Genomic DNA, 288,358 nt, shown 5'->3' on the forward strand with positions numbered 1-288,358 from the left:
CTCTCTCTCTCTCTCTCAAAATAAATAACCTTAAAAAAAAAAAGCAGACATACCTTGGTGTGGCCGGGGCAGGGTGTCACACGGGTGAATGGCTTGGAGAGGCAGGCAGGAGGATCAGAGCATGACCAAGTCTTCAGGCCAGGAGTTCCCTGGCTTCAGCTGGATCATCTGTGGAGGCTTTAGAAACGTGCTGATAAAGGACGCTCACTTCACTCCAGACCAACTAACTTAACCTCTGACGGCAGGATGCGGGCATCAGTGTGTTTTTACTGCTCCCAGGTGATTCCAATGTGCGGTCAATGTTGAGAGCCCCTGGCTGAGTAAGGTGTTTGGACTTAATCTTAGTTACAGTGGAGGCCTGAAGGACTTTCAGCAGGGAAGGCTTGAGAGCAGGTGCGTATCGTAGGAGTCAACTATGGGGAGAAGGGAGGCTGTGGCAGGAATCAGAGGGGCCAGGATGACAGACTCACAGAGCCACGGGGGAGAGATGACAAAGGCAGGTTCAAGAGCAACTGAGAATCCTGAACTCAGATTGGTTACCTCAGGGAGAAGGACTAGGAGAAAACACACGCACGTTCCCTTTCTACTCTATATACTGTCTTACTGTTTTTAAATCTATCGTAACAAAGTCTTCTATGACACTTCTAAAAGGTGACCCTCTGAGCTTTGGTTTGGGCCAGAGACAAAGTGGGGTACCTTACAGAAGAAATGTATTTCAAGTAAAACTTCCGAGTTTTGCACTGGTTTGTCACTACCCTGCTCAATGGCTGTGAAGTCACCAACAGGTGAGGCCACAGGAGGACTAAACAGTGTCGGTGGAGCTTAGTGACTGGTTGGCACGCCTTTCGCTTGACAGTGAGAGTGGCTCTCGCGTTAGACGGTAGGTAAAGGTGGGCGTGCGCTCGTTCCCTCCGTAGGGGCAGCCGTCACGCCCCTGTGTGGCAGCAGAGACCGGAGACCCCAGGTGACCTGCTCTCTCAGTACACAGCACCCGCCACTCCTGTGTCCAGTGATGTGCCAGTCTGAATTACACGTACTCCAGGAAACCGGTCTAATGATTACACAGAAAGCAATTCAACAACTCACACCTGAATACCCTTGAACTTGAGTCATAAAAATTGTATTCTGAATATCGGAATTGAATGTGCAGGTATTATACAAAGAAAATACCACTGAATCCCAAAAGTCGTCATTTTACAAATGTATAAATTTAGGAATCTGGCAAGAGTATCAGGAGGGAAGAAACACAAAAGGGGCGTGGTTAGGTGATAATCTCTATGAATTCAAACTCAGAATATGCACCTGAAAATACAAACCATTGTGTATTTTCTTTCCTTTTTAAAGAGGACAGTAAGGCATTCTCGTTCAGTTGCTATGGGCAGACCTGAGAGGTTTCAGGGGCAGCTGTGCACATGCCTGGAAGCAGAATCAGCTCTGAAATAACAGTTTATTTGGTAGTTCTGGAATCATGGACGGAGGAGTTGGTAACTTAGCAGCATTTAAGCTGTTGGAACACAGGCCATTTGACATCACAAGTAAATAGGCTATTCCAGAGAAACTAACGTATTTTATTTTGAGAAGTAGAGTCAAGCATTAAAGACAAGCTTTCACGTGTCCACAGACCCGCAGCTCTCAGTGAACTGGCGTGAGGGCCTCGTAGAGTCTCTGTGCGGCCAGCTCCACCATCTCCCGGAGGGACTCGTCATCCTCGCTTCCTTCCTCACATTCGACCGTCTGAAAGTGAAAGCGCAAACGGGTCTTTTGACGTTAAGTGTCTACAAGTGCTATATGGAAGAGAAACTACTCCTCTTTAAGAAGAGTCATTTCCGGTGGGGGGGAGGGAGGCCACACGGACTCTCAAGAACCTGAACTGCGACACCGCGCGCTGGGGGGCAGGTGCCTGGATGCGGTTTCCCGACAGCACAATGACTGGGTCTAATTAGAGATGTATTTTGGAGAAAAAAAGAATAAACGGACAATCTATGGTGAACTATATTTACTTCAAAGCCCATATTCTGACCCAGTAAATGATACTACAAGGAAGTTAGTCTTTGTAATACAAATTACTGAGCTCTGGATGTGCTTGTCTGCTCAGCATTTGGAAGCTTTTTTTTTTTTTTGCCATCATTTGGTATTCAATTTGATTTAGGCTTACAATCTTCTAGTTATTTCTCAGCTACAAAACACTACAAGCTGTTTTATTTATTTTTTTAATGTTTATTTTTTGCAGTGCCTGGGTGGCTCAGTTGGCTGAGTGTCTGACTTCAGCTCAGGTCATGAACTCGTGGTTTGTGAGTCTGAGCCCCGCGTTGCCCCGCGTTGGGCTCTGTGCTGACAGTCTCCCTCTCTGCCCCGCCCCTGCTCGCACTCTCTCTCTTAAAAGAGACCTGGAGTTCTCAGTGAACTCTCTCTTAGAGAGAGAGAGAGAGAGAGAGAGAGAGAGAGCGCAAGCAGGAGAGGGGTACAGAGAGAGGGAACAGAGGATCCAAAGCGGGCTCTACAGTGACAGCAGTGAGCCCGATGTGGGGCTCAAACTCACGACCTGCGAGATCATGACCTGAACGGAAGTCAGATGCTCAACTGGACTGAGCCACCCAGGTTTTATATGCTGTTTTAAAATTTTTTTATCATACCATAAATATTGTTCATATCAAAACTTAGTAAAGAAAAAAAAATAACACCCTTATTCTATGATGTAATGATAACTGTTAACATTTTAGGGTATAACATTCCAGACTTTTAGCTATACATATATATTTCTTTAAAACCAAAATGGGGTAATTTATCATCCTTGCTATCTTGTAACTGTTCTTTCCACTCAATAAGGCAGGTGGACACCTGTGCACATTAGTCGCCCATATGGCCATCTTCCCGATGGCCTGTATATATATACTTCCCGATATATACAGTACTCCATGTATAAGCACACACCATACACATACTCTATTTATTCGGTTATTTTGTTTACTGTCTCCCACTCTTGGATATTTTGGTCTCTTGCAGTTTTGTTTATATTATAATCACTGCTAAAATGGAAATCCTTGTATATATATCTTTGCTCTACTTTATCATTAACTTGTCTAATTATTTTCTTCGTTTAAGTCAAGTGTAATTGTAGATAAAGGCATTTATTTTTTGAGCCTTTCATGCATATCACCAAACCGCTCTGCAGAAAGAACGTGCTGTATCATTTAAAATTGCCTCCCTGCCCCAAACTGCACCTGAGAATAAACTTCCTGTTTTCACCATCACTGGGTCACAGCACTCTTGTTAATAATCTGTGCCCACATGATCGGCAAACAGTGATATTTCATACTTTCAGTCTGTATTTCCTCTAATTATTAGTGGATTGGATCTGAACATTTGTTTCCTGTGTTTGCTGGCTATCCATATTTCATCTCTAGAAATTCACTTGTTTATGTTCTTATCTTATTTTTCTACTGGGGTAAGATAAACTTAGTGTCTCCTCAAAGCATTTGTATAGTTACAGAACATAAAAGAAATTTAAAACATGTTAGTTGCTTAGAACTGTTTTAATCTTCAAAACCAGGCCTGCAAGGAAGATATGCTTATTCATTTATGCTTGTGGAATACTTATGTGGGATCTGTGGTGTGAGACCAGAGCAGGCTCGAATCCTACTGTCTGGAACAGCCACTTGGATCTTGCTGGTGCAAACCAGAGAGCGGCTTCTCTGAAAAAATCTAAAATCAACTGGATGCCAAACTAGAGAAAATGCCGGGGTGGATTCAGGCCTCTCGTGGAACAGGAAGACAATGGGGGAATATAAACATACCGACGTGTGCTGTGCAGTGCCACGCAAGAACACTTAGAGAGGATGGGAAAGAAGCAATGAAGTGGGGTGCCCGCCTGGCTCAGCCGGAAGAGCACCCCACTTCTGATCGCGCTTGAAGTTGTGGGTTCGAGCCCTGCACTGTGTGTCGAGATTGCTTAAAAAATAATTAAAAAATAAATAAAAGAAAAAGCAAGAACGTATGACTTTACGTATAGTAACATAAACCCAGCCTGTGAAAAGCGTATGTAGGAAAAATCTGGAAGGACACGTCAGAATGGAAAAGTGTGCTGTCTGGTGTGAGACCAGACCATTTTTGTTCTCGCTTTCTTTCCCAAATGTCTTGACGTGTAGGAAGGAGCAGTTACATACCCGTGTCTCCAGGTTTATATTAGCAGTTTTTCCATCCACTGTGACACTGAGAATGGAACCGTCTTTTACACTTACACAGTCTTCTCCAAATATGTCCCTTAAGACAAACAAAGATGCAACATTAGTACAGAGTACATTTACAAATAAGTCAAGTACACTTTTGTATACTGAGGGAAAAATAATATTGAAAATAGCCCCTAATTCCAAAGTAGACGACTTCTATCTATTCCTGAGATGTACTTGATGTAACTTCACGTATTTTGTTAATTTTATAAAATGAGTAAAATCCACAGCTATCATTAAGAATGCTTGCTTCAGGGGTGCCTGACTGGCTCAGTCGGTAGAGCATGTGACTCTTGATCTCAGGGCCATGAGTTCAAGCCCCATATTGGGCCAAGAGCTTACTTAAATCTTAGTAAGAAGCCCCTTCTACACAGAAGGAAAACAAGACACATGGAAGGGATCGGAAGCCCCAAGGCTGGAAAGCAGCAGAGCCAGTATTCAAATCCAGGCATCTAGTTGAAGTGGCTCACAAGTCCACAGGCTGTCTGCCCCTGTGAATCAGTTCCAGAAGCCTCAAACTATTCACTGAGCATCTTTTGTGCGTCATCTTCCTAGTGACAGAAGTCACGAAGACACTGCCTCTGTCATTGAGAAGCTACAGTTTTTTATTTGTTTGTTTTATTTTAGAGAATAAGAGAGCATGCACGAGTGGGGAAGAAGGGAGTGGGAGGGGGAGAAAGGGAGAGGGAGAGAGACAGAGACAGAGAGAGGGAGACAGAGAATCTTAAGCAGGCTCCATGCACACCTCGGAGCTCAATCCCACGACCCTGGGATCATGACCTGAGCTGAAATCAAGAGTCAGACACTTAACAGCCACCCAGGCGCCCCTCAAGGAGCTACGGTTTAATCATTAATTTGCACATCTGTCCCCATCAGTTACAGGGGCTCCTGCAACAGCAGTCCAATCAGCAGGCTGGACACAGGCAAGAAACGGCAGTCAGCGAATCTTCGTCAACTATAACAGAAATGGCGGACCACAGAGGTCAAAGGTATCTGGAACTAGCTAGAGTGTTTAGCTGGAAGGATGCAGTTCAAGCCACGTAACAGACACAAACTCAGACATCCAGAGCGGTCAAGTAACCTGTCTGAGCCTCACAACCATTAGTGAGTCAGAACTAAATGCCAGCTGCCTCCTCCCCGCCCTCTGCCTTGCTCACCCTTGTGGGGCAATAATTGGGGCAACACTTACTGGAGCATGATCTCCAACCTTTTGCTATAAACGTGCATTTCTAATTTTTTAGAAACCTTCTGTACTGCACCTGGGGGGGAAAAAAAGCAAGAGTTCAATTTCCAAATTCTTATTTAAAAGAATTCCCGACTCGGTAATCTGAACACAGTTATTGATAAGGTAATTAACTACGGAATCCTTCAAGTGACCAACACTCCATCTACCTGCTGCGGCAAACTGCTTTTTTGTTCTTGTTAAACAAAGAACCACAAAATGACATTTAAGATGATTTCGAATTTTATTTGTAATGTTTCTCAAACTTTTCCGCATTTCCTTTGTGAGTGAAGTGAAATCGTGACTCCAGGAGTTCTAGGGGCACATCCATGCTCAGAGATCTCTGAAGTTTTTGCTTTACCTAAGACATTATACAAATTTAGTACTGTACTATATATAATGCACCTGTAATGATTTTACTAAAATTAATATTTAAAATCATTTGCCAATTAGGGGGTACCTGGCTGGCTCAGTTGGTGGAACGTGTGACTCTTGATCTCAGGGTTATAAGTTCGAGCCACACACTGTGTGTAGAGATCACTTTGAAGAAAAAAATCTTTAAGAAATGGAATGAAATAAAACGACTTGTCAGATTACTTAGCTTCCCCTTCCCAAAACAATCTGATGGTTCAGGAAGATGATCTGGAGTTTCAAGTGTGACCAGGGACATAACCATCTCCCAGGCTATCACCAGCAATAAAACAGTACAGAACTATCTGGCCGTTCCTTACAAAGTTATTTTGCCATAAAAAGGAGTGAAGACTGATTCATGTTACAGGGATGAACCTTGAAAGCATTATGCTAAGTGAAAGATGCCGGTCACAAAAACCCATGTGTTATAATTCTATTTAAATTTTTTTTTTTTTCCAACGTTTATTTATTTTTAAGACAGAGAGAGACAGAGCATGAACGGGGGAGGGGCAGAGAGAGAGGGAGACACAGAATGGGAAACAGGCTCCAGGCTCTGAGCCATCAGCCCAGAGCCTGACGCGGGGCTCGAACTCACGGACCGCGAGATCGTGACCTGGCTGAAGTCGGACGCTTAACCGACTGCGCCACCCAGGCGCCCCATATAATTCTATTTATATGAAGTGTCCAGAAGAGGCAAATCCATAGAGACAGAAAGTAGATTAGTGGTTGTTTGGGGGATTATAGCTAGAGATACGGTGTCTCTTTGTGGAGTGATGTCAATGTTTTAAAGTTGACTGTGGTGAATCTACTCTCTGGAAGAGTCAAATTGTCATTTCTTCTAAATTACTCTATAAGTCAGACGATAATAACTCTGATTAATTTTAACTCATGAGTCTTTTTCCTTTTTTTTTTTTTTTTTTTCAACATTTATTTATTTTTTGGGACAGAGAGAGACAGAGCATGAACGGGAGAGGGGCAGAGAGAGAGGGAGACACAGAATCGGAAGCAGGCTCCAGGCTCTGAGCCATCAGCCCAGAGCCCGACGCGGGGCTCGAACTCACGGACCGCGAGATCGTGACCTGGCTGAAGTCGGACGCTTAACCGACTGCGCCACCCAGGCGCCCCAAAGTCTTTTTCCTTTTTAAAAAATGTAGATATCGGGTTGTCTGGGTGGCTCAGCCGGTTAAGCGTCCAACTCTTGGTTTCAGCTCAGGTCATGATCTCACAGTTCGTGGGATTGAGCCCCGTGTCGGGCTCCGTGCTGATGGTGTGGACCCTGCTTGGGATTCTCTCTCTCTACCCTTTTCCTGCTTGTGCTCTCTCTCTCTCTCTCAAAATAAATATTTAAAAAAATGTAGATCTCATTGACATAGAACATTATAGGAGTTTCAGATATACAACATGATTTGATATTGGTATACATAGCAAAATGATCACGGTAAGTGTAGTTAACCATCCATCACAACACACAGTCACAAAAGTTTTTTTTTCCTTGTGATGAAACGGTTTCATGAGTTTTAACTAAATATACAACAAACCAGATGCCAGCCTAGAAAGCTATATAATAAAACTTGATACTTCAATTATGATCAATGCTATTAAGTATCATATAAGCACTTAACTGACATGTAAAATCTCATAAAAGACAGTATTAAAAATATTTAAGCCATGAAACTATTAAAAGAAACTTTCGAAAATGTGAGTGCACATGTATGTATATTTGCATATTTATTACTAATATTTAATAAGCTCCTCAGACACCTAAGATTACACTGTGTATAATGTGAAATCATAGTTCTACACGTATAACTGCCCTTAGTAGTGTGTGTGTCAAAACAGGACACAGGTGCAGAAGAATGTAATGGAATGTAAGAACATAAAATAATATATTTTGAAAAATAAGCTTTGCTGTGCGTCCTCGTCCTCAGTGAGAAGGGATACAGAAATTGAAGTCGGGGCTAAACACACACACACAGACACAAATACAAGTTTCCAGAATCTGAACCCAAGTGTCAACAGGCTAAGAAATTAAAGGGGAGCGAAATGCTAGCAACACAGAATCAGACTGTTCACAGAAGTTGCCTCTCAAATAGACTTGGCAAACTTCTGGAAATGGCCAGATCGTGTTTTAGGCTTTGTGAACCACACGGTCTCTGCTGTAACTACTCAACTCTGCCGTGGCTGCTCAAAGAGCAGCACTAGACGGTATGTAAACAAACGGGCATTGCTGTTTCAATAAAACTTTATAAAAACAGGTGGAGGGCTGGACGTGGCTTGTGGGCCTTAGTTGTTGACTGTGCTCTAACACGTTAAAATACCATGTTTGGATACGACAAAGTCAACTCTTGCCACAAGAAACGTACAGAATGAACGTCCTTAACTGCCCCGTGTGCAGCAAAGGAAAAGAGGGAGTGTGTCAGTCCTTGTAATATTTTCCAGATTCTGAAGAAGCAAGTACTACCTAGTAAACCCTGTCACTTAGCCCTGAGGGTGACAGCAGGGCTCCATGCTAAGGTATCATTCACTCCCTGAGTCACTCCTTGGGTCACTGTCTTCTCTCTTTAAAATTCATCTGTTTTCTCTCACCCTCTGTATCTAACCCAGCAGGAAATACTGCTGGCTTGACCTTCGACGTATCTCCAGAATCCAACCACTTTCTGCCACCAGCACCACTCCCACCCTCCCCGGAGTGCCACCTCCTACCTGCAGGGCCACAAGAGCTCCAACCTGAAACATCTGCTTTCTTACTTGCCCTCCCCAATCTCCTCTCAACAAGCACCACAGCAATCCTTTAAAAACCTTACAGTATTACTCAGTATTACAGTATTACACTTTACTCAGACTACAAGTCCAAAGTCCTTCAAATGGCCCACAGAACCCTACACGTCTGCCCCCACTCCAAACCCTGTGAGGCTGCCCCAGCGCTAACATATCCGCTCCTAAAGCATAACAATCTGCTTTGTTTGCTGTACCTGAAGCACCTAGAACAATACCTGCCAAACAGAAGGTTGAGCTCAATCAGTATGTGTCAAATGAATATGCAAGCACCTCACTACTCCAGAAGAAAATAGTATCCTTTTCATGTAACACAAAGTAGGCAAGAACGAGGGAAAATAGGCCAGCCAGCTAATTTAGCACAAGAAACTCATGGAAAAAAACCTATTCCTACTTGTCTGCAATGAATCTCTGCTGAAATGCCCAGAGGCTAACTTTAGGGAGAAATGTTTATATAATTATTGTTACTGAAAATGGATCACTAATAATAGTTACTTCTGACTCAACGACCATCAATCAGAGTGAAGGTGCATTTTCATGCTGGATCAGAGCACTAAGAAAAATACCCAGTGTAAGGTCAGACCGGTCTAGGATGGCTCACGTGTTCCTTCCCTACGACACAGACGGGAAACACGAAGCCCGGCCGTGTTCTCAGCAAAGTGGGCATCAACACCGAAAGGTGCGCCCACGAAAAACCCCGCGTGTAATCCTTGGGTTCTTGTCCCCTGCGCTTCGCTCTGTCCCTTGTTTCGCTGCTCCTAACTGCTGTGCCACTAATTAGTGGTGGCCTCTGTAAAAGGTCCCCCCTCCTACACACCCCCCACCCTGCACTTCGTCCTTTACATTTGTACCACCTAAGATAGGCAAAATGTAAAACCGTCAAATAAGAGAAAACTGACCACTGCCTTGAAAACTGTTCTGGCCTGGGCGTGTTTTGTGCTCCAGGGCAGAGACTGGGACGCTGAACGAGCATCCTATGAGAATCCGAGCTGGATGTTCTCCTGTGGCCTGTATAAACACACAGCTCCCTCCCCCACATCAGGTGCACACAGGGGGATCCATTACCCACTGATTCAATTAAAACACATGATCAGTGGTGCCCAAATTGAAATTTTTAGTGTTACGCAAATTCAAATGCTTACCTCAGATGAGTAATTTACACTGGTCTAGGTATTTATTCACTCCAGAATTTAGTTGTTATAAGAAGATGCATTATGAACTATTCAGCTAAACATTTTTTCCTTCTGAAATCAAATACTGCTAACCCATTTTTTATTTTTTTAAATTTTTTTATTTTAAGAAAGAGAACTATTCTATCAGAGAACAAGATCTGAGGCTAGGAGAGGGGTACAGGCTGGCCTTTATTTCAGGCTGGCCCCTGAAATTCTTCAGGGTGACTTCCTCCCATAGTAGCAAAAAGGGCTACTTTATATGCCAATGATGCATACCTTAAGACATGTTTAATATTGATTTATGTATAAAATAGAATAAAACTATGAAGAAATAACACAAAGGTATCTTTACTAACACAAAGATATCTTTCTCTGACTGAAAGTTGCTATGTACCAAGAAAACAAAAAGTGGTTGCAAAATTGTCCTATAGAGAGATTCCATTCAGTTCAACAAGTTTTACTAAATATGTATAAGGCAGCATTATTTTTTACGAGACATGCTGGCTCAATTCAGCAATACTTTGGAATTTCTGTTAAACTGTTTTTAAGAGGACTATTACTAAGGAATTTTATCTTTGTGTTCATGGCAACCAGAATTTTGGCAATAGCACAAGTAAAGACCCAAAACAGAAAGTAAAATATTAGTAATCTGCATTGTTATACATATATCTTAAAGGTGACAGGAAGGGGAAAATCAGATTTCAAGTTCTAGGACTCTGTCTTCTGCTTTTTAGTTCACAGACCACGGGAGAAGCCAAAGAATTAACTGATAAAAATGAAATAATGTTATACCTTTCCTGATTTTTGGGTTTGACTGAACTTCCAGGATCACGGTTGTTACTGTATCCGCATACATATCGTTGGAAGGGTTTGCTAACCACTGGGAAGCAAAAGGCAGAATTAGGAAGGTAGGAATACAGCTGACCACAAAAGACTGTATATATGGGACTTCTGTTTCTAGCATTTTCACTGACATTAACTAATTGTTTCCTAAAACTAATAATGCGGGACTTCTCTAATGTCCTACTAATAACAATAGTAACATGTCCTGAGCACTTCCTCTGCGGCAGGGGCCTGATATGCATTCCCTCATTTAATCCTCCTACCCAGCACCTTTGTCTCACAGAGGTCACTGGTGTGAGGTGACCGGTGGGGACTGCTGGCAGCAGGCTGAGCCCTAAGCACCGTGTTTCAGAAGCACACCCAGTGCCGGCACAGGGTAGTATCTCTAAACATGTACTTTTGTTTCTCACAGGAAGCCAAAGCCTAGGACCCTGACACTTGTGCACATGCTGGGTGGGTGTTCCAAGATAGTTTTCCAGGCCTGCCAGGTCACGGAGAGAGCAGGTGAATTACTTCAGGAACACGTGCCTTCCCTACCTACCTGTTACCTTTTCAAAAAGCGCTTTTACAAGCGTTGTGAGGCACTTGAAAACCCTTCTCTGAGACGCTCTTGGACATGTTAATTCCAGGGAATACAAGTACAGCATTTAGTAGAAAGAGCTAAATGAACGTCTCTAATAATTTTTCCCTTTCCTAGGGCAGTAATGTTTATGTATTATTGTGTCTGACATCGTGTTATAGACAACTACTCCTTCTGACACTTTCTTCAGTTACTTTCATCTTTATGAATCAAATTTCAACTTAAATCCCAGAACTGCCTGCAGTGGAACCCGAGTTGGCAGATCTTTTTTAGTTTCAAAAAATAATGTGTATGAACAAAATAGCGCACCATCTAGCTGGGAAATTTACACGCAATTCCCCCTGAGGCAGAGAATGAAACCAGGCACCTCCCTGGATGATTCAGTTCGAGGATTCACTCTAAAAGTCCTTCTTTGAACCGGACAGATGCCAAGCTATCACCATCAACCATCAAATTAATTCGGTGTCTGGGTTCCAAATTCCACCTGTAGGAATTGAAAATTCTAATAGTAGAAACCACATTCAGTGGTTTCTAGCCTTTGTGTATTTGGGTCATTTCAATATTGCTTATTTGAATTTTCAAAATTCCACTGTCTTAAAAGTGTTAACATGACAAGTCTATTTGTTTCAATGTAACAATTTGACTTTTCTCTTGAGAATGTCGGATGTTCTGATGTAACTGAAGACATCCAGGGCCATCACAAAATTAGCTGAAACTTCTCATCTGAGAGACCTATACTCACTACACATGCTAAATATTAAGCCTTAATTTAATACTAGTTTTTATGTTACTAGAACTACATAGAAAATGCCCAGCGAGGTCATATTTAAAGCTGGTCTTGGAAAAAAAACATGCATGGATCTATTTTCCAGTAATTTTTTTCTTAAGAACAAATTTTCTCTACAATTATATGTGAAGTCTTAAAACTTTTTTCCCCTCTTTGTTTAGGTAAATGATCTTATCTTACTTCTAATACCACCATTCCTGGTTCCTGTATTACAGTAATATTTTTGAATACTTTCAGAGCAGGTTTTTCTTGAATTTCTAATTCTTCCACATCACCTGAAAAAAGGAAGTAATATTAAGATGTATATAATTTTCGATAATCTTCCAGAGGCATCATTATTCCTTTGTTTATAGAGATAGCTGAAATAAATCTGATTCACAATGAAAAAATTAATTACTCATTTGAATAGTGAGATTTCAAATAACTAAGTTTTATGTTGAATGCTTACAGCAACTGAAAGATCTCAACATGTATTATAAAAATTCATATAATGAGGCAGGATTTACCTGGGACATGAAACATCTTATCAGTTGCAAACTTTGGTGATTGTTAAATATCTGTGTTTACATAAGAGATTTAGTCACTAGCGTCTTAATATTCCACTAGTATCTTAAAATCTGACATGAGACCACTCAACTACTGCCAATAGTCACTTCTTCCTTCTGTCTTCATAAGCTTAATCATTCTTTAGGGAAATTCTATTGTCTAAGAGGAGGCTTTTCTGGTCCTCCCAGTCACCTCTTAATTAAGAATTAACTCAGACATATTTTATTAACTTTCTATGTTATGACCTGTAATTCTCATGTGAAGATGAAGCAAAAAAAGATTTTCTTTCTACGGATTTATTTTATAGTAATATTTTGCTATTTGAATAACGAAGAGCACATTAATAGAAAGTAATCTAAATTGTTCCCGCTTTGGGGTGCCTGGGTGGCTCAGTCTGTTGAGTGTCAGACTTCGGCTCAGGTCATCTCACAGCTTGTGGGTTTGAGCCTCACATTGGGCTCTGTGCTGATAGCTCAGAGCCTGGATCCTGCTTCAGATTCTGTGTCTCCTTCTCTCTCTGCCCCTTTGCTACTTGTGCTGTCTCTCAAATATAATAAATAAACATTAAAAAAAAATTATAGAAAAAAAATTAAAGTGTTCCCGCTTATTAGAGGGCATCCACGCCTTTTAACTTAGTCATTGCCTTTCATTATGTTAATACATAAAAATCTAACTCAAATGATCTACTACGAAAACAGAATAGGTTTACTGTTTTACTGGCATTTGGCCAGTGTTCGTGTGTTCTTCTAAAACCTGCCGTATAGACTGGTACTGATGGAACCAGAAAACCTATTTTCACTGAACAAAGAAAAGAGATAGATGAAATTTAGAAGAGTAAACTAAAGTGGATTTTAAATGTGAGCAGCAAAGGTTACTGATATTTTTAGAATTTTCAGTGGATCAAAGCTAAGAAGTATAATGCAATTAAAAAAAACTTAGGAGTATATTTTCAAAAATTTACCCAAAGGTGATAACATGTCCAAGTGAAGTGCAAATAACATCTGTGCAATTCTGAGACAACAACCCAAATGGAACAGTCTCCTTTCCTGGGTATATACTTCTCTTACTCAAAAGCAGAAAACAATTAGGTGAATTTCAATAAATACCCACCTGTCAACTTCTGTAGCTGGTAATAGAGCAAATTAAAAGGACCAGTATACGGAATGGCTTGGGTCTGTTTCACAGTGCTCATGGCCAAGTCAGTATAATCTGAAGAGGAAATTAGAACAGATACACTTTAAGTAACAATTCTGGTCGCAGAAAATAGAGCCTGTGAACACATACACGAGTAGAGAGAAATTAAAGCAAAGTAAAGGAGAACTTGTTTTTGAGAAAGCTTAGAAGATGCTCCTTAATTGGCTCCTGCCCTACATTCCCCCCTGAACTCCCCACAGTTAGCTTCTGCTTCAGCCGTAAGAAAGCAGCCTCACTGCCCTCAAAAAATCGGGTCCCTGGAGATCTCCGAGCCAGGGCACCAGCTGTCCTCTGCTTTCTTCTGGGCCAGGCAACCCCGGCAATCCTTCAGCACCTGCCACAAGGGCTACCTGGTTCGCACAACTTGTTCCGACTTGTCTGGGTCCGTTCTCTCCTCATGCACTTACCATGCACCTCTCTGTCACTCATCAGTGCTGGGACTAGCTCTTGACAAGGCTGCGCCTCTCCCTAGACAGCCTTCCAGGGGCTGGCACCATGCTCTGTAGCATACTCTTAGTCCTCCAACGCCTGGCACAGTGCCTGGCACAGAGTAAGATCCACTAACCGCTGGACAGAGAACAAGTTACACTCCACTGTGTGATGGGCTAGAAGCTGACAGCTGGCCCAGCTCAGATGAATCCCTAAACACTGCTATTTCTTCCTCCTTCATAAGGTGCTCATACTCTGTTATGGCTATCTGCATAAAACTGAGCACCGTTATTGAAGATGATAATACCGTATTTACTGTGAAAGCAGTGATGGCTCAGCATTTACACAGGCACACGACATAAAGGCCCAGCAAGGAACGTACAACTATAGGTCACAAAGACCAAAATGCGTGCGTGTGTCGGGGGTGGGGTGGGGGGGCATTCAAGTTTACGTTAGAAAACAAAAGTACCAGGACTCCACTGTAAAAGGTGGAAAACAGGCTTGTAAAGGGTCAGCAGGAGCAGTCAACCTGTCTTAGAGGTCAACTTATGTTCCCAATTAAGAAAAAAGTTATTTTGCAAAGAATTCAAACATTTAAGTAGTTCAAGGAAGATTTTTTTTTTCCCCCGTAAAACTATGTGGATCATTAATTCATCAATTTCTATTTTATTATTTGGCTGCTACTTAAGATTTGGCCATTAGTATGAAAAGTTTTCACAGATTTTCTTTCAATATTAAAATAACTGATATTTGATGTTTAATAGTATACTTACTGGAGAGGTCACAAGGAGAAAGTATGTGATAATTAAAGTTTCTTTTAACAAGTATTCCTGAGACCCGCTGGCCTTGTTCTGGTTTTTTGTCTGCTAAAAAGCCCATGACCTATTATTAAAAAAAAAAAAAAACACAAAAAACTTGAAGAAAACAGAATCTTGGAAAATGCAATTATTTAGATATTCAATCACAATGATGACCATCTGACATGTGAACCATGAAAATGACATGAATTTTAACATGAAAAATAAAAAATGTTATATAGGTCGATGATGAGGACAGGAACAGAGCCACCAAGAGACCAAAGGCAAGAGTCACGGGGGAGATCTGGCAAGAAGAGCTAGGTTCAGTTCAGTTCCAATCAGTTCAGCAACCAAGTAAACGTATAGGTGCTGGGGCCTCCGAAAGCTGTCAACAGTTGTAACATGGTGGGAAGGCTGCAGGTGCAGGCCAGAAATGTACGTGCTCCTGCACGCTGGTTTAGGCCTCGTACACGGTGAGCTCCCTCATGCAAAGGTGCAAGTCTATACTAGGCTCAACACTAGCAGAGGAGGAGCATCTTTGGATAGACAGGTCAATAAAGATAGGTGATATCTCATCAATAAAGATAAGATTTTGCCAATATCTGTCCATAAAGACAGGTGTTGAAGAACTCCTACGACCAAGGGGCAAGAATTTTTAAAAGAAAGTAATGATTGCTCAAAAACTAACAAAACCAAATACCTTACAAGCATGAAACCCAACTTTCTTAAATGTAACTGGTCTTCGCTACTAACAAGTGAACCCAAAGAGGAAAAAGCCAGTGTATTTCATACTTGTTTCCTCTCATCAAGTAAGGACAAAGAGCAGCCAGGCAGTGGTAACAGTGTTTGCTCTTATAACTCTATGAGGGGACAAAGCTCTACGTCAGATGATTTGTCAGGGTGACTTTTCCCTTAAGTGCTGGTGAGGTAATGAAAGGAGCATTGCCCCCAGGAGACCGATCTTAAATACAGGGATGGCCCAGATGCCGAGAAGCTGGGTGAGCTTGTCTGCCTGCACACGAGCACCTCAGAGAGCAAGACCGAGAGAGCGAGGATTCCTCCGACTTCGCCCGCTGCGGCCGGCTGTGCCGAGCGCGTGGTTTCCAATGTGCTGATTTATTAACGTACATACAACTGGCTGGCCTGACACGTGTACAAGGTGAATGGCTTTTCTGATAGTTCTTTGTGGATCTGCTTCCCTTCACCTACTTCTTAGTTTCTGTTTTGCATGGTTGAGGATGGCTGCCGTAAAAGACTTCACCGTAAGTAAAGTGACTGCACTTCAGAGAAAAAAAACTAGAGCTAATGATTTTAAGTAACCACACCTATGGCTGAAATCACAGAACCACATTCTAATACAAAGCTATATTTGGTATATCAATACCTGTACAAAGAAACAGGTATTGACAACAGTTTCTCTATGCATATACACAAGTTATATATAAGTGACATACATATCTATACGGTGTTCCCAGTTCTGTAGTTAAAACTTTTTAAAATGCTGTGTACTGTATTTCTTGAAGATTTATAATGCACAATGGCATAATAAAACTCTGAAAAGTCCAGCGGTAAAGAAAACAGCTTATTTTTGTTCAACTCCGCTTCTCCTAAATAGTCTGACTATAAAACCTCTCCTCCCTCCATCTCAACCAGCAGAGTCTGGGAAATCAGCTCTTAGATGGCCAACTGAATACATTTTCCTATAGGTGTAAGATTGCTTCCATTAAAAAGTTTTGTGAACAGGAGTCAATACAACCCTCTGTTCTTCTCTGGCAACAAAAGCCTCACGTCCTAACTTTTTCCCCCCTCAAACTCAACTGCAAGGAAGGATATTCATCAATTAGCCTTCTTATATCTGGCTCATTATATATTAAAAGAATTGCTGTAAATTTGCTCATTAATACATGTCTGATATTTAAAACTTCAGATAGATCATTAAAAAGTTTCCCTTAGAAGTATCTTAAAAGAAATCTTAACAGAAGGGGTGCCTGGGTGGCTCAGTCGGTTAAACGTCCGACTTTGGCTCAGGTCATAATCTCACAGTTTGTGAGTTCAAGCCCCGCATCGGGCTCTCTGCTGTCAGCACAGAATTGGCTTCAAATCCTCTGTCCCCCTCTTTCTCAGCCCCTCCCCTGCTCACACACACTCTTTCTCTCTCAAAAATAAATAAACATTTAAAAGAAAAAAAAAATCTTCACAGGAGGCACAAATGTGGATACCTTATAGTATCGCTCTGAAGTCTCAGGTAAGGTTTTTAACGATTTTATTTATCTTTTTAAATGTTTATTTATTTTAAGAGACAGAGATAGAGGGTGAGCAGGGAGGGGCAGAAAGAGGGTAACCGAGAATCCCAAGCAGGCCCTGTGCTGTCAGTGCACAGCCTGACTCAGGGCTTGAACTCATGAACCATGAGATCGTGACCTGAGCAGAAATCAATAATTGAACGCTTAACTGAGTCACCCAGGCGCCCCTTTAACTATTTTTAAATTCTGAAAATACTATATTTCAACATCAAAAAAGGACAAATTTTTGTAAGTTCCATCATACCACATATGTTTAAAGACACAGACCTATCTATCTTTACATTCTCTGGGAGAAGGACCAGTAGACATTATACTGTATGAGATGTAGTAATAAAACAGTAATGAATTTCCTTCCTCAGATACAGGAATGAAAAGGAAGTGGAGATGTGGTTTAAAAAGCTATCAAACTCAACTGCATTAAGATCTAATGTACTTGAAAATTTTCTGTGTGAAGAAATGAACTAGAAGAATCAGAAGAAGACCTAAAAGAGCATAAGGAAACAATTCCTTCAGTTCCTTTTTAAATGCTTATTTATTTTGAGAGAGAGTGAGCGAGTGAGCAAGGGGAGGGGCAGAGGGGAGAAAGAGGGAGAGAGAGAATCCCAAGCAGGCTCCAACCATCAGTGCGGAGCTCGACTCGGGGCTCAATCCCACGAAGTCATGACCTGAGCCCAAATCAAGAGTTGGACGCTCAAATGACTGAGCCACTCAGGCACCCCAAGATAAAATTCTTTTTTTTTAAAAAAATTATATTTAATTTTATTTTTTTAAATGTTTATTTTTGAGAGAGAGACAGACAGACAGACAGACACGGATTATGAGCAGGGGAGGGGCAGAGAGAGAGGGAGTTACAGAATCTGAAGCAGGCTCCAAGCTCCAGGCTGTCAGCACAGAGCCCAAGGCGGGGCTTGAACTCATAAACCATGAGATCACGACCTGAGTGGAAATCAGACGCTTAACCAACTGAGCCACCCAGGTGACCCCAGGAGAAAATTCTTATAGTATACTAAGTAAACAGAAATCATCATTAAGCACATTATCTTGCTTTGATTAAAAGAAGGCTGTATTTTTAAGTATACATTTCCCTTTAGCAAAGACCTGGGTAAGATTAGAAATCACAACCTTTTACCTTGGCTAGCTTTTCTCCTCTGAAATTCAAGGTCACAGCTTCTGTGTTCCGAGGATTATGAACCTCTATGTGAACTTCATCGTTATCTTCATATTCTCGAATCAGGGCTGCTTTCAATCTGGCCATTTCATTTTGTTCTCCGTGGACTAAAATCTACACAGAATGAATTTTCAGAGAGCACAGGGAAACACTCTTAGTGTGGGTTAAGGATGGCCCCTATCTGACTTAAATATTGAAACACATATACTCGAAGTTATTAAGCTGAACTACTTTGAAGGATCTCCAGTCAATCAAACTTGTATAGGTATTTTCATTCTGTTTGGCCTTAAAAATCCTGAAGTGGAACTATTTTAAGACAGAGTAAAGAAACTTCAACTTCAGTTTTTTGCCACTAACAAGACATACAACTTTGTGGAAGCTGGACTTTTTCTAGACTTCCGTACTCAGCTGCAAAGGGCTGGACCACGTGACTTCTGTAAACTCCACAGCCTCTACCAGCTTTAGATACGTGATTCCTGTATGAAACTATTGCCACTCCTACTAATGAAGAAAACACCCATAGTTTTCTTTACATTTCTTAATACAAGCCTGTTTTTTTTTTTTAAGTTGACTTATTTTGAGAGAGGGAAAAAATCCCAAGCAGGCTCTGCACTGTCAGCACGGAGCCCAATGCAGGGCTCCAACTCACAAACCAGGAGATCATGACCTGAACCGAAATCAAGAGTTGGACGTTTTACTGAGCCACCCAGGTACCCCATTTTAATACAAGGCTTTCTAAAGAAGCTTTTTATAGGGGATAACAAAGACCTTTGATATTTTCTTCTGTTTATTATAGTAATACCAAATAAAATATTTCAGAACCAAATGAAATTGTGTTTGAGGGGTATTGACGACAATTGCATCAGATACCAGTCTCCTCCTATTCACTTTTATAACCTGTATTTTACAAGACAGATCATCCTTAATCTATAGATTGCTGCCTGGGCTAACAGAAGCCAACCCGGCATCACTACTAGACCTAGCAAAGAGCCCAGGCTTCGAGGCCTGGCTGCTTAAACACAACGCCCGGCTCTTCAAACACTTACTAGCTCCGTAAACTTGAGCAAGTTACGTAACATCTCGGTTTTCTCATCTATAACCAGTTGTTGGTTGTAAGGAGTAAGCAAGTTGATACACGTAAAACATGAGTACAGGGGTGCCGGGGTGGCTCAGTCAGTAGAGCACGCAACTCTTGATCTCAGGGTTGAGAGTTCAAGCCCCACGCTGGGCCAGAGATTACTTAAAACATGAGTACAGTACCTGGCACGTGGTAAATAATAACTGACAGCTGTTGCTCATTATTACTACTAACACTATTGTTACATTATCATGTAGATATACTTTTGCTGACCTGGTTACTGAAGGAAGGTAAGCATCGAGTTGAATCCAGGAATTTTAACTGTCAGCAGAGAGAGAGCCTGAAGAGCAATGAAATGGCCTGAGGATGAGGTGGTGACACCAGAGAGAAAGGGCAGTACGACACTCCCTCCCTGGCTTTAAAATGTGGGGGGAATATCCATAAACCACATACGCTAGGAAACACCTGTAAGGAGCCTGCGCTGTAGCTCAATTCGACCGTTCATGATGCTAAAAAGGAGAGGGATTTTTCCCCACCCGAGAATCTGCTTCCTAAGTAAGGACCAATGGGAAAATACCTGTGAGGACTACCATGCTAGAAAGAACTCAAAAATGAACAAAAAAGCACATGAAGGGATGCTCAACATCATCAGTCGTTAGGAAGTGAAAATCAAAACCACAATGAGATACCACTTCACACTTATTAGAATGACTATAATTAAACAAAGGCAACTAGCAAGTGTTGGCATGGATATGGGCTAACCGGCATCCTTGTGCACTGCTGGGGGGAAAGTAAAATGGTGAGGCCACTACCATTAGTGGGAAGGGTTAGTGATTCCTCAAAAAGTTAACAACACATGACCCAGTGATTACACTCTTTGGCACATGTGCAAAGGAGCAGAAAAAAGCGACTCAGATTCTTACAGGCCCATGTTCACTTTAGCATTACGTGTTCATTGGCAGATGTGCAGACAAAATGTGGTATCTACACACAACGGACTGTTATTTTCATCCACACAGAGGAATGAAGTTCTGATACATGTTACGATACAGATGAACCTTGGACATATTATATATATTTTATATGATTTCACTGACACGAAATATCTAGAATAGGCAAATTTACGAAGTTAATTAGAGGTTACCTGGGGCTGGGGAGGAGGAAATGGAAAATTTTTGCTTAATAGGTACAATTTCTTTTCGGGGTGATGAAAAAGTTTTAGAAATAGATAGTGGTGATGGCTGTACAATACTGTGAGTGTAATTAATGCCACTGAATTGTACACTTAAAAAATGGTTAAAATTACAAGTTTTATGTTATATATATTTTGCCACGATAAAAAAAAAAAACAACTTAAGGAAAAAAATTAGCAGAAGGCTATTTCCTCTAACTACTTGCAAATACATTCAGAAAGGGCACTTCATCTGTTTCGAGACACATATTCCCTGAGTGTTCTGTTGATTAAAAATACATGTTTTTTTAGCTTTTCCCTCTTACCCCCTCCCTAGTCCCACCAAAATATAATTGTTATTTTCATAATTACATGAAACTTAAAAATATAAACAAAGCACATCAGTAAGGAGCTATGTAATACATTTCGTATCTATTTGGATCTTTAATTTCTACCATTACATGACTTGTCTCTCCCTTCTTTCCATCTTATTAAGCATTTACTACATGCCAGGCACCATTTTAGATGCTTTAGATATATATGTTCTCTCACTCCTTCCTCACAATAACCTTATGAGGCATTGTTATCCCTATTTACAAATGGGGTACAGACAGGATAAGTAATTTGCCCAGCAAGTAAGGGATAGAACGGGGATTCAAAACCAGCATACTGCAAAGCCTGTGCTCTTAAGTTACTGGGGAGGCAACAGAAAGGGACAGAAAGAGCACTGGGTCTCGATCTGGTGGATCTGCTAAGTGACCTCAGGTAAGTGGAGAAAATTACAGTGCACAGCTTGCCTAACTCAAAGGGGAGCTGTAGAGGTCAGATCCAAGTACAAGCAAAAGTGCTCTGTTGAAAGGCTACCTTAGCGACAAGCGGTGTTTGACTTGAAAACCAGCTGCTATGGTTTCTTGGGTATGTTTCTTTCCCCTTTAATGTTAGAAATCAAATTCATAGACTAACCACATGAGGCGGTTTCAAAGCACGGATAAATTCACTGGTTTGTTGGTAATCTGTGTGAGCAGAGAAAGAAATGTAATCAACAGACATTTTCAGCGGTAACTTCTGTCCAGACATGGTAGTGATTTCTTCTGGTTCAGACATGATATGCTGTGAAAAAGAAAGAAAAATTTAAAAAAGCAAAACAAATAAACTACCCAGTCAGAAAAGAAAAGGGACATTTTCTATTTTTTAATGCAGCCATAAACTCTTACATTAAATTTAGGACCTTTAGCACAAAAATCATTCTAATAGCGACTTAGTAAATATCAAATACTTATTTTCTTGAGCAAGCAAATATTTAATCAGGAAAGCAGGCAGGTTAACTAAATTTCAATGTATTTGAAATACTGGAAGTGACAACTGTTAACTTGTACAATTGTACAATACAAGCCAAACTTGTATTCCCAACTATTCTCTTGCTTGGTAAAGTCGCTTTTCAAACAGATGTGCTTCTATTCTGGAAGTCAGTTTTATTTTATTTTTTAAACATTTATTCATTTATTCTGAGAGAAAGAATCCCAAGCAGGCTCGTGCCATCAGCACAGATGGATGCAGGACTCGAACTCATGAACTGTGAGATCATGACCTGAGCCAAAACCAAGAGTTGGACATTCAACCCACTGAGTCACCCAGGTGCCCCGGGAATCACAACGTATTTTAAGAAATAAGACAAGTTATATAGATAACAGGGGTAAGAGAATGTGATGCTTGGATGTTCAGAAACTGTTTCTAAAGTTCTGCACGTACTTCCCACAATGTGTACATCCCGAAGAGCTAACATCAACCATTCTGCATCGTTAGGAAGAAGGGCAATCAACCCAAACACCTTCTACGGCTTTTCAGGAGAATACATATTAGTAAACTTCTTCAGTGAATGAGGTATTCATGTTTTTGTTGGTCTCAACTAGGTTCCCTTCCATACTTTTTACTGCAACAAGATTAAGTGCCTCTCAGACTTTAACGGGCCACCTTGGCAATTCTGATTAGGAATGACACAGTGGTCTCATAGCTGACCTTGGCAAGTGTCCCTTCTACACAGTACCCTGCTATAATGACGCCGTTCCTCTTATCCGTGCACCAGCTTTCAAAGAGCTCTCTGGATAAGCCACTTTGCATCATGCCCGGGGAGGCCATGACGACACTGGGACCAATGTCATCAAAATGATCCATGCTCTAAGAGAGAAAAAGGAATGGTAAAAGCGTGCTATGCACCAGGGTTTGGCAAGGCTGTCCTTATTTTTAAAGAATAACGAAAAGGTAGGTGAAAAGATTGATCACACTACTGTAAGGACCTTGGAGACGAGCAAACATTTTAAGTCTAATTTCTCAGTTCCTAAACAACTGAAGCTGGGAATGAAAGGAAAACAAAGTGATAAGAAGCAGTTAGTTCACTCTGTCCTTCTAAACCTTCTACTGGTAGTTAATGGGCTATTATAGGACCATTTTCATTGCCTAGAGGGCAGGCAGGAAAAAAGTAAGAGTCAAATGGCTTTCTATCTGCCCAAGAGAGAATTCCAAAAGAACTTTCCCACTCACAATGGCTTTGCATACTTCACAAATATTTTGAGCTGGCCTAAAAAATCTAACCAAAAAGTTTAACATTGTTTCCAGGGAAAACTTGGCTCTAGTTCTTAAGCAATTAACTCAAAAAATAATACTTTATGGACAGAGCCCACTTACAACTGGAAGATGACTTCTAGCACTTGAATTATTTGGGGCATTATTTTATTTTTTTTAAAAAAAAATTTTTTTTTTTCAACGTTTATTTATTTTTGGGACAGAGAGAGACAGAGCATGAACGGGGGAGGGGCAGAGAGAGAGGGAGACACAGAATCGGAAACAGGCTCCAGGCTCTGAGCCATCAGCCCAGAGCCCGACGCGGGGCTCGAACTCACGGACCGCGAGATCGTGACCTGGCTGAAGTCGGACGCTTAACCGACTGCGCCACCCAGGCGCCCCTTGGGGCATTATTTTATTAAGAGTATAGCATTAACTTTAATAAAACAACATATATATTTAAAAAAAATTTTTTTTACATTTATTTATTTTTTTGAGAGACATAGAGAGACAGAGCACAAGTTGGGGAGGGGCAGAGACAGAAGGAGACACAGAACCGAAGCAGTTCCAGGCTCCAAGCTGTCAGCACAGAGCCTGACGTGGGGCTCGAACGCACAAATCATGAGATCATGACCTGAGCCGAAGTTGGACACTTAACCAACTGAGTCACCCAGGCACCCCAATAAAACAATATATTTTTAAAACAACATTTTTTTAACTAAAGGAAATCAGCTTTTATTGAATGCTCTAGAAAAGTAAACATATGAAAATGTTCATACATGGAATTTGCAGTGCAAATCAAAAAGACGATTAGGTTTGAGGAAGGACAGAAAAACGTTAAGACGTAACATAAGATATTTTTCTCATCAAGACTTTCTGTTTCTATGGCAGGGAGACTAACTTATTCAGCAATAGTAAATACTGAGAACCAATGGAGACTTGGAACGACTGGCAAGATTTAAGCAGAGGAGAACGCCAGTTGCTAAACTTTTGTTTTCCTGCAGGAAAACGGTGCCTGCTACAGAAAAGGCGAGACCTCAGCCAAAAGGACTTGGCCCGGAATCAATGTGCTATCGACTTCTCTGTGTTTACCGGTCCTTCCTCTTCCTCAGCACTCACCTTGAGGTTACTGATGTGCTTGAACACAAAGGGATTGTTGATGTTGATCTGTTTGCGGATTTTGTCGTTCATGGCATTTACGTACGTCTGGTACACTGCCATGCACTTCTTGGCCAAAGATGACGCGTAGTATATGGGAATATCATGGAGTTCTGGGTGATTCTGCCAGTACTCGTCTAGAGAGAGAGATTTCATCAGAAACAAATTTCATTTTGTTATGTGGGATAAATAGTTCAAATAATAAGTGATACATGTAATTAATTTAAAGAAATTCAGACATCCAAGAAATAAATCAAATTTATTTGATATATATTTATTTGATAAATTTATTTGATATATACATTTAAATATGTATATAAATCTGTATCTATAGATTTATATCTATATTTATAGAAATAAAAAAAACTCTACATATCCTTCTCTTGCAATTTCCACAAATCACTAATTTATGTGTTAACAGCAAAGATATCAAGGTTTGGAACCCCCTGGAGTGTTAGAAATGCAATTTGTAATTACGAGCACACAACAATTTGTTCAACATGTCGGCTATGTCTGCAGTAATTATTACCCTGCTTAAGGGTAAGCCACATTTAAAATTTTTTTTTTTTTTCCAACGTTTATTTTTGGGACAGAGAGAGACAGAGCATGAACGGGGGAGGGGCAGAGAGAGAGGGAGACACAGAACCGGAAACAGGCTCCAGGCTCCGAGCCGTCAGCCCGGAGCCCGACGCGGGGGCTCGAACCCACGGACCGCGAGATCGTGACCTGGCTGAAGTCGGACGCTCAACCGACCGCGCCACCCAGGCGCCCCAAGGGTAAGCCACATTTAAGACGTTGCTATGCGCAGGGGTGGAAAGCCAGGGGTGGGGGTGCTGGGCTCGGACCTTGCTTGTTTTCCTTCAGGCCACTTCCTCTCTCAGGGTCCCTTCTGGTCCCTCCTGCAGTTGGCCTCGTCCTCATGGCTCTGCACCTGGTGGGCCTCTCGCGGGGCTTGGCCCTGCCTGCGGACGCCCAGGTAACAAGTAGCGGGCACTCCTTCCTGGGACGCATTCCTAATGGCTCTTGCCTCCTGCCTTCAGGAAGGGCCCTGTTCCAGGCTTGCTTCCCATTTTTCCTGGATAGTCTGGGACACCAATACCTTCCAGTGCATTCCCTCCTGCTTTAGTCAGTCACCTGCTGTAGGCTGCTTGTAATCGAGACTCCGACTTCTGCCCCTCGGTGTCCCTTAGCGACCCTGCAATCCTGTGGCGGGGACAGTTAGCTGCGCTAGCAGCAGCTGCTATTTCCTGAGCACAGATTCTACGCTGGGCGCTGAAGAGGGCTCGCGTAGGGTGTCTGCAACCACACAGAGGGCACAGTCCACATTTTACAGAAGGAACGGAAGCTCAGAAATCCCAAACCACTTGCCCAAGACGCAAGACCACGCACCGGAATGCAGGCAGCTAGGATTTGACACTAACAGATGGCCCGAGGCCCTGGGATGCAGCCTCTGGTTGGAAAGCACGCCCCTTCATTCAACACGTGTTGGCCCCCCTTGTGCTTTAGCTCTGATGCAAGGTACAGAAGCTACAATAGGGCAAGGGAAGGGGCTGTCAGGCTCTGAAGGTTTCCTAAGTGCCCAGCCCCGGCTACGCTAACATTTTTTTTTTTTTTCTTTCAAATTGAAGTATAAAGTATAATTGACATATCCCATTAGTTTCAGGTGTACATCACAGTGATTCAATATTTTTATACGTTACAAGACGATCCCCTACCTAGCATCTGTCGCCAAAATCATTACAGTATCACTAACCATATTTCCTATGCTGTATGTTACATTTCCATAACTCACTTGTAACTGGGAGTTTGTACCTCTTAATCCCCTTCACCTATTTTGCTGGACTCCTAAGCCCTCCCACCTCCAGCAACCAACAGTTTCCTGTATCTATGAGTCTGTTTGTTTGGCTTTGTTTATTTATTATTTTTTAAAAGATTAAAAAAACACATTTATTTCGAGAGAGCGCTCAAGCAGAGGAGGGGCAGAGAGAGAGGGAGAGAGAGAATCCCAAGCAGGTTCCTCGCTGTCAATGCAGAGCCCAATGAAGGGCTCAGACTCACTAACTGTTGAGATAGTGACCTGAGCTGAAATTAAGAGTCAGACACTTAATGGACTGAACCACCTAGGCACCCATTTTATTTTTTAGACTGTACACATAAGTGAAGTCATACGGTATTTGTCTTTCTCTGTCTGACTTATTTCACTATGTAATACCCTCCAGTTCCATCCATGTTGTTGCACATGGCAAGACTTTGTTCTTTTCTAACGTGGAGTCACATTCTCCACTGTATATGCGTGCCACATCTCCTCTGTCCACTCATTCATCAATGAACACGTGGGGCATTTCCATGTCTTAGCTACTGTAAATAATGCTGCAATGCACAGGGGTGCATATATGTCTTTAAATTGGTGTTTTCATTTTCTTCGGATAAAAACCGAAGAAGTAGAAGGGGTGCCTGGTGGCTCAGTCAGTTTAGCGTCTGACTCTTGATCTCGGCTCAGGTCATGATCCCCTGGTTCATGAGTTGGAGCCCTGCATCAGGCTCTGTGCTGACAGTGCAGAGCTTGCTTGGGATTTTCTCTCTCTCCCTCTGTCTCTCTGCCCTTCACACACTCTGTCTCTTAAAATAAATAAACTTAAAAAAAAAAACACAAAAACCAGAAGTGGAACTGCTGGATGGCATGGTAGTTCTTTTTTTAATTTTTTGAGGAAATTCCACGCTGTTTTTCAGTGGCTGCACCAATTCACATTCCCACCAACAATGTGTGACGGTTTCCTTCTCTCTATATCCTGACCAACATTTATCTTTTTGTTTCTTTGCTGGTCTTTTTGATAATAGCCAATCTGGCAGGTATGAGACGGTATCTCACTGTGGTTCTGATTTGCATTTCCCTAGATGATTAGTGATGCTGAGTATCTTTTCATGTGCCTGTTGGCCATCTATATGTCTTCTTTGTAAAAATGTTTCTTCCAGGCTCCTGCCCGTTTTTAATCACGTTTTTTAAGTTGTGTAAGTTCTTCATATATTTTGGATATTAACCCTTTATCAGATGCATGATTTGTAAACATTTTCTCCCATTTAGTAGGTTGCCTTTTCATTTTGTGGCACATAACTATGTTTTAAAGAGTTCAAAAAAAATTAGCGTGGTGCTTACTAACTTAAACTTACAACATCAAAACTTATTTCTGAATACTAGTGCAAGACCTAAAAAGAAGACTGTGATCACAGTCCCAAGCCATGGAAGCTTTTATTTTTTAATTAATTAATTAATTTATTTTGAGAGAGAGAGAGAGAGAGCAAGCACAAGGCGGGGAGGGGCAGATAGACAGGGAGAGACTGAGACTCCCAAGCAGGCTCTGGGCTCCACGGGGAGCATGACACAGGACTCACACTCACTAACAGTGAGACCACGATCTGAGCTGAAACCAAAGTCAGCGCTTAACGGACTGAGCCATCCGGGTGCCCTGACGTGGAAGCTTTTAAAAATGACTCAGTAGAAGTTTAGCTGAGTAACAGACCATAACTTATTACCTTCCAGAGACTAAATCCTGTGACAATTTTAAATAAAAATGTATTCTCAATATTTCAAAGACTTATCAAAATTAGACTTTGTGTAGTTAAACTTTGCCAGTTAAAAAACAGGACTGTCGAAAGAGTTAAAATAGTTTCTGAACACATACAAACAATATTACTGTACGACTATATTTTTTTGAAAAGCTGCTAAACAGTTTCTCATAATGAACAAAACCTGTCGGGGTATCTGGGTGGCTCAGTCGGTTAAGAATCTGACTTCAAAAAAATCTGACTTCAGTTCAGGTCAGGATCTTATGGCTCATGAGTTCAAGTCCCACGAGCCCCATGTCGGCCCCTGTGCTGACAGCTCAGAGCCTGGAGCCTGCTTCAGATTCTGTGTCTCTCCCTCTGCCCCTCCCGCGCTCACACTCTGTTTTTCTCTCTCTCTCAAAAATACATAAACATTAAAAAAATTAAAAAAAAAATAAAGAAACCATCAAATCATTAAAAAAAATAAACAAAACCTGTTGGCAATATATGCTTACAAATTGTGTTTCTTTTTTTTTTTTAATGGTTATTTCTGAAAGAGAGAGAGAGAGAGACAGAGACAGAGCATGAGCAGGGGAGGGGCAGAGAGAGAGAGGGAGACACAGAATCCGAAGCAGGCTCCAGGCTCTGAGCTGTCAGCACAGAGCCCAACATGGGGCTTGAACCCATGAACTGCGAGATCATGACCTGAGCCAAAGTCAGACGCTCAACCGCTGAGCCACCCAGGTGCCCCTAACATACACAATGTATCTTTAAAGGAAGGCTCATTTTACAAGAAAACTCTCATTAAATCCCAAAATATTATAAGAGTAGCATGGTCAAAAGGTATCATTTGTTCTCCTAGGTGTACCTGCATTTAGAAAATGCATTAAATGCCTAGTATGCTATTTACATTTATTATTTCTAATTTTTAAAACAATTCATCTCTATCTTATAGATTAGGAAACTGAGGCTGAAAAAAGGTTGAAGAGTGTGGGAATGGTATTTTCCTACTTGATTTATAAGTAGAAACTCTATATAAAGGACAGGGACTTCTGTCATGTAGGTTACAAATATATTTCCTGCTTCGCCCTTTGCTTTATTCTGCTCGCGTTTTTACTGGTGAAATTAAAAATTTTAATGCTGCCTAAGTTTTCACATACTCTTTTATTTCTCAAATACCTTGCATTGCCTACTGCATCCCAAGATCACATCACATCTCCTATTTGTGTGTGTGTGTATTTTTGTGGAGACATTTTAAATATCAAAGAAAAGTTGAGTAACTTGCTCAAGGTCACACGGCTAGAACACAGATGAGATTTGAAACCACTCATTCAAATGGCTGCCCTCTGTTAATACTATATCACAAGGGAGAATTTAGGGGAAAAGGAACAACCAATTGCATAGAGGAGGAATCGCAATATATGCTCTGATGGCAGACTTGCCAGGTAAAATTATCAAATGCCAAATTAAACTTGAATTTCAGATAAAAAACACAAGATTTTCGGTATAAAAATAGGTTACTAAATCTTTGAGACACTTGTGCTAAAATATTCTTCATTATTTTTCTGATGTTAAAATTTAACTGGGTGTCCTATATTTTTATGTGCTGAATCTGGTGACCCAATTTGATGGTAACAGCCATGGCTTCAGCTTCCCAATTTCTTCTGTTCTTCAAATTACTTTGTTACGGAGACGTTTTAGTTCGAGACTTCTGAGGGCAAATTTGACTTGCAGTTAGAAAAAAGAAAAAAGAAGCAAGAGGGGCGCCTGGGTGGCTCAGTCACTTAAGTGTCTGACTTCGGCTCAGGTCATGATCTCGCGGGGTTTTTTGAGTCCTACATCGGGCTCAGAGTCTGGAGCCTCCTTCGGATTCTGTGTCTCCTCCTCTCTCTGCCCCTCCCCTGCTCATGCTCTCTCTCGCTCTCTCAATAATAAATAAGCGTTAAAAAAAAATTAAGAAAAAAGGAGCAAAAGAACATTGGATTGGCTTAGGGCGCAGAAAATGCAGTCCTACTATGTCTGATCTCTCTCACGGATCAGCTTTCGAGCTGAGGTCATTTACTCCGTTTTTCCTTGTTTTCCTTGTCAGTGTAACAGGGACAGACTTATCCGCATCATCCTAGAGATGGGAGAGCTGAGAGCAACAGCTTGATGTGACCATTTCTAGTTCTTTGCACTGAAGCTCTTTACACACAAGGCGCTCAGTCTTTAAGAAGAGTGCTTTCCCCAAATAGCACCACAGAATGTCTGAGTTAGAATCGTTAAATATAAATACATGCGAAGAGTGGTACCCAAAAATTTATACATGCTCATTGAAGTATTTGCAAAGTAGAGAAAAGCAGAAAATAAAAAAAGAAATCATCCACTTTCTCATTACGCAGGCTTAACATCTTTCCAGTCACTGGTGTATTGTTTTTTAAGATTTTAGTCTTAAGTAACCTATACATCCAAAGTGGAGATTGAACTTAGAATCTCGAGATCAAAAGTCTCATGCTCTACCAACTGAGCCCGCCAGGCAGCCCTATTTGTATATTTTTAAATAGGATCAGAGAACATACTGTTCTGAACTCTAACGTTCTGATTCCAATTAATTTTTTCCTTTTTCTTTCTTTTTTTTTTTTTAGGTAGGCTCTGTGGGGCTTGAACTCACGATCCTGAGATCAAGACCTGAGCTGAGATCAAGAGTCAGACGTTTAACCGAAAGCCGCCCAGGCCCGCTGGTCCAATTATATATATTTTATATATGTCCATATGCATTTTATGTGCCAACATATAATTACTCATCCGTGACATGATTTTTTCCTACAAGGTGATATTTACTGACATGATATTTCTTTACAACTACTGAAGCAATGATTACTCTTATTCATAAAATTGTCTTTACATCATTTATTTCCCACACGTGGTACTGCTGGACCAAAGGGTAGCAGGTTTTTCGGACTTCTGAGCTCACTGCAGAGAATTCTGAGGCTGATGGCAAACAGAAGGGGGAAATATTTATATTCCCAGTAGCAGCGCCCAAGGGCCACTGTTTCTCGGGGCTTTTATAGCTCCACATCTGCTTTTAGATGCAGAAACTGAAGCCTGGAAAGACAGAATGATCTAGCCAAGGCCAGGCAATTATCTTGATAGAGCCACACTCCAAGATTACGAAAATCCCCCAAATAAAAAGGAAAAGCATACCTAAGATCAAGAGCAGCTCCTGAGCCCTTCCAAGAGCAAAGACGGGAATGAGGCCTCTGCCCCCTCTGTTTACAATGTCATGAACAGTGTTACAGAATCTTGCTTCTCTCTCTTCACGCTTCTCATGGATGTGCGTCCCATACGTAGATTCCTAAATAACACATTAGAAGTAGGAGACCAAGATTGACGATTCTCAAAGAATACAAAAGTGAAACATCAATAAAATGCAGAAGCAAAGTGACTCGTTTCTCCATTAACATGCCATTTACTTGAACACATACTGTTATAATACTAATTGGAAAAAAAGAGCAAATAAAAATGTTAGAATTCAGATCTGGCCAAGCAGTAAGAGACTTTTAGAAAATGGCATCAGGACTGGGACGCCTGGGTGGCGTTGGTTAAGCATCCAACTTTGGCTCAGGTCATGATCTTACAGTTTGTGGGTTCAAGGCCCATGTCTGCTCTGAGCTGCCAACTTGGGATTCTCTCTCTCTCTGCCCCTCCCCCACCCACACTTTCTCTCGCCTTCTCTCTCTCAAAATAAACAAATAAACATTTAAGCAAATAATAAAATAAAATACACCACACTAACACTTACAATAATGAGAATGTCAGGTTTAATATTCGGAATTTCAGCTGCCATTAAGTGTCTATCTTCTTGTCTTGAGAAATCACCTGTGTACAAAAGCTGTGAAAAAAAACGAAGCTAGAAAGTCAGGATTTGGAAGGCTTTGTTTTACTAGTAAATATATTTAACTCATAAAATCTGAAGGTGAATTTCAGTAGAAACAACAGCCCACAAGGGATGAAACTTAGATGCAATATTAATAATTCAAAGTGTTTAACTTAGTTCAGTCATAAACCATCCAGTGTTTCAATTATTCCCTCTTAACTTGGGGGAATGATACACTCCCAGACGCACCCAGCACAGGTAACCTGTGTATTAATAAACTTGAGAAGGTGCTCTGAACACCCAAGAGGAAAAGGGCATGATGAGGAAAGAAATCTACTGAGGTATATGGAAAAACCATGTAAAATGGAGGATAAAAATCATAGGAGGGTAAGCACCAAGTTTCACATGGGAATATCGATCTGCCTTAGTGTTATTCTCTACTTATTTTTTGTGCCTCTGAGCAAACAGTAAGGATAAATGATTTAGCAATACTTAGTATAACTCGATACGTAAACGTTTCACATCTATGAGCAGCTGCTAACTATTCAGGACAATATTACGCCGGAGCATCGATTCTCAGCTCTGCCTACACATGGGAATCACCTAGAAAACTTAAAAAGAAAAAAAAAAGGGCAAAGCCACACCCTCAAATTGATTCAATGAGTGTTTTTAATAAGGCTCCCCAAGTGATCCAACGTGCACCGGAAGTAAGTGCTGGTGCGGCCATCCACCAGTCTTTGACAAGTTCATTGACTCCCTTTGTCTTTTTTCCTCAAGGATGGCGGCAAGGATCTGTTCTGATTAACACCTGTCACTCATGCAGCACCCCCTTCAGGGGCTTACACGTGAATGCCAAATCAGTTTGCTGTTAAATAGGTGCAGCCAGGAAGAAAGTTCTGCCCTCATCATTCTCCTAAAGGACGCTGGAAAGGAACTGATCCTATAATATTGTGAAAGAACGTTAGTCTTTTAAGGAGCTTATTTTACTTTTCATAATCGCGATAGAGGAAGTTGTACCGTGGGGGTATGAACTGTGATATTTAAAAGGAAGAAGTCTCAATTTAATTTTATCCTTGTTTCAGTGTGTAGCACTCTGCAAGTCTTACGGAACTTTCTTCAGTATCGCTTGCTGGCACAAAGCTCTGCACTCATTACTTCTGGGGAGGAAGTTGCCAGAGCAAAGGTACCTTCACGCCCGCGATCTCAATCATGAACATGGCAGCTCCTAGAACGTGGCCTGCATGGTAACACCAAAACTTGATTCCTGCAACTTCTTTAACTTCATGAAAGTTGATGGTTTCGATTTTGTCCATGCTCTCTTCCAAATCTGTCTCCGTGTACAGCATGTCATCTGCTGATATGTTACTAAATTGTCAAAGATGTCAATGAGAAAAAACTGAAAGTCAGATTTTTTAAACTCTTGAAACTCAGAGACTGTCTGTGAATGAAGGAGCCACAAAGTTATTTCACCTCAAGGATTACACTATTTAGAATCTCTCGGACATTTTTTAATTCTGCAATTATAATAATAAAAATGTTTGGTGTATACAGCTACAAAACATGATTTTAAGCAAAGTACATAGTAAGTTAAGGCAAAGTACTCTATGATGGTATTTCTCCACGTCTTTTTCTGCCCCGACACTCCCCAGTGATAAACTCGCTCATATACACTGAACAGAGATTCTCATATCAGGATGTGAGATTTCTCTAAAAAGGGTAGTGTAAGTTTTCTCCTGAAAATTATACTAATGTACTTCCAAAAAAGCAAAAGGGAGTGGTGGCTAAGGACACGGACTCCAGTGCCAGATTGCTTGGGTCTAAATCGTAGCTTTGTCTCTTACTATGACCATCACAGGCACGTCACCTAGCCTCTCTGTGCCTCCGGTCCATCACCTGGACAATGGGATTCTTAACAGAACGTGCATCATGAAGTTGATATGAAGATTAAATGAGTTAACATGCTGAGGAGTGCGGACTGTGTCTGCACATGGTAAATATCATTCAAGTGTTAAGCAGAATAATTATTACTAAGGGCACCTCTTCCATTCTTTTGTATTTATATGTGAAGAGTAATAAATTGTATCCAAGCTACTCCTGGAATATACAAATTAAACAGTAAGCTTTCCAAGGCTAAAAACGTATGCTGTACGTATCACAAAAATACTTGTAGCTTGTCTGATTATCCTCTTAAAACTGGAAAAACCTTCCTCGGGAAACTTTTTCATTTCTGACGGTAATGTGCTTTGATCAAATAGTCTAAAATAACATTTCAGTATATGTCACTGTATCATGTACCTGATCTTAAATTTTAATAAAATCATAAAATTCTGTTTATAGAATACTGCTAACATACCTTATAATTCACTTAAATTACAAAGATTCAAAAGGATGTAAAAAGTTCATAAAGACTTTATGGCCAGGAAGGTGCTAGGTACATGCTGGGTATCTGAGGAGTTGATACTGACAAATGAATGACATCCTTGTGAATAAAAAGAGTGTCTCACTTCAAAACATAAAAAGGTCCATATCTTGAACTATATGTATTCTGTAGAATCAAATCCCTGTATAAATCTAATAGAGGTATTTACCTAACTTTGACATAATCTGAGAGAAGCCATCTATAAATAGCTTTTGTAGCGTGAGTCATAAATGTCCTTCCTTTGAAACTTGTCTTCTGTAGAAACCAGGGCAAAGCTCCACAGTGATCCAGATGGAAACTTAAAAAGAAACAAGAAAATTCTGTCAATTCTATTTTTTTATTTAAAAATTTTTTTAACGTTTATTTATTTTTGAGACAGAGAGAGACAGAGCATGAACAGGGGAGGGTCAGAGAGAGAGAGGGAGACACAGAATCGGAAACAGGCCCCAGGCTCTGAGCCGTCAGCACAGAGACCAACGCAGGGCTTGAACTCACGAACCGCGAGATCATGACCTGAGCTGAAGTCAGATGCTTAACCGACTGAGCCACCCAGGCGCCCCAGATTCTGTCAATTCTTAAAGTATTATCCATCAAATACCACCTGAAATCAAACTGCTGCTGACTGTGCAACAAAGTTCTATGTAACAATGGCATATGGATACTTTCAGAACACCAAGGCTAGGTTATATGCAGAGGGAAGGAATAATGCATCCAGGTCTACCATACAGACGACACTGGAAGTATTTTTTAAACATCAAAACATTTACCAATGATAATTACAGAAGGAGGAACATACCCAAACCTCCTCTTGACAGCCAGAATCATAATAAGCACTTCAGTGGTATGAAGCCAAAACATTTACAAATGAAGTTCCTATAAGGTGTGTCAAGGACAGTGACCTCAAGGAGATATTCTGCGAAAGGGCTTTCTTGGTCTCAAGTTTTACAGTGATCCAAAGTGTATGCTATCTCTTTCTCACGTACTCTACAAGCAGGAAAGTAAGTTTTTCAGAATAAGCGTCTCTAACGTTAAACTTATTTATTCTGAGTGAGAGAGAGAGAGAGAGAGAGAGAGAGCGCGCGCGCACATGTGCACACAAGGGGGCAGGAATGGAGGAGGGGCAGAGAGAAAGAGGGAGAGAGAGAGAATCCCAAGCAGGCTTCATTCTGTCAGCACAGAGCCCGATGCGGGGCTTAATTTCGTGAACGTGAGAGCATGACCTGACCCCGGGTCAAGAGTCAGATGCTTAACCCAATGAGCCACCCAGGAGCCCCATAAGTGTCTCGAACCCATGATGCCAAGAGGGAGTGTTGTCCTGCCCGACTGCAATATGATTCCTAGTAGTCTTAAAATCTGATAATCATCTTTAGAGTGAAAGTTCTTGAAAAACCGTGTCATGAGTAAAGAAAAGGACCTACTGACTAATTAACAGGAGATCAATCTCAGCGGGGTCAATTAAATCAATATAAGGAAGCGCATCCATTCCTTCCAGGCCAGGGTGGATCCCGCAGTCCAACTGAAAGAGAAAAAAGGATCACAGTTTCCTATACGTTATTAAAACTTATTTAATAAACAGTATTTATAACAAATCCATCACACACGCCATCAAGACGGACTGTATACACTGACATCTGGAATCCAGTTGTTAGTCAACGTGGCACAGATGCCGTTAACAATTCTAACTTCTCAAACATAAAACACAGCCCACATTTCAGTCATAGGAAACAAGATCTAAGACACCTTCTCTTCAGCTGGTTTTGTGAATGCAAACTAACAATGCACGAACTCTTCTTCAAAAACCTTGGTTATCAGAACATGGGGGGCATTTTAAGTTCAGAGATTCACTACTACCAGACCTGACTATTGTGAGAAGATGCTAATCAAAAATGGGAAACCGACCGGGTCAGGGCAACATAAGTATTTTAACGTATTAGGGAATGAGTTCTTAAAAGTCAGTCATTAATGAGTTACCTACTCATTTTGGGGGCATTACATTCATACAATAAATGACTAAAAAGATGACAGTATCTGGCATATGCCTGTTCTTCAATGATTGGGAGAAGCAAGAGAAGTGGAACCACAGGAACAAGATGAGCCACTGAAATGCCTTTCTAGTGAGGACTCTGTAGATCATCTCCCGTCTTTCAGACAAGGAAATGGGCATAGAGGGGCAGACTGCCTTGCCCAAGTCAGGGGCCCCCGAACTTCGGTATCTACACTGCCGAACCAGGGCTCTATCATCCCGGGCAGCATGGGGGTGGCTGGGGCTCTGCACCTGTTCCGGCACTCAGTTCCTTGGCTGTCCTCCACGGCGGGTGGGGCCAGTTGGTTTGACCCGACCCTCCATGAGCAGAAGAGGGACCTGGTTGACAATTCTACAATTTTAGAATACATCTTCTCAGTTAACTTAATGTTTCGTCAAATTACTAAACAGAAGTCTACGTTATTCACATTAACATTACGCAGCACAGGCTACATATACAAACTATGACATTTTTCTGGGAGCTGAACAGACAGCTACAGTACCAGGAAAGACCTAACCCCCAATGCAGACACAGCTGTACTATTAACCTCCCTACAAAATAATTACCATTATTTTTCTTCCTTTGAACTCCAGGATAATACATGATCTTCCTACTTCTTGCCCAGCTCCACTGCAAACATTCAAGGGGAGAAGTAAAAATGATTAGAAACAACCAAAATCAAGCCCAATAAATCCAAACTTTCTTTTTTACAACTTAAATACTGCCCCATTTTGATGATAACACTTATCTGAGGCAGGTAAGAGTTCTAGAAACTTACAAAGATAGGGAAGAGCGGTGTCAGTGTGGGAAAAGATGGAACTTAACCCTTGGGAGTTCAGGGATTTCGCAGTTGCTAAAACTTGAGAGGAGACGGTGCAGATACGTGAAGCCCAAGGTTAAATCCAATCTTCGGAATGTTAGGGCTAAATTATGATGTTAACGGAAATGTAATCTAGCGGTTATGCAGATTATCTGGTCATACTTTTAGGATCAGCACTTGAGTGTGAACCCGTAAGGACTTCCAAATTCTTTCATTTTCTTTAGGAAAATCATGCATTTACTACATAGCTTAGATTTAAATAGACTTATTTTATTCCTGGCTGTGAACCTCAGTCCCTTTTCCCTCTAGTTTGTTATTTCAGGGTGTTGGATGCCAAGTGATCAGGCTATTCTCCTTTCTCCCTAAATGAGTAAAACAGCCTTAATTTCCAATTATCCTAAGATGCACTTGAAGCTAAGCCCCACCCATTTTTTCCAGTCCCTCACCTTCTCTGATACCTTTTCCCACCCATTCTAGGTAACACTGAATTCACTCCCTGAACGTCAAGCACTGTACTCTACGTGCCTCGCATACGGAAATGCCTGTTACACGGACCCTGACTTCAAGGACCTCGGTCCACTCACTGGGAGACAGACATGGGGCGGCTCCATCTCCAAATGGAGATCCTACCATCCAGGGGGACTCTGATGAACAAAAATCAAACAACCGTGGTGCTGCCATGAGTTCCTGGCCGCCCACGTTAACTGGCCCTCTAGGCAACTTCTTAGGTGTCCCCAGCTCAGTTTTCTCTTAAGAGTTTCCACAGCGACGATTTCAAACTCTGTTCTCTTTCCTAACTTTCCCAACCTTCTTTCTTCTTCACTTGAGGCAGAGGCCTTCTCTGCATCAAAAAACATACAGCTTAGGGGCGCCTGGGGGGCTCAGCCTTCGGCTCAGGTCATGGTCTCATGGTTCGTGGGTTCGAGCCGCGCATCGGGCTCTGGGCTGACAGCTGGAGCCTCCTTCGGATTCTGTGACTCCCCCTCCCGCGCTTACACTCTGTTTCTTTCTGTCTCTCCAAAATAAATAAATAAATGTTAAAAAAACATACAGCTTGTTTGCCAGTTTCCTCAACTTCACCTCCCAACTAACCCACATATTTCCCCTCCATTTCTCCTGTAGCAACACAACAGAGCTCTCTTTCTGTCCAAGGCTGACCTTGCCACCACGGATGTCCGCTCTGCACGCTCTGTCCTCCGGAGGCCCTGGACGCCTCCCCTCCCGCCTACTTTTGCATCACGACCCAGACCTGCTGCGGCGTTCTCACCCTAACATTAAAAGGCCTCCCTTCTGATTCCCCTCGGTTCCCACGCCACCCTCTGCGCGGCCGCCTCCTGAGAGCCCCGCACACTCCCTGCCGCTGGCCTCTCGGCGGCTCCTCGCCGTTCAAGCCGGCCTGGGATTTTGGGCTCTTCTCCCTTGGTGTTTCTGAGTCACGCTCTCCTCTGTCTCACTGGTTTTCCTCTGGAGTTTCCCTACACTCACAGGCCTCTGCCCACACTTCAAACGTTGACACTGCACGGGCCTCTCCTTGGCCCTCTTCTCAGGCTCCGTGATCTTCGGTCCCACACGTGTGACATGCTGATGAGTTCCAAGTCTGTACTTGTAGGCGGTTAGGTATTTCTACTGGCAAATCCCACAGGCACCTCATGGTCAAATACGCCAAACTCGTCTTCACCTCAAGTCCCTTGTCCTTGCTCTTTTTCCCTAGAATGCTCTGCCCTCAGATGTTGACACGATTGGCTCCTTTGTACCATCTGGATCTCCGTCCAAATGCCACCTTCTGAGGCCTCCTCTTGACTACCTCCTCTCCTTTGTCCTTCGCACAACTCTACCTATCACAACATTTATACTAACACGAGGTTACTATATCCACTTACTTACGGTTTGTTTCTATTAAAATGAAGGCTCCCTAAGAGCAGAGACATTGTCTTTCTTACACTATTTAGCTGTAGCACCTGGAATGTGGTAAATCTCAAGAAATTCTTGCTGAATGACTAAAAACTTCCAAATCATAAACCTTGGAAACATAAGGCTAAGTGAAAGAAGTCAAAGCCAGTCACAAAAAGTTACATATGATCCCATTTAAGTGAGATGTCCAGAATTGGCAAATCTGTAGAGAAGGACAGCAGAGTAATGGTGGCCAGGAGCTGGGGAAGTTGGGAGGACATGGGGGTGACTGCTAATGGGTACAGAGCTTATATTCGGCATGATAACAATGCTCTGGAATTAGTGGTGATGGTCTTACAACTCTGAATATACTAGAAACCACTGAATTGTACACTTTTAACGAGCCGTATGGTATGTAAATCGTATCTCAATAAAGCTGTTATAACACAGAACTCCCACCTTTACTCCAGAACTGCCCCAGCTCCTGTACTCAAGTGACTAACATGACCCCTTACCAGCTGCTCAGCTTAGGAACCCAAGACCTCCTAACACTCCTCTCCACAACTGCCCCTTCCAATACATCTGATCAGCTACAAAGCTGTAAAGATGTCACCTCCTTACTCTCTGAAACCTACTTTCCAATTCATTCAATGCTCAACTCATTCCTGCCAAGCCCTCACTGTTTTTTACTTGGATTATTTCCACTACATTCCTCCTGGATTCCCTCCACTGAACTCACTCATCTGCTACACTGCTGGAGCAGATCTTCCTAAAGGAGGGATCTTAGGAGAGATCTTCCTAAAGCGAGAAGATCCTTAGGAGCGATCTTCCTAAAGCCAAATTCCCACTGTATCTCATCCATGCTTAAAGCCTTCATTGGCTCTCTAGAACTGACATGACAAACACCCAAACTCCTTAGTATGTATACAGAGTCCTTCATAAACTGGTCCCTGACAGCCTTTCTCCCACCTCACCAGCTCATCTTTCAGCCACAGCCATGAGGAAACCAGCCACACACTGTGACCACTTTTTCACGCGGGCCACTTCCTCTGCCTGGAACATCCTTGCCCGTCACTTTACCGGTCTTTAATTCCTACTTATTCTTTAGGACTCAGCACTGCATCCGCCGGGATACGGGAGCTAGGTTTTGCTTGTCAGCTTGTTAGAAATCCCTTTTCCGTAGTCTCCCAGCACTCAGTGCAATGCCTATCGGTACGCTTCTAAGAGTTACCATTTACTGAGCACCTACTATGAGCTTCACTCCTTGCAATGTGTTGCTATATTATTTAAACGTGAAGAAATGGGTTCAGTGAGGTTGCTGTCCTAGCAAATGAGAGTAGGGACTGAATTCCACGTCTGACCCCGAAATAATGGTCTCCTATTGTTCCAAACGATCTCTCCAGAACTTTTCACTTCGCGTTGCTATTCCTACCAAAAGAGTGAATTCAGTTAACTCAGCGCTTAGTGCCTAGTGTGATGCTTGACACTTGCTCAGTGTTCGCTGAACACAGGGAGGGAGGACAGGTGTGAACTAAGCAGTGGGGAACCTGTGTTATGTCTCCGGTAGGTGCTCAACTAATCCTTACTGGATGGATGCAGGGACGCTGTCTACCTTTTGAAAAATGCACGAGTTAATGCGATGCTAACTTCTACCTAAACATGCATTTGTGAACGCAAACCGCTCATCTCTAGGACAAAGTTCTCCACTTTGTCTAAGTTCTAAGCAGCATTCTAGATCTGTGAAGTGTTTCTCTGGCAGAAGGCCAGCTCCACTCAAAGACTAGCCTTCTCTCGTGGACAATTAAGGTTTGAGTCTTTGTCCTTCACATCTCTGCTCTTTCTCCTCTTTCTCCCTTCCTTATTCTGCTGGGGTCTGAAGTCAGAAGGTCAAAACTCAGAGCTCATTTATTTCCTCTTTAACATCCCGGCAAATGTCAAGTCCTGGAGGTAACATAAGAAACAGATCTGGCTCTTCTTCACACCTGCCAGAGCTTAACCCAGGTCCTCGTCTCATCCTGCCGTCATCTGCATTGCCGCTTCCACTCTTTAGCGTCTAGGAAAGCGCCCAGCGGCCCAAAGAGACATCTTTTCCCGCCCCCAACTCCCACACACTCTCCCCTGAGACTGAAGAAAAAGCAAAAGTCCCATTCAACCTAGCAGGCCCGTTCCGATCCACAGTTCTCCAAACCCCTTCAGCCCGAGAGGCCTGGCCCGCAACTGCGGACCAAGAGCAGGCTCCCGAGGCCTGCGAGCGTGCGGGCGGGCGACTGAGGCGGCCAAACATCCGGTTACCCCTCCTCGCCTCTCACAGCCCGTGGCTTCATTCCCTCTCGCGCTGGTCCCTTACAGGGGTCGGATCAGCAGCTGGTCACTTTCCTCAGCAGGAATCGCAGACATCTCGGAAGTCGGAAGGCGAAGCGGGGCTGAGGATCAGGTCACGGAGTCTTTCTAAATTGGAAGCAGAACCTCGGGGAACCACAGGTAGGAGAAGCCCATCCATCCAAAGCACAACTTCCGGCCCTCCGGCGCCCGCGACACTAAGCTCCTCCCCCCGACTTCCGGTCGGAGAAACCGGGACGCGAGGTTCCTCCCCTCAGCGGAGTCCGGAAACCTGGGGCGGGGTCAGTTCTGCGCCTGCGCGACGTCTCGGGGGCGGGGCCCGGCGGGCGGGGCCTGGGGCGCCGGAAAAGCTGGCACTGGAATTCGAACTGGAGTGGCTGCCCCAGTGTCCGCTGCCTGGGCTGTGGGCGTCTGACCCCGACCGCAGGCGGCCCCAGGGGCGGGCCAGAGGCTGTGAGGTGAGAGCCGGGCCCTGGCCGGTCCCGGACTGAGCCTGGCCGGGAACGCGGGTCCCGAAGGCGGTGCCGGCGGGGAGGCCCGCGGTAGGGCGGATGGGTGGGGCCGCGGGGGCTGCGGTCTCCCCCGGGACCCGCCTTCCCGGGGCCGGGGACCCGAGTCCCCAGGTGGCGCGGAGCGGGCGGCGGGAGTGGAGGAGCAGGCCCGGGCCTGCGGGAGGATGCGGTGCCTCAGGTGCCAGGTTCCTGTTTGGGGTGGGACTGCAGCGCTTGTGACGGCAGGTGTCGTGTGTGGATCGGTCCCGTCGGACACGGAGACAGGAGTGGGAGCCTCCGCGGGGCTGCTTCCGGAGTCGGACTCCGCTTTGTGGGGCCGTGAGGAGCGCTGTCTTTTTGTGCCGGCTCCTCTTGGTTTCTCCACGGCTCCAGCCCCCTTCCCCCACCGCGAAGGGCCGGCGTGGTGTCTGTCCTGTTTGCTTTCATCCTGCGCACCTGCACGTGGCAGGCGCAACACAACAGTGCGGACTACGTGGGAAGCAGGGTGGGGTCTGGAAAGAGCTTCGGCGGTCGGCTCTGTCTTAGGTTCCAGACTTGGCCCCACCCATTATTAGCCTAGCGACCTGGGGCAAGACGCTTAGAGTTTTGGCTTCTTCTTTTGAAAAGGGGCTGTGATACTGCAGCCTTGCTGGTCAGTAGCGAGGGTTACAGGTTTGTATAGCGCCCAGCACTGGGCGGCACGCGGTAGGTGTTCAGGACAGGAAATTGGTATCTGGGAGAAGGTTCTTCAGTTCATTAAACGTGTCCTTTGCCAGTCTGTGCCAGACGTTGGGTACACAGATGAAATACCTAGCCCCCATCTTTGAGGAGCTCACAGTTGAGAGAGTTCCAAGTTAAATAGAGTAAGATAGTTCCAAGTGGGCAGTAGCCGGCTGGTGCTATGACCAGGGTGTATATGCTCAAGCTGTGCAGTGCCGGTCCCTTAGCCCAACCTGGAGGTCCAAAGGAGGCTTTCTAGTAAAGAAGAAGCCTGAACAGAGTCTTGAAAGGTGAGTAAAGTTAGCTGACTGAATAAAAAGGTGGAAGGGCGTCTGAGGCAGACAGAATGGCAGGAGCAAAGCATGGAAACAGGGAGCCGTGTGCCTGCTCTTTGCATTCCTTCGAGATGAACCTGTGAAGCTGGTCGTGGAAGACGAGACTGGAGAGGTCGATAGGAGCCCCCGTCACGGAGGACCTTGCATGTCCTGGCCAAGAGCTTTGACTCCACTCTAACTTTGGAGAGCCAGTGAGAGATTTTAAGCACATTATTGGCATCAGATTTGAGTTTTAAAGAAATCTTTTTTTTTTTTTAATTTTTTTTTCAACGTTTATTTATTTTTGGGACAGAGAGAGACAGAGCATGAACAGGGGAGGGGCAGAGAGAGAGGGAGACACAGAATCGGAAACAGGCTCCAGGCTCCGAGCCATCAGCCCAGAGCCTGACGCGGGGCTCGAACTCACGGACCGCGAGATCGTGACCTGGCTGAAGTCGGACGCTTAACCGACTGCGCCACCCAGGCGCCCCTAAAGAAATCTTTTTAGCTGGAGGTTGGTAGTAGGTTTAAAGTGACAAGGAGTCCCGTTGGGACATGAATTCCTTCCTTAAGTCGCATGCCAAACTCTGTGCATCTGTGTCTTGCTGTGGGTTGGGGACGCACTGCTTTCATCAGGTGATGAAAGTGATTATACCCAGCAGCGGGCTAGTGATGGCATGCACCTGTTAGAGGTGTGGATGAGCCAACGGTTCAGGAGGTTTGTTCAGCAGATCTTAGTATTTTATTGGAGGTGGGGCTTGGAGGACATTGCGGAGTTGATGACTTCCTGGTTTCCACCAGAAATAATAATAACTTACTGAAAGGGAAAGGAGAGGAGCAGAGCAGATACGGAAGGGAAGGTGAAGCGTTTGCTTCAGCCATTTTTTGCATTTGGTAAGTTTGGAACATCCAAGTGACAATCTGTATCTTTGGCCTCATTTGTGTGCGTGAATAATTTAGAGACAAGAATAATTTGCTCCAGAACATGCATCAAAATAGCAGCAGATATCAAAGACTTTAATAAGTGCCTTTCCCTCCCTCAGCTTCTCAATTGGTGGCGGAAAGAAAGTCTTAAGGAGCAGCAAAGGCGTGATTGTGCCAGTGTGCCGATTTCCAAAGCATTCCAGTATTCCAGGGACTTGAAGGGATGCTTCAGGATTTCACTAGGGATGGCATAAAATTTTATTTTAAAGTCATATTTAAAATTGTTGTGTATTGAAACATACACACACACACACACACACACACTTAAGATATAATGTCCTTAAATGTGCTGTGCAATATTTTGACTTACAGAGACTGCTAACATGGTGCTTTATGCTGCTAGGGTAACCCAGTTTGTGCAGACTTTGGAATAAGGCTCTCTTGCCATCTTGTTCTTACTGAAAAGCATCCCATGAATGCAAGGTGATCGGTGGCAGCAAATGGTCTTCAGTAGCCTGCTAGGCTCCCTCCTTTTACTTACACCTTCTGCGGCTGGTTCTCTACCCACAGCCAGTCATCTTTCTAAAACAGAAGTCTGATCCTATCCCTTGACTGCCTTTTAACAGCCTCTGGAGTCTTGCTGTTAAACCCAACCCCCAGACTTTTGTTGTGGTTTGCAAAGCCCCCTTGCACCTTTCTGTTCATCTGTCCCTCTCCCTCCTGCTCCCGTGAAAGCCAAGGTGGCCTCTCGCTGTTCCTGGCAGCAGACATGTGCCCTCAGGACCTTTGCACTTGCCCTGCTCTCTGCTGGACTGCTTTGCCTCCGCACCTGTGCGGCCACCCTCCTTTCCTTCTTCACGTCTCCTTATTGCTCACTTCCTCGGAGCATCTTTTTCTAATGTGCTCACCCTTCCTTCCATCAGCTGCGTCTCCTGAGCTTGCCTTCATTTCCCTCATAACAGTTCTTTCCTAACAATGTGTGTGTATTCGGTTTTCTTGTTGGTCTGTCTCATCTTTCTGAGAATGGGCCTCCTGAGGTCAGGGCCTTTACCTGACTTATTCACTGCCCCAGCATCTAAAAGGCGCTCACTGGGTACCCAGGAATGAATGAACGAATCAGATTTTCTTGCTACTCCACAGATGAATCAAAATTGTAGATATAAGTTGGATGATGGGGCTAGTGAAAAAGCTTGGGCTTGGAACTCAGTCTTGGGCAAGTGGCCTAAGGACAGACACTGGTGAGTGGCCTGAGAATGATGAGGTCTCCAGATAGAGTGGGAGAAACTTCTCATGGGAGCAGGGACATTCAGTGACCACCCCACGATTTATTCATTCTTGTTCCTTCATCAGGTACCTTGTTTTTCTGAAAAGAACTGATCATGTCGGAATGACAGGAAGCTCTCTGTGCACACGGCCGTCTGTGGGAGCTTTGAAGACAATAATATAGTATTCGTTCTACCGTAAGCAGATTCCCTTGTTCCCTTGGTAGGATCCAGTCCTTAATAAAAATTGGTTAGGTTATCTTACTCATAAATCCTCCTGAAAGATGGGTCACAGTTCCCTCATCTATAAAATGCAGATTATAACCTACCTTCTATAAGCCCCCAGCATAATATGCGGCACAGATGAGGGAAACCCTTAAAACAACATCTGGAGCAAATGAATGTGTCACCAGGTTGCCGTGAGAACAGTGACATGATGCATTTGGAAGCATGTGAACTATGAAGCATTGCCATGCAGGTTACTTAGCAATTTTTCAACTATAATAGATGTGCTCCTGTGAAACAGGCAAGTATAAATTTTGCTTCCAAGGCGTTAATTATTACCTAAGAAAAAGATATATCCAAGACTGACTCTGGAAGACTCAAGGCCGCCTCCTTCCTTGGCCTCACGAGAGTGCGGAGGGGAGAGCTGGCACCTTGGAATGTTTTTATGTCAGTTTTTTCTTAAAATTCGCTCCAGACCTGGAGAAAAGTGCGCATTTCTGGGCTTCCGTTCTAAGCCCGACCATTCACAGGATGTGACCCTGAGACAGCAGCTGAATCTCAGTGCCTTGGTTGGTCAGCTAATACGTCACATGTTTTACTAAGGTCTTGAACTGATTAAAGAGCGGTGAGGCACTTGAGTGTTTTGAGGAGTAGATGAGGTGTGTGTGTGTGTGTGTGTGTGTGTGTGTGTGTGTGACCCCTGAGAACGATGCTTCTCACGCCGCTGGATAGGCCAGGAAGGTTTCTGTCCTTCTGGTTCATTGCATCAGATTTTTCAAATTTAAAAAGAAAAAAAGAACGAAACAGCAGCCTCCGACTTCCGTGGTCGAAGGAGAATATTCGTTTCCGGTGAGAGGACCCAGAAGGAATTGGCGATCTTTATTCCTGCGATGCATAAAGTGACAGGAGGTTATTTTTCCTGCCGTGACTAACTACCGTTTGTCCTTCCAGGGGGAGCTCCTCTGCATCGAGCGACGGTGAAAAATGTTTCGGAAAGGCAAAAAACGGCACAGTAGCAGCAGTTCCCAGAGCAGTGAAATCAGTACTAAGAGCAAGGTAGGGGGAGCGGACGTAGGAACAGAATCCTAAAGCGGGGAGAATCTTGTCTGTCCTCACTGGCACCGCACGAAGGTACCAACCGCGGCACAGTTGCCGGTGTTTTTCGGACTAGGCGCGTCTTCACATCCATTGTTGGTGCCAGAGACGCATCATCCCGTGCTCGATTTAACTCCGTTCTGTTGTGGAGATCTGCCGAGATTCTTCCATGCCCGAACCCAGCTGGGACAGAGGACGGGTGAACGGTCTCAGTGAAACACTGATTTTGCAGCATTTTACATGATAGAAATTGCAGGCAGTCGGGGGGCCGGAGCTCTTGAATTCTGGGATCGGTGGTTGTGTGTACATAACTGTAGTTCTATTCACTTACCGCTGAGCTAGGTGGATGGTGAGGCAAATGTCACGTTTAGGGCTCTGGAGAAAGTGAGAATGTGGTTTGTAAAGGGGCCTCAGAGGCCTGAGTCCCCGTCCCGGGACCGGCCTGTATTTCTCGGTTTCACCGCTACCCTTTCCACCCCCTCCCGAGCTCTCGGTTCGAAAGAGACGAGTGTGCTCAGTGCTGGCACGCGGTGGGGTGGGAGAGGAACCCGCTGCACAACGTGGGCAGGTGCCCGCCCCCGGGGAGGTGAGCCCTGCGCTAGCCCGTGCGGCCACACCTCGGTGGCGGAAGACCCCGTGACGGCCACTCGGGAGTCTCACTGAGCCGGTGGGCTTCTAGCCAGAGGCACAGGAATTTGACGTCGTTCGGAATCCTGCCCGAGAGTGGGAAAAATCGACCCTTTCCCTGAAGGGTTTTGAACTGAGGCTGATCGAGAAGCTTCCCACTGTTACCTCTGCAGCCCTTGTGTGGGGCCCCCAGCCTGGGCATCTGGTCCGGCCCAGTGTCGTTCTCTTGATGAGAGAGCGGATAAAGGGGCCTTGACCTGCTCGGGCAGAGCAAGACCGGAGCTCGGATTTTGCGGACTCCAGAGGGAACCTGCTAATGGCCTGAGATGTTGGTTCCGGGCCACGGGTTCTTTGAGGTGGCCGGTGGGGCCCGGAGAGGTGCGGAAGGGGCCACCTGCCGTGGAGTGAGGGCCTGAGCCCCAAGATGATGGTGACCGCCCACCCTGTGGCAGTTGTAACAACATCTCAGTTCCAGCTGCCTTCCCCCCACCCTGAGTGTGTACGCTGTTTCCAGTTTTCAGTCCCACACGGAACGTTACGGTGAACGTCTCTGTGCCTAGAGCTCTGCTCTCATTGTACGTTTTGCCCTAAGAGGTGCCACGACGGGAAAAGGGAAAAAACATATATAAGGCCTGAAACAGTTTTGTATTCTCCTCGATTTCACTTCTCGAACACGGAAAAAATATGAGTACGTTGTACTTTTAAAATCTCACTTTGATTTGAGGTGAAAAACAGTGGCTAATTTTTTGAATCAGGAATTTTCACGGAATGCCATTTCTAACGAAATGAAGCCTACCCAGGGTACGATTCTATAGAACAGACCACGCTAACATGGATGATGCTTTGTGTTTTGCTTAACCGTTTCATTGAGTTTTCTCTGCAATTCACATTGAGAATTGTGCTCTGGTTGCCGGTCGGCCTGCGCGTGACCGCGTGAGCCACGTCCTCGTCAGAGTAATTGCAGAGGCGCGGGAACGGGGATTAGGCCTCGACTGGAAGTCTGGGGTATTTTCTAGATGTAACCTTGGGTGAATCACTTCACCCCGCTGGGTATCTTTGCTCATTTATGATACAGGATCATGCCCCCTGCCTGCTTTCTGCACCGGGTTCTTTTTGGGGTCAGTGGAAACTAAGTGAAAGCAAGGTGTAGATTTTCACACAACGACCTAACTACCAGGTGTCTTACAAGGAGGCGGGTGTAACGGCTGTGGTTTATACTGGGAATGTCCACACCGTGTTTGTCTGATGCTGTTATGGTAGGAGCAGTTGGGACTACCTGTTTTTTGAAGTTTGCTATAGAATTTGTCTTTAGAACAATCTGTCACATTCGACCTGCCTGAATAGTCGACCTGCTTTTGTATGTGTTGATTCAACTATAAGAAGTAATTCGAGGGGCGCCTGGGTGGCTCAGTCGGTTGGGCATCCGACTTCGGCTCAGGTCATGATCTCGCGGTCCGTGAGTTCGAGCCCCGCGTCGGGCTCTGTGCTGACAGCTCAGAGCCTGGAGCCTGTTTCAGATTCTGTGTCTCCCTCTCTCTCTGCCCCTCCCCTGCTCATGCTCTGTCTCTCTCTGTCTCAAAAATGAATAAACGTTAAAAAAAAAATTAAAAAAAAAAAAAGAAGTAATTTGAGTGTTTGTTAGAGGATTTGAGAGAAGACAGTGCTTCTAATTCTGTTTCCATTTTTGTTTGTTATTTCTCAGTCTGTAGACTCCAGCCTTGGCGGGCTCTCACGATCCAGCACTGTGGCCAGCCTCGATACAGATTCTACCAAAAGCTCAGGTACGGAGAAGAGTTGGGCCACTTCTTAAGGCTTTTAACCGGTGTTCACAGAGTGTTACCGGGGTAGCACAACAAATCCTTGTGCGCTGGGCTTTTTTTGTTTGTTTTTTTTCTCCTCTGCCATTTTGGACAAGAGTTTGGAAATGGCCCAAGATCTGGTGGGACGTGGGTTGAAATGGCTGGCGAAAGCCACTGCCTTGGTGGTGCTGGCACACGTGGGCGATCTGCTCGTCATGGCTTCTAGAGCAAACACGTGTGAAAAATAGCACGGTAACAATTTAGGGGTTTCAAAACAGCTTTTCAGGACATGGGGTGGCAAAGCATGAGTTCTATTGGAATGACCTTGCTTGAGGGCCGTGGGAGAAGCACCTTGCTGTTGGAAGGGTAGCATCTGTCACTCTCCAAAACATTTATGCAGCCACCTGAAATTAGTAGCTCCTGAGAAATCAAAAGGTACCTTCTCATCCAGGCCAATAAACGGCTAGAGTCTAACTGGAAATATAAAAATATATATATATTTTGTCTACACTCTTTCTACTTTTCCCTTCAGGATCAGAGACTAATCGGTCTATGAAAGCAGGGATGGCAGAGGGGTGGGATGAAGGCAGGAACCATATGATGTAAAAGAGCTTATGGTAGCGTAAGGTCTATTATTTTTACTTCCAGATGTCTTAAAAACATTAAAAACGGGGGCATCTTTTTCTACATAAACATAACCTAAAAGTAACCACGTAGTATTCCTTTAACGTGGAAGATTACGTAGTGCTTTGTGGTAATTTTGGGACTGGCCAGATCTTCCAGCCCACACGGTTCTGCAGCCTGATGCCATCTGTCGTGTAACATAACATCTGTTAATGTTAAGGGACTTCCTGTCCGGCATTATTCCATCTACGTGAAAAAAAAAATTGCGGTTTTTCTTTCTTTTCTTTTTTTTTTTTTGACCGGTAGCTGTAGACCAGATTTGCTGAATGGGGAAAGCAAATTAATAGTTAATATGGTAAAGAGGAAGACCAAACCAAAGAAACTCTAAATATTTTAACGTGTCACGAAGGTACCCAATCATTATCTAGTTGACAATTTATTTTTCTCCTGTGTTTTGGTTTATTCCTGTTGAGATTTTTATGTTTAGTGTATTATGAGTCACTGAGGAAACGGTTAGTGAAATTCCAAGTTCTTTCCTATTACTTCAAATAATTTTGCATTAAAAGTTTTTTATTTTCATTAATGGTGAAGTTCTGATGACAGTCTGTTTTTTATTTGCAAAGGGGTTGAAGATACCCTGTAACGCAGATATTTCTTTTGAAGTCTTACCATTAACAATTTTTCTTTCACCTTCAGGACAAAGCAATAACACTTCAGATACCTGTGCAGAATTTCGAATAAAATATGTTGGTGCCATTGAGAAACTGAAATTCTCTGAAGGGAAAAGTCTTGAAGGGCCCCTAGACCTGATAAATTATATAGATGTTGCCCAGGAAAAAAAAAAAAAAAAAAAAAAAAAATATTAGAACATTCTAGAGAATAAATTCAAGGCTTTGGAGAAAATGTTCCATGCTTTTATTACTGTTACAATGTTTACTGAGCACTGTGGTTATAGGTGGTACAAGGTATGTAGGACGGAGTCTCAAGGGAACAGGGACAGTTCTTTCCTTCAAAAAAACAGCACTCTTTATGTTCTTGGGGCTGACTGAGCTCCTCATTTAAATGAGGAGCTGAGTGCCGTGACTGGTTACACACCATAAGTTTGTCTTTTCAAACAGTCTGGCAAACCTTACTGTATTTCCGTTGAACTAGTTACAGCTCTTTGAATAATCTAACTCATAGTGGTGTTGACCTATCAGTGAATACCCTGTTTGCAACAAGAATTGAGGTGAAGTGGGTTTCAAAAACATCCCAGTCAGTGGGGTGCCTGGGTAGCTCAGTTGGTTGAATATCCAACTCTTGATTTCGGTTCGGGTCATGATCCCAGAGTTGCAGGATCGAGCCCCATGTTGGGCTTCATGCTAAATGTGGAGACTGTTTAAGGTTCTCTCTCTCCCTCTGCCCCTCTCTCCTGCTTGCACACTCTCTCTCAAATTAAAAAACAAAACAAAACATACCCTAGTCAAGAAGATTTAGACAAAATAATTATGAAGGAAAATTAAGAATAAAAATTAAGACAAATCAAAGATGTACAGTTAGTGCATAAAATACTGTAAGACCTGTGCCCTTGCCAGTGTGGAAGTGGACGAACCAAAAGACTGAAATTGCTTCCTGAATTTCCACAAAACGGAGCCACAGGTCTTTGTGTTTAACAAAGGGATATAACCACAGTGGAAGATTCCTCTGTCAGTTCAGAGAGTGCTGGTTACTCTAGGGATGTTTGGTCTGGTAAATCCTGGAGAATGGGATCATTAGATACAAAGTCACGTCCTCAGGAAAGCACAGGAAGTCTCTTCTGTCTGAGGGGAATAAGCCAATCTAATTTGCCATCTAACAGAGACCTCTTGGTAGTCTGGACTGATACAGTTAGTACCCCAGCGTTCAGTTTGGGATACGGTCATTGCAAAAGTGTGCAAGCAACAACCAGTCCGAGTATCGTACTGAAGGATGGCTAATGTTCCCCCCAGAAGTGGACTCGGATTATTTTCATTCTGATAAGGACTGCTAAGTTTCTCAGATCACCCCGGGCTTGTCAAAATTCCATCAGTGACAATAGCATTGCTATTATCCCGTCTTTTGATTCTTGAAATGCTGGAAGCCCACGGTGAGAGGTCCCTGGCAGGAGGTTACTAGAACCATGCGAGGAGCCAGGAATGGAGGCATGCAGACGTAGCTTCTTTTTTTTTTTTTTTTTAAATGTTTATTTATTTTTGAGACAGAGAGAGACAGAGCATGAACTGGGGAGGGGCAGAGAGAGAGGGAGACACAGAATCGGAAACAGGCTCCAGGCTCCGAGCCATCAGCCCAGAGCCTGACGCGGGGCTCGAACTCACGGACCGCGAGATCGTGACCTGAGCTGAAGTCGGACGCTTAACCGACTGTGCCACCCAGGCGCCCCAGACGTAGCTTCTTTATCAGAATTTCCTTAGCGTAGGCAAATGTTTCCACACAAACGTTTACGGCACGGAACATCTACTGAATGCCAACGCTATCTTGTTAGTTGTGCACAAGACAAGTTAGGCAGTATTCTGACTTAGGATAGAACTGGATAATCTGCTAGGGAAACCATCAGGTGTCATCTGCTCATCAAGCTCGAAGCCCTGGGACGTGGCGGGGGGGACCCAGACCTACCTAACAGCTGGGAAGGGTGTCAAGTGGCTTTGAAATGTGCTTCCTGCAGCTGTTTCCTGGTGGTTTCATGTGCTGACATCAGCATAAGCTTGGAGTATTTTAAGATCTAAATACCTTTAGGGGCACCTGAATGGCTCAGTTGGTTGGGCATCCGACTCTTGATTTCAGGTTGGGTCATGACCTTGCAGTTCATGAGTTCGAGCCCCACATTGGGCTCTGCGCTGACAGTGTGGAGCCTGCTTTGGATTTTTCTCCCCCTCTCCCCCACTCTCACACACACGCACGCTCTCTCAAAATAAACTTAAAAACATAGATTTAGGATCTAAATACTTTTTTTTTTTAGTGTTTACTTTTGAGAGAGAGAGCGTGTGCATGCAAGCGGGGGAGCGGCAGAGAGAGGGGGACAGAGGATCTGAAGCAGGCTCCGTGCTGACAGCAAAGAGCCTGATGAGGGCTTGAACTCACAAACCATGAGATCATGACCTGAGCTGAAGTCAGACGCTTAATCTACTGAGCCACCCAGGTGCCCCAATAGCTTTATTTTTCTGATGTAAATGTTTAAGCGTCCCTGGGACCTGTGAGAAATGTTTTCAGTTTATAACTGAAATTATTAACGTCAAGACAAATGGATGTGAATTTTGCTCAGCTCTGTGAACTGTGAAAACAGAACAAAATCCTGGTGAAAGTTTTTCTTCTGCCTCTTTGGAGAACGATTCTTGCCAGGCTACTGTGTACCCTGCATTCTTTTTTTTTTTTTTTTTTTTTTTAAATGTTTATTTTGTTTTGAGAGACAGAGACAGAACCCGAGTGGGGAAGGGGCAGAGAGAGAGAGGGAGACACAGAATCCAAAGCAGGCTCCAGGCGCCGAGCTGTCAGCACAGAGCCCGACGCGGGGCGGGAACTCACTAACCGTGAGATCATGACCTGAGCTGAAGTCGGACGCTCAACCGACTGAGCCACCCAGGCGCCCCTTGTGTACCCCGCATTCTTAAAAGGGTTTGGGTTTGTGATGGCCAGAAGCTAAACTTGACTAATGAGATTTAAGGAATGTGACATAATTGTTAATGCAGACCATGTAATTTATTTTTACTTTAAAGCAAGATGGAAAGTTGCCTTTCGTTCCTCTGGAGGAAGAATTTATTATGGGAGTTTCCAAGTATGGTATAAAAGTGTCAACATCAGATCAGTATGTAAGTAATATTTCTTAGAGAATCTGGGAGGCAGGCTGGGAAGGGGCCACTTGTAGTTTTGTCTGCTGTTTGCGGAATTGTTGGTTGGTAAATGTTCCTGGCAGCTGGTCTTAAAAAAATGACTGATTTCTGAGAGGTAACGGAGACCCCCTTTTGCTCCTCCTGTATGGTAGGGCCCCACCAGCACCCCGCACTGCTGGCCCCTAATGCGTTTTTAACTTAGGATCTCATGCCAGCTCAGGGCAGATGTCAGCTTGGAAGCCTGGCATAGAGAAGAGGCTCATGAACTCAGATCTTATTCCTGTCTTTCTGGAATTTTAAGTAGGAAGGGATAACCCTGAAGGCAAACTGCCCCATTAACTGAACATTCTGGAATGTCCGTTTGGGTGAAAAGCCTATATAACTGTTTTCTGCCAGATTCATAGCCATGCTGTCTGTGTAAAGCATCACGATTCTGCACGGAAAACTAAGTACGTAAAACATCCGTAACACAGTCACCGTCTTGCCTTCTCCTGACTTCCGTAGGATGTCCTGCATCGGCACGCTCTGTATTTAATCATCCGGATGGTGTGTTACGATGATGGTCTGGGGGCAGGAAGAAGCTTGCTGGCTCTGAAGACCACAGATGCCAGCAATGAGGAATACAGCCTCTGGGTTTATCAGTGCCACAGCCTGGTGAGGTTCAAGTTGGCTTGCTTAGTCTCTCATTCATCAGACGAGACGGTGAAACCACAGCGTGCTTACGGTCTTCTCAGAGGCCGAAGAGATGCCACCCACCGTGCCTGACACCTGGCGTAGTGTGGGTGACTGGCCCCAGGTCAGCCAGCTGGCCAGACCTGCCGCGGGCGGGCAGTGGTCCGGCGGGGATCTCGAGGTCGGGGCTGTCACAAGGCCGGTGGGCAAAGCGGTGCGCCCTCCTGAGCAGAAGCCCCTCCTGTTCTGTCCCTGTTGTCTTCCGGACTCGTCAAGGTCCCTCCCAAAGGCCAGGTTCAAGTTACCACGCATGCTTCTCTAAAGGCACGCAAGAAGGGGGCACATGACACGTGCAGGTTTAGGAGAGGTGTTAAGAGGGTCCGATTTGTATCTCTGCTGCTCAAATTAAATTCAGGAGGAGATGGACAGAGTCTCTTACTCTATCTTTTTCACTTAATATAGGAGCAAGCACAAGCCATCTGCAAAGTTTTATCCACCGCTTTTGACTCCGTATTAACATCTGAGAAATCCTGAATTCTGCAATCAAGTGGAAGCTGACTTCGTGTGGGAGTTCGGTGGTTTTCAGTCTGCAGGGTTGAGCTATTATGGGAGTAGGAAGTGGTGAAAGCGAAGAAATGCGGTGTGTAACATACTGATCATTTGCTTTTCTATTAAAATGTGTCTTATTACGGTGAGTTAACTCTCAACGAGGTTGTCCGCTTTCTGCGACTAAAAAAGAAACCTCCCCTCTCGCTTTTAAACACAAATGAGCTTAACACCTAAGCGTCACAGAAGTGCCCTCAGTGAGTGGCGAGCACGGAGCGCTTTCCACGGAGGTCACGTACCGTCCCCCCGGGGCGGCACGTGGGCCCCTCGCCGGCTGGGAGCGCCGGTCACCTGGTCTGGAACAGCGACGCAGCTCTGCCAGCTCACGACACAAAAAGTAAGACCGTGAAGGTGCACCGTCAGGAGGACGTGCTCGGAAACCAGAGCATCGACCTCGGCGTTCCCAGGCAAGAGATCACCGCGCGTGTTAAACAGCACAGAAAGAATCTCATGTACAGGAGGCTGGTGGGTTTTTCTAAAGGACCATTTTAATATGCAATGCTTAAAGGATTAAAAACATTAAAAATAACACTATGTCCATTTACAGGTGTTTTATTTTTTTCCAGTCAAATGACTAGTTCGCGGGAAGAGCCAACTTACTGAACATGCTCTAATTATAAATCACTGCATTAAGGACAACGAAAATAAGAATTGATTTAGGTTATACAATATATACAGTTGCGCTGCAACCAGATCAGAGCAATCAAGCGAATGAACGGAGTATCATTGTCTCAGGTAGCGTTCCGAGCTGCATGCCACACCATCCGCCCCTCAGCAGACCACACGGGAGCTGGGAGTCTGTGCACGTGTGGGGCCTCATCCCTCGAAGTCGTGTCTGATGGAAAACGGCACACGACATGCCAGCGTCCCGCAGCTACGTTCGTGAAGCGTCAACTTCAAATATAAATAGATATCTACAATGTTTTCCTTTCTCTCAGGTTGTTTTTTGATTTGCAAAGAGCAAAGAACTAGGAAAGGATGTTAGCAGGGAAGGTACTAGAATTTCTCCTCTGGCAAGAGTAATGTTAACGACTGCACAATAGCACCACCAAATTGCCGAGTGGAAAAAATATTTCCTAGATAGTTCTGTACCAGTGAACCTGATAGATTAGTTTGGGACTGGTGTCTGAATGTCAGTGAGAATCAACTTTAATTCCTTATAAAGCTGGCACCAAGTAGTCAAAAGGTTGATTATAAGACACGAATGCAAAAGGACTGTGTTAAAATATACATAAGAAGTGCACTGTGCAAAATATACCTGTTTACTTTCTTAAATCTATGAGGGAATTAACCAAATGAAGGGTTCAAACGACAGAACTGAACAATTAGTGAAAATACATGTAGTGCTTTAAAAACAAAACAAAACAAAACAAAACCAAAAAAAAAAAAAAAAAAAAACACCAAAAACCCAACCAAATTTAATTACAGATCTAACATTTTTACCCGGAACTTTGAAAGGCAAAAAGCAGTTGCCACACCACATCATAAAACATTCCAGTTTGTTCTGTTTTCCTTTATAAAAACAATAAAAAGTAGAATGCAATTAATAATTAAAAAAAAAAAAAAAAAAGCTCTGCACTTACAAGAGTCTTGCCTAACAAAGACAGGCTGCTCCGATCAAATGTACCATCGTAACCGTGCGATGAAAACATCGCCGCCTCGCTTTCCAAGCCTAGACCTAAGCTTTTCCCTTCACTTCTGGTCAAAATCCGAGTGGGCATTATAGGCCTATGTAATTTTCAGAGAGTGCCACAATGTCCAATATTCCTATCACGAATCTTATACTCACAATTACTAAATAGAGGTATGATAATCAAGTTCGTTAAACTCATGAATTTTGGTTTGTCATACACAACCTAATCCCCCCACCCCCAGTAAGAATGACGTGATGGATTTTAGCAGTGACAGTGGGATGTCTGTTCAGGAGTATTACCCGGGACCTACAAATTTCGGATATGCTCTTGATTACAAATGGACAGATTCAATTTCAAGACAGTATAACTACCATTCCTGTTGGTATAGTATATAAATACAAGCCACTAAATTGCGTAAACATTCTTGGGGAGCCGGAGAGGGAAGGCAGTGGTACACTCAACAGGAAACAGCAAGTGTGTGTGAACACAGTGGGGTCTGCGCCACGGTACTCGAGCTGGGTGACGGAGGAGGGTCAAGAAGGCAAGTTCCAAGACACCTAAAGCATATAGACTAGTTTAAAGGACTGTTTTGCAATCCATCATCCTTAGTTTTCAACCAAATTCAGGAAATGCAGTTTTCTCTAACGTGGAACTGAATTAAGCGCTATGACCATATGCCGTAATAAACCACGGGTAGTTTGGTTAAGCAGGATTGTTCACAACAGGCTACACGCACATGCAGAATACAGTGATAGTTGCAACCTCACAGATGAGGGCTGGAAAGTACAACGCTAAGGTGTAAATTTCCAAGTTGCTTTAGCTAAGCCTTGGGTGGATTTCAAAGGAACTCTTTAAAGGTTTCTTTAAGAAAAAAAAAAAAAAAAGTCTTTAAAGGTGAACTGATAGCATTTTTTCTAGACAGTCCAGGACTGGGCTACTTCTAAAGCAAGTTTACCAACCTAAGACAACTGTAGTGACCGACTCTAGAAGCAGGCCAAGGGAAGCTGAAGAACTTCTAATCCTCAAACTTTTAGGTTCAGCTAAATCTGTAGATTGAGGGTCTCAATTATGTAGTTAAAATAACTTCTCAGTTCACCTTTTAGGAAATTCAGTTTTTCCTAATAAAAGTATGGCAGTATTTCATGAAAACCACAAATTATAAAAACAATTCATTTATACACATAAAGTTGCCTTTGAGTTTGTAAAACAGAAGAGCGGTGTTAGAGAAAGTGGGCTACCGTACAATACATTTCATGAAATGGGTCATTCTGGCAAGAGTTTTGGTACCAATAACAAAACAGGAACATAACGAGCATTAAAAGAAGTGTTTTTTTGTTCAGTAGCAATTCAGTCAGCAATAAAGTGCACAAATGATACAGGAAACGCTCCTTTGCGACTGGGATCTCCGTCAATGTGGCCGATCTGAAATGAACAAAAGTTCAGGCGGTTATAAAAATTCTAAATGTTGGAACCTTCGAAGGACATTATATAGCATTTGGAGAAAAAAAAGGGAAGATTTGTTCAGAAGAATTTCTTCTGAGAAAGAATTACTTGGGTCAGACATCTAAACTGTTTTTCCTCTTTTCTTTCACTCATGTTTCAAATATAGTTGACCCTTAACATGGGGTGGGGGGTGGTTAGAAGTGCCACAGCCATCCCCCTCTCCAAGCTGAAAATCCACCTATGACTTCTGACTCCCCCAAATCTTTGCTATTAGTAAACCTGTTGACCAGAAGCCTTCCGGATAACATACATGGTTAAGTTAACACGTATTTTCAATATGACAGGTGTCATATATACTGTGTTCTTACAATAAAGCTAGAGAGAAAAAATGTTAAGAAAATCATAAGGAGTAAAGAATACATTCAAGTGCTTGCTATACTGCATTTACATAGAAAAACTCCCCACGTAAGTGGACCCACGCAGTTCACACCCACGCTGTTCAAGGGTCAACTGCGGGGTTATGCCGGTTGTGTAAGCAAGACTATTACGGGTGGGCCAGGTGTCGGCCCAGAAGCACAGTCCCCAGGGCCCTGGCGTTCTTGGGGGGCAGGCAGGACGGCTGACTACTGCCCCCAATTGCCTTTATGTTTTGTTTTGTTTTGTTTTGTTTTGCTTAATGAAGAAACTGAGTGTCAGAAGCTTGTGAGTTACAAAGTCCCAGAAAGTGGCAAACGTGTGGTTGGTTCTATTCAAATGTAGTCAAGCATTTACCGAAGGCTGTGACAGATTCACTTATTTTCACTCTGGGTGAATTATAGAAGTTCTACACCAAGTAAGAACAAGGTAAATTATGGAGATAAGTAAAAGTCTAAAAGAAAATCGCCCTAATACAACTGATGAGACTTGGGTGAGAGTATGGGCAGCATTTCCTTCTTTATACCTTTCTGTATTTTCCACAGGTTCTGAAATGAACAGGTATTTTCCAGAGGGCTAAGCCTACTGTCCGGCTGGGGCCCCACCCTCGTGCCGGGTTGGACACAAGTGTGAAAGCGCTGGGGGCTGGGGGCAGTCGGGAGGGAGTCAGTTCAGGTCCCCGCACTGCGGGCGCAGGCCGGCCACACAGCAGCAGCTCAGGAACAGAGGCTTTGCGACACGGGCAAGCTGCCCAGCGTCCCTGAGTCTGTGGAGCGCGGGGTCTGGTCTCTCAGGGTCGCCAGGCGAACCGCCACACTCCTGCTGTTCCTGCTCCCACCTGGATGTCACCACTCCTTTCAGGACCCAGACGGACACCCAGGGGCTCTGCCCCACGTCGGCTTCTTACATGCCTCCCCCACAGACCCCCAGTGTGGGGGAGGATCGTACCGGGCTCTAAACTCACGGCCTCATTTCAGGCCCTCAAGTGAACTCTGGGAACTGCAGCCCCAGTGCCCGCCCACCCTCACGTGGGAAAACCCACCCGGGGGGAGGGGGGGGAACTGGGCCCGCTCAGAAGTGGGTGTACACGGGAGAGACTGGTGGGCGGCAGATGGGCCTGAGGGCTGAGGATGCACCGGCAGAGGGCCTCGCCTTCGAGCAGACCTCTCGTGCCAGGTGGGCCGGGACTCACCTCCGCCCTCCCAGCCACACCCCGGGCCCAGACCCCCGACTCACCCACCACTCTTGGTCCTCCTCCCCATCCACGATGATCACATCCCCCTCGGAGAACGTCAGCTCGTCTGGGTTGTCGGCCACACAGTTATAGAGAGCTTTGACCCGCTTGGGCTTTAACTTGGTCTGGATGGAGGAGCGGGAGGGTCAGAGGTTAGTGTGGCAGGGAGGCGTCAGCTCCTGGGGCGGAGGGTGGGGCTGCTTTGTTTCTAATTGGTCCCAGGCTCCTGACCCAGCAGGCCCGGGAGCCCACGGGTGTCAGGGCGGGAAGGTCCGTGTGGCTCAGGGGCAGGGGGACCTTCTACCAGGCTCGCAGGACAGGGAAGCAACCCCAGCTGAGTGCAGAGAACTGGGGGTGAGGCAGCCCGGTGCCTGTGCCGGGGGAGCCGAGCCCTGCGACTGCGGATCGGGGGTCGTGTCCCGTCCAGATTCAGGAAGAAGCCTCCCCTCCGCCCCGCCTGGGGAAGAGGGCAAGACTGGTTTCCTCGGAGACTCTCCCGCTCACTGCTGGCCAGAGCAAAGAGGCAGGAAAGGAGGGGCCCTTCCACTTACGGTCTGTGACTTCCTGGGCATGGGGGCTGGGGGTTGGAGGACCGCGCTGTTGGACAGAGGACCCAGAGCTTCTGTTCCAGAGAGATCCACTGCTTGAGGGCCAAAATGAATCAACTTCACAATATGCCCTCAGTGGTGACCAGCGAGTTACAAACAATATAAATGCCACAGCGTCATGTCTGAAAGGCAGCTTTCCTGAGATTTTCTCATCTACAGAGTGAAAAGTCCCCTAAAGGCCCAAGAACCATGTGACTTCCATCAGTCTCTGTAAAGCGTGCAGCGCATGTGAGTGTCACAGAGCGGGACAAAGGCCGCCAGCTCCTCTGCAGATTTCTAGATCTCTGCTGGGGCCTCCCTGCCCTGCCCCCATCAGAAGGGGCCAGACACAGGACACAGCAGACGGCAGCCCTGTCTGTGAGAGGCAGGGTGGCTGCTGGGCCCGACACAGGGTTGAGCACGGCTGGAAATGCCTCCCGCTTTGCCCCCACGGACCACGCAGCAGTGAACCCCATAAACGAAATCATTACCAGGTCCTCTCGGCTGGCCTTTGTTGCTCAGTGGGATCGACTTGTCAGCCCTAAAAGAAGGAGAAGGTAGATTTATTGACGTCTGAGGCCCCATAGCACGTCAGCTGTCCCCACCCCACGCCGCTTCATAAAGGAACCTTCTGTGTCGTCTCAGAACGAAGGTGAAGAAACATGGCACTGATTTTACACCTATTTTCAAGGAACTGAAAAGGTCTAACGTGTGAAGGCCCCACTCATTTGACCCGTCTCGTCATTTGATTTCCGTCAATGTCAAGACAGAAATCACCATGTTGGGGGCACCTGGGTGGCTCAGTCGGTTGAGTGTCTGACGCTTTGATTTTCGCTCAGATCATGATCCCAGGGTCGTGGGATCGAGCCCCGTGTCGGGTTCAGCGCTGAGTGTGGAGCCTGCTTGAGCTTCTCTCCATCTCCCTCTGCCCCTCTCTCCCACTCGCACTCACTCTCTCTCTCAAAAAAAAAAAAAAAAAAAAAAAAAAAGAAATCATCATGCTGCCCCCCTTGGCCTTTCATCACTCTCAACTACAAAATGCCTACGGGAAAGGCCTGAGCCTCTAAGACACCAGTCAGCAAACCTTCTTGCTAAAGGGCCTGACAGTTGAGGCTCCGTGGGTTATAAAGTCCATCAGGACTGCCCAGTGCTGCCACCACAGCACGAGAGCAGCCACGGATGATGCACAAAGGAGCGTGGCTATGTGCCGAATGCTTTATTTATGGGCACCGGAATCTGAATTTTATAGAATCTTCATGTATCAGGGTGCCTGAGTGGCTCAGTCAGTTAAGCATCCAACCCGATTTTGGCTCAGGTCACGATCTCACGGTTGTGGGATCGAGCCCGCGTCGGGCTCTGGGCTGACAATGCAGAGCCTGCTTGGGGTTCTCTCTCTGCCCCTTTCCTGAGCTTTCTCTCAAACTTAAAAAAAAGAAAATCTTCATGTATCATGAATAGACTTCTTTTGGTTGTTTTCAACCATTTGGAAAAAAAGAAAACCACCTTAGCTTGTGGGCCATACGAAAACAGGCACGGGGCTGATCAGGCGTGCAGGAGTAGTTTGCCGACCGCTGCTCAAAGACAGCAAAGGTAAAAACCCAGATTTATACCCAGGATAAGACTGGGGGGTGGGTGCTTCCTTACGAAGAGGCCACAGCGGTGTATTCTTTTCAAACAGAAGTCCCCCGGGCAGTGATGACAGGCTTCCCTCCATCCAAAGGGGTCTTGGAGACACCCCAGCATCACCCGCTCTGCTCCCTCCCCACCTCTGCTTCTGGTCACACGAGATGAGAGAAAAGGATTCCACGGAGCAGGTAAAACCAGGTAAGGCTGCGCTAACATACCCAGCAACCCCAGCCCAGACTCTCCTGCGAACCAAGGAAGCAGGGAGGCCTCAGAGCCCCCAGAAAGACCGTGCCCAGGACCCTGCATTAGCGGCCAATACACCCCATTCTCAGAACCGCCGGGTGATGGCTGGCAGCCGACTGGTGCTCATCTAGAAGTTCAACACGGGATTCGGTGTCTCAATCAAGGAACAGCTCAGAAGGAGCAAGTAGGCAGGAGCTACAGGGCAAGAGGGGGGCGAACAGAAGCGGGCACAGACCCTAATGCAGAGAAGCTCGGCCTGTGGCCACTGAGGGTAGACGTGAGAGTGTACTCCCCACCGCGTAACTCGGTAACTCATGAGACTGCATATGTGCTGCCTGGAATAGGAAGGCAAGGATGTTCACATTCTAGTTTAGAAAGAGATCTTACAAGGCAGCATTAAAGAAGTTCTGAGAGGCTTCTGGTTAAAAAAGTAGGTCTGAGGGGTGCCTGGGTGGCTCAGTCAGTTAAGCATCTGACTTCGGCTCTGATCTCGAAGTTCCTGAGTTTGAGTTTGAGCACTGGACTCCACATTCTCACTCGCTCCTCTCTCTCTGCCCCTCCCCTGCTCGTGCTTTCTCCCTCAAAATAAATAAACTTAAAAAAAAAAAAGACTGAAATACATTTACTTCCACTTTCTCTCAAGGAAAACAATTAGAAAAAACTTGAGGGGCGCCTGGGAGGCTCAGTCGGTTGGGCGTCCGACTTCGGCTCAGGTCATGATCTCACAGTCTGTGAGTTCGAGCCCCACGTCAGGCTCTGTGCTGACAGCTCAGAGCCTGAAACCTGTTTCGGATTCTGTGTCTCCCTCTCTCTCTGCTCCTCCCCTGCTCATGCTCTGTCTCTCTCTGTCTCAAAAAGAAATAAAAACATTTAAAAAAAATTTTAAAAAAAGAAAGAAAAATCTTGAACCAGGCGCGCTTGGGTGGCTCAGTCGGTCAAGCGTCTGACTCTTGATCTCAGCTCAGGTTGTGACCGCAGTTTGTGAGATCAAGCCCTGAGTTGGGCTCCAAACTGAGCATGGAGCCTGCTTAAGAGTCTCTCTCTCCCTCTCTGAGAAAGAACAGAAAAAAGAGACAAGAAAAGAAAAGAAAAGAAAAGAAAAGAAAAGAAAAGAAAAGAAAAAGAAAGAAAGAAAGGGAACAAGCTTAAACCAACAAGACAAAGAGAACTGAAGAGGAAACATTCTGGAAGTGGCCACAGGAGGGAAGAATCCTAACCATGCCAGCTCATCTGAGGAGGGAGAACCCTCACGCAGTAAGGAAGCCCTGAAGGACGCCCATCTGTGCTCTGAGCCCCAAGGCTTATAAGCCCGTGGGAGGGGGCACGCATGCACGTGAGTGGGGGAGGGGCATAAAGAGAGAGAGAGAGAGAGAGAGAGAGAGAGAGAGAGAGAGAATCCCAAGCAGGCTCTGAACGAACTGTCAGCGCAGAGCCTGATGTGGGACTTGATCCCATAAACCATGAGATCATGACCTGAGATGAAATCAAGGCTTGTAGGCTTAACCGACGGAGCCACCCAGGGAGCCCTGCAGTTGGTTTTAATGCCTCAGCTGCAGTGGCAACTTTTGGGCAGAAAACACCAGATCTATGAGGAAAAGTCTCTAACATAACAGAAACGAAAACAAAGACAATGGACACGGAAGAAACAAAGTATGCAGAAAAGCAAAAGCTAAACTAAACAACTCCCCCTCCATCCCTATAACCATCATTAATAATCTGAGACGAGAGAAAATGATTTCATGAAACAAAAAGGATACTATTAACTTGAAAATTATATGACAGCTGAAACAAAAAAATTCAATGAAAGACCTGGAAGATGACATAAAGGAAATCTCCCAGAAGGCAGACTTAAAAAGCAAGTAAGCAATGCAGAAATGGAAGCGACAGGTGGCAGAGAGCGGTCCCTCCACGGAGCAGAGCTGCACTTCCAGCCCCGCCCTCCAGGTGGAGCCATGGGACTGGCTCTGGTCAAAGGCACCCTTCTCCAGTCTCTTCCTCAGGAAATAACCCTAGGAACAGGGTTCAGAAGTAGAAAGGGTCTGGGTCTCTGACTCACCCCTTGGGGCTGCTGCACAAGCAAGAATACAGGCGCTCAATTTTGTGTAAGAAGTCAACTTCCAGCTGTTAAACCACGGAGATTCAGGGGCAGGCTGATAGAGCTATCAGCTTACCCGAATGAAAAAGAAAAGACGATACATGTAGAGGAAAAGCCAACGGAGTCTGACATCTGAGTAACACGAATTATATTACAAGCAAGAACAGAGGGGCACCTGGGTGGTTTGGTCAGTTAAGTGTCCGACTTCAGCTTAGGTCATGGTCTCACGGTTCGTGAGTCTGAGCCCTGCGTCGGGCTCTCTGCTGTCAGTACAGAGCCGGCTTCAGATCCTCTGTCCCTCTCTTTCTCTGCCTCTCCCCTGCTTGTGTTCTCTCCCTCTCTCTCAAAAGTAAACATAAATAAAAATAAATAAATAAATAAACAAAAGAACAGAGAAAACAGAAATTAAGACAGTAAAAAAAAAAAAAAAAAATCAATGAAATTTCTCAGAACTGAAGGCGGTAGTCTATATCCTGAAAGGCTCCATCATCTACCTGGTGGCAGGGATGAAAAAAGGCCCATCCTGGGGAGTCGGAGCCTCGGCAGGGACAGGAGGCCTGAGGGGGTGCGCCTGAGTGGGACGGAGGAGGGTGCTTGGCGGGGCAGTGAGAGCCCCAGCAGGGCGAAGAGGGTCTCCATGTGGGGCCCCAGATCTCAGCAGGGAGAGGAGGAGGTGAGGCAGAGATGGGAGACTGGCTTCATGGGGGTATTGATCGTCAACGTAGAAGCCAGATTTCTCATCACTGGAAAAGGGAGTAAGGAGCCCAGCAAAGGAGATGAGAATAGACCCTGTGGTGCTTTGAGAACACTGCCCCCAAACCCTCTCCTGAGAGCTGGAGTCTACACCACCCTGTGCTACCATTCCCACGCCAACCCTGAGTCTGGGATCTGCCACTGTTTGACCAGTGATACATGACCGAAGTGACAACCTGCCATTTTCCAGGGCTGGGCCTGTCTCTTGGGACTTGTTCTCGGGCCCAGTCGCCACGATTCGAGGAAGCCCTCGCCACATGCAGAGGCCACATACGTGCAAGCTTTCTAGCCAACGGCCCCAGCTGATAGCCAGCATCAACCACCAGATGCGTGGGCTGGAGAGATGACACGAGCCTCAGCCTGTGAGTCACTTTCTGTGTTGGACCATCCCTGGCCTTGAGTCTTCCAGCTAGGGCTTCAGATATTGTGGAGACCAGATAAGCTAACTTCACGATGCTGATCCAAATTCCTGACAGAGTCTGGTAGCAGAATACAATGGTTGTGTCCCATGTCAGTAAGTCTTGGTGTGGTTTGTTACTGCAACTGAAAAGGGAGATAGTGTGAACTCATGGATTTTGACACAGAAATAGAAATATAGAGATAAATGTGTTTATAGATACAGATATGCACAGATATACACCTATGTATGTACATGGGTGTGTCCCCAGTTCTGACCACTCAGAGGGCCTGCCTGGGAGCAAGGATACCCCAAGAGCAATGAGCACACACAGTATTCGGACCTTGGCTTCTAAGTATCACTGCCGCTAAAAGAAAACCATCTTTCACTATAAGGATCCAGCTGGAAACCATGAACTGGATCCCTTTGTGGAAAAGGACAAACCTTTGGGTAAGTGGCAAACCTTGTATGGGTTTTAAGAACTGGAAGGTACTGATGTGTCTATGTTAACTTTCTCTCTTTTTTTTTTTTTTTCCCAACGTTTTTATTTATTTTTTGGGGGACAGAGAGAGACAGAGCATGAACGGGGGAGGGGCAGAGAGAGAGGGAGACACAGAATCGGAAGCAGGCTCCAGGCTCCGAGCCATCAGCCCAGAGCCCGACGCGGGGCTCGAACTCGCGGAGCGCGAGATCGTGACCTGGCTGAAGTCGGACGCTTAACCGACTGCGCCACCCAGGCGCCCCACTTTCTCTCTTTTTTAAAGATTTTATTTTTAAGTAATCTCTACACCCAACATGGGGCTCGAACTCACAACCCCGAGATCAAGAGTCTCACGCTCTACTGTCTGAGCCAACCAGGTGCCCCACTATGTTAGCTTTCTGATCGTGCTGGTTGTATTGTGCTTATGCAGGAGAACATCCTCGTCTGTAGGAAATATATGCCCACATTGCGGAGGATGCATACGAGTAAGATAACCTTGCGAGCAACAAACTGAAGCTACAGGTCCAGCGTCTCGAGGACCTTCATTCCCCCAAATCCAGTGCCTGTGCTACACGAAACCTACACTCGTCATGTGGATAGAAGACATACGTTTGTATGAAAATTTTTAGCTTAATAATGTTGATATATTATTTTTAAGACGCTTAAGCCTGATGAATTCGTCAGGTGACACCGGTACTCAAACGTTAGAGTGGAAGCACTGGAAATTTCAGATGAAGGACTGGGGCCGCTGCCGCTTGGAAGCTCCTTGAACGCAAGCAGCCAGGATGGCAGTTTGGCCAGGCCCTGCGGGCCACATGAAGACAGGCGGTTACCCGGGAGCAGGCCTCTTCTGCGGGAGGCGGCTGGGCGGCTGGGGTGGCAGGGGCGGGGGCGGGGCTTTGCTCAGCGGGATCCCAGGCTGGGCAGACTTGCTCGGCTGGCCCAAGGCTTCGATCACACTGGGCGTTTTTGCTACCGGAGGGGGCGGCGCGGGAGCCAGGGGATCTGTGGAAAGAAAAGGAGAGCCACACAGACTGTCAGACTTCCTCACGCCCCCAGCCTTCTCACCCGAGGCTGCTCTGATAAGGGCTTCCTTTTTTCTATGGTGATTTCATAAGAACAAAAACCTCTTTTCATTGCAGGTTTTTATTAAGCGGTATTGGCAGGGAGTCCTTCCGAGCCTCAAGTCAGGGTTAAAATGCCTCTATGAGCCTGTACCTTCCCCGTTGGAAGTCCCTGTGGGGATGCCGCCACAGTTTTGTGCTGTCCACCCTGAGACCTGGACTCAAGTCTGGGGCTGGGCCTTCCTGGGCCAATCCTCTTTCTGCCTCAGCCGCCCCTGTGGGCCCTACACATTTCACCAGGCTTCCAGCAGGTCACTGTGAGACCGCCCTAGAGTGCTCACTCTGTGAAGACTCCACAGTCTGTGCGGAGGGCAGGGCAAAGACTTGGGAGGCTGAGGATCAGAGAAGTGACGTGCTTTCCCCTCAGGTCAGAAAGTTGGCGAGACGGGCAGTTGGGCCTCGAGCCCTTGGCTCCTCTCCCCGCTTTCCCCTCTCGGACAAACATTAGTGCTGTCCCCAAATATCCAGGGTCCTCGCTGAGGCAGTTAACTGTCCTCAGGACAGGACGGGGACGCCCAAGGAGCCTTCCAGTGCCACCGGTGCACGTGCACATGGCACTTTACTGCAGCCGGGGCTCGGTTTCTCCTGCCTTAGCTTAAAAACTGCAGGGAAAAACCTGGGGGAAGTCCGTGCTCTCTGTGTGGGCCCCGAGGTGCCAGGACCCCTCCCCCTGCCAGCCCAGCAGAGCAGGGACGAGACAGGCTCAGGGCCTGCATCCAGGGCTTGCCTCACTGCTCTAGGAAAGATGTTCCTCTTCTCCAGCCCCCTCCCCTAGGTCCCGGGACTTTCACCTACATGTCGATATTGAAGAAAAACACATGCCAGATTACATCCGAATGACTGTGCCCAAATATTGAGGACCGCCAAGTGGCCAAAGGAAATGAAGCCCTGGGCTCATGCGTGACAGGAGGAGATGTTGCTGAAATGCTCGGGAAGACAGAGGAGGAGAGTGTGTGAGCACCCCCCCCCAGCATGGGGTGCGGGACAGACAGGAGCCTGCAGCTGGGGAGGGCGGCCGGAGGGGCCAGGGCTGGGAACGGCAGCGGCTTGCGGGCGTGCAGCATCGCAGCTGTCCCCTCGCGGCCGCCGAAAGCACCCCCCAGCCATCCGGATCGAAAAGCCCACTGGCAAGAAAGGAAAAAGGAAAAACGTACTGGTAGATGTCACGCGAAGAGGGGGCAGCGGTGGATGGACAGCTGGCGGATCTGACGAAGATCGCTGCCTGCTTACACCGTCCACACTTACAGAGTTTGTCTTCCACAGGGCGTTAGCGGAGGAGGCTGGCTGAACTGCACACGCACGCACATGCACACGCACGCACATGCACACGCAGGCATGCACACATACACACGAATGCACGCACAGGCACAGAACAAAAACAGAAACAGAACACTGCATTATTGATCCTCTCTCTCAGAAAAACGATAAATATGACCCTTCTAGAATAGCATTAAGACCACAAATAGAATGATTTTTTTTTTTTTTTTAATTCTTGTCTCTGGTATCTGGAGGATGGACACTGCTACACACAGTGGTGCTTCTGGGAAAATTATCAGCTGGTTTTCACAATCTTATGGATTTTCTTTCTCCAATATGAATACCATTTGAGGAGGGAAATGAGTAACCACAATGACGTATGTCCTGAGCATTGCACTCCAGCCTGTAGAACATCTGCTGGCCTCTACCCATCCATCAAGTCCTCCCCTGGGTGCACGCACAGGGGAGCACCTGTCCTCGGACCGCATGGAGAGAAGGGTACAAATTAGAGACAGGTGAGGGCTCCCCACCTCCTGCAAACATTTCTGGCTAGAAGTCAGGTGACACCAAGGAGGCTCGGCTGACATACCAGGGAGACGGCACCTGCCCAGGTCACAGTCCCTCCTCTGCCCCACAAAGCTCTGCACACAGGAGGGGCCTGTGTCTGAGGCTGTGCATGGCCCACAAAGTGGGGCCCCGGGCTTGGGGTGGAAAACAGGCACCCTCACGCAGGGCATTTCTGCGGTGGACAATGTCCGTCCCCGGGTGGGGCACTCAACGTTGGCTCCCTTTTCCGTCTGTCATGTGGGCACCAGGGTGTACTAGACTGAGAACCAGGGGACCCTTTGGGGGGTTATAGGGATGAAGTGCAAGCACACCATCAAAGGAGAACATGAAGCTAACCACAGGAATAGCCAGGAAAATAAACTATGAAAAACCCCAAACCCTCTAAGACTTTAGGAGAGCAAAAAATAAAGATGAACAGTTTTTTATTCCTTTTGCATGACCAACAGAGCAAAATAAAGTCTTTCCTCCAATGACACACAAAGTCAGTAAAAGCCACTAATGGGGTGGAGGGGACCAAATCATTGCAGCTGCAGCCTTGCACAGTGAATACATGTACACAGGGCGTGGGAGGAGGCTGGGCAGACAGGAGGCCCCACAAGGACCCGACCATGGCGGGATGCCCTGGGCCCCTCCCGGCCAGTGCAAGAAGCCTGACCTTGCGGCCTCTCTCCTGCTCAGGAATTGCCCCAACAAGTCCAGGGGTGTGGGCACGAGGGGGGCACAGGCTCTGTGGGGGAGGGCAAGTGGGCGGCTTCTGGGGCCCGCCTGGGCAGCACCCGCTCTCCTCTCGGGGGTCTGCTCCAGTGACCTAGACGACAGGCCCCTCAGCCTTCTCTGGGCCTCCCTGAGAGCTGGGGACAGGGCCATGGTGGGGGTGGCCTCGACCCAGGTGCTGGCAGCTGCCATCCTCGCTCCCCGGCCAGGGCTACAACCCTCACTCACGCCCCCTCCCGGAGAGCAGCTGTTGCACAAGTGCCACGTGGACCGGCAGCAGCCTCCAGCGGGGCGGGGACATCACACCCTCCTTCTCGTGGGAAGCCCTCCGGAGGCCACCGGCCGCGTCGGGCAGCCCCAGCCCACAGCTATGCCGGCCGCTTGCTGGATCGGCCTCCAAGGAGCAGAAGGCCAGCTGGCCGTCAGTCCTGGGAAAAGTACCTAACCTGTGGGGGCCTCAGTTTCCATTTTTTTTTAATGTTTTAAAATCCTTTTATTTTCTAAAATTTTTATTTATTTTTATCTTACTTTTTTGAGTTACATCCAAGTTAGTTACCATACAGTGCAACAATGATTTCACGAGTAGATTCCTTATGCCCCTTACTTGTTAAAAATAAGGAACGCTTGATGACTTTGCATGTTATCCTGGCACAGGGGCCGTGCTAATCTTCTCCGTATCATTCCAATTTTAGTGTGTGTGCTGCCGAAGCGAGCACCTCAGTTTCCATTTTAATAAAAATAAAAACCAGCATCTGGGAAGTCCAACTCATTGCGTTGTGACAGAACAACTAACGGCAAGCACGGCAAGCTCTGGCACTTAAGGCACCGGCAGGACCCACGGGGATCGTTTTGTATTTTTACAATCAGGTTGCGCACCGTTCCCCAAATCAGCGTCTTTGTATCCTTCATTTCGTGGGGCTGGCAGAGATAGAAGGTACCAGGCAGGCATCACAAGCTGGCTGAAGGCAGGCGGTGGGGGGGGGGGGGGGGGGGGGGGGGGCGAGTGGAGGGATGATGACACAGGACAGAACTAAGGCAGGGGGAGGGGTGCTGAGCGGTAAAAGCAGACAGAAAAGAACAGAAAGGAGGTCTGCGGGAAGGTCTCACAGGACCAGCGTCACGAGCCGAGCCACCCGCCTCAGGCTGCCCTGGTGGAGTCCGTGCGCTCCCCCCAGTGACACAAATGCCACATCTCTGCCCAGAACAAGGACAGAGTCAGAGGCTCCACCACCACCCGGCATCCTAAGACCGGAGAGCTCCTTGAGGATGTCAACACCATGACCGTAGGACACAAAACCCCACATGTCATCGAGCAGGGGGCAAAGCAACTAGAAACTTCCCAGAGCGAAAACCAAACAACACCCTTTGTGCGCCGGCGCGAGCTACGACGGTTCAGTACCTTTGGCAACGTTCCGCGGGGGCAGTGGGGGGGCGCTGGCCGTGCTGGGGGCCGCAGGCTGGGAGGGCGGCGGGCTGCCACTGAGGATGGTTCCGTACGTCTCGTTCTGCAGGATGCTGGGCACAAAGCCCCTCTGCTTGTCCTTGGCCAGGCTGGCGGCATCTCTGGCCAAAGACGCGGCACTCGACTGCAGCTGGTTGGACCCCAGCTGGTAGAAGCTGACGGGCCGGTCTTCTCGCCGACTGGGACTGGGCTGCAGAGGGTGAAATGCACACACGCTGACCTCCCGGTCACAGCGTCCAGGCTACTCGTGCACACCACTGCTACTTGGGCCCGGTGCCTTTTTGGCTCTCAGCCATCACGTGAGAGCTGCAAGGCTTAAAAGTTACTCTCACCATGTCTCTTAACAGACACACACACACACAGCCGTGGTTTATAATTTACACACCTCCATTCTGTGAAGGATTTAAAACACGGGCGATTTCATCCTTATTAGCCAGAGCTAATTTAAGCTAGATCTGCATTTTCATTGCATTTCCCCTTCGTACACATGCTTTCCATTGAGGACCCAGCTACACTCAATCCCCAACAGCTACGTGGCAAATTCGGGGGAGGTCAATGTTTCTTCCAGTATGAATGCACCTCTTGAGATTCCTCTAACTCAGGGTCAGCGGACCACGGCCTGGGGGCCACCACCTGCTTTATAAATAAAGTTTATTAGAACACAGCCATGCCTAGTCATTTACAAATTGCAGTTGCTTTCAAGCCACCCTGCCAGAGCTGAGTAGGCACAGAAAAGATGGTGACAGTTCAGGCCCAAGAGCCTGAATATTTACCACCCGGCCCTTTTGGTTTGCTAACCCTAGCTCCGTCTGAAGGTCACGTGCATGGAATCACGACTCGGGTGACTCAGATCTAATTCGTTTTAAACGTCAGCTTCATTGTAACAGCTATGATCTTCAGCAACTATCTTAACCTGGCTGACCCTGTTTCTCCTCTGTTCAATGGGTAGAACTTTGCTTCTCTAGCACAGTGCCAGCTTAGCAGTTAAACTGTTGGCTGATATACCCCACCTCCCCTCACAGGACCACCTGCCCAGTCAAGGCTCTGGCCAACCCAATGGCTCACACTCAGCTCAGCTATGCAGAACTCAATGGCTAGTGGTCTTCACGCATATTTTGAATTCAACAAAGCCCATGGCTATATGAACTATACCCACCTCTGCTGGAAACAGGGAGTGGGTAGATGAGCGTTAGCACTTGCTGTCAGACTTCTGTTTGGACCATGGGACCTGCTGTGTCCTGCTCACGCAAGAATGGGATGCGTGTGCTCACTCTGGGGCCGATGCGTCCTATCTTTTTTTAAGGTGGGTAAGTGTAACATCAGTCAGCTCTCCTCACTTTGATACTGTTTTATACCTAACTCAGTGGAGAAGTTTCTTATTTGAAGACATAGCAAGCAGGTATGTTAACGGCTCCATGAACGAGGACAGTCAAGGAAATTTCAGAAATGCCGTATATACATGTAATCAGACAGGCTCAATGCACATCAGAATATTCAATAGGAAATTTTACGTGGAGGGCACCTGGGTGGCTCAGTCGGTTAAGTGTCCGACGTTAGCTCAGGTCATGATCTCAGGTTTGTGAGTTTGAGCCTAGCCTTGCATCAGACGGGCTCTCTGGGGTCAGTACAGAGCCTGCTTCAGATCCTCTGTCCCTCCCCTCTCTGTCCCTCCCCCACTTGTGTGCTCGCTGTCTCTAAAAATAAAGAAAACATTTTTTTTTTTTTTAAAAAGGAAAGTTTACATGGCATTTTCCACTAATTTCACAGCAGCTAGGAGTGTGGGCTCTGGAGTCCGCCTGCTGGAGTCTGACTCAGCTCTGAGACCTGTGTGAAGGTGGTAACCTGCCAGGAGCCCTCCAAGTGTGCAAGACAGCGTGCCATGAGCAGGGAGCTGGACTCAGAGGCAAGTGCCCTCAGTCTGGCCCCAAGCTGGTCTCTAAATACTAAGCTTCACTGTGGCCGAGTCAACTTCTCTCGACTCTCGAAGCTTCCGTGACCCCATCGAATAGAGGAAAAAGTTGGACCCACAGTTCTAAAGGCCATTTAATGATTCTAGTTAAGGTTTTAACGGCTGATGAGTGGACATGACCCGCGACACTGGGGGCCCCTGGCTCTTCATCACATGCACAGTGCAAGGACTTCCTCTAAAACCCACTAGACTCCACGCCCCCCCCCCCATTTCTTCCCCTCAGATCAAACGGTGGGCAGCTAATGACGACGACACAAGGAATGTTCCCTTGTTCCCAAGAGCTGGGAGACAGGTGGCAGCTGTGGGAAGGGTGAAACCAAAAACCTACTGAGATCAATGGAGGCAAAAAGCGAACTCCACTTCTACAAAACTGCTCTGTGCGCAGATTAGAAGCCAGGATCCACCCCGCTCGGAACAAAGCTCATGACGACACCCCTGGCGTCCCTCGGCCGGGCACTGACCTGCAGTTTCTCGTCCACATCGTCATCGCTCTCATCCAGGTCTTCGTGGAGCAGCCGCCACTCGTACTCGACGTGGACGTGGGAATTGAACCTCCCAGACAAGGCCTGCGTCAGCTGAGAGGACAAAGGGCCGTCAGTGACACTGCACGCGAGGCGAGCAGCCCTGGGTGGCACGGGGTGGGGGAGGCAGAGACCCCAGGGTGAGGCCGGCTGAAACTCCCCTCCCTATTTCACAGAGGACCTTGAAACGCAAACCTCGTAGCTGCCCTTTCGTGTTCTGTAAACGGTACAGGGCGGTGGGCAGGCAAGGGCTATTCGAGGTCTCAAGGACGGCCTGGAGGTGCTGACAACCACACACAGGAGCAAACTCAACAGAGAATGGACGTTTCCACTGTTAACCCAACCATCTTGACCAGCACTAAAGATGATGCCCCAAAGAAAAGGATGTGAATGACTATTTTCACAATACTCTCGGGGAACAGATAGCTAGTTCCATTTTAGATACACGGGAGAGAAGCAAATCCCTTTCTTAGCACGTTAGCCCTTAATTTCCTCCAGAGCCAGAGAGTAGCTGTGTGACCTTGGGCAAGTTACTTAACCCTTCTGTGTCTGTTTCCTCACCTGTAAAATAGGGATAACAGAAGAAACCGTGTCATGGGTGGCTATCAAGATTGAACGAGTTAGGGGATATCAACTACTTAGAATAGCACCTGGTACTCATCCCACACTTCCGTAACATTTACAACGAATAGCTCTCTTTATCGAGCACTGGTTGAGCTTCTGAGTGCAACACTAATTCCCACAACAACCTTGTGAACTGGTAGAGCGGACTCCACTTTACAAACAAGGAAACAGCGAGAGAGTTGGCATTGGTGCGGCCTTCCCGAGTCATGGTGGTGGAGCCCTACCGCCTAAGCCCATGGGCTCTGCCCCCTAGCTGCACTGTCACTGCCTGATCTAGAACAGGGCAGGAAACAATGGTGCAGAACCATCTGGAAGATTCGGGGTTGGGGAACAGAGTAAGAACACCAGCTTTGGATGCTGCTGTGAAGGGACGAGCTGGTGGCTTCCCGACTCCAGGGATGAGCCAAAGCCGTGGTGGCCCCCGGATCTCTGCTCCTGTTGCCCCAGATTAATGCCAGGACCACCATCAACATGTCCAACCAGCAAACGCCCACTGGCGTTCTAAGTGTCATTACGAGGGGGTGGCCACCTCCTCTTGAAAGACCCCCCAGTGTGCCTTCTCCTGGCTATCCCCTCTAGGGTCCACACTTTGCAGAGGGCAGGGCCCCTTCCTGGCCCAGGAAGGGACCCCTGGCCACGTCCACACCGGGTGGAGACTCACCAGCTCCTCACAGTGCTCGTGCCGGAGGCGTCTGGCGATGTCCAGTGGCGTCTCCCCCGACTCGTTAGCTAAAAGGCAGGGCAACAAAGGGTGGCATTATGACAAAAACAAGCGAAGGCCGGATTATCAGGAGGCAGTTAAAAGAGGTACAGAGAAGCAGCACTCAATCGAAGTGAGCACGATTAACGAATCCCACGGTGAGTCTGGAGCAGGGGCGGAACTGGTCTCGTAACCGTACAGACCTGTGGCGGAACACGGTCGGGAGACGTCAGGAGACCGTTTGAGTTGGCCATGGGCACAGAACGGCACTCCTCAGCAGTCTGCAAATCCGAAACCGTGCATTTTCTTCTAAATAAGCCTCTGCCAACAAGGTTTGATTAATAAAAAAAAAAAAAAAAAGCCAACTCAGAGACACCTGGGAGGCTCAGTTAAGCATCCGACTCTAAATTTCAGCTCAGGTTATGATCTCACGGTTGTGGGATACAGCCCCGTGTCAGTTGCGTCAGGCTCAATGCTGGGCAAGGAACCTGCTTCAAAATCTCTCTCTCTCCCTCTACCCACCCTCCCAAAAAATAGAAAAAAAAAAAGAAACTTGACTCAAGAAGGTGCGTGCCTTCTTTGTGTTCTCTTTGCTCTCTGTTCCACAGTTCTTCCAAATCACTTCCTCCCAACACAGTCACCACCACCTGCCCTCGGATGGCTGCCAGCGTGTCAGGGTCCCACGCGGGAGGGAGAAATGAAGGCCCAACAGATCAGGGTCCCTCGTGGAGGAGACTCGGTGCCATGAGTGGCAGTAAACAGTGTCTCTTCACTGCCCCGTAAGTAAATTTTCCACCCTGGGGCCAGGAAGAGACTAAGCCTGATGCTGGGTGGGGGTTCTGAACAGGAGGGCAAGACGCCCCAGAGCTTGTTCAAATTCACGTCCGTGTGAGTGTCGTCTGTGGGGCCTGAGCTCTGCTTCTCATAACCTATAAAATACCTGCCGAAGGTGGGAGGTCTATGTATCAGAGGGAGGGCGACTGCTGACAAATACGGGACACGGCAGCCATGCGGGGCACGCGGGGAGAGGCCCCCCCCGCCTTTGGAGGGCAGGGCCCGCGCACGGGGCCAGGCCGGCGCCACCCGCTCACCCGTCTCGATGGAGGCCTTCCCCCGCAGGAGCAGCTTCAGGCACTCGGCGTTGTCTGTCAGGCAGCAATAGTGCAGGGCGGTGCTGCCCTTCCCTGTCTGCTTATCCAGGTTCCCACTGGCCAAGAACGGGGACAGAAGAGAAAGAGCCATGAGGGGAAGGCCAGGGGGTCGGGCAGGTGAGCAGGGGAAGAGTCAAGCAACACCAGACAGTAGGGGATTTCTCCGAATCCCCCTCCGCGGTGGGGGCACAGGGCAGCATCCCCGCTCGTGGGGGTGAGGCAGCCGTGGCGGAAGGCCACCAGGGAGCCAGCAACAATGGCGGAGAAGGCCAGAAAGGGAGAGAGGCACCCCAAAAGGCACCGTGCTCCCCAGATGTGGGACAAGCCACTCAACCCCCTGGTGGGCGAAGCCCTGAAACGTGGCTGTCATCGTGAGGAGGAGGGACAGTGGGGCTTTGTGGCCCCGGGAAGGACAGATGGGGACGGTCACCAGGAGGAGACATCCACTGCTCTCCTCAGGACAGAACCTGCTACACTGTGAAAATAAGCTTCATCTTCTAACCTCTCCCCTCTTCCTGCTGCCCCCCTTCCATTCTGGAAGAAAGGAAACCAGGATTTCCCTTCTCACGCTCCAAGAATCTGCACTGGGAGAGGATGACGTCACTGAGCTGTTTCATCCAGGGTCCGCGGAGCCGCTGTTGCGCGCTAGGCGCTGGGTGGGCATTCGGGCTCCATCAGCGGGCGGCTTCCACTGAGTCCAGCAAACTGCTGACCGGCCCCCAGCCGCTCTGCCTCTGGCTACTTCTTCACTCTCTCCCCCAGCAACAGCAGGGAAAGGCAGAAATGCTGAATATGACCTTGCCATTGCACTGTGGAATTTTCCACTCCGTTTGGAGCCGTGTCAGCGGCCTGTGACCAGCATCTCCCGCAACACACGCCCCAAACCTCGATCAGGGAGTCAAGATACACCTTAACGGGTGTTTGTGGCTGACTGGCTGCCGCCAGGCAGGTGATAAACCAGAGTAAGGTGGGACGCACCAAGCAGCAGGACTATGCGGTGCACACACATGTGCACGTGCGCACACACACACACACACGCGCGCGCACAGGTTCTTTAAAGGCTACTTCTAATGAAGATATAGAAACAACTTTTCAAACCAGACAAAATGCCCACAACCCGGTGTTGCAGTTTACAATCTCAGCTTAGGCGGGTGGCTCAGGTATGGATCCCTGTGTCCCTGTTACCTCTCCCCACTGCTCTAGGGTACCCCGCCTGGGTCCTTGTGGGACACTCACAAGGGACGTGAGTGTGGGGATGGCCCTGTGGCGTTTTGGGGCCACGGACAGCCTGCCTTCCAGAGCCCAGAATTCAGAGGTATCGATCTGAGATCTGCTGAGTCCCAGACGCCAGAAGCCGGATCTTGCAGATATCCCACGAAGGGTCTCTGTCTTCACGTCCCAGGGTCTCTCAGGACCGGCCCCTGATGGCTCACTTCCTGTCCCACAGCCACATAATGAGGCAGGAACCTGATCCTTCCTCAGAAACACCAAGGAACAAAATCAAACGCCTCCCCTAAGTTTGGAACACCTACCTGTTCTGGACTAAAAAGTCTACGATGTGGAGAGAAGTCCGGTCCACCGATCTGACTGCAAGATGCAGGGCAGTTTCATCTGGCTCCTGAAGACCAAAGAGAAACATTCCAGAATTCCAAGGGGAGCGTTCAGTTTTGTGTTCAATGTGAGCAAAATTGTGTCTCTCTCTTCCAAAAGCCTTTTATTCTTTCTTTCAAAATGCTTCTAAGACATATGGTGTCTCTGTAGTCTCCAGAGCAAACTCTGCTCTTGGGACCATTTCGAGACTCCTTTCTCCACAGAAAATAATGAGAAATTCAGGGAGTTCACCTCGAAGTCCCCTCAATCTTGATATTCCTATCTCTGCACTAACAACACGAGGTGTTGCCTATAAGGTGCGTGTGGGGTCTTCGTCCAAAGACCCTAGGAAGTTTCCCCAGGCCTCTTATACCCAATCTTTTATACCTGCTGCCTGAATAAACATAAATGCTTACTTTAAAAATAACATTAGAGTTTTTCATTCTGTATTTACGGACAAGGCCAGGAGTGCTAATGCCCAGACTGTCTTCAATTTATACCAGGGGACACATGACCTCCACTGCCTTTTCTGAAAGAGTTCTGGCAGGTGGGGGAGGACCGGCCAGAGGAAGATGGTCTCAGGTGGGTGGGTGGGCGAGAGGGCTGGAGGCAAAGGCAATATCCATGGAACAGGGAACATGGGACAAAGAGGGAGGTGGCCCTCAGTCCACCTGCCGGGCCTGCTCAACCAGCCAGGGCCACTCCCCCGTCCTCTGGCTGGGGCAGGGCTCTGAGCTGGGCATGCCCTGAGCCACCCGGGCTTCACTTCTCTCTGTCTCTCTCTCAAACTTTGGATATCAGGCTCCACAGAACATGTGCTCGGCTGCTAAGGGGTATCGCCTGGCATCCCGCACCTTCGTTATGAGGACAAGGAGGTTTCAAGGGAATGTGAGCGTGTGTCTACAAGGTCACCCGTGGAAGAGAACTAGGACACATGCCGAGCTGTGACACTGGTAGCCGGTTTCCTATGGGATCGATCCTGCCATGCTCGATCCCATGCTACCCTGAGACCCCACCCTCTCCACAAGGCTCTCCCAGGAAAGTGGGGGGAATCCCTCCTACTCCGGCTCCCTCGGGGAGGAGGACACAGGTGGGGAGCAGGCTGGGGAGCTCTCCTTCCCAGGGAAGCCTCAGCAGCTGCTCCTCAAAGTCTGGCCGTCAGCCGCCCTGCACCCAGGAGACGGGACCCTCTGGCCTCTGAGAAGATGCTCCCTCCCCCAGGGGATGGGCTTTCCTTCCAAGGCTGGCATCATATTTTTGGTTGAAGAAGAATAAACCATGAATCTCTCCCCAGAGCACAACGTTGTCTTCCTTCAGAGAATTATACTACTTTCTCAGCATTTCTGATGACGCTGCCCTGCCACTCCCCACCCCCCTCTTTCTTTTCTTTTGTAAAAGTAGCAAGCCGCGCTCTTACGTGTCCGTTGGCCAGTGGGATTTTTTCTGTAAGATCCACACCATCGGCGTACGCTTGGAGTAATCCAAAAATATCTCTGGTTTTGACGGCCTCACAAAGGCTGTGGAGTTTGGCCGCATTATCCACGTGCTTTTTCCTTGCGTATTTCCTCTCAATGTACTTGGCAGTAATGTAGTCCTTCCTGGCATTCCTGAAACCAAGCATAACTGCCTTGTAAACGATTAAGGGCCTCTATTCAAACGTATCTAACCTTCAATTATCTGTAACCGTTAAAAGAAAAGAAAATCCTGCCCACACCTTCCTTGCAGGAAGCACTGGCGGGTAGGGAGCAATCTGCTGCGTGACCCTGGCAGTGCCTGCGTCCGGGGACACCCAGGGCAGTGAAATCCTCCAGTTTCCAACACAAGAGGCCTCGAGGCCCAGTGCAGGGTGACTGGGCCTCACTCAGGTGCCAACGGTAACTGGCCAGGTTAGGCAGGCTGGGAGGCCCTCCTCGAGAGCGAAGACAGCGGTGGGCCCCAGGGTGGCTCAGTCGGTTGAGCGTCTGACTTTGGCTCAGGTCATGATCTCGCGGTTTGTGAGTTTGAGCCCCGCGTCGGGCTCATTGCTGTCAGCACAGAGCCTGCTTCGGATCCTCTGTCCCCCCCTTCTCTCTGCCCCTCCCTGGCTTGTGCTCTCGCGCTCTCTCTCTCTCTCTCTCTCAAAAATAAATAAACATTAAGGAAAGAAAAAGAGGGAAGACAGTTATCTTCTCGTTTGTGGGCACTGTGCCTGGCAGAAAACGCACCACACATCTGATGAACCAGAACAAACTGTCAGCCTTTGTGGTCTATTTTCTGGCCTTCACATGGCATTGTGTTCACAGACTCTACCTCCCCCATGGAGCAGGGAACAGCACCAACTCCGGGGAGGCCAGTAGAAGTGTGGGTTCAGAACCCGCCCCCACCATACTGACGGTGTGTCCTGGGACAAGCATTTCATCTCTTGAGGCCTCAGGTCCTATTTGTGCAAACGTGTAAAACATGCCCTCGAGGAACTGGGAAAAATACATGAACTGACACATTTGCTGGGCACATGGTGGGTCCTTAGAGCCCTGGCACTTGCTGATCGAACTTAAAAGATGGAGAGCAAGGGGTGCCTGGGTGACTCAGTCAGTTAAGCGTCTGATTTCGGCTCAAGTCATGATCTCTCGTGGTTTGTGGGTTCGAGCCCCATGCCAGGCTCTGTGCTGACAGCTCGGAGCCTGGAGCCTGCTTTGGATTCTGTGTCTCCCTCTCTCTGTACCCTCCCCCTGCTCATGCTCTGTCTCTCTCTCTCAAAATAATAAACATTAAAAAAAAATGTTTTAAAAATGGAGAGCTAGAGAAACAGTAGCTCCTGGTCAGGAGGACTTTCAGCATTTTACTCCGAGGACCTTAACAAACAACAGCTGCAACAATAAAAAAAAAGTAGACAGGATTTTTGAGAGCTACAGTAAAAACGAAATTCCCTGTGGCAATCAAGTGAGAAGGGGCAGGAAGCAGCCCAGCTACCCATCAGCCGGTGAAGGGACGAACACACGTGGTCCGCCTACACAACGGAGTACTGTTCAGCCACATCGAGGAACACAGCTCTGACACAGGCTACATCATGGCTGAGCCCTGAAAACATCGTGCGAAGGAAAAGGGGCCAGACGGACACACAAGGCCACATGCTGTATGATCGCATTTACACGCAATGCCTGGAAGAGGCAAATTCATAGGGACAAAAAGCAGATTAGCAGGGCTGGGGGGTGGGGGGTGAAGGAGTGGAGGGGAGGGTGGAGTGGGTGATGCCTGACAGGCACAGCATTTTGTTTCGGGGGCAGAAAAATGTTCCAGACTGCGGTGATGGATGCATACTCTGTGAGTAGGGTGAACGTCACTGAATCTCATTTATTTATTTTTTAAATGTTTTACTTATTATTTTTTTTGAGAGAGGAGAGAGACAGAGTGTGAATGGGGGAGGGACAGAGAGAGAGAGAGACAGAGAGACAGAGACAGAGAGAGAGAGAGAGAGAGAGAGAGAGAGAGAGAGAGAGAGAATCCAAAGCAACTCTAGGTTCCAAGCTGTCAGCACAGAGCCCAACGTGGGGCTTGAACCCATGAACTGTGAGATCATGACCTGAGTTGAAGTCGGACACTTAACCGATGAGCCACCCAGATGCCCCTGAATTTCCATTTAAATGGGCGAGCTGTATGGTATGTGAATTGTATCTCAATAAAGCATGTCAGAGAAAACTGAATTCCACTGACAATACAAAAACTTAACTTTAGTCAACAGATGCACAGAAAATGACGCAACAGGATCGATTCCCTTGGCTCCTTTCTGGAAAATGTGAAGCACACTGGAATTTCAAGAAATTGGGCAGGGGAGGCTGAAGGAAAAGCTAGGGCCTGGTGGTCAGCTCTGGGAGACCACACAGTTCAGAGCCCGGGCTCCCAGTCAGACGGCTGCTCAAACGGGTTCCACTGCTTCCTGTCGAGGGGACAAGCCCTTCCCGTGACCACACCTGCTCTCGGGGCTGTTGCAGGTTACATGAGATAGCGCAGCATTCTGGAAACGCCAGCTGTAAGGACCACAACAGCATGGGATGAGGGGCCTCACAGTGAACCTGGTCGGCTCTTCTCAGCTCAGGGACTGTTCCTTCCCATCCTGCCACCAGGGCTGTGCCAACTGCGTCTGCCGTCAGCCACTGAGCCCCTCAGGTCAACACCGCAGGCCCCAGGGGGCGATGCAGGTCTGGGAGTGGGCAGGCCAACGCCAGGCTCCCAGCGATGGGGGGGCTACTCTCCCCACTACCGACTGCCTGCCCTACGACACTCACGGCCTGGGTGCTAATGAAGTGTGCTAACACACTTTCCGTGCGTCACCTCACAAACATCCAGCCCCTGGGCTTACAGGTCGAGCTGAGACAGGCGGTCTCATCTGGTCCTCACAACAAATGCTATCAACTTTTCTCGCCTCCCCCCTGCGGATAAGTAAACTGAAGTCTATCAAGAGGACCCAGAGTTCTGTTTCCGCACACAGTGGGAAGCTCTCTGAGGGCCGCCCCTGCTCTCGGGGTCCAGGTTCTCCTCAGGGGGCCTCCTAGCACAGTGCGGCATGCGGGGAATTGCTTAGTGACGTTTTGGGCTCGATGATGTGCCATATGTGACAACCTGTCTAATGATTCAAATTCTCCAGGTCTCTTATGATGAGCGGTTGGACCAGACAGTTGTGAAGTTGTAGGTAGTTTCAGTAAAACCCTTGTGAGATAATCATCACTGTGACCTCCCCCTGCCTTCCTTGGAAGGGGCTCAAGACATCCCGGACCCTGAGTTCTTAATGTTATTCACCTATCCGGGGCTCTGTGACCCCCGGAGGTCACGCCCACACAAGCATGGGCACAGACCTGGTCTTTGCACCACCACGCTCCACGGCTTCATGAAGGAAGTTTATTTACTCTGTCAGCGTGGTCCCCTCCCCACCTCTTGTTGTTTTGGAAAGGATTAGACTTTTGGAGAAAAGCAATGAACTTAAAATAACAACACATTTGGCGCGTACTTCTGAAGGATGGGCCTGTGTAAGGTCCTTAATCGCAGAAAAGGAACAGCGCTGCCTCCATCAACAGACACAAATCTGCCTGCTTCCCCCTCCCACCTATTTCTCTCTCTCCACACCCACCCCTAAATCCAAAATCTGGGGATTCATAGGCCACTAGAGGGTCTGCGCCTTCCCTGTCAACAGATTTGTGTGCAGATGGTATGTTGTCCTGAGATAAAGCCAGAAGCATACACTCCTTTCATCTGCAAGTAAAATATCAGCTTATTTAAATAGCCACAGAGCTGGGACTTTATCTTTGACTTGTTGATTCATTAAATATGTATTGAACCACCACAAGCAACATATTGCGGTGGGAAATACAAAAATCAGGAAGATGCGATCTATTAGAGAAATACGTGTAAATACTTTGGTACGATATAAAGTGGCACGGAAGGTTTTAAAATAGAGCCAAAGGCTACAGGAGCAGACAGACCAGCAGTTAACTTCACCCGAGCAGGTATGAAAGCAGGTGGCGTTTTGCCATCACACTGGCCATCCGCCTTCAATTTGGGGGAAAAAAAAAAGAAAAGAGGGGGAGGGCTACACTTCCTTCTCATTTGTGCCAAGGCTGGCGGTGGGTGGGGGGTGTTTCAATGCAGACAGAACGTTTATACTGAAGGAGTCAAAGCAGACCGTGTTCATGTTTTCAAAACATCTAGCCCCAGAGTAAACAAATTCTCTGCTTTTATAAGGCACCCCTGGTACTTGGAAGAAATTACTTATCAGACGCTTTGCTCAAAACTGATCAATATTACGGCGACTTGCGAGACTGGCACCTTCCCTGTATGTCGATTAGACTGTAAGTAAATGCAGCATACCAGACCATGACATTCCCTTTGTTGAACGGGAGCTTCCAGCAATCCCGGGAAGAGCTGGCTCACCTCTGGGTAACCCTCCAATTGAAAGCTAAACGGAGAGGACCCTGATCTCTCAGGGTTTGTGGGATCGGTGTGTAGCCCTTAGGTCGCCTCTACTGCCCACACCCAGGGTGAGCGAGCAGAGCTGATGACACCACCTGAGTCCAGGCCCACCCAACTGTCCCCTGACGACCACTCCGCTGGCTCTGTGAGCGGGCGAGGGTTGCCATATTAGAGGAGAGAGCTCAGAGCAGCCCCGGAACCTGCCCAGGTCCCACGACTGGCTAAGGTCCTACGTCCTATACCACCTGCCTCTCCAGGTTTGGGTAAGAATACAGATTTCGAACTCAGATCTTCATGCAGAGAGGACAATAACCTAGCCTCGTGCCTCGTACCCAGTCCCACAAAAACGCTATTGCCAGCATCTGCTACAGGATTCCAACAGGAAGCGACTCTAATCCAACACCAACCAAATGCTCATCTCAGATACCCGATACCTGAGGGGGTGTATCACGAACACGGTGTGTTCATGCCTGTACATGTCTAGGCTCTCTCACTGCATTGTTACCTCACCCAAATGCAAAAGAACACAGATCCCACCATCTCAGCTTCCCAAAGACAGGGCCCAACAAACTGGTTACAAACACTTAAATTCTCTGCCTTTGCCAAGGGCCTGTACTCCACCTGCTATGTGAAAAACCACTCCTAGAGCACTGTCCACGGCTCCTCACCTTATGTCCTTTAGGAGAGACCTGTGCCATCAATCCCCTCTCAACCTTCTTCCAAGGGCAATGTTGTCTCTGTAAAAGAATTTTTCTACTCTCTCTTATCACATTTTTCTCATTCCCTCCTGTCCTGCCGGATCACTGTGGTCCAGGCTCAGCACTCGAATGCAGGCGCTGGGTCTTTTAACTGCCCCGGGGACACCCCTCCTTCCGTCTGTCTGTCCCACCTTGCATTGTATGACAGTAGGTGATCACCCTCCAGCCACCTGGAGCAGAGAGGCCATCCACTGCCCGGACCTGCCAGTCTTCCGTCCACCTCTCGAGCCCAAAGACCAGTGTAAGCCGGGTGACTTATGCTCCATTTGAAAAGACTGGCAGGAAAATCTCCTGTAAGCTCTGCCCCGTCGGGCCGGCCGGATGCATGAGGCACAAAGCTTCTCGGTCAGGTTTTGGGTCAAAAGTGAAACAAGAACAAAAAATTCTTGTTGAAGAAAACAGCACACTCTCCACATCTGCAAGGACACTGGGCCAGAAAAGGATACGTGGCTCAGAATCTATGCAGAGAGGGGCGCCTGGGCGGCTCAGTCGGTTAAGCGTCCGACTTCGGCTCAGGTCGTGATCTTGTGGTTCGTGGGTTCGGGCCCCGCGTCGGGCTCTGTGCTGACAGCTCGGAGCCTGGAGCCCGCTTCGGATTCCGTGTCTCCCTCTCTCTCTGCCCCTCCCCCGCTTGTGCTCGCTCTCTTTCTCTCCCTCTCTCTCAAAAATAAACATTAAAGAAAATTTTTAGGATCTATGCAGAGGGAAGGGGCTTGAACTCCCCTGATGCAGAAGGTGAGGGGGTACCCATATGCCACCAGTGAGGGCGACACTCCTCACTCCTCCGTCATCGACCTAGAGCGTCGGCCAAAGCTGCCTTGCTGTGGCTTCTTCCTAAGGACACCAGCCACGCCAGTTTTTTTATCTGGATGCCCAAAAAGGTGACTTGCCAGAGAAAAAACCAAAACAAACCAGGGTGATCTATTCCCCAACGAAGCAACGACCGAGAGCCCCTAAACCTGTTACTGTCCTGCCTCACGGGGCTCGGGTACAAGGCCGGTCTTTGCTCAGAAAACAAAACCAGGCAGGTCCATACTTACATGTCGCTGCCCGGGTTGGGTTTGACCGAGTCCTCAGCCGGAAGGCAACACTCCATGATCTCATTGAAGCCTGCATTCCCAATATTCTTGGCAAGCTGCAAAAGCAGAAGTCTATTTCAGGGTACTCAATTATTAGTGCATTCCACTGCTGCGCACTACTCATGCGTTGATGGTTTATTTAACGGCCACTAAGAAACAGAGCGATACAGTGGTTTGCCGTTAATAAAGATGGACAAAACCCAAACCCCAAAGGTACTCATAAAACTAGAGATAAGAAGCAGCAGGTCTATTACGGAGAAATGTTCTTATAAAATGTCCCCTGGATAAAGCACCGAGGTGGACAGGAAGGGGCAGTCACTTGGTCCAGTGTCAGTTTCCACCCTCATCCCCTCCCCCAAAAAAACCAGTGCTCCCACTGAAATGGACCTAAAAAGATCTATTTATGCCAGCAAGGAGGCGGCTCTCATCCAGGGGAGAGTGCTGGGCCAGGAAGTCAAGACTCGGGTTCAAGTCACGGTTCTGTTCCCTGGCTTTGTGACCACACGCAAGTCAGTTTACCTGAGTTTCAATTTCTCACCAGTAAAACAGGGATGATACCTACCTCGTAAAAATAATAGAGTGGGGCAATTTAGGCGAAAGCCTAATTCGGTTCCATACACCGAAGCACAAAAATGTACTTGTTCCAAATGTAAGGTCCTCATGCAACGATCAACTTTCTTATTCATTAAAATTTAAATGAACACATTTTAATCAACGCTTCCCGAATACGAGGCAGTGTGTTCAACGCAGCTAGACTAGGGAGACAACTGTCGCGGCTTGTCTTAGTCAAGCACAATATGGCAACTGGCACTCTCCTGAGTGGAGGCACAACCTGGGTGAGCAGGAGCTCCTTAAAAGCAGGGGTTTAATCATCTTATTTGAGCACCCAGCCCAGCACCTGACAGAGATTAGCTTCTTCAATGTTTAATGAAACCAAACTGAAAGGCAGCACCTGGCCCAGGGCTCTCACGAGAACAGACAGTTCACCTCCCGCGTTGAACAGGGCACAATGGGGCCACGTGGAGCCTCTGATATCTCTGTTCTCGAGCAGTGACGCGGACACAGGGTCACAGGGCATGTTCTGGAAGATCAGACGGCTGCCTGAGCACCCCTTCTCTCTCCAGGGGTAAGTGACTGAAGTGACAGCCAAGGGGATCTGAGTTAGAGGAGCCTGAACTTTCTGGCGGTGAGAAACGTGAAGCAGTGAAATGGGATTGTGAGGGACGCCGCCGGACAAGGGATGTGCGACACCTTAGTAACCGTCCGATGCACTTCCTGATTTTACCGTCCTTGGTAAAGTGAACACAGTGTCCTAGATGGCTCAGAGCACCAGGCACTAAGCAGCCCCACCTGGGCCCTCATTCCCAGCCCGGTGGCCTCAGGCCATTGTCAGGGGAAAAAACCCTGGGGCTGCCTCACTGTGGTTTCCCCAAGAATGAGGCTGATGGCCAACCACACCAGGTGACAGCACCCATGTACCACGGACCCAACGCCCGCAATGACTTCCTGGATCGTCAGTGTCAGATCCGGGACTGAACCTCAGGGTCAGAGCCCCTGTTTGGAGCCAGGCATGGCTGAATGACCCCATCCTTCCGTGTAATGTGGACACCGTGCCCTCGCCAGGCACAGTCGTCTCTCTTCAGAAGGTAAGTGACGGAACGGGCCCCAGCGCCCTTCTGCGAGCGAGGGCCCCGCGTGCCTCTGAGTCTGTGGTAAGCAGATGGGAGGTGGGGCGTGAGGAGGAGAATTCCCCGCGAATCAGCTGCCTCCCTTCTGCTTGGACTTGGCTGGTTTACTAGGGGACAGCTGGTCCAGGGAGCCACCGCATCCGTGCGTCACACTTGCCCAGTGCAGAGAAATGTGCCGCCTCACAGTTTTGCCAAGTTCCAGCGAACAGTTCAGCCTGCAGAGAACTCCTTTAGAATCATCAACAAAAGCAAAGCATTTGCAGATGGAAGCTGCAGGGTCACGTCGAGAAAACGCGGGTCCCAGCGGGCCCAGTGGGCGGGAGCCAAGGAACCAGGAAGGCTGGTGTTGTGCAGCCCCCAACACACATGCCCCCCTACTCCTGGAGGTCTCCCTGCGGCAGACACGGGGCCAGATCAGATCTAGGAAGGTCTGGGGCACTTTAAGTGCTACATCACTCAGCAACGCAAATCCCAGCCCCAGGTCAGTCCACAAACGCACACCGAGACCTCAGATGCACTCGGTACCGAGCATGAGACACAACCCTGCTTGGGGGAAGCTCTGAGCTCAGTCTTTTTTGTTTTGTTTTGTTTTCTTTTCTTTTTTAAGTTTATTCACTTATTTTTTGAGAGAGCACGTGCACGACCAGGGGGAAGGCAGAGAGAGAGGGGGAGAGAGAATCTCAAGCAGGCCCCATGATATCAGTGCAGAACCTGACATGAGGCTCGATCTCCCGAACCATGAGATCATGACCTGAGCCGAAATCTAGAGTTAGATGCTCAACCAACTGAGCCACCCACGTGCCCCAGAGAGAGCTCGGTCTAACGAGACAGGGGTGAATACAGAGAAATGCACGGTGTTGGGGCCTGGGGAAGAAGTCCACACTGAGCACAGAGTATGGAGACAGCAGGTGTTATGTCAGCAGGACAGCTGCCTGGTCAAGACGCCCACGACACCACACACACCCTGCGTGGAACCCTGGGTCCCTCTCCCTCACTGCACGGAAGCACCTGAGGATGGGGACAGAGTCGCGTGTTTCCGGAGACTCTTAGCACTGACCTGTGCCGGGCCTACGGACCCAGACCGAGACCTCAGATTTTACCCAGAAATTGTTTTCCGAGTTTGGGGTGAGGATGGGGAAAACCTGCCCGTTTTACTGTTTCCGGAGGGAGGGAAATCTGCTGTGACCTTCTTCCCTGCTCTTACGCTCCCGGAAGGGAGGAGCGGGCAAATGACAAGAAAGAACTTCTGTGACTGTGGGCCTCAGCACCGCCACACACACAGGAGGGGCTGTGGGCTCCTCCTGTTCCCGCCTGTGTGAACCTCATCAACCAATCTGGCTTCTTTCAACAATGAATCAGACTTTTGATCTCTCAACTGGTCCCAAATCCAGGAGTCGGCTGCTTAACTGAGTCACCCAGGCGGCCCTGGCCTCATTTTTAAAGACAGAGTTCTTGTTTGGGTCAGACAAAGTGTATGTAAAGCACCCTAGGACAATGCCTGAGTGTAATAGTTGCTCAATAAATGGTAGCTGGGACCACATTTCTTGCTGCCCTTAGGGTCCTGAGAGCAGCTTCGCTGCAGTCCCAGGGGAAACAGCGGTTCCAGCTGTGAGCTATGAGCTCACAGAAGACTTTGGAAGAAGATTTTAAAATTACAGACACAAATAAAATTTCATAATATCAAAATTCCCTTTATTAATTTCATGTTTGAGGTCAAACTGATCATATGATACGAAGACCCCAGTACCAACGGTACTATCTTACACGTGAGCTGGAAATCAATGCTGAAATGATCTGTGTTGGGGCAGGAGAATCTACCTTTCCAAAATCTGTATTTACCAGGAGGGTTTCTGAAAGTGGGTTTGCTTTGAAATCTGAGGACACTGAGTGCACACGCTAGCGGGCCAGTTCAAGTGGGGTGATCTCCCAGAACGAACTAGTGCTTCATGCATTCATGTGTTTCCACTGAGTAAGACATGATTCTGACAGCAGGTAGAGGGAAGAGAAGGTTACTGCTAACTAGCCACCCTCACGGTTGCTGCTGAAACCCGTTCAGGTAACATGGAAATCGAGCATGCTCTTTTTTATTTTACCAAAATAAAAAAAGAAGGAAATGATGACGTTTCCGTAGCACGTGTGTTTCCAAGGGAACAGCGTGCAGATGCGAAACCAGAAAGTAATTTATGGAATTAAGCAAAACGATTTTTACCGTGACAAATAATACGGTGAGGCCATATGGGAGGACAGGAGTGACCATCTATGTGGTGACGGTCTGTTTAGGGTCAGCCAAGGATGAAAGTCTGCGCCCATCACAGCGCATCATCCTGAGATTCAGGCTCCAGGACTGACCTACCTGAAGGACAGAGAATCACTGCACCTGTAAAGCAACTTTGCCCAGGATTCTCCCCTGGAGACGCTGGGAGTCAACTTTCCAGGCCACCTCTTATACCCTCTCATAGGATGCAAGGAGGCTCAATCAACATTTGCTACACAAGAACACACACTACGACAAACTCAAGCAGAGACCCTGATGTCCCTGCTCTGCACATCCTCAATGTTCACACTTGCAGCAGAAAAACGGAGTGGACTCTCCCTGTGGATTCATACGTTAGGACACGTGGATTGTTCTTCTGAAAGGATTCAGTTAAAGTCATTCTGAAGTAGAGAATAATGAGAGCTAATCCCTCATAGTCTTTACTGTGTGCCAACGTAATTCTAAACACACACACACACACACACACACACACACACAGGTCTATGTGTCAAGCCTTCAGGAGATCATCTTTTCAAGCATCCAACTGTCTAAGCAGAATAAAAATAACCTGGGTGCTTCAAAAAGGCTTGAACTTCTCATGTTTTAGAAATGAATCCTAACCCCTGACAAACACTCTCCATGCAGTGCTTGACTTAATGGCTGAGCGGTAAGGGTTCTGGGCAGGACATCAGGCTCACTGTCCTGGCACGCGGTGGGTGGGGCTGGGGAGATGCCCACCTCCCATGAGCAACCAGATGACCACACAGGCAGAGCTGAGGGGCAAGGGGGGGGGAGAACCCCACAAGACTCGGGGGCCTTTTCCCTCTGTTTTTCTGCAACAACTGAGGGTGAGGCAGACCGGGAGAGTCTGAAACTAAGGCAGAGATCAGGTTCTGAAAATACCTGCAGATACTAAATAAGCAGTCTCTGCCTGATGGCTCAAAATGGCTGACAGCTGGCCAAATGTTAACCCCCCCTGTGAGGAGGTGCAGACAGAGACTCTGGGAGATAAAGACCAGGGTTCTAACCAGGGGTCAGAAGCCACCTCACTGTTTCACCAAGACATGAACATCCTCCCTTCTACCTTCTTTGGTGTTTTCCTGCTTAGTAGGCAAGAGTCTCATGAAGACCATCATTTTAATTTTTGAGACACATTTAAGCAGGCAGGTGTAACAGATGTGCTGGGGTCAAGCCTCGACCAGCTCACGAGAGCCATTATTAAAATTACATTATATAAACTCCTAGTTAAGTAAATTATACTAAAAACAAAGTAATAAGTGCTCAAAACTCATCACCTCCTAATCGTTTTACTATTCTGTTTCTGAAGCCACGGACAACCAGTGTTTGTGCGGTGAACTCAGTTACATTCAGTGACTCACGCTGGTTACTGACGATGGCACAGATTTGAGAAAATGGCCATGGCGGGAGTACAGACATCTGTGGACCGGCGGACTACAAAGCAGGGCTTTCTTTTTCTTAAACATTTGCTGGGGATGGGGGATGGGGGATGGGGGGTGGAGGGTGGGGAGTGGGGGATAGGGAGGGACAGTAGTGATGCTTAAATGCTCACCACACAGCAGGACAGGCCACCACAAGGACCAGTTCGTTTTCCAGGCTCTTCAGAGGTGAATCGTGAGCTCTGGATTAAAGGGTCCCGCCCTAGATCTGGCACTTTCATAACTATATAACCTTGGGTACATTAAAACATTCTAAGCCTCAGTTCCTCTGTCATAAAGAGGGGATAAACAGCAAGGTCGCTGGGTTGTAGTGAAGGACAAATGAACTAATACATATAAAGAGCTCTGAGAAGTGCTTAGTACAAAATAAGCAATTATTATGTCACCACAAATCACTTAACACTTCCCGCTGTTTTGAGGAAATCAGTATGGCAGCAGACCAACTGCCATGGGTTACCAGTGCTTCCTGAGAATTGGTATTTCTTTGAAAATATACCGTGGGAATCTCAAGGCTAACCGAAGTCAGTTACCCAGGCTACCTCTTGTACACACACAGCTCCACCGCGGAGGCTGAATGCATCACGACGGTAACAAGCATGGCATTGTGGAACCAGGAAGACACTGCCTGAGTCTTGCTGAGTCGCGCTCCATTTTTAACTTGAAGTAATCAGGGACGTGACCAACCGGGCAACCAGAATTCACTCTCGTTTCTCCCGACTTCACCTTTCAAGACCATAAAGGAATCCTTTGCCAAGACCAGGAAGATTTGACAAGATAGTTCAAAATGCATTACAAGTTCAGACCCTGGTTCTAGAGTAGTCATCGATAAAATTTATGGCCCCTGGAGACGTATACTGACCACAATAATTGATTTCCTGTCAAGACGATTGCTCTTTTCATTACAGTCAACAGCGATCTATATCCACTTAATGTTCACTGCCCGGTGCCCAGCTACACCAAGAATTTCAAACACTGCTTCTGAACCAGCAATCACAGGCTTTGAAAACAGTCCACCAAAGCTCCATTTTAGGTGGCCTCCAAACAGCTAGTGTGATGTGCCTTTTCCTCCGTGGGGCTGGTCTCAATACTCTGGATGTTACTTCACAGAAAATGCTTCAACCTCCCAGTATCCTTCTATACCACGCTGCACGGCTCATATGTTATCACTGAGCCAAAAAGGAAAGCCTTCTTTAGAAACAAAGGCAGTAAAAGCAGAGGCCGAAATCTCACCCAGAGAGTGACAGTAGAGGCAGGGGAAAAGTGGGCCGGAGGCCTGAGCCATGTCGTGACCACAGACTCAGCAGGGATCTGCTGGGGGCTCTGGAGAACGAGCCCTCAACTGTCTCTGGGCTTTCCGTTGTGCACGCGTTTAAGGAATGGGGTGACCTAGACCGTGTCGCCATCGTATTCCACGTCGTACACACGTCTCAGCTCTCCTTTTTTGTGTCACTTCACTTTATTCGTTTAGGAAGAAGGTTTTACAACAAAAAGTGCCTTCAACTACCAGTAGCTGAGAAGGAGGAATTACCACTGAGGTTCTAATTGCCCAAACCCATCTGGCAAAAATCAACAACCATCAGCCCAGGGGAATTGCAAGAAAGCAAAATGGGTTCGAACGCCAAAATGAAAACTTAGAATTCGGTGCATTCATTTTCATTTCAAAATCAATGATTTGAGAATTACCAGAAGCTCAGACGTTCCCAATACATCTAACGTCAGGGACTGCATCCTGGAATAGTGAACCCCGAGCTCTCGGTGGATTCCGGAACACTCAATACAGGTCAGGATGCCCAGATTGGTGGAGAGCCAGGTAGGATCTGCCAAAGAGAACAGGGAAAGTTGGAGTTCGCAGCAAGTGCAGGGATGGGGTCACAACACTTTTCCCGTATAGTTATTGCACATGGAGTTTTGAGCATGAGCATTTTCTCAACCCTGGACACAGCTGGAGCCCTCCTTCATCACTCATTCTGCATTACCACCCGCTTACACACAATACACACATATGCACCTGTCTGCTCCCCCTCCCTCCATTTATTTACTCATTTATCCTGCCCACCCTTCCGTTCATTACGAACTCCCAAGTGACAGGTGCGTGTCCAAGAACAAACAGGACACAGTGCCCTCTAGTGGCCACAGGCCCCTGAAGGCTGTCCTGAATACAAACCACGCCCATCACCAACCCTGGTCATACCAGCAAAGGGGAGAGAAAAAACGAGGGCCGCCAGTCTAGTGCTGTATAGGGAACAGACTTAAGACAGGTCTACACGTTCACAAAATGCTAACAATCATGACGGAGAACACACTATGTGCTGATGCCACACTCTGTGCTCAACACTTCGGTGGCAGCAGAAATAGTTCCGAGTGCAAGAGCTTCCGCAATTACAGATGCTGTCACCTGATACTTCTTCAGCACACACGAGAAGGCCAGCAGGCAAACAGGGCAGGGGTCTTCATGGTGCTCAGAAAGGAGAAGGGGCTTGCTCGAGGCCGCAGGGGGTGTGGAGCCAGACGGCAGTCTTGCCTGGGCCCGAGCCCATGCTGGCACCGTGTCACCGAGCTTCTCCCGGAGCACAGCTCCTAAGTCACTGAGCCATCCTACCGTGTGCTGGGTACACAGCAGACACCCAAGGGATGCCTGACACACGAATGCTGAATTTACCGAAAATGGGGCGTTCAAAACAAAACACGCCAGAGCACATTACCCCGGCCCTTGCGTACCGTTCTCTTGTGAATTACCCGCTGCCCTTAGAAACTTGCTGCGGGGAACTATCGCAACCTTGGTCACCAGCGAACTGTCATGTTACTTTTTCAAAGTTCAAGTTATAAAAAATTTTATCCATTTGGGAAACTTCTGGGCATCTGTGTTTGCATTTCTTCCATACCGGCTGTAGCACACTTTCGGGAGACAGGAGTATGTTTAGATCACTTTATATCAATTTTCACGTCAGCTATCTTGTCCTACCATTTCCAAACAAAAACGTCCGCAGCTTTGACTTCTTTATGAAAGTGTCTTAAAAATCCCAGTGAAGTGCTACACGGCCCTCTTTTCTTAAGAAAAAGCACAATTAGGGTCACCCGGGTGGCTCAGTTGGTTAAGAGTCCGACTTCAGCTGAGGTCAAGATCTTGGGGTTTGTGAGTTTGAGCCCCACATCGGGGTCTCCTCTGCTGTCAGCCCGGAGCCCGCTTCAGATCCTCTGCCGCCCAACCCCCCCCCCCCCAGCCTTGAGCTTGCTCTCAAAAATAAATAAACATTACAAAAGAAAAGAAAAGAAAAAACACAATTCACTACTTACCACTCCCTACACCTCATTTCCTGCCAAAAGGTACTTTTTAACGGATCCAAGACCCTGAGGGAATACCTACCCCTCACTACCCCCAGACACACAGCTTTTTGGGGCAATAGGAACCTCCTGGCAATTCTCAACTGCCCACTCTATTTTTGTTGTGTGCATTTTTTTAGAAGAACGGTCATAGAACTGGAGGAATGAAGAAGGTAACTGACACTCCACAAGCTTTCTCATTTTGTGAATGTTCAGGAACAGCTATCCCAAAGCTCCCAAAGCACCCTTCCCCCTTAATCAGAATAACTCCACTCCTTAAGCTTTTGAAAATACCAGCTCTTAAAATCTGCAATGATACCGCTCTATGTCCATTACAGAATGGAGCTCCTCATAGGCTTTATCAAAACGCAGACATCAACACCTCTTTTCACAGAACGTGACGCCTGGAAGGGACCGGAAAACAATCTCGACCAGTTCCTTCATTTTCCATACAGGGAAACCAACAGGTAACAAAGAAAGTGGCTCTCCTGGGGTCACAGACTAGACAGCGGCTTAAAGTCACTGCACAAGTTCTACAAAGTAGCACAAAGAGAGGCTGGAGTAAATCCCAGGAAAAGCCGCCCGACGCAGCCTCCGAGCCAACACGAGCGGATGACCTTGGTCTCACCCGCGTTCTGTGCTTTGGCGTTCATGTCTCAAAAGACTTTATTTTTTTTTTTAATTTTTTTTAATGTTTATTTATTTTTTGAGACAGAAAGAGACAGAGCATGAATGGGGGAGGGTCAGAGAAAGAGGGAGACACAGAATCCGAAGCAGGCTCCAGGCTCTGAGCCATCTGCACAGAGCCCGACGCGGGGCTCGAACTCACAGACCATAAGATCATGACCTGAGCCGAAGTTGGACGCTTAACCGACTGAGCCACCCAGGCGCCCCTCAAAAGGCTTTAAATCTTTTCAGCTCTGTGAGGTCATCTTCACGCTCCTGCGTCTTCCCACCCTCCCCCTGCAGCTATGCACACGACCCCGTGGGCCACGAGCTCCCGCACGGGCTCGCTGCACGCAGCTCTGTGTCTGCAGTGAAAGGGAAAATCCGTGACTGGTTTCCATGAATCGGGATGAGAGTCAATGGAGGGGTGGGGCGGGGAGGGGCGGGGCTCACCTGGCGCCCCGCAGTCGCAGCACACGTCATTGCCCGTCATCCTCTGCACTTCTGTGATGATCTCCTTGGTCAGCTCTTGGACGATGTTATTTTCCCCGGTGTTGTCATCCCCCTTAAATGCATTGTTTAAAGCTTCTTCTTTGCTGTTCTGCAGCACAGACATCCATCTAGAAAAATGAGAGAGATGCTGTGTTAAATTCCAGGGACTGCCGAGTCCCAGCCCCAGGGCCCACCCCCGAGGGACTTACATTTGGCATTCCTGTTCGTCTTCTGCTTGGAAGTGGTATGTCCTGTCATCTGCATGGCAAGAGAAGTTTTATCAGCTGGGAGCCTGGCACAGTAATCCGTACACAATGCCGGCAGAAAGTGGTTTATAATTAACCTCGGGAATGATCTTAACTCTCTGCTGCGAAATGAATGATTTGTACAAAATGGCGCACTCTCTTGCGTCCTTCACCCGCCTTGCCTGCCCTTGCTCGGTGATTGTGGCTTTGGAATCTAAACTAACAAACTTGTCCACATCCAAGCTTAAGAAGAGATAAAGCTTCCCCAAACAGGAGCTACTCAGGGATGGAAACCATCATTATCCTTTCAAAGGCTTTGTTTTCTTGAACTCGCCAAGAAGTTGGCGCCCCAAAAGTAATTGTTACAGCCCCTTGAATAATAAAAGCCTTTTCTAAATGAGTATCTCACACGTTTTCTGGCCTTTGGAAAAGAGGAGAAATCCTAACCACAGGCCGTGGGAGTGCTGTATTACAAACACCACGGAAGCAGGAGGAACAGCTGAAGGCTATTGGGACACCAGATCCTTTTTTAAAAAAATTTCTTTAATGTTTATTCATTTTTGAGAGACAGAGACAGAGCACGAGTAGGGGAGGGGCAGAGAGGGAGACACAGAATCCGAAGCAGGTTCCAGGCTCTGAGCTGTCAGCACAGAGCCCGACGTGGGGCTTGAACCCACAGACCGCGAGATCATGACCTGAGCTGAAGTTGGACACTTAACTGACTGAACCACCCAGGCACCCCTAAAATAATTTTTTTTAATAAAACGTTTATTTATTTTTGAGACAGAGAGAGACAGAGCATGAACAGGGGAGGGGCAGAGAGAGAGGGAGACACAGAATCGGAAACAGGCTCCAGGCTCTGAGCAGTCAGCACAGAGCCGGACCGCAAGATCATGACCTGAGCCGAAGTCAGACGCTTAACCGACCGAGCCACCCAGACGCCCCTAAAATAATTTTTTTTAATGTTTATTTATTTTTGAGAGAGAGACAGCACGAGCAGGGGAGAGGTAGAGAGAGAGGGAGACACAGAATCCAAAGCAGGCTCCAGGCTTTGAGCTGTCGGCACAGAGCCCGATGAGGAACTCAAACTCACAAACCTCGAGATCATGACCTGAGCCGAAGTCAGATGCTTAACCGACTGAGCCACCCAGGTGTCCCTGTTGGGACACGAGATCTTACACTCACACACAGCCGTGTGCAAACACAGCGATGTCTCCAAGGGCTGTGCCAGACTGCTGACCCCTGTACGCAGAGCAGAGAGGAGGGGCATGTGATGCGCTATTCTTGCCCCAAATGCAGAGCCTCAGGCCCCCGGTGGGAAAGCATCGGAGAAAACTAAGGGACATTTGGCCAAAAAAAGGATCGATCTTCTTCAAAACAAGTATCAAGGTCACGGACGACCAGGAGAGGCCTCACAGAGTGAGGGTGACTCTGGGGCCTGCGAGACTCACATCTGGAGCAGCCTCCTCACTGCCTATCGTGCAGCCTGACTCTTCTTCTCCGACCGCCAAATGTTTAAAGGCCTCGCTCGTCGTGATACAGGTCCCACTAGCCTGGTCAGCAGGCGGGGGAGAAACAGAGAGGGTGACAGCCTCGTTTCCTGAGTCAGGCACAATCGGAAGTGAGCCCAAACCCCAACCTTCTTGGGATGTGCAACAAACCAGGGTTTCGCTGCTCTGTGGTGGCTCCCTGGATCACTCCCGGGGTCTGGCTGTTTTTTTGGAATTCTCTGAGACAAGCAAAGCCACACAGCACTGGGACAAAGCATTTTCACCAAACTACCCTCAGGAGAGTAACACCGTTTGAAGACTACGATGAGAAATTTGTAGGATCGGGATTCACTCTACTCATGGAAGGAGAGCGGGAAGAAGAAGAAATGAGCTTTTCTCAAAGAATGACAATGGATTCCGGCACATTTATGAAGGCTCCTCAAACCGAATTCAGCAAGGCCTTCTGGGTGTCTGAGGCAGGAAGCCGTGGCCTGAAGAGGTTTATCATGCAGCAGGTAGTAGATCAAAGATACTGAAGGCATCTTGGCCAACGTCAGCCTGCCGGAGCGCTCACGCGAAACCAGATTTGCACAGGCCCGCCTTCCCACACGTCCCAGGAAAGCGGTAACACACGCCTGCCATCTACCGACCCTCCTCGGTGCCTGACCGGAAGTTACAGGCGTGTGGGCTGGAGAGTGTTTCTGGGTTGTCTGCAACAGTGGAAGAGATGCTCCCATGACTCTCTCATGGGAGGTCCCCAGGGGTGCTGAAGGTGCCCGGGGGCAAGCTGACTGGCACCCAGTAGTTAACGAAGCTTGCCCGGTTGTGCACACATCGGGGGGCAGATGTGAACGCTTCTTAGGGACACGGGGTTTGAAGCAGGATAAAGTCAGTTTTTATTTTACAAATTAGTCTGGAATCTGAAGGACAGAACAATGCCCAAACCCTTTAGGCACATCACACTGCTCGACACTCTCCTCCAAATTAGTACGGTGCGTATTAGAACAGGGAAACCAGGGCACGAGGGTAAGCTGCCATGGGCCTCTGCCTCCTCACCCAGACTAGTGGAGGTGGTAACAATTACCTCGTAAGCTTGCTGTGAGCAATAAATTATACCGGAAATAACTCCCTAGGCCTCAATAGTGTAATCCAACAGATATCTCAGAAAGCAGCCACTCACACTCTGGGAAACTGAGGCAAATAAGAAAGCACCCACCTTCCGAAAATGTATGGTACAGACTTTTCCTCTATAAGTACAACTCTTGTGCCCAAATCCCTCGTGACCCTCTTGTGTAGGGGTGCCGGCCCCTTCATTCCCCCAAACTGTAACCCTGGCACCTAAACGGGCCAGGAACAAAAAAGGCCAATGTTGTTTCCTTTAAAACACACTCGTCCGTTCCTTTTTCCTTAGGGATGCCGAGTAGACACTCAACACAGCAGACGGTACTGTGGTCACTCTGTCACGTGTGCCACAAAAGAAGAAAGACGTACGGAGGCAGGAAGACTAATTCCGTGGTGGGAAAGCAAAACGATTTCAAAAACCAAAGTTTCCAGGGTTTTGCCGAAGACCTCATCACATTAGCCGTGCAGCATGTCTAACATCACCCAAACCACGGAAGCCTGGATGACAGAATCGTCCTTTTTTATAGTTAAGTGGGGGGATTTCAGGCTTGAGGGCCAGCCCAGTATCATCTCCGTGTTTACAGGAGCCCACGAGGAGAGCGGGGCCGCCCTCAGCGTCAGGTCCTACACTGGACACCAGCAAGCAGACAATTATGAGTGGAAAGAAGAAGGTGTGGATGTCACTTGAAAGGAAGGCGTTTCTCCTCGACAATCAATTCTCTGAAATGGGATTGATGCCCCAGCAGCCAGTTTAACTTCTCTGTGGAGCAAAATCTGAGAAACAAACTTACGTGAAATAAGGTCAAAACACTTTTTCTCCTCGGGGTTGGTCTTCACTTGACAGGTTAACAGGTTGAGCTTCGCGGGAGGCCGGTTAGCCTGTTTAGAAACAAAGGAATGGAGATGGGTGGTAAGGAGGACAAAATCATACCGCACCATTTCTCACTAAAATACAGCAAGAACAGGATTTCCACCAGTTTGCAAAAAGATCGCTTTCAGAAGGCAGATTTTGTGTAGGAAGACACAACACAGGCACGACACAGGGTGTCCTTGAATCTCAGCTCCCCAGAGGGCAAGCTGCCATTCCCTGGGAGGGACACTTGGTGGCCCACACACCCACCCGGCCAGGGGGACAAGGGCTGCTGGCTTTGAGGTCGACAGCACTGGGCTTCCTGAGAGCAAAATGCTCCACGGCTAAAGCTCCGAGACATTCCTACCGATGACACAGATGGTTGGCTGGGTGACTTGGGCACCAGCTCTATTTCTGGTGATCTTAAAAGTGTTTCCCTGAGTGTAAACACTTGCTTCTAAGGAAAGAAATCTCACAGCACAAAAATGACAGAGAAATAATTTTCCCTACTTTTTGAGGGCACGACAGGTAATAGATAAATAACGTTAAATGCTAAACATCTGTCACTTACATTTCAACAAAACCCAACTCATTCATATAAATACCCTGAATCTCGCCAACACAGTGGCAACAAAAGATCACAATTCGTTTCTGGCAGACAGGTCTCAAAATGGGTATTTTACTACCGTTTCAAAAACTACCATAGGTAGTCCAAAAGCAAGCAAAGATCAAAGGATAACATAATTTTAGGGGGAAAAAAAACCTGTGACTATTCAAATGGCAAAATGTCTCTCAGAAACCTTGGAGAACTCTCCAAATATGAATGGGCTTATCCTACCCACCTCCCAAGCTGCTGAGGGAAAGACTGAATAGAATACTGTATATGTGAACCTCTTGTTCAACCTCCTGTGGCTGCCGGCTGCATTTACAAGTTGTAAAGGCTTGGGTCTGGGATTCATCGAAGAAACACCCATACGTGCATCCACACCTGGGTAGTCCCGTGAGACCTTCATTCATTTACAGACCCCTTTCCACTCAACTCACAGAGTCAGTGGTAGAGGCAGCATAATCCCTGTTAAAACAGGACGGATCCTTACAGTGCAAACAGTTTGGGTTTGATACAAGGAAGGCGGGATGAGAAGGTGGATAAACAGGGTGGACCAGACTCTCCTGGCTTGTGGGATGTCGGCCTCATCTCTTATACGAAAGTCACTGGATGGTCTCCACCATAGACGCCTAACAGAATCCTTGGATCATCAGAAATCAGCATTTGTTTCAAGTTATTTATTTATTTATTTTGAGAGGGGGGAAGGAGGCAGAGAATCCCAAGCAGACTCCCGGCTAACAGTGCGACTTGGGGCTCAAACTCATGAACCATGAGATCATGACCCGAGCTAAAACCAAGAGTTTGACGCTTAACTGACCGAGCCACCCAGGTGCCCCAGAAATCGGTATTAAAAGACTGCAAGTTCTGTCTAATCTTGCGAACCTTGACAATTCCAAGTGGAAGTACCATCAATCCAGTTTTGGATCTTTGCCAACAGAATTACCTGGCTCATCCGGGAACCAACACACCGAATGACGTATTTCTGCAGCACCAAGTAGGAGACCACACCACGACGTGACCACGTATTTTACCACATAAAGTCTGCGTCTGTACCATTACCTCCTGTGATGACACAACCATATGTATGTGCATTTAGGGGACATTCCTGGCCTACTTCCAAACTGCGGCTGTCCGCGGGGTCTTAGACACAGGAACAGTAAGAGGGGTTGGTGAACTCTGGTAAATACAGAAACGTTTTCACGCACAAGTGCTCTAAGTATGTTTAGTAAATCAGCTCATTTAATTCTTCTAACTGACCTTTGAGGCAGGAACCGCTCCAGTTTTACAGATAAAGGTACTGGCCCACACAGGCTAATTAACGTGATGGACCTTCTTTTCTACAGCTTGGGAGGCAGTGAGGCCCCATGTGAGCCCGCCAGCCTGGCCTCGGAGCACAAGCTCTTAACTCCTGCTCCCGCCTGCCCTCTGCATGGCTTTCTGTGGGAAGCAGTCACCGACCTGGACGTATCAGTGCGTATCTCCGGGTGCAGCAAAGCAGCACAACCGAATTAATACCAGCCCTGCCCGGGCCCCTCTCGCTTATATTCTTTCATTTTCCCCGCACCACGGGGAAAGCTGTCCCTTCTTACTGAGACAGCTACCATCAAAGACAGACTTCGTCCTTCACGGTGTACGAACACCACAAAACATGGGAAAATATTCGGTGCCTACATATGAAGTCGGAGTAATTATAAAGGCACAGAGGTGGCTACGTGTTAAAAAGAACAGCGGTAAGAGGAGGTCCACAAAATTTAGAACAGCCGATACCGCTTTAGAGGGTCAGCTTGCATGTTTTACATTAATCGTTGTTTGCTATTTGTCCAGCCAGATTACCAGAGCTGTAAGAAAAATCTATGGGAGAATATTTTTAAACGGAGAAAACTCTACCCATTAAATTCCCTCTCCTGCTGCTATTTGAGGAAAATGGTGTCACCATTTAATTCAGCTACAGAATGGTTCTAATTCATCAGATACCAGAGCTCTCCAAGGAGTGGGAAACAGAGACCCCTAGATTGCACGGATTAGTAAATATGACTGAAGGTGTGGATTATTAGAGTTCCTATCATTTTAATCATGCCATTCTATTTTTTTCCCAATTTGTCAGGCTTTTAAAGTTTGTGGGTTTTTGTTTTTTTTTTTAACATTCATTCATTTTTGAGAGACAAAGCATGAGCAGGGGAGGGACAGAGAGAGAAGTAGACACAGAATGGGAAGCAGGCTCCAGGCTCCGAGCTGTCAGCACAGAGCCTGATGCGGGGCTCAGACCCACGAACTGTGAGATCGTGACCTGAGCCGAAGTCACTTAACCAAATGAACCAGCCAGGGCCCTTAATAGGTAGTCTGGACTCTTCATGACTAACAATCATTTAAAAAAGCAATTTAGACTGCAGAAGAACCAGTGGACATTTCTTGCAGCTTAAACAGTCCCCAGTCCTTGGCAGTATGGCAAAGCGATGCATGCATTTGGCAAAGGTGATACCCAGTCAGTTATTTTGTCCCAAGGATCACTTTTCCCAGTGCAAGAAAACACAATGAATCTCAGCGAATGGGGAACACCAAGTAGGCTTTCAGCGAATGCATCAGGATGTCATCACCGTCCCTCTGCTAGAATACAGAGCACGCCGTCTCATTTCCCGAAGGCTGCCAGCTTCCGGGGAAGAAACTGGTTTGGAGAACATCGCAAACACACACCCTGTGCTTTCACAGCATCGAGATCGGATTCTCCACCGAGGGCCAGATCCTGCTCTTAGAGCCCCATTTACTCAGTCAGGTCTTTGAACCACTGTCCTTCTCTCCCCCGATGGTAAATCTGCCTCCTCAGGGCGATGCTGGCTACCTAGGTAAGCCACACAAGGAGCCAAATGCAAACAAAATCACACAAAAAGGCATCTCTCAGATCCCTCTCTCGGCAGAGGTTAATTCACACCACCGCACGTGAACGCTTTCTAGGTGCGACGGCACACCTGTGTGCATGTGCGCGCACGCATGTGCACGGAACAGGCAGGATGCACACGGAGGAAGGAGAAAAGGAGAACTCTGTGGTATACACACAGCTCCTGCCATAGTTAGTACCCCTCTTGTCTTCCGGGCCAGAGCCCCCGCCTGCCACTCGGCCGGGCTGGAGGCAATGTCTGCCCCAGCAGCTCCCAGCCCGGGCTGCTCAGGGCAGTGTGAGTGAGTCATACAGAGAGCACGGATTCCCTAGAGAGGGAGCCCCCTAAACACAAAGCACTTATTAAATATGCAAGTTGTGTGGCAAGCTGAGCCGTCAGCAGGCTACTAACGCTAGTTCTCACTGCACCATCTGCCAAAGACTGGGGCAGCCCACCAACGTCCACAGGAAACCGAGTCTGCGTCTTCCAGAGAGAAGTACGGGTAATGGAAGCGACAGGAACCCAAGCTGACCCTGCCAGCAAGGGAGTACTAGGCCTGCTTCCACTTCCGTCGCGGAGGGAGGACCGCTCACTGGCTTAAGCTGAGGCCCTGGGTCCAGGAGAACATGTTAATGAGGCAAATATGCCAAATGACTGAAGAGCTGTGAACAAGCATGAAATGAAACTCAGTCTTGCTTTGTCAAATTTTCTGCATCGAGGCAGTAAACCTGAGTTAAAACAACCGAGTGGAAAACCATTTGAAAGCAAATCACAGAATCATAGGTGTTTAGAGCAGGGAGGGAACCTGGCCATCACCCAGTTTAAAGTTTATTCACTTTGAGAGACAGAGAGAGAGAAAAAGAGAAGGGGAGGGGCAGCGAGAGAAGGAACAGGGAGAGAGAATCCCAGGCAGACTCTGTGCTGTCAGTGCAGAGCCTGATGCGGGGCTCAATGTCACAAACCGTGAGATCACGACCTGAGCCGAAACCAAGAGTTGGACACTTAACCGACTGAGCCACCCAGGTACCCCTACAGTCTTGATTTTGAACAGGCGTGGTGGTGACTGAATAAATTTGCCTCCCTGAATCTACAGCACTCCTCCCCAGACACACAGGCATGTCTATATGGAGAGCACATCACATCAGGGTCCAAACTCCAGGGCCCCAGGAGGGATGTCATGACCATGAAGGATCCAGTAACAGCTCCATATTAGAAAAGAGGAATGACCTCTATTTGCCTGGGCAGGAGACACATTCGGCCCCCAGGCCAAAGGGCCAATGAGATGGCTACAGACACTTGACGTATGCTAGGTCCCAGTCAGGGACGATGAAGGGGCCCCAGGAATTGTAGGTCCAGTCTTCCCATTTCCTTCCAGAGTACTGGGAAGAGCCCACACTGAGCCGTGACCTGTCTACAGGAGCCTGTGCTCCTGCCCAGCTCGGCCTGTCACCAGGGGAACTGGTGGAAACCAGGGGGAGGGGAGGAAAAGACAGAGACCCAGGGTCATGTCCACTCCCATCCACCCACAGGACGGAGGCCGCCAATATGCACACAGCACCAGGCCTCCTGCTTGGGGAACAGAAATGCAAGGCACCACCCATGCCACATTCTCATTAGCACCAAAATAGCAACAACTCTGCCTTTAGACATTTCCAAAAACGTCTAGCAGCCTATGTGGTATTTACCAGATTGTGTCATACAGTTAAGGTGACAATATGCCTGAGCCACTGTGAGAAAGAGGACTGTGGTGTGAAGGGCTGTGTTTGTAACTGTCGTTAAAATCCTCGGTTTCTGAGGGGCGCCTGGGGTGCTCAGTCGGTTGAGTGTCCGACTCTTGGTTTCAGCCCAGGTCATAATCTCACGGTTTGTGAGATTGAGCCCCGTGTCAGGCTCCATGCTGACAGCACGGAGCTTGCTTGGGATTCTCCCTCTCTCTGCCTCTTCCCCTCTCGTGCATGCTCTCTCTCTCTCTCAAAATAAGTAAACTTAAAAAAAAAAAAAAAGTCCCCAGTTTCTGAAAGCTGGATTAGTAAGTCATCTTACTCTGACTGATTTCTCAACAGGCTCAACATACAGGCCTCAGTTTCTTGCAAGGACTCTTACACACAGGATGACAGAAAAAGGACTTGATGAAGGTTGGACGCCACGTGTTGGATTTCTATAATATTACTGAAGTTTCTCTTCTCTTGGATTTCGACTTCCCAGAGTCCTGACCACTTGAACGCTTTTCCCTTTATGGAGAAGTAGGAAATCTTCCCAAGTAGGAAGTTTAATCTCCAGAGACAAAGACAGCTGGGAAGTGGTGTGCTCTTGGTTTCTGGAAGCGTCTGGCTTCTAAAAAAAATTTTTTTAATGTTTTTATTTATTTTTGCGACAGAGAGAGACAGAGCATGAGCAGGGGAGGGGCAGAGAGAGAGGGAGACACAGAATCTGAAGCAGGCACCAGGCTCTGAGCTGTCAGCACAGAGCCCGATGCGGGGCTCGAACTCACGAACTGTGAGATCATGACCTGAGCCGAAGTCGGACACTTAACTGACTGAGCCACCCAGGCACCCCTGGAAGCGTCTGGCTTCTAAATGACCTGACGCGTCAGGTATTCCTAACTCTGTCAGGCAGCGAACGACACAAAGCTGTCCCTGGCCAGAGAAGCACAGACAGGGGGCAGGTGCACCGAATCAAGAAGGACCCCAAACAAAACTCTCCCAACAGGAAGGCCTTTAAGAGGCAGGTGCAATGCCGTCCTGGGCATGCGGCTTGTATCACTCTCTCACCTCACTGCAGCAGACCGAGAAGTAAAAGGGAATACTTACGGTGCCGTGGGATATGGTCAGAAAACCGTTTTTAACCGAACACTTCCTTTTCTGCCACACTTTTCGGATCCTGACAGATAAATGGGGGGCAAAAAAAAACAAAAGCAGACTTCAGCAATTTTGGACACGGAAGGGGAACACGCATTCAAACTCCAGCAGCACATTCCGCTTACCCATCGCTCTTCTTGTACAGGCTGCCGTTCCGCTCGGTCCCGTGCTCTTTGTTTCCCTGAGGCTGATGTAAACTATAGGCTGTACTCTGGCGAATTTGTGACTCCTAAAAATGGTCAAGAAGTGGTTTTTAATCCTGTCCAGATTCCAAGCTTAAAAAAAGCTGTCCTTAATTTTTTTTTTTTTTTAATTAGAGACATGTCACCTATCACCACACCAAAAAATGGACAGAAGATTCATACCCAGGAATTCATAAACGTCACCTACCAGGCTGGAGAAGGAAATGTCAAACCAGCATCCCCCAACTGGCTGAAAGAAATGAGCCATTTGGAAGTTACAGATTTTGCTTAATTATGAGCCTTAAGTCCCCGATAATGGCAAGAAGCTCTTGGTGTGGCAAAAGCAGTCCTCAAGGAGAAAAGTAACCTATGTGTTAGAAAAAGCAGCACTTTTAAGCAAGAAAAAACCCAAAACAAGGTTCTACCCCTGACTTTAGGCAAGTTACTTAAGCTCCCTGCCTCAGTTTGCTCCTTGGGAAATAGGAAAACAATACCCAGCAAAATGGTAAATACAGCAAGGTCTGAGTAAGATGACACGTGTGACCACCTGGTACATAACAGGTATCGAACCATACTCCCTTCCTGACCCATCAACCCAGCAGAGGGGCCAGAGCACTGGACCTAACTGCCTTAGCCTCAGGGTAGAAAGGCCACTTGCTCGGCTGAGAATCTGGCTGAGTCCGCCACACGGGGGGACTCCAGTCTTCAGCTTCTTAAGGGCAAGGGCTGTCAGTGAAACCCTGGACATCCAATGGGTGCTCAACTATTTGACAGATGGGATCGGAAGCCCCGAGCTGTGAGTGGGAAGGAGCTGTCCAAACTAGCACTGGAATTCTGGCAGACATAAGGAACCCAGGGGGAGCAAAAGACAAACAGAGTTCACAGGCCAGCTGTTTACTGAGAACCTCCCACCCAGTCCATTTCATGACGGAGGAAATAGAAACACAACGAGAATAAGAGATCTACTTAAGATGCAGAGCTTGTTAGGGCCAGAGAGGAGAATGGAAGGGACTGCCACCTCCCCCTCGAAGCTCTTTCCATGAGCCCTCACCACGAGCCCTCACCTCGTCCTGAGACACGAGGGCCATGTCTCATCTCCACCGTCAAGCACGTGACCATCCTTGGGGAAGCCAAGGCCAAATGATGCCAAACAATGAAGAAACTAATGCATGACAATCAGTGTTATCCAAGCCAAGAATACAAGTGCTCAGGAAGTGAAGAGCCAAAGGAGGAAACCATAGGAGTCTAGAGAGAGTGAGTTTTCAAGATGAAAGTCAGAACAGGCAGAGAATCGGGGAGGGTAGTGGTAGCTGTGGTCATCCTCCACGGAAATTAGAACAACCAATGTAGCTAAGGTAAAGTGGGCCCAGTGGTTGAAGGGACAGACAGGCTTGAGTCAGAGTTCAGACTTTATCTGAAAGCAACAGCAAGCCACCTGGATTCCTGACAGGTCTAACGGTTTTTGAAGCATAACATATTTAAAAATTTGTTGAAAATTATCTATAGTTTCTTTTGTCATTTGTACTTTAGATGTCACATCTAAGAAACCATTGCTTGCTCCAAGGTCATGAAGATTTACGCCTATGTTTTCCTCTAAGAGTTTTAGCTCTTAACAGTTAGGTCTTTGATCCAGTTTGAGTTAATTTTTGATTATGGTGTGAGGTAGGGGTCTGAATTCATTCTTTTGCTTGTGGCTATCCAGTTGTCCCATCATCATTTGTGAAAAAAACCATTCTTTTTTCTCTGAATTGTCTTGACTCCCATGTTGAAAAATCAATTAATTGGCCATAAGAGTTAGGGTTTATTTCTGGACTCTTGATTCCATTTCAGTGATCTGTAAATCTATCCTGTGTCAGTCCCACACTGTCTTGATTACTATAGCTTTGTGGGGACTGAAATCAGAAGTGTGAGTCCTCCAACTTCTGTTCTTTTACTGTTTTGGCAATTCTGGGTCCCTTGTGTTTCCTCATGAGTTTCAGAATCAGCTTGTCAATTTCTGCACAAAGGCGGGGGTGGGGGTTGATAAAAATGGCACTGAATTTGCAGACCAATCTGGGGGCTCTGGCTGTCTTAAATGTATTAGATCCATTGTTCCATGAACATGGTCTATCTAGCACTGACTTTTTTTTTTTTTTTTAACTGTGAAATACATCTGGGACAACTTTGCAAAAAAAAAAGAAAAGTAAAAGAAAATCTTGATCTGAGAAATCAATAATGGGCTCAGGCATCCCATTACTGAATTGACCACAGAGCCTCAACAAGCAGACCGAAAACAGGAGAAACGTCCTCATTCTTCATAGGGAGTTCACGCAGCACTCCTGCCTCCAGACAACTGGGGCAAACAACTCATTCATCAGGTGAGGATAGTGCCAGTTTCCACATTCTCTCAAAAGGGTAGGATATTAGCACTAGAAATCCAGAGCAAACCCAGCTTTAAGCATCACTGGGAATGAATGCAGGGGAGGAGAAACAGAAGTGTGCTCACCTCTATGAATCTCTGCGCAAGACTAAAAATAAACCTGTCAAAAGACTAAATTGCACAACCAAGAAATACGACTATTGATTTGGGGTGTGAGGAGGGGGGACGGAGCCTGCACAGAGTAAATGGTGGAGTCATGTGATAACACTGCTCAAAGTGTTCGTGCCAAGCATGGTGATCAGAGCCCTCACAGGCCTGAGGCACAGAATAAGGGGCTTCCTCTTTCCAACAGAATTGGACTCTCTACCAGACGTTAAGGAAGAAATTGCCGTTTTTATTCTTTAGACCAGGCATTTCTTGAATCAGTTAAAAAGTGGAGGAAAATCTGAAGCTGTACAATTTAAAATGTGTACATCGGAGGAATATAATCCATTTGACAGAAAACTGAACCTGCTCTCGCACTAGTTATCTCACCAACTTCAAGGTGACTTGTAGGTGATCCAACAAAACCAGCCCTCCTTCATCTGCTCATTCAGGTCATTTTGTTCACACCTGGTCAAGTGAAGGGGTGACAAATGAAGTCCGCCTTTTCACATAACCAAGACTGCAATTCAATGGAATATAATCCGAGGGAAAAGAGCCTTTACTTCTGGGGAGAAGGAGAATCTAACATAGACAGAGGTGACTGGTGGGGGGCAGGAGTGGCAGAGACTCTTGGAGACTCTCCATCATACTCTGTAGTCTCCCAGAAAGCCAAGGATGCCCTAGGATCTGACTGAGTCTCACCACATGGAGATGTTGTCTAAAGCACATAGGTTAAGTCGGCATTTTATGGACCTTCAAAAGGCTCTCCTAAGATCTGTCAATATGCACATATCCTCTATCCTGTGACATCCAGCCATGTTCTCGGATCCCAGGCACCATCCATGACCTTAAAGTCTGTGTGGCCATATGAAATATTAGCCATTGGGTCCTGCCAAGGCAGACTGCCCAGGTGAGCAGAAGACTTAGCATTTGAAATGTTTGGGAATAGGGGAAAAAAGAGTGATGATGTTGCATATGTTATACATATAAAAGTTTACTCATTAAATCAGAAGGATCCCCAAGGTCCCTAAGACTCTAGATCATAAAAACATACACACTTTATCTGTCCACCTCTTAGAAATTCTGTATTCAGACAATTCTTGCGATGAATGGATTGCCAAGGGGTCACCCCTGGACACTGAACATTTCTCTATCAAGGGAGCGCTGTAACGTCCACGTATCTCCCAAGTACGTCCAAGTACCTTCTCAGGCTACGACAGGTATGTCCACCAAGTGGACACAACCTGGAGCAAGAGGCTTTGCTAAGTAAGCATGAAGCTGTGGGCTAAGAACAGTGTTTTCGCTGGTCTCAATACCACACATTCCCCATTATTTCTGGATAATTTTTAAAAAGATTCTGTCTGATACAAGGTATTATTAAAGTCATATAACCTAGCTAAAGGGAATACGCTTGCAGTGGAACAGACCGGGCTTCAAATCCTGGCTCTAACACTACTAAGTGGATCCCGGCAAATACACTTTTCCCCTCAGACTGAAGGCGTAAACGTGGACTGTGATACCACCTGCCCGGCCAGGCTCTTGTCTGCGTTACTGCTCACAGCTACAAGGTGCCCAGAAAGACCTGTGAAGTGAGGCAAGTAGGAATGGCCAAACCACAGAGCAGACCCCAGGAACGGTGAGGGCTCAGGCAGTCAAGTGCTAGTGAAGGCAGGGAATGGGGGAAGTGGGCGTAGGGGTCAGTCTAGATTGGGGTGTGACGGCTCCTAGGTCAGAGTAGGCAGGGGGCCAGTCATGAAGACAAGATGCCAGATCACAAGCCGACACTGAGGGCCAAGGTGGCATTAGGATGACCTATCAGAGACAACACCACCAACATCCGTCTGTCACTCTCCAACCCACCAGCAGTGGGGAATTAGGTATTTTTTTTTTTTGCTCACTATGGTTCCTCAGCACTAGGAACACAGTATTTACTGAATGAACGAACGAGTGCCTGTTTATCAAGACACTGTGTTGAGTGTTTTATAGAAACTATCCCTTAGATCTCATAACAACTGTGGGAGGTGACAGTATTATTTCTGATTGACTGATGGAGAGACCAAGGCATGGAGAGGTCGGGAACCTTGCTCCATGCCTTCCTGGTAGGAAGCAAAGACCCACGATTCATCTATGCTCTTCTGCTCTGCTAGACAGCTACCCAGGCGAATTTTCCGTCCTGGTCAGAAGCTGGCCCACCTGCCCCACCTGCTGGGACGCTATTAACTCCGAATCATCTTCCAAACCCTCATTCCTGACACACACCCGCCTACCCCACACTAGGGAGACACCCATTCTTGGACTGGCCTCCACTGGAGCCATCGTCACACTATACCCCAATGACTTTGTGACCCACTCCCCGATTATGAGCCCCATAAGAGGTGAGAGCTGTATCTATCTTATTCTGTTTGTGCACTGTGGTGCCTAGCTTAACATCACTGCTAAGGAAACGGGAGTTGACTGTGTGACTCAAGGAACGAGTCTTCCACGGAAGGCGCACTGACGGCCAGTGTCAAGCCACCTGGGAGCTTGGCAGGGGAGGCCAGGAAGTGGACACCTGGCCAGAGGGTTGTGACGAAGGCCAGATCCCGGCATAAGAAATGCAAGCCTAGACCAGAAAAGCCAGCGACGGAAGAGAATTATGGCCATCGTGGGCCTCTGCTCCCTGGACAGTGCATACTATTCAAACACACTCCCACCACACAGGGACACTCGAAAAGGGGGGAGTGTAAAGCTGACACGAAGAGAGACCACAGTTGAGGTATCCAAAGTGGGAAAATCACTATAGCTTCAGCACCCAGGCTCCCAGAGGCTGAGTCCTCCCCGCCGGAGGGACGAGCCTGGGTTCTCGACATCCAACGACTCAGCACCCACATGCCAACGACGAGGTTCTGGCAGAGAATCTGCGAGCACTGCCACAGACCTGTCCCACAGGACTCCGCGGAGATGGGACGTACATGGGACGGGGAAGCAAAAGGCTGATGCAAAAATCAGCAGTACTGAAGGGCTTTAACTTCAGAGAAGGGATCTCTCCCAAGTGTTAAAACTGTGGTGCGTACATAGGTGCTCACTATCCATTTTTTTTTTAACTCTTCTGTAAGTCTGAAAAGTTTCATAGTAAGATAGTAGAAAAATCAAACAGTAGAATCTTCTCTACAGAGAGCAGAAATACGAAAAAATAAGCATGTCAGTGATTCGGAGGTGTGGGGGCGCTGGGATCATAATGGCATAGTCTCCTTTCCAAAATGTAGCCACAGGGTGACAAAGAGAAGCAGGCCAGAGGGGCGCCTGGGTGGCGCGGTCGGTTAAGCGTCCGACTTCAGCCAGGCCATGATCTCGCGTTCCGTGAGTTCGAGCCCCGCGTCAGGCTCTGGGCTGACGGCTCAGAGCCTGGAGCCTGTTTCCGATTCTGTGTCTCCCTCTCTCTCTGCCCCTCCCCCGTTCATGCTCTGTCTCTCTCTGTCCCAAAAATAAATAAACGTTGAAAAAAAAAAAAAATTAAAAAAAAAAAAAAAAAAAAAAAGCAGGCCAGAGCCACCATATGCAAGAGCCATGCTCTTCATTTCAACCAAACGATTAATGTTTGAGATTTACAGGAAGGCAACAGGAGAGGGGCTCCCACCAACCATCAATGCAGTTTCCTTGGGGCATGTTACCTAGTTTTTATGAACTGAAATTATGGAGTAAGAATTTTCATAACATTAAATAAAAACCATAAACACCAGGGCGCCTGGGTGGCTCTGTCAGTTGAGCATCCCGCTCTTGATTCTGGCTCAGGTCATGATCCCAAGGTTGTGGGACGAGCCCATGTTCGGCTCCCCACTGAACATGGCACCTGCGTAAGATTCTCTCTCTCCCCCTCTGCCCCTCCCCCCCCGCTCGCACACACTGTCTAAAAGAAAAACAACAGCAAAAAAATGTCAATGCCTTCCGTTTTCTAAGTCACAGGAAGAATCCCAAGAAAGGGGTTGAGAGCTAAACAGTGCCCAACGTTTCATTCTTGCTGCAACTGGAAGGATATGAGACAGGACCCCCCCCACCCTGCCCAATCATAAACATTATTTAGAAATATATAAAATTCCACTTCTACACATTTGCTTCTTCCTGGCAACTGTGTCCACAGACCATCCAATCTATGGAATGCATCATCGAAAAGCAATGCAGAGTGTAATATATAGTACAATACGATCACAAGCAAGCGCCCGGAGAGTTCGATGTTTGGGCAGAAAGCTGAAGACGAGTGGTAGAGAGGGTTCTTATGACCCCTGTGTGCAGCAGGGCAGCTGGGCTGGTCCACAAAAACACACAAACACAACAAACTGTAAAGACTTCTGATCTCTGCTGGCAGACTTGTTACACTTCTCTGTAAAGCTATAAATAACCAGCTGACAACAGCCGGTTTTCCCAAACCTCCCGATTCCACACAGCCAAAGTAAACACGGCCTTTGCACTGCGCCCAGAGGACCACTCAACTCCAGCATCTGCTCTCCTTTATTGTAAACCTGAGCTTCCCTTCACGGGACCGATACTCCTTTCCAGGCAGGAGCAGCTCTGAAGCACTCCCAGCGCCGCACTGGAGGGCCGGCTGCCTCCGTGGCAGTGGGGCTCCCACACCCAGCACCACCCTCTTCCAGTCATGATTGAGCCCGCTCTTCTCCCCACACTCCAAGTTCTTTTGCTCCTTCTTATTCTTCTGCGTGTAGCCCATGTTTGGGAATATCGAAGTGTCAGGATCTATATTCCGCAGACTGGAAGGAAGGGAGGAAGTCACCATCCTGTGGGTAACTTTGAGCACTCTCACGTAACTGCGATCTGCCAATCTCTCACTTAGCTGACCCGCGCTCACCAAGAGCCTAGCGAACGAGCAATATGGTACAACGTGATGGCTGGCGCAGAAGGCGGGAGGGCATCCTCAAGCTGCTCAAGGTCTAGCTAGAGAGAAGAAGCATCTGTGCACTTGAAGACACAGCCAACAACCCCAAAAGAAAATATCATGATTGAAATAACACGAACTCAGATCACTGGAGCTGGGGCAAGCAGAGGGGGTCTCCAGAGACAGGTCTGGGGATGGATGAGAAGGACATGGAGACTTCAGCTAGGCAGTGGCGGGGTGGGGTGGGGGGGGTGCGGGGGGGGGGCAGAGTCACTTCGCGTCCACAAAGGAACAGCAGCAAATGCATAAACCGTAAACTTGGAAATTTTCCATTTCACTAATATTTGTGCATTCAAATTCTTTAGCCTTTAATAAAACCCAGAGAAAGGGTTAAAACGAAAAATACCACTGGCCACTAGCAGATGCGTGGAAGAAACTAATTTTTTAAGTTTATGAAGAAAGCATGCAAAACTCTCCAATTTATGAAAATACTGAACTACTTACTCTCCTAGACTTCGGTCACAAAGGTAAATGCATTTGGGAGAAAAACAACAATATTCAGTTATAGTACAGGAACTTAAAACAGAGCACACGAAACTGCCCACCATGAACATCATGTTCTGAGTAGTTCAACAGTCATTCGTCTAAACTCTACTAGTAATACATTCAGATAACAGTCCTTTATGGACAAGGAAGTGGACAATGTTAAATTTCCCATTATAATATCCACTCTGTAGTAAACATACCATATTAATTACCTTAAAAATGTACTTGTTGGTATTTTTTTAAACAAGCCTCCAAAACACAAACTGTCACTGTGAACGTGTCAGCATGAACAAAAGGGAGTACAGGACAGAGATGAGGCCAGAGAAACTAAGGTTTCCTGCTCATCCGAATGCAGCTGTAAGAAAATGTAGCTCCCCATGTTCTTCAGGGCACAATCTCAGGGCTGGAGGCCTAAGTGGCCACCTGTTACCTGCTGATGCCCCCGAGGACAGACAGAGTCCACAGACACGGGGGCACGGAAACCACAAAGTTCCTGGTAGAAAATCAACAGCATAAATAGCGAGCATCTGAGTAACGGAGATGTTAAGAGCTACTCGTGAACAAAAAAGGGTTTAGGAGATGTTAAGAAGCCACACCCACAAAAGGGTTTATATGCTGCTGTGAAGGCCACACCTCCAGTAAATGCCTCCCCCATGAAATAAGCACATCTAAAAAGATGGTTTTATAAAACCAAACTCAAAGAACAAACTAAAAGTTCGGTGGTAGCTGATAGAGCCCCAGAGTGAACTGTGAGCATCCTGGAGGATGCTGAAAGTCACGTTCTTGAGTCCCAAAGCCCCCGCGACACAGGTATAAAAATATCAATCTTTCAAAATTAAATCCCCTCACCTCTTTCTGTTCAACCTGCAAGGCTGATTTCAAAATATCGCGAAGCTGTATCAACTGCCTTCTTTCTTCATCCTGGGCCTGCTTGATCTTGAAAAAACAAAACAAAGCGGAGAGAAACATGACTGAGGTACAGTGAGGTGCTGGGGCTCATAGGGCATCTCCACATAAGCGCCTCAAATGCTCCCCCCTCCGATCACACCCTCTCGCAGCCAAGACAGAGGACGGGAACGGGGGCTTCCATACTCCATGAGGCATCACGAGGCCGTCAGCGTCCGGGTAGCACGGCACGCAAACACAGGGGCACGCAGAAGCAGTGTGGAAGTCAAAGCATGTGCTGCATAAAAACCACTTCAACACTAATGTGGGAGGGAAGCCACTTACTGTGTGAAGGTCTGTTGAAAGTGTCTCAATGGAAGGCTTGAGGCTCTCAACTGCTTTCAGTCCATCCTGGAAAAAACTAAGAGGAAAAAAGAAGAGGAAACAATGTTGTTAGATGGAGAAAATACTTCTTTAAAGGAAAGTGAGTGAAATCGTTATGTAATTCCTGGCGGGGGTGGGGGGGGGAAGACTGAGGGACCCAAACTTTAAAATGTCAGGCAAACAAAGAAGAAAATCACATTTAAAACTGCACGAAGTGACAGAAAAGGAACGGCAAGAAAGTCTACGTGTTTATCATTGTTCTTGACGCAGAGGAAAGGAGCCCTAAGTTTTCTTTTTAAAAAAAAATTTTTTTTTCTTAACGTTTTTATTTATTTTTGAGACAGAGAGAGACAGAGCATGAGCAGGGAAGGGGCAGAGAGAGAGGGAGACACAGAATCGGAAGCAGGCTCCAGGCTCTGAGCCATCAGCACAGAGCCCGATGCGGGGTTCGAACTCACAGACTGTGAGATCATGACCTGAGCCGAAGTCGGACGCTCAACCGACTGAGCCACCCAGGCGCCCCAAGAGCCCTAAGTTTTCAGTGTATAGCGGGAAGCAGGAACCTCCTGGCAGCAGGCAGTAAGGGCTTTGGCTCAGGAATGGAAGCATGTGAGGTCAGGAAAGCATGGGGTGCAAAGAATAAGACACTGAAGCCTCTTCCTTCACAGTTAACAGCAAGTAGAAAAGAGAATGCAGGGAACGGCCATGCCCCATCTGCAGCGTAGGGGAATGTGGCTGCAGAACTGGACCTCAGATAGAAAAAGGAAACTTTTTGTTTTAAAGCTCAGAACTCCACGTTTGTGAGGTCATTTATAGTAAGTGAGGCAAGAGATGTCACAGAAGGCAGACAAGTTTTCCTGCAGGAACAGTGAGCTGATGCTCACCACTGCTTCCGAAGCATGTTGTGTACCACCCTCTTGAGAGAAATGAAGAAATCGCTTCCCCACGAGCTCAGGACAGAGTTCAAAACCTGTCATGAGACCTGTAGCACCCACGTGCTTTGGCTTCCGCCTGTGTCTCCAGGCCTCAAGTAGCACCATTTGCCCCTTCCATTCACTAGATTCCAGACCTACCAGCAGTCTATGGCCGACAGATCCCTCCTGCCTCAGGACCTTTGCATATGCTGCTTCTGCTTTCTAAAAACCTCTCCCATGGGGCGCCTGGGTGGCGCAGTCGGTTAAGCGTCCGACTTCAGCCAGGTCACGATCTCGCGGTCCGGGAGTTCGAGCCCCGCGTCGGGCTCTGGGCTGATGGCTCAGAGCCTGGAGCCTGTTTCCGATTCTGTGTCTCCCTCTCTCTCTGCCCCTCCCCCGTTCATGCTCTGTCTCTCTGTCCGAAAAATAAATAAACGTTGAAGAAAAAAAAAAAAAAATTTTAAAAACCTCTCCCTGCGAATATCTTCTGTTTTGCCTGGATTATTCCTACCCATTCTTCAAGTTTTAAGTTAAATATCACTTTGTTAGTGAGGTCTCCGTGCTTTAAAAAGAGTCTCCTTGCTATATTCTCTGAGCATTCTGTCTCTTCCTTCAAAACCCTTAGCACAACTAGCATTACGTAGTCATTAGTGTGTTTGTTTAAAATACACCCACCCTCCCTTAGATCTGAAGTTCCAGAGGGTAAACACACGGTATCCACAAAGGCTCGCACATTTCAAGCACACAGTATTTGCTGAATGAAAAAACAAACTGATGAAGGGAGGAAGGACTCTCCAGCTTTGGCCGGATGACTGGAAGGAGACGGTCTTCAAAATGTGATGTGCGTCTCACATGTGTTCACGTGAGGTGATGGTTATTCCTTCTAAACTCAGCAGCTGTCCTGGGGGACTTTCCCTGGTGAAGTATGGAATGGACAGGAGGGGCTATAAAGGCAACGCAGCGTGACATTTAATGCGGTAATTCCAAGGGGGAAGGGAGAGGAATATATACGGACGGAATGTGGGTTATGAACCGTTCCTAGCCAGGCAGCAGGAATCGCAGAAGCTGTGCTAGAAGCTGTGCTGTTCTCGCCTGAATTTGCACATACAGGCGTAATTCTTTTCCTATATTCTCATTCCCGTATTTTACCGAAGTCACGTCAGAGTGTTCAGAGGACTGCTCCACGTGTCTGCGTCCACCGTCAGGGCAGAGGGGCCGTGCCTTCCACCCCCTGCCACCACGGCCGGCAAATGACAGGCACTCCTCTAAACTGGAAAGGAAATCAGGAAGCACACACGCAGGAATGGGAAACTGAGCTCCTCCCCTGCTGTCACCAACTCCTCTGGTTCTCATGCTTTGCTCCGGTTACGTTTTTTCTTTATAGAAACTATCTCTTCAATCACTCCAAATTCTTGTGGAACAGGTAGAAAGAGAGGGAGAGAGAGAGGGAGAGAACACCAGGATGAGGAGCCAGAAAAGTATCACAGAAGACGGCACGGAAATGGTCCTGCTCCTGGGGACCCACGAAGGGGAGCAGGTGCACAGCTCCAAGAATCTCTACGCCTGCAACCGTCCGTGGAGAGGAGAGCCCTGTTGTGGAGGCAAGTACTCAGAACTCAGAGAACTCAGAGAACTCAGAGTACCCAGAACTCAGAGTACAAAGAACTCAGGGTTTCTTGTCACACATGTCATTTCCAGCATGACCCTGGATGGTGCGCTGGGAGTAACGACACAAACTTGGGTTTAAGATGTGGTTCTTATCTTTGTAATCACCCAGCCGATCTTGACCATCTACTTAGAACACCTCCTCCCTCTGACTGTCAAAATCCCTATCTTTCTGTACCCTCCTTTTTGAGGCGTGTTTTGGCACCTCAGTATACCCTCCCAGGCCTCAGGGAAAGTGTCAAAGAAAAGGGCCGTCGCTGCTTCATCACCTGCCACCACTGTGACATTTCCTTTCTTTTTTTTAAGATTTTATATTTAAGTAATCTCTACACTCGACGTAGGGTTCAAATTCACAAACTTGAGATCGAGAGTCACTGGCTTCACTGACTGAGTCACACCCCATCACTGTGACGTTTCTAAGTATAAACCCTGGCACATTTTTCTTAGGTTGAATCATCAACACTGGCCCAACCTTCAGTCAAACAACGTTTACCATCAATACCACCAAATATCAATTTTTGTTTGAATTTTGTTCTTCATTAAATGGTTTCTACACAGCCTGACCGAACCCTCAAGCCTTTAAAATGCACCTGCCGAGGCTCAGTCTTCAAGCTCCCGCCAAGCAGGGTGCCCTCCGCCTCTGGCTGTAGGCTTCCCAGCAGCATCCTGCCATCAGGGCCCAGGACTCGCCTGCCCTTTGCGCCCTGGCCCTGCCTCTCAAGGCAGCAAGCTTGTCTGGGGCCCTGGACCTGTGTCTCCCAAGTTCATCAGGCAACAGCTGGTCATGGCGGTTCTCAGCAGAGAATATGCTAAGGGAGACCAGGGAGGAGCTACGAGAACGTGCAGTGTGCAGCCACGTGGTCCTCCGTCCAATGGCCAACTCATTCCAGCCCTGCATTAACCTCCAAAATGTGGATGAGAAAAGTCAAAGCTGTGCAAATGATGGGAAGAGCATGTAGTACACGCACGCACACACACACACACACACACACACAGGAAGTAATGGAAGATTCATCATTCTCAAAGGTTGCTGAGCTCATGCCCATAAAAGGCCAACTAATTCACTTTTCCACCACTGGTCTGTTGCTACCCAACGGATCAGTTTGGGCAAAATAAAGAGAAAAAAAGGAAATCCCAGAATAGCTCTTCAAAATAAAATATTATCAAGGAAGCGACCCACTTCCTAATCTGTCTCACATAAGGTTACAAGGACAAGTACTGAAGAAGTAATTTGTACGTTAATCACAAGGTTAGGATTTTGAGTCTCTATAAAATAATTCATCTTGGAAATTCTACAAATTAGCAGCCTTTTTCCGTTCTCTGAGACTCTTTCCAAGCTTGGAGCTCTTCCCTTAGCCTATGGAGAATCACACGGCACGTCTTCCTCGGCGGTTTGACCTCGAGTGCACTGGAGACGTGCTGTCACCAAAACTGTAGTAAGAAGGCCAAAGCTGTGCCAAGTTCAACAGTGCGATTTCCTACGCCAGGTAAATGCACCACGCACTACAGACTGAACAAATGTCACGGCCCCTTTCCTTGAAGTCTATGTGGTTCGGTGGGAGACACGCCACAGCATGAAAGATGCCACGCTGGAAATATACAGGAGGTACGTGGGAGTGTCGAGATAATGCAGAAGGAAGAGAAGTAATTCCATCAGGGGAGGACCAGGTGATTTCAAAGTAGCAGTTAGGCTGGAGGTAGGTCTTAGGGATGGACAGAAGCCAGGGGAAAGCACAAAGGCCCAGCAAGACATTCTAGAGAAGAGAGCAGCATGTGCAAAGATACATTAGCGTGGGGCATGGCCTGTTTGGGGACAAGCAAGCAGACAGGTGTGGCGATTCAACCTCCAAAGACTTCTCACATCAGTCACGCCCTCCATGGGCACCGTCCCCAGTCTAGGCCAAGACATCGTCATCTCTGGACTGCACCGGAACAGAGCTGTGGGCGTAAGTGATCACTCACACCCGCTCTTGCTCCTCGTTAAAGCAGAAGTGGAATCGAGAAGCCTTCCCAGAGGTTTCCCATCACCCCTGCTCTCCTCTCTTCGCCTCACACTGTTCCACTGTTTCACAGCCGCCCCCCCCCCCCCCCCCCCCCCGCCAAACCGTTACAGACATCATGTGTTTACTATTTGCCCACCTCATTAGAACCGGAGATTCATGAGTAAGAAGTATCACCAGAACCCCAAACAGTGCCCGGCCCATATCGAGCCCGGGAGCTCGGTATCTGCTGAACGAAGCCCCGATTCGAAACTTTCGTGAGCTTCCTCCGTACATTTAGGATAAAACCTAAAACCTGTCACAAGCCTCCTAAGGCCGTCCACGTCTCTAGGCTCTTCCACCTGGTTTCATATCCCAGTACCTTCCCTTCCCTCATTATGCTTAAGTCACACGAGGCTTCTTCCTGCCTTGAGACCCTGACTTGGCCTGGAATGTTCTTCCTCTACTTCTTACCTTCTTGACCTTTAGATCTCGGAGTCCATGCCTCCTCAAAGAGGCCTGCAGTGAGAGCAAGAAGAATGTGAGTATCTACTATACCCTAGGTACTGTGTCTGGCTGGAGGATACAGCAAGGAATGGGGCGGGGAGGGGGTGCGGAGAAGAAGAAAAACCCAGTCCCTGCCTTCCATCTTCATCTAAATCAGGTCCTTCTACTCTTTCCTAGATTCCAACACTTCAGAACACGTTCCAAATGTGCAGCATAAAGCCGTTTGCTGAAGTTCACTCGCCTACTGGATTCGAGCAGGAACGGTGCCCGTGAAGGACAGTATTTCTCTCCAGCATCCAGGACAATGCCAGACACACAGCACGAGTGAGGGATGAGTGAGGGGCTGGGTTACGCCAGGACCGGGGTTCGGGCAGCAGGAACGGAAGTGTGGCGTGATGAGGGCCGGGCTGTGCGGGGCTCATGTGTGAGCCAAGTGGAGTATGGGAGACGGCCGCGAACACGGAAGCATCTCCCTCTCTCCCACACTCAGCCTCCTTTGTTCATCGTGGTCACTTGCTTTACGGGATAACTCACACAGAACACTATTTCCTTAATTTAACACACTAATTTCTTTTAAACAACAACAACACAAAACATCTGTGAATCATGCATGAGATCAAACTGGTCTGTCCCTCTGCAAAAAGAGCAAAAATAAATACATCTGATGATTACTATAGATTTTTATATTCTTTGTATTTTTTATCGAAGAGTCTTACACCACAAAATTCGCCCTTTTCAAGCGCACCGCTCAGTGGTTTTTGTATATTCACCAAGTTGTGCCATCATTAGCACGGTCTCATTCCAGAACATTTCATTGCCCCAAATAGCAGTAATCCCCTACTTCCCCCAAGCCCTGGCAATCAGTCACCTGTAGATCTATTCCTGGCCTTTCAAAGAGATAAAATCATATACAATGTGGCCTTCTGTGTCTGGCTTCTTTCACTTAGCACATTTCCAAGGTTTACCCGTGGTACAGCATGTATCCGTACTTCATTTCTTTTACTACTGAGTTTTAAGTGACTGTTTATTTTCCTCAATGCAATACTGTATATCTACCAGAAGCTACCTTAAAGTGAGAAACATTTGAAATGACATCATAACAAAGAAGAAGAACTTACTTGCATTGGGCATGAAAGTATTTGATCAGATTCTGAAGTAAATCCACTCCCTTTTTAATCTTAATTTCATTGACCTTCAGCAGATACTGTTAAAAAAAAAAAGGGTATGTCATAAGCAGAACAGAAGCTTGTGAGGACAGACCACCTTCTCCACTTCTCTGACATCTTTTACTAGGGGTAGAGCTCATGCCAGATGCTTAATATTTTCTGAAGGCCAGAACTGAACATTTCTCTTAGTTTGGGGCGATATGAATTACCTGATGTCCAGGTAACTAAATGTTTAAGTGCCAAGAACTCCTAGTAGTAAGACACTGTGCCTTAACCTGCTGGAAGAAATTTTCTTCGAGCTGCACAAAGGATGCGGAGGGGTGGAGTGAAAGGGCTCTACCCATCCTGGATACTTCTGTCCACATCCTCCTGCCCACATCCCTTCTCTGGGCAGGTCGTCAGCTGCAACACTAAGTGCTAGTGTTTAGTATCTGAGACTCCTGTCACTGTGTCTCTGCTCTTGGCACTTAAGAAAATATGACTGTTATAAAAACCAAATTTAAAAAAAATTTTTTTTTAAATGTTCTATTTATTTATTTATTTAGAGAGACACAGAGTATTGAGTAGGGGAGGGGCAGAGAGAGATGGAGACACAGAATCCAAAGCAGCCTCCTGGCTCTGAGCTGCTGTCAGCACAGAGCCCAAAGCGGGGCTCGAGCTCACGAACTGTGAGATCACGACCTGAGCCAAAGTCGGACGCTTAACTGACTGAGCCACTACCAGGCGTCCCAAAAACCAAATTTTAAGTTGAAATTACTTAAAGCCACTTTTCACTTTTCATTCATTCAGGAATGACCTCTAAAATATCAGGAAGTCCCAGGAATCTACAAAAGCAGCATCAGGAAATGCATTCGTTCTTTGCTAACGGTTTACAGAACAAAGACTCCCTAAGTTCTCTATCCCTTCCACGGTGAGGATATGGCATACAGACCCCTGAGAACACGTCATCTCCGAGACTAGATGCTCCCGAAAGAGCGGCCACCCCTGCTGACCACACAGGCGTCTCGGCCACCAACTGGAAAGCTGACGTTCAGGCCACAGAGCCCAACAGGAGAGGAAGCAGCTTGTAAAGAGTTGACTATAAAATCTCAGTTTCCTACACCAACCTCCTGCATATCTTCCCCTTCTTTCAGTCTCATATTTATTCGCTGTTAACAAAATAAGATGTTTGGCAATGGATCGAAATGGTTAAGTGATTAATAAGATGCTTGGCAATGTGTCAAAATATAAAACATGCGCCTTTTTGGTACAGATATTCTACTTACGGGAACTTTTTCTAAGAAGATAATCATAAAAGTTTATGAACATGAATAGAAAACAAGGTTCACTGCAGATTTGCTTATAAAAGTAACAAACGGCAACCCAAATGTAATGAATGGAAAATTAAAGTACGGTGCAGCCACACACAAAAATTGCTACGTAGCCAGGAAGCTAATAAAGCAGAGACTTTCTGACATGGAAAGATGCCCATGACATACTGGTGACTCAAAATAATCAGGATACAAAACACCAGTAGAAAATGATCCCACTTATACAAATTATTTTTATGAATGGACACAGAGAGATATATGAAAGATGTTTAGCTCAATATCAAAGTACTTATCTTTTGGGGTGATTTTTTATGTTGAATACATTTTTTTAATTTTATTTTTTAAATTTACATCCAAATTAGTTAGCATATAGTGCAATAATAATTTCAGCAGTAGATTCCTTAATGCCCCTTACCCATCTAGACCATCCCCCTCCCACAACCCCTCCAGTAACCCTCTGCTTGTTCTCCATATTTAAGAGTCTCTTATGTTTGTCCCCCTCCCTGTTTTTATATTATTTTTGTTTCCCTTCCCTTAGTTCATCTGTTTTGTACCTTAAAGTCTTCATATGAGTGAAGTCATATACTTGTCTTTCTCTGACTAATTTCACTCAGCATAATACCCTCCAGTTCCATCCACGTAGTTGCAAATGCCAAGATTTCATTTTTTTTTTGATTGTCAAGTAATACTCCATTATATATATACGAGTTGATTTTTAATTTCATATATACAGACTAACTTTTAAAAGTGTATTTTTTTTTTTTTTTTAATTTGAGAGAGAGAGAGTATGCATGCATGCACAAGCAGGGGAGGGGCAGAAGGAGAGAGAATCTCAAGCAGACTCCAGGTTCAGCCCAGGGCCCAATGTGGGGCTTGACCCCATGACCCTGGGATTATGACCTGAGCCAAAATCAAGTATTGTACTTTTCAACCGACTGAGCCACCCAGATACCCCAAGAGTGCATATTTTTATAATCAAAGAAAAACAAGACGGGATCTCTCCTACATTTTCCATTCATGCATGCTCTACATCATCTATTTATGGCACACTGAATTTCTCTATAAAATTCATTTTGAAAAAAAGTTACGGAGTTTTATTTTTTTAATATTCTTTTAAATTTTTTTATTCTTTATTATTTTTGAGAGAGAGAGAGAGAGAGAGAGACAGACAGACTGAGAGCAAGCAGGGAAGGGGCAGAGAGAGAGAGGGAGACACAGAATCGGAAGCAGGCTCCAGGCTCTGAGCGCTCAGGACAGAGCCCGACGTGGGGCTGGAATTCACAGACTGTGAGATTATGACCTGAGCTATAGTCGGCCGCCCAACCGACTAAGCCCTCCAGGCGCCCCAAAGGAGCTTTAAAATAAACACCTACAAGCCAGTCTTCAAGATTAGATCTTGGGCAACTAAAATTTTAAACCCCTAAACAACGGCAAACATTTACAAACTTGAGGTCCTCAGTATGAGGAACCAGTTGAACAATTTTACCACCATTAACTTCAGCATCTCCCTTGGAGATGCTGGATTCCGGGGGGAATGCTTTTCAGACATTCTTTCTTCCCCACAGAGAGCCCTTTCCAGCCTACTTCTGTTTGGCCCACATCTACATCTTTCATCGGATGCGTCCTCTTCTGGAAACCCCACCTCTGCCTCTGTACGTGCACACAGTGCCTGCCTCCGCTAACGGCCGGATCCACTAGGCTCGGCACACACCGGGGCCTGCAGCCCACCCGGGGGCGGGCTCGGAAGGTGGCTCCTTTGTACAACTGAGAGGCGTCATTGACACAGCACATTTCCAATCAAATAAACTATTCTACCAATGCACACGATCCATTCACTGAACCCCAGAAGAGGAAAAGCAACAGTGTGGGGTGCCTACCTCAGAAAGCAATGCGGTGCCCCCAATAGTAACACACTAATGGAGTTTCACAATTCACTAAACATTCTTTTTTTTTTTTTTTAATGTTTATTTATTTTTGAGACAGAGAGAGACAGAGCATGAACAGGGGAGGGGCAGAGAGAGAGGGAGACACAGAATCAGAACCAGGCTCCAGGCTCTGAGCCATCAGCCCAGAGCCCGACGCGGGGCTCGAACTCACGGACCGTGAGATCATGACCTGAGCTGAAGTCGGATGCTTAACCGACTGAGCCACCCAGGCGCCCCTAAACATTCTTAAACAAGCAGTCTTTTGCAGAGTTTAGGCAAATGTATTTTCTCCTTACTGCAGCTGAAAAAAAAAAAAGAGTATAACCCAAACACACATATATACATACCTGTTCCAAATCCATCCTTTGTAAAACACTGCTACTTAATTTTACCCCAATTAAATAAAAACAATACCTAGTATTTGTGTACCACACAGCAATTTCCTATGCCAGTCTCGTATCCTCTGGGCTGATTCCTTCAACACCGTGAGAAATTGGCCAGGCAGGCATTGTTATGTACGAGGTCTGTTTATAAAACAACATGTATCTAAAAACATCCACTCTCCTATCTACAGTAAGACTTTGAGCTTAGCTGACTTTCTAAATATTCACTTAATGGAAAAAAAAAAAAAGTAGCAAAGGAAGAACAAAAGAACAAAGAAGACATGAGACATAAAACAACAAAAAAAGTAAGACAGTAGACATAAATCCAACCACATCAATAGCAACATCAATGTGAAAGGATTAAACAATCCCATCAAAAGGCAGAGACTGTCAGACTGGATTTAAAACATGCTGTCTACAGGAAACACACTTTAGATTCACACACACACTACAGGTTGAAAAAAAAAAAACCCCATGCAAACAGAAGCTACGAGAGCTGGAGCATCCGTACTAATATCAGACTAGTATCACCTCCTTGATCCCGGGACTGATTCTCCTCCACTGAGCACTTAGGAGATCGCTCTGGGAATAAAAATGCGTGTACGCATACTCCTAAGATGCACTTGTCTAAAAGCTGAACGCCTGCTGCAATTAACATTCTGAAATCAACAAGCGCCTGTGCAACAGCCCTGCGGTTGACTGCTCACAGGGGATCGAGAGCAAGGCTGAGCCAGCGACAGTGCCTGTCACAAACGGTACCCGTGCACCGTGCACACTTAAAACTCAGGTCTGCACCTGCTACGGCACAGACGCCATCGAGTACACGGGCTTCCCCGGAACTGCCAGGAGAGCAAACCCTCAGGCAGAGGCAGGAGTGGTTTCCACAGGCCGTTTTTACAGAGACCCACAAGCAAGGCATAAAAAGGCTGGAGGCAAAGGCCTTCAGGATTGGTTTCTAATATTTTCCAAGCCTCTGCCAGGGAATGTCCCAGAGTGTCAGCACTGTTTCTCTCTCCCTCTCCAGAGGCAAGGGCTCAGGCTGCAGACAGGCACTCCCCAGGGCCTCCCACCTCGATGAGCGGACCTGGGAGGAAGCACTTCAGAGGCAGGTGGCTTGGCTCCCCGGGTGCCCTCTGTCACTCACGCCTGTGTGCACCCAGACCCACAAGGGGACCAGCTGCATTTTTTTCCAGCTGACTTCTCCCTGGCCTCCTCATGGATTCCACTGGTATAATGAGAGCCCACATACCTCATTAAAAAACACTAATGGAGGGAGTACTTTAGCGACGCTCCATGTGAGAGGGAAGTCTGAGCATGTATTTGAGGCCAGAGAGGACATTTCTTTAAATTTAGTTTCTTTCCTACCTTTTTTTTTTTTTTAAGTTTATTTTATTTATTCTGAGAGAGAGAGAGAGAGAGAAAGGGAGGGAGGGAGGAAATCCCAAGCACTGAGCCCGAAGCAGGGCTCAAACTCATGAACCAGGAGATCATGACCCGAGCCGAAGTCAAGAGTCAGCCGCTTGCTTAACTGACTGAGCCACGCAGGCGCCCCTCTTCCCTACCTTCAATTAGTGGTTGGGGTTGGATTCAACTCATCCCACGCTCCAGGAGACTCAGGCTCCCCCAGTAAGAGAAACCGGACAAATGGAGTCCAATCATGCCCCGGTGTGCTGTCTGAAGCCTCTGGAAGTGTGCATTCTCCACAGGAGTTGACACACGGTAAAGACCGGCTGCAAGACAGCACCCACCCCCACCCCCAGCTGGCTGCCTGCCCCCCGCAGGAACCTGCACCCCCAGCTCTCACCTCGCACATCTGGAGCTGGAAAAGCCGCCTCTCCTTCTCCATCTCTTCGGCGATTTCAGCCCCGCTGATCTCGGTGCGAATCATCCCATGCAGCTTGGCATGCTCCTTCTTCTCCTTTTCAATTTTGGTGCTGCAGGTGAAAAAAGCAAGTTTAATCTGAGATGCCACCTGGCACGGCAGTCCAAACCAGACCAGACGGGCCTGCGGGGATCCCATTACCCAGCCTGCGAGACAAACGTGCATGAGTCTTCTAGAAACAAGACGGCCTCTTAACTCACCGGAATGGAAAATGCGTGTGGTCATAAGAATGTCACACTTGGCCTTTTTTGGGTACTGACTCAAAATATACTTTCCGAAGCACCTACTTCATGCCAGATCTGGGTCAGAAGAGGTAAGAGAGCCTGCTTACACCTCAGAGGCTTCCTTCAGGGCAGTGTTCTGTTTGTCCGTCCGTCCGTGTGTCTGTCGGTGTGCCCACTGAGCCACACACAGGGTGCTATGTGGCGGGAGACTCCCTCCCTCCTGGGATTTCTCCCTGCTGCTCTCCACCCGCCTCCTCGCTGAGTGAGGTCTTGCCAGGGCTCTGCCTCGGACAGCACTCGACTCGGACAGCGCTCTCTGTCGCAGAACAACCCTCACACGTAAATGGTTAAAGAGTTACTTTTAAAAACTATCTTAGAATTATTTTAAGCTCTCACACTCTCAAATCCTGGGATTTTGTGAGTAATTCTGTCCCCACTCCATGTACGTATGTCCTGATTTTGATCTCATTCCCCTTTCAAACCTTTCCCTTTCAGAACCACAAGAGCCTCTCAGGTAACCTCCTTCAAAATCCCCCTCCGTGCCCCTGGTTCAGAAATGCCCAGAAGCGTCTCCTCTGAGAGGCCTGAGGGCGGCCCCAACAGCAGCTGAATGGAAATCCACCTCTGGCCGTGACCCGATGACTCTGGCGGACTGGCAACAAACCAGCGAGTTTTGGCTTCCTGTCTACACAGGAGGCCTGGTGAGCCTCTCCCTGTCGAGTGCACAGCACTGGTCAGCGGAGGAAGGAGGCTCAGGGCAGGGACAGCAAGCCTGGAGTTTCTCCGGGATGAACAGAGCTTCATGTGCTCTAGTTTATTCCATTAGTAAAATCCGGAATTTGGGGATCCGAGCAACTTGGAGAAATTTTGGTGTAGAAATTTAAGATTTCCAGGAAGGGACAAGTATCAGAGATTTGGTATTCCCTGGTTTGAGCTTTGTGATCCTTCTCCACTGAACAGATACCCGGGGCTGGCTTTAAAAACAAAACACACACACACACACACACACAAAACCCCAAGTCCAATTAAATACTTGTAGTGACATCTGGAACAGCTTTCTTCTTAACACCTCTCACTTTGCCAGATGGCTTCATGTTAAAGTCTCTCTCTCCACTCAGAAAACTACATTGTTACCCAACGCGCAGTCATTACACAGCAAACATGAGACATTTCAAAACATGTTCTCTCTCTCAAGTATTTACAGTAATTGAAACCACTATCGCTGCAATCAGCAGCCCAATTCTAGTGAGTGAGCGGGATTGTCTCCATGCTGGGAAGGAGCAACCGTGACCAGGAGCGATGGCTGGAGCCAACCCGAGCGGTCCTGTCTTCAGGGGGGACCGTGGTGCACATCCAAGAATCAGCTGACCCTTTTCTTTGCGTTCTCGCAGCAGATGAAGCCATCAAATAAGGCTAGCGTGGGGAGTTCCAACAAGCTCTTTTCTCTCTCTCTTTCTAAACCAAGGGACTGGTGCTTTGGAGAAATACAGACACAAAGCTCAAAGCAGATGGCTCACGCGGATCGCCAGCAAGATGAAGTCTGAAATCGTGCAACTGTCATAAACGGTGATCAAGTAGAGAAAGTGTTTTTTTTTTTTTTTTTAAAAGGAAAAAAAAAAAAACACCTCCCGAGAAAACCTGGCCTTATCCTTCAATCAGCTTTCCTGAAAATAACCCTCTACACCCGTGATGACATAACAGAAAAGGGACCAGGAACAACTTGTTTGAAGAGGTCCAGGGCGTTGCTGAATTTAGACACCGAGTATGGAAGCATCTGGCACAAACCACAGCAAGACGGTTTTAAGGGAATTCGTCCCTGGGTTAAGGTTTATTTAAGAAAATACCTTTAAGCTATTAAAAGCTCAGTTTAAAGTTAAAATCTCAAATTACCTACTAAAAAATGGCAACACTCACATTTTTGTTTCATAGTCCTTCCAAGCTTTATCAAAAGGCTTTTTCAGATCCTGCAAACAGAGAGGCATAAATTAAACAGAACTAGTATTAACTTCCGGGCAAGACAACTTACTTATTCCTAGACTGGCCCCGAAAGGAACATTAATTTCTGTAACAAATGACGCATGCGATCCCAGGGAAAAGAAAGAGCATGAAAAAAGCACAGGCTTTTAACGAGATGAGCAGACATGCCAAATGCACGGAGAACAAGCAAGAATCCCATCGCACACCCACTCCCCACTGGCGTATTAACTCATTGCCTGTGGTGTTTGACCCACACCCTGCCCTCTGCCTTAGGACTACTCTAAAATTAAACCCAGGAAAACATTTAATCTGCAAGTATTTTAGTACCTCTCTCTACAAAAAAAAAAAAAAAAAAAAAAAAAAGGCGGGGGGGGGGGGGGGGACTCTGACTTTTTCTACGACCAGGAGAGATGTAACCCTGATTTGGGCCCCAACAAGGATATAAAAGCCATTCACCTTCTCCTGAGGTTTTTGTAGAAAGAGGTACTAAAATACTAAAACACGAGAGAAGGTGAATGGCTTTTATATCCTTGTTGTTGGGGCCCAAATCAGGGTTACATCTTTCCTGTTCATAGAAAAGTCAGAACCCCCCCCCCCCTTTTTTTTTTCCTACTCTTGTGTCTGGCACTTAGGACCTCGGACGCTGATAAAGCCAGTCTCAAAAGCACACTGAGCCACTAGAAATGCTACCAAATGGCTCCCACCTACTTATGCTCCCTTTCCCAGGGTTCCTTTGTAAGAAAGGCCCTCCTTTTGGGGGGAGGGACTTATTTTTTCTCTTTTGACTATTCGCTGTCCTCATGACAAGGCCAAGGCTCCTCGCCTGGCATCCGAGGCCTTCCAGGAACTAGTCCTTCCCTTGGGGGAAGCCTCGTCTCCTGCTCCTGCACCTCCCCGGACAAAAGCCACATGAAAAGCATCAGGAGCAGGGCCCTGCCGTGCTCCCACGCCCGTACACACGTGTCCCTCTGCCCTTCCATCCTGCTGACTCGGCTGGCGTGTTATTTTAGGACCCAGGGTCGGTCCAGGACAACGAGGAATGCTCCCCGGGTCCTCCCGGCTCACCAGGCCCAGGGCTCCCGCTGCCCCAACAGCCCGCCTGCGCTTCCAATGTGCCAGACGTGACTGGGAATCAAGTGCAGATCCAGCCAAAGAATCTCATCTCCTAAGAACTGGGGCACAATCATTTGTTTTTCCTATGACACATCTGTTTGTGCCAGGGACACGCTCAGCGTCTGGTATAGATGCCACTCGAGCCGAATGTTCCTCACTCACATGCTCACGGAACAGTTCACACCTGAGGTCTCTCTTCCCAAACAAGGAACATCCTTTGGAGGACAGAAAGATCAAGTCGGCTCAAGCCGTCCTGGGCCACATTTTCCTACCGGGAAACCACATCCTGGCCAGGACCTTTCTCCCAGCGGTCAACCAGCCAGCCGGACAACCAGACTTCCCCGCACGGGTTTCCCCGCTCAGCTGACAGAGCCCCAGACTGTTCACAGGTTCCCAAAGGGCTGTTCTCTCCCTTCACGCCCCCCTTGCCATCCCACGTTTAGAGCACCAGCAGGAGGACCGGAAAGGCCATGGGTCACCCCTGGTGTGGCTGAAAGGTGGTGCCAAGGTAGCAAATCAAGGGAAACTGAGGGACAGGATGCTGTCCTGCCATCCCAGTAAGAACACTGCTGCCCCAACAGGCTGGCGTGACTGCGGTTCTCGGTTCCACGGGGAGCGGGAATCAGGGTCGTTAAGGACATACCCCTTTCACGCCTTTCAGGTCCCCCTTCAGCAGACTGTCCAGAGGGAAGGAGATGATGTTGTTCATATTCTGAATCTAAAAAGCAAGCACACAAAATTCTTATTCGATTTCCTTTTTTTTTTTAATTTTTAAGTTTATTTACGTATTTATTTAGAGAGAGATAGAAAAAGCACGAGGAGGGGAGGGAAGAGAGAGAGAGGCAGAGAGAGGGGGAGAGAAAGAACACCAAGCAGGCCCCTTGCTGTCACTGAGAAGCCCGACGCGGGGCTCGATCTCATGAACCGTGAGATCATGACTTGAGCTGATAACCAAGAGTTGGACGCTCAACCTATTTCCTTTTTAATCTGAAGTAAGAACAGCAGGATGTTCAAGAACACCTGGTAATAATTAGCCTTCACCAAAAACCTGGCCGGCACGTGCATGCCCGCTTTACCCATTCCTACGTTCTTCGTGGCGATTTCATTTTACAAATAAAACTGTAACAAGTCTATTTTTCACAACAGCCTTCTACTACTAAAGTATGAAGTTTGTGGAAAGATAATTATTACAGTGAAGACAAATTATTTCAAAACAACCAATGACAGAATCACTTTAAAGATACCAGAACAGAGGAGTGTCTGGGTGGCTCAGTCAGTTACGTGTCCGACTTCGGCTCAGGTCACGATCTCCCCGTTTGTGAGTTCAAGACCCACATTGGGCTCTGTGCTGACAGTGCAGAGCCTGGAACTCCTTCAGATTCTGTGTCTCCGTCTCTCTCTGCCCCTCCCTCACTTGCGGTCTGTCTCTCTCTCAAAAATAAACAAACGTTAAAAAATAAAATTAAAAAAAAAAGATACAAGAACAGAATCACAAACACTTCCTGCTATAGCTCGTGGCTCTTAGCTCCTGGGCTATGGCTTGCTTACTCAAGTCTCAGGCTCACAGACCACAGCATCCCCACGGTGGCCCCCCACGGGCAAAATCAGAAAGAAAAAGAGAACGAGAGGGGCGCTTCTGTGTCTTTGTGAATGTGTAGGAGTCAATGTTCAGAGAGAGGAAAAGGAACGAGTGTGTGTTTGTGGTGTGTGTGAGGTGTGGGGCGCATGTGTACAATGTGAATGCGTGTGTGTGAAAGCGTGTGTATGTGTTCCTAGTGTGTGTGCATGTGGCTTTATGTGGTGCGTGCACGTGTGTATACAGCGTGTGTGGGTGTGTGTATGTGGGATGTGTGAGACGTGTGTATACGTATATAGTGTCTGTACGTGGGGGGGGAGGTGTGCGTGCATATGTGTATATAGTGTGTGTGCGTGTGTGGTGTGTGCGTATGTGTATTTCTGTGTGTGTATTTATCTGGAGATAAATGAGAAAAGCAGGGAGAGAGGTTTTGAGATCCTCTGTTCCCTTCCCTGAAGCATAAAAGCAAGAGACAGTGACTTAGCAGGTTGTCACCATGGATTAAACCGACCGGAATCAAACCCTCCCAGCACACTCGAGCCCACGCACACACAGCCAGCAAGGCTGTCCCCGCCGGCTTCAAATGTGAGGGAGCAAAGACACGACGCTTCGGTTAGGAACGTTCAGGCACAGACTCCCTGTGTTCTGGACCCTACAGAGTCCCTCCCCGGCAACAAGCTGAAGACCTGCTTTCTCCTCTCCCCGGGCTCAGGCCACTGCCTTCAGTCAACACAACACGGGTCACTTGGGGATACACACACCTAGGTTATGGGCCTATAAAAAATGAGACACAAGTAAGGACTTTGGAACCATATGCATTTACTCTTACACCTGAGCAGAGGAAACTTTTAATTTTAGTAGAATTACCTGGAATAGGAAGACCAACTATAGGCATAATTTTTAAGGCGATACGGGATCTGATTTTCATACACTACTCGGCCCACGAAACTTCAAAACAGAGGGAAGAAATTTACTTGAAAGCTACTGGTAAGGGGCGTGATAATGCACCAAACTGCCAATCTGCCAAATAAATGATCAACTAATGGCTGTCATTTCAGAAATGCCTCTTTGGGGTAACTTTTGTCCGAGGCTTACACAACTCCGCGTCTGTCACGCACCCGACGTGCGTGACTTCCGGGGTACGGTGTAATCAGCTATGAGTGGCGAGGATTAGCCTTAACTTAGACGTTCGAACGCCGAGACGCTGAGCTGGAGGCGAGGTGTGAGGATGACTGGACGGAACGGGGACAGACAAAAGGCCGTGCCGGTGAGTCAGCTGATGGCACGCACACCTGGTTTCCACCGTGGCAGGAGAAAACACGAGTGCAGGGCGCAGGGCTGCCCCACGCCTGTCTCCTTCCACATCTTCCACGTCTGCGGGCACCCACGTGCGGCCACGCCAGCTGCCACCCCACGCCGGCCCTGCCCGCGGCGGGCGGGTCCCTCACACCGGGATCCCCTCCGCTCCGCCTTTCGGACCAGCTGCTTGCCCACGAACTCCCTGCGCACCGTTCTTGCCACCATGTTTTCCGGACCGAGGCAAAGGCTTCCCCTGCTCCTGGCCACCAGCCTCTGGTCTCCGCCTGCCCCGCCCCCTCCTCCGCAGTTCTGTCAGATTCAGCTGGTGTGGTGCCCCTCACCCCTGCCCTCGGGACCCTCCACGGTCCAAGCCCCTTCGCCACTTTTCATCTTCGTATCCAGCCAAGCGGAATCCTTGGCTGTTCTCTGCTCGTGCTCAATCTGTTCCACCCGCTCAGCATCTTCCCGCAGCCCCCTGTCCAAAGCCTTCCCCTCCGTCAGGCTCCCCGCAGATGCTACCTTCCCCGTGAACATCCCCCAGCTGCCAGCAGGAAGTGATCCCTCCCTCCCAAATCCTCCAATATTTTCTTTTTAAAGAATTTCTTCAGGTCCTTGATGGGTTCTACCCTGCTTCATCTCATCAGTCTGACCCCGTACGTCCGAAAGGACGACTTTCAGTGTCCTTCATGCTATATTCTCCACGGCACCTAGTGCCGGGCCTGGCCCGGAGCAGGTGCTTAAGAAACACGGATTGAGTAAATCAATATCTGTAAGCATTTTTCTGAGCATCTAATACAGAAGAGACAGAATCCGGAGATACATTAATATCTTTAAGGCAAACATCATACAACAAATGCGTATGTGAATTAACTAGTCCATTCGTTGCGTATTTATTCAGCACGTATTTGTAGATAGCAACTAGCTGGCTACAAAGATACATAGAACACAATGTACGAGCTGGCTACAAAGATACATAGAACACAATGTTTGCCATCTCAGAGGGAGAATAAATATATACACACCAAGCTTTAAACAGAGAAAGTCTAAGACATACCCAAGACATACTTGGGAAGGAGGTGACTGTCCCAGTTGCTGAGTCTTGAGACACTGCCCTTTCAGTGACATGATCACACAGAGCCATGGCTAACAGTCAGAGGCACAGGTCAGTTTGGCCCTGAACACCATCTAGAGACGAACCAACATGGCATCATCTTGGACAAGGCAACTGTGAGACAGGGGCCGCAAAAACAGCCCAAAGCGGGGCATCAGAGCTGCCCAGGGCGAGAGGCTGAGCCAAAGGCACCAGCACAACTCAATTTTATAGTGCGTTGGAGAACAAGGTGCTTACAGATTAAAAATCTTATTTCCAGAAAGAAGCCTAGTGGATTTGTTACAGGAGGCATGTGTAAGCACGAACGCACACATGAAGTGAGTGAGGAAAACAAGATCCTCTACAGTGGCGGGGACAGAACACCACACAATTTGGTTTATAAATCTATTTTGAGACTATTTGTTATTTAATTCAAATAAGAATGTAGGTACTGACACACAGGTATTAGGGCCAGAAGAGGTTAACTAAGCTTTGGCATCTAGAGTGAAACCGTCAAGTTGAGGAGTGAAAACTTTTGGAGATCTAAACACACTGACCAGCCTGCTTTCATTCTAGATACTGCAGATGGGGCCCATAGCCTAGCAGTGACCAGGACATTAAAGAGCCCCTACAGCTGCCAAGGAGATGCACAGGGTCCTTAGGGAGTGACAGGAGAGGAAGCTAAAGAGGCACAGAGGGGTCAGCAGCAAAGATGGGTTAGACAGAGCCTCAGTCCCCAGGAACGCACCTTTTAAGAGGAGGGACAAAGCCCATAAGTAAGCAAACTGCCATGTGGCTCTCAAGAGCCATAAATAAAGCACCACAGAATTTCCAAGAAAAGAAAATTACTTCTGGTCTGGACACCAGGGAAATCTTCGCTGATCAGGGGTTATGTGAGGCGGGCCTTTAAAAGAGGGAGAATTTCATCTTGCAAGACGGAGTAGAGGGTATCCCAGGCAAGAAGCAGTGTGGACAAGCGAGCAAAGGCACACCCCAGCACGTGAGCAGAGAGAGGAGCAGGGAAGACGATGCCGAAAAAAGAAGGCTGGACGCCAGATTGACTTGAGGAAGTTCTGGCCTTCGTTCCAGGTGATTTTTCTTTCTGGAGTTACTCAAATGATCTAAAGTAAGAAACTATTACTTTTCTAATCTGAAAATCATTAGCTTAATTATTATAAAAGAAACAAAGTAGATTAGTGGCTGCCTGGGGCTGGGTGTTAACTGTAAGAGAACACGAGGGGCTGACCTTACTGGGGGCAGAAAACGTCTCCAGGCTGATTTACGGTCATGGCTATGCCACTTGGTAAAATGACTAGAAATCACTTACTCGTATACTTGAAATAGGTGAAGTTTATGAGATGTGAAATACACTTCAATAAAGCCATATTTTAAAAGAAACATACAGGGGTGCCTAGGTGGCTCAGTCGGTTAAGCATCCGACTCTATATTTTGGCTTAGGTCATGATCTCACAGTTCATGAGTTCAAGCCCCGCACGGGGCTCCACATGGTAGTATGGAGCCTGCTTAGGATTCGCTCTCTCTCCCTCTCTCCCCACCCCTCCCCCACTTGCTCACTCTCCTCTCTCTCTCTAGAAATAAATAAAAATAAACTTTAAAAAACCCCGGAAATATACAATTACAAATACAAACAGAATCCCCATTCGTGGATTCACTAACAGAGCTTCCGTTCTCCTGGACATTAGCCTCTGCACTGACACGCTCCGCGTACATAACATGCACGGCACAGCAGCATTCTGACTCAGGGTGAGCGTCCCAGGAAATGACTGCTCTGGTCTCTGCCTGGGCCGGAGAACACGTGCACCAGAGCCCAGATGTTCTGTCTTGGCAAGCGTGCCCTGCAGCACCAAGGCCGGGCTCTGGATCTTTCCCTGACTACGTATGTCGGGGCAGCCCCACAGCCTCAGGCCCACAGCTAAATGAGCCATCTTCTGCTCTGGCCAACAAGGGCGTAAACCACAGCCAAAAGACTAGTGCACATCCTTGTGCTCAGCAGCCCCAGCCTCAACTCATGAGTCATGAAATTTTTATGACCTATGGGAAGAATTAAATTATCCCAACTAGAATATTTCCTTAGCGCCAAGCAAGCACTGGGCTTTGCCCTTCTGCTCCGACTTACTTTTTAACAAGCATGTTACAAAAACTGGCTTTCTGAAACACCAAGTATGGTCTGAATGTAAGTTATTAATCTTACACTGCTATTGACTATGGATCTAATACCAATAGCAAAGAGGCAATCTTTTCTTTTTTTTTTTTTTTTTTAAATGAAAGCTCTTATTTAACTCAAGTCTACACCCAACTTGAGGCTCGAACTCCTGACCGTGAGATTGAGCGTCACATTCCGACTGAGCTCGCCGGGCATCCTGCAGATTGGCAATCTTGAAAGTAACAATCCTCCCTTCTCTCTCTTCCTGTCTTCACTTTTCCTGGCTTCACCTGACAAGATGAGGCCACGTGGAGTCAAAGGCGAGCAATCTCACAAGGAGAAATACAACGATTCAGTTGGTAGGGCAGACAGGGCTAGAACAACCTCAAGATCAAGAACAACCTCATATGCCCTTGCCACTGACCGGGGAACTAAAATGGACAAAGAGATGAGGTGGGGACCGGGAGAGACAGAGCCAGCCAACAGCTGTCTTTCCGTGATGTTCTTCCTAATTATTTTACGTTTTTGGTCTCAAAATTCCTGGCATCTAGCTTTGTCACTTCCATACTCTGTATTTGCACTTCCCCTCCTATGCTGCCTCAGCTCACAGGGTGCCATCTCACCTGCTACCTTAGCTCTAGTCGCTGGTGATCTAGCCAGAGCTCTACCCTTGGTCCCACGTGTACAACCGACCCCGGGGAACCTCAGTGCTGCCTTCTCCTTGACTTAGGCAGAGCAAGATGGCCTTGCCAAAGGAGATTCATCTAGAAGCCTGAACCTAGACAGGATGCTCCTATCATAGCTATCTTTAAGAAGCAACATGAGGGGTGCCTGGGTGGCTCAGCTGGTTAAGTGTCTGACTTCAGCTCAGGTCATGACCTCACAGCTCCTGAGTTTGAGCTCTGAGTCAGGCTCTGTCCTGACAGCTCAGAGCCTGGAGCCTGCTTCAGATTCTGTGTCTCCCTTTCCCTCTCTGCCCCTCTCTCCTGCTTGGGCTCTCTCTCTGTCAAAAGTAAATAATAAATGTTAAAAAAAATTTAAGGGGGCCTGGGAGGCTCAGTTGGTTAAGTGTCCAACTTCGGCTCAGGTCACGATCTCACAGTTTGTGAGTTCGAGCCCCATGTCAGGTTCTGTGCTGACAGTGCAGAGGTTGGAGCCCGGAGCCTGCTTTGAGTTCTGTGTCTCCCTCACTCTCTGTCCCTCCTCTGCTCACACTCTGTCTCTCTCTCAAAAACAAACATTAAATTTTTGTTGTTGTTGTTTAATTTAAGAAGCAGCACAAGAAGAATCACAACAGAAAAAGTCCCTGGGCAGACTTCCTACCTCTGGGCTGCTGAATCCAGAAAAGAACAGGTCTTCCCAGGGCTCTCCTCCAAAATCCTTAATAGAGTCCGACTCTCTCTGGGGATAATTAGCTTGTCCTTAAAGGATCAATGTATCACTATATAAAACATGGCCAAATAATCTTACCTGAGATTTATCTGTGTCATGTAAATTTATTTTAATCTGCCTCATTCATGAGAAACTGGAGAGGTAGATAATACTTTGAGATCTGTGGAGTTTTTCTTTTCTTGAAAAATTTTTAAGTCATTTATTTTGAGAGTGAGTGCACAAGCACACATGCAGGGGAGGGGCAGAGACAGAGAGAGAACCCCAAGCAGACTCTGCACTGTCAGTGAAGAGTCTGAGGTGGGGCTCACCCTCATGAACCGTGAGATCATGACCTGAGCCAAAATCAAGTCGACACTTAACCTAATGAGCCACCCTAATGAGCTCCCCTCTTTTCTTTTTCTAATTTTTTAAATGTTTATTCATTTTTGAGACAGAGAGAGACAGAGTACGAGCAGGGGGAGGAGCAGAGAGAGAGGGAGACACAGAATCGGAAACAGGCTCCAGGCTCTGAGCTGTCAGCACAGAGCTTGATGTGGGGCTCAAACCCACAAACTGTGAGATCATGACCTGAGTTGAAGTCAGACATTTAACCGACTGACCCACTCAGGAGCCCCCCGCCTCGTTTCTTTGTAACATGAGCAAATGCTGCTCAGTCACCGAGTTAAACAAGTAGAATCGAGGCTTCAAAGAAAGGCAAACCATGTGTCCAGCTTTGGCACAGGGCCAGCACCTCCCTATCGGGGTGGAGGGCTGCAAAAAGACCTCGGACCTCATTGCTCCAATTAAGGGCATGGTTCTTAGTAGAGGTTTCCATATTAGTAAGGATAAGCACATATGAAACTCCCATTACCTGCTGGAAGCTTCACGTTATTTCCAGGAGCCAGAGCCTAAGACCCAGGAGGGTATGTGGGTGGTGTTGCTAGGGTGTTAGAGTAGCAGGGAAGCCTATACACCCGTGGTAGCCACCAGCTATGTGCACCCACTCTCACTTAAATTACATCAAGTTAAAGACCAAGTTCCTTAGCTGCACTAGCCATATTTCCAGTGCTCAAGAGCCACAGCTGGTTACTGGTTTATTACACTGGACAGATGTAGACCATTTCCATCAGTGCAAAAGTTCTACTGAACATCAATGCCTTATACCAATAACTTAAACGTTTTTAAGCAGCTTTATAAAGATGTAATTGACATGCAACTAGCTGTACACATTTTAAGATGCACAATTTGCTAAGTTATGACATATATACACACACCCATGAAACGGTACCCAAGATCCAGACAGCGAACACATCCATCCCCCAAAAGTATCTTTGTGCCCCCTTTGCCACCCCTAACCCCCTGCTCCTCACTTCCTGGGCTGCCACTGCTCTACTTCTGTCACCACAGAACAGTTTGTGTTTTCTAGAATCTTATACATACGGAGCCGTGTAGTACGTGCTCCCTTTCGTGGCTGCCTGCGTAACCGTGCTGAGCGCGAGCACACCTGCCCGGAGAGCCATCCACGGCCCGCTCCTTGTCCTCTGAGCAGTCCACAGCCTGGCTACGCCACCGTCTGCTTATCCAGACACCTGCCAACAACACACTGCCAACAGTGCTTTCCAGTTTGGGGGCTACTATAAATCTTACAAATAAAGGTGCCATGATTGCTCGCGGGATGGGACTCTCAAATAGCGGTCGTAAAGGCCTTCTCAGAAGGTGACATTTGAGCAGAGTATGAAGTGAGGCCCCGAGCCCTGGGAGAAGCCGGTGGAAGAGACTTCCCAGCAGAAGGAATTTCTCACAGGAAGGCCCTGCGGCAGGAGTGTGCCTGGTAGGTTCAAAGTTTTCTATGTGCTTTCCAAAGGCTGCTTCCCTGAACGAATGGGCATCCAGGCAAAGAGATGTTGCAGAAGCAGCAGCTGTTAGGTAAAATGGTCCAAATCTTTAAATGGCACTGGGCCGTTTGATCTCATTTGACCCTTACAACTGTTCTGAGAAGTAGGTACAGTTATTCCCATTTTACAGATCTGTAAAGCAACAGAGGGCTGAGTCACCCCCTCGGCCCCCGGATCCCAGTGAGAAGAAACAGAGTCGAGCTGAGAGGCGGGAGCCTGAGCTTGACCTATCCTTTCGCTCCCAGAAGCAGCCTCATACACATGACCCGAGAGCAGAGCAGGAGAAGTTGGGACACTGAACACGGGCCGTCTCCGTCAGAATTTCCCTCTGGTTCCTTGATGCACAAGGGGAACCATCAGGTCACTTGGCTTTTGGCGGCAGTGAAGAGACTTCGCCCCCCGCCGCCAGCAGGGGTCTCCCGTGCGGGGCACCGGGGACACAGGCTCCCAGGCCGCCTGCAGAGCCCCGCCGCTGATTTGTTTAATTAAAAACGAAGGGAGGGAAGCCCACGCTGATCTCGAGTTAAGTCTGACACAAACTGAAAGATCAAAACCAGCCAGCTGCCAAAAACACACTGGCAACTTTCACACCAGAGACACGAGGGGATACGGCTGACCTGGTTTCTGCCTTGCACGCTGCGTCTCTGCCAGTCACACTGCTCTGATCTTTCACGGTTCCAAGTGGAGAGAAAATGGTGACCCTCTGCCCCTCTTTTCCATTCGACGCTAGGTGCTAAAGCTGCACACTTTGGCCCACCTGCAGCCATGCTGAAAACCGCGGACGGCCAGCTCCGAGGCTCAGGGGAGCACCGACCGGGAGAACCCAGGACGCGTGCCATCCCAGGATTCCACAACTTCTCCTGAAGCCCACATGCTGTGAAAGTTAAGCCATCGACCAAAAATGAAAGCACCCTTTCAAACTTCTTACCTCCTAGAATGCAAGGTTGGGAGATCCTTGCTGGGCTCACAGAGGCCCAAGCATCAGCGTCCCTCTTCTTGGGGGTAAGAAGCCTCACAGGCACTTCACCCCGCTGTCCTCTAGGCTAGCTGGCTCCTGACCGGCGAGGTCAGCATTACAGGGAAACTTATCAGACATGCACATACTCAGGAACTCTCAGAACGGGCCCAACAAAGTGTTCTCACAGCTGCCCGGCACCCGAGTCTGAGAACCACCATTCAGTAGGTGCGGCAAGGGGCTGTGATTTTTACTTGAACGAGTTCCAGGTGGTGCCGGTGCTGCTGGGCCCGGGACTGCACTTGGAGAACCTCTGGTCTAGAGCAATGCTTCTCCACCTGTGTGACTACTTGTCCCTTGGGGACCTTATAAAGATCCTGGTTCTGCAGACCTAGGGGACGAGGGCCTGGCAGTCTGCATCTCCAAGAGGCCCCAGAGGATTCCACTATGTCTACATGTTCTGTAAACTGGAATCTGGGATATGCAAGCACGGATATGGTTTGCCAAGTTTTAGATTTTAAGGAATGATTGATTAGTAGCTGAAAATTCCCAAAGAGAGGGGAATGCACACAAAGAACCTAGGACCTTGAATTGATCTATATAAATCCACTGATTGACACCCCACAGGGGCAGGGGCGGGACTCCTGGCCGAGCAATTTGCCAACAGGAGGGGACACCGGGAGCACAGCTCAGAGACGCCCTCTGTACCATCAACCTCTCACAGCCACCAGCCCCGCCCCTCCGTCACTTTCTCCCTCCCTTACCAACCTCACCCAGCACAGTGAACACCTGCCGTCCCCTCCTCCCTCTAACGCTTCTCCTCGTGCTACCAGAACTTGTCCTCTGCTTTTACACAGTCAGGGAAAAGGTCACTGTGGCCTCTTGGTCACTGAGGTCACGTATCAGGGCTGTTCCTCCAGCTCTCCAGCTGCCAGGATCCCGCGGACCCTCTGCCTTCGTTCATATCTTCTACCCCCATCTGTCCACACATTCCCTCTTAGATTTCACAAAAGCTTTTTTTTTTTTTTAAGTTCAAGGTCCCCTATATCATGGTGGTTGTCCCTTTTAATAGCCAGCAATTGAGAAACTACAGGATGGTGAGAGAGAAGACAAACCCTGTTTTGAGTTCATTATTATGATTCAATCAATCATTATATGAATATGTCGTAACAGTGTGTCCTCTGTGCACCTGGCAAGTCATTAAAGCTACGTGCAGGACATGTTCATAAAACCTGCAATGATGCTCGTGTGCAGACAGACCTGAGGACTCCCCGGCCCCATCTCCACCCCAGGGACCCAAGGACCAAGGCAGGGGCCACACCCTCAGGGCTCTGTGGCATTTGCACAGTGGCCACTGGCGCACACACTGCTTCTAATAAAAGCATCTGTGTGTCCCCGGCCAGATGGCAGCGTTTACTGCCTGGAGAGCACCAGTGGGCAGCCAGTCACCCCCCTCTGTTTCCCACCCCCAACTTTCCCACTTTCTCTGACTTCCACAAGTCAGTGTGCCATGGGGATTACAACGAGGCAGCCCTGACAGAAAGAAAGAAAGAAAGAAAGAAAGAAAGAAAGAAAGAAAGAAAGAAAGAAAGAAAGAAAGAAAGAAAGAAAGAAAGAAAGAAAAAGAAAGAAAGAAAGAAAGAAAGAAAGAAAGAAAGAAAGAAAGAAAGAAAAATATTATTGAAGTACTTTTACATATATTAGGTATCTGTGCTACAGCCAAGATATGGGGCCCTCAGATTAGCTTTGCTGCTTTTGTTGTTCTAGTCAAAGTTAAGGATGTGTTTTCTTTTCTGGTCAGGGATCTGGGAGTGTAGGGAGAAGCATACAGTGCTGAAGTCTTTGCGAGTCTAAGACAAAGCATTTCCCGCTGTGTATCAGGCCAGTTAAGAAACCAGTGCAAAGGTTTCTAGGCGTCCAAAGTAACCGTCAGTAGGTCTGTCCACAGACTCCATCCTCCTGGAGAGGCTCTAGCCCTCCTGCCCTCCTCACTCAAGGCTTAGAGACTTCTACTTTTCATACAAGCCTACGGCCAAGTTAGCTTCTGTTCCAGCAACCAGTGCTGTGGAGCAAGAAACCGTGGGGGCAGGCGCTGGCAGCAGCAAAACACCAGCAATTAGCAGGGAAAGGAGAGGACACCAAAACGTCAGAAATGGAGAGTGCATAGTCCGGCACCAATCGAGGGGCAGAGAGCCCCCTACACCATGGACAAGACACTAGGGGTTTCTCTGTACTTCAGCGTAGTTCATTAATTTATGCCCCAAACAGCGGTTACGCCTTCCTCCCAAGAAGAGGAAATTACAACCAGTGTCCCTGTCGTTGATAAGAAAGAAAGACATTTTAATATAGAAGACATTTTCAATAAAAGACGTTAAAAGAGAAGACGTCCGTGTACATACTGAGGGTGAAGGCCTCTGGCAGGAAGCTCTCTGTACACTAAGCAAGGAGATGAGCCGTATTAACCTGGGGCACCAGCTCACATTTGGGCAGGCGTGGAGGGCGTGGCAGGAGAACACTGCTGGACTGTTCCCCGCACGGCGGGGCGGGACGCCTCTCCGTGGGCTGTGCCCACGTCCCGAGGACACGGCCCGCAGGCCACCACGTTCCCCCACAGAACGTCACTAGCTCCGTACTCTGCTGCTGTGATGCCTTGTCATGTCGATTAGTCATGTAAAATACATTCATGACTTACGTGCATGTTGGTCAGTGGAACTCTCAAATTCCTCTTTCAATGTGAGACAGGTGAAATGTCCTCCGCCCCCGGATCTGATGCTGGGACGCCCTCCTTCCCTGGGCACCCGCTGGCCCTGATCCCACCTGGGGAAGTTTGCCACCTGTGAGCGCTCAGTTCACTACCAATTCTCTGAAAGAGGACACAGGGACTCCGTGTCTGGGGATGACCTTTCAGCAGTCTGTCCTCTAATACAAAGCCACCTCTCAGCACAGAAGTGGTCCCTGGAAAATCTTTCCAGGATTCTCACAGCCATCTGCTAAGAGGAAGAAGAACCTAAGAAAACTGGGCTGAGTTTAGAACCAGCTTCATTTCACACATGTTACATTTCTGGAGCTGCCTTGTCTCTCCCCTTTTCTGCATTAACTACAGAGAAAATTCAGAGGCTCTCTGAAGGTGAGAATCTCACCCCTTAGTAACAAGATCTCACTTTATATTAAGTTGGCCTTTCTTTGGAGATGTTCCAACGGCTTTATAAACATCCTTTCACGCCACAAAGCAGGTAGGCGGTAATTCTTCTGTCCGGACAAGGGGAGAATTGACAATCTCAGCCACCCAAAACTGAAATGTTTTTAAATGCCTGAGAGAAAGTAAGAGCAAGGCTGTAAAAATAAGAGATAGGACAGATGTGACCAAAAATAGGAATAAGAATGGTATACAAAATACCAAAAAAGGAGAATTTTCCTGTAATCAGCTCGCTCTCAGCAACAGCTTCTTAGAAGCGGCCTCTTGGTGCTCTGGTGGCCGGGCAGCTTTGCCGTCACCACCGGCCTGGAAAATCAGGCCTGATGATGCTAAAGCTAATTTTGGTACCAATAAGACGTTCTCCCTCTCTCTCTGATCTTTGCCAGAAACAGGATCAACAACCCCAACTCCATGAAGTAAAAGCTGAAACTAAAGGAACGCACACAGTCTTGCGCTAACAGGAAGCTCCTATGACCAGAACTGAAGTTAGCGTCTCAGAACGACACTAAGATGTCACTGTGTGCTGGGCTTAATTTACAAAAAACCTTTCCCGCTTACTCCTTTCCTCTTGGTGCTGGCCCTGAGGCAGGCCTGGTTTTCCCACCCTTGTGTTACAATGAGGAAACCAAGGCCACCCGGCTGCCTCGGGGCCACTGCCACTCAGCCTGGCCTGCGTTTCCCTCTACGCTTTCCCCACACTGCCATCCCTCCTGTTCGATCCTTTCCTCTCCAGAACAGCTGACAAGAAGGCTCAATTTCCTTAAATGCCACAGTGGACACAGTATGGATTTGGAGCTGTGTTTGTTTTTTTGTTTTGTTTTGTTTGAGAGAGAGAGAGAACGAAACAGAGAATCCTGATCAGTACAGAGTCTGACACGGGGCTTGAACCCACGCACCGTGAGGTGGCAACCTGAGCTGAAATCGAGTTGGATGCTTAACTGACCGAGCCACCCGGGTGCCCCTGGATTTGGAGTTTTAAGACCTGGATTTGAATCCCAACTCTGTCGCGTGATCACTACAGACCCGGTAAGCCAATCAGATGAAGGTAACACAAGCCGTCTCCCACAGCCGTCAGGAACAGAAGGAACCAGCAGGAACAAGTGTCCCCTTAATGCCTCACGCCAGGGTTACTGCCCCATGGGTGCTCATTAACGATGGCCACTGACAACTTACTGCAGAAAGCGGGGGCCCTGCCGGGACTCCCACAGTGCTCAAGGTGGCAAAGCCGTGGGGTGGTGGGCGGAGCAGTAGTCCGCAAGGTGCGGGCCCTGCCCTGCCCTCAGTTTTGCAGAAAATCAGGAGAAGAAGGGGCGGTTTTATTCAAGCGCGCTGGTGTCTGTGTCACTGATGGAGAAGGCTTGCCTCGCCAAAACCACGTGCCCAAGTTTTTGGTTTTTAAAATTCCATTTCAGAGATGGGTCAGTGATACCTCGTAGTTCACTCTAGTTGTGATTCTGGCACGTGCGGTTAAGAGCGAAGGGCAGTTCCTTTCCAACCGCATGCCTCAGTCATATAACCTACAGAGCAGGGGGAACACGGACTCGCTCGGCAGGGTTGTTGTAGAGATGAAGTAAGTTAAGACGAATAAAGCAACCGGCAAATTCCACACACAAAACCGGGTATGGTATTCTCGGTCTCGTTTTCTCTAACAGAACAAAACGAACACACACAACTCCAAATCCATCGTCCTCTCCCATTTCAGAGCAGAGAAAAGCCAGGTGTAGAGATGAGCCGGATGAAGATAAAGAGTAGCTGCCTGGGTGAGGGGGAGGCCCTGCTGGCGTTCCCTTCGCCGTCCTCCTGGGGTCCCTGTCACCGCCTCCCTCCTGGCTGGATCCTGTTTCCTGACTCACACATCTTCCTCTTTCTTGGCTTCCCTCTTCATTTTGCTAAAGCACGTCCTTCAGGAGTTCCAGAGAAATGACGCACTGGCGCCACACTTTTTGAGCCTTGCATGTCTGAAAGTGTCTCTGCTTCTACCCCTGTGTGCAGCTGCTGGGATTCCAGGTTAGACTCGTGCTCCTCGGGATATTGGTGGCCTTGCTCCGTGCCTCACAAATTCCAGCGTTCCTGCTGAGATGTCCAATACCACTGATTTTTTTAATGTTTATTTTGAGAGAGAGAGAGAGAGCGCACACACGAGTGGCAGAGAGGGAGGGAGAGCATCCCAAGCAGGCTCCTTGCTGTCAGCACAGAGCCCGACACGGGGCTCGAACTCATGAGATCATGACCTGGGCCGAGATCAAGGGCTGGACGCCGAGCCCCCTGAGCCACCCAGGTGCCCCCGACACCACTGATTCTTAATCCACCACGTGCCTTCTGAAGCGTTAAGACCCGTCACCTGTGGTGGGTCCTCTTCCCTCACTGTTCCGGGCACCGGCCGGCCTTCGATCTGGAGACCAGCCACACCTTGTTATGCTCACGACACCCTCCTGTTTTCCATTCTCTCTGAGGCACCTGTCCACTGAGGGTTAATCCTCATCTCGTCTTTTATTTTCCATGTTTTTGTTTTGCTTTATTTTTTATCTGTTTTCTGAGAGGCCTCTATTGCAACCTTCTCACTGGATTTTTGCTTTTACATTTTCTCACAGCAACCGTCTCTGTCCTTTAACGATACGCTGCATCCCGGCCCCTTCCCTCTGACACAAGGTCTACCCTGATCTCTCTGAGGCATTAAATGCAGCCTCTTTAAAGTTCTCTTCTGCCCTTCACGCTGCCCGTTTCCTCTAAGTCCTTTCTTCTGCTTATTTTGGTCTTTCATCCTGGAGGCCATTAGCTCCTACCCAAGAGCGAGGCACTCAGAGCAGGGAAGGGGCGGACCCACAGGGGCGCTGGGAGAGTGGGCTGCAGGCGGCCTGTGTCACAAGAAGACCCCCACAGGTCTTCCCTGGGACCATTCAGCTTCTCCAGTTTCAAAATTTTTTTTGATGTCTATTTATTTATTTTGAGAAAAAGAGACAAAGCCGGGGAGGGGCAGGGGGAGAAGGGGAGCGAATCCCAAGCAAGCTCTGCATGGTCAGCAAGGAGCCCCATGCAGGGCTGTAACTCATGAACATGAGTTCCTGATGTTTCAGATCAGAGTTCTGAGTTTCAGATCATGACATGCGCTGAAATCGATTGTCAGGTGCTTAATGAACTAAGCCACCCAGGTGCCCCTTCTCCAGTTTAAAAAAAAAAAAAAAGCTCCAATCTGACTCAGTGGTGAGAACCTAATAAGCATGTCTGCCGGGGTCCAGGGAGTGGGCCGATGGGGGGCTGGAGCTCCCTGTTCGAGGTGCTGGCTGCCAGCCTGTTTGGAGCATGAAGAAACGAGTGACCAAATTGATAAAACCCCACAAGACTGCAAATTAACGTGAGTAAAAAACTCAAGTACAGTAATGGCTTTTTAGTGCTACCATTCCTAACTGAAATATTTTACAAGTGAAGACAGAGCCTTAAGGACCTGGTTCCTTCCCCTCTCCCTTATTAGCTCATACACAATGTCCCCTCCCTGCCACCTCCTCTAGCCAGACGTACAAACCTGCCATCATCATCACTCCAAGAACGATGAGCTACTTTTTTCGCTTGTAATTCGCGTGCGGACGGGAGAAATGAGAAAGGCACTGCTGTTGGCGACCCTGACCTGCTCTGGTCACCCATGACCTTGGGGGAGCGAAACAGGAAAGAGATGCGGGGACCATCCTGGCATACATTCCCCTTGTGGAAGAGACCAGGCGGCAGGTCACAAACACCCTCTCGGGCCGTCCACGTGTTCGGGACTCTGCTCCCACAAGGGAAGGCACAGAGCTGCCAAGCCCGAGAAAGAACCCCATTCACCCCGGCTCCCCGGCACCTACCGCAGGCAAGAAGTGCCTGTTCCGTGTTTCCATGTACTTCAGTGACTTTTTTTAGGCTCTGCATTTGGGAGCATAAAAGGCCTTTAAATATTCATAGCAATTTCTGTGCTTTGATTATAGGTTACCTTGCTGTGTAAGACAGGCCTGAAACATATTTGTTAAATATTGTTAAGTTTAAATGCCTACCATAATTACCAGAAACAGGACTATTCTACATAGCTTAGAAACTTAAAAATTAAAGTCAGAGGCCCTTAAGAAGATGAATGCTTTTATCCATTTTGTCCCACAGCTGTGCATATTTAAAAGGCTGACTTGAATTTAAAAAGCCGTGTGACCATGAAAATTGCAATTCTAAAATGTATTCCAAAGTGACCTAATGTGATGGAAAATACAATTCCTTTAGGTACCACATGAGCTATGAAATTTATTCCTGTTCATCAAACAAACCTTAACTATCCTCTACCGAGCTACCTTTCCATCTAAAGTAACGGCAGGGGCACCTGGGTGGCTCAGTCACTTGAGCATCTGACTTCGGCTCAGGTCACGATCTCAGGGCTCGTGAGTTTGAGCCCCACGTCGGACTCTGTGCTGACAGCTTGGAGCCTGGAGCCTGCTTTGGATTCTGTGTCCCCATCTCTCTCTGCCCCTCTCCTGCTTACACACACACACACACACACACACACACACACACTCTCTCTCTCTCTCTCTCTCTCTCTCAAAAATAAACTTTAAAGACAAATTTTTAAAAAGTAAAATAGAAAAATAAAGCCACGGCAGGCACGTCACACGTGACCCACCAGCTGCACGTGTATGTGGACACTTACCAGGTTTTTGAAAAGTGCCGTCAACTCCTTTGTGAACACTGAGAACTTCAGGAATGCGCTTCCTAAGTCCGGGTCGTCTCTGCACACACAGTTGCCACCGAACTTCTCCAGAGCCTGGGTGTACTGCTCTTCATTTTCCACGTGAGCTACGGGCAGCAAGGTGAGATGCGTGGTTAATACGGCAACCTCTCCATCCCCGTCCTCAGCAGGCTCTTCTTAGTTGTGAATAAAACTGAACACATCAGCAGGACAAAAACCTGAGACAAGTCAAGGTGCACCAGGAACAGAAATCACTTTGCCGTCCTGACAACGCCCCGTCGTGCTGGCAACAGATCCCAAAGGACAAGCACGATGACCGGGAGGGAAAGTCCCCAGATTCTTCCTCGGGTAAAGAAAACCACTGCCAGCCAATACCTGGGCCTGAAAACCATGGCAAGCAAGGGGAACATTTGTCTGTGATGGGCCGCCCCGACCCTGAGCCAGATTCCCATGACCCGTGAATGGTGTGCCTGCCCACCTTACCAGGGAGGCGCTATGCCCTGGACCCCCAGTGGTGGCCTCAGGGGCTTCCGACATGAGTCTACCAAACAGAAGAGAAAATTAATTTCACTGTTTAAGCCCTTTTTCCTTGTTTTTATTTTTATTTTTTCCTTTGACATTTCAGAAAAGGACTTGAGAGTTCTGGATAAATTAAATGCATTTCTGAGACTATACTCAGCAAACAAGACAGAAAAACACACATATGGGTCCTGAAGAATGTGTGGCAGAGCAGAAGAGCCCTCAGATCTGGGTTCTAGGCCCATGCCTTCCGTGGCATGGAAGGAGCACGTACGTGACTCCGGTGAGTAAATGACACAATGTCTCAGCCACCGGAAGGTCAGAGATCTGCTGTGCGATACTCACAAGGATAAGGGGAGAATCAAAGAAGAGTGTGGCTGACATCGGCCCCCACCCAACAGCACTGACTGGTAGTCAGCAACAGCAGATGTCATTCATATGATGCACAGTTTATGTTTTTCCACTCCTCACGACAACTTTGTAAGACATATGCATTTTTTCTCATCATGGTGAAAAGAAATCGGGGCTCAAAGAGATCAAATAAGTTGTCCTGGAAAACAGAATCAGCAAGTGGCCGAGCCAGAGTTCAAACCAGCTTGTTTGGGGGTGGGGGGGGCCAGGGTTCTGTGCACTGGTGTCTGTGTCACTGATGGAGAAGGCTTGCCTCGCCAAAACCACGTGCCCAAGTTTTTCATTTTTAAAATTCCATTTCAGAGATGGGTCAGTTATACCTCGTAGTTCACTCTAGTTGTGATTCTGGCACATGCGGTTAAGAGCGAAGGGCAGTTCCTTTCCAACCGCATGCTCTTTTAGAACTATTTCAAAAGTTGGTGGTCAAGACATGGGCAATTCCAGTGTGGCTTTGGAAGGGAGCGACGGCCACAGCAGACGTCTGGTGCTGAGGTCACTCCACTGGGTGGGAGAAAACAGAAATGCAGAGACCTAAGTCGCCCTGGGAGCCAGGGGGGAGCCCCTCAAAATGGTGCCTGTGCCACTCTAAGTGAACACTCACGGGGCACTCACCGGGTGAGGGAATTCACCTTCAGTTAATGCCTACCAGGTGGCCTTTAAAGCCTTTGTTCAACTTAACTTGGTTAACACTCTGAGGTGTTAACATTATCATCCCTATTACCTTCTGAATGGGGTGGAACTCAGCGGGGTGATACGATTCTTCGCCCAAGATGGTACGATTGGTAAGAGGTGGGGCAGGGGTCAAATCCACCCTCTGTCCACTCTGCGGGCTGCCTCCCATGGTCAGCCACCTGGGGGAAAGAGGAACCTGCCTTGTCTTCACTGGTCGTCAGCCAACCCGATGCAGGACAGACAGCAAGGCTTCACGCTGCAGCACCAGGAAGAATGACGAGCCTCCTGTCATCCCTGGCTTGGAGCTTCTCAATCGACTGCCTCGTACAGGTTATGTCTTAAAACATTCTTTCCCTTACAAATCTTCAAAATAACGTGCTGCTTCCAGCAACCCCAACCATCATCAATGAAGTGTTTGGTCCATCATGATCACCATGATCTCACACGTCTCAAGTGTTCTGTTCCACTGCAGTCATTATTTCTGATGCTCAAACTGTCCCAACTTAGGTCAGTGGGACCCTCTTCACGCTGATCTCACTGGGTTTTTTTTTATTATTATTTATTTTTTTAATGTTTTTATTTATTTTTGAGACAGAGAGAGACAGAGCATGAGCAGGGGAGGGGCAGAGAGAGAGAGGGAGACACAGAATCCGAAGCAGGCTCCAGGCTCTGAGCTGTCAGCACAGAGCCCGACGCGGGGCTCGAACTCACAAACTGCGAGATCATGACCTGAGCTGAAGTCGGATGCTCAATCGACTGAGCCACCCAGGCGCCCCTCATTGGGGTTGTTAACACAAATTTCTCTCCTTGCAAACAAATTGGTAGCTTCTTGAGAAAGACCGTAGCCCTGTGTCTCTCTGTGTCTTCCTGAAACAGCAGTGTGGTGCCCCACTGTGAGCACAGTAAACCCTCCATAAATACAGATTAACTGATTGACCCACTGGTCCAGATCGCCCAAAGTTCTGAGATTTTCCTACTAGAGAACAGAAAGTAGTTGAGCGCCTTTATTTTTCTTTTGCCGAAAACAAACTTAAAATAGGAACCCAAAATAAATAGCTTGGGAATAAAGTTTCTGGAAGGAACCCAAACTGGTCTATCAGCTTTTATTTACGAAATTGTGAAAGCTGTTTTTCTAAAAAGAGCTCGCTCTCTTGCCTCCCCCAATGTTCAAATATATCTTAAACTCTGGTTCATATTAATGATCCAGAACCCCAAATCCTTCATGTGAGAGGGACTTAGGAAAATGAGGCTCCAAGTCACCGAGACCACGGCAGGACAAGACTCTGTTTCTTTCTCAATTCTAACCCCACGGCCCTTCCGTTTCCCACATCCCACTGCCCCGAAGTCACACTTTCCACCAACCCAAGTAAAGGGATGAAATGAGAGAGTCTCAGAAAAGTCTATTACGAAGCCAGTAAGCACACGTCCGTTCTGAATTTAGAAGTGAGGACAGCGTTTTGTTGTGTGCTTTTCAGTTTACTTGGTTCTGTTATTTTCAAAAACCCCAGTACCAAGGAGAAGGCCCCGAGCATACAGTGGAAGCCCAAACAGTTGGACCCTAACAGCACAAAGGCTGCCTGTTTATTAACCCTGTGTTATTCCACAAAGGGCCAAGCACAGCGAGGAAGCAAGCCGGGGGCCCAGCACTGCCAAAGGACAGCGGGGGTCCAGAGCCAACTCACCTTCAACCAACCCTTACTTCCACCTCATGTATTTCACTCGTTACCCCCAAGCCTGCAACAGGGGTGGGACCACGTGCTGGGGCGGGACACGACGACGAGGGCGCACGTGGTAGCTGGCATGTGCCTCTAGGGAAGGACACGCTAATCCACGCCGCCGATGGCCCGTGCCGTGCCAGGTGCTGAGGATTCAGAGACGCCAAGAAGCCGACATCTGAACTGGGGTTCCAAGGTCAGGTGGCAATTTCCAAACAGGGAAGAAAGAGGAAGGTAGTCGACCCCAGGGAGCGGCGTGGAGCCTCGTGTGTTCAGAGGCTGTGAACGCTTTCTCAGGTGGAAAGCCCCGGCCTGCACGCGGCGCTCAACCCTCAAAACCACCACAGGGCAGCACAGGCCCTCCTCCTCAGGGCCATCCATGCCCACCACTAGGTCTTTTCAGTTGAAATGGGCCCCGGCCCAGAAGCCTCTCTTTACAGACAGGAGCGCAAAGCTCAGAGAGGGTGCCGACTTGCTCAAGGTGACACAGCAGATCTGGAGCAGCGTTGGAGCAAAAGCTCAGGTTTCCTGACACCCAGTCCTCCAGCGTTCTCTCATCTGCTCGTCACGCAGCCACGGCTTTCGGCTCTAGGCTGACGGAAGTGTCACAGTCCGCCAGCCGAGCACACGTGCCGGTAACCCAAACACCAAGGGCCACAACCAGAGAGCAACGGGGGTGGGCAGGTCACCCTGACTCGGCCCATCCGAGCCCCTGCTCCTGGCCAGACCGCCAGCCGCTCCGGTCAACCCCGTCTGACACCACACATCCCAACCACCCATGCAGACAGCTCCGCCAAGGGTGCATTTAGGAAGAGACGTGTGTTTCTCTGCAGTGGCGGCTTTACAAAGACACTCCCTGGATTGCATGGCGATTGACAGTCACCCGTGGGCCACAATTTTAATGTCAGGATAATCTGCACATCAAGGACACCATTTCCCTGCACGCGGGCGACCCTACGCCTCGCCTGCTTTTGCATCTGACGTGGAGCACGCATCTCCCGGGAGAACAACTGTTTCCCGACAGGATCAAAGAGGTCCCTGTTTCCGACAGGATCTCTGTCCTGCGACCATCCATCCCGTGGGAGAAAACCGTTTTTAGAGCTTTATTTCCAGAGTCGTCCCAGATGAGAGCCGCTCAGTTCACCATCTGGTAATCTGTATCGACAGCCCACAGCAGTTCTACCATCCAATAACCCCACTTCAGAAATCTATTCTAAGGAAACAATCCGGGTGACCAAGAGATGTGTGTACAGAAGAATCTGCAGAGAATGAGAACGGAGACCGCCCAGCGCTCCAACAATGTGGAAACGGTTAAAGAACGGTCTCTCCAAAGTGGAGTCCTATGGAGGTTTTTGAAATCATGGACTAGGAACATGGTCAGGATACGTAAAAAAAAAAAAAAAAAAAAAAAAGGTAGGATACAAAACTGCACATTTAGTGTCCACTTTGTAAAAAGTTAGAATATAGAGAAGAGTCTGAAAGGAAAAGGCATCAAAATGCTAAGTGGTGGTAAACACAGCGAGCACTCAACCACCAGCGCGGTCTATGCGACACTGGACCCTTTCCGGGTGGGCGTCTCACGGCCCCGGGAGCATCCGTGGGAGCGGACACGCCCAGCCCGGGGCTGCAGACCAGGAGCACACCCCGCCTGTCACCTGGGAAGCGGGACCTGCCCACGACCATGACTTTGTGCTACTGCTTTTCTTCTTTCCTTTTTGATTTTATTTGGAAGTACTCGTTGCACCCAACGTGGGGCTCGAACTCACAGCCCTGCGATCAAGAGTCTCGTACTCCCCTCACTGAGCCAGCCAGGAGCCCCTGTTCTACTGCTTCTCTGAATTTTCTAAACGAAGCTCATATAATCTTTATAATCCGAAAGCAACATCTAGAATAAATAAATTAAACTCAGGTGTCAGCTACAACGGGTAGATTGCTCTGGCTCTGTGTGCCTGTGGAGGATATTATATTCTGTCTCCCCGCCAGTCTCTCCTGGACAGGCTGACATGATAGAGACAGACCTTGGGACCCGAGTACCTACCCGAATTATCTCTGACAAGACACAGGTGCCTATAACCAAAACCAGTTTGATGAGAACACCCTTCCTACTTTATAACCCCTGAGCCCACGCTCAAGACAAGCCAGACAGGAGGGAAAGGTGGCCTCCCTCTTGGAGCCTCATCACTTGCCATTTCTCCAACATACTGTGCTCTTTTCTATTTTCAAAACTCATTTCCTTTAACTCTTTCCTGGGGCGTCCCCGCTGACCTTATGGCAACTACCAGTCCTTACGGAGGTCATCACGGATGTATCTAGTCTGGTTATGTCTAGCACAGGAAGCTCGCGATGGAGTCAATTAAGGTCAAGGTGTGGGCTGGCTATTGAAATATGAAAACTTTGGTCTGAGATCACCGCGTACTCTTTGATCCCGCCCTATATTAATGACAAAAAAATGAGAGTTAGAGGTCTGTGTAAAGAACTCCACACAGCCCCCCTGCCTCTATATAAAACTCCCACTGCTCGCAGAAAAGTGCATTTGGGAGGAAAGGGGGAGGGGGGAAGAACAGAGACCAGTCTACTAGATGAGGTCTTTTTTTTTTATGTTGTCCTTTCTGTCACTTTAGATTACAGGCTCAGAGTACAGAAAACCTCTCAACATGTACTTGTATGTACTCATTCTGTAGCTCCCAAATACGTGCTACCAGTCAAGAACTTTCTGGTTACGACAGGGTAACAACCCAATCACCCTGAAAGCCCATTCTGCAGTGAGCACTAATGAACACTAAAGATTCATGAACCACAGCCCCTGCCTCAAGGAGCAAACCTCTGCAAGAGAGAAAGACTCACACGCCCGTCAGTTCGGTGCAGAGTGCGCAGCTAGAAAGGGAACGACACGGGGGGCGCCTGGGTGGCGCAGTCGGTTAAGCGTCTGACTTCAGCCAGGTCACGATCTCGCGGTCCGTGAGTTCGAGCCCCGCATCAGGCTCTGGGCTGATGGCTCAGAGCCTGGAGCCTGTTTCCGATTCTGTGTCTCCCTCTCTCTCTGCCCCTCCCCCGTTCATGCTCTGTCTCTCTCTGTCCCAAAAATAAAATAAAACGTTGAAAAAAAAAAAATGTAGAAAGGGAACGACACGGGGGATGCACGGGGGCCAGGGATGGCCGGAGTCCGGGGAGCATCTGGCGGGGGTCAGAGGAAGGACTGCATCCCAAGTAACAGAGGGTCCCAAAAGGCTGTACAGTGACATGATTAAGACTTGTATTCAAGACCGTCGAATCTGGAAGGGACAAAGACAGATAAACCCTGGTACCTGCCAAGGCACAATGTAGCAGGATGGCGATAAATGTTCAAGAACAGCCCATCGCTGGCGATGCTGCCGGAGGTAGAAACACAGCCTGCGATGAGGAAGAGTCCATTTTCTGGGGCTGGGGATGGAAAAGGCTTCTCAGAGGAGATAAAGCCTAAAGGACTCTTGTGCTTCAGAATCCGGTCCAAGAGATTAAAGCCAAGCAGTCAGCTGCTTGACTCACCCCGGCCTCTCCTTATGCAAAGAGCTGCGTCCCATCCCCAGGCTGCTCTACCACCAAAGCAGAGGAGGAGGCAGGAGCTCCAGCCGAGGAGCCCCTTCAGCCTGGCGTCCCCAGGGGTCTGGCCCAGAAAGCACGGAGGCAAATCAACGTCTGCTGGCTGTGGACTGTCGCTGCTGGAAACGTTACGCCCCCGAACTGCACGGATGCCCTCTGTGGGCAAAGCGGCTTGACCAGCCACACTACACAGCGTGCATGTGGTCACTGCAAAGTGCTCTCAGCCTTCCTTCCCTTGATTCTTGCCTCCTCGTCCCTGAAGGATACAACTCACATTACTTCCAGACGCTCCCCAGAGCCCTCCCACCCCACTTCTTTGATAGCACAGCCAGCAGACCAGAAGGAAAGACCACTCCTGTGGTGTGGCGAGGTCCCCCAGAGTCTTCATGCCCAGGAACAAGCAGCCTTGAAAAATCAGTGGTCTCCAAGCCTCATGTAATAGCTGCCATTTGTGTAGGAAAAATTGTGGATACACATACACACATATATTTACACACACACACAATCTTTCACCCCTACAACTCTGGGAGATTTTACAGATGAGGAAACAGGTTCGGATACTCTCTGAATAATGCAGTCAATGTTTCACAGTAAGTAAGGCAGAGAATCGGCTCTGTGATGATACCCACATCTGTAAACCGTGAGGGTTTAGCCAGATCAGTGGTTCTTTAATCTTCTGTCGATGACGGACACCAACAAAAATCAGAAAAATGTTTTGATGCAAGGAAAAGGTATCTTCACATAATTTTTCATACACATTTTGGGACACAGACCCCTGTCCGCAGACCCTACCTACGCCAGGTGAGAAAGCCCTAGCCTGGGTGAGCTTTTAAAGTCCCTCCCAAATAGATACCATGACCCTCGGTATGATTCACGTTAATACTTGGGACTTGAAGTCACAAATCCTAGCGTTCCTTCTGATTAGCTATCCTTCCATGATTAATACATTGATCACTGCTACCAGGATTCCACAATTCCCCACCTAAATTCCAACCATTATTCTTAACCCGAAGAGAAGAGGCCACAAACCCACAAACATCTCAGAGACCTATAGGAGGACGGCCTCTGAAGGTCTCAGAGTCAATGTCGCCATGGCCCCTACAACCTCCTTAGAAAAGAGGGGCACCACGCCAGTGACCAGCTCACCCAGCCAGCTCCTCTCTCGTGTTTGAGTCAAAGCCCGATCCCATGAAAGTACCCTCTAGAGAGGAACACGTAATATCTCACTTCCTCATCCTAGACAACGCCTTTGGATATGCGTTCTCCCTACCCTCCCGAGCCAAGATGCACCAGCACCTTCCAACGTCCTCCTACAATGAGGTTTTCAGCTTGAAGACTCTGAGGTTCCTCTTTAAATGCTGCTCCTACAATTCAGTAATGGGGGTTAACTACCTTTTTGGATTTTTTTTTTTTTAAACACACTTCCCCTAAGGTCACTTGACTCACCTTTGAGCGTCTCATGTACTGGGTCACACCAGTCGTGATCAACCAAAACCACCTGGAGGTATTCCAAAGGATCATAGGGCTCAGCCAGATATCTAGTACATTCCCACCGCATTACTGCTTGCTCCTTCTCCACTGCGGGCCCTCATTCACAGACAGCGGTGCCACGGTCAACAGCAGAGCGGGGAAAGCAGGTCTGGGTTTGAATCTCAGCTGCTCTAATTGCTAGCTGTACAGCCCCGGGCAAACGACTACCCTGCACCTCAGTGACCTCATCTGTAAGTGGAGTTACGGACAGTACCTATGTCACAAAGTTGTCGGGAGGGGTATATTTAAGTAAAGTACTTATTTAGCACAGTGCCTGCCCTACAACAAATACTTCATGAGTGTCAGGTTTTTGTTACTGTTGTTATGCCTCCACTCTCCAGTTTATGAACATCGATACAGAAGCATTTTCTTTTCTTTATTGTGTGTTATAATCTCCTATTCCTTTTGATCACGGATATGGTATCAGACATTTCGTATCCCGATATTCCATCATCGGTATTTTTCTTTGTGTTGCTACAGAACCATAATTCCCTCAGGTAGTAGGTCCTAATTCAGTGACAGGAGGCTTTTGGGTTTTCTCTGCGATAAGGCACTACGACAACGCAATGAGCCTTGTTGTGCATCTTCCCGCATCAAGATTCGTATTTTTCTTCATATGAACTGCCAAACTGCTTTTAAGAAACTCCATGCACCAATTTTCAATGCCACAACAAAGGGGAATACCGGTTCCACTGGATTCATGCCAATCACTGGGGATTACCGTGATTTAGTTATTCTCTCATGTAACAGGTGGAAAATCATGCCAGATATAGGACCTTCCGAATGCACGATGAAATGTCACTTCCCAAACTATTTCACAGATTTCTTTTAAACTGCTCTCTCCTAATTGTATGATATCTATAATAGAGACAATTCTCTGCATTAATCTTAAGCCCTGTATTAATTTCATAGCCATATTCTAATTAGCATCACAAATAACATGGAGAAATACACACAGGCACACAAAATTACTAAATTCTCATTTCCTTTTTATGGGTAAGGGTTTACGGGAAGATTAGCATTTCTTTCTTTGTACTTCTCATTTCAAGGATGTGACAAACTTCTCTAGGACATTCAGATCAAGGGTGAAGAAGAGATTTCCCTCTCTCAGGAAAAAGCCCCACCACGTCTTTAAAATGGAGTCATTCTAGAGAAGGGAAAATGAAAGTCTTCCGTTGCTTCCTTCTTGAGAAAGATGAATTTTTCCACCCACTGATATGTCAAACAGCTAAAAATCCCCGCTCGCTTCAACTTCCCACTGGGGGAGCTGAAAACACCACTGGACTAAAACAGAGCTTGGGAAATTTTACACTAAGAAAAGTTTTAGAACAAATGTAAACTGGGTGTTTTTAAGAGGTCAGTAGCAGTCTATCATGAGGGGGGAAATTACCGCAGACATTGCTTCTCAACAAACATTATAATAAGTTATAAAGTTATTAAACCATTATAATAAGTGCTTCCGCAAACCTGTCCATAAGATGTACCAGAAAATACAGCTGGCTGGCTGGTCATCTGTTTTGAAAAATGGGAGTGAAGATAATATACTTGCTACTGTGTTGTATCTACAGGGACATACTTGATACCCTTTTGGCTCAGTCCAACGTTTAAAGTCGTGTGTGTGAGAGCGTGTGTGTGTGTGTGTGAGAGCGTGTGTGTGCATGCACACGTGTGGTACTATTCTCAAAGACCAGCAGCTTCGGCGTCACCTGGGAACTCAGCAGATTGGCAAATTCTCAGGCTCCATCCTGCACCCTATTGAACCAGAAATTCTAAAGGCAGGGCCACCCAGCAACCCGTGTTTTAGTAAGACCTCCAGGGGATTCTGGGGTGCTCTGAAGTTTCAGAACCACTACTCTAATGCTCAGGTTGGCTAACTTTCTCCTAAAAAGCCAGAGAGTAAATATTAAAGGCTTTGCAGGCCAAGAGGCAATATTGAGGTTACAGTGTAGGTCCACGGTGAGACGGTAAGACCCATCCTTAGCTCCCTGGCTGTAAAAACACAGCTGGCGTCTCTAAGGCATCTCCAATCCCCCTTGTACATAAATCTGTATCAATCCTCACACGGCAGAATACACACTCTGCCACCCTCGTGTACACTGCTCACATCCAAAACTGTAAGAGGACGGTCTCAGAACTCGCAGCGGAAACACGGTCACATACAAATGGGTATTTATTGGGCACCTGCTCTGGATGTGCCAGGCTCTGTGCAAGAACACTCAGGAAGTATATTCACGGCTGCCCGGAACCAGATCTGTCACTTCTCTTGCGTCACCTCGGTTAATCTTTATTAACAGCATTTTAAAATATTAAGATTCCCAGTCTCACATATGAAGAAACTGAGGCTCAGAGCGATTAGGTAATTTTCCTGCCACAGGCTTTTTGAGTGGCACATGAATTTGTTCCAGGCTTCTTAGACTATAACACCCGTGTGCTCTTATCCTAAACCACACTGCCTCCAAGAATTGGTCAGTGACCTCAAGGACCTGCCTTCTAATTGAGAAGCAGAGGTCAACAGACATAGAACTATTAGAGAATAATAAAGAGCAATATTTAAAGGGTAAATAATGCCTGTTTATTAGGTACTCTTATTTCTGGCTAAACGAGAGTCAAAACGGATTCAACTACAAGACTCAGAATTCAGAGGTGAGGTGTGGAAGGCAGAAGAATGTCTGCTCCTGCCCCAAAGATGTGCACATCCTAATCCCTGGACCTATTCCAAATCCCTGGACCTATTCCTAATCCCTGGACCTAACTCCTAGATGTCCTGCTGCCTGACAAATGGGAATTGAGGTTGCAAGTGAAATTTATAAGTTGTGAATCAGCTGACTCTGGGCTGGGGAGATTATCCTGGGTCATCGGCGTCGCCCAGTGTGACCACAGGGTCTTTACCTGCGCAAGCGGGAGGCAGAGGACTCAGTATCGGCTGCGGACAAAACTGCGCCGTGTTCTTCCTGCACCTACGCTTGTATCTTGAAGCCCCACCCCCAGCGTGATGGTATGCGGAGGGAGGGCTTTGGGAGATAATGAGGTTTGGATGAGGTCACTGGGGTGGGGCTCTCCCGATGGGCATCCCCACGCGATCCACCACGTGAGGACACGGAGCCAAGGCAGCCGTCTGCAAGCCAGGGAGAGAGCCTTCACCACAACCCGGCCGTGCGGACACCATGCTCTCAGGCTTCCGGCCTCTACAACCACGAGACACACAGGTCTGTGGTTTAAGCCACCCAGTGTGGGTGTTCTGTCATGGCAGCCTGTGCAGAATAAGAGTCACAGTGACAGGGTGCGAAAAAGACTCTACCGGCCATCGCTGGCTTTGAAGAGGGAAGGCCACAAACCAAGGAATACAGGCAGCCTCTGAAAGCGGGACAAGGCAAGGAAGCGCCTGTCCCCTGGGCCTCCAGGAAGGAGCTCTGCCAACACCCCACTTCAGCCCCATGAGACCCATCTCGGACTCGTGACCTCCAGAGCCGTGAGATACGCTTGTCGGTTTCCTGTTCATTTCAAGTTTTTGCCGAAAGCTGTGTATCAGATCACTTTATTCCTGCATCCTCTCAGTTGTTTCCTCCCTTTATATGCTCCTTTCCTTTCCTACCTGGCGAGATCTGGCTTTACGCTCCTTTTTCCAGGATCTTTCTGCGGTCTTTGTCCAGTGTCAGTCTAGCAATAACCACCTCGCCAGGGTGAAGGCCACACGGACAGCAGTGACGCTCGCCTTCTCTGACCACCGTGTACGCGCTGGGTGCAGATAACGTACGTCTACCTGTAGAGCTGGAGTACTCCGCCAGTTTGCTGACCTTTGTAGTGTCCTCACACTACGTCATCCTTGCGGACGGGCACGGTTCGGACACTGTGCTTCTGTCTCAGCTCTTTGGAAAGAGGGGAAGCATCTTCCTGTGAACGCAGGAAGGTGCACTGAAATGCCTTTTACAGTTCTTGGTCCGGTCAGAAGTCACAAAGGGACTGAACTTCATCTTGGCCCCTGGGGCTTCAGCGATGGCCACAAAAGGGAAGAAATAAATTTATCATTTAAGGCACTCCGTTGATGGCAAGTCGCCGTGGCAGCCATGGAAGACTAATACAAGAGAGTAAAGAAGGCCTACGCCGGGTCCAGTGTCAGCTTGATGGAGATGGGTGGGGAAGGGTGGGCAGGTTTTCAACAGGTACCTGGGTCAGGAGGGACCAGGGAATGGGGCCAGATGGCAGACAGCATGCAAAGACAGATACGGTCATGACATGCTGATGCAGCAGGGACAGGTCAACCAGCCCGGAACAGAGACACTGGGGACAGCTGGAGATCAGTTAGAGGTCAGATGGGGCCAATCCATGACCAATCAGGAAAGCAGGCAGGGAAGTCCCAGCCTCAGAGAAATTAAGGAACGCAAGATGGGAAAGGTATGTGGCAGGATCAGGCATAAATGGGGAGTTCTTGTTGTTGTTCTTTCAATCACACATGAAATGAGTGGTCTTCCTCAGCAAGCAGTTGCCTTAGGACATTAAGCACTCTAAGGATCTGGAACTGGGAACTACCTGCCCCCAGAGGCAGAAGGAGTGCATACTCACAATGCTCCTGAGCGACCGTGGTCGCCCACGGCTAATCCCATCCAGAATGCGCCCCACTGATCTCTGATGTCTACTGCTATCCTTACTCACACCCCTCTACCAAAAATATTCAAGAGAATGTATTACTAAAAGCAGTTCTAGAGAAGAGTTTTCCAAAATGCTGTGAACAGTGTCAGCAGCATCACAGGAAAAGGCATAGGGTTTCCTCAGGTGACTTTTTTGAAGCAGGACAACACTGCCCTGAAATAAAGACTTCAGGATCAGTACTCTGACTTCAAAATAATTCAGACTCATGGCCTTATAATAACTCAAGCTTGGCATGATCTATTAGATGGGTAAAAAAGATCACAGAAATAGGAGGTCCCCCAAGGTCAGGCTAACAGCCTGCTGTGTGGCACCTCTGGAAGGACACAGGTTGGGTGCCCAGAGTACAATGTTAAAATTCCAGAACCAACTTCTCAACTTGCTCACGCCTCAGTTTCCTCTAATAAAGTGGCAAAATGTCACTTCCAGCAGACAGAAGAGAATGTGCAAAGGGAAGAAGGCACAAATACTGGCATGCTGGGGGAAACTCAAGTTATTCCAAAGACAGGCACAGAGAAGGGACCCCTGAACAGGTGGCCTAGGGCCAGGGGGGACGGGGGGCGGGGGCAGGGGTTCGGTCTGCATCTGGTGTTCTGCTGTGCTTAACTAAGTGGAGGCTTATGTTGGATTGAGGAAGGGAGTCAGTGGCAATTTCATAAGCAAACAAATCTGGAAAAGGTTAGGACATCTCCTCTCACAATCCACATTAGCATGTTAAAATCTTCAGCTAGTCCTGCCGGAGTAGACACCTGCTTACCTGTGCTTTTACCCCAATTTCCCTAAGATTCTAGAGCCCATGAAGGCCTCCCTCATCTCTCCCAGGCTCTGCAACTCCCCTTCACAAACATCAAAGTGGATAATGTAAAAACACCGCAGAGTTCTGAGCAGAGAAGTGGCATCACTAGGCTCTATTTTTTTTTTAACTTTTGTTTTTAATGTTTATTCATTTTTTTGAGAGAGAGACTGAGCGTGAATGGGGGAAGAGCACATAGAGAGGGAGACACAGAATCCGAAGAGGCTCCAGGCTCTGAGCTGTCAGCACCAAGCCTGACACGGGGCTCGAACTCACAGACCGTGAGATCATGACCTGAGCCGAAGTCGGACGCTTAACTGACTGAGCCACCCGGAGGCCCCCACTAGGCTCTATTTTAGAAAATGACTCTGGGGCAGGTAAAGGAAGGGGGTTTGTGGCCCACGCTCAACAACAGAGGTGAGAAAGGCAGGTGAGACATGAGTGTTACTAAATTCATACAGTCTTGCTTCCTGACACCAATGTGTTTACGCCTCCTCCCTCTATGCTTGTTGAAAGCTACAAGGCACAGCACTGGGCCAGCCTATGGGGACACACATGTCCTTCTCAGGACTGGTGGCAGTCACGTGGCCAACGTCTGCACGAGAAGCGCAGTGCTCCATTTTTATTTCTGATCAGAACAGCCTTCTCGACATATGACTTTAAAATCACTTTTGAACCTGATCAGATTATAAAATACCTTTTTTGAACTAGCCTTAAATCATAAACTCAAAAGCCCAAGGGAGCGCAGTAAAAAAGCAAAAACTCTCTTGAGGTACTGTTTGAAATCTGTTGTTTGTCAACAGAGCTAAGCAACCATCTTTGAGCGATTTCTTGAAATCCTGAAGACAGTCGGTCAGCGTGCCAGACCCACTGAGGACATGTGGCTGCCTCCAAGCAGAGCGGCCTACCGAACACAGTCCTGTGTTCTTGGAACAAGCGAAGTTCCACGGAGCATCCTGGGAAGACGCTGAGCCCTCTGAACTCAGACTGCTCGTTCATAAAATGAGAACAGTTTGTAAAGACTAGCATAATGTATAGAAAGCACAAGATTTGTAGGAAGTGTTCCAAAACATACAAATGATCATCATTCCTCCCTGTTCCCCGACTTTATCCAGGGAGAGTTAAAGGCAGGTGACCAGTTTGGATAGTCAAACATTTGTTTCAGTAAAGCTCGGTGTGGAGTTAAGTGAAGAGTTTTAGGCTCTTTGTTTTTTCCTTTTAAATAGAAAATAATTTCCTAGGTATGTTTACTTCCAGTTACATGTTAGCCAATGATAATTTGAATTCCACTTCTTTCTTGCATAAAATCAGCAGTTGTCAGGTAATCAATCAATGTTTATGCAAAGGCAAGCTAAAAATGGTGGCTTGTGTTTTTGCTTTGTTTTTTATACACCGCAGAGGACTCACATCCAGATGAGGCTCTCCACTGTGGCACTGATGACCCTCTGGGCCAGCTAATTCATTGTTGGGAACTGTCCTGTGCACTGTAGGACCTTCAGCAGCATCCCTGGTCTCTACCGTAAGGTGCCAACAGCACGCGCACAAGGCCCCCACACGTGCGCACACGCACCTCTCAGGTGTTCATACCAAACGGGGGGTGCAAGACCACCCTGGCTGAGAACCACTGATCTGCATCCTAACCCAACTGGATTATTTCAGAGCCAAGGAAACCAGGGCTACAAAGTGCTAAGTGAGCTGCCCCAGGGCACAACAGCGAGGGCCACAAAGTCCAGGTCCAAAAAGCTTTCGAATTCAGTCAGGACAAGCTCAGTCACAAACCACTTAAGTCCCTCCCACCTCTTCTTTGCTTTCTTGAATTTCTTTCACATCCATTTGGAATTTAGCCATAAACAACTTAATACCTGTCTAATCATTTTAACATCAATACATTACAATATATGAAATATGGAAAGTGAAAGGAGGAAAAATATCTATAAAGTCAAAATGCTAAAGCAATCATTTTTTAGCAAATTTCCCCCAAATATTTTTTATATATACACATGCACAGGGACATATGTACACACATACATACCATATACACTGTAGGTACACATACATGTGTGTATAATCTGTTTCCCTTAGAATTTCAGTGGACTCTCTCAATCTGAGATCTTAAATCTTTCTTTAGTTCTGAGAATTTTTCAGCTATTACTTTTTCAAAAATTTCCCTTTTTATTTTTTTTTTCATTATTTTTGAAAGAGAGAGAGAGAGAGAGAGAGAGAATGTGCACACACAAGTAGGGAAGGGGTAGAGAGAGAGGAGGACAGAGGATCTGAAGCAGGCTCTGAGCTGCCAGCACAGAGCCCAAAGGGGGGCTGGAACCCACAAATCACAAGATCACGACCTGAGCCAAAGTCAGATGCCCAACCACTGAGCCACCCAGGTGCCCCCACTTTTCCATTTTCTCTTCCCTCTTCTGGAAGTCCTTTTGGGTGGATGCTGATAGTGACCCCTCTGAATCTATTTTCTGTGGCTCCTGAGTTTTACTTTACAGTGTTCATCCCTCAAGCTCATGTTCCGGCAACAGGGGGCCTCACAGACCACCCTCCCCCTTTCCTATGTGTACAGCCTGCTAAATATTTAGCAGATTTTAGTTTTTATTTCAACAATTACATGTTTTTCTACTTCCAAGCCTTCCGCTGGTTCTTTTTCACTAGTACCTTTTCTGTTTCAGTAACTTAATAACCTCCTTTGCCTTTCTAAGGGTGTTAATCATATATTCTTATTTTAAAGTCCTGTTCTAATTTAGTTTCCTCAAGTGTGAGCTCTTCAGTTGCTTGATTGGGGGCCTGTCAAATGTTAGGCTATTCTTAATAGCATTTTTGAGCACGTAGGAGTGTCTCATTTTGATGAAGTTTAATTTATCAATTTTTTTCTTTGAAGCCATATTGCCTTCTGTGCCCTATCCAAGGAGCCTTGCCCACCCCATGTTGTAAAGATGTTCTCCTATGTGTTCTTTAAACAACTTTTAGTTTTAGTTTTCACAGGTGAATCTATCATCCACTTTGAATTACTGTTTGTGTAGGGTAGAAGAGAGGGCTGTACTGCATTTGTTCTGATGGAAAGATCCAAATGCTCAAGCACCACGTGCTAGAAACACCTTCATTGCCCCAGGGGACTTCCTTGGCAACATGCTGACAAGCAGAAACATCTCAGTAAGGGTCTACTTCCAGGCTTTTTTTTTTTTTTTCTTAAGATTTTATTTTTAAGTAATCTCTACAACCAGCGTGAGGCTTGAACCCACAACCTCGAGATCAAGGGTCACATGCTCTACAGACTGACCCGGCCAGGCACCCCTACACTTTGTCTTTTGTTCCACTGATCTCTTTGTCGGCCCCCCCCAACAGCAACACTGTCTAGATCACGACTATCTCACAAGACTTGAAGTCAGATGGTTGACATTCTCCAACTTGTTTTTGTACCCTGATTGCTTGGCATTTTCTGGGTCCTGTGTGTGTTTCCACATAAAGTTTAGAATCAGCTTGTCAATTTCTCCTGCAGGAATTTTGATTAAGATTGTGCTGCATCTTGAGATCAATTTGGGGAGAAAAGACAAAGTAACTATATCGAGTCCTCCAACCCAGGTACATCATACACCTCTCCCGTTTATCTGGGTCTTTAATTCGGTTTTGTAGTTTTCAACATAGTTCTTGCCTGTCTTTTGTGAAATCTGTTCCTAAACGTCCTTGGCAATTCTTGACTGCAATATCATCTTTGCAGCTGAGGTTCCCTACTGGCCTCTTCTCAATCTTGGCTTGCACTGCCCTCCCTGAGGGGGGCGAAAGCAGTTACTGGAGGTGGTGCTCACAATGGCCGGACGTGGGTGGGGGCAGGCTTGGGTGCAAGAGGCACTCCCAGACCCTTCTGCGCCCCTCCTTCCTCTTAGCCCTCTGGCATTCCCTGTCCTCCTACTCCATTCACTACTGTCGTAAAGGGAAACACCACGAGGTGGAAGGGGACGATGTACAGCCATTCATGGGCTGACTGCTTCTGTAGGTGCAGACCCTGGGCCCCCTCACCCCCTCCTCCCAGGCCACCAGCCGCGGACAAAGGCAGTGTTTCTGCCCCACTTAGCACTGGTGTGCTCGCCCACAGGCCAGCCGTGCTGACTGCAATCCATCACCTCGCTCAGCCTCTCTGGGAGCCCTCACAACCCCCAGTCCTCCAAGGCTGCCACTTGCTTGTTTCTGGGGGAAACCACATTGTCACTTAATGACTTAAAAAAATTATTTCCAGGGGCGCCTGGGTGGCGCAGTCGGTTAAGCGTCCGACTTCAGCCAGGTCACGATCTCGCGGTCCGGGAGTTCGAGCCCCGCGTCGGGCTCTGGGCTGATGGCTCAGAGCCTGGAGCCTGTTTCCGATGCTGTGTCTCCCTCTCTCTCTGCCCCTCCCCCGTTCATGCTCTGTCTCTCTCTGTCCCAAAAATAAATAAACGTTGAAAAAAAAAATTAAAAAAAAAAAAATTATTTCCAGGGCACCTGGGTGGCTCAGCCGGTTAAGCATCTGACTCTTGATCTCAGCTCAGGTCATGAACTCACGGTTCAAAAAAAGTTTTAGTCCTGATCAGACGTTACTTGGAGCAGTTGATTGTGCTTTTACGTTAACAGTATCCGAAACAAGAAGGGCGAGGACTGGAGAAGAGAAATGGAGGGGCCACGCTGACATGAGTAACACACAGACCACACAACCGAGGCTGGAATGAGGCCGGCGTTCCTGCTGACCAGTCAGACAAAGCTGGTTCATGCAGGACGGTAGCTCATGCGGGACGGAAAACCCAGCTGCACTTCAGGGAACAGGAGACAGCACAGGAGATGGTTGGGGGTGGAAGGTGAACCACCAGGCCAGATCAGACAATTTACAGAACAAAACACACTCCTAAAAGCTAAATATCCCAAATCAACTTGATAATGCACACGCCTAGAAGAAAAGGTTTGGTTTCGTCAATGGTGATCACCATCATGGCACCAGTACAGCTACCGTGAGGATTTGCACAAGGAAACCGCTAGGAAAGGATGTGTACTCACCCAGCCCAGAGATATTTATTGCTTTCACGGACTTCTTCATTTTGTAAAGAACCATCCGGTCCACGTCCAAAGCCTAAAACATAGAGAAGTACATAATTAAAACGTGTTTGAGCTCAGATCACGACTATCAGAGAATGGCCTTGTGAGAGCCACTCTGGAGGCCCCTGCGGAACTGTTTCCATGGCACAAAGCCCCAGCGTGCAGCTCAGTGTGAAGACGGAGTCATCCCCATACGAGTTAAGAGTTAACCCGGACCAACTCCACTCCCACCAAGCCTCAATCCTCCCTGTGAACAAGCAAGGCTCGGGAGCCTGCCAGGGGCTCCTTCCGGACACAGGCCAAGGACAGGGAGCAGGGGGAGCGACGGGGGGCGGGGAGGCAGATCTGTCACAAGTGTGTCCCCACCCTGGCAAGACCGCCAACACGCAGGCCAGACCGTCCCCCCACTCAGAGGCAGTGCGGTCTGGTGGGAGGCAAACCCACTCTGGATTTGGAAAGACCCAGACGGGAATTTGTTTGGGGTTGGAAGGCATGTTCTGCCTAACCCTTTTCTAGCCTAGATTTCTCTTCCAGAACCAGGGATAACAATTCCTACTTTGCCGGGTTGAACGATTAATTAGACACACCTAAGTCTTTAATATTCCTCTATGACGCTCCATTTGCTTTCACACCTTAACAGACCAACCGCTACACGGCGGTAGCATGCAGCCCTTACAACGCCTAGCACGTAGTAAGTGCTCACGGAATACCTGCTCGGTGACTGATCAAATCAGGAGTCTGAATTACAGCTCTACTTTCACAAAAGGCACAGGCGTCAAATTTCCCTTTAACCCAACTGAACACCCCAGAAGAGCAACGTGTCACTTTCAGTGGTGACAGGCGGAAGAGAGCATCTGTAACCTGGGATAGTGACACCCATCATGCAGGTTACCGTAAAGAAACTAAGAACTCCAGGGCAAGTGCTGAGCCCCAAATCTGGTATACACTCGATGACGTTATTATTACTCATCATGAGATTTAATCACAAAACCCTGCAACAGACTGCCATCAGAAACAGAGCACACGGCCTCAGAGCAACAAGCACAGTCCTTCCCTGCCAGGCTTCCCGAATCACCTTCCATATCAGCATCCTAAGTCCTATTCGAAAGCGACAAGGACTGTTTTAGCAGAGGCTAAGAACAGATGTGATTGGTGCTGACAATTACTAAATAGAAAAATGATCACCAGGCGGCAGACAGTTGACAGAGCGGTTACAATAAAAAGAGAAACTGTATTTTAGTTTTTAAATGTTTGATTTATTTGGGGGGTGGGAGGGAACAGTGTGAGCAGGGGAGGGGCAGAGAGAGAGGGAGACACAGAATCCGAAGCGGGCTCCAGGCTCTGAGCTGTCAGCACACAGCCCGACGCGGGGCTCGAACTCACGAACTGCGAGATCATGACTTGAGCAGAAGTCAGACGCTCAACCGACTGAGCCACCCAGGCGCCCCGAGAAGTTGTATTTTAAAAAGCATTATTTTCTGACATACTGGAGGAAGAAGTAGGCATGAACGGCCACAAAGATGTCGAAATTTCTCGTAGAGAGCTAGCTCTTATTTTCCTAGGTCATCTCTCATCCGTTCCAGACCTTCCCTTGAGATGTGAAAAGGGATTTGGAAAAAGTACATAACCAATGAACTCTCTCCCGAAGACTCATCACTTTCTACTCCCCAGTCTGCCACCCAGCAGGCAGTGCCCTCCAGCGTGTGCACCGACCTGTTGGGTTCTACCAGGGGCCACAAGAAGATGGGATGGATCTGCTCAGGGCTGGTTAGAAACACTGGCTCCCGAAGCTTTATCGACCGCATGTCAGAGAGTACGACAGTTCAGTGCACTCATCACAGCTGTGGAAGGTCCTGACCCCCACGTGAAGGGCCATGACTGAAAAACACATTCGATCTAATCGACATCTACTCCAGCACTTGGAGAGAATTCGGTCGGGAATCGCGACTGCACTCAAATAATTAAGCCTGCTCCTCCTCCTGAAGCTTCCCACAGACAGCAGAAGGCAGCCCCCCAGCCTGGTTAGCCTACACAGTAACAGAAGTCAGCCAATATTCTCATGAAGCCCTTTCTGCGGGCTGGGAGGAGGGGTGAACGGAGAAAACACAGGAGAGAAACGCGGAACACGAGTCCGAGGGGCCACTCCCAGCCCACGACGCTGGCGCTATTTCCGCACGTCCCCAGTATGAGGCCTCGACTCCGTAGCAGCTTTAAAACCTCCTCACGATCTGGCCCCCATTACTTCTCCAGCGTCGTCTCCAGACCCCTGCCCCAAGCGCACCTGAAGTTCCGTCCCAACGAACTCCTGCAGCCCCTCCCAACCTTCGTCCTCCTCTTTATTTCTAACACTGTGTGCTCTTCCCTGCCTCCTCTTGACCCCTTAGTTTTACCCCGGCTTTGCGAGCTGACTTGGAGGCAGGTCCTCCTCCTGAAAGCCTCCTCAGACAGGTTAGGTACTCACCCAGACTTTTCCCGGAACCCTATGCTTACTCAATAGTTCACCTGATGAAATTTAGTGAGGACCTACTATGTGCTAAGTACTAAGCGAGGTGTCCCAGACACAACAGGTGAGCAAAACAAGGCCACGCCCATGCCTGCATGGAGTTCACAATGTAGCAGGATAATGCCCTAGAGAAACACAAAGCCAGAAGCCCAGGACTCTCACGTAACTGCTTTTCCATTTGTGCCGCTCACCTCAAGACCCGCACTTCCTAGCCAATGTACCTACAACAGCACGTGTCCACTGAGCCTGGAAACACGGCCAGCGCCACACAGTCAAATGATAATATTTTGGACATGTTAGGTTAAAGAAGATATTAATACGATTAATTTTATGTTTCTTGTTACCTTTTTCAGAGATCTCCCGTAAGGGCAGGACGCTCTCCGCTCTGTCCCCAGTGCCCAGCACAAAGCTGACACGGGACGGGACTCAGAGAGCAGCTCCGTCCGTGACCGTGAGACCAGAAAGGCAGGCAGGGACACAGAGGCTGGCAAGGGTATCCGGCTGAGCCTGCAGACAGTGGGCAGCTACCGAAGGTTCTCAGGCAAGGGGAGAATGGAGAGCTGTACTTGAAGGTCACTCAAGCCACAGTGGGAACAATGGATCTGAGCAGGCAGGAAGTAGACTCAGGGAACGGATACCCAACAAGGAAGGGCCCGGCTGGGACCCATGATTAGGAAGCCATATGGGACTGGTACAGGGCAGCAGACATTCTGGAAAAGTCAGTGTGTGCCCAGGGAGATCTATTCGGCCTCCTCAACTGAGTTTAGCTCTCCAGGCTCTGGCACTCCCACAAATGACAGAATAATCTTCTGTCCACAGGGCTTTTGCTCAATTGTGCCGAGAAAACTGTGGACCAGACTAGCCCTATACACCTCAGTGCGGAAGGCCGACCACAGATGAAATAGGCTTCATAACACTGCTCAACGCTGGCAAGTTTCCTCCCACGTCGTCCTGTGGGGCACACCCCTCCCTGATCTTTTCCTGCATAAAAGTCTTGTAAAAATAGGCCACCATATGGAATATTCTACCTCTGTTATTAAAGGGGATGTGCTGTTTCCTGAACTCAGGGGAAGAGTGGATAAACGGTAACCGCTGCTTTTCTACAGTCTGTTAAGAAGAGCCTGGAAAGAAAGGTAAGGTAGGCGGAGAGGTAATTTTAAATTAAAACTGCAAGAGGGAAAAGCAATTACCTCCCCACTCAAAACCACACCCTTCATTACGGAGCATATTTACAGATAATTAAGATTAAGCTTGGGCAGGAGAAGTCGGAATGATTAAGACTGAGTGCTAGAAATAGTCTTCCGTCAATTATAAATAAAAACAGCACCGGGAAACCTGAAACAACAAAATAGCAAAACTGGAGAGCCTCAAGGAACCGAAGGGGTCCACCAATCGGGCTGAGATCCCTAACGGGGGCGCTCCCCCACACCTGCCCTCCCCAAAACTACCCGAGCTAAAGAGAAGGAAAAAGAACGGCCACCTTGGTCAGAATGTGTGTGTAAACACTATAAACACAGGCAAAAGCTGAACAGCCACTACGGACCTAGGCGGGGCCGGCACAACAGCTAACGCCTGGCCAGACCCCATTAATCCTGAGGGCCTACACTGCAGCTGACCCTCAGTTTATAAAACATGTTTCACAGAGTGAATTTATCACATAAACAAGACTGTAGAGATGTGTCTCAAGATATTTTAGAGGAAAATAAACAACGGTTTCCAACCATTCTAAAAGCACGTCCTTTGATCCCTTGGACCCTTGCATGAAGGGCCAGGGTTCTGGTTCATTCCTGCGAGCAGCTCCCCGGGGTCTCCGCGGCTCGTGCACGGACGCCGGCTCCCGGGAGGGTGCAGGGGGCGTGAGGGGAGCCCTCCCAGGAGGGGACACAACACCATTCACTCTTTTCCTTCTTCACACCTGTGCTGTCCAACAGGGCAGCCGCACAGGAATATGGAAGATAAACTACAATTTAGTCAAGTAAAAAATCCAGCTCCTGTCTCGCCAACCTTTCTCCGGAGCCGTAGCCACATACAACATACCGACCAGGTCTAAACACGCCGCCCCTGTTTGCTCTTCCTCTGTTCCTGCAGACCCCTCCGTGCACCATCCCCTAACATTCTGGAGCCCCTGGCTTCATCGAGGGGGGCCTCTCCCTCCTTCCCCCATGGGCAGCGCACAGATGTGACCGTGTGACAGCTCTTCTCCCTCTGGAGGGCTGAGGTAGTGTTTGTCCCCAGAGCCTACAGGGAAGTCCATCCTGGCTCAGAGGCACCTACGTCCTGATGCTGGATGGTGGAGGCCAAGTCCACGGTCTGTCTGAGGAGATGAGCCTGGGGCAGGTGGGCACCTACCGGGGGGCCGGTTTTTGCGCGGCCACGTGCTAAGGATCTGCACAGGTGAATGTTTCCACTCGACAGGACAATGAGGTGGAGGGGAACACTAGCTTTGAATCCCAAGGAAGAAATCTCCCCCGAAAGAATTCCCCTCTTCTGATTAAGAGACGAGCGTTACCAAAGGGTTTTACTCCAGGGATACGATATTTTGAACTTTGTTAATAAAAAACTTGTGGAAATTTATTTCCTCTCTTATTATGTAAGCACCTATATAAGACCCTCACTTTTGCCTCTAGGCCTGCAAAGCCTAAAATGTTCACTGCCTGGCCCTTCACGAAGTCCACCAACCCCCGGCCCAGAAGATTCACACACAGGTTTCTCCAATCTTATTGGCCAGCCCAGTCTCCTCTTGGCACAGGACCAGTTTGGCCCCCCAGTTCTCAATTTGAGCCAGCAATGGTGGAGAGTGGCCGGCTTCATCCTGGGAACCCAAAGATGCTGCCATGGGGGAGGAAAGGCCGGGAGACCACGGTCTGGGCCGCCGGGGAGGCATGTTCTACTCTGCTGTCCCATCATATCTCCCTCGTTCCTTTTGGGAAAGGCTGACCTGAGGGGAAATGACATTTTCGAAAGACACAGACCAAATAAGAAAACAAAGCGACACCCAGATCTGTGCCCCCAAGGATAGCTTTGCCAAGGAAGACTCACGCGGACATCTAGACGGCAGCTTCGTCTCCTCTCCCGCTTGACATTACTTTTGAAGTAACACAGGACATTAATGACAGTGTCAGATATTTCCAGAAGCCTTCTGGGAAGCACAGCAATGCACTGTGGCCTGCAGGCTCAGCGTAGAGCCAGAGCGATAATGGATCTACCTCCTCCTGGCAATACAGCAGAGGCCTGGGGAACAGCAGGTGTCACGAAGAATTAGGATCAAGTAAATATGAAGCTAAATCAAGCTGCGTGAGACACGTACGCATCAGGGCACACCAGAAGGTCACGCTTGGTATTCTCTAACGCAACTGGGGTTACTCAGAGTATACACACATCTGCACCACAAGGCGAGGATGGTCGTGACCCTCTTCGAAAGAGCCGAAAACGGGACAAACCCACATACCCGGTGACGGTAAAACACGTGAACCGCTGCAGGGAGACGGACAAACGTTACCCACCCAGAACATAAACGAATTTCACAACAATGTTATGCAAAAGAAGCAAGTTGCAAAAGTATGCCGGCGGTATACGACCGTAAAAGTGGAAAGTAGGAAAAACTCGATGATGTTGTTCCTGTTTAGGAACGTAAGTGTTGCTGATACAACTACAAACAGAAGTGAGGAGAGATGTTGATGGCCCAGATGGGCCGGCGGCTCCTCGGAGGGTGCTGACGGGAAGGCAGGCGAGCGCTCCTGGAACGCTGACGGGGGCCAGGGGTCAGGAAGGGACAAGTGATGGCTGGATGGGTGTTTGCTCATCATCATCCTATAAATTATATCTCCGTGTGTGTGTATGCATACTAATCTGCATAAAAGTAAATTTAAAGCCTTCTCGATGGAAAAGAAATTAAAATCAACTAGAGTCTGGGGAAAGAGCCAGAAAGGCTGCCAAAATGACAATGCCTCACAGGGCACTTTATTAGCTCAGCATTTTGGTCACGCACAACGAGTGAAAGGAACCTAGAGATCGGTCCCCTCATCCCCTTTCCGAGCCATCTGAGAGCAGACAGCACAAGTTGGTAAGCTGGAGACAGAGGTGCACAAGAACCCAGGTCAGCCAACTCCTAAAGCAGGCCACCCTTGAGGACCAGCAACCAGAAAAGACAGACTTCTTTCATTTTTCTCCAACACATTGTGTTTACTCCTCAGAACGTCTCGGATTCTGTGCCTAGGTGCCAGCACCAGGGGGGGCAGCCAGGTGAGCACTGATTCAGAGGACAGCCAGCCCCCTCACCCAACCGCCAACTGCACCTTGACCATGTCTTCAATCGCAGGTACTTGCAATAGATGCGTCCAAACCTGGGGGGGTTGTCATCAGGGAGAGGGGTGCCACCACACCCGGCCCGTGTACATGTGGCTGATCCTGACCCACGTGGGTATATGTGGCACTAAGAACAAAAAAAAAACCACAATAAAGCGGCTTCCAAAGATCGAAATGCAACAGACCTTTCTCAAAATTCCGTCTTGGGAGGTAGGAAAGTACAAGGTAATTTATTGAACCAACTGAGCCCGCGAGCCTGCGCGCACACACTCAACTGTAAGCAAGAAATAAACTTTATAAACTAGAGAGGATAAGCAAGTGTTGCATTGTATACACAAACTGCGTATATAAAGATACAGGAAACAAATAATCTTTGTTGTCTCAGGGAAAGTTGGGGGACTTTTCGGATTTTTCTACTTTTAAACGTATCATCAACAGGAGTACGTTATACTTGAAAAAATTTTTAAAAGGCACTTCAATATCCTACACGGCTATCTTCTTCAGTTGTTTTCACATCAAATAGGATTTAACTCTGAGCACAAAAAAATGTGTCAAAGAAACTGATGAAACAATAAAGAAAAATACTCAAAATTGTGTCTTTCCATACACAAGTATACACAGAACAATATCCTGGAAGACACATGAATACATCCCAATGGTTACTGAGGAGACAGAAAAGACAGTGAAGGCAGGCTCATTTTTTGGTACTGTTTGAAATATGTTTATGCAGGATTTGTGTGGTTAGAAAGATATAATGGAAGATAAACAGCTCTCTGAAATAGAAAAAGGAATGTCACTAACGCAACCTGACTGGCTGAGACGGTGTGGCCCCAAGCACTCTGATTCGGCCATCAGTGGCCATCAGAGGCTGGACCCCAGGAAGCTAAGAACTCATAAAACATGAAAGTCATTGAAGGTCCCGGGACAGATAAAAGATATAAATACAAATCAAAAGAACAAAGGCACGGGGTGGGGGGGCGGGCGGGGAGTGATGGTTTGAAACACAAAACAGAACTGGAGTCTCCAAGCTGCTCCCAGCCATGGCAGCTGAGGGCATCACTGCCCTCCCTGGTCTTCCAGAAAGTACGCTCGCCAGAGGGGGCAAAGGGCTTCACCAAAGCAGTTTCTCTCCTTCTGTCCCCGTCCAATTGCAGAAATACGTCCCCATGCCCTCGCTCCTTTCCACACAGGTTACGTCTACAAAGATGTTCTCAGCAGGACTTTGAAAGAGGAAACAATAGGAAAGAGCCCCAAATGCCCAACCAAGGAGAGTAACTGCACAGACTACTGGGCATTCACACGATTACATTCTAGACAGTCGTCACCATGACTGAAGTGGACCGTGTCATGCACAGACTACGTGACAATGCCGTGTTAACAAAGGAGAGCCTCAAGCTGGTAAAGTTGGAAGAGCCAAGTACCCACAGGCCCTCCCATGAACCCCATCACTGGAGACGTCAGCCGGGAACTCAGGCTTTTACTAGATCACTCTTCTAGAGAGGCGGAAACAGATGACAATGAATTCCAGCTTTATAAAAATGCTTTACATCCTGATTTCTTACTTCGGGGGAAAGAGCTTCTGGGAGATCTGGGGGAGCTGACAAGAGAAAGGAGAATTTTGGCAAGCCAGCTACAACACCCCAGCAGCCAAGAAAGGCAGTCCTCGTCTCAGAGGAGGGTCTGGCCTGAAGTCCCGGGCACCTTCAACAAACACGGCACCCCTCGGTTCTGCTCCCCTGGATGGACTGAAGAGCCCAGATGCAAGCAGGAAATAGGCCATCTCTGGGGAACAATGACAAACGGAATAGGGGCCATCATACCAGAAGATGTCTGGTATGCAGGGCTGAGGCCGCTGCACAGGGCCAGGCGGCGGAGGCCTGGTGATACGAAAGCAGCGGGAGAGGCTGGGAAGGTGACCTTCAGTTGGGGCTGAGGTCAGCCTTCCACATCTGTCCCAGTTCCAGAAGACAATGTAATCACAGGCCAGGCTGATTTCCCCAGGAAACAGGGTTAAGGCCACGTGACCTCCACTTCAGTGACATAAACAGGAGAGAGGGGACGTGAGCGAGCGGTTTTCTCTGGGCCCCACATGCAGCCGGGGGGTGCTAAGTAGGACTCTGCTTCCGGGGCACAGGGGGTCTGCCCGCAAACCAGCGTTCACACTCACTCTACGGGTTCTGCCCCCAGCCTCGTGGCTTTTAGCATACTGGCTCCTCTGTGCCAACTGGGCCTCTGATGGGGGGCGGGGGGAGGGGGGGTCTTTCTGCTGTCAGCCGGCTGCCACATTTGTGTCTTACGAATTCTTTCAAAAAGTACATCTTGTAACTGAAACTAGACTTCAGGTAACACACGCATCAAAAAGGGGAAAAACCGGAATTCCATTCAGGCCTCCTCATTCCCTTTTACCACCGACATCCCAACTCCACAACGTCGCCTCCGGGGAGACACCAAAAAGGAAAGAAGCCAAGAGAAGGTGCTCTCAGTTCTGGTCTCTCAGTGCTGGATCCTTTGGAATAGCGCAGTGGTTGAAAGTCACTGGTTTTTTTCACCAAACAGATAAAATTCTAAACCGGACTCCACGTATCAACAGCATGACCTCAGGAGAATGACTTCCCCTCACCGACCTCGGTTGTTTTCCTCTGTAACTTGGGAATAAGGCTTGCTTCGCAGGAGAAATCATCGGTGGGTACGGGATCTGTGCACTGTAGGCGCTCCGCCACGGTGAGCTTTCGTTAGTGCCCCCTGGGTCTCCAAGGGGTCAGATCCACACTATGCCAAATAAGGGGGCCGTTCAGGAACACCATCTCCCCAGGACTGGGGCAATCGCTAGGATAAATATTTTCGGGTCTGATAATGGTTATGGTAACAAGGGAAAAAAAAAAAAAGAAGAAGAAGAAAAATACCTGTGTAGCTCATGCCAACCTTTCACTTCCGGTAATAAGTTTCTCCCCCCCTCCAACGTTTAAATTCTTCCAAACACTCCCTGGTGTGTTTCTAACTCCCCAAAGGGGTGACATGGGCAAAGGCAGGGCCACACAGCAAGTGACACAGCGGGGTGCTCTGGGCCAGCTTAGTGGAGGGGGTCACCTGTCCCCTCTGGGCTTTCACACACACAGGGTCAAATGGGGCAGAGTGGGCACAGGGGAAGCTGATACGACGCCTGGTGTCAGCCCGTCCCCTGCTCCCCCACCCGGCAGAATCCTGGGGAGCCCCGCTTTCCAAGCAAAGCCTCCAGGCAGGCTTCCCCTCTCACACCTGTGTCAGTGCAGCACAGGCCACCCTCTGTGCCCCCTCCCCCCACAAATGGCCACACCAAGGTGCGGGAGCAGGACTGGGTGGCCCACAGGCTCCGGGCGTGTTCCCAGAAGCAAAGTTACTCAGGTAGAGTTGGCGGCCCCGGGTAGAAAGGCCAGCAGCAGACAAGCTACATAGACATCTATAGTCCCAAGAGTCACAAAGCACCTGACATTCCACAGAGCACTTTCTTTTAAGTTTATTGATTTACCACGTGTGTGAGAGTGAGTGAGACGGGCAGAGAGGGAGGGAGGGAGAGAATCCCAAGCAGGCTGCGCGCTATCAGCCCAGGTCCAACACAGGGCTCGATCCTACGAACCGTGAGATCGTAACCTGAGCCAAAATCATGAGTTGGACACTCAACCAGCTGAGTCACCCCGGGGCCCCTCCACACAGCACTTGAAGCATCCACGACTTTACACGATATTCACAGCGTCTTGTGAAAGCACTGCCAATTCCCCCAATTTAAAGTAGAAGAAACTGACTCAAGGAGTTGGACTTGCCCTAAGTCATTTACTTGGCCTGGAACTAAAGAGCTCAAACTGGGAGAGTTCCGGCAGACTGAGAGGCAAGCTTCCAGGACTATGTGGTCCCCGTGTCACCCTCCCTCTAGCTTATGGCTGCTTGGCTTCCAGGGCCGGGAAGAGCGCATGGGACGCTCCGGGGACTTGTGCTGCTACCTCCTGTCAGGTCTGGGGAAAACAATCCCCTTCATCCGCCTCTGCCTCAGGCTTCCCTTACGCCCTTCGCCCAGCCCAGGGCTAGAACCACCTGGCACTGCTCATCCTTACCAGGGATGCCACCCACTCCCACTCACCGAGAAAGGCGTCTCCCGGGCCATGTGACCGCCCCGCTCCTGCCACCCCAGCTGCGCCGCATCTGACCTTCACCGGGAGCTCAGGCGAGGCCCACCTAGACCGCCTGACGTAAGCAATTCTGGGGTTCCAGAACCTTCCCACGGGCCTGAGCACCTGGGGATGGACAGAAGGCAGGTGATGGTGCGACACCGCCATTTGCCCGTGTCCAGGTTGCACAATCCATCCTTGGGGCCGGCTTTAAGGGGAAGATTCAATGACCACTGTCCCGAGTCTTGCCGTGTCTTGATCCCCCACGTCTCAGTTCCTGTTTCCCATCCCAGAGACCCGGCCCCGCTGCCCTACGATGGAATGGGAAGTAGGGACGAGGAGGGAAACCCAGAATGAGGAAGGGAGAAGGAAGGAACGGCCAGGCGTGTTCAGGCCCCAAATGGCCTGCCACCTCCAAAGCCAGCCTCTAAATGCAGCAGAGATGGTTTCTGGAAAGAAAGGAGGGGGGGCATGCAAATGAGCCTGACGTGCTAACCAGAACTGTTCCCCTTCCCCTACTCTGGCACAAAGGCGTCACAGTGCCCTCCCTCTGTCCACGGCTCTCTGCCCCCAAGTCTGTCATCTCCAGAACTATCCTCTTGTTCTGTCATCCAAGAAGTGCAGTGACGGGCAAGAGGGAACATGAGCGGGAACCACCAGGCGTTGTTTCCTGCAGCCCAATTCACCCTTCTGACCCAGGCTTATCATGAGAGCCACTGGTACAATAAAGGGACCGTGGGCTCAGGGGACACAGACTGAGCTGTAGTTCCCACATCCCCACACACAGATTCCTTATCTCCTGGGCCTCGGTTTCCATATCCCTAAAACAGGGAAATAACATCCATTTGATATGGCTGTTGTGACGATTATTTGCTAGGCATGAGCACAGCGCCGGCCACTGGAAAGCATCTGGGTTAATGTGAGGGAGGTCCCCTCCCACCACCCCAACGGACGGCACAGCAGACCAATCAGGTCATCTGGTCAGTGACCGGCTCTAGGGCAGGACGGGACCACCGTGGACCTGGGTCTTGCTCTAGCTCTCCTCCAGCTTCACCCCTCTCCACGCGTGGTAAGGTCAGAGGGCCGGGAGCCTGCATCACCCCCTCCTAGACTGCACCACGGATACCCAGCACCCCACCACCCCTGTGCCAGCAGCCTGAGTCTGTGTGGGTCTTTTCCCTAAACTTTTCCCAGATGGGTTTAACCCCAGACCCGAAGGGTAGCTGTCTGTGGGGAGAGGGTGGACAGAGCTTGGATAGGAGGTAGCCCCACACAGGTGTGAGAGGGTGACGCCTGCCCAGAGGCCTTGTTTTAGAGGTGGGGTTCCCTATACCAAGGAGTCTACAGGGTGGGGGAGCAGGGGACAGGTTGACACCAGGTGTGTGTCTGTTCCCCCTGACCTAGAACTGGGGTTCCCTACTCTGCTCCGTTTGACCCAAGGACTACGCAGAACCCTTGAGGGCCCAGGTGCGAGAGCTGAGAAGGTATGCAGAAGGTTAGCATCAGCACCCACTCCCGGCTGCAAACGTGGCAGGGCTACCTGGCCAGTACACGCATCAAGCATCAGCACTCATTTGAAGAAAAGATGCCTCTACTAAGGACACAGACACAATACTGGATCCCACAGCCTACAGGAAGGACAGGAATCCACAAAATGGTGCTGTGTTCTGACAGGCACGCAAGCCGCGGAGCAGGAAGGGCTGAGAGCCAATGGGGAGCAGCGTGGGGGCAGAGATAAAGGCCCCCCAGAGATGCAGATGGTCTTGTCCTTTCTATGAGCGTCTTCAGACAGCACGCACTCACCTAGGAAGCAGGAGTAAAAGACAGGACAGAGATTTGGGAAAGGCTGGGTGAGGAGGGGCCCAGAGAGCATGACCAGCTGGCAGCAAGGCCATGTGACAGGGCCAGACAAGGCGGTGGGGGCAAGGCCAGAAGTAGGGGGAAGAGGGGCCAAAGGCAGGGCAGGGTACCTGTCACTGAGGGGCAGTAGGAGGACAGGACATGCAGCAAAAGGCACAAATGGCTCTTGGCTGAGGCAGCTCAGGACCTTCTTGGGCTTCTGTGGGTCGTTACAGGCTGTTTATTTTCAGTATTTGGGGATGTGAGCATTTCTCCCCAAGGAAGGGCTTCAGACCATTAGTTTTACTTTGTCTGGTCTCCACCCAAAGAAAAGAACATTCAAAACCCCAGCTAATAAAACAAGAGGGAAGGCAAGGGCAGGGGTTCCCTGGGCCGCCACACTGAGAGGAAGAGGCTACCCTCCCACCCACAAGCCTCAAGTGGGGAGGACCGACCCCGGGGTCACGGTCGTCATGCTTCCTCCCCACGGAGACACTGGCCTGCACAGGACACAAGGCCCCGATGCACTTCCCGGGGAACCCCACGATGCTGAGTCCTAAAAGCAGACGCTGCACGTAATGGTGCTGCTGAAGGACACAAGAGGGACAGAGATAAAGACGTAAGATGCACAAGTAAAGGGGCACCTGGGTGGCTCAGTCGGTTAAGCGTCTGACTGTTAATTTCAGCTCAGGTCATGATCTCACAGTTCCTGAGACTGAAGCCCGCATCAGGCTCTGTACCAACAGCACGGAGCCTACTTGGGATTCTCTCCCTTTCTCTCTCTCTCTCTCTCTGCCCTGCTCACATACGCATGTGTGCACATCCGCGCGCTCGCGCTCTCTCTCTCTCTCTCTCTCAAAATAAATAGACATTTAAAAAAAGAAGATGTACGGGTAATGATAGCCCAGGCTTCTCAGGCCAGAGTGCCCTCTGCCTTGAGGCTAACATGCAGGGTATTCATCACCCTACACACAGATAACTTACTACTCATCCCCAAAGCGGGGGACACTGCAACAGCCCAGAGAAGAGAGGCCAGCGGGTCTGGTTCTGTCGCCACAAGCTACGTGGCCCCGGGGCACAGAAAGCTTCCATTCATTAATGACAGGGAAGGCTGGACCGTGCGAGAGGAGGGCCTGCGTGTGGTGGGGGCGGAAAAGGTCAGGAGCTGTGGACACCATTTGAGCTCTGTCACCCCCTCAGATCTGGACCGAGATCAGTGACTTCTCCTCCGAGCCTGCAGACATAAAATTCTACAAAACTAGTGTCTTCAGCTATGCTTCCAAAGAGCGATTACAATGGTATTCAAATATAGGTGATGGAAGGGTTAACTTTCCCAGTGAAGCTGAGAATCCTGCCCGGAAGTGTCTACGAAACCAACTGACAACTTAATTCTACGAATAATCCTAGTCCAAACGTGAAGACAAATATTTGGTAACGGCAAAAAGTGATTTTTAACAATTTTTAACAATCCCACTCTATTTCTCGGGTGTGGATTTCTCAACTAGGCTGGAAGAAACGCCAGGTGTAAGAAGGCACGGCTCACCGGAAGGTCAGGGACAAACCCAACAGTACCAGCCGTGGTAGGGAGGGGGACAGCGGTATGCCCCTCACCTGTGCAGCACCTGAAACAAGAAATGCTTTTACCTACATTACAGCTGGTGATTCTCAAACTCTGGGTTAGGCAGGTAATATTACAACAGGGCAGAAACCAAGGGAAGGAAGGGAAACGAAGCTATTTTTCCAAGGCCATAAAACCAAGATGCCATTGTAATTTCCTTTTTCAGTTCACAAATACCCCCATGTTCTCCTAGCCTGTCGTTCTTTCCGATGTCACCTGTGTTTCCTTAGTCTGTTCAAAGTGAGCGACTGTTAAGAAGTCAAGAAACAAGGAACCAAGAAAATAAAGGTATTTTCATCTTGGGGGACAAATTGTAGAACCCGCGGTGAGTGATTCCATGATGCTCATTAGCAGCTGTTTTGTTCCGATTGCTGTCTGAGCTTTTGTTCCGAACTTGCTGTTTGTGAACCAGCAATGGAGACTTCTCAGAAACTGAGCCCCAGGGAATGAAGACAAGACCATCAGCTCCTTCAGGACAGAGACCCAGGACTCCTGTCTCTGAATCCCGGGCACCCAGTAGAGCACATGACACCCATAAATGCTCCATAAACACGGAATGCATGAAACCACACTCCTCCAACACTGCCACAGGCTGTCGGGGGAAAGGCTTCCTGAAGTAGGTAAGCAGAGCCAAGGGCTAAAGTGACAGGTTGTCAGGAGGCAAGGAACCCCAGGCAGGGAGACCAAACGGTCAGGATCATCTCCCTGCATCAGGCTGGCTGGCGCTGGTGGGGAGTTATCTGGGGGAGAGAACGGGAACATGAATGGGCAGGATAAATGGCTCAGAGATAGTTGTAATGGATTTCATTCACTCAGTGGTACTTGTTTAAGACACGATTCCTCTGTACTCGGTGGATTAAAAAACTCTCTGACTAGTGTACAAATTGTTCAGACACATAACATCACGTCCTATGAACTGAATCAGTGAAAACAACGAGGCTGTTTTCATTTATCTGAAATTGGCGGCATGGATGCTCATGGCCTGTACTTTCACTTCAGAACTCTTACACGAGATGGGGAAAATTCTGATTTGCTCATATAAATACAAACAGATGGTCACAGACATTCTTTAAAAAAAAAAAAAAACAGCCCAATATTCTTTATTTAAACTAACTCAAAAGCTCTGAAATAGTAAGAAATTTATTTCAACTCCCTACCACTCACACCATCTAAAACCACCTAGCAGTCCTCATCTCGTACACGGTCCACAACTAAGCTTGCAGGAACTGCGAAGCCCACGTAAATATTATCACGGCATTGATCTGTGAAGCACTGATTCCTTCTTGTACATGGACTGCCGTTTGCCTGCCTTTAAAACCAAAGGTGGCATGTGCACAGACACACACACTCAACACCGACTTTTAACATCTTGGTGCCCACACACCAACATGCTAACTTCTTCCTGGCTTGGTCGCCCCAGAGTCGTGCTTAGCACGTAGCTGGCACTCGATAAATCATAACTGAATGAACTGAATGTGCTGCCAGGATAACCTTCTTTTCAGAGACCCCAGAACAGCTCTTCTCCTGCCGTCTCTGTGAACACGTCTGAACCCGTAACTGTCACTGATGAGCACGGCTGTCGATTAGCACTGGTCATTCTATGAATGGAGGTCTCGTATGTTCCTTCATCCAAACAGGGCATTAAAAATAACCGAACTTTAGAGCTGCGGCATTAGAACGACTTCAGTTTATAAGTATTCCTCAACACCTAATGTGCCACCAACCAGCACACAAGCATGGATGTGACTCTGCACCCCACGTATCACGAATGGGCGAGTCCGCTTTTAGCAAGAGTTCGAGATGTGGTGGGCTATCACCTCACTGCCGAGAGGTGGAAACAAGAGAGTATAAATCTTGGCTTCCGACAACTTTTAATTTTGTTCCTCTTTTTAAAAATTTTTGTTTATATTTTTTCTTACTTCCACTGGAGTTAACACACAGCACTGTATTAGCTGCAGGTGTATAACACAGTGATCCAACAGTTCCACATACTACTCAGCGCTCATCAAGATAAGTGTACTCTGGATCTCCTTCACCTATTTCGCCTGTCCCCCGCCCACCTCCCTCTCCCCTCTGGTCACCCCCAGTTTGCTCCCTACAGCTTAGAGCCCGTTTTTTGATTTGTCTTTCTCCCTATGTCCACCATTTTGTTTTGTACATTCCACACGTGAGTGAAATCATATGGTATTTGTCTTTCTCTGACTTATTTCCCTTAGCATTATACTCCCTAGATCCATCCTCGTTGTTGCAAATGACAAGATTTCAGTCCTTTTTACGGCTGAGGCATACTCCTTTGTATCTATCACACACCTTCTTTATCCATTCGTGAATCGATGGACACTTGGGTGGCTTCCATATCTTGGCTATTGTAAATAATGCTGCAATAAACAAAGGGGTACATATATCCCTTCCAAGGAGTGTTTTCGTATTCTTTGGGTAAATACCCAGTAGTGCAATTACTGGATCATAGGGTAGTTCTATTTTTAATTTTTTGAGGAACCTCCATACTGTTTTCCAGAGTGGATGCACCAGCATGCGTTCCCACCAGCAGAACAAGAGGGTTCCTTTTTCTCCGCATCCTCACCCACACTTGTGTTTCCTGTGTTTGGGATTTTAGCCATTCTGACAGGTGTGAGGTGATAACCGTGGTTTTGAGTTGCATTTCCCTGATGATGAGCGACGGGGAGCATCCTTTCACATGTCTGTTGGCCGTCTGTATATCTGTTCATGGTCTCCTGCCTATTTGTTAATTGCATCATTTGGCTTTGTGTTGTTGAGCAGAAGTTTGTTGTTGTTGTAGAAGTTCTCTATCTATTTTGGATATTACTGGATATGTCATTTGCAAATATCTTCTCCCATTCTGCAGGTTGTCCTTCAGTTTTGTTGACTGTTTCCTTTACTGTGCAGAATCTTTTGTTTTGGTATAGTCCCACTGGTTTATTTTTGCTTTTGTTTCCTTGCCTCAGGAGACATATCCAGAAAGATGTTCTGTGTCTAATGGGCATAACTTTTTAAAAGTTGCTGGCCATACTAAAGATAAAAGCAGTACAGAGAAACCCTGAAGAAGCTCCGGGGAACCGTGGGGTCTCCGCACCAGTTCTGCCCCTAAATCCCTTTGTAACCTTAGGCAAGTTGCTTCACCTCTGAAAGCTGGGAGGGAGTGAACTCCACACCCTGTAATGGCACCAGCTAGAACTATCTGTGGCTGTGAACACATGGAACCAGCAGGCTACTGCTTCAAGCTCCAGTGTTCATCTATATCAAATCATTTCACAGCAGCAAGATGATGGGAGGCCATCTCTTTAAAACTTCATAGAAGAATTTTTAAAAGCAAATCGCAGGCTATGGCTTCTTTAAATTTTTTTCTGTAAGAATGATTTATCCTAACTCCCCGGAATATCTGTAATATTATTCTGCAGAGTGTATCTTTCGGAATCTCAATTCAGACGATTGCTATTTAAATGTTCCATTTCTCTTGAACAGACCCTTCCAGAGAGCCATTCAACACTCATTATATTCTCTGCTCTCACAATGCATTTCAAGATATAAAAAGACAACTTACGTTGTCTAAGTATAGACATATAGATCAAAAAAGTTACACGATGGCCAATAAGAACGTGAAAAGCTGCTGACCATCATTAGTTATCAGGGAAATGTAAGTTAAGACCACAATGAAATTCCACTACATGCCCGCTAAAATGGCTGATAACGCCTAGGATGCGAAGGAGCAGGAACTCTCGCACACTGCCGGTGTCAGTGGAAAATGGCACAACCATTTAGAAAACAGCGTGGCAGTATCTCATAAAGTTACACACTCAACATGTGACACAGCAATTCCCATCCCTAGGTATTTGCCTAAATCTAAAAAATTAAACCTGTCCACACGAAGACCACTGTTCACGGCAGCTGTACCCAGAGCAGTCAAAAGCCAGAAAGTGCCCAGATGCCCGTCAACGGCTGAGCTGATAAACACACTGTGGTACAGTCCCGCCACAGAATATGCCCAGGTGCTATCTGCATGTAATCCGACATTCTTTCAAGTACCTTCCAAAGGCCTTTAATATAAATGTCTCTGGATTTGCTGGTTCCTCGGTCGTTTAAAGTCTAATGCAGCTGCAAGGTCACAGCGGTTGGTTCCAACATCATTGGCCATCCGTCTGCCCTCCCTGACCCCACTGCCCGCTCTCCACAGCAGCACCTGTCAGCGTCTATGCAGTGTGTTAATAATGGCTGTCTTGACACTGAGGATGACTCTACTCCCAGCATTCCCCAGAGGGACAGTGTTCTGCAGGCTAGACTCTAATAATCTCTACTGGTCAGGGTGTCCCAAGGACACAAAACACTGGTGAAGAAGAAACCTGATGCATTCACATGATAATTTTTTGGGAAAAAAAAAGTTTGTTTTTTTTTTTTTTTTTTTTTTTGAGAGAGAGCACATGCATGTGCAAGCAAGCCGGGGGAGGGGCAGAGAGAGAGGGAAACAGAATCCCAAGCAGGGTCGTCACTGTCTGCACAGAGCCTGATGTGGGGCATGATCCCACAAACCATGAGATCATGACCTGAGTCGAAATCAAAAGAGTCAGACACTTAACCAAATGAGCCACCCAGATGTCCCCAAAAAAGTTTTTTAAGGGAAGGAAAAATGAGAGATGCCGGTGCACACTTCCTGTTCTTCAACTCTCCTCTCAGTTCACAGGGGGGCCATCCCTGGTCCTGTCTGTGCACACACAACCCCCTTTCCTGCCAGTGCCCTTGCCGGATGGGCAGCTGTTACTACCTCTCAGCTACGGCGACCTCCCCCTGCCATCATTACGGAAGGCATCCCGTTTTCCCCACTGATGTCCTCTCCCCAGCACAAACTGAAGGTCTCTAGGAAAGATGTCTGCCCTCTGAAAGCAAGGGTACTTTCCTCACTTTTCCCTTCACCTCCTCCCAAGGGGCACCGAGTCCTCATGCTCACCAACCGGGATGGGGGAAAGGAAAAATCAGATGAGGTAACGCATTTTTAGTAGAGTACAAAATGCACACTTTCTCTCTAGTTATTAAACCTACAAAACCCACTCAATGGACACTGGTTCCACACCGAGCTTCTCAACTTCTCCACAACCTTGTGCCCAGACCCATGCAGCAAGCCAAACTCAGCCAGGTTTCCAAGCTTTCAGCACCCGCTGGGAGGACAGAGACCCCAGAGACTGCCCTGAGAGGGGCGCAGTGAGGGTGGAAGTTCTCAGGACCTCGGCTCCCGTCTCTATAAAATAAGAGACCCCAGGCACATGTCGGCTCACAGAATAAAGCCCCTTAATGTGACAACTGAAGCTCTTGGCACTCTGACCCCCTTCCTCTTTCCAATGTCCATCTTCACAACCCCTCTGTCAACCCTCCGTACTCCATTCCTATCAGACAGCTCATTCCCCGCAGGAGTGCAGGTTTTCACATTTAGTGGCCCCTTGAGTGGAATGCATTTCTCACCTCCCATCCTTTCTCCAGTTATAACCCTCCAGCCTTCAAGACCTGCCCAGTGCCACCTCGTCTGAAGCCTATCCATCCCCGATGGGCTCCTAAGGTCCTCTGCTCCCACCTCTTTAAGAACATCTACGTTCACCCTGCCTGGTTTTGTAGTTCATTGGTGAAAATTGTCTTCCCCACCAAATCTTTTTTTTTAATCTATTTTTAAAAAGTTTTTTAATGTTTATTTATTTTTGAGAGAGAGAGGGAGAGACAGAGTGTGAGTGATGGAGGGGCTGAGAGAGAGGGAGATAGAGAATCCAAAGCAGGCTCCAGGCTCTGAGCTGTCATCATGGAGCCCAACACAGGGCTCGAACCCACAAACTGCAAGATTATGACCTGAGCCAAAGTCAGACACTTAACCAACTGAGCCACCCAGGTGCCCCTCTTCCCCGTAAGTTGCTTGAGGGTAAGGCCTGTGTCTTCTCTATTTTTGTACCCTTACAATGCTGGCCTCAGTGTGTTGTTCACAAATGGTCTGTAATGGTTGCATTTAATCTCTCAGTCCCCTTACGCCTCCAAACCTACTGTTTGACTCAGTGAAAATTAACAGGAGTTGCAGATTAACAGGAGATCAACATCTCAGAGGCCGAAACACCTCCCCCTCCACCTGGCTCTGATTATAGCTTCTGGGCGCACAGCCCAGGGACCCCTGTCCCTCTCTTTTCTTAAGTTTATTTATTTATTTTGAGAGGGAGAGAAAGCACGCACGAAGTGGGGGGAGGAGGGCAGAGAGAGAGAGAGAGAGAGAGAGAGAGAGAGAGAGAGAGAGAGAGAACCCCAAACAAACGGTCAGCAAAGAGCTCAATGTGGGAACTGTGTGACCTGAGCCAAGATGAAGAGTCGGACACGACCGAATGAGCCACCCAGGTGCCCCTACCTGGCCGTCTCCGGCACGTACTGATTTCCACTGTGTTGGATGGTTATTTGTGGACTCAGCTTCAGCGAAACACCACCAGGCTGTATTCTCCTTAGGGGCCAGGCAACGTGTCCTACGTCAGATGTCCACCATGAAATGGGGAAACACTATACGTTCCAAGACTTGGGAAGCGATTAAAAGAGTCAAGGCTCCGATCACTGCACGAGGCATGGGTGTGACATCTTCAACACCACCCTTGGCACCTGGAGCACTAAGCCATCTCTGGGAGTTTAGAAACAACAGTGCAATGACCCTGCTTTACATTTCTTGTTCCTTCCCCTGTGTCCAGCATAAAGTCTGTGGTCAAATACCGTCAGCTGCGTTATTAGCAATAATTACCATGTTTGAGGGGCGTCTGGGTGGCTCGGTCGGTTAAGCCTCTGACTTCAGCTCAGGTCATGATCTCACGGCTCGTGGGTTCAAGCCCCGCATTGGGCTCTGTGCTGACAGCTCAGAGCCTGGAGCCTGTTTTGGATTCTGTGTCTCCCTCTCCCTCTGCCCCTCCCCCACTTGGACTTTGTCTCTGTCTCTCTCTGTCTCTCAAAAATGAATAAACATTAAAAAATAATTACTATGTTTGTAACACACCTTACAGGTAACAGAATTTAATTCAACAAACGTTGTACACCCACTTTGTGTCAGGGTTAAATGTTAAAAGTGCGTTAAATGTTAAATGCATGTTAAATGTTAAAAGTGATGCCGATGAAGGTACAGTATCTGCGGAAAGAAGACCCTGGGTGTCATTTTAGCTTCAGAACAATCCTAGGAGGCAGCTGGGGCAGGTGTTAACTTCCTCATTTTACAGACAACGAAACTGAGGCCAAAGTGATGAGGTAAACTTTCCAAACAAGAAAACGGTCCAGAGGGGAAGAGACCTAATCCCAGACGTGGCCCTGCTCCTGCCAGCACAGCGTGCAGCCTCTAAACGCTGGGAGACGGACCCTGACGTGCCGACACTCCTCCCACCCTAAGCACGACTGGCCCCAAAGGGAAGTCCGGAAACTCGGCAGTCTGTTTTCTGGGCCACCCCTCTCTGACTGAGCCCCTGGGGTATCCTGTGCAGTGTCCCCAAGGAGGTCCTGCCAACCCAGCTCGACCCGGCCATCACGGGAATGCCGTCCAGAAGGGTCATGCTGCCTGAGCACCAGGACGTGGGCAGGGCTTGTGCAGACTCTAGCTCTCGTGGAGGTCCCGGGCTCCGGGGCCACGGCTCCAGCCCCACACAGGCTGTGCACAATCCGCGAACACACCAGCACCGCGTTGCTCTATCTGCTAAGGCCCCATACGCCCGTCTGTGTGACAAGTCCCCACGTCATTTCCTTCCCAGGAATATCCGTATGACCTCAGCAAGGTCCTTCCTGTATGTAGACGATCCTGGCAGGCTCTAGGGGAGTGTCTGTGGCAGACAGAGAGCCTTCTGGTCTCCCCTCAAGCCCATCCCCATCTGAGAACCAGGCAGGTCCAAGGGCGTGGCTCAAGTTTAAAAGCATGCAACCCTTCAGACACCACAGTCATCACAGAAATGAAAATTACTATCAGGAAGGCCCTGCCATGCCCTTTGGAGACAAGGGCAGGCTGACGCAGACAGAGAGAGGCTAAGGGGCAGTGCTAAGCCACAGACCCTGGTGCACAGACCAAGTTCCTGCTAAGAGTTCACTCCACATTTAAGGTCCTCTCGGGGTAAAACTTCAAGACTGAAGTTTCACAGCAGAAGAACAAGACATTAAATCCCAGCAGCGTTGTAAGGGGGGAAGAAACCGGGTCTGTGCAATACCCAAGGACCAGCCTGGCTCCACCACTAACTGCTTGCGTGGCCCTGGCCGAGGGGCAACCTCCCAGGCCCTGTCTAGGCTGGCCTATCTCACGACATGTGATCTGTCCACAGGCATGCTGAAAGAAAGCCTCATTTAGACCTAAAACTCTAGGAGTCTAAAATTCTATATACATGGGGACAGGGTGATTACAAAAGTCAGAAACATCAGTATTTAACATAAATTCTTTCTCTGGATTTGGGGACAGGGAGAATTCCCGGTGAGAGGTGAACGCAATGGCCAGCCTCACTCACAGCCAACACTGAGCCCATGGCAGAGTCAACAACGTGGCAGTGACCACTGGACATAAAACCATGATCGGGGACCAGCTCACTTACCATAAAGAACTTACAACCCAACTGAAATACATAACGGCCAGGGGTGCCTGGGTGGCTCAGCTGGTTAAGCTCAGCTTGGTTTCAGCTCAGGTCATGATCTCACGGTTTGTGGGTTCGAGCCCCATGTTGGGCTCCGAGCTGACAGTGCAGAGCCTGCTTGGAATTCTCTCTCTCTCTCTCTCTCTCTCTCTCTCTCTCTCTCTCTCTCAAAATAAATGAATAGACTTTTAAAAAATTATTTAAAAAAAACATATGTACTTGCCATGTCAAGTGGTGTAAGAAAACTTACATAAGGGAATTATCGTTGTATGCGGAATAAACAGCAGGGAAAAGTAAATTCCCACATCCACCCAGCGCCTGTATCTGACACCTTCAGATTGGTGACTGTCATTCTCCTGGTGACCCTCTGAGCGAGATGGGATTATCCTAGTTTTGTAGATGAAGAAACATGCAAACAATTAATTCTTGTTGGATCACCAGCAAGTAGGTAGCGGGAATCAACAAGATATTCTAAAATTTCCCTCATACTTAAAAAATGAAGAGTTCCACATAAATTACCCAGAAAAAAATGACACCAAAAGACAAAATTCAAAAACAAACAAACAAACAAAAAACCCATCTTCGTTGGAATCCCAGGGAAACAAATGTTGTATTTTCCTGTTTTCTTAAATACAGAATGCTGAGCATGATTCTGCCTTGGTACGCAGGATTATTGGCAGAACCAAAGATGGCCTGTCTTGTACATTCTGGAAGATCAGCATGGGATACAGAACCACTGGCCACCAAGCTGAAAGACCCCACCCCGCTGGGCTTTTATGTATTCTCTCTGCTGCCAGCTGTTCCATCTTCCATCTCGTCACCCACCGTCTGACCTAGACACGAGAGCCGCAGAGCTGAGAGGGCTTTTCTGTTGACTTCCGGAGCCTGGATATGCTCCAGATGGCAGAGGTTGCTAAAAGTCTGACCTCCAGATAAGTGGAGCATAATTATGCTAAGAGCTGGGGGGAGACACATCATAAAGAGGTTATGGGGCGGGGGGAGTGTGTGTGTGTGTGTGTGTGTGTGTGTGTGTGTGTGCGCGCGTGCATGCGCATGCAGGGGAGTGGGGAACAAGGCCAAAGAGTGATAGTTTCCCGGATCAGCCAAGCTTAGCACCAGATTTTAAACCTAAGAACATCAAGTGTAGAGTAAGGAAGAGAGAGACTATTTAAGGACAGGAACTGTTCTCGTGCGTGCACAAAATATAACAGTAATATCTCCCGTTCACTGAACACCTAGTCTGTGCCTGGAGCCCACCTATGTGCTCTGTGAACACAGTCTCAGTTAATTAATGACTTGGTATCATTCCCAAATTTCAGAAAGCTGAGGACCTGACTGAGCTTTTAAGACCAAAGACACGAGCTAGTAAGCAGCACAGGTGGGATCTGAGCCCGGGAATATGAACACGAGTCAAGTTCCTTCCTCCACATCATGTGGCCTTAAAAACCCTTCTAACAGAAGCTGCCAGAAAATGCACAGAGGCACTCAAATCACAAAGCTCAACTATGAACAGAAGGGAGCACATGAGATAATGGGGTCCATGAGAGCACCATCCTATTAGACAGGCAACCTGTTGAAAGGATCGCCTGGTAGAGATGAAAACTGTGGATGGTCTAAGGCTCCCCAGGCATCTGGTGATGTGGCACCATTCCAAGATGGTGCCTCTCTGGCAAAGGGCAAGTAAGTCTCCTTGACTGAGGAGCAGAGAGTTCATCCCCATCAAGATTTCCGGTTGCTGCCTCCCAATGTCAGATCCGTGGAATGTGTGCTATCAAAACTCATGAATAGACAAAACTGCAGTCACACAGAAGATCCTTCTCAATTAAAAATATTACTGCATGATTCTTCCTCAAGCAGGCTTGTGTGGAAGCCATTAATTTCCCAGGAACAAGCCTTTCCTACACTGAGGACTCATCAGGGCTACATGATTTGGATGTGCGTTAAAGAATCAAGAGCATTAAGGACAGAAAAGCAAGAAAGGTACTACTTGCTTGTACTACTAAAGATTACTAAATTCTAGACATTTTACAGGTTTTTAAAATTCTGGACCCAGGGGCACCCGGTGGCTCAGTCGGTTAAGCATCCGACTTTGGCTCAGGTCACGATCTCATGGTTCATGAGTTTGAGCCCCACATCGGGCTCTGTGCTAACAGCTCGGAGCCTGGAGCCTGCTTCGGATTCTGTGTCTCCCTCTCTCTCTGCCCCTCCCCCACTTACAATCTGTCCCTCTCTCTCTCTCTCTCAAAATAAACATTAAAAAAAATTTTAAATAAAATTCTGGACCCATGGTGAAACCTCACACACAGCTGAATAATTAAACATCGCACACAGTTCACCTGCTCAATACAAGATGGGTTACTAAAAAGTTACATGCCAATCAAAAGTGGGTAAGGTCTGCCTATTTTAAACATCTGGGAGTACGGGGCTTTGAAAAGACTTTACAGAGACCCCCACTCAATTTTTTACATAAATGGAAAGAGCTGCTCAAAGTCACACAATTCATCAGGGGCAGGACCAAGGCCCCTAAATCAGGTGTCCTGGTGCCCAATCCAGAGTTCCTTCACCACCCTAGGGTACACCCCCCACTCCACACACTAAGTGTTAAAGGTTTGATTATATGAAAGCATCAAAGGTGGGGCTCACCTTTCCTGCACGTGGGCCCCAACAACCCAAACAACAACATATTTACGGAGAACCGGTCACATCCCAGGCACTGTTCTGGCCACCAGGGAGCTGGTGGCAAACAAGACAAAATGAGGTCTCTGCTGTCAGAGTGTCGAGCGTCATTCCGGTGGAGAGACAGACAATAAACTGATAAATGCACGCTATACACTGTCAGACAGGGACAACTGTGAGGAAGAAGAGAAAGCAGGCTAACACCAGCTCCGCCAGGAAGGGATTTTGTATCTGTTTGCTGATGCATCACAAGCATCCAGGAGCGCTCGATAACTATTTTTTGACTTCATGAAGGAACACACAGAAAGCAAAGAGTAGTGCTATTTTAGAAAGGGAAATCAGGAAGACGGGAGGTGATATTTCAGCAGTATGTGCAAAAAGGATTTAGAAACTGTGTTACAGAAGGTAACTGCCATCACTTGGAGAAGTGACCAAAAATAAACCGATGACTCATCTTTTAGGGTTTGTTTTCACAGAAAGCGCCACACCTAGCCCAGTAAATGGCCGAGCAGGCCAGTGCCGTGTGAGGGTGGCCCCCATCCCAGGTGTCCCCAGAGCTGCAAGAGCGGCAGCAACCTCGTGCTCCCCAACAAAGACACTACGAGTCTTTCTCAAGCACAGTTCCTGGGATCTCCATTAATTACAGTAATAGTATCATCACCACCTTCTACAGAACCCTGACTGTGTGCAGCATACCACAGGAAGCTTAATGTGCAAGATTACATTTGACCCTCCTGACGATTCCGCAGAGAAACAGGAAGTCACTTGCCTGAGGCCACACCACCATTCAGAGGGAAGAGTGCACATCCAAACCCAGGCCTGGATGATTCAGGTCTTTACCTTCCGCATCACAGTAGGTGATCACTTAATGTCAGCTAAATGCAAATGAACTCAGGTATCACCTTGTAACCATGTACGGCAAGCCTTTATTTCAGCACAAAGGCTAAATAACCAAATCTAAGCCATTCTTTTTTATGATGCCTTTAAAAGGACCTAGTAAGGGGCGCATGGGTGGCTCAGTCGGTTAAGTGCTGGACTCATTTGATTTGGGCTCAGGTCATGACCTCATGGTTCGTGGATTGGAGCCCCACATCAGGCTCCATGGGGCTGGCAGTGTGAAGCTTGCTTGGAATTCTCTGTCCCTCTCACTCTCTCTGTCCCTCTCTCTCTCTGTCCCTTTCCGGATTGCTCTCTCTCTCTCTCTCTCTCTCTAAAATAAATAAACTTAAAAAAAAGGGGGGGGGGACCCAGTGAAAAATGTTTTTCATGTCAAACATTCCAATTATACTGTAAATAAATACACACTAAATTCATCCACTGCTCTTTCTAGAAACACTAATGGGTCCTTGGTAAAGTGTTCAGGGCACAGTCATTAAGCATTGTCTACACTGTGGCACCATCTGAAAGCCCCAGTTCATGATTCTGTCTTCCAACCAAGCAAGTGTCAGAGCCACTGAGGCACAAGAGCTGTGCCACTGAGGCACAAGGCACGGGACATGCCTCAACTTAGTGTGCCATCCCAGGAGCACTGTCACATGCTCTGTGCTGGAAGCTATTAGGGTTCTCTGTTCTACTGGCATCATGAAACCCTAGAATCTCATTCAAGGATTTTCAGAGCCCTCTCTGCCTCTCCAGATTACATTCGCCTGATATTCCAAAATCAAGTATTTTAATTTAATCCTAATCTGAATAGCTTCTTAAGGTACTTGACATGTGAAGGCCTAAATATATTCAAATTCTTTTAATGATGAGTTTGTATGAAAGTAATTTTTCTACTAATTCCCAAAAGGAAACTTGGCGCACACATACACACACGCGTGCACACACAAACGCAAATATACACACACACACACAGGTCATAAAACCCAACACATGCACACCACCTCTCATTCTGGAGAACAAAATTTGCTGGCTGTTGCTACCACGCTATTTCCTAATTACTTGTATCTGTCTCTTACAACTAGACCCTGAGCCCCAGAAGGTCCAGATTCACAGAATTCTCAGCAACCAGCACAATACACAATCAGATTGCTTGATGAGTAAATGAACAAATGAATGAATGAATGAATGCACACCAGAGGGGTCTAGTTATATACCCACTCTGTCGCAAATTAACCTAGATGAAAACAAAACGGGGGGGGGGGGCACCTGGGTGGCTCAGTCGGTTAAGTGTCTGACTCTTGATCTTGGCTAAGGTCATGATCTCGCGGTACATGAGACTGAGCCCTCTGTGGGGCTCTGTGCTGAGTGTGGAGCCTGCTTGGGATAGTTTCTCTCTCTCCCTCCCTATCTGCCCCTCCCCTGCATGCACTCGCTCTCTCTCTCTCTCTCTCTCTCTCTCAAAATAAATAAATAAACTTAAAAAAAAAAAACAAGCTTTAGCCTCTCAAAGCAGAAATGCTACCTCATTCTCCAACCCATACCCCCCTTCAAAATACAGTATATCTTTGATTTTTCCATCGAACTGGATTTCAAAAGTATTTGAACTAAATTCAACTGCGTGGCATACAGCAAGCAGGTATTTTTTAAAAATCATTATAATAGTTCCTTCTCTGATCTAGTCACATTTCCCATCTGACTTCCTCTGCCAGCTGTGATTGTAATCTATGAACAAAAACGTGCTGTATGAAAAATTTTAAGGCTAGCTAACGGCAACCCATTCCTGTTCTTGGAACCTGAAGTACAAGCTTTTGTCAGTCCATATGCCTTCCCTCCATAAATACCTAAAGCCATCATTCAGATTAAGCCAAAATAAAGAAAGCACACAGGACTGCTTGCACATCCTTTCTGAGAATAAATTTGCTTTTTATGTTATTGGACCTTGGTTCTATCCAGGCAGGAGCTAATGCTCACCAAGGTCTCAAACCTAATGGTTGGAACAACGAAAGGGTCTCCCCGACAGTCCTCACACAATCATAAGCCACCTCCCCAGTATCATGCTGCCCTACAGAAGGCAATTTTCATCCGTAAACAAGGTAGGAAAAGAAAAGTTGGAGCAGAAAAGCAAACCGAAGAAAAGGGATAAAATGGTGGTCAGCTGGATTCTCTCCCTGAATCTCTGGGGGTGTTCCAAGGAGCCACAGGCCTCTGGATCACCTCTTCCTCACGGTGATCTGGCCACCACCTAGTCTCTCCAAAGGCTTCTGCAAGAAGGCTTGGAGAACGAAGCAACACTCTGTTCCAACATTAGACGTTCGCTGTGGGCCAGGCCGGAGGCACATCAAGCGCCCACCACCACTGGACCGCACAGAGCTTGCTGCCGTGCTGGCGTCCAATTTCCCAGAGGCGGAGCCTCCCAGAAGAAACAGCTCATAGACGCCGAAAGCCAGCGGGTTACTGGAAGACCTTCCTACAATGATTCCGCCAGTATTTAACCAGTGCAACCAATGTGCCGGCACTGTGCTAAGTGTCCGAAGGGCAAGTGACAGCCTCGGCAAGGGACAAAACCTATATTCCCGTGTGAGTCCACGTGCAAACCACCAAAGCACCATCTCCTTAAGCTCACTGCACAAACTGAACACTTACCATTACCATCTGGCCAAATAATCAAGTTTCATTCCAGCGCAAAGCCCAGACCTCTCGCCTCATTCTAAGACAAGAAACACACACTGAATGCCTTGAAATAGACATTGTACCTTCATCTTTTTTTTTTTAATATGAGAACACTGGAGCTAAAAAGAGCTTGCCCAGAAGTGCAGAGCTACCAAATAGAATGTATCCAATAACAAAGTTCTACTATGCTCCCCTAAAAAATAAAACTTATGTGGACCCTAACATATGCAACCAGAAAACCCTCTGCCCTCTTTTTTTGTCTGCTGAATTCAACCGTTCATCTGTTTTTTGTCTGCTGAATGTCATTCCTTTCTCTTCCCCTCCTTTTCCTTGACTTAGCATAGTGTCGGCACAAAATGGGCGCTTAGTCACCGCTGGCTGAGTTGAAAATATACATGTCGACCACAGGAAAATTACGGTATATATTTTTTGCTGAGGCATGAGCGTGTACTCAAATCAATCAATTTCATGTTCACGGGTGTATGTATATACTCAACTCTGACTACACGGAAAGAACTCATAACCATAGCTACGGCTTGGCATACAACGTGGCTAAAGGGCGATGGCTTCCCAGAAAACCTTCCACTGAAAAGTATCAGGAAAAGAAAGAATTAATGCTTTACATGCATATCAAGTCAACCAAATTCTGCAAAACCATTGCGTAATAGCAATAAAATATCTTCCTGAACATAAGCTGAACTAAGAAGAAGATTATTGTTCTAACAGATAAATATATGAACTAATAATATTTAGCTTGGGAATATATTTTTGTACTCATCCTGATATTCGGGACTGTGAAGATGAACTGTGAAAATCTTGTCTACATCTTGTTTTAGGACATGGTCTAGTTTTTCATCCTGACCGAATTCCTGTCCCGTTAAACCACCCCCAAAGTGGCAATGCAGGGAAAATAACTCAACTGGGAAACAGAAGATCTCAATTCAAAATCCAGCCGTGCTGCTCATCAGCTGTGTGGTCTTGGGAAAGTCACATAAACCTCTCTATCGGTATCTTCACCTACAGAAATGAGGTACGAGTCAGATGGATCGAAAGGGCTGACACAGCAAATAGTGCTCAGGCAATGTCAGGTGAAAGGAAATTTACTTCTCTTACCTGCAGGAAGCAGGACCTCAATTTCCTCATTTGTAAAATGCAGGAAATGGCACCCACGCCTTTGGGGCGCTGTGAGAACTAAGAGGTCCTATTGTCTGGCATAGAATAAAAGCCACAGAAGGGTTTGTTGTTATTCTCTCCCACATAGACACATGGCTTCACTCCACCCCAATACACAATGAAATTGTAAAAAGGTTAACACAGTTATACTTAAACAGATCAGACCCTACAAGAAAGAATGGCTGTGTAGAGTCACTGCTGTTAAAACTCTGAATGTACTATGAAATTATGAAGTGCAGAACAGCTAATCCCCAAATCCCAATATGATGACACAAAATCTGTGCTTACCCTACACAGAAGGCTTCCGTACCAAAGGGTATCACAGCCTTAGAAATGTAATGTAATTCACCACATTAACAAGCTAAAAAAGGAAAACCATATGGTCATTTCAATCGATGCAGAAAAAGCATCTGACAAAATTAAACAGTCATTCGTGAGGGAAACTCTCAGCAAACCAGAAATAGCGGAGAACCTGATAAAGGGCTTTATATCAAACACCTGCAGCTACTGCCATCCTTAACAGCGGAAGGCTGAATGCTTTCGCCTTAGGATCAGGAACCAGGCAAGGATGTCCACCCTCCCCGCGACTACCCAACGTTACCCTACCAGAGGCCTGGGATGTGCAGTAAAGCAAGAGAAATAAATGGAAGACAAACGGACTGGAAAGAATAAGGTAAAACTTGTAATCCACAGACGACATGATCATCTATGTAGAAAATGCTAAGGAATCTACCAAAAAAAAAAAAAAAATAGGGCACTAGAACCATCAGTAAGTTAGCTTAAAGCAGGAGGAAACCTTTTGGGGTGACGGAAGTGACCACATGACTGCACACTTGTCGGAGTTCATCAAATTGTACCCTTAAAATCAGTAAGTTTTACTATATGTACATCACACCACAATAATAGATACACACCATCACAATATAGTGACCAAAACAGGAAACAATACTGGACCACTCCTCACTCACAGGCTGCAGTCTTGCTGTCCCTCCTGTTACACACACACACACACACACACACACACACACACACACACACACACACAGACACACACACCCCTGTGCTTACATCTGGAATACTTGAAGCTTTGTGGTTTCCCCATCTCAAGCAGGGAATTTCTGACTTGTAAATCAGAAAAGCCTTTGAGAAGGACATTTTCAGTGATACAGAACTGAAACAGCTCACACACGAGGGGGGGATACAGTGACCAGGATTCTGCACAGTCTGGTCAGACCACGTTCTGTAAAATGAACGTGGCTGCAGCCACTAACGCTGGGCACAAAGGACACCTGTTTACGAAACCCTAGAACATGAGAACTGAGACGAGAGCCCCCCAGTCTCTCCCTGGTGCTACCGACGAGAAAACTGAGGCTCCAGGAAGAAGCAGTGACTTGCTTGTAGAACACAGAAGTTTCTACCAAAGACCAGAAGGATAACATGCTCTTTGGTTTAAGGCAGAACCTTAATTAAGAAATAAAGAAGTCAATGCACCCTCAGAAGAAAATAGACACCTTTTATCTGATGTGGGAAAGGAGAATAAGCAAGAGAAAAGAGAATTTTAACTATGCTGGAAATAAATTATAGTTCAAATTTCAAAGGCAGGGCATTTTTTTTTTTTAAAAGTAAAAAATATGGGGCCCCTGGGTGGCTCAGTCCAGCTCTTGATTTCACTCGGGTCATGATCCCAGGGTCATGGGATTGAGCCCTGCCTGCGTAGGGCTCTGTGCAGAGCATGGCACCTGCTTGGGATTCTCTCTCCCCCTCCCCCACTCTCACGCACACACATGCACCCGAGTGTTCACTCTCTCAAAAAAAAAGTAAAATGCAATGAATGCATCGTGTAGCTCACACACACAGATACACACACACACACACACACACACACACTCCTACACATACCCACATGCAATAACAGGGTAATAGGTTGTTTTATTTTTTTAATTCTATCAATCTTTCACTTTCCCTTTGAGCCTCCAGTGGAAAGTTTTCCTATGTTTATAGATAACTAAACTGAGATTGTTTAATACAGATAATTATAAAAAGTCAAGTGAAGCTCTTTAAAGGAGTACTAAGGTAGTTTTTAATTTTATTAATCTTCACTTCATAAAAGGCTTCAAAATACACCCCAAAAGGAGGTCATCTGGCATATGCACAGCACAAGGTTAAAAAATAATACAAGCAGAGATGAAACATGTCAGGAGTCTAAGAGGATCAGCATTTTAATGCAACTCTTTGAAGATCTCCGTTGACTTAATACATCCGAGTGCCCTGAAATCACGATCCTTACTTCACGGTGCTTAATTAAGCTTCAGCTTAGGATGATTTCTCTATCACCTTCATCCTGTCCAACTTAAAAGAAACAGGCCCACCAAGACCTTCCCTCCTTCCACCGGGAAACTGGGGCCCAGGAGCAGTGAGGGTGCAGAGGACTCCCCCCTGCACCGGCCAAGCCTCCCATTACTTGACAACCTGCTAGCCCAGGAGCGGTCAGCGCGGCACCAGTGACGCCAGGGAGGGCACCTGCAGGACATTTAGCAGCACCCCTGGCCCCCCATCCCCTGGATGCCAGCGGCACCCCTTCCCCCAGCACCAAACACATCCCTGGACCTTGCCAAAAGTCCCAGGGAGGACAAACCGCCCAGGCTGAGCAGCTCTGCTCGAGCCTAATCCACCTGCCCCACCACCATTCAAGGGCGGCATCACCAGCCTCACCCTCCGGCAGAGTTCTCCGGGCACCACCAGCACAGCCACCCCCAGGGGTCCGCATCGCTGGCAAGACGGCCTGCCCAGCTTTTTAAATGTTCCCACCGCTGTGCCACCGGGCCGGCCCCACACCGCAGCAGCCAGCCTCCCCTGCACCGTCTGAAGCACCCCCCGGCCTCCACCCGTCCCCCGCGCCTGCCCTTCCCACGGCTCGAGTGCTCCCTCTGATTTTTCTATTATTTCACTCCCTAATGTATCAAGCTTTCCAATCAGCCTGCCAAAAGGCCTCGGGCTATACAAAAGAGAGCCACTGCGTGATGATTTAAAACATCCGGCCTCTGTTAGAATGAGCAAGGCCTGTAATGAAAACTGAAATAACAGCAAGCTACGGTAAAACGAGACCGTCCAAAGGGAAGAGCCCTCGGTGTGCAGTGTGCGCCCTCCGTCTGCCCTGAGAGGCCAGGCCTCCTTTGCTACTTCTTACAATAGGCTCTGAAAGCAGCTCTGACCAGGGGCGCTGGCACGGACTCCATCGCGGCCACCGCGCTGCACACGAAGACGGGCCATCTGTTTGGTTCAAAAGGTCATCTAACTCAGTCAGGTTCAGCACTCCAGGCCCCATCTCTAATTTGATTAACCCCATCATTAGTCACCGTGTAGCCACACGCAGCTCCCTGCCCACAACACGAGAGGGAAAACTCCAGTGGGCGCAGATCGGGTCCAGGCAGTGACGCAGCACATCTGGAGACCCTCGCCTCACCGGGGGAGCGGGCGGGTGGGCGCTGTGGGGGTTCCCGGGGGAAGCAGAGAAGCAGAGGCATCTCACCACTCATTGTCAGGAGCACACTTCACACCGTTCCGAAATGTCTCTCTCATAACACTTCCCCAAACAGGAAGTGTCCAATCGGTGAGTCATGAAAAATAGCATATTTCTACAAATCCACTGGAAGGAAGGTGTGGGAGAAAATTTCTAAACGGAGAGAACAAAAAGGCAATATGCAAAGCTAATTAAGCATTCAAAAGGCAGGAAGTAGGGTGGCTGAGCCCTCGGTGACCTGACCTCACAGTGGCTGCCCAGCCTTTCATCCCCCCCGCACCACTCAAGAGGGCAGCCCAACAAACCCATCTTCCTGTACCTTGTCATACTCACCCATCTGGTCGAACCCTGGCTACTTAACCAGTAAGAGCCCCAGCTTCTGGAGCTACCCAATGGGGAGTCAGCTTCCCGACGTGCCTTGGCAGGCCTCCCCTGCTCCTTCACAAGGGTATCCTAGTGCTCCCAGAAATAATCTGTTCTCAGTGCCCTGTAAGGGCCCTCAGCACCTGCTACCTTGCATTAGTATAATTTGTGCCCCATCTCCTCTCCCTCCACTAGGCAACAGCAGCACCTGTCGCCTTGAGCCCTCTCCGGTGGGACCCACTCTGGGCTAAACGTCCTCTGTGAGTTTTCTCACTGAATTCCCACACCGACCCTGTGCCCAGGCAGTGTTGTTACCAGCTCTCCCATTTTACGGATTTAGGAGGCTCAAGCTAGAAAGCTGACAGGCAGATAGGTAGTATCAGTGATGAGAGCACGAACTTAAGAGCCTGAGTGCCCGGGATTGAAATTCTGGCTTTACTCTGCCCTGCCCAGCTCAGCGATCCTGGGAAAGCTACTTAATCTCTGTGTCCCGGTTTCCTCTTCTTTGAATACGGATGACAACAGTCCCTACCCACAGAGTTGTCATAAGGATTAAATACATCTAACCTTTGGTAAGCACTTAGTGCCTGGCACATAGTAAGTGTTATGGAAGTGTTTGTTAAATAAAAGTCAGTCAGCCTACCTGCCCAAGGTCATACAAGTATTAGCCCGCTGAAATCACTGAGTCCAGATCCAACTGGCTTCACTTTTTTTTTTGTTTTTTTTAATTTTAGAGACAGAGCGTGCAACTGAGATGGGGAGAAGGGCAGAGGGAGAGAGAGAATCAAACAGGCTCCACACTCAGTGCAGAGCCCAATCCTGGGATTGATCCCATAACCCTGGGATCATGACCTGAGCTGAAATCAAGAGTCAGATGCTCAACCGAATGGGCCATCCAGGCACCCCAAGATCCAACTAGCTTCAAAGCACATGCTCTAATCATTGCGTGGGCTGAGGAATAACGTAAGTTCCTCCCGGGACCTGACCATTTCTCATTCACCCCTGTGCTCCTGCAAAGCATATTGGTCCCAGGCCACCACACAAGTTTTAGGAATGTTACTAAAGAGTGAGATCTGAAGAATTTATAACAAGCTGTCTCTGAAAAGAGATTATAAACACTAAAGAACTACCAGGACCTGCAAAAGAAAAACATACCAAAAGCACAAAAGCCTCTCATCAAGGTAACTTTATAATCTGGACATCCATTCTGACTACCCTTATTTTGGAGACCCTGACATTAACGAATAAGACAATGCTACAAACAGGAAAACAGGGTGACAGGGCAGGAGGTAATCATGGCTTCTCAATTCCTTCACTATGTGATAGACTCTTGTAGTCCCAACATAATAGCTGCTTTCATTATAGTTGTCACATGGACATGGATCGCCATCGCTAAAGCAACCCCCGGGGGTTAATCTCCCAGCCATTGTGGATAATAATTAGATGACTCACGCAATTTCAAAGCCACGTCTCTGAATCTCTCTACTGTAGAACTACTTTGGTCCCACTGAGTAAAAAACTAAAAAATAAAAAATACGGAGCACAGACTGGCAGCACTGTCCATTCCTAACCGCAGCAATTTGGAAAGACACAGGTAATCCTTGGAGCCCTGCTGGAAGGGAACAGGACTGGCCTGCTACACATCTAACCCTGGAATCCCCTCCTCCAGAGCGGGGGTTCTACATAAGTCACAAGTGCGGTTCCCACGGCACTAAGCCATTCAGACGTGTTCTTACTGTTTCAAGGGATCCATACTCACTAATTCAACTTTTCAAACACTACCCTCTTAGTCTCTTCTCTTTGGCCAGAGAAACGAGATTTTTATGACCCAGCAACACCACCATTTCTGGAACACCATGCATCACTCTTTACAATCTAAGCTGTACCTGCTGGCAAGTTTTACCCATTCAGCAAACATGTATTATGCATCAGGCACAATTCTAGGCACTGGGGATGCATCATGAGATGAGAGAGTCAAAGATTCCCCCATGAGGCTTACAATCTAATGTGGGGGTGGGGAAGACAGAAATTAAAACCATAACAAGAATGTACTGGGTTAGGAGAGAGCAAGTGCTGTGGGAGGAAAGGGAAGGCCAGGGAACCGGTGTAAATGGTGCTCAGTGCAGGTTTCTTGAGGTGATGTTTGTAAGAGGTGAAAGGAGGGGCGCCCGGGTGGCTCAGTCGGTTGGGCGTCCGACTTCGGCTCAAGTCATGATCTCTCGTGGTTTGTGGGTTCGAGCCCCGCATCGGGCTGTGTGCTGACAGCTCGGAGCCTGGAGCCTGTTTTGGATTCTGTGTCTCCCTCTCTCTCTGACCCTCCCCTGTTCATGCTCTGTCTCTCTCTGTCTCAAAAATAAATAAACGTTAGAAAGAAAGAAAGAAAGAAAGAAAGAAAGAAAGAAAGAAAGAAAGAAAGAAAGAAAGAAAGAAAGAAAGAAAAAGAAAGAAAGAAAGAAAGAGGTGAAAGGAGTGAGCCACATGGATCTCCCGGCAGGAGAGAAGACAGTTCCAGGCAGAAGGAAGAGCCACAGCAAGAGTTCTGAAGCTGAAGAATGCTGATGTGTGTGCACGGCAGCCAGGAGGCAGCGTGGCTGGAGCAGAGGAGGGCAGGGGCATTTAGGTCGGAGAAGACAGTGTAGGGACCCTCATCAAGGGCATTCCCTCTTGGGGAAAATGAGGGTGGTATTGACAGAACACCAGCAACCTTGACTCCTTAGCAAGTGCTTCCTAAGTGCAGGACCTCAGACAAACAAGCCAGGTCTCTGTGCTCGAGCAGGTCACGGTCTGATGGAGACAGGTGGGTACAAGGTGACAGTACGCATGCTGATCGCCAGCCCTGACAGAGGTGCCACAGAGGCTGTGGAAAGCCAGGTGGAGGGCCTGACACAGCTTCCCAAGATGCTCCGGCTGAACTTTACACAACAGGCAGAGACAAGATGAGGAGGAAGGGAGTCTACCGGCAGAGTAAGAACATTCACAAAAAGACAGTGACATGGGGCAGGGTGACGTGTTGACTGTGGCTGGTGGGCAGAACGGGGATGGGCTGGGGAGGCAGGCAGGGCCAGAAGCTGCTCATTAGCCAGAAAGCAAAGGCAGCCACAGCGAGTTTTAAGCTCCAAAGTCAAAGGCCAAGTCTTGGTTTTAGGATGGTCACCGTGACTGCAGCAGGCACAGGGGCTGCTGGGCAGGTACACACTGCAGTTGGAGGAACGGAGGAGGAGTCCGAGCGAGAACAATGAGAGGACTAGTTAACCAACTAGAGGCCAGCCAGGCTGAGGCACCGAGCGTTTCCCAAGGGAGCACTCATCCACTTCAGACGGGGCCGGGTGCTGCCCTCTGACTCCCACCTGAAGCAGGAAGGGGCAAGGCTGCTAGAAGATGGACAGAAGCCAAGCCCTCCCCAGGTCCGCCCCAAAGATGGCAGATGAGATGTTAAAGTGCAGGAAGTCTCCAAAGAGCATGTGCAGCAGGAGGCAGGAGGGGTCCAACAGCAGAAGGAGGTTGGGGATATGGACGGCAGATGTCGGGGACCCCCAAGGGCCAGTTAGCAGGCAGGCTTCCTGCTTCTGGGGCGTCTGTGAGCAAGAACACAGACCTCAGACAGGCAGGAGGCCACAGAAGCAGGGCAGGGGTGAGGGCAGGCGTCCTCGATACAAGTCGGGCAGGCAGCCAGATGTCTGAACAGGGGCACCAGGCCGAGCCTGGGCCTCCAGACGGAGGCCGCTTTGTAATACAAGTAAAAACCATTTATTGGCATTCGCTAAGCAGGTGGCAGGCCCATTTCATGACATAATCAAGCCCAGGCCACCGACACCACACTAGACGCCCATTAAAACTGGGGCTCAGAACTAGACGTGACTTCATCTAAGTCCCCAAGCGAGTCCCTCTGGACTGAGGTCAGAGGAAAGCTGAGGTAGGGAAAGGAAGAGCTCAGGAGAGGACACAGAGCCTGAAAACCCAGTCAGGAGTCAAGGGAAGAGGATCAGCGGCTCCCAGGAGGCGACAAGCTCCGCCCAGAGAGCTGGGAGGGGCAGAATCATGCCAGAACACCCTTCCAGCAGACAGGAGAGCGCCCTCTGATCCTGCCGGCGGCGGGAGGAGGAAGCCCTCCCGCCCACGCTCGCTCACTCGCATGGGAAGAAGGAGGAAGGAAGAGGCCCAGGGAAAGCGACTACCGTAACCACAGGCCAACCCACGCCTGGGCAGGGATCTCCCCTCTGAAAACGGGCAGGCTTTCGTGCCGCCAGGAGGCAAGAAGCTGACCTGTCCCCTAGCCCATGGGACAGACCAAGGGCCTCTCTCACACACACGACTCCCAGGTCCCCAAAACCCTGTGGCCCGTGCCTGTGGCACAGACAACCAGGCCCTGGCACCTGGCCCTTGTCGCTGCCACAGACACAGCTCCTGCCCTGTCTTCTGTTCTCATCGCAACCCTCACAGACCCTCATAGTCCTGATCGGACTGCAAGGGCTTTTCCGGTGATCAGAAACGCAGATGAGGGGCGCCTGGGTGGCTCGGTCAGTTACGCGTCCCACTTCAGCTCAGGTCATGTCTCACGGTAAGTGGGTTCCAGCCCCACATCGGGCTCCATGCTGGCGGTGCAGAGGAACCTGCTTGGGATTCTCTGTCTCCCTCGCTCTCTCTCTCTGCCCCTCCCCCACCTGCTCTGCCTCTCTCTCAAAACAAAAACAATCTAAAAAAAAAAGAAAATGCAGATGTTTTCCTGACGACCCTCCCTCAAACAGGGGAACAAACCTCCTGTCCTTTCCCCACAGCTGCCCTTGCTGCCAGCCGAGAAGGAAAACAGGAACGGCCTCTCCACCGAGCACTCAGGAGACACATCCTCTCCACCAAGTAGCTCAGGAGAGGCGGGAACTATATTTAGCAACTTGGCTCCGGCAGAAGCCAGGTCCATGTGCAAAGGCTGCTCTCCGTCCCTCCCAGCCCTCCTCTCCAGGAGGCTGCATCTACCCAGGGAGAGCCTCTTGCAATCTGATTACAGGTCTGCGCTCTAGGGAATCAGTCACAGCACAGGTTTTTCTTGCTGGTTCCAGAGCGTTCACAGGCCCCGGACTCAGCCCGAGGTTGCTGTGGACACCTGCACCGTCAACCTGCCGTGGGGGTTGGGGCTGACTCAGGCGCCGCGGGGCTGGTCCGTACCGCGTCAGCATCACGCCGGTCCACCAGGCTGTCCACAAGACCCTGGGCAAGCAAGCCTGCTGGCTCTCGCAGGTTGTGATGAGCAATCTGACGTTGCCATAGCAACTGCCTCTGTATCTTGCCGCATTTATCAAACCGTATCCTAATTGTTTGTTTACGCATCTGTTTACGCTGCAAAACTGTCAGCTCCTAGAAATCCAGGACGCTCTCTTGATTCACATTAGCGAGCACGCCAGTGCCTGAACGGGACAGGCAGAGCTCCAACGAGTGAGGTAAAACAGGCAAACACGATCCTGTCTTCTCGCAGAAATCGGCTATTCTCAACCAATGCCTTCCTCTCCTCTTGGATTTTATGAGGCCCCCTCCTCACTATGCACACGTCTCCGTCCTAGCCCACACGGACAGAGGGCCTCAACACCTCCCCTGCCCAGATGCAGAGGTGAACACAGTGCACAGAGCCGTCCCCACCAGGGCCATGCACTTTCTTACCCTTCCTCAGGCAACTCACCTCACCCTCCCAGGCTCAGGTACTTTGTCCCCCTTCCTGCAAGGCTCTCTCCTATCTCCCTCTGCTATCATTAATTCATCATTACTCAAAAAATCTCCTCGAGGGGCGCCTGGGTGGCTCAGTCGGTTAAGCGGCCGACTTCGGCTCAGGTCGTGATCTCGCGGTCTGTGAGTTCAAGCCCCGCGTCGGGCTCTGTGCTGACAGCTGGAGCCTGTTTCAGATTCTGTGTCTCCCTCTCTCTGACCCTCCCCTGTTCATGCTCTGTCTCTCCCTGTCTCAGAAATAAATAAATGTTAAAAAAAATTAAAAAAAAAATCTCCTCGAGTGTTTTTTTGTGCATCAGGCCTCGCTCCCGGCTACCTACCCCACACCCGCCTGTGCTTCTAGGTCCAGTAAAGGTTCACGCTCCTGCCGGAAGCAATGCGAGTCACACTGGTCCCACTGTCCTCTCCAGACCCGAGCCGGGCCTTTCCCACCATGCTAGCAGCACACCCAAGAGGCCGCTCACATCTCCTACTTCCTTTGCGGCTGCCCCAAGCACCCAGCTCAGCAAGGGCCAGCGACAGTACTCAGGTTGCTTATCGACAGGTGGGGAGACTCCTCTGTCAAGGCCCAGGGAAGCTCAGAAGGTGAAGACAGCAGAGGTGGGGCTAACACTCACCCCTGTTGTTGCCACTGAGTGAAGTCCGGCCCCCTGCCAACGTGCCCAGGAGAGCACGGCGTGTGACTCCACCAGGATGGAGTGAGGTCCCCTCCAGCACATGCTGCCTAGCCCCAGCACAGAGCACGCTCTGCTGATAGAACCCTTCTGTCAACGTGCTTGGATTCTTTGTCCCTGAATTTAGGATGTGATGACCCGGGAGGGAGGGACACAATTCTGAGAAGGCAAAGATATCTTTCCTCCCAAAGTCCTGCCTTCCTAGTCTCCAGGCCCTCCTATCTTTACCAAAACTCCCCTCCTCCACAAAATCGTCTCGCCATCTTGACCGTCCACTCACCACCCTGTCCTCCATCAAGCATTCCCACATCGAGAACAGTCATGGCCTTTAGGAGGGAGATGCGAGGGTATTTGGAGCCACTAGAAATGTCACAAAAATTCATCAGGAAACAGGACTATTGATGCACTTTCACTACTGTGACAATAAAACTAAAATTTCAGTTATAGAGCACAATTCAGGAAGAGTACCACTCATAGTGTCTTTGTCAACTGAGCAGCATAAATTTACATATATTAGATACCAATAGACATAATTTGCATTTGGGTGTGCCAGCTCACATACGCATTCTGTTGTCCCTAGGGATTCTGACAAATTCAATGTTCAAATGGCACCAATGGTTTTGTTTTTGGTTTGTTTGGTTTTTGTGTGTGTGTGGTTTTTTTTTTTTTTTTTTTTTTTGCCTATGTGACAGCCAGCTGGAAAGAGACCATTCATTCGTCATTCACAGATGAACCCTGCTCAGGAGGAAGGGCAGCCTCGAAACGGGCTCATTTCTCCTGCGGCCACCCAACCGCCCTTCCCCAAAGAAAGAGATCTAAAATCAAACATCAAAGCAAAGCAATCAAAAGGAGTGAGAAAACCCTAAAAACAGGGATTACAGACTCAAAAGCCTGGGTCCTGCTTAGCTACCACCCAGAATCCCTTTCTCTTCTCCTTAATGGTAACCAAGTGAGTGGGTGGGATACCAAAAAGGAAATGTGCAATGTAACTAGAATACTCACTATGACACAGGACAGAAACATTTTTAACACTAAAGATAGGATTCTCTCAAAAGGATATTGCATTCCAATGATAAATAATTCAACACTGATGCCTTCTCACGGCTGTATGGCCAAAGAGCATCTCCTGTCACAGACAGGACATAAATTACGCCTTCCACTAAAATTTGGGAGCTCTTGAAAACCTTTTATTTAAAGATTCCCCTCGCTGCGTTTAAATTATAATTACACCTACGCTCATGTTATCTGAGCTTTCTTCTCCAATCCTGCTGCTATTATCTGGTTATTATGAATAAACAGTACCTTTTCCCGGAACAGCTAATACCACTTATATTAATAGTAACGGCTACTATTAACTCTCTTCTGATGTAATGTGCAAATATTTCTAAATTATCTGTCCTCTCTAGTCATTTCTAAAGACGGTAACATATAACAATGCATGTACAACACTTTCAATCTCTTTTAAAATAAAGAGACTGAACAGAGAGGTTTCTGAGCATACAGAATCTGTGCGTATGCACATGTACTCAGTGCTACACCCGCACATTTCTTTTTAACTCAATAAAAATGATTACTGAGCAGCTCTCAGATACTCAGATGGTTCCAGATAACAGAAAGATCATTCATCGGGCAAGAGCTGTAAATCCCTGTTCAAATCTCACGACTACTGCTTACTAAATATCTTATTTTACGAAGCCATTAAGCCCCTGGGAGTCTGTTTCCTCAGCTGCAAAGTGGGCATAACCCTTGTCCTGCACAAACCGTGTTTTGAAACAAATCAAGTATAAATAAAATAAGAGACTTTTTTTTTAACGTTTATTTATTTGGGGGGGAGGGGCAGAGAGAGAGGGAGACACAGAATCCGAAGCAGGCTCCAGGCTCTGAGCTGTCAGCACAGAGCCTGATGCGGGGCTCAAACTCATGAGCCATGAGATCATGACCTGAGCCGAAGTCAGATGCTTAACTGACTGAGCCACCCAGGTGCCCCAAGAGCCCTTTTTTTTTTTTTTTTTTTTTAAAAAAAAAAGCTCCTGCTCTCAGGAGTCCACAGTTTGGTTTCAGGAAATAAGACCACAAACACAGGAAACAGGTCCACAGTGCAAACGGTGTGCTTGATTCATAGGAGGTTAATCATCGTCAGGGAGGGCCTCAGCGCCGGGCACTGTGGGACACAGGGCACATGACACCAAAACTAAAACCCTCCCTTCGGTGAGCACGTGCCCTGATAATGAAGGGGTAAAGGGGGCAGCAGAGGTGAGGTGCCCCAATGGAGGTTACCATGATCAATGAAACTCCTTTTTTTTTTTTTTTCAAATGTTTATTTTTGGCGGGAGGAGGGGCAGAGAGAGGGAGACAGAGGATCTGAAGCAGGGCTTGAACTCATGAACCACGAGGTCATGACCTAAGGTGAACACGGATGCTTAACCAACTGAGCCACCCAGGCACCCCGTGAATGGAAACTTCTTAAGCACAAGAGAGCTGGAGGAAGGCTTGGACGGTAGATGGGTAGGATTATAGAGCCATGTAGGGGAGGAAATCCTCTGCCATCGGACAGTGCCCCAGGCACAGGACTCCCTTTCCAGCATCCTGCCTTGGTTTGCACACCAAACTCCCCTCCCTAACCCCTCTGGGCTGGGCTCTGCTGACAATCACCCTGTCCCTCCCCCCACACCTCCACCAGGCCAGGCAGGAGAAGTGACTGGCTCCTAGACCAAAGTGTTCAGCCCGCAATCTCTGTCCAGACCCCAGTCACCTCTCCACCCTGGGGGGAGAGCCGGCGAGGCGGCATCCGGACAGAGTGCACATACGAGGTGATGTCAGGCAAGGGAAGAGCCCGTTTTCAGATCACGGACATTTTGGTGGGTGAGCCACAGACTTCTTTGATTTTCTTCCAGGCTGCCTGTGACCTATTCCTTGAGTCCTCTCTCCCACTCAGACGCCCCCTGGGACTAACAGCCCAGTGTGAAGACAGAGAAGTGGTCCCGGATGATCCAGGGAGGACCCGGCAGAGGCCAGAGTTCGCAACATGTTTAGTACAGCTCGCTCCACCCTTCTCCCCTTCACAGGCAGTAGAATGGCTTTTCAAAGTTACAGAATTCCCAAGCTGGAAGATGTCTTGGAAGTCATTAACGGACATTCGCACATGAAAAAATGAGGCAAAAGGTATTTGGAGGGAAAAAAGTTCAGGAGGGGCAGCAGGCAGATGTGTGAGTTCCGCGTGGCCTGAGGGAGGTGATCCCACTCTCTCCATATGCACGCTGGCGATTACTAAGCATATATGAATGTAGGAATATAATGTGCCCGAGATAAAATAAGTATCGAATGAATACATCCATGGTTGAATAAATTCACGAAGAAAGTCATCGTTGATCTTTTAAGCGGTCAGTTCTTTAAAGGCAGAGACAAGACTGTACTTCTAGTATTTTTGGTATAATGTTCACCTCTCATATACAGCCTCATGCTCTACATATATGGCCTGCTGCCAAGATCAAACCCTCAACCTGAGTCCCTATTACGTGCAAGGCACTGAGGGTGAGGCGTGCTCTCAAGTAAGCGCACACAGAACAAACCCCGTCTTCAAGGAGCTCACGGGCTGCCACCTCTTTCCCAAACTCTCATCTTCCCCCTGGCACAATCCCTCTTTCTCCCCTCTAGCTCGTGAGCACGTTCAAGGCATGAGCTCTGTAGAGCCCAGGGCCTGGTGACCTACGTTTTTAATTAGGGAAAGATGAAGGCCCAGACCACCAACCACAAACCAACCCACTCTTGGAGATGGCCAAAGCCAGAAGAAGACAGGTCTGACAGAGGGGTAGCCGCCGTTTTACTCCTTAGCAGTTTGTCCTTCCTTTGTATTCCCACTGCCCTATTTCAGGCCCCAGTGACCGCTTCCTTGGGCAGTGGCTTCCCTATTGGGTCCCCTCCCTTAGATCCTTCTCACCCCCACCCCCATGCCAGATCAGTCTTCCTTAAGCCCAGCTCTGTTCACTTCACTCCCCTACTCAAAAGCCATGGATTATTTCCCTACAACTTGGGTAGAAAAGGCCACTTCCCCGGATAGCAAGTACCTGATCATTGCAGCAAGCAGAGATGTTTAAAACAGGGGCCCATGTGATCTGTGGACCACTAGACTAAGCAACTTTAAGGCTCATTACGCCCAATATTCTGTCCAGGTTGGGACAGGCTCTATACTCATACTCAATGCTCTCACCCAGGAGTGGGGAAACTTTCTCTATAAGAGCCAGATGGTAAATATTTTAGGCCTTACGGGGCACATACACAGTCTCTGTTGCATATTCTTTAGAGTTTTGGGTTTTTGACAACTCATTTCAAACTATAAACAAGAATTTTAGCTTACTTTTTTTTTTTTTTTTTTTTTTGCATACAAACACAAGCTGCGGGCTGTAGTCTGCCTGCCTTGACAAAACAGGGGCAACTCTGAGTGCCCCGAACCCAAGTTGGATCGTTCTCACTTCCACAACACCTGGAACCACAGGCCGCCCCTTTGTCCTCCTCTGATGAGATTCTTGCTCTAGAAGCATGAACACATTGAGGAGGGAAGCAAGGGACCCCCCAGTATCCAGGGAGCACCTCCAGCTGTGTGGCCCACCCTTCGCAGCTGCACGTGACACATCCCAGGTCTGTCCCAGGGGTGGACCAATGGACGGACAGATGGACTGATCGACAATGGATCAATGGATAGATGGACAGTCGGATGGATGAATGGACAGATGGATAAAAGGGGACCAATCCAAGAGAGTCAGAGAGTAACCACTTTAAGAATTTGGAGAAGAAAGGGGGTCGGATGGACTGGGGATATGAGGAAAGGGTTTACAGAAAAAAATGACATGATTACTATATTTTTCAACAGAGAAATTAGATATTAATAGCGATGCTTTATGGAGCAGAGATCTTGATCACTTTTAAAAAGACTTTCCTGTTTCAAAGGATGATATGCCAATCTTGATTTTGCAAAGAAAAAGAAATTTATTTCCAAACACATAGCAAGCCTTCTGAGGGAAAGCTATAAAATCACATCCAAAGAATCACCTGCAACTTCACGTTCGACAGACACTCCCTGAGAACCACATACTGGGCTCTGCGCTGGTTGCTAAGGATTCACAGAGAAGTAACACTTAATCCTTATCCCAGGCACACTCAGTCCGGTATGGAGGCCCAACGTGAAAACTAGTAACAGCAAGCAGGACACGCTTCGGATTTGGAAGCTCCCTCACCCCGAAAAGGAAGTGCCAAAACACTCTGAGGTCAGACGGGAAACCACACGGCTAATTCTCCTCCTTCTCACACTCCTAGCAGCAGACTCCTAAGGGCCAAGGGCTGTCCTCACAGGAGGCTGCATGTCCCAGAAACAGATTTCTGCATCGGTCTGCCATGGCCCAAACCCCATCCCGAAAGCTATATACCAAATGCCTCCTTTGGGCCAACACCAATGGGAGGAGTTGTTCCACATAAGTTCATATTCTCAGTAAACTAAAGCTCATCCAAATTACACCACGAAGCTCCACGCAAATGCTCTTCGGGGGATGGCCTGCTTCCCTGCCCACCACAGCAGAGGACACAGATTTGGACTCTGCTGTGGCATCGTGAGACCCTCGGGGACTCCTGGAGCAGGGGTGGGCCCACTCTTGTGCACAACTGTAATTTAATTCTCTCTTTTTTTCCCTCCCTTCTGCTGGGCTCAGCTGTTGAGCACTGGTTTCTGCTACTTCCATTTTACTATATGGTCTTTTCTAGAACCTTGTGGGTGACATGGCGCTGACCTGCGGAGAAACACAACAGGCTTCACAATAGCTACTTTACTCTTCTTACCCAGGGGTCTCTGGTTTACTTCCAGGTTCGAACACGTGCCCTACAGACACCACCTTTAATTATTCAACCTAATGGCCCATGTTCCTTTGGAAAAAACAGTAACAAATTTCTGAAACACTCATTTGCGGACACTACTACACCCTAATCCAAACCAAAATCTAACAAAGCGTCAGAACCCTGCAGCAGGTCAGCTGGTGTTAAGGGCAGAAGTAAAGCCCTGAATGTGACATCTTGGGCCTCACTGGCTTCGGGCACAGATGCCTGGTGGATGCAAGGTGGTCCGTAAGTGAAAACAGCAAATAAAACCGAAGCCCTTAGGAGATTTCATATTAGCTCTGACTAAAGCAATCTCGTCGTAAGATCAGTCAAGCCTCCTTTACTTTGCTCTGACCACAAAGAAGAAAACTGTGCACCTCAAAACTTAAGGTCCTCTCACACTGCCACGGAAGAGAGTAAATCTTTTTCAAAAAGATAGAATGATAAACGAGTTCTGGAAAATGGAGGGAAGGCAGTATGGCAGGAAAGAAGGCCAACTTTAAATGTCATCACCAGGCAGCAGCTTACCAGAGTGCCTTGGGAGATGGAGGGAGGCAGGCCTCCGCCGGAAATCCCAAATTAAAGCTTCCCTCCTGAGTCCCCTCTGGCTGCAATATCCTCTTATAAAAAGAAAACACAGGGCTGAGAGGGTCTGGAAATACAAGGAAGGAGTGAAGGGGGAAAGCAGGGGAGAAAGAGGGGGACGATGAGAATTTTACGCTTTGGACACCACCTCGATCGCGGCATAAGTAACTTGGCCCCCCAGGAAAAGACACAGGCAGGAGTGTGGAGGAGGAAAGAGAAGGAAGAAGGTGAAGAGCCATTTTGCCTCCCTCACGATTTTTACCGTGGGCCCTTCCTGCTGGCAAACGACCCAGCGGCACCTCTTGCAAATCAAAAGCCTGCGACCTGGCAAGCCACAACCAAGACAGACAAAAGCTACAGGTTCTGACAGCCCAGCAGCCCCAGCAGTAAACACACCTCATTCCTATTTGCCACAAAAGAGGTTTACGAGGTGAGAAGAAAACAGGGGAGTCTCAACAATGACCTTTTGTCAAGAAGTGAGTAGTCGCCACAGTGAACGTGTGCAGAAAGGAGCAACCAGAAAGCCACATTAGCCAGCAAAACCAATGGGCTGTTCAGCATTTGCTGTTGTAGAGACAGACAAGGCCTGGCTCCCGGGGTGTAAACCTCCAGGTGACGACTGAACATCCAGGCTGAATGAGGCAAATATCTGAAACCCACTTACCAATGCAAGTGACATTTCTACTAACTTACTTTGCAACCAGAGAACAAGCAGGCGACTCTTCCAATTTCCTTAGTATATTCAGAGCCCAGATGAGAAGGAACAAAACAAATTAAATGTAAGAAATTTGGGCTGTACACACGAATGGATTTCTTAAACGAAAGTCAGTCATCCCATAAAGTAATCGAGCCCCTATTCTGTGCAACTGAGTGGGCATTTAAAGATGATTAAGAACTGATTCCACAACTAGGCAATACAAAGAAATGAAAGACATCCAGATCGTTAAGGAAGAAATAAAACTATCTCCATTTGCAAATGACATTATCTTGTATATAGAAAATCCTAAGAAGTGCATGTAGACACATGCAACTATTAGAGCTAATAAACAAGTTCGTCAAGATTGCAAGATATATCAATATACAAAAATTAATTCTAATTCTATACACTAGTAATTAATAATCCAGAAATGAAATTAAGAAACCAATTCCATTTATCGGGGCACCTGGGTGGCTCAGCCGGTTGAGTGTCTGACTTTGGCTCAGGTCATGATCTCATGGCTCATGAGTTCAAGCCCCACATTGGGCTCCCTGCTGTCAGCACAGAGCTCACTTTGGATCTTCTGTCTCTTTCCCTCTCTCTCTCTCTCTCTCTCTCTGCCCTTCCCCAGCTCGCACTCTCTCTCAAAAGTAAACAAACATTAAAAAAAGAAAACAGTTCCATTTATAATAATAGCATAAAAAGGAATACAACATTCAGGAATAAATCTAACAAAGGAAGAGCAAGACCTATACACTGAAAACTACAAAACATCATTAGAAGAGTTAAAGGCTTAAAAAATGAAAAACATCCCAAGGTAACAGATTAGAAGATGCTAAGTTAGATCGTTAAGAGGTCTATACTTCCAAAATTGATCTGCAGATTGAATGCAACACCCAACAAAATCCCAGCTGGCTTTTTGGCACAAATTGACAAGTTGATCTTAAAATTCACATGACAGTGCAAGGGACATGAATAGCCAAAACAATTTTGGAAAAGAAGAACAAAGTTGGAGGACTCAAACTTGCTGATTTCAAAAATTACTATCAGCCTACAGTAATCAAGACTGTGTGGTACTAACATAAGGACAGACAGAAAGATACAATTTTGGAAAAGAAGAACAAAGTTGGAGGACTCAAACTTGCTGATTTCAAAAATTACTATCAGCCTACAGTAATCAAGACTGTGTGGTACTAACATAAGGACAGACAAAAGAATTCAATGGAGAAAGAACTTTTTTCAACAAATGGTGATGCAGGGCACCTGGGTGGCTCAGTTGGTTAAGCATCCGACTTCGACTCAGGTCATGATCTCAGGGCCTGTGGGTTCGAGCCCTGCGTCCGGCTCTGTGCTCACAGCTTAGAACCTGGAGCTTGCTTCGGATTCTCTGTCTGTCTCTCTGTCCCTCCCCCACTCATGCTCTGTCCTCTCTCTCTCAAAAATAAATAAACATTAAAAAAAGTTCTTTTAATAGTGCTGGGAAAACTGGATATTCACATGCCAAGAATGAAGTTGGACTGCTACCTCACGTCATATACAAAAACTAACTCAAAATGAATCAAGGACTTCAATGTAAGTCCTAAAACTAGAATTCTCCAAAGAAAATATAGGTATAAATCTTGTGACCTTAATTTAGGCAACAACTTCTTAGATATGCACAAGCAACCAAAGGAAAAACAGATATTCTGGACTTCATCAAAATTAAAACCTTCTGTGCTGACAATCCACAATATGTGAGATAATACTTGCAAATCATATATTGCTAAGAGTCTAGTTTTCTAGAATATATCAAGTACTCTTACAATTCAACAATAATGACAAAAAACCCATTTTAAAAAGGGCAAAGGGTCTGAAGAGTTATTTTCTCTAAAGAAAATACACAAAATGGCCATAGGCACAGGAGACCATGCTCAGCACCATAAATTATCCATCAGGGAAAGTGCAAATCAAGTCCGTGTGATATTAGGTGACAGCCACTAGATGGGTATAAAAAAAAAAAAACAGACAATAACAAGTGTTGACAGGGAGAAAGTGGAATCCTATACACTGCTGGTGGGAATGTAGTAGTGCAGCCCCTTTGAACAGTCTAACAGTTCCTCAAAAAGTTCAACAGGGGTGCCTGGGTGGCTCAGGTCGGTTAAGCATCCAACTTTAGCTCAGGTCATGATCTCCCAGTCTGTGTTTCGAGCCCATGTCGGCCTCTGTGCTGACAACTCAGAGCCTGGAGCTTGATTCAGATTCTGTGGCTCCCTCCCTCTCTGCCCCTCCCCAACTCATGCTGTCTCTCTCTCCTCTCTCCATCTCTCAAAAATGAATGGACATTTAAAAAAATTTTTTTAAGTTCACATAGGGTTGGTTGCCATATGACCCAGAAATTCCACACCCAGGTATATACCCAAGAGAAAACATATGTCGACTCAAGAACTTGTATAAGAATATTCACAGCAGCATTATTTATAATAGCCAAAAAGTGGACACAACCCCAATGTTCATCAAGTGACGAGGTGGATAAAGATGTCAAAAATCTGCACGATGGAATAATACTCAGCCAGAAAAAGGAACGAGTATAAGCTCACAGTACGGGTAAGATGAACCTCAAGACATTATGCCACGTGAAAGAAACCAGACACAAAAGGCCACACACTAGATGAGTTCCATTATATGAAATGGCAAGAACGGGCAAATCCAGAGACAGAAAAGAAATCAGTGGTTGTCAGGGGCTAACAGAAGGGGTGACAGTGACTGCTAACGGGTATGGTTTCTTTTCGGTGTGATGAAATGTTCTGGAATTGGACAGTAGGGATGGCCACACACGACTGTGTGAATAAACTAAAAAAAAAAAAATCAACGAATTAGTGTAAAAGGGCGAACTTTATGGTAGGTGAATTGTATCTCAATTTAAAATAAAAAGCAACAAAAAAATAAGCGCCCTGGGAAGCCACAGAAAGGTCTTTTTTTAAAAAAAACTCAGCTTGAAAATATAATTCAGAACCTACACTTTCTTTTCAGGACTACAAACTAGCCATTTCTTGCTGATTTTTATTCCCATCATTTATTCTGGAGTCTTTTCAAACTCAAAGTATGTGATACAAAGATCGATAGGATTTCAAGCTGGAGAGGGTAGTCAAAGATTGACTAATCCACACCCCTCATTTTATTTATTTTCTTAGAGGTGAACCGTTTCTTTATTTTGAAAAAGAAAGAGCACACAAGCAAGGGAGGGACAGAGAGAGAATCCTAAGCAGGCTCCATGCTGCCAGCTCAGAGCCCGACACCAGGCTTGATTCCACGAACCGTGAGATCATGACCTGAGCCAAAATCAGAGTCGGACACTTACGTGACTGAGCCACTCAGGCGCCCCACCAAAACCGCTCATTTTAGAGACCAGACGTTTCTGGGCAGTGACTTGCCCGAGGTCATATGCAAGGTGGAGACCAAAGTAGAACTGGCATCCCCTCTCCTCATGGCAGGCTCTTTCCACACCACCATATTAACACAACCAAATCCACAGGGCTTCATCATAAAGCACAGCTTCCAATGAGGAGAATACTGGCTCTCCCCAAAACCTAGGGGAAAGCTACGAGCTATGAGCAGGATTTACTACAAGTTCAACAGTCCAAAGTATTCAATGATCACAAAACCCTGCGATCCTATCATTAACACAACCTGCTCTTTCACCAGCGAAGCAAAGCACAACAGAGACAGAACCCAGAGACCAAGACATCGCAGCAGAGACCGCTCAAGCTGCCCCCAGGCGAGCAGGGGGCCAAAAAACCCTGCCCCGCTTGTCCCAAACTTGAACTAGAACTGCACCCAGTGACACTCCAGCTCAAGTACAACCATCCTGTTGACTCCAGTGATCTTCTGGGCAAGGGAATCTCTCAAGGGGGGAATGGAAGAGGTGAAGCTTATTTTCACCTCTAACCTCTTGAAAAGCACGAGTACGAACAGCTCAGAGGCAGAGAGAGGAGAGGAGAGGATCAGAAAAAGTAGAGTGGCAAGAGGCAGGCGAGTCGAGCTGCGGACATCCGTAGACGCAGAATGGTTAAGGGCTGGAGAAGCCCCTGCCTGCACTCCAGCTCATCCAGCTCTCCATTTCCCAAAGAGGCCACAGAGGCTGGGCCAGAAATCCCCAGCACAAGGTCCACCAGCTGACTAGCAACAGGTCAGGGCCGCTGGAGGAACAAACACGGCACAAGGACTTGACGTTCCCCCTTCCCTGCAGAATCTCCCCCAAGGTCCCCTAGCTGGCAACAGGGAGCTGACTCCTCAGCCTGAGTCTGCCTGCACACACCGTATCTGTGATTCACCCTTCAGTGGCCTCTCAAAACACAGATTTGCTGACAAAGAGAGAAATCTGTATGCATCTGATCCCTGCCTGCGTGGCTGTGGAGTCCTTTACACACAGCTGTGACAGTATTATCAGTCCCTTGGCTCTGAGGAAGCCAGATCTCTCCTTTTAACTCACTTCGAGGTAGTTAAGGGTCACTTAATAAACACCCCTGATGCTAAGTACCTCCCCAGGGGTTAGTGTCTGATGACCCTGTCCGGGCAATCACACATTCCCGAGGTCAGCGACAATGCGGACTGGCCTACAGAAGGTCTATAATTACCGACCTGCACTAAAGAGACCCACAGAGACACCTAAAGAGGAACAGAGATGCCAGCAGGAGACATCAGGTGGTGCATCCGAGGACCAAGAGGAGGAAGAGCCCAAAGGACACCAGTGCTAACAGTGTGACTGGGAGTACTGGTTCCATCAACTGCTGGTGTGGGATTGGGGAACCGCAGGCATGTAACTTGTCTGCGTCTGGCCTTCCTCAACCGTTAAGACAGAGGTAATAGGACCTACCTCACAGGATCTTTGAAAGGATTCAATAATCAATTTAATACACAGCACAGTCCTTAAAACAAAATTAAGGCCGAAAGCAATGTCAGCCATGGTTGCAGTTGGCATTAAAAAAAAAAAAAAAAAAAAAAAGTCATAATAAAAATGTGATTTCTTCTGGGAAACTAGAGAAAGAGGGCCCCAAATCCTGATCACCTTGCTAGAATCCTAAAATACAGAGGAATTCATCATCAGAGAGAGTTTGTCTCCATCAGCCACTCGATTTTATTGACAGCATCTATGTATAAAATCATACTGACAAAGCCATCTTCAAGATCGAGTGGAAAGGTGACATCATTACTAATACCGTTAGTAGGGCAGGCCTCCTGCCAGGCTGTGAGCACTGCCCTGGGCCACTCATCCCTGCAGGGCTGGGCATGTCGGCAGAGCCGTGAAGCGAGTAAAGAGAAATCATTTCTACAGCAACAAGGACAGTGAGGGAGCGGAACAGCAAGGATTTCCCCAAAGCACGCACTCAAGAAACGCAATAGATGCCAGTCACTAACGCTGACAGCGAGAGGGGTCCCAGTCGTCACAGAGGCATCAACACAGGGAGGCTTTTCTGGCCCAAGTTACACAGAGGCAGCCGGCTGCTAAAGGAGCAGACCCTCGTGTCAAAATGCTAGAGTTGGAATCCTGCCTCCAGTACTTCCCAGCTCTGTGATCTTGGTAAAGCGGCTTAGGTTCTCGGAACCATGCAGCGTTTTTGTAACAATTAAAACAAGGTAATAGTATACGCAAAGAACTTAAAGCATGTCTGGCACACAGTAAGCACCCAATAAATGCTAGAAAGACAAGAGGGGAGAAAAAACAACAACGGTGACTGACAGTCACGCTTCGGCCATGCTGTGGATGTCCCAAACACACTCACGCAACAACAGCACCAAAAACAACCCAAGGCCTGCAAAGTTTCCCTTAAAACTCCGGACAGGAAGATACCTGAACACGTACTCTGGCTTCACAAACAAGCTTGCCCTACCGAGTGAAAGGATAGGGTAGAACATGCTGGCAACACAGGGGAAGTAAAAACTGGGGAACTGGCTTGTGGAGAGGCAGCCCAGCTCATGGTCCTAAGAACAGGACTCCGAGATGCATCCACAGTTTTGCTCAACCCCAAGGCACGCGAAAGTGCAATCCACGCGACCACAGGAGAAAGTGCCGAGCCCGGACTCTGAAACAGTGCGGAGCACACCGTGGCTGCCAAACCACAACCGCTTCCCCTAAACACCTTCACTACTCGATGATTTTAACACCGGCTTAGGAGACGACATTCCTCAGCCAGACTCTAACAACCAACTCATGACAATGACAGGGTAATAACCGTGAAGCTTGTTTAAAGAGCATTGTTACAGAGTCAATCACACACTCCAAAAACAATTAACTGAAAGGATCTTATCGTCAAGCCTAGGAGTCTTTGTCTGAATGCAAGGGGTCCATAAATTTGGATTGGAAAAAAGAAGTGCATCTGTATTTCATTATCCCGAGTGAAATGCAGCATTTTTCCTCAGTAATGAATATAAGCAACACGCCACACTAATATCAGCCACACCTGTGACTCTAATAAGAGCTCTTATTAATACAACTTTAGAGTTTGAAATGTCTCACGACATTGCCTATACTCATCAGGACTTCTAAAGTGGCTTACGGGGAAGGAGCCCTGACCTGGCAGTGACAGCATATTGGTAGGTGCCCAGCATATATTTATGAATCCATAAACTCAGCAAAACCTAATACAAATAAAACTACAGCCCAAGTATTCCAGACCCGTTTATTCCACAACGTGACTCACATGATGAAATGATGATGGTACAAAAGCACCTGGAAGGGCCCTTGGCAACTGCTTTAAGAGCACACAACACACAAAAGTTGAAGCCAGGGAGGCATGTTTTACCGCTGGACAGTGACCAGGTGACCTCCCCTGCTCTCTGTAGCAGGGAAAGAGGGGTGTTTGGGGAGCTGGATCAGAGGCAGGATCTCGGGCATCTGACACGGTCAATGAAGTGTCCCCTGCTGTCCTCTGCAGCGGAGGGAAGTGAACATACCCCTCCAGCCCAGGTCTACACAGCTAGGCTTTGAGTCTACCCCATCCCTGTCTGCCATGAAACAAAACAAATATTCAGGATTGTTGTTTTTTTTTTTTTTTAACATTTATTCATTTTTGAAAGACAGAGAGAGACAGAGCGCAAATGGGGGAGGACCAGAGAGAGGGAGACACGGAATCCGAAGCAGGCTCCAGGCTCCAAGCGTTCAGCACAGAGCCTGACGCAGGGCTCGAACCCACGACCGTGAGACCATGACCTGAGCCGAAGTCGGCGGCCCAACCAACTGAGCCACCCAGGCACCCTCCGGATTGGTTTTAACAGAAGTTCTCCAACCAGTGAAGCTGAGTGGCACACAGCTGGCCTCGATGCTGACACTAAGCAGCAGCAGATGCTTCACTCTAGAGACGCAGGGAGGTCTATTCTCCAGGCGGCCTGGGTGAACTGGGCTTGACTTCGGTCTTGCGGGGCAGGAACTCTGTCCTGCTCACTTCCCCGGCATACCAACACTCTATGCACCACAAATCTCTCCACCAGACCTCTCCTCTCCCCCACCGCTACCACCCAGGCCAAGACCCTCTTGCCTGGATGCCTGCACCAGACTCCTCGCCACACCAGTCTCCCGCTTTTGTCTCCTGCCTTGCTGGTCTATTCTCTGTAGAACAATCGCCGTGACACTTGTAAAATGTAAATGGGACCATGTTATTCCCTGCTCAAACCCTGTGATAGCTTCCCATCACATCAGAACAAGGTCCGATCCCCTCCCAAGACCATCAAGGCCTGTGTGACCTGTCCCTGCCCGCCCTCACCCTTCTCTCCTCACCCACCTCCTTCTTCCTGTCCTTAAATGCCCCAGTCCGGTCACATCTTCTGGCCTTTTCACGTGCCGTGCTTCCATTCGGCTCTTCCCGGGCTGGATTCCTCACTGCATTCCGGGCACTGCTCTAACGTCATGTCTTCAGAGGCCTTTCTTGATTTGCCTCCCAACCTCCAAAGTCACTTGCTACTCCCAAATTCTACAGAACTTTTCTTATCACTTATCATTACTTGACATTACATTACATAACTATCTGTTTACTGCAATAATTACCAACTCCATTTGTGGAGAAGCTTTCAAATGCCAATGAGCTGCAGGCCTCACCCAAACCAGTAAGTCAGAGTTTCAGAGAATAGGCCAGGCACCTCTAGGCCACAAAATCCCCCCTAAGTGATTCTAACTGCAGCAAGGATTCATACTCTTACATCAGTGCTTCTCAAACTTTAATATGCGGACAATGCACCTGGGGATGTTATTAAAATATAGACTCGGGGGCACCTGGGTGGCTCAGTCAGTTAAGCATCTGACCTTGGCTCAGGTCATGATCTCACGGTTCCTGGGTTCTGATTCTCTGTCCCCCTCTCACTCTGCCCCTCCCCTGCTTGTGCTCTCTCTCTCTCAAAGATAAACATTAAAAATTTTCTTTAAGTTTATTCATTTTGAGAGAGACAGAGAGAAAGAGAGAGCAAGTGGGGGAGGGGCAGAGAGAGAGAGAGAATCCCAAGCAGGCTCCACACTGTCATCACGGAGCCTGATTCAGGGCTCAAACTCACGAAACGTGAGACCATGACCTGAGCCAAAGTTGGACACTTAACCAACTGAGCCACCCAGGCACCCCAAAAATAAATATTTAGAAAACAAAAATATAAAATAAAATGTAGACTCAATTTCACTAGGTCTAAGGTGGAATCTGAGATTCTACATTTCTGACAAGCTCCCAGATGATGCTAATGCTGGTCAGTGGACCTTGCTTTGAGCTGCAAGGGTCTGAAACATCACTGTCCAACAAAACTTTCTGCAAGGATGAAAATGTTCTAAATCTACACTGTTCAATACACACGTGACTACTGAGCACCTGAATCTCAGCTAGTACAGTGGAGAAACTGAATTTTTAATCTTAGGCTACCATATTAATACAGATCTAGAATGCATATGCTCCATGAAGGCACCAATTCCTAGAAATGTGCAGCATAAGAAAAGAATTAAGGATCCCTGCAAACTCTTGGCCTGCGCAGCCTCTGTGGATGGGACACTGTGAAAACTCTATCAGAGGCCTAGATGGCACCAGCTCAGGAGTGGATCAGTACTTACCTAGGGCAGGAAGGCAGCCACAGAAGGCCATTCTGAGACACTTTAGTGACTAAAGCATGCGGTAACCCACAGATGACCACCTTGACCTCATGACTCAACCGCACTCCTAACCACAACCCCAGGCACACTTGACCAATGCCATCCCTGGGCATCCATGATCCTGGACAATCTTAAAGCCCCAGCTCTCACAGTGACTTGGTTTATTGCACTGATTTGTTATAGGATGTCTGCCTCTCCCACTAAGCTGTAGGTTCTTTCAAAGAGGGAACTTACTTCACTTGGTATTCTATTCCCATCACCTAGCACACAGCAGGACTCAATAAATACTGCATGAATGTCAGAGCCTGGACCCTACTGGGAGAATCATTAGTATTTTTACTGTTAATCACAAGAAACAGGGGAAACAATTGGGAGGAGGAGGGAGGATTACATAACAAGAGAAGATCGGTTCCTCCTTAAGTGACTCAAAAATTTCCAAACACGTTTTAAGTCCAGATTTCAGAACACAGCATAAATAAGGTGGCCCTGTTTGACCACAAAACCTCATTTCCAAAAACACAAACACACGGGCAAGAAAAGATTATGTCCTTCCGACAACAGATGCAAAATCTACTAGTCTGGGATCTGGAAGAGCCCTCTTCACAAAGGGCTGAGGTTCAGAATCACATTCTTGCCTAAAAAGCACATGGGCCAGGTTCCCACTAGAACTGCTGGGAGGGGCATCTGGCCCCAAGGACAGCAAGGCCCCTGGGAATCTGTGCAGCCCACAGGCTCATTTTACCCCTGCAGTTAGAACCCTGTGCTTGTGACAGCAATGAGATTTCCAAGGTAACCAAGGACAACAGAGTAGAGAATTATGGCCCCGGAAGGAAGCAGATTAAATTGTAATACTTACGAGTCAACATCAAATTTATTTTTAAAACTACATATCTAACAAAAGCCAAATAGGCAAGGCAGCATGGATGGTGTTTTACAGGAGGACTGAACTATCAACATGAATATTCCAAGTACGTATACAACCTTTTCTTATTCTGAGAATATTTCAAAGTGCCTAGAGACTCCAAGAAACGGAGACAGAAATAACCCCCCCCCAAAAAGGTGGGGGGCGGGGAGAAGCTCACTTCTCAGAGTTATGTCACAACTACTTATTTTTTTCCATTATTTCCAAAAACACAGATTCCATCCAGTTGCAGCAGCAGACTTTGCTAAAAATGTGCACAATAATTACTTCACCCAGAGAAAGTGATCACCAGGCGAGACAACACACTGGTTAAAAAAAACAAAAAACCAAAAAAAACCAAAAAACAAAAAAACAAGCATGGGTTAACAAATATAGTTTTCATTCACTTAACTCATTCAACCATTCCTCCGTGTTCTCTACTCTTCCTACCCAACACCCAGGTAAACCCATGTTGGTGCCAGAGCCCTCAACAGGTTCTACGGATTAACTATGTTGTCAGTTAGCATTTACTAGACCCGGTGCCTGTCAGATACTGTGCTGTATCTTATCTCACTGAACCCTCCCCACCACCCTCTGAAGTAGAGAGGTATTGTTATCCAGAACTTAGTGCTGAGGAAAATAAGAAAACGCATCTCAGCCAAGTTCACAAAACTGGCAAGTGGTGGAGTCTGAACTTGAACCCATAACTATCCAACAAATGAGGAATTCAGAGAATTCAGCATCACTAAAAGGGACAGAAGACGGGGGCGCCTGGCTGGCTCAGTCAGCTGGCTCTCTCAGTCGTAGAGCATGTGACTCTTGAGCTCAACTTCTGATCCCAAGGTTATAAGTTCGAGCCCCACCCTGGGTATAGAGATTACTTAAAAATCATCTTAAAAAACAGCAACACTTCTGAAAACAGCGTGGAGCCAGCTCTTCAACTTACTAGGCTCTATAACCTTGAACAAATTACCTTCTCTGAGCCTCAGTTTCCTCATGTATAAAGCAGCAATAAGGAATAAATACAACAGATGTGATATTCATAGCGCAGGGTAGGGACCCAACAGCTACCAACAGCCCAGCTACAGATGTACGTATCCAAAAAGTACATGTCAGTTGTAGAACACTTTTTATCAGACATAACCTATATTGGAAAAAATAGGTTCCCAAAGGTTTATCAGTTTAAAATTAGTTTGCTAATCCCATGACTCATTTATTTAAACACAGGAACAGGGCTTGCAAATTTTAAATTTATTTTATGGTAAATGAGTAATTTATGTCACAAGAGCCACTCTCTGCCTCACTTCAGTATGAAAAGTTAATGCTTGCTGAAAACTGAAATATGTGGGCATCACTTGTTAATGCAACTATTTGGAACAAGTTTTGGAAATGGGAATGAACATTACACACCCCAGGAGAGAGCATTATTTAAAGGAATCTACAGTGATTCCTCAGAGAGTAAATAAACACCTCTCAAATCTAGTTTTCTCACAAATCCAAACTCACGGGCCACCTGGGTGGCTCAGTCAGTTAAAGCATCCGACTTTGGCTTGGGTCATGGTCTCTCAGTTCGTGAGATCAAGGTATGTGGAGCCTGCTTGGGATCCTCTCTCTCACTCCTCCCTCTCTCAAAATAAAAACATTTAAAAAAAAAATCCAAACTCACATATTTCATATCATAGTATGAACAGCGGATTTGCCTAAAGTGAAAAGAGACATGGGACGCCTGGGTGGCTCAGTCCATTGAGCATCTGACTCTTGATTTTGGCTCAGGTCATGATCTCACGAGTTCAAGCCCTGTATTGGGCTCTCCACTGACAGCACAGCCTACCTGGCATTCTCTCTGTCTCCCTCCCTCTCTTTCTGCCCCTCCCTCCCTCTCTCTCTCAAAATTACATTTTTAAAAGTGAAGATAGACTTGTAACGATTTCAATTTTTTCATTTTTGAAAGTTTAACCAATCCGTGTGCTTGGATGGCAACAGGGAGCAAGCTTGCAATTTAATAAAATGACCAAATCCAGTCTCTTTCTAATCTGCTCAGTAACTGAGCTCTCGGGTAATCTCCTGCACAGCATACAAAAAAAAAAAAAAAAAAAAGGCTTTGGAAATTACACACTGCAAATGAAAATTAATCAGAGGAAGGGTATGCCAATTTAAGAGCAATTCCTATTTGCCTAACTCTCCAGCACCTGCCAGTTAATAATATTTAGCTGACAAACAGCAGTGGGGAAAAGAAACAGAACTTTATATATAATCAAGCCTTCTTTAAGGCATCGTGTACAAGGCTTCCTTCCCTAAAGAAACACTCAGCTACTTTTTTGGTTGCAATCATTCCATAGACATCATTAATGGTGTATTCTCAAAACAGGATGAAAATGTTCCCCCTTGCTTTTCAACCAGTACTTCTGAAAAAACTTCTCTGGGTCATCTCCATCTGCCTCAGTTAAAGCTTTTTTTTTTTTTTTTTTTTTTTTTTTTTAATTTGAAGCCAACATTTTTAAGCCTTGCTGACACAAGTAGATGTGGGATTACAGAACTCACTACAAAAGGTTTACATGCAGCTCTCCTCCACCAAAACAACAGGAGAGAAGAAAGGAGGGGAGGTAGGGGGCCTGGCTATACTTAAAACATTCATAATGCTAAATCTATTACTTTTAACTGTTTATGTCTACACAATTAAATCCCCATTAAGAGAACTTCTGGTTTTTTTTCCCCCCAAGCAATTCCTAACAGCAGACTCTGCTCAAAGCGGGCAAAAAAAATTAATGGCATCGCTTAATTTAAAAAGCTCTGCCGTGACCTCCCCTCACTCACTCTAGCCCAATCTCTCAAAATGCCTGCGATACCCCATTTTAAGGCTGTAACTTGACATTCTGGCCAAGAGAAATTTAATCATCTATTCTATACTGGCACACGTGTGGCTTGTAAACCATTTACCTATTAGACCAAGCAGAGTGCTAAGCACGTCACACACCGCGTCTCTGACCCTCATAATGGTCCGGGAAAGGATGTATTTATTACTGCTGTTCGCTAGGTAAGGAAAACGAGAGCAGAGAGGCGAGAGCTACCCTAAACCACACAGCAGCGGGGGCCCTGGACTCACAAACTCTGCCCTACAACGCATGCTGCTTTGACTGTCAACCTAAGCTTGTTCATTCCTGAGGGTTCTCTCCGCAGGATGTGAGGGCTTACCAGTTAGCACTAGGCATGATGACTTTGCACCTTGAAACACTTGATTAAAATCAGGCCTTTTCCAGGCTGATGGGAGGAGGGCAATCGGGGGGGGGGCGGGTTCAGAGGGTTAGACACACGCAACTGGGGGACGGCTATCACACGTCTTCGATCAGAAGCCCCGGCTCCGCACTCAGCTCCCCGCACTCGGTTGCCGGGCGCGGTGTGGAATGCGGTCAGGCCTTCCCCGCTAAGGTGTGCACACCTTCCCCGGACGGCCGGGGTCCTCCCACGGGCCTCCCACCCACCCGAGGGGCGGGCAAAGGGGGCCAGGGCTGCAGCGGGGCTCGGAGCACACGGCTGCGCCGCGGGGCAGGCTGCGTGCAGGGCTCTCCCAGAACAAGTGGGAGGTGGGCGCCGGGTGAGGCTGGCGAGCCCACCACCCCGGCCCGCGGGCGCGGGGGTCCCAGCTCACCGCCCACCCCGCCTTCCCGGCCAAAGTTGGCCGCGCTGCGGAAACCGCCCGGCCCGGGGCCCCGAGAGGGAAACGAGGGCGGGAGAGGGGGGGGTCTTAAAAAGGCCCAAGGTAGCATCAGCCATCTCCTCGGAGCCACCTACACGGACAAAGGCTTCTGTGTCGGGCAGGGGTGGCCCGGCCGCGTCCGATTTGAGGAAAAGAAACTTTTCCCGGGCCTGCGGGCGCGGGGGGGAGGGGCGGGGAGGGCCGGGCGGCGGGCAGGCGCGAGGCCACTGAGGCCGGGGCCACCCGCCCCCGTCCGCCCGGCGACGCCCGCCCGGCGCCGCTCACCTCCTCGATGGCCGCCACCGTGTTCCGGCACTGCGCGGTGCGCGTGGTGAAGCTCGAGGCCGTGGGCGCCTTGTAGTCCTCATGGGTCTCGGCCACGAATTCCGACACGGAGATCTGGTCCGGCATCGCCTCGGCGCGCGGGCGCGGGCGGCCGGCCGCGGGGGTGCCGTGCCGCCTCAGCCGCCGCGCGGGCTCCGACCGGCCGCTCGGACGCCGCCGCCGCGCCCGCAGCTCGCCCGGCCGGCGGACAAAGGGAAGCGCCGGGGCGCGGGCCGCCGCCGCAGGAGCCGCCGCAGGGCGCGGGTCGGCCGCCCGCGGGGCCGGGCGCGGGAGCAGGGGCCCGCGCGCAGCCCGCGCAGCTCGGGCCCGGCCGTCCGCCAGCCGCGCCGAGGGCTCCGCCCTGCCTGCCCTCCCAGCGAGCCCCGGGCGGACGCGCAGAGCCGGCGGAACTGCCGGCCACCCAGCCGCGGGCCCCGAGCGACTCCCGCGGAGAGGGGCGGGTCCGGCCGGGCGGCCGGGGCGGCCGCGCGCGCGGGGCGGCGCGAGGGCCGGGCCGCCAATCCGCGCGCTCGCCGCCGCCGCCGCCGCCGCCGCCGCCGCCGCCGGGAAGCCGAGCCTGCAGAAGGAAGGCGCGCGCGCCCCGGCCCGCCGAGCCGCTCGCCCGCCGCCGCGCGCCGCATTGTCTCGGCGTTCGAGCCCCGCGCCGCGCGCCGTGGTGGTTCGAGGGCGCGCCCCCACCCCCCGCGGGCCTCGCGGGCAGGCGGGGCCTCGTCTCACCCTTCCGGGCCCAGCCACAGTCTACCCTCCCCTACCCGGCGCTAGGAACCTTCCTTGGGGTCCCCCCCTAAACCGCGGGGAATGCCCGTCCAGGCGAGAAGAAAGTGTGAGGAGCTCGCCCCCTGCCGGACGGTGCGCTCCGCCCCCCGCCCGCACTCGGCGCGACGAGAGTCTCCCGCGCCCAGCCGGGCATCACCCGCACCCCACCCCGCACCCCCGCCCGCCGCCAGTTTGGGGTTCGGTAACGGTGACAAAAATGACCATATGGTGATGCTCCCGTGCTCTATGTAAAGTCACCTAATCCTCTCGAGCTCACGAGGCACGTAAAGCGAGGGTTGTTTGCTTTATATAGAACACGCAGCCGCAGAGCACACGTGAAGGCCCCGGGGGCGACCGGGGCTTCAAACTCGGGTCCGCTGACTTCGAAGTCTGGGCGCTGCCGAGCTCACAGGCCCCTAGGAAATGTCCCCGTCGTGTTTCCGAAAGCTTGTACGAGCCTAGATCATTCTGCGTTCGTTGGAAATAGTTTTAGAGTACCAGACCAGGACCCACCCTGGGAAGGTAACTGCATGCCCTCAAGTGAAATTCCTGCAGGAAGTGGAGGGAACCCAGGCAGTGGATGCCAATCTGGGGAAAGAGCCCCTCTTCCTGTGGTTTCAGAGGGGACACGCAACAATGGCAGGCAACTCTCATGCATAACTGATTCAGCACGCAGTTTGAATTCGTACAGATTTTCATGTAACAGCTCTTAAGGAAACTTTAAGGGTTATTTTTAAAAATCCAGAAGCTCTGAAGACACTAGTCAAATGAAATCACACCCTATACTCTACGCCAGGCATGTGGCATGGTTTCTGTAGCTGCCAGCAATAAAAGCAAGAGAAACTTTACAAAAACCTTTTGTGCATCTGAAAAGGAGGAAGTGTGAGAGACATTGGAAATTCAATATGTCAGACAAAGCAGCCTCCTGCTGCAGGACAGTGGACCAGTCAAACAATCTTTTTTTAAGCTCCCATGTAAGAATTTGCTATATGAGGCAGCGTGGGTCAGACGTTATGGCCTTTGGTATTTTAGTAGCATTGCATGTGAAATTTAACTTTCTGAATAGCGGTATTAGTGGATAGCTTTTATTGCCGCACTAGGCAATGAGTTACAATTTTTAAAACTGTAGCATCTCTGATCCTATCTTCCTTTTAGCTGTTTTCACTCTTTTGGTGTCTTTGGTGGGTTTCCTCTATATGCTACTAAGTCTACAATCCAAGTCCTGTACATATTTATGTTAATACATCCTCCCCTACACCGAGCAGACTCTGTTTTCCTCCTCGCTGGTTTTCCAGCTACAGCTTTTGTTTCGTTCTTTGTTGTCGCCGGAGAATATTCCGGATAGTTTTTCAAGTCTTGATTTTTAGAGGACTAGTATCCATCAGGCTGTGAGGGTTAAAGAGGAGGAAGTCGTGTTTTTCCCTGGCATCTAGTACAGCATTAACCAGACTGATCAAGACTGCTTTTACAAGGACAAAGTTGAGCTTGGTGTTCTTCTCTGCGCTCTTTATATGCAACGCCTGTTCTTGTTTCCTGTAGTTTAATATAACTTTTCAGGTAACTTTACAGAGACTTTAGTAGCCACAAAAATAAAATTGCAAAGCTGCAATGCACCATACAAGTGGTTGGGAGGGCTGGTGGGAAGCAAGTCATTACCAAGTCCGCTGGTGTATAAAATGACATCTGTGACAGAACACGAAAGCCGGGTACTCTCGCAGACATCCCGGAGAATCGCAGAAAACCTTGCCCTGTGCACAGGCTGGGAATTAAAACAAGGTCTGAGCCAGACACAGCTAATGTGCCTCTGAGATTACTATAACGAGAATGAGTAGTTTCCAACAAATAATAATAAAATTAAAGTTGAACGTGGGTCAAGAAAACATTACACACATACACGTACATTTTTTTAATGTACGAAGGGAAGACTTTCCGATAACATCATTAAAGGTCTGTATTCCCTCACCAAGAAATTTTGTATCTACATAGCCCTGAAAACCTAATGTTTTAAAAAGCCTTATGTGGGGTGCCTGAGTGGCTCAGTCAGTTAGGCATCCGACTTCGGTTCAGGTCATGATCTCGTGGTTTGTGGCTTCGAGTCCCACGTTGGGCTCTATGCTGACAGCTCGGAGCCTGGAGCCTGTTTCCGATTCTGTGTCTCCTTCTCTCTCTGCCCTCCCCCTCTTGTGCTCGCTCTCTCTCTCTCTAAAAATAAACATTAGAAAATTTAAAAAAATAAAAAATAAACAGCCTTATTAATGGTAAAACTGACCTGAAATGAACTGACACGAAGCTGTTTATATTCTTATTTCTCCCACTTCATTTGAATAGTTATGTTTTACTACAAAATATAAATGTGCCTGATTATGGAGTATTGCCCCAGACCCCCATGGGATGACTCAGAATAGCCAGTATATGTTGCTTATTACCATTCTAAAACCTGAAAAGTTCCGAATTCCACACACATCTGGCCCCAGGGGTTTCAGATAAGAGATTGTAGGTTTGTATTACTTAAAAAGAAAAGGAAAAAAAAAAGAAAGAAAAGAAAGAAACATGGTGTTGGAGGCTTGTCATTTCCAGGGAAGAGGAAAGAAATTGTCCTCTCAAAAGTGACATTTTCAGCAGCCCATTGAGACTGGCCAACAGCCCGTTTTCCAAAGGAATTTTCTGCCTCCAGTCATTCTCAAGAACCTGGGATTTTTCACTCTCAGATCAAGGTATAAAATGTGTTCTTGACTCTGAAATGTGCTTGAGGGTTGGCTGGTTTAACGCAAGACTTGCCCAGTTCACTTGCTATTAATTTGTGAACAATTACTCTTGGAATGACTAGATCTGTGCCTTAGAAGAATTATGTAGGGCGCCTGGGGGACTCAGTTGGTTAAGTGTCTGAATCTTGGTTTTGGCTCAGGTCATGATCTCACAGTTCAAGAGTTCAAGCCCTGAATTGGGCTCTGTGCTGACAGAGTGGAGCCTGCTTGGGATTCTCTCTCTCTCTCTCTCTCTCTCTCTCTCTCTGTCCGTCCCCTGCGGTCTCACTCTCTCTCTCAAAACAAATAAACTTAAAAAAAAGCAGGGGGGTGCCTGGGTGGCTCAGTCAGTTAAGCGTCCAACTTCTGCTCAGGTCATGATCTCAAGGCTTGTGAGTTCGAGCCCTGCTTCGGCTCTGTGCTGACAGCTCAGAGCCTGGAGCCTGCTTTGGATTCTGTGTCTCCCTCTCTCTCTGTCCCTCCCCCACTCGCACTCTCTCTCCTCTCAAAAAAATAAACACTAAAAAATTAAAAAAAAAAAAGAATTATGGTAACAGTGTAATGAAATAAGAGGGAGGATATCCACAACAACCCTTGTGATGTAATATGTAAGTATACATACCCAGAGGTTTCTTTTCTACAGCCTAACAATGGTTCTCCCCGAAACAGTATTACTCAAGCCACCCACTTATCCCAAAGTAAGAGAAGTCTGAGTACATTACCACAATGATCTCATCTTGCGCTTGAGAGAGAAAAATTAGCACACAGAAACTATTTTACACTTGAAAACTTAGGTTTTGATATCAGCTTCGCTTCTCTGACTTAGATAAGTAAATTAACCTCTCTGGATTCCGTTTATCTGAAGAATGAAAAGCTGGGCTAGCTGAGCTTGAAGGCTCCTTCCTCCTTGCACTGGCCTTCCCCCGATTCCATGACCCATGTTTTATGTTAGTTTGGCCACAAGAGAGAAAATGCCACAGGGCCATATTATTACTGAGAATCTTATCCTTGGTCCTAGACATTTGAGAATGAGCACTGTTTTAGAGGATATTCGAAGCCAATTTTGAGAACGTTGTCATTTTGTTAAGGTGGAAAATTTAGATGACCAGCTGATCTATTCATAGCTAACTTCGCATGAAGGTACTTGAGGTCTGGTTTTGTTTTTTGTGTTTTTTGTTTTTTGTTTTTTGGGGGTTTTTTTGTTTTTTTTCGGTTTTAAACAAAGCAGTTTCTCCAGGTGACCCTCCGGTTGGTAAACTGCAAGAGACAGTCTAGAAAAATGAGGTATAATCGACACTATGCTGGAGCCAGCTGGATCTGATTCCAGAGAGAACGGGCTGGTGGATTTTCAGAAGTTCTGCAAACTGGGTTGTACCTCTGCGGTACAAACACTACTCTAATGGTGTGCTGTTGTATATCTCTTCCCAGTTCCCGTTCTCATAGCTTGGAATCGTCCATGGTGGGAGTATTTACCAATGCTAAAACTCAAGGTTTTATTTATCGTTATGTTGATCGTCTAAACTTAATGAAGTGGCAGAGAAAATGTTAATAACGCAGATTAAAAGTGTGTCGGGTCTATAACCTTTACGTTGTGAGTAGTGAAAATATTTGAGGTAATATTCTTCTAGTATTTTCAGACTGTCACGTGATTCAGCGAAGAGGTTGCTCCTGACTGATGAGTGAAGTTACCACATACATCTTCATGGCTTCACTTTTGTGTTATTTGTTAACACGGACAAACTATCCACCAACATTCATGTCAGAACCACACTCATTTATCAACGGCAGGAACAACTCCTTTGCTGAGCTGGATAAGCATCAAGCGTTTATCCACGGTCTCATTGTGTCAGATCATGGTTGAATCGCAAACACCGTTGGGCCACGAACACAAGAGTTCGGCCAAAAGTAACCAAAGCTTTCCGTGAGAATCAATTAGCTGCGTGGAATTTACAGTAAGAATATTATGTGGGGCGCCTGGGTGGTTCAGTCGGCTGAGCGTCCAACTTTGGCTCAGGTCATGATCTCACAGTTCGTGGGTTCGAGCCCCGCGTCGGGCTCTGAGCTGGCAGCTCGGAGCCTGGAGCCTGCTTCGGATTCTGTGTCTCCCTCTGCCCCTCCCCCACTTGTTCTTCTCTCTCTCTCTCTCTCTCTCTCTCTCTCTCTCTCTCAAAAATAAACAAATGTTAAGCAAATATAATAAATAATATTGTATAATTTGTTATTATTTTTCAGTTGGGTGCTACATTTCCTTTATGTCAGCGAAAATTAAATGTATGTGCACACACACATTTTCTTCCAAGAGGGTGGTTAAACATTTACCAGCCCACTACTGAGTATAATTGTATCTTCCCTGCCAGGAGGCAGAGAATTAGACCTTCCCACTCTGAGTCATGCTTATGGGATAAAGCACATATAGGACAAAACCTCAGTAAATTGGACTATACACGCAAGGGCAACTTGTGTTAATAAAAATTATCTTAGAGTAATTAAGAAAATGCCATTTGTTGTTTTCAAGTGCTTAGAACAACACAATTCAGCGCCAACAGAGGGTGTGGTCTGCTTTAATGAAAAAGCAAAGAAAGTTTAATTAGCACTCTGTATGTAAATAGATTTTCTAAGGCTTTTACTGAGTGCTCACAGTAATTTATTTTCTTGAATCAAATCACTGGCTTCCCCTCCACTCAGCTCCATTCTCAAGCTTCGTAGGTCACCCAGGTGGCACAGATTTCCACTTGTGCCTCAGTTGAACACCTTACCCCTGCCCTGAACAACTCCAACGGTTCCCTATTGGCCACAGGATAAAGTTTAAACTCCTTTTTCCCTCCAGGCTTTTTTCCAGCTTCCTCCACTATTACCTTGTCTTGACCTTGTTCCCACCCAGAGTCTGCAACTATGGCCCAGGGGCCAGATACGGCCTGCAGACTGATTTTATACCGTCCTTGAGCTAAGAATGTTATATATGTTTACTTATTTATTTTGAGAGAGACAGAGAAAGAGAATCTCAAGAAGGCTCCTCACCGTTGGCACAGAGCCCGACTCGAGGCTTGAACTCACGAAGTGTGAAATCATGACCTGAGATGAAACCAAGAGTCAGACGCTTAACAACCTGGCCACCCAGGTGCCCCTGAGCTAAGAACAGTTTTGACATTTCCCAAAAGTAGAAAAATAAGTCAAAGAAGAATAAATTTTGTGACACATGAAAACGATATGCATCCCATGGGGCGCCTGGGTGGCTCAGTCGGTTAAGCGTCCGACTTTAACTCAGGTCATGATCTCGCGGTCTGTGAGTTCGAGCCCTGCGGTCTGTGAGTTCGAGCCCCGCGTCAGGCTCTGGGCTGATGGCTCAGAGCCTGGAGCCTGCTTCAGAGTCTGTGTCTCCCTCTCTCTCTGCCCTTCCCCCATTCATGCTCTGTCTCTCTCTGTCTCAAAAATAAATAAACGTTAAAAAAAAAATTAAAAAAAAAAGAAAATGATATGCATCTCAAATGTGAGCATTGATAAAGTTTTATTGGCACACAACCACACCCATTCAGTTGCAACAGACCCTGAATGGCTCACATACCTCAAACGTTTACAGTACAATCTGACCCTTTGCAGAAAAGTTTGCTGGTCCCGTTTTCACTGCACTAAACTCCTCATTTTTCCCAACTCACAGAGGTTTTTTGCAGTAAGTAGTTTGAACATGGTTGTCTACCTTTAATCTCTGTTTCCTGGAGGGCAAGTCCTAGCACAGGACCCACGGCCTTGCACAGGCTTCCCCCCTGCCAACAACCCGTTCACTGAATCCATGAAGTATTTTCTCACCACGAAACCTCAGCCTGGAACATCCCTTCTCTTGTTCATCTACCACACTTCTCACCATCCTCCAGGATCAAACCCAAACCTCCTTTCCATGAAGTCTCTCTCTCTCTCTCTCTCTTTTAATGTTTATTTATTTCGAGAGGGAGCAGGGGAGGGGCAGAGAGAGAGGGAGAGGGCGAATCCCAAGCAGGCTGCACCCCAGCATGGAAGCCAGTGGGGCTGGATCCCACGACCATGAGATCATGACTTGAGCAGAAATCAAGACACAGACGCTCAACTGGCTGAGCCACCCAGGTGCCCCCTCCACGAAGTCCCTTTTAAACATTCTGGGCCAAAGGGCACCTGGCTGGCTTGGTCGGTCCATCTCAGGATCCTGAGTGCAAGTTGGATGTGGAGCCTACTGAAAAATAAAAAAGACATTCTGGACCAAATCAACCATCTCCTCCTCTGCTCTCAGTCTCTCAAAATAAATGTTAAAAAAAAAATTTTTTTTTATTTTTTTTAAAATTTTTTTTTCCACGTTTATTTATTTTTGGGACAGAGAGAGACAGAGCATGAACGGGGGAGGGGCAGAGAGAGAGGGAGACACAGAATCAGAAACAGGCTCCAGGCTCCGAGCCATCAGCCCAGAGCCCGATGCGGGGCTCGAACTCACGGACCGCGAGATCGTGACCTGGCTGAAGTCGGACGCTTAACCGACTGCGCCACCCAGGCGCCCCAAAAAAAATTTTTTTTTTTTTAAATGCTTCAGTTCCCCCAAAGTTCTAGGTGCTTCCACCATAGAAACGTCCCCATTGTATCATGACTAGCACACGGGTTTCCTCGTCTCACTGCTGTCACTAGACTAGACTCTTGGGACAGAGGGGATGTCTTTGTATGTACCTCTAACTCCAAAACACAGGGCGGGCACACAGGAGGTGCTCAGTAGGTGTTAACAGAATTGAATCGCACGTAAGCGCTCAGCATTGAAAATGAGAGAAGACGTATCGATTCAACACACAGAAAACGCAGAGGTGTGAGAGAGAGGAAGGCGGGTGGGCTTTTCCCGCGATGGGGCCTTCTCCGTGGGCTCAAGTATTCTGTAAAGATATGTTTGTAGGGGGAAATCCGGCATTGGAGAGCGGAGAGGCGATCGTTCGATGACCCGACCCCTTCAGAGATGGAAACGTGCACTTTTCCTCCCTTGCTATGGGAAGGCTTAACCGTGCTAGCGTCGAGATGGCAGTGGTGCGGCATCATCACATGTGAACTAAGGCTCTCCTGTCCCCTCAACCCTTCTGCTGGCAGTGCGGTCCCCAGCCCGGCAGTGTCTACATCACGTGGGGCCTCGTGGCAGTGCAGAATCCCAGACCTGCTGAAGCAGAGTCTGAACGTTAGCAAGATCCCCGGATACGTGTTTGCATTTTAAAATTTGAGAAGCGTTTGGGGCGCCCAGGTGGCTCCGTCGGTTCAGCATCTGACTATTGACTTCAGCTCAGGGCATGATCTCACGGTTCATGGGATCAAGCCCCGAGTTAGGCTCTGTGCTGACAGCACGGAGCCTGCTTGGGATCCTCTCTCTCCCTCTCTCTTTGCCCCTCCCCTGCTCGTGCTTTCTCTCTCTCTCTCTTTCTCAAAATAAATAAACCTTTTTTTTCTTCTATTAAAAAAAAAAATTTTTTTTAACATTTATTTATTTTTGGGAAAGAGAGAGACAGAGCATGAACGGGGGAGGGGCAGAGAGAGAGGGAGACCCAGAATCGGAAGCAGGCTCCAGGCTCTGAGCCATCAGCCCAGAGCCCGACGCGGGGCTCGAACTCACGGACCGCGAGATCGTGACCTGAGCTGAAGTCGGACGCTTAACCGACTGAGCCACCCAGACGCCCCAAAATAAATAAACCTTTAAATAAAATTTGAGAAGTGTTTTAATGGGCGAGGATACACTGCTTGGCTTTCCCATCCCGTCAGAAGCCCAATATTCCAAATTATGTAATCTCTACTGTGCTGGAGGGACTTGGTAAAACCCAGAGGATTGAGGTTCTTTCCAATCCTGAGATTTATGAAGGCTTCTTTCAGTTCTGAACACCGCTCCATAATACACTGTCTAGTTGCTGCCCTATGGCATTGCTCAGTAATCCAACTAATATTTCCCAACTACCTTCTCTATGCCCAGCACTGTCCCCAAAACTAAGGGGTAGCAGTGGGCTAGCCAGAGAAGGTCACTGCTGTTATCAAACTTAGATTCTAGCAGAGAAACATAGTAACAACTTGCATAAAATCGTTTCTGGGGCGCCTGGGTGGCTCAGTCGGTTGAGCCTCCGACTTCGGCTCAGGTCACGATCTCACGGTCCGTGGGTTTGAGCCCCGCGTCGGGCTCTGTGCTGACAGCTCGGAGCCTGGAGCCTGTTTTGGATTCTGTGTCTCCCTCTTTCTCTGACCCTCCCCGTTCATGCTCCTCTCTCTCTTCTGTCTCAAAATAAATAAATGTTAAAAAATTTTTAAAAATTAAAAAAAAATTGTTTCTTGTGAGTCCCCTTGACAGAAATGGAACAGGGTGATGTAATAAAGACTATCCGGGGTGTGAGGAGTTGTTACATTAGAGAGGGCAATCAGGAAAGACTTCTTGGAGGAAGTAGCATTTGAGCTGAATCCGGAAGAGAAGGAGCAGGTGAATGTCAGTTAGAGAGGAGCGTATCACAGAGGAACAGTAAAGTCCCTACAGCAGGAACTAGGTGGATTTAGAGAAAGGTCGGAGAAGCTGGGATGTTGTGAGCAAGAGAGATAATGTAAGATGATGCTGGAGAAGTGGGGAGAGCCAGATCACACAGGGTAATCTTTGTAATTTTCCTACATGCAGAGGCCTGGCAGGGTTGCTTTATCCCTAAAAATAAAGAAGATCATTTTGGCTGCTCTTGGGAAAATGAACGCAGAGGGGCAAGAGTGGAGGCAAATAGGTGGGTAAAACATTAATTAGCAATATACACAATGGGCTTCATCAAAATTAAAAATGTTTGTGCTTTAGTAAAGGTGCCTGGGTGGCTCAGTCGGTTGAGTGTCCACCTCCTGGTTTCTGCTGGGGTCATGGTCTCACGGTTTATGGGTTCGAACCCCACGTTGGGCTCTGTGCTGACAGCCAGGAGCCTGCTTGGGATTCTCTCTCTCCCTTTCTGCCCCCTCCCTCGTGAGAGCTCGCTGGTGCACACACACACTCTCTCTCTCTCTTTCAAAATAAATACAAATAGGGGCTCCTGGGTGGCTCAGTCGGTTGGGCGTCTGACTTCAGCTCGGGTCATGATCTCACAGTCTGCGAGTTCGAGCCCTGCATCGGGCTCTGTGCTGACAGCTCGGAGCCTGGAGGCTGCTTCAGATTCTGTGTCTCCCTCTCTCTGGCCCTCCCCCGTTCATGCTCTGTCTCTCTCTGTCTCAAAAATAAAAAAAACATTAAAAAAAAGCAGAATAAATAAAAATAAACATTAAAAAAAACCTTTCGTGTTTCAAAGGACACATCAAGAAAGTAAACACACAAATTGTGGGAAAATATTTGCAAATATCTGATAAGGGACTCATATCTAGAATACACAAAGAACTCTTACAACTCATGGGGTGCCTGGGTGGCTCAGTCGGTTAAGTGTCCGACTTCAGCTCAGGTCATGATCTCACGGTCCGTGAGTTCGAGCCCTGAGTTGGGCTCTGTGCTGATAGCTCGGAGCCCGGAGCCTGCTTCGGATTCTGTATCTCCCTCTCTCTCTGCCCCTCCCCCGCTCAAGCTCTGTCTGTGTCTCTCTCAAAAATAAATAACATTAAAAAAAAAAAAGAACTCTTACAACTCAGAAATAAAAGACCAACCAATGAAACGATGGACAGAGAATCTGCATAGACATTTCTTCAAAGGAGATACACAGATGGCCATAAAACGCATGAAAAGCTATTCAATATAATTAATCATTAGGGAAATGCAAATCAAACCACAGTATGATACTACTTCCAACCCACTAGTATGGCTGTAATAAAAAAGACAGACAATAACATGTTGGTGAAGGGGCGCGTGGGAGGCTCAGTCGGTTAAGTGTCCGACTTCAGCTCAGGTCACGATCCCACGGTTTTTGACTTCCAGCTCTGTATCAGGCTCTGTGCTGACAGCTCGAAGCCTGAAGCCTGCTTCGGATGGTGAGGGGAATCTGTTCCACGCATCTCTCTGAGCTGCTGGCGCTTGGTGGCAACCTTTGGCATTCCCGGCATACATACACATCGCTCTCATCTCTGTGTCCACAGGTGCTCATCTTGTGTGCACGTCTCTGTGTCCAAATTCCCCCTTTGTATTAGGGCATTGGTCATGCTGGAGTCAGGACCCACCTACTCCTAGACGACTATATGCATAACCTCCAGTATGATCGATCATATGGACAGTGTTCCTATTTCCAGATAAGGTCACATTCTGATGTACCAGGGAGGGACACAATTCAGTTCGTACAACAGGGGGGTATTATTCAGCCGTAAAAGAGATGAGGTACTGATACAGGCTACAACATGGATGACCCTTGAGAATAGGTTGAGTGAAGGAAGCCAGACCCAAAAGGACACATGTTGCATAATGCCACTTACACGAAATGTTCAGACTATAGAAATCTATAAAGGCAGAAAGTAGATGAGTGGTTGCTTACGGATGGGAAGGGGATCTGGGAATAGGGGAGGTAGTAGTTAAAGGGCACAGGGTTTCTTTTCTGGTGATGAAAATGTTCTGTAATTATTGTGATAAGGGTTGCACAACCCTGTGAATACACTAACGATTATTGAATTGCACACTTTCAATGGTTGAATGGTAGGGTATGTTAATTGTATCTCAATAAAGCTGTTACCAAGACTAAACACAAGTTAGGGTTACAAAAAGCGTTAAAGACTGGGTGGTTCAGTTGGTTAAGTGTCCGACTTCAGCTCAGGTTATGATCTCATGGTCCGTGAGTTCGAGCCCCGCGTCGGGCTCTGTGCTGACAGCCAGAGCCTGGAGCCTGCTTCCGATTCTGTGCCTCCCTCTCTCTCTCTGCCCCTCCCCTGCTCACGCTTTGTCTCTCTCTCTCTCAAAAATAAATAAACATTAAAAAAAAAGGTTACCTTTGTGCAGTGGCAGTATCGTAGCCAGTGAGGTTTATCTGAGGTGCGATTATTGCTTAATGGAAAAAAAAAAAAAAGGTTAGCGACTGAAAAAAAAAAAAATGATTTCTAGGGTTTGGAGTCCAAAGTTCCAATCCCAGCTCTGCAACCTTCTGTTACCTTGACCAAGTTTCTCCAAGAGCCCTAGCTTCATTGGAAAGAAGCAGGTGGGGAAGGGAGGTACGACCAGAACCCAGCAGGGTTATCCTAAGAAGTGGAGATTAGCTCGGTAAAATACGTGGCACATAGTAGTTGCTCAATAAAAGGTATATTAGTCATACATGTTACATCCGACCCTTGAAATACAGTGTGAGTCCATCACAGATAAATCTTTCCATGGGTCATTTATTTTCTTAACTGGTCAAACAAGGGCTTTTTAATGCCTCCCAGCAAGCAAACTCCCAAATGGAGCTAAAGCTTAGAAGAGAAACCTATTCCCTCACGTTATTCATGCCACAGGAGGACCCAGCTCTATGCTGCGTTTCTGCCTCTGGCATCTCTTCCTGACTTTTGTTTTTACTCCTTGAGCTCATAATCGAAGCTGTCAGAGAAGGCTCACACCGCTCAGTCGTTCACTGACGAATTCCAGCTGGGCCTTGTAGAGCGTGTTGCTGAGTTGGAGAAGGAGCGAGAAGGCCCCTCAGGAAGGAGCCACACGCAAGGCGCTGGTGGATTGGAGCATCTGGCTGATTGGTTATTCAATCTGCTTCAGGAGGGGTCTCAGCGCGCGCCTCTGAAGGACGGACCTGAGTCAGCGTGAGTCTGAAGAGCGGAGTGAATCCAGAAAGACCCCTGGAGACTAAGTCGCTGAAATGAATCAGAGCGGACAGTGATTCCTGCCACAGGCCTAAGCATCTCCTGATGCTTTCAAGGGAAAACGAGGAGCAGATATGGCTCTGGTGGTGAGCTGGACATCTCCGTCAAAGTGCCGGCAGCCCTGAGGTCGAGCAATACCGAGGGATGCGATTCCAAGCCGCGCGGTGGGGTCCACGGACGATGTCCTGCGTGTCAGGTGCTGTGCTGGCCCCCGAAACACGGCGACAAGGGTGAGACGGTGTCTGCAGCGAGGCCTGGTTTCACGAACAGAAATCAACAAGGCCCTCAACTGAGCTCGAGGTCGCAGAGCCACACCGGAGCCCCATACGATCTGAGTATCAAGGGCTGGTCAAGCCTCCCCCCAAAGTATATTTTCTCCTAACTCTCTAGACCGTCTACTTCGTTTCCTCCACCACTGTGCCCCGAACAGGTCCTGTCCAAACAATCCTAGGGTTGTGACTCATAATCTGAGCAGCAATGGCCTTATTTAGCATAGATTATTCAGGGATGATCTTCTCATGAGCTTTGAGGAAATGCAGAATGGCTGGCAACCCCCCCCCACCCGCAACTCTCACCCTCTCACCCTTGTTCTGAATGCTTCTTCCCTCTCTCCGGGGTACTCCTCCCCGCTGTCCCCATGCCCAGCATAGGCCTCTATTACCAGATCCTTGGGGTCACCCAAGCCAGCATGGTCCTCCTTCCCGTTGTGGTCACTGCTTCCCTGTTGGGGGGGGTGTGGTGGAATGACCATGGGCTGGCCCGCCCCCTCCACCCGTGTCCCCTGGCTCAGAAGCATTGCATTACTTGCCTGACTATAAGAATTTCCAGGCACCCTTGTTAAAATCCAGATTCCAGAAGGCACCACTATAAACCTACTGAATCAGTCTTCAGGGGACAGGCCTGGACATCTGGACTTTAATATGTGCCCCAGAAGAGTCTAGATAAAGCAAGTTTGGGGAGTTTTATTCGGCATTTTAGAGTAAAACCTCAAAACCAAGGCTCTAGGACTTCTTTATAAGCATCTGTAAGTGGTTGGAGCAAATCCTAGAGGTGAGTGGGTTTTTAAGTGAGCAAGCCCTTTTCCATAAGAACATTAGTTCTCTCAGCTCCCTGGAGAAGCATTTACAAAATTATAATCTGAGAGCAAAATGTCCCCCAGGGACCTGAGAGTGTCTAATGCTCACTCTGAAAGTGCTGGCTTTAACTGCCACCCAGGGAATGGTTGGTCGGCCTGCAGGATTTGGAGCTGCGGACACTTCCGGCCTCTGTTGCAGAAGCAATAATGCCTAGTTGTATAAGAGACCTCCTCGTGGCTTTAAGCAGAAACTTCATTTTCTCAGAAGAGAAAACAGAAACTTTCATTTCTCTTCATGGAGTCTGCTTGGGATTCTCCCTCCCTCTCTCTCTCTCTCTCTCTCCCTCTGTCCCTCTCCCCTGCACAAGTGCTTTCTCTCTCTCTCTCAAATAAAAATTAAACCAAAAAAATAAAAATGCAAATATAGTTATGGCACTTGCTTAAAAGTCTTCGAGTGGCTCCCACAGTCTGTGAGAAAATCCAATGCCTTAATGGGCTACATAAGAATGGAATTCTGTGAAATTCCCAACGTCTGTGTGACCAAATGTGGGACGCTCCTTGGAAAGGGTTTGTGAGTTGTTTTCTAAGGTCTTTGAACTTGACTGGGGGCAGCGTTCGGTGAACTGCTCTGGAAGCCTGGGGGGCAGATAGCAGATGAGCAAGGGTAGACCGCCCCTGGATTTGCAGCGGCCACTTCCCCCCCCCCCCCACCCAAGGGTTCCTTTTTCAGTCGTTGTAACAAGGGCTGCGTCCCGGTGACATGTGATCCGGGGTCCCCTTCCTTCCTCTCCTTGACCCTCCCCCTCTCGGTTTGAGATCCTCAGCCAAAGTTGACCTCACTTGCTGAGTCCACGCTGCATTTTGGTGAGTCCCAGTTACAGATGCCAAGAAGTGAGCCGTGCTGTTTGCTCAGGCTCTGTTCAAATTTTCCATAAGGCTCTGAGCATAACAACTCAGCCCGGACTCCCAGCCTCTGCCGGGGTCCTGTCCTGAATCTCCCCTGGGCGGTGCTCAGAATGTGGCAAGGAGTTCCCCCGCCACCCCCGGCCACGGGCGAGACCTGGGGAAACCGAGGGTGGGCACACTGGGTCAGTCAGTCATTGTGCTGGAGACAGGACACAGCAGAGGAATGACCTAGGAATTTAATGGCAGCGGACCAGCTAATGAAAGCCTCCTTTGTGCCTGTCCTATGACACAGCAGTGTAGCCTGGAGCTCGAAGAAGCCAGGAGCACATCTTACAGACTTTGAATCACATGGAAAGGTGCAGATGTGATAACCAGATAGGACAGACTGACTCACTCGGGCTGCAGACGGAACAAGGGTTCTCCCACGTCTTGAGTCTAAGAGGTCCCGGCAGAGTGAAAGACAGATACTGTTGCTTCCTTGCTCAGAAAGCCTGACCAGAAGCAGCAGAAGAGATGGGTTTCTTTGAGGCCCTAGTGACCGACAACCCAAGTCAACAGATAATCTGCTTCACGGTCCTGTTGATTTAAATTTGCTCTTTTTCCTCATGTAGTTGTCCAACAGAAACTGTGGCACCACTTTCAACAATAGCCAAATTATGGAAAGAGCCTAAATGTCCATCAACTGACGAATGGATAAAGAAATTGTGGTTTAGATACACAACGGAATACTACGTGGCAATGAGAAAGAATGAAATCTGGCCTTTTGTAGCAACGTGGATGGAAACGGAGAGGGTTATGCTAAGTGAAATAAGTCCTACAGAGAAAGACAGGTACCATATGTTTTTCACTCTTATGTGGATCCTGAGAAACTTAACAGAAGTCCATGGGGGAGGGAAGAAAAACAAAAAGAGGTTAGAGAGGGGAGAGAGCCAAAGCATAAGAGACTCTTAAAAAACTGACGAGCAGGGGCGCCTGGGTGGCGCAGTCGGTTAAGCGTCCGACTTCAGCCAGGTCACGATCTCGCGGTCCGTGAGTTCGAGCCCCGCGTCGGGCTCGGGGCTGATGGCTCAGAGCCTGGAGCCTGTTTCCGATTCTGTGTCTCCCTCTCTCTCTGCCCCTCCCCCGTTCATGCTCTGTCTCTCTCTGTCCAAAAATAATAAACGTTGAAAAAAAAATTAAAAAAAAAAAAAAAACTGAGAGCAAACTGAGGGTTGATGGGGGTGGGGGATGGGCATTGAGGAGGGCACCTGTTGGAACGAGCCCTGGGTGTTTGTATGGAAACTAATCTGACCATAAGTTTCATATTAAAAAACAAAAAACACAGAACGTGGCACAATCCGGACTCTTTCTCCGTGTCCCACAAAATCACTCAGTCACAGATCCTGATGTTCCTCCTTGTTTAATAGCCACACAGGTGTCCCCCACCCATCCTGATTGCCCACCACATCCCTCATCCCACCCAGGCTCTCACCCTTTGACACTAAGAACGTGGCTTCATTGGGGCACCTGGGTGCCTCAGTCTGTTAAGCGTCTGACTTTGGCTCTGGTCATGACCTAATGCTTGGTTGAGTTCAAGTTTCTATACTGGGCTCTGCCCGGAGTGTGGAGCCTGCTTAAGATTTTCTCTCTCCTCTCTCTCTGCTTCCTTCTCGCTCGTGCTGTCTCTTTCTCTCTCTCAAAAATATAAATAAACTATATAAAAGAATAATAAATAAATAAAATAATAATACATAACATAAAAATAAATAAATAAATAAATAAATAATAAATTTTAAAAATGCAGCTTCATTAATGAGTCGTTCTATCTCCAGACCAGCAACCTTCCAATCCATCCTGTCTCCACGGATGCCAGAGTTATCTTTCTGAAAGTGATCCTTTTAAAAATGCAAATCCAGGGGCGCCTGGGTGGCTCAGTCGGTTGAGCGTTCCGACTTCAGCTCAGGTCACCATCTCACGGTCCGTGAGTTCGAGCCCCGTGTCGGGCTCTGGGCTGACAGCTCAGAGCCTGGAGCCTGCTTCGGATTCTGTGTCTCCCTCTCTCTCTCTGCCCCTCCCCTGCTCATGCGCTGTCTCTCTCTGTCTCAAAAATAAATAAACATTAAAAAAAATTATAAAAAAAAAATGCAAATCCAGGGGCACCTGGGTGGCTCAGTCGGTTGAGGTCCGACTCTTGAGTGCAGCTCAGGTCATGATCCCAGGGTCATGGGATCGAGCCTACCTTGGGCTCCATGCTGAGCATGGAGTCTGTTTGGGATTCTCCCTCCCTCCCTCTCTCTCTCCCTCTCTCCCTCTGTCCCCTCTCCCCTGCACAAGTGCTTTCTCTCTCTCTCTCTCTCTCTCTCAAATAAAAATTAAACCAAAGGATAAAAATGCAAATATAGTTATGGCACTCACTTAAAAGTCTTCTAGTGGCTCCCCACAGTCTGTGAAGAAAATCCAAATGCCTTAATGGGCTACATAAGGCCCTTCACAGTCTACACTGCCTAACCGTTCAGCCTGATTTCTCTTCAAGACCTCACTTGGCCCATTCACCTGAGTTCCTGTTATATACCAGATTCTGTGCTGGGCTCTGAGAACCCCGTGGTGACAAGAGAGTCATAGATCATGTAGAGCTGGCCATCTGAGGGGGACGACAGACTTGAGACAAGAAGGCCAATGGAGTTCAATGGGTGCTATGCTAGGGCACATGCAGAGGGGCCCCACCTAGCTTAGGGCACAGGGAGGGCCCCCTGACCCAAAGGAATTGGGGAGTGAATATGAGTTAGAAGTTGGTAGTGGGGGGCACCTGGGGAGCTCGGTTGGTTGAGTGTCCTACTCTTGATTTTTCCTCAGGTCACGAACTCATGGTTCATGAGATCAAGCCCACGTCAGGCTCTGTGGGGCATGGGGTCTGCTTGGGATTCTCTCTCCCTCTGCCCCTCCCCCACTCTCTCTATAAACAAACAAACAAGCAAATAAGTTGGTGGTGGGAGACAGTATATGCAAAGATTAGAAGGTGAGAGAGCTTTGTGTTTTCAAGCACTGAGAGAAAATGTGGCCTGTTAGTGATGAGAGAGAAAGCTTGGAGGTAAGCAGGAGCCTGGTCACGGGAGAGCTTAGAAGATCCCATGTTGAGGACTTGGTGACTTTACCTGGGGATAAGAGAGAGCCGCAGAACCATTTTAGGCAGATTTGCACTAAAAAAAATTTTTTAACGTTTATTCATTATTGAGAGAGAGACACACACACATGCACACACAGAGCATGAGCAGGGGAGACACAGAATCCGAAGCAGGCTCCAGGCTCCGAGCTGTCAGCACAGAGCCCGACGCGGGCCTCGAACTCACGGACTGCGAGATCGTGACCTGAGCCAAAGTCGGACGCTCAACCGACGGAGCCACCCAGGCGCCCCGGCAGATTTGCATTTTTGAAAGGTCTCTGGCTGCAGTTTGGGGAACAGGTTGAAGCATTTACAGCTCCCAAGTTGCTCTGCCTTTCTACACAACTGTGCCCTAGCACCAACGTTTTCATCCAGCTAGAATGCCCTTTTGGCTCTGTTTACTGAGTGAGTTCCTTCCATGTTTTTAAAAGTCAGCTCAAAATCCTTAAAATTCACAGTGCTGGGGCACATCTCCATCTTTGCGCCCATGATGTATATCGTTCATCATTCTATTAGAGTATCTTTCACATCGTACGTCAGTCTCCATTACCTGGGCTGTGAGTCCGTAAAGGGAATCTAGTCTGTGTTCCATTCAGCTTTATACCCCTAAGGGCTAGCTAACCCTTAGTCTAAGTTGCTTTAAACATGATCTTTGAATGGATGAATTTATATCAGGGGCAAGAAAATACCGAAAAGCCGAGACGTAAGACCTCTGGGACTCCCTCCGTGTCAGGTCTTTCTCCAGCGGTGGGCGGGGAGGGGACCCCACTCACCCCTAGACCCAGAAGCTGCACCAGGGTTTACCATCCCTGAAGGCTTTCCTCTTTCACACAAAGTACATTTCAGCAAGTGGGACTGAAGGAGGGAAAAACTCTACAGCAGCCTTCCAATCTTTTCTGATGGTGGAAACCCTCGACTTGTACCTAAGTTTGGGCAGAAGTCTGGTCAGGAAGTCTAAAGTTTATTTTCATTGAAGTGGCACGAGACAGGTTGTGTAGTGAATAACTCAGGTGTCCCAGGGGAGCTGCATATTTCTACGTTTTTCTGAGGCAGGGGGGCAGACGTCAGTAGTGCCTTGAGGAAGGGGTACCCTTTCCAACCACCCAAGTGCTCTGTGTGGGCCTCACAAACTCGAAGGAGTGCGTCTATACGAAAACGTCAGGAACTTGGTTTAGTTGATTGTTTATTATTTATAAGTGGCTTCTAACAGTTCTCAGTGAGGGGTAATTGATATAAGGAAGAAGGGGCTTGCTTTTTTTGGAAAGGGTCTTAACATCAGCCAGGCAGAGGTGTTTGATTTATACCATCTGCCCTACAAAGGGGACTAAGGATCTGGAATCTTGCAAGTAGCAAATGCCTTTGCTGAAGTTACAGGTTGTTTTTGTTCCTACGTACAAGTTGGTGGAAACCGAGATTCATTCATTTCATCCATTCATTCAACCCTGTGTTCACTCACCCAACATGTTTATGGAGCATCTTTTTGGGGCCAGACAAGTTACCTTCTGCTTTACCCAAGTTGTGTCCTCACAAAGCCCTTATTGTGCAGGTATGGTCATTCCCGAGGCCCAGCTTATGAACCGAACAGGCAACGTTAAGTCCTGCGTGAGGAGCCACCTGTTTAAGAGACACTAGAGCTGGGACTCCAGCCTGGGTCCTCTCCCTCCAGGGACTTAAACTCTTCCAGGGGAGACAAAACATATAGAAAAATACCTATGGTCTGCAATAGAACGTGACAAGCGGCCTCCAAAGTGGTGGCCACAATGTTTCTGGAGGTAGAGGAAGAGACCATTTGTGACTGCCAAGATATGAGATGGCTTCCGGGAGCAGGGGGCATTGGAGTTAGACTGGATAGGATTTGGATATGCAGAAAGAAGATGAGCCCCCCCCCCCCCGCCCCCTACAGCCCTCAAGTGGTGGTTCTAAGAGCTTCTCTAGAGCTTTAAGTCTTAGAAGGATGCAAATGTTAGGAAGCGGTGAAAATGAAGGGCAGAGCATCAGGAGTTAATTATTCGAGAACGTCTCTTGGCCCAGGTTCTGGAGAAAGCTTATACAAAGCCTTGGCCTCTGCCCCAGTGGTCAGCAAATTAAGAGGCAGACAAGTGGCCACACACTGTACAAGCACACACGAGGTAGGAGGGCATCGAACTAGGTCCCTGGGGTTAGTTCCCAGCAGATTCAAATGCATTGTACTTTCAAGATGTTTCTCACCAGGATCGTTTTAAGTTTCGTTTCGTAGCCGTCTGTTGAGTCGGGTTTAACACGTGAATTAAATAATCAGCGCATAGATCCTGATGATCGTCTCTTCGTCGTGGATAACCTCTTCCAGTTGACGGTTCTCACGAAAAGTACTAACTTCGCACGCATCAGGATGCTGGATGTGTGTTCTTTTTATTTAGCGATTCTACAGTCTGTAAGGATGTTGGCCCCTGTGTTGCAGATGAGGAGACTGGCTCAAGTGAAGTGATTTCCGGTGGAGCCCACGTAGTGGGGGCTCAGCTGGGATGATGAGCTTGGGTTGGCCTGGCTCCGACAACCCGTGCTCTCCCACTGTCCCCGGTGCCATCGCGGGAACAAGCTTCTCTAAGTCAGACCCAGCAATCAGGTGCAGCAGTGAACCTCCCGCCTTCCACCCAGACGGTAAGACAGGAGCATCAGTGATAAGGCAAGACACTTGTCCCTTCAAGTTTCTAGACTTGTGGGGCGTGTGATGAAAAGTAAACCAACTCGGGGCACCTGGGTGGCTCAGTCGGTTAAGTGGCCGACTTCGGCTCAGGTCATGATCTCGCGGTCTGTGAGTTCAAGCCCCGCGTCGGGCTCTGTGCTGACAGCTCAGAGCCTGGAGCCTGCTTCCGATTCTGTGTCGCCCTCTCTCTGACCCTCCCCCGTTCATACTCTGTCCTCTCTCTGTCTCAAAAATAATAAACGTTAAAAAAAATGTTTTTTAAATATAAAAAAAGAAAAGTAAACCAACTCAAAAATCACACCTTCCCTGCCACAGAAGGAAAACACAAAGCCTCATGGGTCAGAAGGGAGAGCGGCCAACCGTCTCCTATTTATCCACAGAAGGAACATGTCAGAATATGTCAGGGCACACTCCGTTGAGGGAGGCGCTTCTGAGTGCCCCTCACCAACGCATCCGCCGCGTCCCTCCCCCGGAATGGGGATCGGGGCACTGGAACTGTGACTTCTTTCTGGAAAGACGCCAGTTGAGGGGACGGCACTCTGCAGTCAAGCCCCCCTTCCTGTTCTCACATTTCTGGTCATACAAGGTCCAGGCAAGAATATGTTGGTGGAACACAAAAGGTGAGTCAAACAGAATCTAAATATCAAATGGCTGCTTTTCTGAACTGATTACGGAGGTGCACGATCGGGCGTGGGCCTGTCCCAGTCCCTAGATGTCACATCTGTTCTGAGGTGCTAGGCTGAGAGGGGACCAGCCGAGAAACGTGCTCTTAGCTGGTTGTAGGGGACAGATATCTTGCCCCTTTCTGCTTTCCTGCTGTTCAAGCTCTGTCTTTTGTGGGGTTTTTTTTGTTTTGTTTTTTAGTTTACTTATTTATTTTGAGAGTGAGAGAGAAAGGGAGGGGCAGAGAGAGACAGAGGGAGAGAGACAGCATGGAGCCCGACGTGGGGCTCGAACTCGCGAACCGCGAATTCATGACCTGAGCCCAAATCAAGAATCAGATGCTTGACCAACTGAGTCACCCAGGTGCCCCCAGGTTCTGGGTTTTAACTATCCTGAACCCAGATTACTTAGCAAGGCACAAACTAGAGGAAATAGCCTGGTTGGGGCACAGGGTAGCTTGCGGGCCATCTGGGGCCCACGTGACCTTGGGAGGCTCCCACGCCAAGGGGCAGGCTGGTCCCGGCCCTGGGCCCCGGAGAGGGTCAGGCCGCTGCTGGAGGACAGCCTGGCCCGGAGGCAACATCAGAGCCTGCCAAGGTCTCTGCCAAGGACCTGCTAATAGTTCCCGTCTATCATCCGTGGAAGCGATTTCTGAGGCTAGATAATTGACTTCTGTTCATTGTGACAGATGAAGTTTTGACACGCCTGAGCCCACGCCTGTCTCTTTCATTAGTGACAGGCTCTGCCTTGGGAGGGCAGCTCCGTGGGAGACGGAGAATCGTGTCCCGGCTTTCATCCCAGCGCGGGGAGCAAGCTGAGATCTGATGTCGTTTTTTTCTGCCATTCAGATAAATCCCCGTTATCTTTGCCTTTGGAGTTGTGCAAGAAATGTACTGATCATCTCGAGGTTCTAATCGAAAGAGTTAATAATTACTTACATCATACGGTTTTTACTGCTCTTTCATGGTTTATCCGTTTTTGAATTTCTTTTTTAAATGTTGACTTATTTTTGAGAGAGAGAGAGAGCGCCAGCAGGGGAGAGGCGGAGAGGGAGAGGGGGGAGACACGGTCCAAAGGGGGCTCTGTATTGTCAGCACAGAGCCCGATGCGGGGCTCAAACTCACGAACCGCGAGAGACCGGGACCTGAGCCAAAGTCAGACGCTTAACCGACTGAGCCACCCGGGCGCCCCGGTTTATCCTTTTTAATAACAGCACTAATAACCAACCTGTATATGGCATGTTACAGAGACATCATTTCATTTGGTCTTTCTGGGAGAGGCGGGGGGTGCTATTCTCCCCTCTGAAATTCAGAACGGTTAAATGACCCACTCAGGGTCTCGCAGAGAAGAAAGAGCAGAGCTGGGATTCCTGCTTTCGGGTTCTGAAGGGCTGTCCCACTCCCTCCCCAGTTTGGTCTGAAGGCTGCCCCTGCTTTCGTCCCCTTGTCCCTGCCCTAGCTGGGTTCCCCCGCCTCACAGCGGGGCGCTCCAGCAGCCCCCGAGTGGCGCCCCCACCTCATCCGGTCCATCCAGGACACCCACACACGGGTACAAACCGGTTCGGCCTCCCAAAGCACCACTTTGCCTCCGTGGTGAACTGTACCCTCGAGAATCTGCAGTCAGCATCATTTTACTGAATGAGAACAGCCTCAGGGCGGGGAGCATGCTGTGTTTACCAGTGGGAACCCACAACTCAGCACGGGGTGCACGGTGGCACCCCCAGTGTTGCTTGAGCGATGGGATAAACAAGAGACTGCCTGTCTCCTCGCACGTTCTCCCTGTTAATCAGTGTTCAAACTGCTTAGCCTGGCGTTTCAATCCACTTGCAAGCCATTTCTGTATTAGTCAGGGCGCTTTATGTTTTGAGAGATTAAAAATCCAGTTGCAAAGTATTGAAGCATAAAGAGGGGAATCTATTGGCTTGCATAACCAGAAGGTCTAACTATCAAGAATAGGATTGGGGCACCTGAGGCGAGATCCGGGAGGTGGACATGTCAGAGGGGGACCAGAGATGATGGGGGACAGAGGGGTGACCTATGTTGTACGTGCTTGAGCAAAATCCCAGAGTCTGGGTTTTCATGCAGGACTTTCGTCTGAATAGGGCAGGACCAGTGGCTTCCATGGGTAACATCCCGTGTGTCTAAGGACTAAAGGCTGGGACCCCTCAACCTGCGGGTGGGAGTGGAAGGAGGTGCTTGGAGAGGCCACACCAGAGGGAGGATTAGTTAGGAGCTTCTATCCAGTAAGAGAGTCAGTTTTGGTAACACCCCCACCCTACGCGAAAATTGCTTTCTTCCTGTCAAGAACATTAGGACTGCTATGGCCCCAGATAACTAACTTTCTCTCATCTCTCTCTCTCTCTCTCTCTCTCTCTCTCTCTCTCCCTCTCCCCGGGGACCTGTGCCAGAGGGCTGTTTCCTGTGGCTTCCACTGCTCGGATTTCAGAATTGGTTCCCTTTATCAACACCAACACCATGGGATTCCCCCAATTTGATGAGGGCAAAGAGAAGAGAGCCAGGTCGATGCATACCAGCCATATTTCCTGGAAATATCCGCCCGCCCCCGCCCCTGGCCAAAGCTAGGGGCGCTCCAACAGCCAAGACTCAGATCCCACAGATAGGAAGGGAGAGAGCCCATACTCACAGCGAGGTTTCCTGACTCCATGGGGAGTGTCCTTTCCACCTCACAGAGCCCAGAGTCTGTAGCCGGGCCTCTTGGTTTGTACCCTAGCTGTGTGATCTTGGGCCAGTGTCTCACCATCTCTGTGCCTTGGTTCTTCACCTGGAATGCTCTAAGAAGGAAAGGAGTCATTGCACAGAGACCACGTTCAGCACAAGATAAGTGTGCTTATCTTTGGACGATTATTACATCACGCTGCTGCTGAAAATGATTTGCACCCAGAAAAACAACATTCTAGAAAAACAGGAAGCCTCTTTTCAAGTGGAACCCCGGGAAGACGAACAGCTCTGGGAAAGCTGGTCTTCCTTTTCCCGTCTTGGTCAGTATGTTCCTCACCAGTGAGCCCAGGCCCACGACAAGGCCCACAACAAGGCCCTCGCGGGAAAGGAAGGTCAGCCGGAGAGTCTCGGCCGGTTTTGTCCTTGATGGCCTAATTAGATGGTCTGACTGCCGTTTGGAAAAATGCACTGCATTCTTTATGTATTTTCCCCATCAAAACACGTCTGTTTCGTTCTCTTTTAAAGGGCATTCATGAGTCATCCGGCAGGAACAAAGAAGCTTCAGAAAGTTCCACGGGGGAAACGGTTTCAACAGTGTGGGCTCGCAAGGTTTTCTGAAATCTGAACACACGCCTCGGAGGTGCCCCCAAGCACCTGATAGCGGCTGTTCTCTCCTGACAGCTGGATTCCAAATGTAAACATTGTTTGTCTGAACGCGCTGCGATCATTTGCATGCAGATGTAGAGGCTCTGCGGCAGGGTGTGCTGGGAAGCAGCTCGAACACGCTTTCTGTTTGCGCCGTCTGGTAGGGCCCAGCGCCCGTTTCTGGACGGGCCCGTCGCGGTGTTTCCTAAGGAGCCGAGAGCCAGGCCAGCACCGTTTCTCTTCCCAGGGACAGCTCTCCGACTCCAACTCAGTCCCCGGGCCATCCGAGCGAGGCGAACACCCGGACGGCCAACAGGGTGGAAGGGGAGGGGTGGGGGTGAAGTCCTGCCACCTGCAGCCCGGGTCCAGACATCCGGATGCCCGGCACCTGTGCCCCCACCTGTGCGGTCCGTCTGCACCCCCCTCTCGGCTCCTTGCGCACCTGAGCCCACGAGCCTGCCCTGAAGTGCACGTTGGTAGCAGAGCCGGGCGGGTGGCGATTCGGGCCCAGGCCCGGCCCCTGTTGAGCCACGCAATGAGGTCTTGGTTCCTCTGTGCCCGAGTTTCATCAGCTTCTCAAAGGGGATGATAACGTAACGAGTCTCCCTCGTGGGGTCAAGGCGAGGATTCGATGATGTCACGCATGCGAAGTGCCAGCCCGGCATCTGACTCAGGTGAGCACTGGGCACGTGTCGCCATCGTTCAGCCAGCAAGTCCCCCATTGCCTTCCGGGGTTATTTCACCAGGCTTCCAACGGGTCACCCCTTCCCACTGAGGCCCCGTCCCCACCTGCCCTCAGCTCCGTTCTGAGTTAGCCCCCTCCACTCATCCACGGTCTCTTCGTCTCTTCCGAAACCCTTGGTGGGGTCCGGCTGCTTCAGGACACACACATCAGCTTCTGCGCTTGGTTCCCCGCCCCCCCCCCCCCCCCCCAGTGTTCCAGATGGTCTGTCTCCTCACTCTCTCTCTCACTCACTCATTCACTCACTCAGTCACTCATTCACTCAGTCACTCATTCACGCAGTCACTCAGTCACTCATTCACTCACTCAGTCACTCATTCACTCAGTTCACTCACTTACACATTCACTCATTCACTCAGTCACTCAGTCACCAGTTCACTCACTTACTCATTCACTCACTCAGTCACTCATTCACTCACTCAGTCACTCATTCACTCACTTACACATTCACTCATTCACTCAGTCACTCACTTACTCATTCACTCACTCAGTCACTCATTCACTCACTCAGTCACTCATTCACTCACTCAGTCACTCATTTCACTTCATTCACTCAGTCACTCATTCACTCACTCAGTCACTCACTCACTCATTCACTCACTCAGTCACTCACTCACTCATCTCACTCACTCACTCACTCACTCACTCACTCACTCACTCACTCACTCACTCACTCACTCACTCACTCACTCACTCACTCACTCATTCACTCACTCACTCACTCACTCACTCACTCACTCACTCACTCAGTCACTCACTCAATCATTCTATTCACTCACTCATTTCTCATTCATCACTCAGTCACTCATCCACACTAATCATCATCACTCAGTCACTCATCCACTCATTCATCACTCATTCATCTTCATCACTCATTCACTCATCCACTCACTTACTCATCCATCATTCACTCACTCAGTCACTCATTCACTCACTAAGTCATTCACTCACTCACTGAGTCATCCCTCACTCACTCAGTCACTCATTCACTCACTCAGTCACTCACTCACTCATTCACTCACTCAGTCACTCACTCACTCAGTCACTCACTCAGTCACTCACTCAGTCACTCACTCACTCACTCACTCACTCACTCACACACTCACTCATTCATCACTCACTCACTCACTCACTCACTCATTCACTCACTCACTCACTCACTCACTCACTCATTCTCTCACTCACTCACTCAGTCACTCAGTACACTCACTCAGTCACTCATCCACTCAGTCACTCATCCACTCATTCACTCATTCACATCATCCACTCACTACTCATCCACTCATTCACTCACTCAGTCACTCATTCACTCACTAAGTCATTCACTCACTCACTGAGTCACTCCCTCACTCACTCAGTCACTCATTCACTCACTCAGTCACTCACTCACTCATTCACTCACTCAGTCACTCACTCACTCAGTCACTCAGTCACTCATTCACTCACTCATTCACTCACTCAGTCACTCATTCACTCACTCATTCACTCACTCAGTCACTCATGTCACTCACTAAGTCATTCACTCACTCACTGAGTCCCTCCCTCACTCACTCAGTCACTCAATTCACTCACTCAGTCACTCACTCACTCACTCATTCACTTAGTCATCACCTCACTCATTCTCTCATTCACTCACTCAGTCACTCATTCACTCCGTCACTCACTCACTCATCACTCACTCACTCACACACTCACGTCCTCCTCACTTACTCATCTCATTCATTCAGTCACTCACTCATTCAATCACTCATTCAATCACTCATTCACTCACTCATTCATTCACTCACTCAGTCACTCACTCCGTCACTCAGTCACCTCATTCACGTCATAACTTACTCATTCATTCATTCAGTCACTCACTCATTCAATCACTCATTCATCACTCACTCCTCATTCATTCATTCATTCCTCATTTACTCATTCATTCCCCTCATCTACCTCTTCATTCCCTCCCTCACTTCACTCACACACGCACTCAACACATATGTACTGTAAGCCTAGTGTGTCCCTGGCCCTGTGCTAGTCGCAGGCAAAGCCCCCAGTTTCTTCCCCCATGGAGCAGGGGAGACAGAATGACCTCGAGGAAGTGATTTCTGAGCTGAAATCAGGAAGAACCGACTTATCTGGCTCGGAGAAGAGAGGGAGAGCAGCCAGGAGCATGGGCTAGGCAGGAAGGCCAGCGCCCTCTAGGACCATCCTGGGAGGGTCCTGCAGTTCTGGAGACCCCAACTCCCTCCTCTATTCTCCCTCTGCCCCTGCACATGCCCGGGTCCTCTGCATGAGCCGTGCTCTCTGCTTACAAGCCCATTCTCCTCACCAGCCTTGCCTCCCTGCTGGCGTCTTCTCCCGCCAGGCTCAGCCCCACTGCCTCCTCTGGAGGGCCTCCTGGGAACCTCTTCTCTTCACCCGGATGATGGGAATTATTCATTATTTGGACAGCCCCTTGGGCTCACACCTCAATCTGATTGCTTCCTGCTCTGCGTTTTCGTATTTTATCTTCTTATTTTTATTTTTTTAACTATTTTTAAAAAGTTTATTTATTTTTGAGAGAGAGAGAGTGCGCACACAAGTTGGGGAGGGGCGAGAGGAGGAGAGAGAGAGAAAGAGAGAGAGAGAGAGGGAGACACAGAATCCGAAGCAGGCTCCAGGCTCCGAGCTGTCAGCACAGAGCCCGACGCGGGCTCGAACCCACGCACTGCGAGATCGTGACCTGGTCATGATCAAAGTCAGTCCCTTAACCACTGAGCCACCCAGGTGCCCCCTGCTCTGTGTTTTTCATTGTCTATTTGTCTCCCCAGATTGAAGTCTTTAACAGTAGGCACTGCCTCACTAAGTGGCCTGGGAGCAGAGTATCTTGAAGCCAATTCTGTGCCCAGAGAGCATCCGCTGAAGGAATGAATGGCCTGGGTGGACCCTGCTTGCTTGACACGGGTTTTCCAAACATACTCTCCAGGGCAATGGAGTTCGGCCTTGGATTTCAGCTCCTTTCACTTTAGTTCATCTCTCTGGAGCCCACTTGGGCAGCGTGGCTTGTTGGTGTTTGGCGTTAGGATTGGCCAGAGGTGACAGTCAAAATATGTCGCGACTGGTGAGGCGCAGCCTGAACAGCTGGCAAGACGAGGTCGGGCAAAAGGGCCGCTCGTGATAAGAATCACGCCGTGTCCCCGGCTGTGGGTGCCTCTGAATCGTGCTTTGTGGGAGCGCATGTCCCGTAAAGATGGGATTCGCTTCATTGTCCCACACATGCTGTTAACTTTGGCTGCCAACGGTTCTAAGACAGAGCGCCAAGAGTCCTCTCTCATGACCAGGCACTGGATCAGCTCTGTGGGATGACCCTTCTTTCTTCCCTCCTATAAGCTGACATATGGTACAGAGGAGGGAGCAGACGTCTGGAGCCCGATGCATGAACGTTGAAATCCTTGCCCCACGACTGTGTGTGATTTGGGGCAAAATACTTAAAATCCTTGACCCTCGGTTTCTTTTGTATGAAATGGAAATAGTAAGTATCTAACTCAGCAGTTATGAGGTTTAAATGAAAAGCACGTATGTATAGGGCATGGTGTGTGATCGGCCTATGGTCGTATGAGCTCCCTCCTGCTCTGGTGGTGGGTGGGACTCGTTTACCTGACGGTTTCACCGACATGCTTCTTCTACTCTAAAACCCTACTGGCCCCGCCACTGCAGGCCATAAGTTCTGGTCACCAGGCAACTCCCAAGAACGTTCTCACACTTCTGTTTCCATCACAGAGCCACCTGCACGCTTACCAGGGGCAACTGTTGTTCCCAACCCGTTTATACCGGTAGTGCCTGCTATTCTAATGATACAGTGTAATTACATGCAATGCAACCAATAAAATACGAGGGTGTACATAGAGCTGTCTAGAAACAACTTCATTTTAAGTACAAGACAGTAAGGGTGAGTTACCACATGTGGAATTCTAGTAAGACACGCAAAACTCCAGTTAGGTACAATTACTCAAAATATGAGTGGGTAAGCGTACGTTTTAAGTTACAATAAGATGTTTAAGAATAAATAAGCATTTCCTATCACTCCTCTGCTCCATCCCATCTATGTGGTGGAGTGACCAGCCGCTAGTTCTGGTCCCATTATAAATGCACTCAATATCTCATTGGAAGACTTATGTATATGTCTCATTATCCTCACCACAAGCTAACATTTTTTAAAGTTTATTTATTTGTTTCAGAGAGAGACAGAGAGAGAGAGAGAGAGCACATGCACACACGTGACTGGTGGAGGAGCAGAGAGAGAGGGAGAGAGAGACTCCCAAGCAGGCTCCAAGCTGTCAGTGCAGAGCCTGACTTGGGGCTTGATCTCACAGACCCGTGAAATCATGACCTGAGCTGAGATCGAGAGTCGGACACTCAACCGACTGAGCCACCCAGGCGCTCAGACCACAAGCCAAGATTAAGTGGGGCTGTGTATGACCTAAAAACTTAAAAACAAGATAAATTTAACTAAGCTAACATTTCCTTTTCACATAAGGAAGTCTAGAAGTAGGGAAGGCTTTGGTGTTGTCAGGGACCCAGGGGGCTCTCATTTTGCTTCCTCGGCCATGGTTTCCATTCTCAAGATTTCTTCTTGAATCCAAGATGGCTGCTAGAGCTCCAGGCATCACACCCTCAGCTCCAGGTATCAAATCTTTGTTTCAAGCCACAGGAAGAAGGAAGGGGTGGTAGTAGGGAGGGCCTCTCTGTCTTTGTAAGGTTGGGAATTCTTTCCTTCGTGGTGAAAATACAACCAGCTAAAATTTGGGGTCTTGTTCACAAGGAGAAAGGTGAAAATGGTTATTAGGGTTGGCAATCAGCAGTCTCTGCTGACTATTTTCATCCCCATTTTACAGTGAGGAAACTGAGGCTCATGGAGGGACGATCACACAGCTAGTAAGTGGCAGGGCTGAGATTCAGACACAGAAGAACTGAAATGTCTGACGAGGTAAAAACATCGTCCTGGCATCGAGCGTTTGCTAAGGCAGCACTGACCCAATGTTCTGACTCACCCTCTCTTAGGAATGCCTGTGTGTTTTAAGACTCTGAAGCCTGCCTACTTCAGCACCATTTAAGAGCTCTGAGCCGACTCTCAGTCGTATTTGTCCGCGGCAGGTTTTTAATTGGTTTCCATTTTTGAAAAGTAGTCATAGCAGCTTTGGTCATTACTCTGATGAGGTTCTTGAAAGCAATTTCCTGTTACAGAAAGATAGAATTGTCAGAGGAAAGAGCCGTGAAGACTGTTAGAATAGTATCAGTAACGAGGTGGCTTTTGTGGGGTCTAGATCGGTGGTCCTCGACTGGGGCAATTTGGCAATGTCTGGAGACATTTGCGGAGGTCGTACTGGGAGAGGCTGCTGCTGGTATCTTGCGGGGAGAGGCCGGGGATGCTGTTACACATCTGCGATGCGCAGGACAAGCCCCTGTGGGGAAAAAAAATCAGTAGCACCAGGTCCGAACCATTGGAACGAACCGAGCTAATGTAATATGGTATCTGCTGTTTTATTTATTTATTTATTTTTTAAAAATTTTTTTTTCAATGTTTTTATTTATTTTTGGGACAGAGAGAGACAGAGCATGAACGAGGGAGGGGCAGAGAGAGAGGGAGACACAGAATCGGAAACAGGCTCCAGGCTCCGAGCCATCAGCCCAGAGCCCGACGCGGGGCTCGAACTCACGGACCGCGAGATCGTGACCTGGCTGAAGTCGGACGCTTAACCGACTGCGCCACCCAGGCGCCCCGGTATCTGCTGTTTTAAATGGACGTCTTAGGAAGAATCTGGGGACTGGGTCCTCACCTGTCTCTTCAGAGATCCTGCAGAAAAAGAAAATCCTGCAGAGGCCTCCTCAGGGGATGTTTGGCAGACATTTATTATAGATAATAATACCCACAATTATATCTTTAAATCCATCACTAAGCACTTTTTGCGTGGCCTCCATCCACAGAGCAGGAAACTTAGAGATCATCCAGCACAGAGACGTCAAGTCCTTGGCATCCTGCTTTTGCCCGAGCCTGTAGGGAATCTTCAATCACAGCGGGGTTTTTTTGTTGTTTTTTTTTTGTGGCGCCCAAATGCAGCCTCGGAATCCTTCTCAACACGGCCATCCGGGGGACAGCTACTAATGAATATAGATGGCACGAAACGTGAAACCCGTTTGCCTTTCCTCTTCTGGTTCATCCCTTATACGCGCTGGCTGTAACCAGAATCTAGGTTTTGCGATTTCTTGCCCGCTCTTCGTTTCGCTACCCCATGCGAGAGCCTGCGACTTCCTTTAGTATCTGTTATGGCTTGAACTGGGTCCCCACAAAAAGCCACGCTAGAGTTCTCAGCCCCAGTACCTCAGAAAGCGACCTAATTTAGAAAGAGTGTTTTTACACGGGTAATCAAATTAAAACGAGGTCACAGAGACAGGCGTGTGCAGAGAGGAGACGATGTGAAGACACAGGGAGGAGATGGCCATCCACCACCAGCCAGGAGACCCCCGAGGCTACAGGACCGGGACAGAGTTTCCCTCGCAGCCCTCACGAGGAACCAGCCCTGCTGACTCCTGGATCGTAGACTTCCGGCTCCCGGAACTCTCAGTAGTTTAAGCTACTGAGTCTGTGGTCATTTTTTATCGCAGCCCTAGCAAACTAATACAAACGAGTACAAGTTAGGTCTTCCCTAACGAAAACTACTGTTATTCCAGATTTGCTGATGTCCATGGTCATGGGCTTCTCCGATGTTTACCTATTTTTGTTCGTCCCGTGCTGTATCTGATATCTATTTTCCGCACGCGCCAATGAGTACCCTGCTGAACGCTCAAGGGACGATGGTCCGCAGATCTCCAGAGTTCTTCTCTCCCGTCTGGTCCTCTTCCTGCAGCTAAAGCCACCTGGCTCCGGGATTTCCAGCTCCGTGTCCTCAAGTCACAGGAGTGGCGGCGCCCTGCCTGGGTCCCGTCCTGCTGCCACCGCCTGGGAAAATGTCTCTCCTGAGTAAGCCGGAGTAAGGGCAGGACTGCCTCACCTGTTGCCAGGCTCTCGGGCATCACTGTCCCTCATCAGCTGCTGTCCCGTGTCTGGGTGTCAGTGTTTTATGATTCTGTCTTGTTGTTGAGCTGTTTCGGGTAGAAGGGCGAAGGGGACTCCATGTCGATGGGGAGTGGAAGGTTCCACAGGTATCATTCTGCTTCTGCGAGGCGGAGAGAGAGCAAAGAGCGACCCGGGAATTAATTCAGGTGGGAGGAAGCCGGGAAGTGGGGAGGGCGCGCTGGGTGGAGTGAGGACCTCTGCAAGCTCTTCCCAAAGCTGCCGATAACGTCCCTGGGCCTGAAAAACAGTTGTGTGGGGCTGGGGGTGTCACGAAACAAGGCTGAGACAAAGGAGGCCAGGAGAACGCAAGCTGGCCTGGACTTCACGGCCGTCTTGGGGAGGCTCTGACCTTCCACCGGCTCTGGACCAACCCCAGCGGGTCTCAAGAGGCTCTAGACGAGATGCACCCCACCCCCCTCCCGCCGACTGAGGCGTTCACTCCCCGGCTGCTGGGGGCGTTGCTGGCCAATAACTCTCAGCTGACACTTGAGGCGTTGCCCTCAGACAAAATCTTCTCACCCAAGGCTGTGCCCTCCCCCGGGGCAGCCTGCATCCAGGACTGGCTAATGAAGGGGTACACACCCTTGGTCCTCCTAGGCAGACAGTTCTGGAGGCTCAACCAATCTAGGGCTCCCCGTGGGGCCATGGGATTGGCTGAGGTCTTTGCTGTGACTCAGTCCCACATCACACTCAGGCTTTTCCCTCTGCCTCATCCTGCTGTTGGCTCCCTTTAAGTGTTGATTCTCAGGGTGTTCTCCGTAAGCCTCCTCCACGAGAATTTCTGTGTGTCCGAAGGGGTTACATACAGCGGGTGCCATATGAATGTGTGCGTGTCTGTATGTATCACATACAACAGACGCCTTACGTGTGTGTACAGCAAATAGACACATCAATGTCAACATACAATGGATCTTTCAAGGCATCAGAGTTTAACTTACTGGGATCCCAGTGGAGAAGGGCCGTCCGGGGCGTGCACACCCACCTTTCCGGTCTGGAAAGTCTGTTCGAGGCCTATCCTGGGAACACATGACCAGCTCCTTTTGGGGCCGCCGCCCTGGGGCTCACGCTGTGGCCTCCGGTAGCTCCTGTGTCCTAGGTCTGTCCTGGCTTCCCTCTGTACCCTCTCTCCTGCTCCGAGGCCCCCTCCCCGACCTCCTCCCCAGCTGCGGCCTTGCACGCCTAGGCCGCCTCAGCTTTTGCCCTTCCAGGTTTTCTCAGCCGCTCACTCTGTGGTTCCTTCTGGCTGACCGCAGGGGGTGGGGGGCAACTTGTCTAGCCCTTAGGAAACCCCGGCCAGCAGTCGGAGAGGCATTGCCTTCTGAACAACAGCGGGAAGAGAGTTTCCTCCTGGAAACAAAATAAGCCTGTTCCTATTTCTATAGTGTGTTGTTCCTTCTGTTCTAAAGAGTGACCTAGCAGAGGCCAGGGAAGGGCCTTCTTCATACTCTGCCTTTACCCATTTGACGCCCACCACAAGTGGGTTATGCCATCACATAAGGAGAAGATTTAAAAGATACATTTCAAAAACTAACTTAGCGCCTAGGCATAAGGGATTTCTGGTGCCTTGGCCTGGGAAGAGGCTACACGATGTGTCTGAGCTCAACTTGGCTATCTGAACATCTAACACATAACTACTACTGGCTAAGGTGCTAATTACAGTATGTGTTTTCAAAATACTTTGTGCACACCAACGGATCCCTTATTTTTCATGGTCCAGGCACTGAATCTCAGCTTTACAATGGGGTGTGTGGCTGAAGGAAGGACTTTGGGGCAAAATTAAAACTAAATTCCCAATTTCTTTCTTTCTTTCTTTCTTTTCTTTCTTTCTTTTTTTTTTAATGCTTATTTATCTATTTTGAGGGCGGGGAGGGGAAGAGAGAGAGAGGGAGAGGGAGAGAGTCTCAAGCAGGCTCCATGTGGTCAGTGCCGAGCTTGATAAGGGGCTCAATCTCACGAATCTTGAGATCATGACCTGAGCAGAGATCAAGCATCATACATTTAAGCAACTGAGCCACCCAGGCACCCCTAAACTCCTGATTTCTATCCAGACATTTAGATCATATCTTGGGATGTAAAGTACCTTGACCTTCCTCAAGAAAAACGCCTTACTGTAAGGAGAATGCTCAGAATTTCTATTTGTCCGCCTGTCTCATGGGAAAGTAAATAGCCTTAACCATGAGAAGCATATTTCATGCAGTATCGTAAGAGTTCATCAGAGTGATCTCTTTAGATTTCTCAAAGGTTGGTCAGCACGTCACATGTCCTTGTACCTCTGAAGTCAAAGTTGACGGCACAGCCAGGAGAATGTGAGGCTTCGAACGTCTTCCCAGCTAATGATGGGTTTGGGGACCCAGACTGAAAGGTGCTGCCTTATTTAGTAGGACTGAATATTGACAGAAAGGCCAATTGGACAGGGCTGAACGCACAGTCCTGAGATGAAAGCATTCTGTTCTGCAAACAGGCGCTGTTAATAAAATGACACGGGCAGGACGGCAAGTCGCTGAAGGATTTCATGCAATCCAAGAGCCAGAGGGGCCCCTCAAGATCACGGAGTCCTGAGGACACGGGGTTCAGCCTGGTGAGCCGCAGGGCCGTGGGGAGAGCTGGGCCCCCGGAGCTGCCGTGCTCAGCTCTGGCTGTTGCTTGGCGGCTTGTTTCCTGACTGCCAGCGGCGTCCAGAGGGGCTGCGGACAGTTGCGCCTCCTCCGATCACTCCGATCCACCGTGAGGAATCACGGTGGAGGCTTGTCCTTTTCCGGGCTAACTCTCCCACTTCCTGACTCATGGCCCCTGGGAGGTGCGTCACCTCGAGGGAGAGATGCTCCTGCAGATGCCTGGGTAAGTGGAATTATCGCCAACTCCTCCTGTGGCTTTGACAGGTCACATGACCTCTCCGGGCCTCAGATCCTTTATCTGGAAGTGAGGACATTGGCTTCAAGACCTTCCTCCAGCCCTCCAACCTGCACTTTCTAGAATTTCACTTTCCACTTTCAGTCGGGTCGGCCTTCCTCCACAGGCAAGCCGAGAAACAATGGGCAGCAACAAGCCGAGGCCGGGCCCTGGTTTAGGAAGCCTCCGGTTTCATCCATTACCCTAGATGGGGTGTGGAGTTCTTGAGGCAAAGGCATTTCTTTCATTTTCCTGTGCCACGCAGTGCGTGGGGTGGGAGGCAGGCGTGAGCTCCCCGAGATGGACAGTGGGTGAGCACCACCAGCCCACGGTGCTCCGCCCTCATCTCCGGTTCTCCTCCCTCATCCCCGATGCTCTGGCCTCATCCTCGGTGCTCCACCCTCATCGCTGGTGCTCCACCCTCATCCCTGATGCTCCATCCTCATCCCCAGTGCTCCACCCTCATCCTCGGTGCTCCACCCTCATCCTCGGTGCTCCACCCTCATCCCTGATGCTCCATCCTCATCCCCAGTGCTCCTCCCTCATCCCTGATGCTCCATCCTCATCCTCAGTGCTCCTCCCTCATCCCTGATGCTCCATCCTCATCCTCAGTGCTCCACCCTCATCCCTGGTGCTCCTCCCTCATCCCTGATGCTCCATCCTCATCCCCAGTGCTCCACCCTCATCCTCGGTGCTCCACCCTCATCCCCGGTGCTCCTCCCTCATCCCTGATGCTCCATCCTCATCCTCAGTGCTCCTCCCTCATCCCTGATGCTCCATCCTCATCCTCAGTGCTCCACCCTCATCCCTGGTGCTCCTCCCTCATCCCTGATGCTCCATCCTCATCCCCAGTGCTCCACCCTCATCCTCGGTGCTCCACCCTCATCCCCGGTGCTCCTCCCTCATCCCTGATGCTCCATCCTCATCCTCAGTGCTCCACCCTTGTCGCTGGTGCTCCACCCTCATCCCCAGTGCTCCTCCCTCATCCCTGATGCTCCATCCTCATCCGTGATGCTCCATCCTCATCCCTAGTGCTCCACCCTCATCCTCAGTGCTCCACCCTCATCCTCAGTGCTCCACCCTCATCCTTAGTGCTCCACCCTCATCCCCGGTGCTCCACCCTCATCCCCGGTGCTCTGGCCTCATCCCCAGTGCTCCACCCTCATCCGCTGTGCTGCGCCCTCATCCCCGGTGCTCCAGCCTCATCCCTGGTGCTCTGCCCTCATCCTCGGTGCTCCAGCCTCATCCCCAGTGCTCCACCCTCATCCCCGGTGCTCTGCCCTCATCCCCAGTGCTCCGGCCTCATCCCCGGTGATCCACCCTCATCCGCTGTGCTCCGCCCTCATCCTCGGTGCTCCAGCCTCATCCCCGGTGCTCCAGCCTCATCCCCGGTGCTCCACCCTCATCCCCAGTGCTCCACCCTCATCCCTAGTACTCCACCCTCATCCTCGGTGCTCCACCCTCATCCTCGGTGCTCCGCCCTCATCCCCGGTGCTCCGCCCTCATCCCCAGTGCTCCGGCCTCATCCCCGGTGCTCCTCCCTCATCCCCAGTGCTCCTCCCTCATCCCTGATGCTCCATCCTCATCCCCAGTGCTCCACCCTCATCCCCTGTGCTCCAGCCTCATCCCCGGTGCTCCACCCTCATCCTCGGTGCTCCTCCCTCATCCCCAGTGCTCTACCCTCATCCTCGATGCTCCGCCCTTATCCTCAGTGCTCCTCCCTCATCCCCAGTGCTCCGGCCTCATCCCTAGTGCTCCACCCTCATCCTCAGTGCTCCTCCCTCATCCCTGGAGCTCCTCTTCCACAGGTGCAGCTGACCCCTGGGGCCACAGGAGAAACAGCTGCTTGAACCCAAACCACAAGCAGAGAGGAGCTGTGTGCTCACCTCGGATTCATGCCAGGACGGATAGGGCTGGGACTCAAGAGGTCAGGGCTCATCCGTTTCTGCTGGAGCAAGATTCTCAACCCAACTGGGCCTCAATCTCTCCTCTGAAACCTGAGAAGAACCAGCTCTTTAGATGGTCTTGGCCCTGCCTCCCTCAGACTCCTCCCGGATCTTCCTCCTCTGCTCAGGCTGTGGAGGCTGGGCCCCCAGGCTCCCTCGTCAGCTGACTTCTGGAGGAGTGTGGCCAATGGGAAGCTCCAGTGGAGACGGGCTGGGGTAAGAGGGTGGAAGCCAGGGTACTGCTTCCTTGTGCCCTCGGCTTGGGCAGCCTCCCCAGCAGCCACTGCAGGCCCTGACGCTGTGCCCCAGCCGGGCAGGCCTGCCATGGCCCCGGCCTCTGATGCTGGGCCCTGCCCCCGGGCTCTGTAACATTACCGCCTCTCCCCTCCGCCATCTATGTAACCGGCTCTGTGCACTAAATTCTCTGCTTTAAATAATCAGAGCTGTTTATCTTCCTGTGGGCCCTGACTGATAACACCAGATGGCCACAACGTCCCTCCCTCGCGGATCCAATGCTCTTTTCTTCTAGAGTCCTCTGTTCTCCATGCCTGCCCCCCGCCAAGTTGATTGGTCTATGGGCAAATCACTTCTGTATGTCTTTGGTGAGCTTCAGTTCCTTCCCAATGTAAGAGCTCTTCACCTGTAACTAATCTTTAAGGCTCACCTGGGGACTTGTATGTATGTATGTATGTATGTTTATTTATTTTGAGAGAGAGAGAGCATGAGCAGGGGAGAGAGAAGGGGAAAAGGAGACGATCCCAAGCAGGCTCTGCACTGTCAGCACAGAGCCCGATGAGGGGCTTGAACTCACGAACCCTCGAGATCATGACCTGAGCTGAAATCGGTAGTCGGACGCTGAACCGACTGGGCCACCCAGGTGCCCCTCACCTGGGGATTGAAAGTCACCATTGGGTCCGGCGATGGGTGTCAGGCTGTAGCTTGCACAAGCATGGATGGCCAGGAGGGTTTGTTCAAAAGGCAGGAATACAGGCACAAAACCTGAAGACTGTGGGGCAGATGGTCTGGGGCAAGGCCCAAGAATCTGAACCTTCTAGGAGGTTCTGCTGCCCTTTCTAGTGACCTAGTGACTCCAGTTTATATGACAAGCCACTAAGGCTGCCAGAGTGTCTCAGAGGGAGCTGTGTGGCTCGGCTCGTTTATGCTTTGCTCTTTGGCCCAGTAGTGCTGTGATGTGTCAACTACATTTTTTTTTCTGATTTATTCATTGTTTAATTTACATCCGAGTTAGTTAGCATCTGGTGCAACAATGATTTCAGGAGTAGATTCCTTAACGCCCCTTACCCATCTAGACCATCCCCCCCTCCCACAACCCCTCCAGTAATCCTCTGTTTGTTCTCTATATTTAAGAGTCTCTTATGTTTGTCCCCCTCTCTGTTTTTATATTATTTTTGCTTCCCTTCCCTTTTTGTTCATCTGCTCACTATCTTAAATTCCTCATATGAGCGGAGTCATATGATATTTGTCTTTGACTAATTTCACTTAGCATAACACCCTCTAGTTCCCTCCACGTCGTTGCAAATGGCAAGATTTCATTCTTTTCAACTACATTTTTTCTTACTCTTCTTTGGATTCTAGCTCTGATCAAGTTCTTAGTTTCAAGCAAACAGAACCCAACTCTAGCTAATTCAGGTAGAACAGAACTTTATTGGAAGACTGTTGGATAAACTCACAGACTCTCCAGAAGGACTGGTGAACCAGACTCAGACGTCATACAGCCAGAACCATATTCATGCTGCAAAGCGCTGCTTACCTTTCCAGAACGCCACTGATCCTTGGCCCTGGCCACTGGCCACACGTGATGCCGCCGTAAAGGTGGGAATTTTATGTCACTGTTAGCCCTCGGGATCCAGCTGCTTTCTGCCTGTCGGTTTACTTCCATCTGGCCATTCCTGTCCCACATCTGACCCATCATATTTGGAACACTCCCTATGCCCCCACCCTGCCCCTTTGCAACAACGAGGCATTGTACGATTGGATGCTATTTGAATGAAATTGTTTCGTTTTTAAATTTTAAAGCATTTAAGAAAAAGGACCTATAAAAGGAGCATGATTTAATGAAGTAGAAGTTATCTGTTCTCCCTCGTCTTAAATAGATTTATTGTGCTCTGGCCACAGGCATGACAAAAGCCAGCAAGATGGAGACTGGTACCCATGAAGAGAACAGCTAGTGTCCAAACCTCATGGGAAAATCGATCAGAGGCAATTTTTAACTAATTGATGAATTGCTGTCGAAAGTCCATTCATTAAAACACACTCTTATCGATGATGATGGAGTCATAAAATTGCAACAGCCCCAGGAGGAGGGGAGAGAGCCACTGTCCCTGGAGACCACGGGCGGCTCTTAAGGTGCCTGCCTGCCGAGCCGGGCCCGGGGCGGCTTCCTGAAAACCTAGGGCAGGGGAAAGAGCCTGGGCTTCCGGGGCAGAAAAATCCTCGGTCTGACTCTCAGGTGCACTTAAGCGAGCGTACCCAACACCTCTGAGGCTCTTCTGCACGTGGGTTTAAATGCAGGGTATCTTTCTGTAATATTATAAATGCTCCTGCAGAACAGAATGTTCAGGGATTCAGCAAACATCTGCCTATAATCATTGCATCTTGGGGCTGAGTTGAAAAGAGAAAAGGAGGGGGTCGGGCCATCTGTGAGAGATCTTCCCTACAGGCTGTCGTTAACGTTCCCGCCTCCTGGAAAGGAGACACCAAATTCGTACTGAGGGTTTGGGGTTCAGATCATGCCAGGACAAAAGTCACTATACTGGTCAGCGAGACTTGGCTCAGAGAATGCTCATGTGTACTAAAAGTGAGTTAAAGCAGCTGAGCTGTTAGCCATTAGACATGCTCCGGTGTTCCGATAGGGCCTTTAGGACGTGGGGAGGCGGGGAGCCTCCTTCTTGTCTTTCTCTGTCCAGCCTGTGGAGTCCGTCCTCGGGAGTCGGGGAGCATCTGGAGCCATCCCGTGGGGCTCCCCCGGTGCCTGTGCCTGGTCACTGCCCTGTGATATTCAATGCGTGAATAGTAGATGAAAGGCACCCCAAAGCTAGCCATTTATGGTAGAATTTTCTCGAATGATTTGGGATGACCAAAGGGAATGATCAGTTCTGAATATCGTGCCCTCAAACCCGCTGTGAAGATGGTTTTCTCTCTGCAGTTTGCCCCCTCTTGATTTCTGCATCTTTTTTCCAGACAGCAATGGGGCACAGGTGGTCCACGCAAGCTGACAGCTTTTCCTCCTTTTCTGGATCCTCCAGGAGCCCTCCTTTCAGCCTGGGGAACTGAAGGGACATCCGTCTCTAGGCTGAGTGACGGAACCCATCGCTGGCACTTCTCTGGATCTGGACGATGTGGCCCTCCCCGTGGTCCCTCCCAGGGGCTGCCAGGGCCACAGCCGGGGCCAGCTGCTATGGGACAGAAAACGGTTTGCCTCAGAGGCCACTGGAATCTGTCTCTTGGGGGGAAGCCTCCTAGAGCCACACTCGAGGTCAGCACAGCTGACCATTCAGTTGAGCCTGGAAATGACCTTCGCAACTCTGTCCCCAGCTGGCTGTGTGATCCTGGCCAAGTTGCTCAACCTCTCTGAGCCACCGTTTCTTTAGCCATAAACTAGATTTCAGAGAGACGAGGCTCAGAGCACTGCAGAGGTAGAAATGCTGAGCCCAGCTCACCCCCTCCTCACGGATCCTGAGTGGGGTTCTCACTGCGGGCTGGGCTCCTCTCCTTGAGAGCACAGAACATGCATTGTTTAAAACTGTCTCGATTCAGCATCCCCTCCCCACACATCCAGTCTGCACACCAGAGTATACGCTCCATGAGAGCAGGGCCATTTTTGGCACAGCCTTGGATACTTGTCTGCTGAACAGACAAATGTGTGGGCCCCTTCCTTTGACTGGCTTGGCCGGTTCCCCACCCAAACCCGCGAACTGGCCGTCCACACCCACGGCCTGTCCCCACGTGCCAGCCGTAGTTTCGGGGCTCCAGGTGGGTTAGCCCGCTGATCCCCGCTCCAGCCACCATGAAGTGGGTGCTCCTGTTCCCATTCCACGGATGAGAAAAGTTGAGCGCAGGCATGTGAATTCGATTGCCCTCAATCACACAGTCTGTAAGCAGGAAACCAGGATTAGAATGCCTGCCAGTCACTGGGATTTTTACCTACTCCGCTCCGGATCCAGAGAGGTCAAGTTGATGACCCCCAATCACTAGTTGACCCAAGCTGAATCCCCCCCCACCCCCCGTCCTCCTCCTGCCGTGGGTCACCTAAGGATGGGGTTGTACTGGAGGGCGGGGGTGGGGCAGTGCCGGGGGTTGGGTACACTCTGCCCAGCCCCTGACAGGACCAAGAGCTAGTAGGCTGTCACCAGAGTCCCCTCCACGTCCAGTGGGACTGCCCTAGAGATGGGCAAGTGGCCCTGGGCGCTGTGCCCCATCAGCGTCACCTCTCTTTACAGGCAGAACCTGGCCCAGGATGTTCTTCCCAAGGAGGGGCTTAGCTCGGTGGGTTCTCGACAATCACAGCCAAGCACCCCGGGAACCCCTCTGTTTCCAGTCAAGCCCTCAGCAGAGCTGCAGGAGCAGTGAACAAGGGGGTGGCGGGGGGGTCCCAGGCTTCCCCTCCCCCGCTGCTCCCTCCCGTCCCGCTGCTAGAAGGGAGGGTGGCGGCCGTCATTCCCGGCGAGTTCAGCGTCTCTGCACATCTCCGTCCTTGAAAGCCGGTCCGGCCTGGGGTGCGGGCAGCTTCGGAAATGCGGGGGAGGGGCGCCTGGGTGGCGCGGTCGGTTGAGCGTCCGACTTCAGCCAGGTCACGATCTCGCGGTCCGTGAGTTCGAGCCCCGCGTCGGGCTCTGGGCTGATGGCTCAGAGCCTGGAGCCTGTTTCCGGTTCTGTGTCTCCCTCCCCCTCTGCCCCTCCCCCGTTCATGCTCTGTCTCTCTCTGTCCCAAAAATAAATAAACGTTGAAAAAAAAAATTAAAAAAAAAAAAAAAAAGAAATGGGTGGGATGTCCTCGATGCCAACTCGACCCCCCCCCCCCCCCCCCCCCCCGTCCCGGCTACCGAAACTCACATCAACCGTGGGCACCGGCATCCGTGGAGAATAGCTGGCAAATTTGTACTCGTCTTGCACCATTTGTACTCGTTTTGCACGGGGCAAGAGCGCTCTGGGCGGCAGCTGTGCCCGGCACGACCGGGAGCGTCTCAAGCACGTGCATGTTCGCTCTAGTCATCGACTGCTGTTCACCGGCTGTGTGGTCTCAGACCCCTCGTCTCATTTCAAGGCTCAGCTCTCTTCACCCGCACAAGGCGGATAGTGAAGTTCCAACCGCGCAGGGCGCCAAGTTGCAATGGTGACTGTGAAGGGCTCAGCACGATGCCTGGCGTGTGAAGGGCTTTGCAAATTTTTACTGTTTTGAACACTTACTTGTGCTTCCGTGTGCCAGGGCCCGATGGGTGCTGGGAAACGAGTGTGAGAGACAGGAGCTGGGCCCTTCGTGTCCCGGGCGATCGAGTGAGGGAAGAGCCCACCCACGGCGGCAAAGTCAGGCGTCGGGGCCGAGGGAGCCACCAGCTGCCTGGGAAGGTCAGAAGGTCTCTGGAAAAGGCGACCGCGGACCCGGGGCCTGTGGGTGGACAAGAAATTGTCCTCCTGGTAGACCAGACAGCAGGGACCTGGAGATCAGAGCTCCCAAGCCCCACCCCCACCCCCACCCCCACCCGCTCCGTCCCCACCCCACTCCTGGGTCAGGCCAGAGGAGGGGAGCTGGGAAAGGACGAAAGACCAGACCCTGAGGGCCACCTACCTTTTAGAAGCTGATTGTAGGGGAGTTCACAGAGGAGAACAAGACAGCATGAGTGTGGGGAGAGAATCCTGCCTTGGGGCCCGGGACGAATCTCTAGGAAGAGGACGGGAAACCAAACGCTGCCAGGATGCAGGCTGGGTGAGCATGGAGACGGTCTTCCCATTTTAGGATCTTCAGTGAGGAGGGGGCGCAGAACTAGATTGCTGGGGCCTGAAGAGGGGTCAGGGGTTCTGGGGAGCAGAGTCAGTGAGCACAGGTGCTGCCAGGGGGGCACAGGGCAGATGGGACCCAGGGGAGAGCAGGGAGTGGGCAGGAGGGGCAGTGGAGGTGGGGGCCGGGGGGGTGGGCAGGAGGGGCAGGGCAGGTGGGAAAACAGGGGAGAACAGGGAAGTGGGCAGGAGGGGCAGAGGAGGTGGGACACAGGGGGCAGGGGTGTGGACAGGAGAGAGAGGGGAGGAGGGACACGGGGATGGGGTGTGGACAGGAGGGGCAGGGCAGGTAGCACACAGGGGGGCAGGGGGTGGTCAGGAGGGGCAGGGGGAGCAGACAGGAGGGGTAGGGCAGGTGGGACAAACAGGGGAGAGCAGGGAAGTGGGCAGGAGGGGCATGGCAGGTGAGACAGAGGGGGCGGGGGGGTGGACAAGAGAGATAGGGGAGGAGGGACACGGGGAAGGGGTGTGGACAGGAGGGGCAGGGCAGGTAGCACACAGAGGGGCAGGGGGGTGGTCAGGAGGGGCATGGCATGTGGGACACAGGGGGCAGGGGTTGGACAGGAGAGACAGGGGAGGAGGGACACGGGGAAGGGGTGTGGACAGGAGGGGCAGGGCAGGTAGCACACAGGGGGCAGGGGGTGGTCAGGAGGGGCAAGGGAGCAGACAGGAGGGGCATGGCAGGTGGGACACAGGGGGCAGGGGGGTGGACAGGAGGGACATGGCAGGTGGGACACAGGGGGCAGGGGTGTGGACAGGAGAGACAGGGGAGGAGGGACACGGGGAAGGGCTGTGGACAGGAGGGGCAGGGCAGGTAGCACACAGGGGGGCAGGGGGTGGTCAGGAGGGGCAGGGCAGCTAGCACACAGGGGCGTAGGGGGGTGGTCAGGAGGGGCATGGCAGGTGGGACACAGGGGGCAGGGGTTGGACAGGAGAGACAGGGGTGCTGGAACAGGAGGGGCAGGGCAGGTGGGACACAGGGGAGAGCAGGGGGGTGGGCATGAGGGGCAGGGGAGTGGGCAGGAGAGACAGGGGAGGAGGGACAGAGGGGCCATAGGGCCAGGAGTCCTAGCAGGGATGTGGGATGTGGTGGACCAGTTCTGGAAGGTTTATCAGGTCACAAGCCCACCCCTTCCTCCCAGCTTCTGGAAGTGAGGCTCCCAGCTCCCCAGGCTTGAAGTCTGGAAATCATTTCTGTCTCCTCCCATTTCTTCGCTGTTCTGCTAGGGAGGAAGGTGGGAAGGAGAAAGAGCACTGATCTAGGGTTGGGGAAGACTCTGGACTTGCCCTCAGCACTCAGGCTGAGGTTTTCTCAGCCCGTTTCCTGATCTGAGCAATGAGGTGCCCCTCCCCGCCCCCTCAGCCTTGGCGTGGCCTGGGAAGCAGCTGAACTTGGAACAGGTGGAACACGCCCTCATCGCCGCACCACCCCCTCCCTGCTGTCCACCTCCAGCAGCCCTGATCTCCTCCCAGCTGGCACCAGTCCCCAGTCCATGCCCCGGGCTGGCCACAGCTCAGCTTTCAGTAGCCGCTCCCATCCGGTCTCCACTCTGCTTTCCAGACCTTTCCTGAAACGACCACGACGAATGCTTGTGTTACTATCAAAACATTTAGACAGAGCTCCTCACGGGCTAGCGCTAGGCGCTGTGCTGAGCGCTTGGCAAAAGACGGACTCAATTCACAGCTGTTTTGCATAGAATCGCACCTATTTTATGGATGAGAAAACCACGGCACGGCACGTGAGGTTATGTAACCTGCCCAAGGTCACACAGATTCACAGGCAGGAATCTTGGAGCTCGTGCCCTTAAACTAAAGCATTTCTTCTCCATCCAGATGGCTCTTCTCACTTACCCCCCACAGATCTCCTGGGCACGGTGAGACCCACGTACAAAGGAGGAAATGGAGGCGGGGAGAGGTCACATGACTTGTCAGAGGCCATTTGTGGGTCCTAGTGCCGGTGCGGCTAGGAATCAAACGGTCTCCAAAGCCCACACACTTCTGTTCTACGGTCTGATCTCTGAGAAGCTTAGGGGGCAAGTTAAGAAAAATCCCAGATTGCAGAAAACAGAGCCAAGTGGGGGAGGACGGTTGCTGGGGCCCTGATGAAGGAGGGAGAGAACACGCCAGACGCTCTCCCCATGGGGATCGCCTGGGTCTCAGGCCGGCCTGTCCCGGATGGAACACGCACCTGTGCCGTCTTGTTTAACCCGTGAAGCATGATTTCCACGCACAGGGAGCCGACCCCAAGTTTTTCTGAAGCTCCATCGGGTTCTGGAAACTGGAAGTTCAGGTTCTGCCACGTGGTTTGACAGATTAGACCCTTTTCTAGCCCTTTGTGTCTGCCCTTTGGTCCTGAAGCCTCGTTCAATGAAAGAAGTGAATTTTTCTTCGAAGGCTGTCAGAGACCCAGAGCTGAGCAGTAGCTGCACTGGCAAAATAGATTTTAATCAGGAACTAGGGCAAGAGGGGGAAAGGGACCGTGGGGCAGAACTGGGTTCAATCCTGAAAGCAGCGTGGACGAGTGGACGTGTATATCCAGAGTAGGGGGGGTGGCGGTGGACGGAGGGTTGCTAAGAGGAAACAGGGAGGGGCGGGTAGGCTGGATTCTTGCTGGAGGCAGGCCGGGGGCTCAGACATCACCTGGGGTGGGGGTGGGGGGGGGGGTGAGGAACCTGCTCAGATGTCGAGGGTGACCAGAGGGTGGGGGGTTTGAAACTGACTTAACAGGATTCTTTCTACGACTGGGTGGTGCAGGCCTGACAAACAAGGACACCCCGGTCGAGGCCTGGAGGCTCCGGGAGCCTGACTAGGGTCGGGTCGAGGAGTTCTGCTACTTCCTCAATTAATTCTCTATGTCTACCATATCTTCGGACTTTAAAGCAAAACCTGAGCATGTACAATGCCTGGGAGCCAAGAGGATTGGACGGCGTCTATGTTTCAAAAGGCTCATGGTCGGGGGCGCCCGGGTGGCTCAGTCGGTTGAGCGTCCGACTCCTAGGCTCAGGTCAGGATCTCACGGTTCGTGGGTTCGAGCCCCGTGTCAGGCTCTGTGCTGACACGTGCGGAGATTCTGTCTCCCGCTCTCTCTCTGCCCCCTCTCTCAAAAATGAGTAAATCGACATTGTAAAATAAATAAACGAACAAAAAGGTGCATCGAGGCTGCAGGCCGGAGACACAGCTGGGGCCGAAAACCTGCACATCCGGACCCTTTTGGGGCAAGGGAGAAAGAGGAGGTGAGGACCGCTTCGGGTTTCTGGCCTGGAGTTCCTGGGGTAGGGCTGGGGGAGGGGGTCCCTCGGCCATGCTGGTTTGAGGAAGCTGGGGAATCTGGAAGAGGGAAAGGTCATTGGACACATGAGCCTGGAACATGGGACAGAAGTGTGGGCTCAGGTGAAGGTATAGGCTCACAGACATCTTTTTTTTTTTTTAATTAGAAACATTTGAAATAATTACAAATTCGCAGGAAGTTGCGACAAAAGTACAATTAGGTCCTATGTAGCCCCGATCCAGTTCCGCTCAGGGGTAATATGTTGGAGAGCTGTAGAACAATGTCAAGGCCAGGAAGGTAGAACCTACGGTGTTTTTTCAGGTTTCGCCAGCGAGTATCTGCATATAGTGTGTGTGCATAGTGCCGTGCAATTTTATGACACATGAAGATTTGTGTGATCACAACACCGTGCATTTATTTATGTGTGTACATTCCATTACGGTGTCTTGGAGGCATCTCGGATAGATGCTAAACGCCACAGACTTGGATGGGATTTCCAAGGACGGGGCACAGGGGGAGAGAAGGAAGAGGCCCGGATGGAACACCAGATGCAGGCAGACAGCTTTGCTCTGGCCCACGGAAGAGAAGCTTCTGTGAGAGGAAGAGAGCCCCGGGCTCCCCTTAAAGGCACCATGCTGCCCGCAGCCCACCCTGCACCTGTCTCAGCTCTCAGACCTGCACCTTCCGGTCCTGCTTGTAAATCCCCAAATGACCAGCCCAGGGATGCCAACTAGTGGTCCCTAAGTTACACTTTCCAGAGAGCAGTTTGCATCTGGAATGCTTCGTTGGGCCACGGGCACCAAACGTGAGCACCAAATGTAAATATACCTGTATGATGTGTCAACAACACTCCATGGTATTACTAGAGTTTGTTCTGAGGAGGCCCTGCCGTGCAGTCAGACCCTGCGCGGGTCGCCCCAGCACAGGGCCTCGTGCAGAGGGGACATCCGTGTGCAGCTCAGTTGTTGCTGGCCACCTGCTACACTTCTGGTGCCTTTTTTTTCCAAACGGAGAGCATAGCCACGCTGAGTTTTCCTAGAGTCTTGGCAAGTCAACTCCTCCTCCACTAGGGAGGATCTTTTTTCCCTAAGCAGAAGGGAAGTGCCTCAGTATGTTTCATGCTCTATGTATTTTTACTCTGTCGTCTGCACATTAATTCTTTCATCCATGAACTCTGAATTTTACAGAGTCTGGCGATCACAGCTTCAGGACACGTGCCCGGTGGAAACCCCTCCAACGGCGCCTCGCAGCCTGAGGTGGCGTCTGAATGGCGCGGCAGCGCCATCTGCTGGTGAAAACAAGAACTGCACCCAGGCGAGGTCGACGCTTTCCTTGTAGGAGCAGGTGCTCCTTCCTTAAGCTCCTGCTGACAGGCGCCCGGTTTTCTCAGTCTCAGACACTCTTAGCTGCGTCTCACCCAGCCCAGAGAAAACCTGGTGTGAGGGAAAGAGGTGTAGACCTGGAAGATAGGGACGAACGTTTATGGATCCCTACTGTTTGTGTATCAGGAGTTATGCTGGCTGATGAGGACCAGAGATGAACGGGAGACCCGGTCCCTGACATCCCAGAGCTCACACCCTGTGGAAGGAGACAGATCCAAGACAGGACAAGAGCTAGAGACTCTTGGAGTCTGAGTCGGGCTCTGTCCCTTGCCAGCTGTGGGACCTGGAGCAAGCTACCTAAGCTTTTTGAGGCTCAGCTTTTTCGTATCTAAACAGGAAAATGGGGCTAATGACTAGTCCCTGGTGTGGTTGTGTTTAAAAGACACACTTTAGGGGCGCCTGGGTGGCTCAGTCGGTCAAGCGTCTGACTTCGGCTCAGGTCACGATCTCGCGGTCCGTGAGTTCGAGCCCCGCATGGGGCTCTGGGCTGTTGTCTCAGAACCTGGAGCCTGCTTCCGATTGTGTGTCTCCCTCTCTCTCTGCCCCTCCCCCGTTCATGCTCTGTCTCTCTCTGTCCCAAAAATAAATAAACGTAAAAAAAATTAAAAAAAATAAAAGACACACTTTATGCGAAAAGTAAAGTACATAATAGAGATTCACGAAAGAAAATGTAATGATACTTTCCATTGATGTAGGAACAGTTGGTCAGACCGAGAAGGGAGTCCTGGGGAGTGGGAGTGAGGAAAGGCTTCGCAAATGAGGATAACATTTCAGCAGGTTTTGAGGGATGAGTAGGAGTTTTCCAATCAGGCAAAGGAAAGGGTGTTCTGGGTGGGTGAGCCATGTGTACAAAGACCTGGTAGTAAGAAGAACCATGCTGGATTTAGGAAACTGTAAGTAGTTTGGTCTGGTCTAAGTGTAAGGTGGGAGAAGGGAAATAGGTAAAACCGAAACCGGACGGGGCGAGCTTGATCAGAATCGCCAGGAGTGGGTTGTGGAAATCTGTATTGGGAGAAAGAAAGATTCCCAGGGGATTCTGAGCCTGCCGCAAGTCCAATCAGGAAATCATCACTGTACCAGGCATTCGGCATAATTCTCTCTGATCTGCACCACATCTTGGCAAGGTGGCCATTATTGTCCTTATTTTACACAACAGAAAGCTGAGGCCCAGAGAGGTCAAGCGACTTGCAGAAGGTCACACAGCCAATGCGAGCCAAGATTCCATGCCTGGTCCACTTGACTCCAAGCTCCACCCACACAGCGAATGCTCGTAAAAGCAAAGTCACCCTAAGTGGCAATGCCCTTCAGGTCTGGCTGCCAGGTATGCCAGTCTCCTGTCTTCCGGAAGTCTGTCCTGTCAGCATTTGAGGAAAGGCATGGGTGGGGCCAGGGAAGCTGACTTTGTGGGCCAGATTCGTGTGCTGGGTGCACGCCATTAAAGGTTTTTTTCCTGGTTGGACTGCCTCCTTGGAAGGAAGAGAATCCTGCTCTCGTCTTTTCAGGAATTTGCCAGAGTTTGGTAGGTGTGCACGTAACGCTTTTTTTTTTTTTTAATTAAACAAAATCTCAAATTTACCGAAAACTTTTAGCACAAATTACATACTTTTCTCCTGGAACCACTTGAGGGTCAGTTGTGGACCTGACGCTCCATCGGCCCTGGCGACTCTGGTGTATTTCCTACAGGTAAGGACGTTCTCCTGTTCGGCCGTCACACCACCGTCGCCCCCAGTCAGCGGTTGAGCAGGACACTGCACAGCAACTGAGGTCGGGCCGGCTGTCCCAGGCGCTCCTTCATAGCAAACAGATCCAGCTCAGGTTTGCAGGCGGCATTTGGTTGTCTCGTGTCCTTAGTCGCCCTCGGTCTGGAACAGTCCCTCAGTCTTGCCTTCCACGACCTTGACTTGCGGGGATTAGCAGCTGGTTGTTCTTGACTCTGACACTTCTGGCGATTATGGGCCGGTGATTTTGCCGACGCCGTGTGGGTGCGGCTGCTGTTCCCTGGGGATTAGGTTCAGGTTAAATGTCTTGGCAGGAATAGCCCACAAGTGCTACTTAAGGTGGCTCATGACTTCAGTTCGCCCCATTAATAGGAAGCTCACTTTGATCGTTTGGTTAAATAGATTCTGCCAGGCTTTTTGTCTGCAGAGTTCGTCCGTTTCCCTCTGCAGGTAATAACTACTTTGTGGGGTGGTGTGTTGAAACTGTGTGACTAGCCCCAGTCCTCGTCAGACTTGCCGTTTGTTCATCCATATCAGCGTGGCCTCGTGGGTTATAGTCGATCTGGTGCTCAAATTGGGTCAGATTTGGCCAATGGAGAGCCCCTTGGTGGCTTCTGTGTCCTTTTGACATGTCCCCTCGTCTCTGAGTGCCCCCTTGCTCTCTGGTATAATAGGATACCAAAGCTCAGTTTATTTTTTTATTTTATTTTATTTTTTATTTATTTATTTATTTATTTTTAAATTTTTTTTTGACATTTATTTATTTTTGGGACAGAGAGAGACAGAGCATGAATGAACGGGGGAGGGGCAGAGAGAGAGGGAGACACAGAATCGGAAACAGGCTCCAGGCTCTGAGCCATCAGCCCAGAGCCCGACACGGGGCTCGAACCCACGGACCGCGAGATCGTGACCTGAGCTGAAGTCGGACGCTCAACCGACTGAGCCACCCAGGCGCCCCAAAGCTCAGTTTATAGTTTCTCTGCCCCAGCCCTGGAATCAGCCAGTTCTCCAAGGGGCCCCAGTTCCCTTGAGTGGAGAATAGGATTTAAATATCTGGGTTTTAGCTATACTCATTGCTCTTGAGGGGATCACTGCTTCCAGATCTTCTCAGTGAAACATAGGCATGTATATGTGTGGATATATATGTGTGCGTGTGCCTGTGTGTGTGTGTCGTGTGTACATCTATATTCTATTCCTATCTACGTGTTTACGTGTTTAGATCACATACTTATTTATCGACCTCTTCCAGGTTAGCAGTGTCTTAGCTAGATGGCTTTTGAGTTTCAGAGAGCAGTGGAATGTGAAAGCTCTGTGAAAGCATCCCCTCTAACCTCTTTACTTTGCAGATGGGGGTTGAGACCCAGAGCTGGGGAGCGGGGAGACTCGGGTCTCAGGTCTGGGACTCCCAGCAGCCCGTCTGGGAAGAGGACGCAGAACGCCAGGCGGACTCAGCTCCAAGCAGATGCCGGTTGTGCTCGGATAGATGGAGCTTGTCTTCCGGGAGAGGAGTGGGCTCACCTGGGAGGACCCCAAAGGCGGAACAGAACACTGTGAGAAAGCAGGTACCTGCTTGCAGTGAGGAAGGACTTTGTTCGCCATCAGCTGGTCACACTGGGGACAGGTGGCCGGCGGTGGGGACTTGCTCGCTCACTGACCGCCCGTGTGTGCTGCCCCAGGGCTCATCTGGCCGGGGTTGGTGGAGGCCCTGGCTCCTCTCCAGCTGTGTCCCCGTGATCCGCCCGCCGTGTTCCAGTAAGCCATCGTGGGAGACGTTCTTCCTGTCCTAAGGGCCTGGTTTCCTGGCTCGGTTCTTCTAAAGTTCTCCTCCACTCCACGGTCCACCAGGGGCCAACTCACTCCCCTGAGCCCTGAACACCCCAGCCCTGGGACCCACTGGAGCCTCCCCTCCCCCTAGATTACCTCTTCTCCACCCACTGACCCTGTAAGGGAGACTCTCCTGCACCCTGGGCTATTGTCCAGTTCAGAGGCACGGCCACGGTCAGCCTTAGGGCTGAGCGGGAGCTTGGGCCGGCTCACCCCTCAGGCCGCAGAAGTTCAAGGTCAGCACCAGCAAGCTCTCGCCCTGCCTTCTGCAGTTAGATATGCCCCCTCTGCCCGGGTCACCCAGACTCTTCTGGGGTTCAGCCTCCCCCTACCCCTTGGATTCACTGACTTCACTTCCGGCCCTTTTGAGTCCATGTCTAGAATTGCAGACGGGTCATCTGAGACCCTGTGATCCTGACATCCCCCTGGGGTCTCCCCTTGGATCCTTTTCCCATCACGGTGCTGGTGGCCTTTGGCCAGAAATACAAAGCGACCAAGAGGTGGTGCTGCTGGGTCAGGCTCACCCCTAAATGCAACTTAAGCTCCGAGAAGGGACTGAATGTGGGGCGAAAGGGAGGGGTGGGGACTGGGCACTACGGGCTGTGTGGGCCACCTAAAAGCATTCTGAGTGTGTGTGCACGTGTGTACCAGTAAACCCACACATATGTGTACACACACACGTACATCATAATACCGGGAAATATGTCTTCACACACACACACACAAACATACCAGTATATACATGCAAACATACCAATATGTATATATATATATACCAGTATGAATAGATGTATATGCACATATGCTTACTAGTATACACACACATATACCCGCATGCGGAAAGGTGAAGAACCAGTATACAGCTCTAAAATGCACACATACACACACACACTTACCCATGTATGTGTGTTGGTGTGTGTGCATACATGTGTGTAAATCCTCACTGACATGTACATGTATGTATTTGTGCACGCTCTGGTATGTGCATATGTGTGCGTATGTATGTACACACCGGCAAAGAGGCACTGCCGGTTTGTGGCTCTGACTTCCGGCCCGTGAGGCTCCGAGAGGGCCACAGCTTCTCCCTGGATCCTGCAGGCCATTGGTCACATCTGCACACACCTTCAGAGAACGTTGCCCCAGGTTTCCAGGGTCCGGAAATCTCCCTGAATGAAGAAAGAAGCGGGTGTGACTTGAGTGAGCATTTTCTTTCTGGGGTTAAGATGGGAAAGTGGTCAAGGGGCGGCCTAACAGAAACACGGACGCGGGAGGGACGTCAGAGAACGCCTGTCCGATGCCCGTATTATGTTCCAGACAGAGGCTATGTTGGTTTGCTAGGCGTCTGTAACAAAGTACACAGACCGAAAAAAAGAAAACAAAAAACAAAGTACGCAGACTGGGTGGCTGGAAACACCAGAAATTTGTTCTCCCATGGTTCTGGAGGTGAGAAGTCTGAATGTGGGCAGGGTGGGTTCCTCCTGAGGGCCGGGAAGGGGTGGTCTGCTCCGTGCCTGTGTCCGGGCTTCTGGTGGTTTTCTGGCAAACCTTGGCGTTCCGTGGCTTGTATACACATCGCTCCAGTCTGCACCTGCGTCGTCAGATGGCGTGTCCCCCGTGCACGTGTCTTTGTCTCTTCTCTTCGATTTATGGGACAACAGTCATAGAGGATTCAGGGCCACTCTACGTCAGTGCGACCTTGTCTTAATTCCATCTGCAGCAACCCTATTTCCAAATAAGATCGATTCTGAAGTCCTGGGGGTGAGGACATCGACATATCTTCATTAGGGGACACAGTACAGACTGTAACAGAGGGAACACGACTTGATCGACGCTCACAGCGTATCCATTGATCAGTTCATACGGCTCTGCCTCTGATGCCTGATTAATACAAAATTAACTTTCTGCTTCCTGAAATTCTAGGAACTTCTGGCTCGTCGGCAGGTCCTACACACCTATGGTTCGGACAAAATGCGATTTGCTTGGTGGATAAAAAGAGAGATCAGCTCGGGGCCCCTGGGTGGCTCAGTCAGTTAAGCGGCCGACTTCGGCTCAGGTCATGATCTCGCGGTCCGTGAGTTCGAGCCCCGCGTTGGGCTCTGTGCTGACCGCTCGGAGCCTGGAGCCTGTTTCAGATTCTGTGTCTCCCTCTCTCTGACCCTCCCCTGTTCATGCTCTGTCTCTCTCTGTCTCAAAATAAATAAACGTTAAAAAAAAAAAAGAGATCAGCTCGTTGTGTGCCATGTCTTATTTTCTGCAAGAGAGCTACAAGCACTAGAAAATGGTTGCGTAAGACAGATGAAGGTCTAACGGCCAGAAACACTGCAGCTTTGAGGAGATATTTCCCCTGTCGGTGCCCGGGGGGAGTGTTAATGGATCTGCCTATCACTGGCTTGAACCTTGGCAAGGGAGACTGGGTTTCTCCTGTAAAGAAGGCAGCTGCCGGGTCAGCCAAGAGATTGCAAATCTGCAAAGTGGGAAATGCTGAAGGATGCTGGGTCAGCTGGCCCGAGAGATACACGGCCACAGGGCTGGTGGCTTGGTTCTTGGGGTCAGAGCAAAGCTCACAGCCCAGCAGACTTCCTTCTTGTTGGAGCCAGAGAGAAGGGGTGCTCAGAGATGTCCGCTCAGCGCGTCTGGGCCTTTGTGTGACAGGGTCTAGGGCTGGCTTCAGGAGAGGGTGACCTGGGCAGTCACACAGCGACCCTCACATAGAAGAGCCCTGAGTTTGGTTTAATGCTCGACGGTCGCCGTCTTGAAATTCTTAGCAATTGTTTGACAAAGGCTCTTGCGTTTTCGTGTTGCACCGGCCCCTGGGAATTACGTGGCAAGTCCTGATGAGTGTCCTCAGTGTGTGTGATTATTTGTGGGGCCAGCGGGGCCACAGTCTTCAACCTTCCCTCTGGTGTCAGAGCGAGAACCCAGGGCCACTGGAAGGTAACCTGAGGCTGGCGTTTAGGACCCTTAGGCTTTCGTCTCAACACTGCTAGGACCTAAAATAGCTCTGAGACCTTGGGCAGGCGTCCTGTAGCCTCTCTTGGCCTCAGTTTCTTCATCTGTAAAATGGACTTGTAACAACCCCGCCTACCTCACACAGAATTGCTCTGAGCTCCTCGAGCCTAGGGACTCAACTTCTCCCTCTGCACCTTGTGTGGAATCCAGCCCAGCGCTTCGCTTCGCATTCGATACAAGCTCGGAGCACACTTGATGATTAAACACGGGAGATAACGCAGGGAAAGGTGGGAGGCGAGGCCCCTCGAGTGACGATTGGTGCCCCGGTGCATGACAGGCTGATGCCTTGTGCAAATCGGCCAGCTGGCCTCTACCACCCTGGGGCTTCACGGAAGACCAAAGCAGACCCTGCTCCCCTCGGGGCTGAGCCCTGGAACGTCTCCCCCGGTGGGTGCTGGGAACACTCAAATGAATGACTTAAAAGAATCTACGAATGCTTCCCTCTGGGCAGCCTGGTTGCCACAGTCCAGATCGTCCCTTCGGGCGGTACCGTAATTACCGTAGTAGCAGCCACCCTCCTGAACGTGCACGGTGCCTGCAGGTGATTTCAGTCACATCATGCCCCTATTACCTTCTCTCTCCATTTAGCAGATGAGGCTCTGACGTAAGGGGCCTGCCTGTATTTCCTGAGAGGGACAGAGTCAGACTGGGGCCCGGGTCCGTCTGGCACCCCCATCTCGGATCCTGTCACCTGTGCCAGGCACTTCTGTGTGCCCGCGTTCAATGTGCTTCCGGAGCGGGGCCTTCTAGGCGTCACTCAGCCAGGTTGTCTAAAGAGAGCCTGTTTCATGTATCTTAACCTCCCACATTTCCCGAGGCTTCTGAAAGAGAAAGGTGCTAGGGAGGCTGCAGGTGGCTGTCCGGTCTCCTTAGAAGTCTAGGAGAGTTTAGCTTCTGTTTATTAATTTGGGTGACAGTGTGATTGCGATATATCCACATACTATGCAATTAACCCATTGAAAGTGCACAATGCGAAGGTTTCTGCTATATTCAAACAACCGCAACCAACACCACGGTTCATTTAAAATTGTTTTATTTTTATCTTTTTAGAGAGAGAGAGAGAGACGGAGAGCACGAGTGGAGAAGAAGTGCAGAGGGGGAGAGAGAATCTTTTTATTTATTTATGTATTTACTTACTTGGAGAGAGAGAGAGGAGCAGGGAAGGGGCAGAGAGAGGGAGAGAGAGAATCCCAAGTAGGTTCTCGTCAGCACAGAGCCCCCCATGGGGCTCTATCTCACAGACCGTGAGATCATGACCTGAGCCCAAACCAAGAGTTGAATGAGCCACCCTGGCACCTGGAGACAGAGAGACTCTTAAGCGGGGTCCACGCCCAGTGTGAAGCCTGATGTGGGGCTTGATCCCACGACCCTGTGATCATGACCTGAGCTGAAATCAAGAGTCGGTCACTCAACGGACCAAGCTACCCAGACGCCCCGCCACAGCTCATTTTAGAACATGCTCATCACCCCTAGAAGAAACCCCACAGCCTCCCTCACTGGGCGGCCACTGTCTACTCTCCGTCTCTGTGGACTGGCCTCTTCTGGACATTCCATACAAATGGGACCGTGCAGTGTGCGGCCTCTTGTGTCAAGCTTCCTTCACTGAGCATCGTGTTTCCAAGGTGCATCCCTGTTGTAGCAGGTGTTGGTACTTGATTGCTTGTTATGGCCCAGTAATACTCCATTGTGTGGACGCCATGTTGGGTATCCGTTCATCGGTAACTTGGGTTACTGCCGCTGTTGTGGCCATTGTGAACAATGCTCTCCGGACATTTGTGCATAGATTTTTGTGTGTGCAACGTGCCCTTACTTGTCCTTTATTTCACGTCATTCTTTTCTAGGAGCCAAATGTGGTCTTTCGAGTCTGCTCGGGCTGAGGTTTCTTGTGTGTAAAACAGATGTGCCAAGAGTGGCACAGTACACGGGTGTGAGTGTGTGTGCACATGTGTGTGTCTTCCTGCATCAGGGGGGAGCGAGGGTGGAGAGAGGGGTGCTAATCAGGAAGCAGGCGAGGAGTCGAGCTCGAGGCACCCCCCCCCCTAGAAGGACATCCCTGGAGGAGAGGAGTGAGAGATCACCAGCCCCTTCTTCTCTCCAGGTTCCTCTCTGCTGTGCTGGCCAGAGGTGCAGGTGAAAGGAATTTAAGGCACTTTGGGCTCTGGCCTCCGACTGGCGCCATTTGACTTGGAAAGTGAATGTGGAATCATGCCATCGATGAGTCAGCCAGCGGGGACTGCCTTCCAACAGGGAGTTGGAATATGGCCCCTGTCAGCAAGGAACTTTTCTTCTTCTTTTTAATGTTTATCTATTTTTTAGAAAGAGAGAGAGAGAGAGAGAGAGAGAGAGAGAACCAGTGGGGGAGGGGCAGAGAGAGGGAAACACAGAATGGGAAGCAGGCTCCAGGCTCCGAGCCGTCAGCACAGAGCCCGACGCGGGGCTCGAACCCACGAACTGCGAGATCATGAGCTGAGCCAAAGTTGGACGCCTAACCAACTGAGCCACCCAGGTGCCCCCATATTTATTATTAATATTTTTAAAAATCCATGCAGGACACCTTTTTTTTTTCTAATTTTTCAATTATTTTTTTAATGTTTATTTTTGAGAGAGAGACAGAGCATGAGTGGGAAGGGGCAGAGAGAGAGAGGGAGACACAGAATCGGGAACAGGCTCCAGGCTCTGAGCTGTCAGCATACAGCCCACCGTGGGGCTCAAACTCACAAAGCGTGAGATCATGACCTGAGCCGAAGTTGGACGCTCAACCGACTGAGCCACCCAGGCACCCTGGAATTTTAATTTGATGAAGTTTATAAGTCGTATTGCATATGTGAGCCGCATTCACTTACTTTACAAATATCTATCCACCTAACCCGCGTATACAAGTCCGTTTTCTGGCCTACTTCTCCGACGGGTGGAGAGAAGGGAAACTATTCGAAAGGTGTATACGGCATAGATACTCTTCACAAACAGGTCAGGGACCAGGGGGAGGAAAGCTGGTTCATGGGATCCCAGACGAGCGTTTTCACTCAGCTGTGGCTGCTGCTCTTAGGTCACTCAACCTTGGACTCATGGATTCCTTTCAGAGCAGAGTTAAGTGGATTTGAAGACCCCTCACCAGCCCCGACACTCTAGAAGGACACCCTTCAGAGGTTAGCCTTGGGTCGCCGATTCCCCTCTGCATAAGAGCACATCGGCCCTCATTGCTCAGTGGGCACGGACACACAGCCTGGGAAAGGGGACACGTTGTGTACCCGGGCTTTCCTGGTCTAGGGTCTTACTCGCTGCACATCTGCTTTGTCCTTAAACCGGTGACTGTCAGAGCCCGGAAGGTGGGACGTGGCACATCTGGACCTGGGCTGAGGCTCGGCAGCATCCAAGGAGCTGAGCAGAGTATCGATGGCTTTGTTGCTTCACTTGCTTTTAATTTTTACTAAGGAAACTTCAAACACGGAGTAGGTAGAACGGTATAATGAGTATCTACATACTCATCACCCAGCTTCAACCATTATTGGCCTTCTTCTACCTTGTTTCGTGTACCCTTCTTCTCTAACACATTTTTAATTTTTTTTAATGTTTATTTATTTTTGAGAGAGAGAGAGAGTGCGCACAAGTAGGGGAGGGGCAGGGAGAGAGGGAGACAGAGAATCCGAAACACGCTCCAGACTCTGAGCGGTCAGCACAGAGCCCGGCACGGGGTTCGAACTCACGGACCTCGAGATCATGACCTGAGCTGAAGTCGGACGCTCAACCGACTGAGCCACCCAGGCACCCCTCTAACACATTTTTTAATTTTAATTTTATTGTCCAGCAAATCTCAGACATCTTATAAATCCACCTGTGAGTAATTCAGGATTTATTTCTGGCATGCCTAACTGTACGCTACACACCTCCAAAGCTATTACCACATCTAACAAATTTAACACTATTATCTACCACCCAGGTCATATTCAAGTTTCACTCATTTTAAAGACTGTCCAAATTATGAAGGATATGTTGGCCTATCCAAGCATTCATTCATTCATTCATTCATTCGACTGGCAGCATAAAGTCTTTAATACGGCCAGTCCTTGACGGAGCTCACCGTCACGTTGGGAAGACCCACAGATTCACAACTGTGATCCAGTGGGATAAACGTACAGTAGAAATTGGCACAAGTGTGACCGTGTCACAAAGAAGGGCGCAATCAGTTCTGCGGGAGGGTGGGAGGGTCACGGAGGGCTTCGTCGAGGAGGAGGAACGTGGCTGAAGTTTGAAGGATGGACAGGCGGTTGGCAGACAGGTGGGGGGGGCGGGGCAGGAGAAAGAAGGCGTGGGAAGCAAGTGGCACTCCGGATGCACCGGGAGACGTCTCTTGGCAAGTACGCGTGCCTGCTACTCTTCTGGAGTTGTGAACACAACATACTTGTGGGGGAGGACTCACAATAATGTAATAAAAATAAACGTCTACAACGCGCTAAAAATAGGACTATGGAAAAGGAAATCGGAACAAAAAACGAGGTGAAGAGGATTAGATGTGCCAGGATCGGGGCGGGTGGCCTATCAGGGTGGGGGGTGGGAGAAACTGGCTAGTTGCTCGCGTCTCTCTTCCTCCTTCGCACACAAGACCAGGTTTCTTCGCTCTGTTTGCAGTAAGGCGGGTGCAAGTGATTGTGTTCTGGCTGACCAGAGACAAGTGGAAGTGACTCAAGCCACGTCCAGACCTGGTCATGGCCCCGAGTTCCATGTTCTTCCTTCTTCTTCCGCCATGACTTGTCGGAGGCCACACACCGGAGATGAGATGGCAGAGCCCCGGTCCCTAAGTCACTAGTTTGCTACTGTATTTAAAAATTCTGAACTCAAAGGGGCGCCCGCGTGGCTCAGCCAGTTAAGCGTCCGACTTTGGCTCAGGTCATGATCTCACGGTCCATGAGTTCAAGCCCGCGTCAGGCTCTGTGCTGACAGCTGAGAGCCTGGAGTGTGTTTCAGATTCTGTGTCTCCCTCTCTCTCTGACCCTCCCCCATTCATGCTGTCTCTCTCTGTCTCAAAAATAAATAAACGTTAAAGAAAATATAAAATTCTGAACTCAAAGGGGCGCCCGCATCGCTCAGTCGGTTAAACGACCGACTTTGGCTCAGGTCATGATCCCGCAGTCCGTGGGTTCGAGCCCCGCATCGGGCTGTGTGCTGACAGCTCGAAGCCTGGAGCCTCTTTTGGATTCTGTGTCTCCC

General features: G+C 48.6%; 3 protein-coding genes, 1 non-coding gene and 1 pseudogene across 16 annotated transcripts; 2 read left to right on the forward strand and 3 right to left on the reverse strand.

Moving 5' to 3' along the window:
• Positions 1-1,430: 1,430 nt before the first annotated feature.
• CPSF3 (cleavage and polyadenylation specific factor 3) lies at positions 1,431-41,510 on the reverse strand. The gene is made up of 18 exons (XM_030311674.2): positions 41,319-41,510; positions 36,828-36,891; positions 35,656-35,753; positions 34,407-34,535; positions 33,006-33,183; positions 31,744-31,833; positions 31,146-31,296; positions 24,381-24,556; positions 22,719-22,877; positions 21,666-21,812; positions 18,415-18,567; positions 14,959-15,067; positions 13,673-13,771; positions 12,197-12,291; positions 10,599-10,686; positions 5,416-5,485; positions 4,164-4,260; positions 1,431-1,734 (listed from the first exon to the last, which is right to left on the reverse strand). The coding sequence occupies exons 1-18, from the start codon at positions 41,366-41,368 to the stop codon at positions 1,633-1,635; spliced, it is 2,055 nt and encodes a 684-aa protein (XP_030167534.1). The 5' UTR covers positions 41,369-41,510; the 3' UTR covers positions 1,431-1,632.
• Positions 41,511-41,647: 137 nt separating this feature from the next.
• On the forward strand, positions 41,648-55,275 carry ITGB1BP1 (integrin subunit beta 1 binding protein 1). 7 transcript variants are annotated; one of them, XR_003967957.1, is made up of 9 exons: positions 43,333-44,998; positions 45,111-45,220; positions 46,199-46,303; positions 48,672-48,750; positions 50,089-50,225; positions 53,121-53,213; positions 53,739-53,888; positions 54,369-54,977; positions 55,079-55,275. XR_003967957.1 is itself a non-coding variant. In XM_030311682.2 (8 exons), exons 3-8 carry the CDS (start codon positions 46,232-46,234, stop codon positions 54,438-54,440), a joined length of 603 nt encoding a protein of 200 aa, XP_030167542.1. In that variant the 5' UTR covers positions 41,648-41,769; positions 45,111-45,220; positions 46,199-46,231; the 3' UTR covers positions 54,441-55,038. The 7 variants fall into 7 exon arrangements, 6 of the variants coding, with proteins under 6 accessions (XP_030167542.1, XP_030167546.1, XP_030167543.1 ...); XM_030311682.2 differs by lacking the exons at positions 43,333-44,998; positions 55,079-55,275 and adding an exon at positions 41,648-41,769 and having other exon boundaries at positions 54,369-55,038; XM_030311683.1 differs by lacking the exons at positions 43,333-44,998; positions 55,079-55,275 and adding an exon at positions 41,912-42,001 and having other exon boundaries at positions 54,369-55,038.
• Positions 55,049-228,312, reverse strand: ASAP2 (ArfGAP with SH3 domain, ankyrin repeat and PH domain 2). 7 transcript variants are annotated; one of them, XM_030311668.1, is made up of 29 exons: positions 228,187-228,312; positions 166,344-166,416; positions 147,417-147,562; positions 129,854-129,928; positions 128,035-128,084; positions 125,819-125,948; positions 120,349-120,434; positions 114,127-114,202; positions 113,746-113,832; positions 112,855-112,863; positions 104,924-105,027; positions 104,751-104,820; positions 98,402-98,489; positions 94,963-95,011; positions 94,715-94,881; positions 91,958-92,091; positions 84,837-84,931; positions 78,516-78,705; positions 77,041-77,126; positions 75,449-75,564; positions 74,319-74,386; positions 72,974-73,087; positions 70,481-70,733; positions 67,698-67,832; positions 66,253-66,424; positions 60,316-60,365; positions 59,789-59,877; positions 59,240-59,362; positions 55,049-57,568 (listed from the first exon to the last, which is right to left on the reverse strand). In XM_030311668.1, the coding sequence occupies exons 1-29, from the start codon at positions 228,310-228,312 to the stop codon at positions 57,494-57,496; spliced, it is 3,036 nt and encodes a 1,011-aa protein (XP_030167528.1). In that variant the 3' UTR covers positions 55,049-57,493. The 7 variants fall into 7 exon arrangements, with proteins under 7 accessions (XP_030167528.1, XP_030167527.1, XP_030167530.1 ...); XM_030311667.1 differs by having other exon boundaries at positions 59,789-59,880; XM_030311670.1 differs by lacking the exon at positions 112,855-112,863.
• Positions 69,691-69,797, reverse strand: LOC115511420. Its single transcript, XR_003968062.1, has one exon. It is a non-coding gene; the product is annotated as a U6 spliceosomal RNA (small nuclear RNA).
• Positions 228,313-240,633: 12,321 nt separating the features above from the next.
• On the forward strand, positions 240,634-240,804 carry LOC115511405 (annotated as a pseudogene).
• The last annotated feature ends 47,554 nt before the right edge of the window (positions 240,805-288,358 follow it).

Source organism: Lynx canadensis, chromosome A3, assembly GCF_007474595.2.
Source record: "Lynx canadensis isolate LIC74 chromosome A3, mLynCan4.pri.v2, whole genome shotgun sequence".
Classification (NCBI taxonomy): domain Eukaryota; kingdom Metazoa; phylum Chordata; class Mammalia; order Carnivora; family Felidae; genus Lynx; species Lynx canadensis.

Coding starts and splice junctions, on each gene's coding strand:
- ITGB1BP1 (XM_030311682.2), top strand. CDS start 46,232: ATGTTTCGGAAAGGCAAAAAACGGCACAGTAGCAGCAGTTCCCAGAGC. Junction 46,304..48,671: donor AAATCAGTACTAAGAGCAAG/GTAGGGGGAGCG, acceptor GTTATTTCTCAG/TCTGTAGACTCCAGCCTTGG. Junction 53,889..54,368: donor TTTATCAGTGCCACAGCCTG/GTGAGGTTCAAG, acceptor CACTTAATATAG/GAGCAAGCACAAGCCATCTG.
- CPSF3 (XM_030311674.2), bottom strand. CDS start 41,368: ATGTCTGCGATTCCTGCTGAGGAAAGTGACCAGCTGCTGATCCGACCC. Junction 34,536..35,655: donor GATCTCCTGTTAATTAGTCA/GTAGGTCCTTTT, acceptor TTTCTTTTTAAG/TTTCCATCTGGATCACTGTG. Junction 12,292..13,672: donor CCAGCTACAGAAGTTGACAG/GTGGGTATTTAT, acceptor TCCTTTTTTCAG/GTGATGTGGAAGAATTAGAA.
- ASAP2 (XM_030311667.1), bottom strand. CDS start 228,312: ATGCCGGACCAGATCTCCGTGTCGGAATTCGTGGCCGAGACCCATGAG. Junction 94,882..94,962: donor GACGAACAGGAATGCCAAAT/GTAAGTCCCTCG, acceptor TCATTTTTCTAG/ATGGATGTCTGTGCTGCAGA. Junction 75,565..77,040: donor GACTTTTTAGTCCAGAACAG/GTAGGTGTTCCA, acceptor GTTCTTGGCCAG/TGGGAACCTGGATAAGCAGA.